This window comes from Colias croceus, chromosome 7, assembly GCF_905220415.1.
Source record: "Colias croceus chromosome 7, ilColCroc2.1".
Classification (NCBI taxonomy): Eukaryota; Metazoa; Arthropoda; class Insecta; order Lepidoptera; family Pieridae; genus Colias; species Colias croceus.
Window position 1 is genome coordinate 1,669,025 of NC_059543.1, and position 288,358 is coordinate 1,957,382.

A 288,358-nucleotide genomic window follows, 5' to 3' on the forward strand; every position below is an offset into this window, starting at 1 on the left:
TTTATTGGGCGCTAGACGTCTGATTTACTTTTTCTTTTTGATATGATAGCGGGAGATGTATTATTGGAGGAGTAGATAAATATCTGGTAATTTAAAAATTAAATGTAGGATTTAATGTTTCTAAATTAGTCGTTATTTCATGCGTAGAAAACAAAACCTTGTACTCAGAAGTTTTATGTTAATGGCAGAATAAATACGTTATCTACCATATGAAAACTTTTGCTGTGTTTCATAAAGTAATTATGTATAATATAGAAATAATCTTAAGATCCCCTTTTTGCATAATAATATCAAATGTGAATATGGTGTGTTTTTGTTACAGAAACTTTTTGTGACAAAAATAATATAACGGAATAGATTACGTCCCTTATTTAACGTGGCTTAGAAGATAACTGTCACGAATATTTATGGACTTAGAAGTAGCGACAGCAAAATAGTTAGGAAGTTTTATAGAGTTTTATATTAGGTAGGTTCATATGCAAATTATTATATTCAAATATTTGTAATATTTGTATGGGAAAGTTCGTTAAATATTTTATATAAATTTAATGATGCAGTCAAAAATATGGTTTCCAATTGAATGTAAAAACGACACTTGACAAAAAAATCTATATTATGCTTTCAAAACCTTCATAAAAATAAAACTTCTTAATTCTACAATCGGAAAGGATAGAAAAATATTTCTTTTAGCAAATACATTTTTTTGCTGACTGTACGTTTCGAGCCACAAAATTGTGCTTTTATCGTGCCCTATTTCACGACGAACATTCGACGCAGGGCCAGACACGGCATCAGGCTATGTATTAGGGCCTGTTGTTGGTGCCCTACGGCACCTATACTTTATAATTTTTAATCCTATACCAAGTTAAAATTATATTTTAATGCATATAAGAAGAAATAAAAAAAAAATATTGCACATATTAGATTATAAATGAGATACACCATACGGGCTTGGAGGCCCTGAAGTTTTCAGACTTCAAAAAGAAGTTTATTTTTCTTTCATTGTTAGAAAGCTACCGTAGCTAACATTATTTAAATCAAATTATTTGATAGACAATAAATCCAATATGGACATACAATTCTCTCTGTATCTCATTATTATATTATCTACTAGCTTACCGCCCGCGGCTTCGCCCGCTTTGTCTAAAACCTAATAAATTATATACTAAAACCTTCCTCTTGAATCACTCTATCTATTAAAAAAAACGCATCAATATCCGTTTCGTAGTTTTAAAGATTTAAGCATACAAAGGGACATAGGGACAGAGAAAGCGACCTTGTTTTATACTATGTAGTGATGTCTCATTATTATAATATTATCTCTGTTAGTCTCACTCTCAAACAAATACTAAACAGGAACTCTTATATTATTTGGGGCCCCATACGTCTTTATTACGTCCATGAAAAGAAAAACAGTTTAATTTTTACTCCGCTTCGTTTCCCATATCAACGGTCGGGTTCACGGCTACCGAACAATTACAGCCAATTATATTAGTGCGTTTAATTCGGTACATTTAATAATGTACATTTAGCAATACAACACAAAGCTTACTTGAAGTTTAAATGATAAAATAATAACACATTTGCACTTATTATCTGCTATGAATATATTATGAGACGAAAATATGGTTCGTAAATTATGATAGGCGAGTGGAGTAGTTAAAATTATTATTATAGTAAGACTAGCTTACCACCCGCGGCATCGCCCGCTTTATCTAAAACCTAATAAATTATATAATAATAGGTACCTTCCTCTTGAATCACTCTATCTTTGTATATAATGTATAATATAATGTGTGCGTTTATAGTGTACGTGTGTAACGTAAGAAGTGAAACTTCTTTATGATCTTAATTTTCAAAAAATAATTTACTATATGCAACTTTACAGAAATACGTCGAATCGCGCGGCTTAGGGATAAGAAAAAGATGGCGCGTAACGGAAAAATGTCACGCGTAACGAAAAAATGTTACACCAAATTTTTTTCGTTCAATCGTTTCGTTTTCGATATGGAAGCTCGTTTACCTAAATAAATGTTGAAGAAAAGTAATTGTTCACGCTATGCTTCAATTCGTTAGCGAAATTTATTTAATACACAACGATATCAAACACTTTATTTATTTATTTATTTTATTTATTTATTTATTTACTTACTTTATTATATAACTGAATAAATTAAATGGCTGAGTTTTTTGCTAACAATGTTCTTCAATACCCGGAATATTATAATCACGTTGTCAAATGCTCCTCCTATAAAGTTACGTATAATTCTTAATGGGCATAGAAAAACAATTTGTAAAATATTCCTTTATAAATCTTCATACTATACCTACAGTGAAAACAAAAAATAAGCTTTTACGCAAAATCATAAAAGACTAACCGATCCGGAAAACTCAATAAAATTTATTACAAAAGTTAAAAGTAAAAGCGAAAGAATTCGCTTCGGCGGTTCGGGGGCGTTCGCTAGGGGCGCGGGGGGAACTCACTACTATCAGTGAAGACGTGTATCTAAAGTCACTGTTACTTTTGTTAGTATAGGAAAACTGTTACTTTTCACTGTTACTATTAAGTAAGCATATCCAGATATGTTTATGGTATTTGATATTTAGTTTTAAAGCGTTCAAATGCTTTATAAATGATAAATTTATAAAGAATAGAAAAAAATCTGAGGTATTTATTTATTTATTTATTTATTTATTTATTAAGGTTTACCAGAAATTGTTACACAAATTGACAAATATACATAAAATTAAACTTAAAGCTAAGTGTACAATTTTAGATAGGTAAACACCACTTTCACGAATGAAATTTAGACATTGAAAGTTAAAACAACTTTATACAGAAAAAAAAACTACTAATACATTTAAATACAATACAAAAAAAATCTAATATGTTTTACAAAAAAAAATGTAACTTGTTTTACAAAAAAAATGTATGTATGGTAAGTATAAGTAACAATGATATTGGCTATTGTTTTCTTCATTAATGTAGACTCTATCTTTTAAGTGCTCTATTTTCCCTTGGTTTCGTTTACATCCGAGCTTTTAAGTTTAATGATTTTTTTTTATATGAATTGATTTTTTTTAATTTTTAGCACTTCGTGTAATTCCGATATATTTTTGAGTGCATGTATTCTATGTATTCTATTTTAATTAATTATTTAGCTCACAGAAAATATTTGCATTTAAACTATAGCGAGAAAAAACTTCTCCATGTAACTTGCAATATAAAAGGTCATTATTTTCACTTCGTATATCGATTTATAATAACATTTTTCAGGGACGAAACCTACTAATTTCAATCGTCCTCATAACACACTATTCCAGCATCAAAAACGACATTCAAATCTCTACTATAAACACCAGCGTCATAACAGTGATATTTCGTAGCGTTATAACAGCGCCACATCCGTTACAGTCACGGGCCGCTATATCTCACCCTCCGACCTCCGTCAGTACCGCGCCGCGCCCCGGCCGTGGCTGCCGCGATGCCGTCGAGCTGATGGCTCCGTTCGTCTGGTTGCTGGCGGCTTGCTGCCTCCGGGCCGTCGCCGCTGGCAATCCTGACGCGAAACGCCTCTACGATGACCTGCTCTCGAACTACAATAAACTGGTGCGCCCCGTCGTCAACACAACTGACGTGCTGCGGGTGTGCATCAAGCTGAAACTGAGCCAGCTTATCGATGTTGTAAGTTACGCTCATTATCACGTTAATATGTATGGCCTATATAACAAGAACGACGCTGATCTTTGAAAGCGTAAGTGCATTATGCAAATGGGAAATGCTCCATGGAAAAATCTACTTTCTTATATACGTATCTATTTTATGTAAAGATACTGATAAATAAACAAAAAGGAATCAATTTTCAAAAGCCGTGATGTAATAGATACAACGATGTCACACTCGCATTAATTCATACTGCGCTTTTGCATAATACCGTACAAGCCATTTTTCGAAGCGTTAAGGGCAGTACACACTTGTGTTTTCTGTATAGTGCGATGTAGGAAAATCTTTCATATAATATACAAGGTCTTTCTTAAAGTTATATTCATTACAGACTGTTCGTGAAGGCTGTTGTTTATTAGAGATTTCCTAGAGCATGTAAATAACAATGACATAACAAGCTTTTTGGTACATATTTTGTCATACACGATATGATAAAAATGTTATTACATTGAACACCTACTCTTAAATATAAATGTCAATACTTCTTCCAAATTCGGCCTTTTACGGTGTGCATAATTCATTTTACCCTGTTTTGTAGATCGGCAATAAATTACGAGTATCATAAAACTTCTGCCATAAAATATTAATAAAAACAAAGATATAAATATCTCTTTTTATTGGAAATTTACGAGTGAAATCCTTCTAGTATGAATTTATGACATTATAATGAACTACCGGTGTTAAAAAATGTTTTAAAATGTTATTGAACGCGTTTTTTCCGTAGGCTACATCGTACATTCCATTTTCTTAAGTACTCTCGTCTCTCTGGACGTAGGGTTGCCAAACTTTAATTTTAAAACCTATATATTTATATTTATAAATTTGTTCACTCGCAAAACATTTTGTAAAGAGGATATGTATGACGCTGTTATTTTGTTGTAATAAACTGTGTATCAAATGTCAAACAGATTAAATGATAGGCGTGATTGATGGAACATAACAAAAACACTAACTTTTACATTGTTCCACGTTGACCCGGAATTAAAAATATGCAGTCAGAAATAATGAAGCTTTCTACTGCTGCGATAATTCTGAAATTTAACGCACTTTACAGGCAAAGTAATGACGATATTTTGCTTTCTTTATAGTGTTATTTATCACATAAAGGTCTGTCGATAGAAGTGAAAACTTAAATACGATTTAGCATTATTAATTCATAACATTAGCATGCCGTTGTCGAGAACCCATGAGATGTTCCCTTATCAAAAAGGGCTCAGCGCGGAAGAAATTTAGGTTGAGAAACTAAAGAAGTTTTTACTTTTAAAAAACACACACAAACCTCCCTCAATTTTGGAACCTTAAAAATACCGCTAAATGGGGCAATCGACAGCCCTGGCCTATATGCAAACATTTCCTATATTCGGGTTCCTCGATACAAGACGCCGCGCCGTCTCCTTTCTCAATCGCTAACGAGTGGATTAGCGAACTTTTGCCGATAATGGGGACATCGCTGATTGAGTTATGTAAGTCAGTAAGTAGGACGTGTTTAATGAGATTAGTTCAATTGTTTTCCGCCATCAAAGGCGAGGCATCTGTATTGTGTGGGTGTTTGATTCTCGAAGTTTTGGCTATTTTTGGAATGGAAATTTGGTGTCTTTATTAATTTATATTACATAAGCGAAAAGTAAAGTAGATCTTTTGTTTTTCTTGTTTTATTATTTTATGGTTGGAAATCAGGCTTCTGTACTTATTTTCCTTCATAAAACAATCACCGATTCTAATGTGTAGGTACATAAATAGACCACAGAGAATATAAAAATAACTGCGTTAAAAACAACCGACTTCAAAAACGGAAAAGTAAGAAATAAAAAAGATTTGATATTATTAATTACTACATATTATTTTTATGTGCTATTTACTAAAAAGGTTTGATGTCGGTGCATGGGCTTAATACTAAGTGCTTAGTGTTTGGCACCGACTTCAAACCTATTTAATAAATAGCACATAAAAATAATATGTAGTAATTAATAATATCAAATCTTTTTTATTTCTTACTTTTCCGTTTTTGAAGTCGGTTGTTTTTAACGCAGTTATTTTTATTTAATACTTTTTAGTTTTTTTTTCAACACGAATCAAACGAGCCCAAACTCGATAAAGTTGAGTCAATATATTACTGAGTTCCTATGGCCACCTTCCGATTCCATCATCAGATCAGCTCCATGTCATGATAATGTTTCATCGCTATCCAATTTACATTCGTATACAAAATTTCAGCTCAATCGGTTACCGGGAAGTGAATCAAAGTTACATCAAAGTTAATGTAGCACATTGAAATTAAGTCATCGAGTACAGACAAAAATGCTCATAAAATAAAAACTACTAGGCCTAGCCGAATAAAATTTTTATGGGACCAATTCGACACCATCCCGCATCGAACAAAAAAAGAATCACGTAAATCGGTTCAGAAACCTCGGAGTAATCGGTGTACATACATAAAAAAAAAAAAAAAAAAAAATATACCGGCCGAATTGATAACCTCCTCCTTTTTTTTGAAGTCGGTTAATAATACTACTCAGTACCTAAATGTGTTTGTAAGTATGTACTTACTAATTGCATGATACTGTTTTTTATTGTCTTATAAACTGTTAATAGACTAATAATACTAAGATAACTGTTAAAACTGTTAATAGAACAAAGAATGTAATGAAACAACATATAAAGCAAAATACTTGTAGATTTAACACTAAACAATCGTTCGAAAACAACCCAATACTCATTCCATACTTCATCCCTTTGTAAAAATTCTGGAATACCAATTGGATGCCACCACGAGTTCATATAATAGAACCTTAACAGAACCTACAAAACTTCAAGTCGCGATAAAAGGTTTTTTTCACACTTAAAATGCCAGCGCCTCTATTATGTCTTTTTTTTTTGCTCTGCGTCTACTTTTAACGATTATTGTAGAGTTTGAAGAATTTAAATGGAAATGCTTGTAAAAATATAAGATTTTTAGTTTGTAAGGACTTTAATATACGTTATATACCTAACAGCATTTAAATCTATCGATGAAGTGTTATTCGATAGTGAGTTTTCAACTGACTTCAAAAAAAGAGAAGGTTGTCAAATCGACTGTAATTTTTGGTATTTGTTACCTCAAAACTTTCGACTTGGTGATACGATTTTGAAGTATATATATGGTATAATTTTTTCTTAAAAATAATTATTTCTATAGCATTAAATGTTTTAATAAAATTATTCCCAGTTTCCCATAGAAAGCCATCAAAATGAGGATCGTCATAAAAGCAATACCTCAGCTTCAGTTATAATGAATGTCTGAATTGAATCGGTCACAACATTAGGGATTCGGACAGCGCATTCCTTTGAATAAATTTACATACCTGAGTAAAGTGGTTTTACAATTGTATTTATATACTTGAGAATATATATTTTGTGGTATGATAATAAACAATCTTTAGTATTTCATTATAGTTTGAATAATACATAACACTTGTTATTATATTACTTTCAAGTAATAATAGTGGTTTATCTTTGATATAATATTTAATATTTATAATTTTCAAGTTTGCGTTTGAACATGCTATATCGTTTGCCGTATATTTTTGTCTTTCCATCTATTCTATAAATATAACTTAATTTAAAATGAATCGTAGTTTTTAGCTGCTCCGCGCGGTTTCACCCCCGTGGCTCCACTCCTATTGGTCGTAGCGTGATGATATATAGCCTAAAACCTTCCTCGATAAATGAGCTATCTAACACCGAAAAATTTTTCAACATACAAACTCTTCAGCTTTATAATATTAGTATAGTATAGATACGGATATTCTTCAATTTCACGAAAGAACGTGAAGTTGTGAGCCGCTAAAAAGTGGTTATTTAAACAACAGAATGTCTGAGTGGTGTCTCGATTTAGCATCGTTATATTTTACTAACTGTATAATGTAAATCTTATGTAAATCGGTGCTTAATAACTCAAACATTTAATATGTCCTACAATCAATATGTATTTGTAAATTCGTACATTTGGCCCATTTACATGAGAAACACAATGTAGAGCTCCATATTAATATATAGTAATACTATTTACTATTAATAACTAGTAAAGTGTAGTTATATACATATGTAGCGGTCATTGAACCCGTGCCCTGTATTTTCATTGCGCTAACCGGTTAATCGAAAATGTATCACAATGTATTGTGGCTCTATTTCGATGTATTTCATGTTATAAATCTCAAAATAAACTCTCTAATTTTCATGAACACGCTGTATAGTGTATACACAACCCTGTGCATTCAGAAAAACAAACACGCTGTAGTTTAAACATCTTATACTATTATTTCTATACAAAATGTTTGTGAAGTGTTTAAAAGCTTGTATTTATTGATCGTGTCTATTTGCAGCTATAGTATTATAGCTGACCCGTGCACACTTCGATGGTCAAACAATATTCTTATTTCGTATTATTTTGAATGGATTGTCTGACCATCGACCTTTATACCTATACTCGTAGAGAGACGTAGGAATGGTAAATTAATCTGGAAAACACTTCAGAAACAATTTCTGGCAATTATTTCATAATTATTTTTCACTAGCGGTCCACCCCGGCTTCGCCCGTGGTACATATTCACATTTTCTCTACATAAGAACCATCCTCGAACTTCAAGGAATATTATAAAAAAGAATTAACGAAATCGGTTAAGCCGTTCTCAAGTTATGCGCTTACCAACACATTTTGAGATTCATTTTTATATTATAGATTACGTTTATAAAAAAAAAGCAAACACCACAATTAACAAAATTTTATTCATGTATCGAATTTACGTTCAAGTGTTCTATTCTAGATGCAGGCAAATAATGAAACAGAAAATACTGCGTAGCAAACAATAATCATTATCAGCCCATGTTTGTACACTGCAGGCCTCAGTCATGGAACGCCAATCGTAGCACACAAAACATATTAAATGACTAATTTATACTTGAAAGAAAATGGCTACCAAATTATGTTTCTTTCTTAATTTACTTTAATGTTAAATAATATTTGTTCACAATGTTACAGAATTATAAACATAACAAAAAGTAATTTAATATGAGGTTTTCATTCAAAAACACATAAACGAATAGTAATGAATGTCGTCTCGAGAAACAAAAGCTTTTACTTATAAAGGCACTACACAATAGCTTACCTTAAGTTATAAAGGAGCTACACAATGGTTTTGCTTAGCTTAAAAGCGAGTGTACAGGCGCGTGCTTACTTCGCACTTAGATACTTAGTAATGCAAGTGCTAACTCGACAATGTCGTTGACCTTTGTAAAAGATTTACTTTTTACCATTTTATGAACATTGTCAATGCAGAAATTATCTTTAGGACCATAAAAATAATTAAAAAATCAATCGTTTTTATGCCTTTTTTCTTTCTCGTCAATTCAACTAAATTTTTGCTTGATTCATGTTAAATTTCACAATACGTTTTTAGTATTAGAAATCGAATGTTTTTAATAAATAACTCACGAAGATTTCCTCGTATCGTATTCCTCCAGATGCAATGCTGTTTCAACGATCCATTTTCGTTACAAACAAGCAAGCAAGTGTTCCGTTTAACCGATTTATGTAATTCCCTGCTTTAGACAGAACCTCGCACACAAGAGCATAATCAGCACAAAACATAGATAACAATACTAATTCTATTCAAAACGTTAATATACCACCAACATTTACTAATAAGTAAAATGTGTATTGTATATTTAACAAATTCATGTTTCATTGATGATGTTTCATTTTTTTATACTTCTTGAACTTCAGACAAAAAAATTAAACGAATTTAACAAACGTATCCCAAATTACTTCAATCAATACACATTAGCATTCAGCGAAAAGTCGAAATCAAGAAACCAAGCAAAAAGCTACGCGCTCGTAGCACCCAGCTACGAACCGTAGCAATCTTCGTAGACAAAAAGTTCCAAAAGTTTCCAGTGGAGAAATTTGAATGGAACATAAAGATAATGACACTGCAGCTTTCCGGGATACAGATGTATCCGGAACTGTTACGTAAATGTGTTTCCATTCCACGTTATTTACTATTATGTTCCGTATTTACTATTATGTTCTGTATTTATTATTATGTTCTACGATTCCGTGGCGCAGTTAAGGTTAATCAGGATAAGGATTGAGGTGTTGTAAATAATTGAAGACGTTAGATGTTAGAGTCATAATATGTAAATGATCCTTCCCAAAATGGTTTTAGACGCGGATTCTGATTATTGCTACAGATACTCTGAGTATGATGATATACTAGATATTGTATTTTCTATAATATAGCAAATATCACTACATAGTATAAAACAAAGTCGCTTTCTCTGTCCCTATGTCCCTTTTTAAATCTTTAAAACTACGCAACGGATTTTGATGCGGTTTTTTTTCAATAGATAGAGTGATTCAAAAGAAAGGTTTTAGTATATAATTTATTAGATTTTAGACAAAGCAGGCAAAGCCGCGGGCGGTAAGCTAGTATCGTTAATAACGAAATCATAAAAAATGTATGTTATATTTGTAATCCAACCAATTTATCTGAACCCTAAAGAAGCATCAGCAAGAATACACGGTAACGACGAAAAAAATCGTAAATTTTCGTAAGGATTTGTCCAATTAACTTCACAATAAAATGTTAAATTACAATCATTAAAACTTCCCCAAAGCAAAACCCTCACACGTATTTTATTTATAAACTCTTATTTTTGTTACCCACGCAATTATTACTCCATAATATTACGAGCCCATAAAACCCTAATAAAATACCTTCAAGAACATAAATATTTAGTTACAAGATAATTGAATAAGGACTCGATACACAAAACGGTAAATGTAAGGGAAATGTTCTGTCTGTTATTTCACGTCTTTTGGTACTTTATTATTATTTATTGATGTTATATAAAGTTTGTTCTTCGTGTATAAAGTTGAAATTTTGTTTATAGAAATATAGTAGCTATAAATATACCTATCTATATCTATACTTTTATACTAATATTATAAAGAGAAAAGGTTTGTAATTATTATGTATGAATGTATGGTTTTCACGCATAAACTACTGGACCGATTTTGATGAAATTTGGCACAGACAATCTTTAGACCCTGAGAAAGAACATAGGCTACTTTTTATTGCGAAATATGTACCACGGGCGAAGCCGGGGTGGACCGCTAGTCCTAGGTAAAGTGGTACTAAATATTAGGTAGCCTTTATGGTGAATAAAAGAATTTTGAATCAGTTTTAAATTTCTATTCCCATAATAATGTATAGGGAGAAATAACACCCTTGCTTTTTAACCGACTTCAAAAAAAAGGAGGAGGTTATCAATTCGGCCGGTATATTTTTTTTTTTTTTTTTAATCGCGTTCTAAACTATCATTACATTTCTCGAACTTGAGCCTATATTTGTCCTCTCATAGAAGTTAGAACAATGGCATGTTTCCTAATTTGATTGTTGGTAGGGAATTGCTGTATACGAGATTTTTCCTTCCTTCTCCTACTATTCTGTTTAAAATTATTTTTAGAGGGAGTTACAAAGTAGTATTATCACCTGTATAACTGTACATAGAGAACTAGCAAGTTACGTTCATAATTCTCAATTATTCCTCAATTATGAGCGCACTAAACTCAGTTAACTGGAGGACTATAAACTCGCTTGCAGTAATCGCACCTCATCTAATATTTAATGTCTTAGTTAATCTTCATATTTCATATTTAATGTCACAGTTAGTTAAATAATTAAATTGTAGTTTTAAGGAAATGAATAATTCATAACTCAAATATATTTACGACTGTTATTATTATTTTGTTTTATAACAAATTTCGTTAAAATCTAACCTATTTATGTTCTGTGTCATAAGTAAGTTACTGCAAATCTGTTAATGATTTAAAATTATTATAATATTTATATTATTTCGAGCGTTAATTTCCTGTGCTAAAATTTATGTCTATACAATTTCTGCGACGTTTTTGGTTTCAGCAAGGTTCTATATATTTTACAGTTGCAAAATTGACTTTAAACACTTGTAAGATTAAAAGCCCGCGCTTATTTAGAATTAATTAGTTTTGGTTAAAATAAATTACCATTTCCCAAGGCTGGTTAGTTTTTGCTTACAAAAAACATCAAAATATAAATATTACGAAGTCTTACAACAATTCACTTTAAATTTAATATTTGGATAAAGCTTACGGCAAGACAGCGTTGTCGGCCAGATTAACTTTATTAAAAACTTGGCGTAAGCTCATGAAATTCAATTTAAATTTGGGAGTATTTAAATTTTAATTAACTTGACTTTAATCTTGCAATAATACTCGTGCAATGACCCGACTGTGTTCGCATTTGTCTATCGAAATGAGAATTTTTTAAATAGGTTTTTAGATGGATTTTCAAAGATTATATTTTAGTGGACTTTATGAATTTATGATTATGAGATGAAAAATGGAAACCCATGTCGTGTTAGTATCGTTTATTTTGTAGTAGATACTACCCTAAACTATATCTTAGTGCGAAATCTAAACATGTTTATTTTTTTATTTAAATACAGTAACCCACTTCGATAAAGGATTTATCTTTAATTTGAAGTGCGTTAGGTACCTATATATTGAAATCTGGCTGCAATTTAAACTCTCTAGTCAAGTTTTTTCTCAATTTCAGAATCGTAACTGAACGCCATTAAAAACTAGAAAACTTTTACGTTTCACTTACAGACTAGCCTTTGAAATGGGCTTTTTTAAATAAATTGTTACGAAACTTTGGAAAACTTATTCGAAGAAACTTGATAGACGTCTGGTAAGGTAGGGGGATTTTATTGAAAGTCAGTTGGCTTTAAATAGACCCAATCGATGTTTAAACTTGCTTAAAAAGTTTTTAAATCATTTGGGTAGATACTACGGGTACGAAATAAATAAAAATATTTTAATACTGCAAAAATATCACGTGGCATTCTGGTAACAAGTTGCCTAAGGGCTAATCCAAACATCATCACATCTATCTTTATTGATTACTAGATTTCTGCCCGCGGCTTCGCCCGCGTTTGCAAAGGAAAACCCGCATAGTTCCCGTTCCCGTGGGATTTCCGGGATAAAAACTATCCTATGTGTTAATCCAAGTTACCCTCTATATGTGTGCTAAATTTCATTGTAATCGGTTCAGTAGTTTTTACGTGAAAGAGTAACAAACATCACATGGATGTATGATCCATACAAACTTTCGCATTTATAATATTAGTAGGATAGGTTAGCGTACTACCTACTATGTAGTTATATTTGTACATTCGTTACAACCATGGATTTCATATGTGAACTAAAGTAACAACAAATTACAATACGCATATTATGAAGGGAAAGATTAAAATTATAAAATTACACACAGATTATACATATCCATTCCACAATAATCCAGTTTCAGAAAAAGCTTCTTTGTAAGCGATAAGCCACCAGTAACGTTGTTACTGTGACTCAATGCAATAAAAATATCGTCGGGCTCCAATAAATTACGGTGTAATTTCTTTCTGAATAAATTTACAGTCGTTTATACCTCCCTGGCGTAGTGTGATGTTGTATGAAGTGGAAGAAATAATGGGTCGGTTTGGAATTTTTTTCCATCTCAAGAAATATTACTGTTTTTTTTTTTTAATTAGGGCCGTCTTAAGACATTTTACAGTTAGAGATCTTTTCAAACGCATTTATGAACAACGAAAGAATGCTCTACGCCCTGTTTACACTTAAATAATTTGACATAGTCGGGTTAGAATGAGCTTTCGCTCGTTTAATGTAAATGCACTGTTATAATAGGACAATTTCGAACAACTTAATTAAAAGAATTGACAAAATTAATTACAAATTATAATATAATTAATTATTCGTGTGAAATCTATAAATATTTTATGTGAGTAACGTAGTAGGTACCTTTAATAACACAATCTTGTGAAGCTAAATAATTGTATACGTGCGAATCAAGATACTTCTGTGTTGAAATTTTGTTTGTTTTGACTCCAATAAAAATTAGAATATATTGCAAATTCCATTGCTTCGTAATAAAATTTAATTATAAAATAATCAGTAATTTTAATTACAAAAAGGGTCGTCAAATGTACCTAATCGTAGATTTAATTTTACATCAAATTACTTGATTTCTATGTGCGAATATACCTTTCGATATTTTAAAACTTTTTGATGAAATAATGAAGTAGAAGTTAGTGTTAGTGTTAGTGTTGCCAAAAAATAGGTCACCCGTACGCGAGCAACATTTTAAGAGATTGCAAATAGAATACAGGGTCAAACATATTTATATAACAATTCACGATGTTATTGAAGATATACATACTTGCATATAGTTTTCACTAAAATCATTATATTAAAACATCATTTAAGTAACACAATATAAGCTTTGCTCCTATTTTCCTCCAAGATATAACTTATATAAAAATATTGTACGCATAAAGAATGTAAACACGTTAAAAAACTGTAAGAAAAGAATCTCTTATTTAGAATGACAAAGACTGTATTTTACACCACCGCATAAAATCGATTGCAATTTCCTTTCAAACGTTCGACATCGCTATTAAAAAGGTAATAATAAAAAAGAGAATTGAAACGATTTAATAAATAACTCGGTGCTAAACATTAATTTCGAGTAAACAAAAACAGGTCGTTTATTTACGAACCCCTTTACTATTCTTGACAGTTTGCGTCGGTCCTCGGTCGGCCATCTTAAATATTAAACAGGATTTGTTTTCACTATATTACCTTTAAGCTGTTTAGGTATGCGGTTGAGGTCTTAATGCAAATGAAAATAATGTTAATAACAGGTTAATAACATAACATAATGTTATTGACATAATCTTATATTACGTTCGGTTCTGACGTTTGGTGTGACAGTTTGTTTGAATCAGTTTAAATTCCATAAAAAATTGTTATAAAAATAATTAAATATTAAAATTTGTTATAAACTAAGTACCGTGTTTCTTCTACATATATAGTGTTATCCACAGTGCTTGAACAGGATTCAGTGTTAAAAAAAACGTAAAAAAAATATGTAACAGCTGAAATGTACCTTCTTAATAATATAACAATACATGTATACATGTTGTAACGTCTTATTTTAATATAATATATCCGAGGATTACTTGTTATAATAATGTTATTAGATACTTGACAATAAAAATAAAAATAAGTACTTTGAAACATAATACAATTTAAATATTGAAATGGAAATATTTTACTAAAATGCATTATTCCATGTGCCATTCGCTTCGCTCGTAGCGAGATATTTTGAGAATTCTTAATAATACAAACATTTCGCTAAATGTAAAAATGTTTTATTCAAATTTAATATAAAAATCGCTAACGATCTAGCGTAAAATAATATATTTTTGTCATCCAAATGATCGGTGAATGGAACAGTCCTGTGTACTTTTTTTAAATATGTTTTTTTGATTGTAAGAGCTTGTCGAGTTGATAAGGCTGTCTTTTTTTGTGTTACAAATCGATTGACTTTCGTAATTTATTCGACGAATTCAACTAACGCCCACGCGACTAGTCCTCCGGTACCATCGTTCTGACCATCATTTTTCTTTTTGTCATTGCGTACTAAGACTCCTGTAGAATCGCCATCCTGTTACAAATCATTTAAATCCATTGGAAACTGGTATAAAAAAATTCTTAGTGAAAAAAAGGAACGTTCAATAAACAAAAGTCGACAAAGTGCAAAGTCAGGTAAAAGGACATTTAACGTGAAGCATTGCACTCAAAGGAGTGAAATACGTCTGCTGTATATATAACCTGCGAACAAAAACTTCTTAAAAGCCTTTGTTTCCGCGATGAGAACGGCGCCTTAAAATCGAGTTTCCTTTGCGGTGAACGTAAATTGGAAATCAATGAAATCTAAAACTTTGTATTGCTGTAAACGTTTAGTGATGTTTATACGTTAGTTTTGAGTTGAGTTTGTTAATGTAGGTATTAGGTTACTAATATAGAGATAGGCAAGGAAAGGAACTCGATAATCACAATGTTGTTTTATCTTTAAATTAATTGACTGTTTAAAAATGACATATCTAATTTATATTTTTTGGTTTTTATGGCATTCAAATGCTTTATAAATGTAAATTTAGGTATAAAGAATAGAATAAATTCGATTGCTCAGGCGGGTCACGAGTGGCTGAGTTGGTTAGGCATCCGCCCCGGAATGGCGCGAAGGATGCGGGTTCGAGTCCCGCCTCGTGATCGAATTTTTTCTATTCTTTATAAATTTATATATCTAATTTATATAAACCTACCATAGTGTTACTGTCTTGTTTGGATGTGTTACTCGCTTTTTCAATAGTTCTTTCTTTATAAATCCTGCTATCCTTCTGCCGATATTAAGGTCCTAGAATGCACACGGTAAGGTTGAATGGATGGATGGTTATTTGTTGTTCTCTCTAAATAATAACAACGATTTTAATATCTGAAGATTGATAAAGATAATTAGATAATTAGGCACAATATATCTTCTTTTGTCTGGGTACTACACGTAATTAGTTACATACTAACTCTATGTAACTAATTCTAACAATAAAACATACCAAAAGTCGACATACATCAAATCCTTACTTGTCCACAGAACCTCAAGAACCAGATAATGACGACCAACCTCTGGGTGGAGCAGTCCTGGTACGACTACAAGCTTCGCTGGGAGCCCAAGGAGTATGGCGGGGTACATATGCTACATGTACCATCAGACCACATCTGGAGGCCAGACATCGTGCTGTATAACAAGTGAGATTGAAGCTTTTTGTACCTATGCTCTTTACTTTTATATGAATACAGACAATTAAATTGCTATAAACATAATGTAAATGAAAAGGAAGTTAATCTATGAATTACAAAATTTTTATTTTAATATGCGCTTAAATATAATAGCAATAATGGCGCGTAAATCAAAAAGGGCAGAATTAGTCAGCCATGAAAAAATGTAAGTAAGTAAGTTTAAATAACTGCTGTATTTTCATGTTGTTTTACAGTATTAAAATGCATGCTTTATTTAGCAGTATTAACTGTTATATCCTATACTTATTAATGTATTTAATTACCAATCGCCATAAGTTAAAAACAAGAAAATACTATCATTACTAAAAGGCCTCAATAATTGAGTCATAAAGTACACAAATTTCAAGCATAATAAGTCGCATCATTTCTATAAAACCAAAACTGGCAATAATATAAGTCGTGCTATGCGATTATGAACATAGTGCATTAGGGCATAAGTCGTAATATTGCAAAGAGCAAAAAAATGTATATGCTCTTTCACTTCATAACACAAGATCCTTGACACAGATAAACTAAAATAATGAAGGAACGGGAAATTCAAAATCCGCTCCAGTCACATATTTCATACTAGCTTTCCGCCTCACTTTCATCGCACGTTATCGCGACAGGCGTTCCCCTGGATACAAATTTTCGCCCTAAATTCGACCCTCTTCAAGATTTGTTTTTCGCGATTTTGTCTATTTCCCTTTCCAGAAGCCGATTCTATTTTTACTTTTCATAAAAAAATACGAGTAAAAATGAATTCATTCTTTATCTGTTTTGTTTATACCGTCCAAACAGCAAACAGGCTGTCATAAAATTAACAGCGTTACAGTAATATCTAATCAATTAGAGTTTCTCGTAGCACATATTGTATCTATTTTTAATTTTCGTGTCCATTTTAATAATAAATAATATACTATACCTAGGAATTAGAAATATACCAGCATTCAATGCTCATAATTTCATTTTATACCATAAAAAATAACGTTTTAATACTAAGAGCAGTTGACCAGTTTCTTTTTTACAAACATACTTCGTATTCATAAGAATTTATGCACACATTATAAACAAAGATATATTTTTCATATTATATGTACTTTATTATTTAAAATACTTTATTCTTATATTCCGTGACAATACAAAAGCAGAGATGAATCGTTCCCTTAATACCTTTAAAAATGAAACATAATTTGTGTTCCATTTAATCCCGAACTTAATCCAACGTTAATTTGATCCTTGCGCGGTAATAAATAATAATTAATACCTATTAAAACTGTTCAGGCTATTTCGCTTGTCATTTATTTTTAACGCAATTGTGGATTATCATTTAATTACATATATATGAGAAATAGAATGAACTGTACGTGTTTTAGAACCTTTGTTTTAATGTGTTTATTTATTTTTATTTTTAATCGTGTTATACATAAAAATGTGTATTGTGTTTTAGGAAATATAAACTAGGTATATATTGAGTTATTGAAGGTATGTTCACATTGTAATATGTATTTCATGTTATTTCTGTATTATGATGATCTTTCATAGTGTTTGAAATATATGTATACATACATTTTATATTTATGATACAATGTTCATGCAATATTAATGTGTGTTTACATTTTAGGTATTTATTGATATAATATATTAAAATTGATCTTAACTACATATTTTTGTTAATTCAAAATTTTACTTTCATTATTCTTGCTCATAAAAATAACACCAAACCACATAGCGGTAACATACAATCTTAAATCATGTACGAAGTCAAATTTCAACCCTGTGTTTATTTGGAAACATAAACAATGTTCTTAATTAATTTACGCGTACGGAGATGTAATTTATTTCTAAACAAACACCACAACAGCACTCGTAAATAAAATATAATGTTTTTCCTCCATACAGCTAATGGATGACATGTACAAACTATGTAATGGTCCCTCTTCACAATGTGCAGCGATGGGCCAGTAGAGGCAATCACGATAGTGTTCCTTAATGTCTATGATCGGCCGTCATTGTAGATATTTTTTCACAATCGCCGTAATGGCGCCAAACATCCACCATCATTTGTTGGGCCAACCCTGTCAGTTGTGTAGAGCGCTCATAACGCATGATATATGCTGAGAATGACAACTTTTGCTGGATGAAAGTTATCCAATTAGTTTTGCTTCCAATTCCATTTGTTTTTAATTAACACATTTTTAATTGATGCAATAGTAAATAAAGTTTGTTAGTGCAAATTGGAATATGCAATTAATTGATTTATTCTAAGATTATATTTTATTTATAGCGCAAGCTAGGATTAATAGTATATCTTTGGAACATTAGTTATGTGTCTTTAAAAGATCTGCATTGTTCTTTTAATATTATAGATTATATTATTTCGCAGGAAAAAGATATATAATAGACATAAATTTTTCAGCACTAACGGATGTATTACCAAACCATTCGTTTTTAACAATTAGTTTACAACATAATGCTTTACATATACAAGATACAATTACAATTATTTGTACACATTCCAAATCCATAAACACAACTATAATAGCCTTAATTATAAAAGGGGCACTGAAAAACAGCGCTGCCAATGTTCCTGAACGTTGCAGCATATGCTGAGCTGTCTCCTTTTTGTCAGGGTCGTATGACACACCTTAATAAACATAAGTTGTTAGTTATAAATTTATAAAGAATAGAAAAAATTCGATCACGAGGCGGGACTTGAACCCGCATCCTTCGCGCCATTCCGGGGCGGATGCCTAACCAACTCAGCCACTCGTGACCCGCCTGAGCAATCGAATTTATTCTATCCTTTCAGTTTTATGTGTCTTAAGGGACACACCGCGCGCCATCTATTGAGATGATTTAACAACCATCTCAACCAATATGAAGCACTTTTCAGTGAATACAATATTGTAACGATGGAACACGACCTTTTCTTGAATTTATATTTTTTGGTTTTTAAGGCATTCAAATGCTTTATAAATATAAATTTATAAAGAATAGAAAAAATTCGATCACGAGGCGGGACTTGAACCCGCATCCTTCGCGCCATTCCGGGGCGGATGCCTAACCAACTCAGCCACTCGTGACCCGCCTGAGCAATCGAATTTATTCTATCCTTTCAGTTTTATGTGTCTTAAGGGACACACCGCGCGCCATCTATTGAGATGATTTAACAACCATCTCAACCAATATGAAGCACTTTTCAGTGAATACAATATTGTAACGATGGAACACGACCTTTTCTTGAATTTATATTTTTTATAAATTTATATTTATAAAGCATTTGAATGCCTTAAAAACCAAAAAATATAAATTCAAGAAAAGGTCGTGTTCCATCGTTACAATATTGTATTCACTGAAAAGTGCTTCATATTGGTTGAGATGGTTGTTAAATCATCTCAATAGATGGCGCGCGGTGTGTCCCTTAAGACACATAAAACTGAAAGGATAGAATAAATTCGATTGCTCAGGCGGGTCACGAGTGGCTGAGTTGGTTAGGCATCCGCCCCGGAATGGCGCGAAGGATGCGGGTTCAAGTCCCGCCTCGTGATCGAATTTTTTCTATTCTTTATAAATTTATATTTATAAAGCATTTGAATGCCTTAAAAACCAAAAAATATAAATTCAAGAAAAGGTCGTGTTCCATCGTTACAATATTGTATTCACTGAAAAGTGCTTCATATTGGTTGAGATGGTTGTTAAATCATCTCAATAGATGGCGCGCGGTGTGTCCCTTAAGACACATAAAACTGAAAGGATAGAATAAATTCGATTGCTCAGGCGGGTCACGAGTGGCTGAGTTGGTTAGGCATCCGCCCCGGAATGGCGCGAAGGATGCGGGTTCAAGTCCCGCCTCGTGATCGAATTTTTTCTATTCTTTATAAATTTATATTTATAAAGCATTTGAATGCCTTAAAAACCAAAAAATATAAATTCAAGAAAAGGTCGTGTTCCATCGTTACAATATTGTATTCACTGAAAAGTGCTTCATATTGGTTGAGATGGTTGTTAAATCATCTCAATAGATGGCGCGCGGTGTGTCCCTTAAGACACATAAAACTGAAAGGATAGAATAAATTCGATTGCTCAGGCGGGTCACGAGTGGCTGAGTTGGTTAGGCATCCGCCCCGGAATGGCGCGAAGGATGCGGGTTCAAGTCCCGCCTCGTGATCGAATTTTTTCTATTCTTTATAAATTTATATTTATAAAGCATTTGAATGCCTTAAAAACCAAAAAATATAAATTCAAGAAAAGGTCGTGTTCCATCGTTACAATATTGTATTCACTGAAAAGTGCTTCATATTGGTTGAGATGGTTGTTAAATCATCTCAATAGATGGCGCGCGGTGTGTCCCTTAAGACACATAAAACTGAAAGGATAGAATAAATTCGATTGCTCAGGCGGGTCACGAGTGGCTGAGTTGGTTAGGCATCCGCCCCGGAATGGCGCGAAGGATGCGGGTTCAAGTCCCGCCTCGTGATCGAATTTTTTCTATTCTTTATAAATTTATATTTATAAAGCATTTGAATGCCTTAAAAACCAAAAAATATAAATTCAAGAAAAGGTCGTGTTCCATCGTTACAATATTGTATTCACTGAAAAGTGCTTCATATTGGTTGAGATGGTTGTTAAATCATCTCAATAGATGGCGCGCGGTGTGTCCCTTAAGACACATAAAACTGAAAGGATAGAATAAATTCGATTGCTCAGGCGGGTCACGAGTGGCTGAGTTGGTTAGGCATCCGCCCCGGAATGGCGCGAAGGATGCGGGTTCAAGTCCCGCCTCGTGATCGAATTTTTTCTATTCTTTATAAATTTATATTTATAAAGCATTTGAATGCCTTAAAAACCAAAAAATATAAATTCAAGAAAAGGTCGTGTTCCATCGTTACAATATTGTATTCACTGAAAAGTGCTTCATATTGGTTGAGATGGTTGTTAAATCATCTCAATAGATGGCGCGCGGTGTGTCCCTTAAGACACATAAAACTGAAAGGATAGAATAAATTCGATTGCTCAGGCGGGTCACGAGTGGCTGAGTTGGTTAGGCATCCGCCCCGGAATGGCGCGAAGGATGCGGGTTCAAGTCCCGCCTCGTGATCGAATTTTTTCTATTCTTTATAAATTTATATTTATAAAGCATTTGAATGCCTTAAAAACCAAAAAATATAAGTTGTTAGTTATCATTTTATTTTATTTTATTTGTTCGTGTTTTTATGTTATTAATTTAAGTGTTTGCCTCTTTTGTTGTTACTATTTCTTGTTGTGGTGTTTTCTTAATTAACTTTTATGTTTTTTTTTTGTTTTAATGTCGATGTACGTGTGTGTGTGTGTTGTGCTGTCCTTGATAAATAAATGTTTCTTTCTTTCTTTCTAAATTGAATCAGTTTGGGAAGGTAAACGTTCTCGATTATAGATTGGAGCGAGACGCAATTGTTCGCAAATTGTGAACAATCTTTATTAGAAGTGATATTATTTTAGGAATTTCTTCAGCACGAACTGGGTCAAGACTGAAGTTATTATGTCGTAAAAATGTCGTTATACTGAATTATACAGGGTGTAATCGTTAAGTGTGCACAAGCGATTATTCCGTAACTATTGCAGACACCAAAAAACTTTAAACTGATATCGAAAGTACTTAACCTAATGACTAAAATGGCCATAATAAATTTTTTAAAATAAAGCGAGAAATATCCAAAAATGTTACATTAAACGCTCCCATACATTTTATTTCCCATACATTTTGTATTCATAGCAGATTTTCGAAGTGATGTCCTCATTGTGCAATACAATGAGGAGCTCTATTTACAGTTTCTAAATGAACTTCCCTTCAAATTTGCGAAGTAATTAGAGCATAAAACCAAAAAAAGAAAGAAAAAGCTAAAATCTTTCATATTAAATGTACTAAGGTAAAAGCACCTAATACGGAGGTATTTCGCAACATTTGAAAGTAAGTATCAAAAATAAGCATTTCTAAGTCTTTCTAAAGGTGCCAAACCACTTTATCGTTAAAAGTGGAACTTAAATTTTGTATTGCTGTTGAGTCTATGTTTATTTTCATGATATTTCTTATTTTAAAAAAATATTTAAATAGTCATGTCGATTTTCCCTAATACGGAGGTATGATTTTGGTCAGAGCCTAATACTGCGGTAGGCGGCTCCTAATACGGAGGGTCAGATATTATATACATTGAAGTTCCGTACAAATAATATTTGTTAAATAATAGGAATGTGTTAGTAAAGTAAATTGTAAGTTTTTTATTCATTAACCATTGGTTTGATTACGTTGATTCACTTTTACTGTGTTTCATTTATGCTTTTAGTTTTATCGGAAAAAAAAACACGCATATCAAATAAGAATCCACAAAAAAAGTCACAAAACTTCTTATTTATTTACGCAACCCTAAATCTGATAATTTTAAGTTCTATGAAATAGGGCCGTAATAGGAGATCATATATAACCTAATACAGAGTTACCTGGAAATATCTACCACCGTAATAGGAAAACTACTCGTGTTTTTAATAATCCTAATTCTGACCCATCAAAAATTCGATAAACAAGAGAATGTAAATGCTTAATCAAATGCTAAAAGTTTTTTGGCTCAGATGTGTAAAACTCAAATCAACAGTTATACAAAATAAATGATTTGTGATACATTAAAATACACCTTCCTATTTTTACCCCTTCTAAGAAACAAACATTTTGTACTCAACCATTTTCATATTTAACTGGATTTCTAATTAAGAAAACATACCGCAGAATATGGTTTCTAATTTATCAGATTAATAATTATTCCAACTAATCTTGGAATTAATTCAATAAGTAAATAAAATGAAAGTTATAAACAATTAAACATGCCCAGTATTTTTCCTATTTCGGAGTTATGCCACCGTATTAGGATTAATCTATAAAATTTGTATCGTATTACGGCGGTATTTTATTTCTTATTTTTTGGGTAGAAAATGACTTACAAATATGAAACAAGCTATTTAAATAGTGAGTGTAATAGTAGGAAAATGCAATAAACAATACATATACAAACTTGAACGGTTTTTTAATACGAAAAACTTAGTTTATAAATATTAGTGTACTTACTTTTGTTGTTTCGCGTTTGTATGGAAACACCTCTCATGTCGATGCCGTTACACAGATTGATTGATCTTGTTGTGTTGTCTATGTGCTATACTTGCAAACGTTAGTTAAGTCATGGAGTAATAAATTTGGAATAAATAGCTTACGTTTTGGTGTACTTAAAATTTATAAAACAGGAATAAAACTCGAAAATAGAAATACCACCGTATTAGGAAGCGATTTTGACTACCGCCGTATTAGGAGCCTTTACCTTAGGTTGATCCCAAAGTAATGATAATTGGGTATTTCCTGTGCACATAAAAATATAAAACAAATGTTTTTTGCTTGCTCATGTATTCACTAAGTAATCACAAAAAATCATATCAACAGGCCACGTTTCCAATTATTTACATTAATTTGAATGTGAACCGTGCGTGCCAGAATGTTTCCCGACGAAAGAAGAAACAACGATTCGACATGTAGAGGATCATTTTTTGTGTTGTTGCATATCAGGATAATTTTTTGTCACGTTTTGTGATCATGGACGTTACCCGAGTTCACCATGTTTATGCTGAAACCAAAAAACAATCAATGTCCTGGATGCGAGCTTCCAAAGAGACGATGAAGAAATTCAAAGTGAAAATCAGTAGGTTAGATTAAAGCGGTAGTTTTTTGGGACGCTGAAGAAATAATTATGGTGGAATATTTTAAAAAGGTAGCCACTTTATTGGGCTCTTATTAAACAGACCAAATTAAAAGATTGCGGTAGGTTAGTAAGGAAAAGAGACATGGCAAACTGCGGACCTGAACGCTGTTTCACCAAGCAACGCACCAGATCACAAAGCGTCAGTTACGATGACTGCCATTCAAAAATCGGCATTCCAAATGCTTGAACACCTACCCTATTTTTTAGATCTAGCTCCTATTTACTTTTATCTCTTTCCTCGGCACAAGAAACAATTTCTTAGCAACAAATTATTTTAAGACAACAGCGAAGTGATGGCAGCGTGGAGGGGTTTTTGTGGATGAAGTCAAAGTTTTTTTTTTTAAGTTTAGAAAAATAAATATTGAAGTATATTTTCTAGTTAGAAGACTATCTAGAGAACTACATAATTATTTCAACTGTAATGACCTTGTTTAATATTGATAATCATTACTTTTGGATCAACCCATGTACATGGGATATTCGTATCTCATACTAAATGTATGGGAGCGTTTAATGTAACATTTTTGGATATTTCTCGTTTTATTTTTAAAAATTTATTATGGCCATTTTACTCATTAGGTTAAATACTTTCGATATCAGTTTAAAGTTTTTTGATATCTGTTATAGTTACGGAATAATCGCCTGTGCACACTTAACGATTACACCCTGTATACTACTTTTGGTCAATGAGATATTAAGTGTTTAAATAAATGTCAATTTTGTTTCTGTATGCGGTAATATTATGTGATCATCATCATCATCATCATCATCAGCCCATATTATACGTTCCCACTGCTGGGACACGGGCCTCCTATGAGGGTACAGGCCATAATCCACCACGCTGGCCAAGTGCGTGTTGGCGGATGACACGTCTTGTCGTCGAACTTTTTAATTCTTCGACATGTCGGTTTCCTCACGATGTTTTCCTTCACCGTTCGAGCAGTGGTGATGTTACAACATGCGCAGATAAATTGAAAAATCAATTTATTTCCTGCGCGCTCGCCTGGTCTCGAACCTCGGACTTATCGATTCGAAGTCCGAGGTCTCACCACTGAGCCACCACTGCTCTAAACATGTGATGTAGGTAACATTAGTAGGTATGTAAACATCTTCTAATCTTATAGTGGAATTGTATACATAACACAAAATGTTTCTTTCATAGTACGAATATGTAAATGGGTTATTTTATTGAAGTTCAGTTTCATGGGAAGTCCCTTAAACCCTATTTCTAAAGTCCCTTCCGGGAACCAAATTTTGTATATGAGTTTAATATGGTTTGAATTGTTATAGCCGACCTTTCAGATTTACTTTGGGTGACACGTGTAGAAGGAACGTAGGAAGAGTCCTTTCTAAATACTAAATTGGAAGCTTATTATTACGCTCTTTAATTTTCATATGATATTTTTATTTAATTTCAGAAAAGATAGATTTATCCATGATATGGTCAATGAAAATATTAAGCCTTTTGTATAGCACTGGGAAAATTTATTCTATAAAGCCTAACAACCTCAAAAAAAAGCATTCCGAAATGACTGTATTTAGTTATTATTATGGATTATGATCCTTTATAAATGAACTAGCTGTGTCGCGCGGTTTCACCCGCGTGGCTCCGTTCCTGTTGGTTAGCCTATAGCCTTCCTCGATAAATGGGCTATCTAACACCGAAATATTTTTTTAAATCGGACCAGTAGTTCCCGAGATTAGCGCGTTCAAACAAACAAACTCTTCAGCTTTATAATATTATTAGTATACTAGCTTCCGCCCGCGACTCCGTCCGCGCGGAAAAATTAAGATTAATTTTTTTTCTAAGTATTTTTCCGGGATAAAAAGTATCCTATTTTATGCCCAGGATAATAAGGTATAATTATACCAAGTTTCATCGAAATCTAACCGTTAGTTTTCACGTGATGCCTTCACATACAGACAGACAGACAGACAGACAGACGGACAGACAGACAGACAGACAAAAAATTTTTTAATCAAATATTTGGGTTTGGTATCGATCCAGGAACACCCCCTGCTATTTATTTTTTCAATATTTTCAATGTACAGAATTGACCCTTCTACAGATTTATTATATGTATAGATTAGTATAGATAAACGGTAACCAAGTTAAAGTCTTATAAAAATCTTCCTTACACTAGAAGTAGAAAGATCAAAAATTTAATATCAATTGAGAATCGAAGAGTGTGATATCGAATACGCAAAGATTTACGTTGAATACCGCCTGTGGGCTTTTATTGCGTTGATATAGCGTGTAGGTATCACTTCTCTCTTTAATTTATTTTCTTCTATATTTCTGGAGAACAGTATTGGTGCAGTTATTACGTCATTCTTAAACATTCGTCTGTAATAAAAAGTGGTCAAGGTGTTTTAAATTTTCTGCACATTTTGTAATTTAGGGTTATAAATGTAAGATAAACAACAGATTTGTGATAAGCATTGGGCTTACTTAGTGGTTTATACCCTATGCTGTTTATAGGAACTTTTACAAAACTAAAATAGCATGATGACATCTATTGTCTATATGGTCATCATTATCAAAAGATTTTGCGTAAAATAAAGTAACAAAATATTACTGGAATTTTAAACAGTAGGTAGTAGCTTACAGTCAATTCTCTGCTCTGTAATCGATCTCAGGCTATACTCGATCAGAATTATTATTACGAGTAAAAGATTGATTGATGATTATGATGCATCATTTACCGAAAATGTAGTGTCATAGTAAAACATATCCTATATCACGAATATTACAGTCTCATGTTCCTCTTTCTGCCTGCCCTTCGATACCTATCTATTCATACATGAGTGTACGCTAACAACAAAAGATTTCATTCAAGACTAGTGGCCATTATACTACATTTTGTATCATCCCCGGTTTTCTAAACGCTATTAATTCTGCTAAATGTGGTAATTTACTCCCTTGTTATATAGATCCATATGATTACGTGAAGGCGCTAAACAATTCTTCTTGCTCTTGTTCTATTTATGACGTCATTTGTCTTTATGGACCTGCGAAATATTGGAAACTACGGAATTTTGATCCGGTGTTGACAGGACACAGATCCAATAAATTGACGATCTAAATTCTAGAGTTTTGTGGGTGATTTTTCGTTGATATTATCATATTTGTAACTCATATATGTTTCGATTTGTGATTTTGTTTTTATGGCATTCAAATGCTTTATAATTAATGTTTGCTTAAGTAAGTTTACCTACAAGAGAAAAAAGTAAGTATTTCTCATGTAAATTATTGTATACTAGCGGTCCGCCCCGGCTCCGCCCGTGGTACATGTTTACGTTTTCTCTACATAAGATCCATCCTCGTACTTCAAGGAATATAATAAAAAAAGAATTATCGAAATCGGTTCAGCCGTTCTCGAGTTATGCGCTTACCAACACATTTTGCGATTCATTTTTATATATAAGAAGATTTATTTACCTAGTTACTTTTCCTCATTTCTCCAGAACAATATAAAAATACTTGATTAAATATTATTGTTAAGGTAAAAGCACCTAATACGGAGGTATTTCGCAACATTTGAAAGTAAGTATCAAAAATAAGCATTTGTAAGTCTTTCTAAAGGTGCCAAACCACTTTATCGTTAAAAGTGGAACTTAAATTTTGTATTGCTGTTGAGCCTATGTTTATTTTCATGATATTTCTTATTTTAAAAAATTATTTAAATAGTCATGTCGATTTTCCCTAATACGGAGGTATGATTTTGGTCAGAGCCTAATACTGCGGTAGGCGGCTCCTAATACGGAGGGTCAGATATTATATACATTGAAGTTCCGTACAAATAATATTTGTTAAATAATAGGAATGTGTTAGTAAAGTAAATTGTAAGTTTTTTATTCATTAATTTAGATTATAAAGTTTGATTACGTTGATTCACTTTTAATGTGTTTCATTTATGCTTTTAGTTTTATCGGAAAAAAAACACGCATATCAAATAAGAATCCACAAAAAAAGACACAAAACTTCTTACCTATTTATTTACGCAACCCTAAATCTGATAATTTTAAGTTCTATGAAATAGGGCCGTAATAGGAGATCATATATAACCTAATACAGAGTTACCTGGAAATATCTACCACCGTAATAGGAAAACTACTCGTGTTTTTAATAATCCTAATTCTGACCCATCAAAAATTCGATAAACAAGAGAATGTAAATGCTTAATCAAATGATAACAGTTTTTTGGCTCAGATGTGTAAAACTCAAATCAACAGTTATACAAAATAAATGATTTGTGATACATTAAAATACACCTTCCTATTTTTACCCCTTCTAAGAAACAAACATTTTGTACTCAACCATTTTCATATTTAACTGGATTTCTAATTAAGAAAACATACCGCAGAATATGGTTTCTAATTTATCAGATTAATAATTATTCCAACTAATCTTGGAATTCATTCAAAAAGTAAATGAAATGAAAGTTATAAACAATTAAACATGCCCAGTATTTTTCCTATTTCGGAGTTATGCCACCGTATTAGGATTAATCTATAAAATTTGTATCGTATTACGGCGGTATTTTATTTCTTATTTTTTGGGTAGAAAATGACTTACAAATATGAAACAAGCTATTTAAATAGTGAGTGTAATAGTAGGAAAATGCAATAAACAATACATATACAAACTTGAACGGCTTTTTAATACGAAAAACTTAGTTTATAAATATTAGTGTACTTACTTTTGTTGTTTCGCGTTTGTATGGAAACACCTCTCATGTCGATGCCGTTACACAGATTGATTGATCTTGTTGTGTTATCTATGTGCTATACTTGCAAACGTTAGTTAAGTCATGGAGTAATAAATTTGGAATAAATAGCTTACGTTTTGGTGTACTTAAAATTTATAAAACAGGAATAAAACTCGAAAATAGAAATACCACCGTATTAGGAAGCGATTTTGACTACCGCCGTATTAGGAGCCTTTACCTTAAGCGTTCTAACAATCCGTAGATAAAGCAGATTATTTCACTCCCAAATTATATTTAATTAACATTCACAATAAGATTATAATAAGTTAATATAATGCGCAAACATCGTACTCTTATGTCTAATTACGCATTAAATTGCTTATGACGACATATATCCAACCAATTACTTAAATATTTGTTTCTATAATATGAAAATTAATTTGGGAGCCATTGTTTCAGTCATAATTGGATTTCATTGAGAGTGCTCGTTATATTTACGTAGAAATGAAAGTGATATTTTGGGCTTTACTTTTAATACTTTTATTGCAAATGGTAACTGTTGTGTTTTATAGTCTTTTATATTGTGTTTTATGTTAAATCATTTAATATGTAATTGAGTTCATTTATCTTTAGTTCAGTTAATTATAAATTTAAATAAATAAAATAACTGAACTTTTTTTTATATGTTGTGTATTTCAGTTTTTTTTATATGAAAAAACATTTCTGTTTTCTGATAAGAAATCGCATTATATAAGTAGATATTTTATTGGTTTATTTGTATTCCAATGGTATTCTTATTTACAATTTTCGAGAATCAAGTCACTACTTACTTAGCTGATTTTATTTATTTGTGTTAGATAAATAAAATCAGATAAGATAACTTACAAGAAATATCACGTTCGATGTATAAGTACCTAATTATTTTTTTTAATTTTCTTTTGTTTTTTTTTTAGGTGGCAGGATTTCCCGCCATAATTGGCTTCGGCATGGTGGTCGATAGAATGAAGTCTGGCTTTCACAGACTCATTACAGATGTTAAGAATGATTTGGAAATAGTTTTTGTATCTACAATGAAAGCGGTAAATGTTCTATTGCGCGGGAGAGAAAAAAATTCTAATGTCATTGAAGGAAAGGTGTCGCAAGCGTAGGAATAATTGTCAAGAATATTACTTTTAGAGGGAGCGGGTACTTTTATAATATTTATAAGAACTTTTTTTTTTAAGAAATTGTTATTAAGTGAATAGCCGCCTTTTGTATTTTTTAAGATAATAATAAGTAGAGTTAAGATGTGTTCATTATTATATGTTGATTTTTTATTATAAATCATGATTGTCAATAGAAATAAATAGTACAAAATGTCGTTTGAGTTTAGTTTTAGTTTTATATACACAACCACTTTGATGTTAACAATTATTCAGTAATTTCATTACGTTGTCTGGAAGAGATCAACAAAAGACAGAAAGCCTCACAATGAGTAGGTAATATAATTTTTTTATGCTAAAATAATGATAAGATTTTCACTGTGTGCAATTTTATTGCTAAGTAAAATAAATACATGAATAAAATATAAATTATCTTTATGTATCGACACTTGTCAATTGAGTTGTCCTTTAAAGAAATGTTGCCATAAACCTATTTATTAATTCCGTCCCTTATGCCGCCATCCGTAAGACACCTTTGATTAATGTAGCCAAACAATCTTCGCTCATTTCCGACCCTACCTGACCCTTACCATTAATGTGCACTTTTCTATTCAATCTCCATAAAAGCCTCCTAAAGATCCCTGAAATGTATTCCCATTCCGATTTATTTTTTATTACTTAGGAGAAACTTTGGCTTCGGTCATTCGAATTCTCGGAGTGATTACGTTTGTATTAAAATTGACGGACGTTTTTGTTGATGAATGGATTCTGTTTAAATGAAAAAAAAGCTTGTTAAAACACAATTTAAGAAATATTGAATTTACTTAGAAGCGCAAGTGGACAGATAGTCTTAAAAATGCTTCAATAAAAACATTTATACAGGGTGTCCCACAATCGGTATACTAAGTTCAATGAGGTTATAGTTTTGCATAGGCTGAGTACGTAAAAAATACTCATAAAATTCCGGACGCATTTTTTTTTTCAAATAGATGAATTCTTAAAACTATTAATACACCCATAACAAGCAAAGCGCTCAACTTTGCCACCAGCACGGGAGCTATCGTTTAAGATTATATTTTCATAGACAAAATGCTCACATTAGAGAAGCGATATATGCCGGCTGCGCGAAGCTAGAGAAGAAAACATGAATTTTCAGGAAAAATTAAGCTAAACATTTTGACGTAATTTTGTTGTATAAGTATTTTTTACTTGAACAGTGTATGCAAAACTACAAATCCCTTCGCGCTTAGTATATCAATAGTGGGACACCCTGTATATGTACATATTTTTTGTAATTTGAAGAAGTAGACTGTAATCCTTGACTGTTAGTTGTTATGTAGTCAATATAAAATGGATTTACCGGATATAAAGGGATTATTGATGTATACTTTGTAGTAGCTAATAGCCAATAGCCTTGCTAATCGGTTCAGTTAAATTAATACTTTATATAAAGTATAGTGCAAATCCCTATATTAAAAATATATCCATCATTTAACTTCGTAATAAATATATTCGCCTCTCGTTACGTTATTATTAATAAAATATATATAACTGTTAAATAAATTGGTGAGCATTCTGTATTACTTCGTAAACTATGTACCTACGTAATCCTTACAACAATCTTGTATTTCTTTCATATATACCTACGCAATTAACATAACAATAAATATAAATATTGTTTAAATTACGTTATTAGTTATCGAGTAAGGTGTATAGAACCCAATCGCGATCGTCTCTGAAACAACAATCTCCACGGTAACCTGTCTGGTTAATTGTATGTATTCGATTAAATCTACACTTGTGCAAACAACGAAGCAGTCAGGCATTAATATACAAGATCAATAGACAATAACTACGGTCATGACGTCATAAACGCACAGTTCTAGAATTAAAACTACGTTCTGCCTAATCATTCTGAACCTTATTCACCGTAACCTACGATACAATTTTCGTTTCACAAAATAAAATTCGGGGCACACAAAAAAGTTACGCGCTATAAACACAAATTATTGCGCCAAAACCCAAGCGGCATATAAACTTGCCTTACCATTGCAGTGCCGACGGCAACTTCGAGGTAACGTTGGCGACGAAGGCGACCATCTACCACCAGGGGCTGGTCGAATGGAAACCCCCCGCCATTTACAAGTCCTCCTGCGAAATAGACGTCGAATATTTTCCGTTCGACGAGCAAACGTGCGTCCTAAAGTTCGGTAGCTGGACGTACGACGGATTCAAGGTAATTCACGCTCTCCACCGCTCGCCCTGACCGCTCTCTTTGTCCGCAGCGCCGACGGCAACTACGAAGTGACGCTGATGACCAAAGCCACGGTCTACTACAACGGCATGGTGGTGTGGCAGCCGCCCGCCGTGTATAAGTCCTCCTGCTCGATCGACGTCGAGTTCTTTCCTTACGACGTGCAAACCTGTGTGCTTAAGTTAGGAAGCTGGACGTATGATGGCTTCAAGGTGACGCCCCGCTGTACGCCGCTTGCCGAGCGGGCCGTAGCCCTAGGGCCCCCCGGCCGATGTCAGTAGCTTGTCGCTCGAACGTAATCGTCGTTACCTTGTCTTTGTGATATATCATCATAACAGCTTGCTTGGCGAAAAGCGTGCGCCCCACGCTCTCCGCTCTAGCCTAGCTCTATTTGCAAGTTTGTGTTTCAAATGAGTTGATTGTTAAAGTATGTGGAGTAGCGGTTGAATCTGCGCGCGAGTCCTCGAACGGTCGGCCTCGTTGGTCTACCCGATCGGCGTTCCTCGCTCGACACGGAAAGGTATAAAATTTGACGCCAGGTGATATGGGATGCAACTTCACTATTCAATCCTTTCCGACATGTCCCGCCGGAGCGAGCCGTTTCACGCGTCATAAATTGTTAATTCGACCGCGAACGTTTCATGTGACTATATTTTGGCCATTTGGCGTGGAGCGGCTTCAACCGTGACAGACCCTTTCCCGGCTGGCTCCGCCCGCGTCACACACACACACACACCGGCCACACGAATGCTTGTTGCATGCCTCACTCTACATCAGTCACTGCATGTCGGCTTCTGTCCAAACCGATTGCATTCCCGATCACAGCGGCCCCCACCTGCCGCCGATACACTACATGACACGCGAACACAGCACGTTGAACGCTGACGTCCCGGTACACACTTAACAGTCATCAAAAGCATATTTTATACCTTTCCCTTAGTTATCTTAGTAGCTGTTTGAATCGATGTCGCCCATTGCATGATATAAAAGACGAAACAATGACATCAAGACACATTTGTGTGGATAGCATAGCGGTTCCTAAAATCGATCCGATTTTACGAAACGTGCGTTGCATGCCTTACACTCATAGAGTTTGCGCCTAGTCTGAGAGAGGCGGCGATGTGAGTCGCAAAGATTAGTCGCAAAGTCGTAGTCGCGCGATGTCGCGTCCAGTCGCTGCGACTGACACTAGCGTGGCGGAGCCGGTGCTTACGACGACTTTTAAATTAAATGAAAAATATCGCCGACTCCATGATAAAGTTTATAATAATTTAGGAGTTGTATCACGTGCGTTACTTGGCATGTTGTTGTGTCATCTTTGGCGTTGTGTTCGAGATGTGTGTGTTCCTTTAAACTATAGGTACATGATACTTTGCACACTTTGTGGTAAGTAAATTAACGTGACATTTTTCCACAGTTTAATTCAATGGGTTTGTATAAGCAATGTTCTAGGTCCTACATCGTGTGTCAGGGTGCATGTATCCAATTTAAAACAACAGATAAATAAAGTGATTAAATAAATTGATAACAATTTACGTCGAAACAAAATTGCAGTTATTTTATTCCGATCGAGGTTATATTTTGTTTGGCGTAAATTCTGTAGTGTGTTTTTGCTTTTAAACAAAATTTAAACTAAAGGGTGAATAAACATTCTTCTTAAACAAAATGAATAAAAATAATTTGTGTATTTTAAGTGTGATTTATAGAATACTGTGTATCTGTGTTTGTATTTTAGGATAAGATATTTTATCTCAAGAGTTACGGACGGACAGAGGAATGAGAGATGATTAATTAATGAACGAACGAATGAATGATTGAAATGTAATTTTTCAGAGTTATCATGCTCTCTTTGAAACAATAGCAAGTTTTGTCTCTCGAGACTTTCCAATGGCTTTAAAATTCTTAATTAAAACGAATAAAGAAGAATGAGCATTTTACGTAGAATTGTTATTTTATTCAATAGCGTTAGTGTTTAAATTTAGCACAATGGGCGAATCTCAATCTGAAGAGAAATGAAAGATTTTTGGAATGTGTTAGTAATGCCGTGGGATAAACTCCATCTGTTACTTATATTATCGAAGATCATAGCTCAAATAAAAAGATAATATATTAAAGCTTTATTTTATCGTTTCATTAGCCGTTAATTTCACCGCGATTTTTATACATAGGTACCTATATTTTCCTGTTTGATTTTTTTTTGCAAAATTGTTGAAAGTCATTTAAACAGATTTTAAAAGCGATTTAATAAATATTTTTTTAACCCGACGCGGACCTTTCGAATGGTCGATTTCTTTTGTAAAGTGTTACAGCGAGTGTTACAACTTACAGTCTCCATGTGCACGCTTGATCTAAAATCTTAAAATTTCTAAATGTATATAATACTCGCGTAAAATCAAACACAAGTAATTATTAAAAACTATGAGATGAAACCTAGTTATTTCAAGGCGATAGAAATTTATGTAGCGAATGACGATCAAGCGATAACGCCAAGATTAGATTCAAAGTGCTTTTGAAAGAAGCTTTAAATGAAGAAGTTCAAATTATATTAAGTTGGGTTGAGTTTAGAGTTGAGAAAAGATAACTAGATTATTTTAGAATTAAGGCACAATTTCCTTCGAGTCGCTGAAACCAATTTGCTTTAATTAATATGTAATTTAATTATAATAATAATATAACATAAAGTAGGCAACACTGACAAAAGGGTTCACATAGATAGAACTATCTCGATTTTAGCACGGCAAAATGAAAGTATGAACGAAAGAGGGTGTGAATAGAATTAGATAGGGAGGCGAGGTAGCTAAATGGCGTAATTAAACGGCGCCGTCGAGACTTATCAAAATCGATAGATAAAATAATTTCGAAAAGAAAAGCTTCTATGGTAAAAACCATTTTAGCGGTGGGTTTGGCGTGTACGGATTTTCAAAAATGTAAAAAAAAATAGTTACTTGGGCATTCTCGAGCGCGTCAGATATTCATACTACGTATGCCCCAAGTGCCTCTGATAACAACGGTATACTAATCTGCCGGTTTGCGTGGTGGGGCTAGGCATATTAATTCGTCAAAAATTCACAAAAAAAAAAATTTACTCGAGCGCGTCAGATTTTCGGAAGGGGTGTTAAGTAGGCCCCAAGGAAGCTCCCCTTAAAAAAACTGACGATTTCGACGTGACGATAAGTTACGATGAATTTTTGAAAATGCAGAAAAAAAAAGTCCTTTTGAAATACTCGAGCGCGTCAGATTTTCATAGGGGAGGTTTATCTCGGTCTCCTGAAAGCATATTTTCTTAATCTGACAAAAATGTTGGTGGGTTCTCTTAATCTGACCGAAAAAGGTTTGAGAGTTTCTTTTTTTTAATCATCGTTATTTCATATCAATTTTTCTTAACACCCTCAGTTTTCGAGATATAGTATACTCAAAAAACCGGGAGTTTGAGTTTTTATGATGCTTCAAGTCAAAAAGTTTTAACTTTGGACAAAAATGTAAAGAGACCTTTTTTGTGTAAAATAAAATTACCTTTTTTGTTTATTCAAACTTTTTTTTTGTAAAATGTATCGTTCGCGACTTATATACTGCAAAACGTTTTTCGGAAGACGAAATGGCTCCTCCAGACTTCCGGTCACGCGGAAACCGGCAGATTTTGTATTTTTAGTAAGTTTTAGATTATATTCTTCAAAATAAAAATAAAAACAATCGCGCTCGAGAATGCCGGATTAACGTTTTTTTTTTACAAGTTCGCGACCCTATAACTTGGCGGCGTCAAGGACTTATCGTCAGATTAGTTAAATTTAGTCTTAAAACACTAAAATCAACCCCCAATATCTTAATCTGACGCGCTCGAGTATTTCAGACTATCGATTTTTTTTTTACTAATCTGATCGTCTATCCTAGGCGCGCGTCACTACTTAAAGAGCTAAATAGTTAACAAGGTTGTTCTATTAGGTCTAAGGTATCTCTCATATCTTAAACTGCCACGCTCGAGTATTGCAGAAAATTCCCCTCTTCGCCTCCCTATCTAAATACATAGATGCAACACCGTCGAAACAACAAGACAATATCGCACTCAAATCATATCACAGTCGTGTACAGAAAATGGAATCATAATCACTTCAAATAGAGGTTCATTTTCGACAGTATCTTTTAAATATTCTAGAAATTTTAATTTGAAATCCTTCTAGAACACTGCGCGATGTTGCATGTGTGTGTGCGATTGAGACAATGATATTATGTATAATAAAAAAAGTGTAGATAGGTTAGGACACAACATTCGATTTTCAAAAACGGCACATTAACGCACACATGATTAGACGTTAAAGCAAGATGGCACGATTCAACTATCGTGAGTGCAAAAGAGACATATTAATAGAGCTCTAATATCCTATCTACACCTTTTTTGCTAATAATATCATCGGATTGAGTTCGCCCAATGCTCATTCTTCTTCGTGTGTGTGTTAATGAGATGATACGATGAGTTGGTACACAGGTGGACTTGCGACACATGGATGAACAAGCGGGCAGTAATATTGTGTCCGTGGGCGTGGACCTGTCCGAGTTCTATATGTCCGTCGAGTGGGACATACTTGAAGTGCCTGCAGTTCGGTGAGTGTCAATTTATTCTTACCTACTTATGTTATAAATGTTGGTATCTTTGTCCTTCTGTAATTTCCAAAAAATCGATTTTTATGAAATAAGTTTTGAGTCTGGAGTAAGCCGCGTCCTGTAGGCCAGTTAGTAGCACAACTAATTGGACCCCTATAATATGTAAATCTAATTATTTATAATTTGATGTTATTCATAAATGGTCCTTGATAATTATAAATCATTGTTTCACTAGACAAACTATTACCGCAGGGTTAAGATTTTTGCAATATTTTTTCCTCGTCACGAACCGTTGTTCGTCATTTCGTTGATGAAAAAGAAAAAGCTACATGAAAAAAAAAACAAAACAACGCTTCCACTTATGTTAATTCATATTTATTATTTGTGTCCAAAAACCGCAATTTCCTTCACTCAGCGGACTCATCATAAATTGATTACAGGGAACATTCCGCGTCTAGTTTCACTCAAGGCTCTTAGCGACGATGCTCGTGGCTTTAGTTATTAGCGCTTGCAAGTTGTGTTTTATATTTGTTTTAATTATTTATCATTTTTAAAAAAGCCTAATCTAGTAATATTATTAAAAAAATACTTGTAATTTTTTAACACTAAAACTACTGCGCTGATTTAAAAAATTCTTTCATTAGCAGAAAGCTTCATTTTTCATGAGTCACATTATACATATATACATATTTATATACATATTTTATTAGGTGATATCCCGGTTCGGTCGGAGCCAGGATGAGAGATTAGTATTGAATAGCAACATAAATTAAGAAATAGTTTGGAAAATCCAAAAGTGCACGCCTCATAATCTCATCCTTTACAATAAAATTGATTATTTATAAAGAGTACGTCACTATAAATATAAAAAAGAAATAAAATAAAACATTTGGAAAAGTAAAGAAAGCGGTACCATAATAATTGAGCTATTTTTCTTGTGGCCCCACCTAGATGTGAAACTGCGCAGGTTTAAGGGACTGACTACCAACTTATTTTTTTAAACCTTGGCTTATAGTATAAAGAATCGAGTTTATAATGGTGAATTTTGAGTACACTATAAAAAAAAATAGTCGATATTTTTTTTGTTTAATTAATAACAATTAAACCACATCGAATCAGACCCCGAAAAATGAAAGGGTTCTATTCCTGAGCATACTCAAGCGTAAGAGAAAAAAAAAAGACTCGATTAGTAAAGTATTTCGGTCGCTATCGTGTTAACAAGAAAATCCTCCGCACATACAGACACACGGACGTCCAACACAGAACTTTTTTAAACTGTTTTTTAACTAGTTTAAATAACAAAAATGACATCAAAAATATCATGAATGTTAAAAATAGTGTTTTTTCTTAATATGTGTGTATGTATTATCTTACAAGTGCAATGTATGATACATAAAGACATTTTAAGTTTGAAAAATCAGATGTTTTGCGCGAAGTGACAGTAGTACCCACCTCAACGCTTCGCTTATGAGGCGTGCAATTAACATTATATTAGTAGCTTTATCAAAAAGCAGGACTTTTTGATAAAGCTGTTTGTGTACGTCCTACTTGATACATTGACTATTTATTTTATCGTTTTAACTGGCGTATAAGTTAAGCAGAACATATCCAGAACTTTTAAACTATCTTTAAAACTTCCTAACTGACTTTCGTAGATGGCTTTCTAGTTCGTTGTTAAATTTATACAGTTATTTTTGTATAGTTTATAACAACTATCCAACTCAATCTTAAACTCAAAATAAGACCAGAAAATTCGATAGTTATCTGTTCTAAAAGGCAACAATATCTGGTACAACTTGAATATTTGTAAATTATGTAATAATAATGAGCTTTTGAAACTTTGGATGGATGTTCGTTATTCAATCACGCCAAAACTTCGAAACGGAATTTGATATAATTTAGCAGAGATGTAGATTAATCTGCAAAGCACAAATAGTAATTCCTTACTGAAGAAACTTCCTCTGTCTCTTTTTGTTTGTTTAAGTCTATCTGTGTTTATGTATCTTATCTCTCTTTTTCAATAATATGTCAATTGTCAATATTACTGTGTTAAACTTAACACAACTGTTAAAATTTAATGAATCAGAGAAATTAATGTTTTCAGTTCAAAGATTTCATGTTGTATGATGTTCAAAGGTTTGCAGCTTCAATGAATGTCTCCCTATTTACGTGTACGTGCAAAAATGTACTGAACCTTCATTACTTTGTCACTCCGAGTGGAAATAGCGCATGGAATTATACTTACAAACGACAAAGCATTCCTAAAATATCCTTGTTAAATGCGTCTCGTACAGAAGTGATTTAAATGAGATTTCGCTGCAAATGAAGAAGTTTTGCGAATGTCTCGAAGTTGTATCAAGTGAGAGCTTTCACAAAAATCTTGTTAAGCAAGTTCGCTTTAGGTATCTCAGATTAACAGGAAGATATTTTTTGCCTTCAAATTCAAATCATTTATTGTATACCAATACATTTTTACATGCACAATATTAGCAACCACATTTTGCAATAATAAGATTAAAAAATAACAATAACGTCTTTACCTTTTAGGTACTTTTTATTTGTGATGGTGGTGATGTTCAGAAATAGGTTAGACGTTAAGTTATAATATATTTTTTTTTGAGAAATTCTTTGATATGCAAATTTCATACATGAATTAAGCCTTTCTTTGTTGAGAACGAATTAATAGTTTTTTTTCGTTTTACTGCTTTGTAGAGATCTCATGATATGACAAATAAAAAAAAGCCGTGGGGGTGTAAATTAATTTTGACCTTCATATATCATTTTAACCTTTATATAAAAGAGTCCTTCATAAAGTTTTTAACTGTAAAAGTTTTAAGTAAAGTTTATGTTACGTATTACGAACTGCTAAATTTATATACCACTAAATTACCTTCGACCACATTCCACAAGCCGTTAAAGGAAAAATTAATTTTATCATCGTAAAGCCAACGATTCTGTCTAGATAAAATCTAGATTCCAGCGGTTTAAGACTGATAAATCGACCTAGATGGGAAACCGGCTTGAACGTTCCAAACTCTAGTCATTTTGAGAATTACATTGAGCAGCGACGAATTTCAACATCTAACTTTAGCAAAATAGCGAATGTATTTGTGAAGGAAAATTAATGCGGAATGTAAATTAATGAGGGATTAGAAAAGCATTTCGCGTTTGAATATTTGAGTTCTGTTTTATCTTTTTCTGTCGAAATATTTGGTTTCTTAATGCCTTTTTTCACATAATGCAAATTTTGTAATTTGCCAATACGGATGAATAAACGTTGCTTATACTTTTATATTAGATTTCCGCCCGCGGCTTCGCCCGCGTTTGCAAAGGAAAACCCGCATAGTTCCCGTTCCCGTGGGATTTCCGGGATAAAAACTATCCTATGTGTTAATCCAAGTTACCCTCTAAATGTGTGCTAAATTTTATTGTAATCGGTTCAGTAGTTTTTACGTGAAAGAGTAACAAACATCCATACATCCATACAAACTTTCGCCTTTATAATATACAGGGTTATTTGTAAAACACCGGCAACCTCGCAGGACAAGATAGCTAAAATCATAAGTAACAACATTTGATCTACGACTTTTGGCATAACGCAATAAATTATTTTTAAATGATTTTTTAAGATTTTATTGTACTCTCCTAACATTTGTAAGTCTATGTTCTATTCAATATCGAAAGGACGACGCGACGCCCCCTTTCCCCTCCCGTTCGCTTCTTGTTTACGTAATTTTTGGAATTCGCGTAGAGTTTATAATATTCAAACGGAAAATTAAATGAATATTTATTTTTGTATGAAAATAAAATCTAACAAATTATCAAAAGTCGTAGAACAAATGTTGTTACTTATGATGTTAGCTATCTTGTCCTGCGAGGTTGCTGGTGTTTTACAAGTAACCCTGTATATTAGATATATTAGATTAGATTTTGTACCTACTTTATGTACACATAATTTTATAGTAAGTAAATGTTTGGCAACCATATAACGTCTATACTTTGGAACGTGTGTGTAATACAAGTTGTATGAATATTTTCCTTTCATTCATTTCGTGGTCATACTGGCCATACAGTCTTGAGATATAGAATTTTTGAGCATCCTTAAAAGGCTATATGTCTCGTTGTAACGAACAAAGGAGTCCATTAAGCTGTTTTGTATCGGAAGCCACAGTCCGACCGCACGTTAAGGTTTCAACACAAATTGAATAGGGTGTACACATCTTACGTGTTTATCGGGAATAGGGTGGCAATTCAACATGTTTTTATTTATGGTCAACAACAAATTATTATAATGAAATATAAAAAGTATTTTAATAAAGTAGTTACTTATGTTAAGGTATCATTAAATTTTAAAATAAGACGTCATTCGAGATTTAGTTTGTAAAATTACTGAAAACTAAAAAATTAAATGTGAAACTAAGTTTGCACATTTCATTTACAATGATTCAGTGTTTTAGGCTAAACCTCAAAGCGTAAAAATGAAACAGATAGACCGATAGAGTTATTTTCGCATTTATAAGATTTACTGAATCTCTCAGTAGAGTCAAGTTCTATCATTACGTAAAAATCTTCTGAAGCCTCATAAACCTGCAATTTTATATATTACATACAGAACTCTCATTGCAAAAATTTTCAACCAACAATGCATACAGCCTGCAACCTAAAAATTCCAAACAAAATTAATATGCAACATTGTACACCCCTCCACAGTCGCTTTATAAATTGAAACATGATATAGCTCTTACAACTGAAAAGCAAGTCACCATTGAGTCAGCAGATTCAATATTTCCCGATGAAATACGAATTTGTACATGTTTTCCTTCTATTAATGTTACGTATCTAAGAACTGTTTATATACCGAGATGTTGGAGTACAATTCGTTAATGGTAAAAAAGCAAGCCGAAAAATTATAGTATTTGTTTTATATTAGGAAAAGTCGTTGGGTTTTATTGATTTGATTTTTGTAGATTTTTTTCTTGGAAGGTCTTTTGAGGTTTCACTTGAATGAAACAAATATTTATTAATATCACTTTTACAATTATTATAATGCGTAAAGCATTATAAAAAACCTCAGAAACGCCTCATATTAATACTCAATATTTAGAGATTTCATTAATTATACCAGACTAAATAATCAAACTAAATAATCAATAAAAAAATACAGATCTTGTTTATTTCTTGCTATTTAGATTTACATGTATAAATTACGAAACACACATATTTCGGGTCATCAACATACTTAAAATACGTAAGCTAAAATACAAAACAGAAATACCAACCATCTGGCAGCCCTACATTAGCCCACTTATGAGGTCGATACAAGCCTCTCTGCTCACATCCGCTCAGCTAAGCCTGCCCTTACACTTATCTCGATACACAAGACGCAACTTAACACACATAATAATTTACATACACGTATAATCTTTATAGGGCTGTCGACGGTCACAAAAAGCTTAAATGACCTTAAAGGATCTCATAGCAATGCTTTGGTGTGAATGTTTTACATATGAAACGTTTCGACGTTTATGGAATACACGATTAACAACTGAATGTATTCTAGCAACTTTTGTCTCCGCAGCTAGTAAGAAAGTGCGCGCACGTAGCGATGCAACTCACCATAGAGTTGATGGGAGAGACAAAATAGTTGATGAGACAAAAGTTACTCTTGCGCGCTAGCTCTAATTTGACTAAACTGACACATCATATAAAGCATTGTATTGCGCTAGCAACTGCTGATATTTTATAAATAGAAAGGTATATTCACAAATCAAACTCAAACTCACACATTTATTTATTCGATGAGACTTCGTATAAAAGCACTTTTTAATCGTCATAAAATTTTTAACACTTACCACCGTTTTGGAAATTAGTACCTATCTATGGAGAAGAACCGGCAAGAAACTCCATCACTCTGTAGTTTAATCACACTCTGTAGTTTATAATAGATATTTTATGTGCAAGACGAAAATGCAAAAACAAAACGTGTGTCTAAATATCATTACAAATACGTTGAATGATCTCTAATAACAGTTACAATTCTATTTCACAAGCTCACTTAAACTCAAAAAGCACGATTCTAGAGACCTCTAGGTTACGATAAAAATAAATTGGGGATAACACAATAACAGAAGGTCGTGTGAAAAGGCTAATCGTTTGAGATAAAGTGAAGATTCCTATCACGGATCGGTCTTGGCCGTAAATGTTGTTAAGACAAGACGGTCGAAGCCTAAGAGATATCTTTTTGACAAAATGGCGACAAACTTAGTGAAAATAGAATTCTTTAAGTATTTTAATAAGACGTCTATGGGAGACATGCATAGAGTTTATATATATCATATTGTGTACAGGCCGGCGCATTCTTTTTCATAATCAGAGCGCATTCTAAATTTCAATTTCAACATTAGAATTCTGATTGGTTTTGTTTTTGGTCGATTTTTGTATAAATACGCATATTGTGTGCAAAATAAAATCATTACGATCAGTATCGTCTTTGAGTTCACAACCCCTCTACAGTTGGTGACCTCCGACGGAGCAAAAAGAAAACATGGAAGAAAAAGACTAACTACATCATGAAGAAAAGCACTGCGAGCTGGCCCCCGTCTCCATCCAGTCCAGGCTGCTACTATCTTTTACAGAGACTGCCTACCGAACCAAGCACATCTACAAAATGAATTAAACAAGTATCTACATAATAAAAAGAAGTACGACAAAACGCCTATCGAATGGACTACTGCAGCAATTGAAGCTTTTGAGAAATGCCGACAAAGCATCACAGAAGCGACAACATTATGTTTTCCCATTCCTGGCTGCTCCCTTGCCATCATGACTGACGCCTCGGATCATAGTCTCGGCGCTGTACTTCAACAAAGATTGAGAACCGATGGAAACCGCTAGCCTTTTTCTCTAAAGCAATGAGTGCTACGCAATGTCGCTACAGCGTGTATTTTCGCGAATTATTAGCAATATACGCGGCTGTATTACACAAGTCAATTCTGTTCGAGTATCAAGTGCATCAAAGGAGAAGAGAACACAGTCGCCGACGCGTTGTCACGCATCGAAGAAATCCAATGCCCTAATGTAATCGACTACAAGCAGTTAGCCATCGACCAAAGTAACGACGAAGAGCTCAGAAAGTTAAAAACTCAAACAAATTTAACATTCGGTGAAGTCATGCTACCCGGACTCGATCGACCAATCACGTGTGAGCTATCAAGCGCATCGTCCCGTCCTTTTCTACCGAAGGCATACCGTTTTATGGCATTTAACGCTCAACACGGACTATGCCACCCTGGTATTAGAGCTACTCGGAAGTTAATAACATCGAAGTTTTTCTGGCCAGCAATGAATAAAGACGCTACGTTATGGGCCAAGTCTTGTATCAGCTGTCAACGAGGTAAAGTTCACCGGCACGTGAAGTAATCTAAGTTCCCTTATGAAGTACTGAAGCGCTACGACAAGTACTACCAAATACAGTTACCACTTCGGACTACAGTAGTATCAATTGACAGACTCAAGCCTGCATACATATTAAACGAAGAGGTTGAAGGTATGGCAAGCACAGCAGTAGCATCTACACCTACACCTACGAGTGCTACGTCGTCAGTTCCTGCTACAGACTACAACACGGACAAGGCACGTCCCTACACTACAAGAAGTGGACGCGTCGTCAAGAAAAATGTTCGCTTCGCTTGAGGGGGGACACTATGGGAGACATGCATAGAGTTTATATATATCATATTGTGTACAGGCCGGCGCATTCTTTTTCATAATCAGAGCGCATTCTAAATTTCAATTTCAACATTAGAATTCTGATTGGTTTTGTTTTTGGTCGATTTTTGTATAAATACGCATATTGTGTGCAAAATAAAATCATTACGATCAGTATCGTCTTTGAGTTCACAACCCCTCTACACGTCTAAAAGTATATTTATGAAGAATGAATGGAAGCGTCTGTTTTATACTGACAAAACTTTTTATTAAGTAGATGTATGTGAAAGTTGATATTAAGTGTACGGTGTTTTAACTTTTAATGCCTATGACCTTCTCTATGTAAAGCTATGTCTACGTATGTCTCTATAATTAATTAATTCTACAGAAATTTTGATCAGTAGATAGATTAAGCCATAAGAAAAAAGGTCCATATATGTATACCTATGTCCTGACGGTGGTGGTTGACGAGTGAGCGTAGCCCCGAGGGGTCCTGGGTTTGATTCCCGGTGGAGACGAAGAAAAAAAATTATCTCGAACTGGTAGGACACAGTTGATTACCTACAGATCCCTAAAGAAAATCGATCATTGAAACAGATGTATCTGCCCCTTACCCCACTAGGGGACACGGACTTCACATACCTATGTACATCGATACAAGAATAACTAGATGATGATTATATAGGGAGTATTTTCAGCTACATTTATTTTGGAAACCAAGACATGAAATAGTGGAACAATCTTCATATTTCCGTCCAACCTTGTCCCAATAAATTGCTAGACCTATTTACATCACTTCAAGTGCCACCACTTAGACGAAACGAAAGTGTTATTTTTATTTCTACTCGATTCTTTTCTTGATGCCTACGGTCATCGTTACTCGAGCGTGAATGGGAGCTTTATATTGGTTCATCTATTAGCTGTTGATATTAGTAAAGGATACATGAAGTGTCTTGTGGGTGAATGGGAGCTTTATATTAGATTAAAAAATTATTATACACTTTAAAATGTTTAATTTATATGAAACTAGCTTTCCACCCGCAGCTTCGCCCGCGCAGTCAAAGAAAAACCCGCATAGTTCCCCGCGTTCCCGTGGGATTGCGGGGATAAAACCTATCCTATTTCCCGGGATAAAAAGTAGCCTATGTCCTTTCTCGGGTATCAAAATATCTCTATACCAAATTTCATCCAAATTGGTTCAGTAACTGAGGCGTGATTGAGTAACAGACAGACAGACAGAGTTACTTTCGTATTTATAATATTAGTATGGATACTTAAGTATAATTATTATTCATATAACATGTGAAACATTCTGTATAAACACGCTTTTTATAGAAAACCGAACTAAAAAATAGAAAATTTTATCAAATTAGTGTATTGTCATCGGTCTTCAATAAATCTACAAAGTTTGAACGAAATCTGGTCGTTTAAAGTGGGTCAAAATCGCGCCCAAAGAAGTCGGTTACAAACATACAGGTGAAGCTAATATAAAGCGTGTAAAATAAGGCACACATCTTGCATATAATAAAGCTCTGCACTGAAACACAGACAGTACATTTATTTTCTCTGCACAGTTGCTTTTATATAGTGAAACTATAAACTGTGAAATATTTTATAAACTTAGCCATTGTCATATGAACTCGAGGGTAGCGGAATAAATGCCATACATTTCTCATACGCACTCCTCAATCCTCATATTGCGGTTTCGTCGTTTATTTTATTTTTTCATTCAGTCTTGGGTGCCAGGTTTTATAAAGTTTGATATCGGTGAATAAAGGTTATATAATTTTTTAAAAGGCAGGTTACACAATTTCTATAGAGATACCTTATTTAACAAAACATTACGTTAGTTTATAGCAGTTAAGTCGGTTTGCGGACCTACATGTAATTTTAATTATGAAATTTTTAATTGTGACATTTACACACTTGTTGATTGAAATTTCTGGAGTAAAAATCTTTTAATTTCTTTATCGTGAAAAACCAACTAAATATGTCAAAATATTTTGTTTAAAAAACGGGATGAATCGATTTATATCTTGCATTCTTAATATATTATTAGAAATCTATGTACCTAATAATATTCAACATTTAGCGTCATCAATCACCTCCCACAATATCTTTCCCATACGTCGATAAATCTATCACGTCTAATACATACAAAATTCACAGGAACGAGAAGTTCTACACGTGCTGCGACGAGCCCTACCTAGATATAACGTTCAACATCACCATGAGGCGGAAGACCCTCTTCTACACGGTGAACATCATCATACCCTGCATGGGAATCTCGTTCCTGACCGTCCTTACCTTCTACTTGCCTTCAGATAGCGGGGAGAAGGTATGTTCTTTTTTTTAGAATGTGACAGATTGTTTTTTTTTTTCATGATAAGGAATTTATAGCAACATAACAAGCTGTCAACTTTCTTAGGCAAAGGATTTAGATATACAGCCCAGTTTATTAAAATTATTCAGTGTTTCAGAAAAATGAAAATTAAAAATACAACCTAAAAATTGGTGTATAGTTATTTATACTAGACAAAAAAAATAGAGGAAAAGAATCGTAAAATGAAATGTTCGCCAACAATCCCGTACTAAACTATTAATGTATTCTCCCAATGATTGAAGGGTCTTCAGAGAATTACGGCGTCGTTTGACTTCGCCAGTAATGACATCGATAAGTGAAAAAATTGCTCCAATTTATCTCCAGCTTTATTCTTTGAATCCATGATTCAAGGTAGTTTTTAAAATATTCTTTATGATAGAATTATATTTTTTTCAACCACAACATTTTACTAAAAAAAGAAAACAAAAAAAAAGGTTTGCAGTTTCGCGCGCTTTTTATAGAATGCTACATTTTACATCTGTGTGTTTTTCGTTTGGCGTTCGCAATTCAAATTCTATTGCACAACTCCATTCTGTGTACAAACGTTCCAAAAAGAGCATTGAATTGTAACTATTTACTGAAAGCTGTTAACTATTGTATTTCGTTTTTGTGTAAAAGTGAGTAACGGTATTTTGTGTGTTTCTTAATTTTAATATTGTTTTGTGTTACGGAAGGAGGATGTTCAAGATAATTAATTGATTTTCGTGCATTCATTATTTTAATACATAGTATTTAACATAATATAAGATGCTTTTATGTCAATATTTTTTTTCTTTTTAAATGATTCTAATTAGGTACATACTCAGTGAATTTTACACTATATTGGCGTCCTAATATAATTTAAATACTTTAAAGATTTCCATAAACATATCATAACAATTAACAATCACATTTTTAGAGAAAACGAAATGTTAATTTACCTTACATTTACAGGTGACATTATCAATATCGATACTAATTAGCCTCCACGTGTTCTTCCTCCTGGTGGTGGAGATTATACCACCCACGTCCTTGGTGGTACCACTGCTGGGGAAATATCTCATTTTCGCCATGATTCTAGTATCTATAAGGTAAGTTTATAAGTTTTATGAAAATAAATGATACATGGTTATCACGTATACTCGTGTATAAATTTCTCGTGACATAATTTTACCGAAACGGCTGGACTGATAGTCGTGAAATTTTGCCTATTGGTCAAAAATAGATTAGAATATTTATAACCAACCTCTATTTTCATACCCCCTAAGTGATAAGAGACAAGAGGGCTGCATTTTTATATCGTGATCCCGAAATTCACTATTTTGAGGTGTGAAATCGATACTTTTCATAATAAACTGCTTTTCTTTTTCAACGAAAATGCGAAAACGAAAGCTAGCTAAGCTTTAGCTTGATTGAACAGTTTTGGATATAGGGCAAAACTTTAAATGTTGTCATAAAAAGTAATTATTCTATTATTAGATATTTAAAAAAATATTAATATTGTTTGAAAGACAATCTTGGCGGCAACTAGTTTAAAAATAAATCATGATAGCTTCTTAGGGTCCTAAAGTATCAGAGAAAGCTTTGACACTTTGTTACCTAAATCCTTTGAAAGCTGTGATTTCTCTTCAGGGAACACGTGTAGAGCTTTTCAACTCTTAGAAAAGGTTTAAAAGTATATTTTTCTGGTTTCCTCCAATTACAATTGGAATCAAATTGTAATAAATTAAAGTTATCTATAATATAATAGGTCTTTTCCATTAATATTATTTTATTTGAAAATCATAATTGATTAGTTTGTACCTTTGCTTGATATATACATAATTACTTTAATAGGTATATAGGTAATATTGAATTTACAAAGAATAAAAATATTTCTCAACCTACTTCATGAAAGGAGGTTCTCTCTCATCTTAGTTCTCTCATCAATAAATTAACATCCGAAATCCGTCCCTTTCTAACAAAATATTACAAGACCACACTCGCTGTAGGTAAAGGGTGCGAAATGTCAGGTTAATAATATAATGAATACTTAATTCTTTAAGTTCTCAATGTATAATACTCGCGTAAAATCAAACACAAGTAAATACTAAAATAATTGAAAATAATAAATTTACAATATCATTCATCAAAATACCATTAACAAATAGATATTTAAATAATTAATCTCAACCAAACCGTTAACTGCAAACGTAAGTTTCAGTGTTTAATCCCGGGTCACGATAACATTCCACAATTTACATATAAATTAAAATCCACTTCCAAAACAAGATATTTGATTGCGTAACTTTGAACAAAGGAAGGGATAAAGCGTTTATGCCAAAAATGAGGGTACATTCCTGTGGAAACATTTTGATTCGGGTTTATTATACAGTGTGGTTTAATGAAGGTAAAAATAATATTGTCATCAGTATTTAAAGTTTAAAATTTGGCAAATAACTATAAAATATAGTAGGGTAGAGTTCAAAAAAGTTTTCATCATCATCATCATAATAGACCATTTAAAAATTTTGTTCTGTAAAGTTTGACTTTAAATTATGTTTTTATGTTATGTTAAGCCAAAATAAATAACAATATTTTAAACCAAATAACATCGTTATATACCACATTAACAGTAAAGACACATTTGCACCTAACTAAATATGTAAATAATTGTATTATTTACTTCCTGGAATAAACAGAACAAGAAGGCATTATACAAGTCATTGTTTACACCATTAATATTTATTTTTCTTGACCCCTTTTTTGTGTTTTCTCCAACATAGCAAAAAAAAATAGCCAAATTGATCTAAATTTATAAATCGATGAATGTTGAGTCGATGATGAATGATCGAGCGTTTCTAAAGTTTCGTTGCAACTTTGACGTTTCATTTTTATTTATATATAGATAACGTTTACTACAAAAATTGTTCATTCATTCATTCACAAAACACTTTATAAACCAGGTTATAAACTTACTTGAAAATTACAATTTTACGCGTTTCATTTCACGTCTGACCTGACCTGACCGTTGCCTGCGGCGCCATTCGATAAACCAAAGTAAAAAGAAAAAAACACCTACAAAATGAAAATCCTTTTACTGAAGGGTGAGTGTTGCAGCGAGAAATGCAACGATTTTTCGTATGAATCGGTGTATTTAAACAACACCAATTTACTTCTTAATTTGTCCGCTTTCTTATTACAACGCAACGGTTGGTAGTGAGTTTTAAAAGAATTGGAAACCTCATGAAGACAAATAAAGAGCCTGACAGTAGACACAAGGTTGATTTAGCTTGAATCTCAATTAAAAGAAAAAAAGAAGAATAAAAAATACATAAACACACACACATTCTCATTCGTGTAATACAAATTAATTGAACAGTGAAGTTTTGTGATACACGAGTAGGTACATAAATAAACTTACGTACATAGTACTTAATTTAATATAGCCTAACTTAGGGCAAACAATTTTTTCCCTGATCTTTGCTTTTGTCGGAGAAATACAAACTAACAGTATCTCCACATTAAATACAAATATACTACCTTAACACTAAAATATAGCATTTACAATTACAATTTGGGAGCAAAACAAAAGGTAAACTACGAACAGAGGCATACAATAAAAACGTTAAAGTTTACGTACCAGCCGAGGGTCCTCCTGGCACTCGAGTCACAACGCTGTTAGTTGACAGCTCCTTATTCGACTTGTATTTTCGTCCCTTTCACACTGCCTTACTTTTGTATCCTACGGCATTGTAGGGTTGAAAATCATTTCATGTTTCATGGTTTTATGAAGGTTTTGAAGTGTTGTTTACAAGTTTCAGAACGATTCATAATGAGAAACTAAATAAACAGAATATACCTATTAAATTTTCAGACTTGATATCTCATAATAATACTATGTACATATAATAATGTCAGTACGCTTTAACAACAGCGGATGATGAGTAAAATACCAACAAATAACTGCATAGTGGTAGGTATGCGTAGAAATGCTAGAAAGTATAATAATGGAGACAGTAGTAACGTAAAATTTTATACATTGCTATGTTATGAGAACAACAGCTTTTGTATCGCTACGTGGTGTTAAAATATGCTATTTTATATTTTTTTATTATGAAAATTACAATATTATAATATTACCTAACAAAAATCCTAACATAAAAGTTTCTCTTACACAATATTAGCTTAATTAGCAACTTATATTATCGCAGGCTAACACAATTTACCGCTTCGCATAAAAAGTAATAGCGGCCCAAAGATTGCAACCACCCCGCTGATTAACTACATATATCTTGATTAGCTAAGACGCGCATGCGGACTCCATCCCGAAGTTATTCAATATTCTTCGAGATTTCGGTTAGGAATCCAATTGTCAAGGCCCTTTCTCCATAATGTGTGTAGGGAACATCTTTTATTTCTATTGTGGGTCGAATGTTTTGATAGTACCTTTCCTACCAGTTTAGATTTCAAGATATCGTTTAAATGCAAGAAGATATTGTACTATATGCATAGAAATGCATACAATTCATTACTGTTATGCAATCTAAAAATATCACAGCTGAAGCTATACACAAAATCATCCTCAGCCGATCGGTACTACAGCGCACAGGTCTATGTTTTACACAGGCCCATGGGGATACAAAGCATAATCCATCATGCTGGCTAATTGCGGGGTGGCAGATTTCCCATGTAGTCGAACTTTTTGATTCAAGGATATGAGGTTTCTTAACGATATTATCTTTCACCAAAGCACTCTATACAAACTATAATAATGTACTAGCTGACCCAGTAAAAGTTGTTTTTCCAAGATTCCCTTATGACTGTGGGGTACCTATTAATATTAGTTGTCCTATACCTCCAAAGATTTTTATTTATTTGTGTTCAAAAAAGGGAAACAGACAAGTCACCTGGTGTTGTGATCAACGTCGCCACTTGTACCCACAATACCAGGGGTATGGCGAGTGTTTTGCGAGTTTAAAAACACTGATGATGATGACACAATAATTTTATTAAATTCATTAACTAGGATAATTTAATCTCCATTTATTGCAGTATATGCGTGACGGTGGTGGTACTGAATGTACACTTCAGGTCGCCACAAACCCACCGCATGGCGCCCTGGGTGAAGCGAGTGTTCATACACATTCTACCAAGACTGCTGTTCATGAAACGACCGCAGTATAAATTTGATACTACGAGGTATGTGATTTTGTTTTTTACGTCTTTGCCCTTTTTACTGCTTGATACAAAATAAGTCACCATCATGTTGCTAACATCTTTTTTTTATCTAGTAATGATTATTGAGTAAAAGTGGTTTTGAAGTGAAACTTCTTTAGGCGCGTTGAGAGTAACATTTCAAGATCATTATAAGACAACAGCTAAGCAGTCTTTTTCTATTGTGCATCAAAATATTCAAGGCTTAGCTAGCAAATTATTAGAAATAGAATTATTTTTAAATCATAATAGAATTAAAATATTTTGTGTAACAGAACATTGGCTTAAACAATGTCAGTTGTTAATAAATATTGATAATTATAAATTAAAAAGTATATACTTTAGGACAAACGCTATTCATGGAGGTTCTCTTATTTTTGTACACAATAGTTTAAAATGCAAGGAACGAACTGACATTGTTAGCCTTTCTGTAGAACGCACCATTGAACTATCCTGTGTTGAACTTGAGCGTTACATTATTGTTTGCGTTTATAGGCCTCCTTCCAGTGACTATAATATGTTTGAGACAGTCATGGAAGAAATATTAAAGCGTTTGAGCAGAAGTGAAAAGAAGGTTATAGTATGTGGAGACTTTAATATTGATTTACTTTCACACACACAAATGGCAACACGAATAGTTAATTTATTTCAATCATTTAATTTACATAAACTTTTTGATGAACCCACACGAATTACACCAAGTTCTGCAACTTGTATTGATAATGTTTACTGTGATTGTAACTTTTTAGAAAAAAATATTCTCAATACACTGACTTCGGATCACTGTGGCCAGAAAGTAGTTTTTGAATGGGATTGCATACCTACATTTAAAAGAATTAATGTTAGGCCTATAACTAAAAAAGGCATTCATAAATTTAGAGATAATATTAATAATAAATTGCCTGGCCTGAATGATCAATCCTTTCATACTAATCCTTGTGAAATGTTTACAAATCTTTTTAATTTAATTCATAATGAGTTTGAAAAAATCTTTAAAGTTAAATCTTTAAGTATTACCAAGGATTTACCATTTAGCCAATGGGCAACACCTAGTATACACAGATGCAGGAACGTTTTATATGAGTTATATGGCATGAAGCAATATAACAAAGACTTGGCATTTCTTAGTTATGTTAGAAATTATTCAAAAACTTTTAAAAAAGTTTGTTTCACTGCCAAGTGCTTGTATGTCAGAGATAAAATACGCAACTCTGATAACAAAGTTAAAACGGTTTGGGCAATTATTAATGGTGAAATGGGCAAAAGCCAATCAAATAGTACCATAAAACTAGTTAATGCTGGTAGGGTCATTGACAAAAGTGCTGATGTTGCGCTTGCTTTTGAAGATTTTTTTAGTAGTGTCCCTGCTAGTATTACCGAAAAATTAAATTCGTCATCAGCGCTTGCGGAGTCCTACTTGAGGGACCATGTTGCTGAGTGTAATTTATTATTTGAATTGCGACATGTGACTGCAGAGGAAATTGTTAAAACTTTTAAAACATTAAACTTAAAAAAAACATGTGATCTCTGGGGAATGTCTGTAAATCTAGTAAATAATATTATAGAAAACATTGCCAACCACTTAGCGTTTATATTTAATCAATGTTGTGACTGTGGTATATTCCCTGATTTATTAAAGTTAAGTAAAGTTATTCCTTTATTTAAAAGTGGTGACCAAGAAGACTGTAATAACTATAGGCCAATTTCCATTTTACCAACTTTGAGCAAAGTCTTCGAGAAATTAATTTTAAACCAATTATGTAGTCATTTTGTATCAAATGGTTTACTGCACGCCAAACAGTTTGGTTTCACAAAGGGGCGCTCTACCACTGATGCTGGAATAGCTCTTTTGTCACATATATATAAAGCATGGGAAAATTCAAAGAATGCTTTGGGGATATTCTGCGACCTTTCTAAGGCTTTTGACTGTGTAGAACATACCACTCTATTACGGAAACTAAATTTTTATGGTATTAAAGGTTTATCTCAGGACCTCATAGCTTCATATCTTCAGAACAGGGTACAAACCGTTGTTGTTAATGGAGTGAAATCTCGCGGTGCGCCGATTAACATAGGTGTTCCGCAGGGATCTATCTTAGGACCGTTTTTGTTCTTAGTATATATTAATGACCTACCTTATTATTTGCAGGATATGTGTGAAATAGTACTGTTTGCAGATGATACCTCATTAATATTTAATGTGGATAGACATGACACAAATGTTGACGAAGTAAACTCTGCTCTTTTACGCATATCCAAATGGTTCACTGCTAATAATTTATTATTAAATGCAAAAAAAACAAATTGTGTTGAATTTATCCTTCCAAATGTAAAAAAGGTGAAAAGGAATATTATTTTAAACGGGGAGGTATTATACCCTGTGGATTCTACTGTTTTTCTTGGTTTGACACTAGATGAAAAGCTACAATGGGGGGCCCATGTTGCCACCACCGCTGCTAAGCTTAGTTCAGCTGCATATGCAGTTCGAAGAATAAGGCATCTCACCGATGAAGACACGGCTAGATTGGTTTATTTTAGCTTCTTTCATAGCATTATGTCCTATGGAATTCTGCTATGGGGCAGGGCTGCAGATATAGAAACTATATTTATATTACAGAAAAGAGCCATACGCTCTATATATAATTTACGTGCTAGGGACTCACTAAGAGATCTCTTTAAGAATACTGGTATCCTCACAGTACCATCACAGTATATATTTAATAATATTTTATATGTACACAAAAACGCAGACTTACACACAAGAGTAGGAGATAGACACCGTTATGGCACAAGGAACCGAAATAAAATTGAAATGCCATTTTACCGGTTAGCTAAAGTTAAAAATTCATTTATGGGCCAAGGTATACTTTTTTACAACAGAATTCCTCATAGTATTAAAGAGTTTAGTAGTGCTAAATTTAAAAATTATGTAAAAAACGTATTAGTTCAGAGAGCCTATTACAGCATTAAGGAATATATGGAAGATAAAAACCCATGGAGGGTTGTCGCGTAAAAACCACAGGACAGTTCTTTGGCATATTATGATATATACGTACAGTTACTTACATATTTTGTAAAATTAAATTGTAATACTGAAATGATTTAAAAGAGCAACTATGGAGTTTCTTGCCGATTCTTCTCCATAGATACTGCTTTCCGAATCGGTGGTAAATGTTAAAAATATGTATTGACGTTTCAAAAGTGCTTCTCGAAGAAGTCTAATTGAATAAATAAATGTTTGAGTTTGAGTTTGAGTTTGATCGCGCCAGGCAATGCCGTCACGTCATGAAGTAAGACAACGATTTTGGTATCTTTGAATCTTGCCAAAGAAGTTTCAGTTCTGACACGTGTGCTCGGCACCCCGCTCTTTTTTTTTTTGTTAAAGAGGATCGTTTTAAATTTTCTATCATTAATTAATATTTGAAAATCATTACGCTGTTAAATAGGCATGTCATCATTTTGTAATAATTGTAAAATTAATAAATTAAGGCAGTCACAAATATCATATTTACTAATATTGCTTAAAAGACACTATTAAAATTTTATAAAGGTATTGCAGTGAAATATTACTACGGGCAATTAAATTTCTATCAAAAATCGATCAGTGGAACTGGCAATCCCATTAGAGTCGCGAGACATCATTCATATGCATTTCAATATTTGAATGCCATTGCTGAAACACATATTATAATTATTGTATAATATGACTGTATCGAACGGTGAAGGAAAACATCGTGAGGAAACCGACATGTCGAAGAATTAAAAAGTTCGACGACATGTGTCATCCGCCAACCCGCACTTGGCCAGCGTGGTGGATTATGGCCTGTACCCTCATAGGAGGCCCGTGTCCCAGCAGTGGGAACGTATATGGGCTGATGATGATGATAATATGACTACTTAATTATCAAAGTTTAATCGGAACAGTATTTCCTTCAGAGATAATTAAGTATGTTTTGTTGAATTCATTGCTATCGTGATAGATAGAAAGAAATATTATGCGATTTTACATATTGATAGTAATCAACAAAACATGCCTAGGTTTGATTCATGCTTATGCCTATAATAACGATGTAAAAAAAAATATTTAACTCCAAAAAAAAAATTGTCGCGATCAATTCAATTTAATGTATTTTCGCTGTAAATGTTTCTAGTATTAAAAACTATCTCAAATTAGATGTTCATGCAGAATTAAAAGCTTTTCTGCATAGATTTTAGACATTCATAGACTTTACCACAATTTTAAAATAAAGGTACCTATGTATAAGTATTACAAATATGTATAGATCGTTTCAGGAATATTTAGGAACGGTCACAATAGCCTACTTGTTAATTAAGTTTGGCTAACGAGTGTAAATTAATTATAACTTTCATAATCACCTTCTTTAAGTACTCATGACAAATAAATATTTGCCCACTTTTGAAATTTTACTGTAAAAATAATGGCAATTAGGTTAAATAAGAATTGGTAAAAATTTGCTTAAGAATATTTACGTTATTAAATTATCTGTGATTACGGTATAGACTATAGACTAAAGGATGTTATATCTACGAGTAACAGATCGCTTCGGTATGACCTCTATAAACGACGATTATAAAAAACGTGGATGAAGTTAACGTTAATCCGTAGCAAGATAAAAATATTAATTTATGGAACTATAATCTGAAGTAAGATTATCATATTTTCTGGTACTAAAACTAACATGGTCTATGAATAAACCTAATGGAAAATCTCTACACTCAATCTAATTTTATATTTGACTAGCTGCTCCGCGCGGTTTCACCCCCGTGGCTCCACCCCTGTTGGTCGTAGCGTGATGATATATGCCTTCCTTCCTTCCTCAATAAATGGGCTATCTAACACCGAAAGAATTTTTCAAATTGAACCAGTAGTTCTCGAGATTAGCGCGTTCAAACAAACAAACAAACTCTTCAGCTTTATAATATTAGTATTTATAGATTTAACATTTTAATAAATTTATGGATATACATAGATATTTAATATTACCTTTATTTTCTGATAAATACATATTGATTACATTAGAACACTCAGAAAGTGTAACGTCCATCAGGAAATATTTTCCCCATCATAATCACACTGTTCACACATAACCCTTCGCACAATATTAAGGGTTATTCACTCGACCGAGGATATTCTATGTCGAATAGGCTTTAATTGCCCTATGTATGTACGATATTATTGCCTGCAACACAATATAATAAAAGGAAAAAGATTCGATCACAAGGCGGGGATTCGAACCCACGTATCAATTTTTTTTCTGTTATTTTGTAATTTCTAATTTAGAGACATTTGAATGCTGTAAAATTAAATATTACCTTCATATTTTTCAAGTAACATTATCTACCTACATATTTTTGAATCAGGGTCAATCTATACTAATATTAAAAAGCTGAAGAGTTTGTTTGTTGTTTTGTTTGAAATAATCTCAGACTCTATAGGTCTGATTTGAAAAATTCTTTCGGTGTTAGATAGCCCACTGCCCCACTCATCGAGGAAGGCTATAGGCTATATAATAATATCATCAGAGATCTAAGACCAACAGGAGTGAAGCCACGCGGGTGAAACCACGGAGCTATTATATTTTTAGTTTTATATGTATGCTAGGTTTTTAATAATATAGAATTTAATAATACCTTCAAAAGAATGATAGATTACCAAGCTAAACTTTTCTAAGAGTATAATATCAACACTTGCGTGGGTGTGACATTTGCTTCGAACCAAGCATTACTCCCACGTAAAAACCTATTAAAAAGAAATGTCTAGAATCTAGAATATCGGAAAGCGTTTAAATCTATTGATGCTATGTTATAAAATAATGTGAGTTTAATGAAGTCTCTTATAAGTCTGTAAATCATGCTATCATTTATCGATTATACTAATAGATATACTTTTTCATTACTAATTTTAACGACCTGCTGATAAAATCACTGATAGTCTATTAAGCATATTCGACATATTTTCACACATTGTTACTCATTTTATCAAACAGATAAGCTAAACCGGAACATTAAGACGTTTTCTCGGTAACATGAATAACGTATCCTGAAACCAAAGCACTGAATGAGTGTATCATAAAATTATACTTAAATGCTACATAATTCCACGAATTACGGTTTTTGCTTACGCTACAAGTTGAAGAATTCCCAGTAATATATTAACATTCCCCTCTGGCGTGTTAATCACGTTAGCTGCGAGATATACAGCTTTTAACAAATTCAATTTTCTTCCCGACGTCGGCTTTAGAAATTTTATCCATTTATGAAACGGGATGTTTTAAATTTTTATTGAAGAGAGAATATCTGATATTTGAATCTATTGAATCGGCTTTCTATTCTAATTAACTGGTTGCTTAATTACGCGTAAATTAAGTCGATTTAGCATCTAAATGTTTTACATCAGTCTCTGTTATAGTCATTTCTTTGGTCACTAATAAAGCCTAGAAGTAGGTATGTTTCAAAACCAATGTTTTCTCATTTTTATGCTTCTTAATATAACAATGATATTCATTCATGTATTTTGGATATTATAAATATTATTTTCACGTATAGTCACATTCCTGTTTTGTGTAAACCTTGTAGTAAACACGATTCAGTTTGTTAATCATAAATGTACCAAATAATCATATTTACAACATGAATATAGTTTGCTACCAGATGGAACTGTAGATAAATGTCAAACTTCACTTGGCTGACGTTAATGAGACCGCACATTTGCCTCCAGTCGGTTTCAGGAATCAAATAATCTATATTCCCCGCTTGCCACTGAAGGATTCTGATTCATTTTACTTGATTATACTCAATAGAGCGTATTCATGAAATTTGGCTTTTCAAATATTTTCTAATAAAGCTGACGTCCGCGTTTTGATGGAACCCTCTTTAATTCTTTTTCCGCAATAAGTTCCAAAGATGGTCCAACATTTTAGTCCCTATAACATTTTAGTTCAATTGTATAGATATATCAACGTAAATATTTAACGTGCCACACGGTTTCCTTTCTTTATTTTCATAAAATTAAATCTTAAATCTATAGTAGTTGTAAGATTTCATTATAAGCATAGGCTAATAGTCTAGCCTGGCTAATCGGCAGAATTAATTTACCAGTAAGTCACAGAATGTTTTTAAAAAACCTAATAACTGAACACAAAACAAAACACATAAATCAAAACCTCAGCATACTTGCTTATCATACAATAAAGGGTAAATAAACAGTGTCAACAACAGTTCAATTAAGCGGTCAAAGCCTCACAAGCCTTTCCTAATTGCTTCACCACTTCTGTAATTAGAGATCCTGCCTACATGCCGATACGGTCGAAGTGAATTATTAAATCTATACTAATATTATAAAGCTGAAGAGTTTGTTTGTTTGAACGCGCTAATCTCGGAAACTACTGGTCCGATTTAAAAAATTCTGTCAGTGTTCGATAGCCCATTTATCGAGGAAGGCTTTAGGCCATATATCATCACGCTAAGTCCAACAGGAGCGGAGCAATGCGGGTGAAACCGCGGAGAACAGCTAGTCTGTACTAATATTATAAAGTTGAAAAGTTTGTTTGTTTGTTTGAACGCGCTAATCTCGGGAACTACTGGTCAGATTTGAAAAATTCTTTCGGCGTTAGATAGCCCATTTATCGAGGAAGGCTATAGGCTATATATCATCTCGCTAAGACCAACAGGAGCGGAGCAGTTCGGGTGAAACCGCGGAGCACAGCTAGTTTAATATGTTTGTACACACGTACCGTAATTATTCGTTACAGAACGTGAGGTTTGGTGTTCTGTGGGTATTTCTGTATTTTGTTTGTTGTTGGTTTGTTATTTCGTATGAGGGAAGTTTATAAGAGGGTAGGCGTTAAAGTGGAATCTCTCGAATAACATACATTAATTTTATCTCTTAAATATATATTCGCTTCCGTTTATAACAATTTCCCTGAGAAAAAGCTTTACTTTTTGTAATTTTCTTGACATTACTTACAAAACCCTAAATCAATACACGTACTGTTACCTAAATTAAGCAAGTATTTGAACATGTGCAATCAATTTTCCCACTACACATATAAAACCTAATTAATCAGATCACATCGACAAGGGGCGGTAATGGATGGCCCTCTCCCTTACAAATTATAGACTGTGTTCTATCTTAGTTTTGCCAACTACAACTTTATCTTAAAGATGTTTTCTTTTTGTTTTACTACAAAACATACTTATACTAATATACTAATATATAAAGCTGAAGAGTTTGTTTGAACGCTTTAATTTCAGGATCCACTGGTCCGATTTGAATAATTACTTCGATGTTCTAACAGCCCATAGGTAGCCCATTTATCGAGAATGGCTATGATAGGCTATATTCTCACGCTAAGACCAACAGAAGCGGAGCAATGCGGGTAAATCCAGTTGTATATTTACTCGTTCCTGAATACACTACAGATTGAAGATAAAATAATCAGTTAAGTTTCACGATTATCTATATTTACATAATCCAATTCCATTTGAAAACGCGATGATCGGAGGCCATTATTCAAGTAGTTACGCCGTGCTTGCGGTTTCGATGCTCTGATGCTTATCTAAATAGCTCTCAGAGTGCCCAGATCGGGGATAGATTATTGCTAACCGCAATTAATATACCATTTACCTGCACTAGTTTGGTTTGATTGAATAACGAACTGACACTGCGTGGTTAATTAAAAGTGTATGGGGGAATGGTTAACTGGATTTTACATTATAAAATTATTTTACTATTATATTATAAAATTCCCACTCACTTCTCTTTTTTAATTTTTCCCACCAATTTTTTACATTTAATTATTTTTTCATTACGGCAGATTATTAAGAACTTGAGTACAGTTAAGTCAGGTCGTCGTTATCGTCAATCATATTTACTATCTTACTAGGCATTTGATAATACCACCCGGCAACCAATGCATGACAGAATTACCGACAAACAATTAATGTATTTTCTAATTAAACAAGGCAGTATTTGCATCAGCTCTATCTTGTCTTTATAAAATATAATTAAGTGTCGCTGTCAATTTAGTTAACGGACGTTTTGGGGGAGATAAATGGATGTAGATAAGTGCCATCTCGGTTCGTTCCTTCTCACTGATTAGGCTTGTCACCAGGCCCGGTGGCCAATGCTGTTGACGAATATATTTTGCATTTGTTGTTGTTTATAGTACTAACAAATACCACGCAATAACATTTTATACAGAAGCAAGGATTCTCACTCCCTGCATGTTTGGATGACCTGAAATCAAATCAAGCGCGTTGTATTGGTTTTTGTGCAAGCGTTTGTAAATTTATTTATTAAATTGCAATATTTAAAAGCTGATCGTATGGAAACTTGTGTCGCATTGTCGCGTAGCACTTCTACGAATTAAGCTCTACGCGGGCTCTACGTCAAAGCTCTTGGCCTCCGACACGAGTTTGCTATTATTTGCTATCTAAAATTATACCACAAGCACACTTTATGCTCCACTCTAGTGTGATAACATTGGGTCTTAGTGATATATAGCTGAAGGCTCGGGGCATATATGATATAGGACATAACTCTGACCTTTCTCGCTGCAATCGTGTCCAAATCCCTAATCTCTTAAGATGTGTATTTATGTTGGAGCTTATAGCATTAGGAGAACGTCTTAAATATTAATATGTTTAATAGTATAGGCATATCCCCAATTTTGTGATGCTAATCATAAATTAGAACATAATAATGTTTTGTTCAGGCTAAGGCACTCGCCACTTATAATTCTATTCTGCAGTGTGCCTTCAACAAATCTGAACTTCGTAAAATCGATAAATGATGCGGGAATAAATTCCCGCAAAGGGGAATACCTCTTTATCGTATAAAACGATTCATTTTAAATAGTTAGCAGTTGGTACGATGTTAAAACCTGTTTTGTTGTTAGGTACTATATTTATCTTACTTTTATAATGAAATTTAAATTATTATATTTTAAAGACAAGATTTATGAACTTATGAGTTATGCTTAGCTTCAGAATAAAGGTAAAGAAAAATCAATGTTCTCGTTTTTGTTTGTTAAACATCGAATATTTTTATTTCATCAAATTTTATATATTTTTCCCACTCCTAATTATCTCAAATTGAGTTATCCCACCTAAGCACGCAGCCTTATCACAAGTGCTCTTACTGTATCAAGTGCTGTGAAAAATATACCTCCTTTGGATATCATCGTAATAAGTCTTGCGTAAATAAGGATACCTCGATCCATAATGTATTATATTTGTGACTTGAGCCTTATAAGTTATATACTATTTCAAGAATATATTATCTTCTGAGAGATATAGGAAATGTTATGATGTTTTATTATATATAAAATTAATTACAATCTACAACCATAATGTACTTACCTACGTATAGTGTATTAGTTGCTTTTTATCTTATTCCATAACGTAATAGTGCAACGAACGTGCACTATTATTACGTTATGTATGTGTAAGTTTATGCATGATTTGTTATAAGATATTCTGTGGTATTATTATTATTTGTGACGCGTTAATCGTTAAATAACAGATTAGGTTAGGCTGCGTTTTCACCAGAGATGCGCGATTATTCCTTGTTGTGCTATAAAAAAATATAGTGGTTTCCACCAAAGCAGTTCCATGAAAATGTGTAGTGTAAAAATGCGTTGGGAAGCTGTGTAATGTGTCAACGTACGGTTTAGTGCTATTAGTACGTAGATACGCAACCTCGCACATCTCTAGTGCAAAATCAGCTTTAGTGGCATGTTTTATTTACGAAATATGCTAAAGCCGGCTACTCAGGTACGGTCTACCTTACGCAGTATTACCCACCTTCCGCAGTACTTCTAAAATATTGGGATTGCACCTTAATTGGTTCCTTAATTGTCATGTGTGTAAGCAAGCAGGGCCAACTTAGAGAACAGCTGAAATTGTTCTAACCGTCGTGCAACCGAGATTGTTCCAATATTTCCCCTGCGGCAAGTACGTGAGTAGCTGGCTTTATCTGTCATCATCTGTCTATCATACTTTCTTAGGGCGGCGGTACACGGACCGCTTCAAGCAGTTGAGACCGACCGCTTGAAGCCGCGACCGCGCGGTGAACTATAGGCATTCATTCACCGCCGTACACGTGACGGCTCGAGCCGTCGCGACCGCTTCAAGCCGTCAACTGCATGACGAAATTCCACCGTGCCGTTGACGGCTCGTGAGGGGTCGTGAGGCATACACTGACTGCTCGAGCCGTTGACTGCGCTATAGCCGTCGACGGCTCGCTCTTCCCCTGAAAATCAATGACTTGACTAGTCAAAAAAATCAACCGCTCGAGCGGTTGGTAGCGACGGCTCGAGCGGTCAACAACCGACGGCTCGAGCAGTTGACGCCGACCGTTAACGGCTGAGCGACGTACACGGACAGCCGTTGACTGCTCGAGCTGTCGCTACAAATCGCGCAGTTGACGGCTTGAAGCGGTCAGGGGCCTTAGCCAAACGGCAAAACGCCAAGGAATAGAATACGCTATCGATAGAAATTGACATAAGCGTATGATGTTTTGCATAAGGATTCGGTCACCCTACCAACGACAACGACGACCACGAACAAAATTTTCATCCAGTCGCAATTAAATAAAATAGTGCAAAACACAATTAAAAATGAAATTTAAGAATTTCCTGTCGTATTGGTGTTTGGAAAAAAAAATTTTGAGATCAATGGATAAACAAACAGGTTTTTCATAGAAACGGTGGCTCCTAGAAAAAAATGTATTTAACCTTTTTTATAGATAATTAGATTATATACAATTTTGGTTCAGGTGATTGTATGATAATCTTACCGTCTCGGCGAAAATCGCAAAAAACCCTATTTCTTTTTATTAATTTACCTCGAATTTTTTTATTCCTGAGTACCAGAATGACGGGAGATTTTAATATTGATTTTGAACAAATTTCGGCAAGATTGGAACTTCGGTCGTGGTCGTCTGCGTCGTTGGTAGTGTGATCGAACCATTACCAAAATGTCATGAGCTTATGTCAATAATTAGCGTTAGCAGTTTCTATTCCATGGCGTTACGTACGTTTGTCTAAGGCCCCAGGACGGCTCGAGCAGTCCGTGTACGGCCGTGAATGAATGTCTACAGTTCACGGTCGTGGCGTCAAGCCGTCGGTCTCAACTGCTTGAAGCGGTCCGTATATGGCCGCTCTACACATACTACTACACTACACAGATCGCGTTTCACAACATGCGGGGTAGTGGTCCGGTGCGGGGGCACAGCCCGCCCGCTGTACCCGTACCGGCTGGCAGCGGCGGACGACGACTGCAGCGCGCCGGGCGCGTGGCCGCCGCCCGCCACGCCTCTGCGCCCGCTCACACGCACGCCCAGCAAGGAGGACCTCACGCACACCACCTATGTGCACTCGGGGTAAGATTTAGTAGATAAAATGATCATTATGCACGTCTAAATTGACGTTATGTTTTATAGAAATTGCTATTTTTATCTTTACTTTTTAAGGTAAATATAGTCGTTCGTAGGGTAAATATATCTAAAGCTGTATAAATTGATAAACTATAAATATACTCGCTTTTAGCAGAATAAACATTACGAAACTAGAGTTATGTAATGTGAAATAAACTTCATGAAACTTGTAACTCTGTACTTGTAAAACTAATCTTATTAAAAATTAAAAGTTCGTATCTAATGTTATAGTTGTATACGTAGTATATTATTATTAGTCTGTGGTTATAGCCTATAAGGTTTCTAGGATCTAAAAAAGTGTGTCATAGTTTTACAGACAATTCTACCGATTTTCAGGCAATTTTCATATACTTGAATTTCCAAAGTAAAACATTTTACAGTATATCTCGTTTGTTTTATTACTTTTTAAGTTTCAGCAAAATAATTCATAACATTCATAAATTTCAATATAAAAATGAAATACCTACTACACCCCGTTACCTTCTATGTTCAAGCCATATATTTTGAAGTTTGTCGTGTCATGTATGAACTTTATGACCTGGCGTAGAGTGCTCTTGTTTATCATAATATCGTGCTCTAACTTACTTGTCTTGCACAATAAACTCTGGAATATACATGTTTTTATTTTAAGCAAGTTCTTTTTGTATAGATAGAATCAATCATATGATAATTTATATTTAATGCCGGCAATATTTGACTCTAGAAATGTGTGAAAATTTCACTTAGAAGAAAACTATAGTAGTGTACTTCTTGTACAAATGTACATAAAAATGATAGAACCAGAAGTTTATGATAATTAATTTTAAATGAACTCCTAGTAAATAAATAATAAAAATAATAAATAGTAATAATATTGTAGCATGTGAAATACCTATATAGTTATAAACATTACTAGTCAGAGAATTTGAACTACTTACTGCTAAAGTTCTTATTTCGCATTATTAGAGCAAATGTTGCCACTTTACTTGTTACCCGTCAAAGTATTTCCAATTGTCTATGAATTACTACAAATACTAGTCCGACGCCGATCGTGTCAAATGGGTCTTCAATTAAAGTCGCTTGGAACGGCTTGTCACATGAATTGGACATGCGACGGACGTTGAATTATGTATTGACTCACAATTGCAATTCTTTAAGAACTTTCTTGGAATATTGGCTTTCTTAATTTGTTGTGGCCTTCGGCTTATTTGTTTTTTAAATTGATTTTTTTTGTATAAATTTAATAATCATTTATCTCTACAAAGCGAACTCTCAATATATTAGTTACTATTTAATAACTACTCCATATCAACTACTAAATAAATACACATTTCAAAGATCATTAACATATTTATTTCTTAAACACTTCACTATATAATAACATTATTACAACAGCATAAGCGACAGCAACCGTTTCGGCGGTAGCTGCGTAGTGCACGGGTCCACTGAGGGCGGAGCCCTAGGGCCGCAGATCGCCTCGCCGGACGATGAGGCGCTCAGCCCTGTGCCTGATCCACCTGGGTTCAGTCATTCTGCTTGTCCTCCAGAAGTACATAAGACGTGCTTCTGTGTGCGGTTTATAGCGGACCATACCAGGATGCTAGAGGATTCTACTAAGGTGCGCCTTGTGGGGGAGTAGAAATAGGTTTTTGATAAATCTTTGAAATTAACGAATGTGTCTATAATGTATTCCTATGTTTTACGTTCAGTTTTTTGGGATATACTTGTCAAAATATACTTTAATATTATTTTCACACCAAGGTTATTTATTATTATCTACCTCCATACTTTAATTACAATCCAAAAATACTATCTCATTCCCACCCACCCATTCAAACTAAATGTCAAAAACTAATTCTAATATTATATTCCCTGCACAGGTAAAAGAAGACTGGAAGTACGTAGCCATGGTGCTAGACCGTCTATTCCTATGGATATTCACACTAGCAGTACTAGTTGGTACGGCTGGTATAATTTTACAAGCGCCAACTCTATACGATGACCGCGTGCCCATAGACAAACACTTCAACCAGATCGCCACATCCACGCTTGTGAGATGCCCACCGCCGAATTAGTCATGACCATAGACAACCGGCTATAGACTATAGACCAGGAACTATAGACAATGGAATATAGACGACAGACCAGAGACGATTGGAGAGATGGAGAAGGATTTACGTAATATTGCGTCATGAGTGTTCCATATTCAATAAAAATAATATCACCAATAACAGAAGAATTTTGAATGTTAAACCTTCGTATGTAATAAAATCTGATAACAAGATAATATTTTCCAATTTATGTGTCTGTTTCTTTCTAATCGAAACTTTGAATGCAGAACATTGATCAACATACTAGTATAATTTGCATGATAATATGATGAAGTACAGACTATAGGTAGTATTTTTGTCCATCAACGAATAATAAATTTAAAAATATTGTTTTATTAATTAAAATTAATTTTTAGCACTAAAAAAATATTACAATTTTTATTTCTTAACACTAGCTGATATTTTTTTAATCTGTGTAACTATTTCATATAAAAAGTTATGGCCATGTATAAAAAAAAAAAAAACAAGAGACCACATTTGAAAAAAGAAAAAAAGTAATTTTCGTCATTAGCGCGCGCCCGTCCCTTCACAACGTGTTCTATTCCACGACATTCTCGAACCTTCTAGAATAATCTTATTGTCTATTCTGCACTTGGCTAGATGGTAGTTGATAGGTTTTACTGTATAAAATAAATTTTCTAAATAAAATGAATCTGTTGGTTTATTTACTCGAGACTAGTTTATTTATAAGACCGTTTGTGGGCTGGACTTTTAAACATTAGATATCTGAGTAGAAGGTTCTGGTAAACGTTACAATTTTTTATTTGAAAAGTCATTTCGTATCTGTTTTACTCATTTAAAAATAACTTAGTTTTAGGGTTTAGTTTATTTAAGTTTTCATCACTATTACTTTCTAAACAAAATGTCTCTAAACTAAGATTAAACTTATGTAACAAAAATCGAGTAATCTTCGTTATTTAATAAACTTACTATAATTAATACTAGTCTTTTCTATCTTTCTAACAATATAGACAACTTATTGAAGTATACAATATAGTAGTAGTTCAGGATACATCGCCCATTTTTGCAAGTGACTACTATCAAGCTGATTTTCCGTTTGTAGCTTTATTTTGATGAGACACCGAATAATTTCGTGTACGAAACTCTCGATTGTGGTAGCTAACAGAGATAACAAGGATAAAATTTTTTGATTTGATGGTTCTCAAATATTTATTACGCAATTTGTAGGACAATATGTCTGTTGAATTATATAAACATTAACTAAGTGAAAACAAAAAAATCAGCTTGTTAGTAATCATTTATGATGACCTCGTTATCGATACACTTTGGAAAGGGGGACTCTTTGAACAAACCATAGATTTTGTAGGACAAATATTTTTTCGAATAATTTAGGTAAGTAATTATCTTGAGATTGAACAAAAAAAAAATTCAGTTAGTAATAAATATTTGAGAACCATCAAATCAAAAATTTTTATCCTTGTTATCTCTGTTAGCTACCACAATCGAGACTTTCGTACACGAAATTATTGGGCGTCTCATCAAAATAAAGCTACAAACGGAAAATTAGCTTGATAGTAGTCACTTGCAAAAATGGGCGATGTATCCTGAACTATAGTAATTCTTCGTAATCCTAAACTAATTAGCTATAACTATTTCTATTACAAATTTCAATTAGTAGATCTCTTCTATCTATAAATCTGTCGCAGAATAGAACATGTGATTCGATTTTATTATGAAATAAGAGTAACTCCATTATTGTCCCCTTTCTATAATATACAAGGAAAAGCTTACGGATAGTTATTTTGTTTTTGGCGACAAATATCAAAATACAACAATCAGTAAGTAAAACTTTTACACTATAGAAATGGGGCGAAGCGACCATTAAGATCAAAAGATCTTGAAAATGAATAATGCTTATGATTATAAGTACAATATACATAAGTGATGATTGCTCAATTTTGAACATCGAGTCTAGTTAATATCCACTAGGCTCATGTTATTGTTGTAACAGAATCGATTTTGTTATTATAAAACGCTTATGAATTTTGAAAATGTCTTCGCTGTAATGTTTCTGAAAGTCGTTATGTAATTGGTAAATTTAGAAAATAAATATTGAAATTTGAATATTCGTCTCTCAAAGTAGAAGTAAAGAAAAAATAAAACATTAAAAAATCTAAAGATATTTTATTTGTTGCCATATCGGACTGATTTAAGTGCCAAAAATAGGGAAGACATTTTCAAGATTTTTTTGTAAATAATTTGTATAAAATATACAATTATTTAAGTTAAATAAAACGCGAATTAAATATCTGAATAAATATAACATGTACAAAATATTAAACCGAACGAATAACAACGCATACTAAACGCTTTTTGTGTTTGAATGTGTATAATTTTAAAATGCACGCGTAGTGTATAATTAGATATAGAATTATTATACATAGTTAGGTAATTATATTGGTGCATAGCTTAGAGTCCGATAGGTGCTTGAATATTAATGAAAGAATATTATATACATGCAAAATTTGAATCGTAAAAATTAAATGTTATTCACCCATCCATGTAAAAAATTATCTGCATATGTTTGAAAAATTGCAATACATTATACAATACTTAGAAGAAAATTAATCAAATTAATATGAAATTATTAGTTAAGTGTATCAATTGTAATTTATACAGTTCTTGATGTTTTGTGAAAATGTTACCATGAATTATTATTGTGTTGTTGTAAGGCTGGGATCTGTCATTATTATACAAGCAACAAAGGAAGGGATATTGTATTCAGAAGCACGTTGGACTGCCGACAGTAGAATAGTAGCTCAATTGTAGACAATTTGTAATGTACCCGATTTATATTGTTAATAAAACCGTTATAACATAGATTTGTGGCTCTTTTATTTATTATTCCCGCTGAAACACCTATTGTTCATAAAATTATGTTTTTATCTATCATATTTCCATAACTAGTCCTAGTATCAAACTATAGTAGTTATTGCATAGAATAAATACAATAATTTTGCTATCTAATGAGTGTGAGTGTGAATCGCATGAGTGTGACATTGTCATGGGAAGATCGAATATAGTGTGTGCGCTTATTTTTCTAAAACACGCGAGCGAAGCCGCGGGCTGAAAGCTAGTAATATTATATACAATAAATACTCCAAGCATTAAAAACATATACTATAATCTTTGGTTTTATTGTTTATACACGTGTAGGTAATAATAATTATTGTGCAACAACTTCAAAAATTGAATATTTTGGGGTTCATATCAAATATATCGGATGTTCCGTGAGATTCCTTGAAAAATGTATCCATCAATTGTTCGTTTCGTTGACTGTCTCTTATTATACTCATTGCTTGATCTATAGTCTGTTTGTGGCTTTCTTTACCGCTGGTTCCTGGATCAAAAAATGGTGAAAATTTATCGAAATTATCGTTATCACTAAAAAGTGCTCCCGATGCTATCTGTTTCGGTTTAGTATCTTCGTAACTTTTGTCTCGAATATTCCTTGCTACGTCTCTAAAATTAGTAGGGAAATCATTGAACGCAGTTTGCTGGTCTCTTATAGCCTCAAATTGTTCTTTAGCTTCATTATATGTGTCGTGTGTCTCATTTTCTGTATTCTTTTCGTTATTTTCTTCGTGTTTTTCATGGTCAAGGACTGTTTGTATTGGTATTTCAATATTAGGTTCAGGATTTTTACTTTCCGTCTCTCTTTTTGTCCACAAGGACGGTTCCAAATTATTCAATTCAGCGTTAACATTTTTCGAAATGCTGTTCAATTCTTGCCGCAATATGTTGCTCACTTTGGTCAACTGCGCAGTTTCATCCTTTAAGACTTTCGATATGCTATCCATTTTCCGTTGACTCACTTGATTGTCTAGAACGTGTGACAATGTTTTATTTACTCTGTCTATTGACGAATGTAGTAGATTTGGTGCTTCTCCGAATGTTTGTTCCTCGAGTGCATCTCTTGTTCTCAGGAAATTTTCTAAGGGGTCATCGTCTCTCGTTTCTATAGGGGGCAGAGGCCCGTCTCGACACCGATGGCCGTACACGGACTTGGTTTTTATCAAGCCATTGAGCGTAAGCACATGTTCTACGGCGGATATAGTACAATGTACTGTGTCTGTGACGTCGTACACTACGTCACTGAGTAACTTTCCGAAGCCGTGTTGGACGGAACTCATCGCGCCTTGGAGCTCGTCGTAGAATGAACATGATACCTGAAACTTTTCGTAAAGACCGATTAGGGTTAGCTCTTAAAATATATTGTAAAGCAATTTTAACTTCTGGAAAATCTTATGTACATAAGTATCATTCTTGATAAAAGTTATAGAAATTCTGGTTCCCTTACGTTAACTACTGACTGTGGAGTATAGTCATTAGTCATAGTATATTGATTATTTAGATAAATGATCAAACCAATAATTTCTAAAGGGAATCGAACCCAGTTTTTTAAGTTAACTCTTATTTACCTTTACTTAGCGGTTGTATGACAAGAAATTTAATATAGAGCAGATATTAAAAATTAAATTTACGATAGTTAATGATTAATAATCGAATTAATTATTAAATAACACTCACCGGCACAACAGTGAAAAAAACCACGAAACAAATAACTTTCATGTTGAAATATATATTTTTAATTACGTACTCTATCTTTGGCAACTAAATATGAATTAAACAGTAATTATTCCATGAAATTACAATACTACATCAGAGCACACGCGTTACGGGCCACCTGTGCAAACATTACTACGCCACTCAAAACTAAGTAAATTAAACGCTAAAATTCATGTGTAAATAAAATAAAACCACTTTGTAATAGCAAAATTCATTTATTCAAACCCAATATCGTATCACAAATATTAAACTATTCTAAAACATGAAAATATAAACATTTGTTGTAATCACGTTAGACTCTTTACGGTAAATACACTTAGTCTAAAAATAATCCGAAATTGCGACAATATATTTATATAGCGTAAAGAATATTACACGTTTTAAACCTTACATTTTGTACCTTATTGCAATTTAAATAAGAGCGCAATTTGTAGCCGCTTTAAAAATCCAATCTATTATTTTGAAACATACATCTTTTTAAAATCAATACCTAACTATAAGTTAAACACTTTTTTTACAAATACCAGTACAGTTTATAAAATTTGTTATCTTTTAAACGATTTTTGGAACATTTGAATTTTAAAAGCGGCCAATTCAGGCTTAATTTGATCTAACTTTCATAAGAAAAAGCATAGCAAGATATAACATACAATTGATTCTATTTATGAAGATTTGATTTTAATCGAAGGGCAACTTTTACACTGACAAATCATTATGGAATAAATTTTTGTCACAAAGAAAGTTTCCACTTTAGTTTTTGTTAGTAACAATTTGACTCTTTAGCTAGTGCAAACGCAGCTTTACATTTCAAGGAGTATGCAAAAGTTTATTAATTTCATTTTGAATTGACGCAAACGAACATTCACTCATTTCTTATCATTTTCAAATACAAACTTAGTAATTTAAAGTATTGACCTAGAATTTTAAACATTTGTATAATTATTGTCCAATCATGATCCGTGAAGTTCTAATAATATCAAAATATATTGCAATACAATTTTTTGTACACAAATAAGGTAGGTGTACCTACTGTTTTAGTTCACATTTTTTATTAAAATTTTGTCTTAAATTTTCATTAGGCTTTTGTTTAATATTAAAAAGTTACTTCTACCTTCTACCGAATATTCTGAGCAGTTAGTAACATTATAGATCAAATCGTGTTTAGCTGCAAATTCTTATTACACATAAATACAATAAAGTAAATAAAATATAAAAAATTCATCTTTTCAAATTATATATTTTAACTTTACAAGAACGAATAAAATATAAGTATTGTATACATTTAAAATATACGAAAATAACACACGAAGTAAGGTGACATTTATTTCCGCTTACTCAGCTGCAGCTTCCAGAAAATTCCATAAAATTTGGCACTGTTTGAGCATCGTATATTTTCGATTACAACCTTATTATTCATTTTTAACTGAGTTTATTTCAAATCTACATACGGCTTAATATATACGCTCGTTTTCAAATATAAAAAAATCGAAAGCAAGTGTAACTATAGATATAAAATTATTTATAATAAACTATTTACAAATTTTATATAATTTTCATAGTAATAAATCTAAAACTCGTCACTAAAAGCGTGTTTGACTTTAAAACATAAATTACAAAATATATTTTTCACATTAAAGGCAACATAGCTAAAAATATAACTGTGTTACCACAAAATACTTTAGACAGGGTTTAACTTTAAGCGCGGGTTCTCTTTAATCTGGTTTTATCGTATTTCACATAGACAACTATTAAAGTGACAGATCCCTGGTTTAAAGTTTGACTGTGTCTAAATTGTTTTGTGGTAAGACCATAAAAATTTTAGTGGAATGTAACAAGTGCAATCCACGTCTTAAATGTTATGTATAATAATATTTTAATAATGATTTAAATAATGAAGTTTCAAGAGTATAAAAAAGAATACATTTAACGAATAATATTAAAATTATTGCATGATATGAAAATATACCATTTATAATGTACTAACAATATCACGCTTTTTTATTTTAAAAACATTTCAATGAAAATCAAAAAGTAGGACCTCTTTTGAAAACATAAGTTATTAGCAGCAACAAATACAAAATTCATAATTCAATAATTTTATGATTTACTTCATTAATAAAAATAAATAAGTTATTACATAAAATACACTACGAAATCATTTCAAAAATTATCCAAATCATATATCATTCGAGGCGTAATTTTTTCCTCCACTTAATTATGTATTGCTTAAAGTTTAAATTTTAAGAACCTACGAATAATACTTCGATAAAATTTATATTAGATATATCTATATTTCATTATAATATACATATTATATGATACACAATGATATGTTGAACTTATAATAAAATATTTAAAATTGAAAATTAATAGATTTAATAAGTGTATAATACAGTAATATAATATGGAGGTGTTATTGCTACCGTAGGTTGGGATTTAGCGATACACATACATGTCAAATAATTATTTATATAAATTTGCGAAAATAAATTTTCTATATATGCAATATGAAATTACAAAATTTTCATATAGTGGTTAATAGTAGGAGCTAGGTTGTGACGTTATATTTATGCATTAAAACGAGAAAAAGAAAGACAGAAAAACATAATATAGACTTAAAATGTGAGTACTGAGTAGGAAATGAATTTTAGAAAATTAGTAGAATATACTGCAAATAAAAAAAATATATTATTTATTTGGCTGATCACATCTCAGAAACTACTGGTCCGAATTGAAAAAACATTTTTATAATTGTTTATGTACGCTACGGCCTACGACCAAAAGGAGGATCATCAATACATTTTTTTGAGGAAAAACACTATTCATTTTGGGAGCAGATGGAGTTAGAAAAGTAGTAATAAATGAATTATGAAATATAAATAAAAATTATTTGGCACGTCGCCATCGCCAAATACACATTATCCTTAATAATAATTGAGAGATCTTAAATTATTTAAAACCTACATGAACACGAAGTCTACATGACAAAACTTTTATCAAAATATCGATGATGTTAAAATTTTCATAAAATAAACTCTTTACTCCGATTAGGCACTACTCTAAATAATATGATACTTTTAGGGCCGATTTTTCAATCCATGGTTAAAACTTATCCACTCAATAAAGTATTACACGATAATATTAAAATGTCACCCGTAAACTGTCAAAGACGGGCAAAGAATACATTTTTTAAATGGTAGTTTAATACGTTATTCGACGAATAAGTATTAACCAAGGATTGAAAATCAGCCCTTAATAATATTATTTTGATATTTTGAGTTCATATTCAGGTAATCTTTTAGGTGTAAGGTTCTGCTGTATCTTTAATGATAATGTTGAAACTTGAATATATTAAAGGCCTTTGAAAACTATGACCATAGTTTCAGTTTGATTGTATTCCGTTGTTAGAAAAGGACAGAACTATAATGTTTTCATCCCTATCCCTCTTTACTATTTTATGTTTTTTTTTCTATAGACTATGGGTGTTATTTTTTCATAGTACTAAAATCTTACTTAATAAACATTGAATTGTAATACCTAGCTTTTATCGCCCTTTATTTTTTAAATTAATACATACGTTTTTTTAGTGAATATCATCACTGTACCTCGTGTGTTCATAAGTTTTGAGACGAACTTTGTAGTTCAAAAATAAGATAAAATATCACTGGCTGATATTTATTTCTTTTTCCAATTTTGAATTTGGAATGTTTACTTTTAATTCCTTTGATTTTCAAATTTATATCTTTCCATTTTCTCGAGATGGAGGGAACTAAAGAATTACGTGCGACCGTGATTTCGCTGTTTAAGGCGGGGAAAAAACCGACGGAGATTTTCCGTGAGGTGAAAATTTTTGGTGTGAGCCGTAACTTCGTGTATTACACTATCAAACGATACAGGGAGACTAATTCTTTGCAAGATCGCCAAAGAAGTGGCCGGCCACGCTCTGTGAGGACGCCTGCGAATATCAAAATCATCAGAGAGCGACTTCGCCGAAATCCATGTCGCACTCAGAAAAAACTCGCACTGCAGACTGATATTTCGCGCGTATCAATCAACAGAATACTGAAATATGATCTTAAGGTAAAGGCGTACAGCCGTAGGAAAATTCACTTTTTAAACGATCGCCTTCGTAAATTGCGACGCGAACGTTGTCCAATACTGCTTAGGAGACACGATGCGAGGAAGATACTCTTTACTGATGAGAAAATCTTTACTGTCGAAGAAAAGTTCAACCGACAAAACAATAAAGTGTATGCCAAAAGTAGCATGGACGTCCCACCTTCAGCACGGAATGTCTTGCGTACTGATCATCCGGCTAGTGTGATGGTATGGTGGGGAGTTTCGTATGAAGGTCACTCCGCAGCATTTCTGCCAACAAGGTGTCAAGGTGAAAGCCAAGAATTATCAAAGTGATATTTTAGAGCCTGTTGTGAAACCCCTGTCTTATACTTTATTTCACAACAAGGATGGGGTTTTCCAGCAAGACTCAGCGCCATCTCATAAGGCGAAAACCACCCAAGCTTGGTTGAAGGAGAATGTGCCGGCCTTCATTGCGGCTAACGAATGGCCCTCCTCCAGCCCCGACCTCAACCCGCTGGATTATTCTTTATGGACTGATTTAGAGCTCAGGACCTGCCGAAAGTCCCACCGAAACTTGGAGTCACTGAAGCGAACTCTTATCCGAGAAGCAAAGCGAATTCCATTGGAAAAGATTCGTGCCGCTATAGATGACTGGCCAAATCGTCTGAGGGCCTGTATAAAAAATAAGGGTGGACATTTTGAGTAATAATGAAAGTTTATTGTTTGTTATTACTCACTTAATATGTTGTATAAATTTTAGAATTTTAGGTTAAATATTACAAAAGATATGCAACTTTTATTTCGTCTCAAAACTTATGAACACACGAGGTATATTCGCTTTTCGATGAGTTTAAATTTACACTAAATATTATTTTGTAAAATATGACTTTTTGTCATTATACTGTTACACAGTGATGATATCCATCATCGTACATTTTCTACCACCAGACCTTTTATTATCATTTCCCTTTTCGATGAGTTACCATACGCTACATAATTTTCATAACCTATCCAAGAATTTCATCATACAATATTTTTCATCACCACTGTATACTTATACACTTTAAATTTCACTTTTGCTTTTACTTATACACTTTTCATGAGTTTACTATACGCTACACAATTTTCATCACCTAGCTAGTGGTATCATCATCATCACCACTACACTCTCTCTGCGGCGGTACCGGTACATCATCTCGCGGTATGGGAGTTATGTGCACCTTGGGCAGCGGCGGTATGGGCGGGGACTGTATGGTGGATGTGCTTGGTGTGTCTGTATGTGTGGATGTATGTATGTTGTGTATGGATGGGAGCGTGTCGTTCATTCGCTGGTAGTGCGCCTTCCACGTGTTCGCTGGCGGTGTGTAGTTTAAGTGGTCGTACTCCATTTCTGTAATTATGAATAATAATATTATCTTAAGTGGAGTAAAAAGAGAAAACAGAATATTTTTTTATTCATAAAGAAAATAAAAACAGATGTCTGATCGAAAATTACGTGTTTCCAAAGATCTAGACAAGAAAAAGCAGTTAATTTGTATTTTTGCTTCTTATAAAGAAAGTATACATGGAAATGAATTAATGAAGTGATTTATATTTCGGTGAAAATTTTGTGTTATGAAGAATTTAAAGTACAAAACAATTATTTGAGCTGAATGCTTTATATTTTAATTTTTTTTTTACAACTGTATATTATCAGATTCTATAGATTATAATAATGATTATCTACACTAATATTATAAAGAGGAAAACTTTGTATGTTTGTTTGTTTGATTGTAATGAATAGGCTCATAAAATACTGGACCGATTTTGATGAAATTTGGCACAGACAATCTTTAGACTCTGAGAAAGAACATAGGCTACTTTTTATTGCGAAATATGTACCACGGGCGAAGCCGGGGCGAACCGCTAGTATAGTAAATAGCCAAAAATCAAACACAGGAAATTTTTATTGTGTCAATACTTGATTTTTTTATAGAAAAATAGAAGAATCTATTATAATTGGATACAAAATACATACCATATCCTTCCTTATGTTTAATTTCGTCGTAAACATGGTCCAACTTGTTGTCGTCATCGATGCAATGGTACAAATTGGGGTTTGTCGCGTCTGCGTCTTTGTTCTTGAGACACATCGGGTCGTAGGCTGGAATAAGAAATTTATACTAATATTATAAAGCTAAAGAGTTAGTTTGTTTGAACGCGCTAATCTCAGGAACTACTTGTCCGATTTGAAAAATTCTTTCGGTGTTCGATAGCCCATTCATCTAGGAAGGCATTATCACGCTAAGACCAGCAGGAGCGGAGCAATGCGGGCGAAACCGCGGAGCGCAGCTAGTACTGGTTATACTTACATCCGTTAGAGCTTGTAGCTGTCATCCGTAACTTTTCCATAGCTGTATTCGACAATTTGGGCGTGGCCAAGTTATTTATAATCTGTGGCGCGTTATTTAGTAACGTTGTGGAGTCGTCACTTCGGTTCGAGCTCTGGAACGAATACACTGGGTTGTCGAAGTGTTGCTGGTCTGGAACAGAAATCCATACTAATATTATAAATGCGAAAGTAACTCTGTCTGTCTGTCTGTTACTCAATAACGGCTAAACTACTGAACCAATTTGACAATTGACGCCACGTTGACAATTAACTCGTATTTGACAATTTTACTATGACTCTTACCAAAGAAGTTTCACTTCTGACCCTCTTTCTTGTATATTATCCTATCTCTTACCAGGTTGTGCAGCCGGGTCTGCGGAATAGTGAACATGTGCTATCTCTCTCTTGAGCAAGCGCACACGTTTGCGGTAGTGCAGTAGTACCAACGCGGCGACGCATGCGCATGCTGCCGATACCACCACCATGGCTGCTATGGCTCCCCGGTTCGTGCCTTCTGCGGGTAGATAGAGATATATTAAAAAATGTTGTGTGGTTTTATGAAACCACGGTTAAAGTGAAACTTTTTTTCACACTATAGACATTTAACTAAAAATTATCGTATTTGTACGATAATTATCGTACGGTACCGATACCGGTACGCGACATGCGCTACACAGATCAAAAAGTTTGAGACGATGTAATAAAAGTTTCACTTTAAAAACTATTAACACATAGAGCGGCTGTACACGGACTGCTTCAAGCAGTTGAGACCGACTGCTTGGAGCCGCGACAAGACATATTGTGTTGTGTTTCACATAATTATAATTTGAATAAAACTTTAATAGCTGTTTTTGAGTACATTACCGTGGATAGGGCAAACAAACTCCTTTTAAAAATTATACGGATTTTGTTTCATAAAATTATGACAGTAGTAACTGTGCTCCAGCATGAAAACAGGTACGTGCACACATAAACGTATGAATGTGTTTGTGTTGGCTTGCGTTCACATTTACGTATGCATTGTGTATACGCACACGTGTAAAGCTGGGTATCGACTTCGCGCTCCGAGAGATCGAACATTGGCGCGCGCTCCAGCCGCGTGAAATGGATACCAGTTTGGATCGCGCGCCAAGGTGTTCGTTGGAGCGGTCGAACGCGGGGCGGTCCGTTCCGTCAGGTGTCGGTTTTTTGTCTATTTGAGTGCGTACATACACGAATTTGAGTATGTTTAAGTATATGTTTACGTGTACGTATACAAGTTTGCATGAATCTACAAGCACGTTGAACACATGTATGTGAGAGAATTATAACATAGTAGTTGTTATGTGGCTATACCTTCCTATTATAATGTACTCTATGGCGTACAACATAGTGTTGATATTCAATTGATATGAAATGCATGGGGTATCGGGCCATGCTATGGTTTATATTCCTTGAGTCAGTAGTTCGATGATATAGTCTCGGTACTACCATCGACCGCGCAAGGTGTGCGCACTGAGTCATTATTTAATATTATTTCACATATCTACCTAACTATAATTAATTATGGAGAGTTATTTAAATTCTCCGACATGTAGATTTGTTTACACGTGCAGTATGTGTGTTTGTGTGTGTGTTTTTTTTATTATAGATGGAAAAAATACCGTTGAGTACGGCGGGCGGGTCACGAGTGGCTGAGTTGGTGAGGCATCCGCCCCGGAATGGCGCGAAAGGATGCGGGTTCAAGTCCCGCCTCGTGATCGAATTTTTTCTATTCTTTATAAATTTATACCGTTGAGTATCTCAGGTTTAGATCTGTGACCTGGTATATCTGCATCTGCTCTTTGCTTCGTAGGTATTTTAATACCTCTGTTGCGAAGTTGGTTGTTGCTTCCCATGTTATCTTAGATGAGAGCATCGCTGCTACTAGCGTTTCAGGACGAACGTCTGCTCCAATGATGTTTTTCCAGTTCTGCCGAGCTTCCTGGTGTGTGTGTGTGTGTGTGTGTGTGTGTGTGTGTGTGTGTGTAGACGTTTTCTTGTATACAGGTCTGCGCACACACACACCGGGTGCACGTGCAGTGTGTGTGTGCGCACATACACACCGGGTGCACGTGCAGTGTGTGTGCGCACACACACACCGGGTGCACGTGCAGTGTGTGTGCGCACATACCGGTGTGCGCGACGGTGATGGCGTCGCTGGCGTGCAGCTGGCAGGCGTCGCCGATGTAGCCGCGCGCGCACACGCAGCCGCGCACCGGGTCGCACGTCCAGTGCCCGCTGCTCGAGCAGTTGCACGCCTCCATGCAGTGGTCGCCGAAGTAGCCCTCGGGGCAGACTGCACACGCACATACAACACGCGTAAATATACAAAAAATCATATTCAAAAAAATTTTTCTTTCAAAAAAAAAAAATTGAAACAACTTAGATTTAAAGTTGTGCTTTTAAAGATTTTAGACACAATTTTTTACACTTTAACATATTCATAATACCTACAACCATTTTACACACGTATTTTATCGATTAAATTACAAATTCTCACTCACACTGCATACAATAAATGCCACTGAATATAACCAACTAACTAAATAAATGATTTGATAAAAAATGATTTGAACTTATCCTTAAAAAACCTAAAGTGTACTTACACTGCGTACAATAAGTGCCGGTGAACCCCGGCGGGCACCGGCAGTACCCGTCGTTGGGGCGGCACGCAGCCCCCCTCGCGCAGCGGCACGGCTGCGAGCAGCCCGCGCCCCACTGCCCCGCGCCGCACGCCGCCGCGCAGCGCGGGCCCTGCCAGCCCGGCAGGCATTGGCACTCGCCTGGGGATAACAGAAAATACAATTTAAAATTGCACGACTCATAATGCTCATTTAATTATGAAATATAAAATATATATATATATATACTAGTGGTCCGCCCCGGCTTCGCCCGTGGTACCTACATGTTTACGTTTTTTTTTCATAAAAACTATCCTATCTCTCAAGTTGGATCGAACTGCACATGGTGTGCGAATTTTATTATAATCGGTTAAGTGGTTTAGGAGTCCATTGAAGACAAACATTGTGACACGAGATTTATATATATTAGATATATAGATATACAGTCTTGTAGTTTTCGTTTTTTATTAATTGCAATTAAACGACACTGAATTAATTAATCATTCGCATTCAGTGACCTACAATCGTCGATTAGAATATTTAAAAAAAAAATTTAACTCAAATGATGGATTTTTTTCACAAGTTATAGTGTTTTCAGGTTTCACACATGACGGACAGGAAAATTTTTTGAACTATTTCGGTGTTTTTTTCCAATTCTATTGAAGTAAATCAATTTTTAAAAAGTATAGGATTAATCTCCATTAAATTATCTCGACAATAGTATGCAAAATATCTTGATTCCGTGAACTAACAAGGCTATAATAATAAGAATAGCTGCAAAAATGAAGCGAAAAAAATTTTTCGATCGTAAAGCACTCTCCGATGCTTCGCATCGTCGTGCAAAAGGTAAAAAATAATTAAATAATAATTTTAAAAAATGCACTGGTTTCAAAACATGTTGAAAGCGCGCTTTCATACGATAAACACTTTATGTGCGTGTAAACAATTTATCGAATTATCACGCTCTTTTAAAAGTGTACAATGTTTTGTTTTGTAATATCTGTCAGTTGAAATGAAAAATTAAACTAAATGTCGGTCTGTCAAGTCGGCCATCAAAAGCACTAAAAACAAGTGGTGAAAGTGGTCTTTATTGGATTAAGAAAAATGTAGAGAAGATTCTTATTGATTCCAATTTGGTAAGTAACGTTTACGCGATTATAGGGCGTAATCTCTGGATTGACTGAAGTGATTTAAAAAAACATTTTTTTTAAACAAAATCTACGTTATCTGTGATTGTCAATAGCTAAATATTTTTTTCGAGAAAAAAGAAGCAAACTAAAAAATGCGTGTACATTATTTTGCCCATCACGGGATAGCAGCTGCTTATGATATGTATATAGTACACGTACCGGTGACGTGGTGACAATCGGCGCCATTACGGCAGTCGCAGCGCCCCCCGCAGTCGGGCCCGAACGTGCCGAGCGGGCACGGGTACTCGCATCCCACGCCCGTGTACCCGCTGGGGCACACGGACTTGCCCGTTACGGGGTCGCACGTTGTGTTGCCTGTGAAAATTAAAAAAAAAATATTACCACACACATTTTGTACTAGACAAACGAGACCACAACAACCAGGCATACAAAATTTCATTTTCATCTTCATCATCATCATCTTCATTTTCATTTCACAGAAAATCAGCTATCTATATTTTCGATTTGAAAATTCTCTTTAAAACTCTTCAGCTTTATAATATTAGTATAGATAACTCACCATTAAGTTGCGTGGGACACTCCTGCGCACACCCCACCCCGTACCACCCGGGTGGGCAGGGCTCATCACAAGCATCCCCCCTCCAACCGGCTGCGCACACGCATTTCCCACTAGAAGCCTCGCAGGACGAGTTGTTTGCGCACACGCATGACGAGCCGCAGCCCTCGCCGTATAGACCAGGAGGGCATTGGGTCTCGCAGCGCACACCTGTACATACAGATATCGTATTATAATATGTGTTTGCGAAATATTTATTTGTTTAACTGAGCCAGAAAACGAAAAGTATATGATAAAAAAGAGTGTGTGTACTTATGTACACGCGTTAGAAGTTATACTTCTTTGACGTATGGAAAAAAATACTAGAATATACAACTTGAACATAGTTATCAAAATTTCATACCACCTAGAACCAATGATATTATATATAGAAACAAGAGGTAGATACGTTACCAACGCACCAAAACGTAAACCGTGAATTGGTCCTAATTGGGACCAGTGGAATCAGTCAGATTGTGACTTGTGACAGCGAACGTACATGCTGATATAAACGTTAAAATTATCAATAATGCCTTCTTGTGTGTTCAGAAAGTGCACAAATTACGATAGTAAAATAAAGAAAGATAGAGGAATATCATATCACAGGTAAATGTATTAAAATATTATAATTTTAGAGCAAAAATAACAATTTGCAATTATTAATGAATGACACTTGCTTGACACTTGTATTGAAATAATGAAAGGGATAAAACATTACTTCAATCACTAGTGTGACAAAGCTAGCGCACACTGTGTTCAAAGATTATCATGTAGATACGATTATTGAAAATAGAATGGCTATTTTATTAATTTCGATTTGGGTAAATACTTGATTATTTTTATATTTAAATCCACACAGTGCATGTAATTAACAAATATATCTATTTATTATATATACAATGAAATCGTGATGGCAAAAATGTTTGTTTGCAAAAATGATGTTGAATATACGTATTATACATTAAAGAAAAGATTATCGCTACTGACGAAAATGCTATTTGCTTTTCTGTAAATAGCTATTGAACATACATTTTATTTGTGTTTTAGATAAAAAAGGCTTATACTTCACCCTTTCTTTTATTTCATTTAGGCACCACTATTATTATATCCTACAAGTTGGAGTGATGACCTTGTACGGGTTCCGGGAACTGCCTTGAAACGAATAGCGTAAGATCGGTCCGTATGGAGTTCTATAAGGAGGACTATGCTCAGTAGTGGGTGTTTATCGGGTGTAATGATGATGACCGAAAACGAACACCACAGCTAGTAATAAATGCTTAATACAGTTATATCTCAAAAAAAGTTTTTTTCATTTTAATACAACTTCATAATAATAATTAAATAGTAAATGAAATTGTCACATTTGTTTACGTGTGCAGGAAACGTAACATCTATAACATTGAACCTTCTGTGTCGTTAGTCTATGCCAATTGCCATGGCAACTATTTGTTTATTTATATTTAATTGGTGAATTCTTGTGACTTTTGCTTACACCTGCGCGGAAGTGACAAACTATCTTTGTCTTTTTTGTTTATATCATTTTATTAGAGCCATCTCTCTTATACAGTCTGTCAATGTAATAAATTAAGTAAAATGAAACTTGTATTTGTGTGTGCCTGACACTGCATAGGAAGCATTTTTTTGGATATCTTGTGAGTATATAACGTATCTATACATAAAATATCATTGCCTAGAACTAACTTCATGCTGTTAAATTTAGGTGTGAATTTTTACGGTGCGTAAAATTCATTCTCATCATTTCGCGCCAAAATAAGTATAACTTCAAAAATTAATGTGTCCATTGTAGGTATTACATTTATTTTACATGCAATTACCTAAAATATTAAAAGGATCTTTTGTATAGTGCCACTCATCATTAATGGTACGCAAATATAAAATTAAGAATGGAAATAAATGAAAAGCTAACTTTTATTGTGCTGATAATGAAATGATTAAACTGATGATGAAATCAGTAATTTATCAATTACGAGCTTTCCGCCCGCGGCTTCGCCCGCTTTATCTAAAACCTAATAAGTTATATACTAAAACCTTCCCCTTGAATCACTCTATCTATTAAAAAAAACCGCATTAAAATCCGTTGCGTAGTTTTGAAGATTTAAGCATACAAAGGGACATAGGGACAGAGAAAGCGACTTTGTTTTATACTACGTAGTGATTTAATAAACATGATACATACCCATTCTTATCTTCCTAGCTAGACCTGAGTTAAGAATGAAATGTATTGAATGATATGTCACATATAATTATGTTCTAGCTTTGTAACTACCGAAAATATGAATTTCGATTGATTGGAACGTTGAAATGTGTGGTGAAGACGATGATAATGGTGAAGATGTTGGTGATAATTATTATGATGAGGGTAGAGAATATGATAATGAGTATGGCAGTGAAAATTTATATAATGTCATCAGATGTGTGTTATGCTTATGTATATAAGTGGTGTCGATGATGATAATAATAACAGATAAGGTGACGATCATCATAATGGTGGTGTCACACTCACTCCGCCAGCTGTGACACAGGTGTGTGTGATGATGACTATGATATTAGTGGTAACATTGCAGATAACAATTATGACGACGAACATAAAGGTAGTGTTACACTCACCTCGCCCGCTGGTGTTGCAGATGTGTGTGATGATATTAGTCACCACTAACATCGTCGTAAGATAGACAACTTACATTATCTCCAACATAACGATGTTGTAGATAACAATAATTATGCTGCTAAACTTAAAGCCGGTGCCCCACTCACCCCGCCAGCTTGTGTCGTAGATGTGTATTACGATGATGTTGTAGATAACAATTATGACGTAGATCATAAAGCCGGTGGCACACTCACCCCGTCAGCTTGTGCCGTAGATGTGTATCACGATGATGAGGATGTTGGAGATAATATTTACATTTAGCCATAAAGCCGGTGTCACACTCACACCGCCAGCTGGTGTTGAAGATGTGGATCACGATGATGAGGATGTTGGAGATAATATTTACATTTAGACATAAAGCCGGTGTCACACTCACCCCGCCAGCTGGTGTTGAAGATGTGGATCACGATGATGAGGATGTTGGAGATAATATTTACATTTAGACATAAAGCCGGTGTCACACTCACACCGCCAGCTGGTGTTGAAGATGTGGATCACGATGATGAGGATGTTGGAGATAATATTTAAATTTAGACATAAAGCCGGTGCTACACTCACCCCGCCAGCTTGTGTCGTAGATGTGTATCACGATGATGATGATGTTGGAGATAATAATTATGACGATGACATTGATCATAAAGCTGGTGTAATACACTCACCTCGCCCGCTGGTGTCACAGATGTGTGTGATGATGACGATGATATTAGTGGTTATGTTATAGATAACAATTATGACGATGAACATAAAGCCGGTGTAACACACTCACCTTACCAGCTTGTGTCGTAGATGTGTATCACGATGGTGTTGGACATAATAATGATGCTGCTAAACATAAAGCCGGTGCTACACTCACCCCGCCAGCTGGTGTCGCACAAGCAGCGGCCGGTGACGTGGTGGCAGCCGAGCGCACGTACGGAACACGAGCACGCGAGCGAGCAGTTCGCGCCGTACGTGCCGGCCGGGCAGCGGGATGCACAGCGCGGGCCCGTGTAGCCCGGCCCGCACACACACTCGCCTGGGGATGTCATGTTAATTAACACTTTATTGGGGAATGCACACACGCACTCGCCTATCGGGAGGGGATTATATGATTTTATTTAAAACTGGTTGTACATGATCGCTCACACACTCGCCTACTGGGAAAGAATAATATGATATTATTAAATATGTTGTTTATGCACACGCACTCGAATGGCGTGTGCAAATGAACTTTTATTTAAAACTTTGTCGCGCGAACGCACATGCACTCACGTAGCGAGTGGTACAGGTGACACACAGATTTTTTAATACATTTATAATTTTTTTACACTTTATACACAATACAAGATATTATAAAGAAAAAAAAACAATATGATGGCAGTTTCTTTTTTGTACAGTACTTAAAAAAATAACTTACCGTTAACAGGATTACATGGTGCATCATTTTCACAGTCGCAAGGTTGCCGACATCCCAGTCCGTACGTCTTCCCATCGCAAGGACGATCACATTTCAATCCGTCATAACTATTGAAACAAATTAAAATAGCGTCACTTATTAAATTATTATTTCCTTCGATATTCGAAATTCAATCTTTATAGAAATAAATGTGCATCTACGCGTAACACACACGGTAGAAAATCGCTGTAAAACGTCCTGATGGCACCAACGCATACCAAACTACGGTAGCACATCGCGGTAGCATCTACGCATAGCACCTACACATAACACGTACGCGTAGCAAACCGCGGTATCACCTATGCGTAGCACACTGCGGCAAAACCAACACCTACACATACCGCCTACACGTAGCACTCCTGTGTAGCACACACCGTCCGTAGCACGTGCGCGTAGCACACTCACCCGGGCGGACACCTGCACTCGCCGGTCTCGTGCGAGCACGTGGCGTTGTTGCGGCAGTCGCATGCGTCCGCGCAGTTGTCGCCGTACAGCGGCTGCGGGCACGCCTCCGCGCAGTGCACGCCGCGGTAGCCCGGCGCGCACAGACATGAACCTATACGAATAATTATATTTTATTTTTTTCCAAAAAAAAAATAGAGAAAAAAACTACGTCTTTCGTGGCATTTGACTGTATATAATATTTATACTCAACTTATTAGCTTTGTCGGAATATAATCACGGGTAAACACTCTCATCGTCTGTTTAAATACCTTAAGAGACTTTTTAAGTAGCTTTTTTTCCTGTATTCAACACAAGTATCTATATGAACACCAACAACAGCTGCATCTGTGGTAATAGCTCACTAAGCACTCTGTACACAAAAAAAACGCGTATGCAGAGCACACGTGTCAGAAGTGAAACTTCTTTGGCAAGATTCAAAGATACCAAAATCATCGCTTTTCTATAGAAATCGTATATACTGTCACGTCATATATGACGTGACAGTATAGTCACGGCTAGACCTTGACTTCTCAATGTAAGTTTCACTAGCAATAACAGAGTATTTCACAATGTAGTCGTTTCATTGGCCTGATACTTCATCATAGTAAAAACAACCGACTTCAAACTTGCACTTGCAACATTAACATATACAGACAAAAATGCTCATAAAACAAAAACTACTGCGCCTATCCGAATAAAATTTTTATGGGACCAATTCGACACTATCCCGCATCGAACAAAAAAATAATCACGTAAATCGTTTCAGAAACATCGGAGTAATCGGTGTACATACATAAAAAAACATACCGACCGAATTGATAAACACGTCCTTTTTTTGAAGTCGGTTAAAAACGTCAATCTCACCGTTAACGGGCGAGCAGTGCGCGCTGTTCTCGCAGCGGCACACGCCGCGGCAGCCCTTGCCGTACGTGAGCAGCGGGCACTGGCGGTCGCACGCCTCGCCCGCCCACCCCGCCGCGCACACGCACGCGCCCGTCCACGGGTCGCATCTGTCGAGTGAGCGAGTGAGTGAGTGAGTGAATTAATGATTGAGTTAGTTAATGAATTAAGTGGCTAGACAGAAGGCTTTGCTAGTGTCGCTTTGAGCCATTTTATTAGTACACACGAGTTAAGAACATAATTGAAGATGAACGAAAGAACAAACAAATAAAACGTTGAATATACAGGGTTAGTTTTCAATGACCGGCCAAATTTTCAGAAATGGTTCAGAATCGATAACATTTTCGATGTAATGAAAAAAAAACTTTTTTTTAAATTAGATTTCATTCCTGTCCGCCACTAAAAAGCGAACGTGTGGACATTACAAAAGCACAATTCAGTTCAACAACCAAGATAGGTAGAAGTTAGCACACACATAAATTAGGCGATGCGCGCACGCACACAAGTGCATTGATTATCGTGTGTTTACGATTTAGGAAATTTTTAAGACATTTTCAAATGAATGCTATTTTTTTTATTCGACAATAATATTTCAAATGTACCTTTGGTTTAATATCTAGATATTAATTTTAAATTTTGGCTGGTCATTGAAAACTAACCCTGTATTATTAATTATATACGAGTGTACATTCATTGTCAATAATTAATAAATAAGCGATTGAATTAGTACATATGTATACATGAAGCAAGCAAATGGATTGGTAACCTAATGAACGAATGAATTAACAAAACACAGCTCCCGTCGTAAGCTGGCTACAGTCACGCTCATTATCGCACCGTGGACTCTGCCTACCTGGGACGGCACGCGCACGCACCATTACGTAACAAGTGATTGTGTGTAGATAGTCAATGAGTTGATAAATGACTGAGTGAATGAAAGAACAACTAACCGAACGAATGATATACTCACAACTCCGTAGTATGCGGGTTACAATCGCACTCTTTATCACACCATGGCCCCCACAGCCCATCAGGACAAGCACGCAGCTCACAAGTGGGCCCCGCCCAGCCGGGCCGGCACGCGCAGGCGCCATTACGTAACAAGTGATTGTGTGTAGAGTTGATGAATGAGTGAATGGATGAATGAACGATTCTACAAAACACTCACAACTCCGTAGTATGCGGGTTACAATCGCACTCCTTGTCACACCTTGGCCCCCACAGCCCGTCGGGACAGGCGCGCCGCTCGCACGTGGGCCCCGCCCAGCCGGGCCGGCACGCGCAGGCGCCATTACGTAACAAGTGATTGTGTGTAGAGTTGATGAATGAGTGAATGGATGAGTGTATGAATGATTGAACGACTAAACGAACGATATACTCACAACTCCGTAGTATGCGGGTTACAATCGCACTCCTTGTCACACCGTGGCCCCCACAGCCCATCAGGACAAGCCCGCCGCTCGCACGTGGGCCCCGCCCAGCCGGGCCGGCACGCGCAGGCGCCGTCGCGCGGCTCGCACGCACCGCCGTGCTGGCACGTGCACTTGCCCGCGCAGTCCGGGCCATAGGTACCGGGCGGGCAGATGTCTAGGCACTGGGGGTGAAATAAGGTTAATAAATAAATAAATAAACATTTCAATACAATTTTCACACACGGCACGATTTGATCCCATAGCTTTCGCTTGTGTTATGTAAAACCAGATGGCTGATAAACATACGTATATATAATTTTTTTTAATAAATACTTGTATAAATAATTAACGCCCAGACAGAGCAAACATCTATGTTTGCCCAAATATTTGCCCCGGGTGGGAATCGAACCCACGACCTCTGGCTTGGAAGGCAGGGCTACTACTGACCAAGCCAACCGGTCAGTCAGTAATGTATGCGTAATATGTATATTATGTAGTATGTAGATAATAATAAAAAGCCGCTTATGCCGGCTTTGTCCGGTATAACACAAAGTAAACATAAGCTTATCGATAAAATGTAAAGAAATAAATAAAGATTATTTTACGCAGTAAAAATATAGTTTGCTATCTGCTAATGGTAAAAAGGATTTTCAATTGAGTAAAATCACAGAGAATCAAAAAAAATAATTATTCTAAAATATCATATTAACTTTGTAATACGATTCAAAAGCAATTCTAAAAGAAGTCTTCTTCTTGAACAATATGAGGGTCTTCAAGTGTAGAGTGAACGGGTACCTTCTAGGGAAGCGTATACTTTCTTAGACCACATCTCAGCTTAACATCAGGCGAATTTGTGATTCTCAATTAAAAACTATGTAGCACATAAACATTTTTTAATGTTTTTAATTTTTTAATATAATATGGTATGTGGTATTTTATAATATGGTATGTGGTACATATAACATGTATCACTAACACTATCTCCTAGCTATAATAATAAAATCTATTTCAATACCTTATCCCCAGTAAAGCCCGCTTCACACTGACAGTGTCCCGTCACGTGGTGGCAGCTCGCACCGTTCGCGCACTCGCAGGTACGTGCACAGTTTTGTCCCCAGACACCGGACGGACAACTGAAAAGTAAAGAATGTAATTCTTTAGTTTTTTATTGAACCTATGAAATTCTAATAAAAGGTACACATTGTGCGGGCACAATAGGTTGTATTCATAACTCATATACACGTTTAAGTGTATTTGTATTCGACGTGTTATTGAAACGAATTATTACAATACATGTCACGCGAATTTATACCTAAATATTTGTGCCATTTGCATTTATCAATTTGAGGGAAAAACTACACGAATGTAATTCAAATAAGCGATTTTCAAAGTGAGTTTTTCACATTAAAAAGAGTGACCTTATAATCTCCGTGTGCTTGAAAAATAACGTGATAATAATTTGCGTGTTTTCGATAAACAGGATGAACAAAATTTACACCTCTGAAAAATAATTGGGTGACCATAATTTACGTATTTTCGAAAAATATAAAATATTATCTTTTCTACACTCACGTGTTAGCACACACTTCGCCAGTCCAACCGGGTGTACATTCACACTCGCCCGTAACAAAGTTACACACTCCGTTGTTTTGGCATTTACACCTTTCGGGACAGGGCTGATCTTTTGGACATTGCTCGTCGCATCTGAAATTGTATTGGAATAAACATATTATTTATTTATAAATTAAGGTACCTAAAATAATCGCGAATGACAATAGCTCTTTATAAGAAAATTATAAAAACTGCATACAAACAAAATTTATAAATTCTAAATTAATGTTGATGTAAAAAAAATCAATTAAAAAAACGCTTTAGAAGTCTATTGTTACTTAAATTTTTAATTTTTGTCAATTTGAGTGTTCTATAAACAAGCAGATACACAAACAGAAGCAACACAAGATTTTAATTAAGTTTGATAGAGACAAAGATTTTTGATTTCAAGTCTATTTAACAAAAATATTTAACTTAAATCGTAGTCAATACTCACAACGCGCCCGTGAACCCCGGCTGACAGTCACACCGTCCGCTCGCCGCGTCACACGTCCCGTTCACACACTGACACTGTTGCCGGCACGCGTCCCCAAACGTCCCCTTTTCACACGGCCGCTCACACGCGTCCCCCCTCCAACCGGCTGCGCACGCACATTCACCGGTCAGCGGCTCGCAAGTACCCCCGTTCATACAGCGGCATTCGTTGTGACAGTTCCTGCCCCATTTGCCCGCGGGACACGCTGCAACGACCAAGGAAATATCTTAACCATTTCATCAAGGACACTTTTACGATTGGTCAGTAAACAAATGATAGTCAAGCGTGCTCGTCCCAGCCGTGTTCATGCACGGTGACCATTCTCGTAGCGTGCTACGGTACACGCACTTGCCGGTGACCAATAACGTAGCGTGCTACGGTACACGCACTTGCCGGTGACCAATCTCGTAGCGTGCTACGGTACACGCACTTGCCGGTGACCAACCTCGTAGCGTGCTACGGTACACGCACTTGCCGGTGACCAATCTCGTAGCGTGCTACGGTTCACGTACTTGCCGGTGACCAACCTCGTAGCGTGCTACGGTACACGCACTTGCCGGTGACCAATCTCGTAGCGTGCTACGGTACACGCACTTGCCGGTGACCAACCTCGTAGCGTGCTACGGTACACGCACTTGCCGGTGACCAATCTCGTAGCGTGCTACGGTTCACGTACTTGCCGGTGACCAACCTCGTAGCGTGCTACGGTTCACGTACTTGCCGGTGACCAACCTCGTAGCGTGCTACGGTACACGCACTTGCCGGTGACCAATCTCGTAGCGTGCTACGGTACATGCACTTGCCGGTGACCAATCTCGTAGCGTGCTACGGTACATGCACTTGCCGGTGACCAATCTCGTAGCGTGCTACGGTACATGCACTTGCCGGTGACCAATCTCGTAGCGTGCTACGGTACATGCACTTGCCGGTGACCAACCTCGTAGCGTCTCGTTGTCGACCTTATAATATTATAAACCCTACTTTTTCCGTAAATCATTTTTTTCTAATAAGTATAGAAATAGAACTGTGATAAATATAAATTATTATCAATTCTATGCAAAATCACATCTGAATAAAGCATGAGCTGTCCTTTATTATGTCTATTGTTAACCCATTAACGGTCAAAGTGTAAAACGGTCAGTAATTAAAAGATTCCAAATGCAGACTACAATAGAATTTCAATCGCACTGTTTGAAATAAAACTTATTATAACTTATTATTTAATAAATACATGACATTCATAAATAATATTATATTACGAATGAACTTAGCTAGGCGTATTCATGATAAAAAGTTGCAGAGTTGATAATGCATGTAGAAATATTCTAGCCTGATGAGTGTCAACATTTTTTACCGTCGTGAATACGAGGTTAAAAGTGTAATTGGCACACTGCCCTACGCACGCATACGCATCACGAAATATACGCATTCACGCGCTACGCAGTCAATGCGTATGCGTATTCGAACTTGCTTGTTCCATCCGTTCTTGTTTCTTGTTCATGCAGATGATGCCTGGTAGAGATCGCTACCTAGCGATAAGGCCGCCCTTTGCTGTTTCTGTAGTCTTGTCTTTGTTATATGTGTTTATGTATTTTTTTAATGCAATAAAGTATAATAAATAAAAAAATAAAAATGATAATTGCAAACGCATCTGCGCGTTTCGCTGCGTGGTGCGTGACAGTATGCTAGGCCTTAAGGTAAGAGCAGCAAAACAGTAGTACCTAATAAAAGAGTTGTATCAAAGTAGTAGAAAAATAAGTAACTTACAGATATCACACGCGGGTCCCCCGTACCCGTGCTCGCACGCGCACGTGTCCGGCGCGACGCACTTGCCGCGCACGCACGGCTCCGTGCACACCGGCACGCACTGCTCCCCGCGCGCGTCCGGCGCGTAGCCCTGTTGTTATATGATAATGGTAAATATACACAGGCAAAATAAACAAGCGATTATAGTATAGATTGCGACGTTTGTGAGAATTGCATACCAAGCAATCGTTCACGCAGTTACGCAGTTAATCGAATTTGTATAAAATTACATAAAAAAAATTGATGATCAACGTAGAATGATGATAGTCTTGATAAGCACATTCTATACGGGATCATACTTACAAGAGCCCAGGTAACGGTGACTTTAACTTTAATTAAACAGGTGATACTAATAAAGGAAGCCATTATGGCCATAAAACCATTCTGCGATACAAAACTACGCTATCCTGTCCATAGGTATTAAGTACCACGTACCTTACAACACTCCTCCACCGGCCGCTGCTTCACCAGGGTCTGTGTCTTGTACACTTGCCGGAATTTGACTTTGTACTTGCTGCATCGAGGTGGTACACTGAGACACCACGCGTACTCCTTCACTTGGTACGGCTGCTGTTCTGATACTCGGATCGTTGTTGTGTATCTGAAATGTATGTTGATATAATAAATTAATTAATATTTTTAACAAAAAAACAAAACTTTACATTAGGTACTGAAATTTAAATGGGACGAAAAAAATTATCTTCAAAATTGGTTCACCCATTTGAAAGTTCTGAGGTAACAAACCCAAAAAAAAATCTATGGAATTCAGAAGAATTGAAAAAATGTATACATGCAACTTGTCATTTTCTAGTGAGTTTCATCGTAGTATTATTATTTTTTTCGTTTCAAAAATTATCAACCCTGATCTAAACTTTCCAGGGGTCAAAGTGTTCGAAGATAAAAATATGTATTTTTCCCTATATCACATTAATCAAATGAAATCGAATTGAGCAATCTGATTACAGGAAGTCGATGTGTCCTTTTACTACATTTGGTCATCGTATTTATTTACCAGTTGTGCCCCGCGGTTTTACCCGCGTTGCTGCGTGATGATATTATACCTCTATAGCCTATAATAGCCTTCCTCGATAATGCTATCTAACACCAAAAGAAATTTTCAAATCGGACCAGTAGTTCCTGAGATTAGCGCGTTCAAACAAACAAGCAAACCAACTCTTCCAGCTTTATTCTAGTATAAATTTACTAGCTTCATATAAGTGATACCCAGTGACGGATTAACCCTTAATCAAATTAAGCAATTGCTTAGGGCATCACGTCTGAGGGGGCACCAGAAGAAGCACAAAAAAAAATCCGTCCTTAGGGCATCACGTCTCACTCTCACGTCACCAAAAACCACACCACAAAAAGTTTCTAGGACTAATTTGAAAATTCGCGCGTTTTAAGTTGACATAGAGTCCGACCTAGAGTCATTACCCCACTCCCGCTTGCCCACTCGCTGCCCGCTAGTGCATTCGACAATTCGAATGCCCCGGAATTGCGATCAGCCAATCACAAACCACTCCTTCCCCGCGGGCCCCAAGCCTGGCGCCTCCGCAAATCAAATGTTTTGTTTTTTGAGTAATTGTGAAACGATTCAAAAAGTTATAAAAGTTGTTAAAAAAACATCGTTAAAATAACGCGCTAAGTACACTACCTCATAGGTGGCGTGGAAACGTGTGCATATTATGACGATAACAACTTTTATAACTTTTTGAATCGTTATATCTCAGAAACGGTGGCTCGTAAGAAAAAAAGTATTGATACATTTTTTATAGATAATTTTGTGATCTACAATTTAAAACTTACCGTTTTGCTGAAAATAGCGAAAAACTCATTTTTTTGACCTTTGACCTTGAATAATTTTTTTTCCTTACAGGGGAATGATGGGGAACTTTTAGACATTGTTTATAATTATGTTTTGAACAACTTCACAGAAATTCAGCTTGTTGGGACTTTATGTAACTTCACCCTCATTTTTTGGTTTAAATTGACCGGGCTATGCGTATATTTTTTATCGCTTATGATTACAAATTGCTCAGCGGAACGTTCTTTTTCAAAATTAAAAATATTAAAAAATGAAAAAAGGACAAAGATGATACAAGAAAGGCTCGATAATTATTTATCGATATTTTACATAGAGTCCGATATGTTAAAAACATTAGACGTTAATACTATCTTGCGTGAATTCAATGCTCGGAAAAGCCGCAAGGCGCATTTTAATAAATAAATCAATTATGCTTTGGTTTTTATTATTGTCGCACCTACTCCACTTCTAAAGTACGTTACATCTCATCATCTTATTTTACAAAAAACTAATGTTTTTAGGCGGTAAAGGTTTAAAGACCGATTCTAGTTGACATACGGATAGGGGGGCCCACAGGCATGGATTGCTTAGGGCACCTAGTAGTCTTAATCCGTCACTGGTGATACCACAGATTATTATAGTACAGTTACTACGGTGATACTTAGTTATACTATAGCTTCTGACCACAGCATCACTCGCGTGGTAGACGGGCAAAAATAACATGTCAAAGAATAACAGGCGTAATACGTGAGAAACGCGAATGTAAAACATTCGTGATTGTAATTTATAAGAGTAATATAATAATAATAGGAAATCCATTTTATAGTGCTGACAATAATTACTCAACGTTCAACTACTTAGTAATCATTTGTCAGGCAGAGTAAAAAACGCGTGATTCATCCTATTATTTCTTAACAATAAGATAAGACAAAGCACTTGTCTCTCATATAAACTGCTATTTAAGTTTACAGAAGCTGTAACAGGAACTTAGTGATAACAACATTATAATATTCTAAGAATTCGTCGCGTGAAACATACTTTATATGCTAACTTACTATCTATACATATAATAAATCTGTAGAAGGGTCAATTCTGTACATTGAAAATATTGAAAAAATAAATACCAGGGGGTGTTACTGGATCGATACCAAACCCAAATATGTGATTAAAAAAATTTTTGTCTGTCTGTCTGTCTGTCTGTCTGTCTGTATGTGAAGGCATCACGTGAAAACTAGCGGTTCGATTTCGATGAAACTTGGTATAATTATACCTTATTATCCTGGGCGTAAAATAGGATACTTTTTATCCTGGAAAAATAAGTAGAAAAAAATTAATCTTAATTTTTCAGTTTTATCCATAGACGTTGTTCCGTAGAACCGCGAACATACGTTGCGTACCTATTATTATAGGCGTAGCCGTATTTTGGAATTGGGTCCAATAGATATTTATAAGATGTTATTGACAGAGGTACTCAAAATGGAGAAATAACCATCTACGCGAAGACCGACATCCGCGCGGACGGAGTCGCGGGCGGAAGCTAGTGTATACTAATCCTTAACGAGGACATATAAACATGTACTGACATCGTTGTTAATATATAACAAGTAGTATAATAGCTTTAACTCATATGGCACGCATGGATTATCTACAGAGCATCCAGACTATAATGTATTTAATTGTAGTTTATGTATAAAATAGCTAAACTATTTTTAACCGACTTCAAAAAAAGGTTCTCAATTCGGCAGGTTCATCTTTTTTTAGAATTCACTTCGATCGACAAATACATAGAAAACTTTAACTTGTCTGTAGCGAATGAGTAGGATATTATAGGAAATGGGAAGTAGGATATAATTTATATCAAGGAGTTGGGGGGCATTGGTGGATGTCGGAACTCGGAATAATTGCAAACAAGGCTTGTAAATACAGTCTCCTTGTATTGTAAAAGTCTGATTAAAATATATAATATAACAAATTTTCTGAAAATCATAATGCGAAGACTTCTATGTTCCTAATTTCCTTTATGTAACTACTATTTATATAATTAATGATTATCATTTATCACTATCGGATTTACAACAACATATATTCACCCAAGTGTTACTAATATTGACAAAAACTTATCGAAAGGGATAAAACCGAAAAAAAAATAGTAAAAAGAGATTTATTACTAAGCGCCATATGTGACAATAATTGACATACGTCCCACAAACATAGCTTTCTATGCAAATACAGAAAGACACACACCGCTTATCGTTATTCACAGAAATTGTTACCAGTACGATAAATAACTGTACATGGAATTATATACTGTAACCTTATAAAGCGTGTGTTTTATTACAATGTCATGTCCAACTATACGAAATAATTCATCGAAAACAATTTTACTGTGTCGATGTGAAAACGGGGTATACCTACGTTAACACTTTATGAGGTATACGTAATGGCCAATGGGCAATCTTCACGACAGTGTAGAGCCAAATGTTTATGGTCGGCCGTCATTGTCTAATTGCCATAATGGTGGCAAACATCGACGATCATTTGTTGGGCCAAAGCTGCCCATTGTGACGAGGGCCCATAAGGTCATCGCCAATAAATAACTTTATAACGTCCCACATGACATCAATAATAAAATTTTAAATTTAGAACACAATATACAGATACATACAGTAAGGAAACTTCATACAAAATGTTCGAAATGGCTCCCCCCCCCATAAAGCGTGTTTTCGAGGGTATTGAGGGGGATCGATAGTAGCGGGTGACACATCCACAGATTTTGAATATAGTATGGAAAAAAGTTTAAAGTGATGTCATTTCACATTAAATAAATATCGATTGTTTCAGTTTGTAGCCCTTTCAATAAATATATATCTGTATCGTATCTGACTACAAGTTAAAAAGAGACTATTTTTTAATTTCTATAGATATGGCAGTATGAGTTTTAAATTATGTTGACATATTTTCTACCAAAATGATAGCTACAAATAGTACCTATTAGGAGTCCAGTCTGTTTAAAGACCGCATCTATTTTTACGCAATCTAGAAGAGCACGAAAATCTAAAAAATGGAAGCCTTAAAAAAATCTTGTTTAGATTTATGTGCATAATTACGTAAATATTAGGGAAGAAAAAGATAGATATTATAATAATTATTGTATTTTTATCGATACGTGACTTTACCACTTTGTCAAGCACTAAGCCTGTCAAACTATTTTCTTTTTCATCCTAAAACAAAAAGGTTATATAAAAGGAGGTTCTATGTTCGTATAATAATAATTTTAATTTATTTTTGCATATTTTGTGTTTTTTAATTTAATTTAATTTATCGTTTTAAAAATAATTTAGTAGGTATACCTACATACAAGTATTGTTAATTCTGGTTTAAAATAATTATTGAATACTTATATGTATCATACAAATATCAAGCATTATAAATAATTTAGGTAGGTACCTACATTAAAATAGCCTTCGGCGTCCAAAAAAGACAAGATTTCGAAATATAGCACTGAATAAAACGTACCTATTTACTTTTACAAGGTATATATTTTATTGAGATTGTTTCTTCTTGTAAATTCATATTTAGGCTACACCATTTTTTAATTTTAACGGGTTTTAATCTCAAAATTACCACAAAGTCAACTGTAAAAAAAGCAAACAGAAATATACAGGCCGAATTGATAACCTCCTCCATTTTTGAAGTCGGTTAAATATCAAAAAGGTAACAGCCCTATAGCTATACGTCATAATTTCATCGCAGGGGCTTAGTTTCCTAACTGTATGTACGTAGTACATATCTGTCAACTGTGTTTAGAACGTCAATTATTAAAAGCAAAACACAATGACAAATGCATTTTTCGCGCTTCGCAAGGGACCCGCATGCCCTTTATCTCACGTCGTGAGGCGCAAATATGATGAGATAATAACGCTCAAACAGGGACCAATCGGGTATCCCCCATCAATAATAACCTCTGAATAAATACGAACAAAGACATTATCTTTTATACAGTTTGAACCAGTGTATCTTAGCTTATTGCAGAGCCTGGCATATACAGGATGGAAATTTTTTATCTTACATCCCAGGACAGAGGTGCAAGTACGATGAGATAATAACGCTCAAACAAGGACCAATCGGCGCTCTCCCTTCAATATAATAATCTCTGAATAAATGCGAACAAAGACTATTTATCTTATACAGTTTAAGGTTTACAAGGTTAAGTATCTTTAGTTATTGCCGAGCCTGGCATATACAGGATGGATTTTTCCTCAGTCCTAGGATACTTATATTCGCAGGCATGATGAAATAACAACTCTCAAACAAGGCACAATCGGGTCTTACCCCATCAATATAATAATCTCTGAATAAATGCGAACAAAGACAAATTCTCAACAGGGTAAAGCAATACAGAGACAGAGAGCATGAGATAGATACCTATGTAAGTTTAACAGATTTTAGTAGATTCCATTCCGGATGTTCCAAGCAAATTTTAAGAAATCTTTAAGTAAAGTCTTGGGTAAAATTTTCTATCTACAATATTAAGAGCACTATCCTTCCAAGTGGCATTACAAATTTTCCACCCTGTAGCTGCATAAACCCTATATATATTCTGTATAAACCCTACTAGCTTTCCGCCCGCGGCTTCGCACGCTTTCTCTACAAGTTCTACAACCTAATAAATTATAATGTACATACTAAACCCTTCCTCTTAAATCGCTCTATCTATTAAAAAAACGCATCAAAATCCGTTTTGTAGTTTTAAAGATTTAAGAATACATAGGGACATAGGGACAGACTTTGTTTTCTACTATGTACTATGTAGTGATATTGGCGAGTGTCCAGGATCGGAACTTATAGCCCATGTGAGCATTTAAATATGTAGTAAGATTTTATTTGACCGAGTAGATTTCATTAGTATGGCTTTTGTGTTTCCTTTATGTATTGTGATGTTGGAATATACACGTACGAATATTGATAAAGATACGAATGAATCGAATTTATTTTTATGAAGGTATTTTTTATCATCGTAAGCTCCGAGTTCCGACTTATATAAAAATATTTTCTTCAGTTTGGGTAGTAACGAAAGCTTGCATTTTTTTAAGGTTCCAGTATCCTCTTATAACCAAATATGTAAATGTTTATTCTGTACCACACCCACACATATATCATTCAAAACACAGTTGAATAAATAATCAATAATATCATCACTACCACACAGCACACTACTATATACAACGACTTATCCTTTTGACTATTAAGTGGTGACGGTCATCACTCCTCATCCCACATACAAATTTCAAATAAATAACCTATCTATCTTCAGACAATCAAGATATTCCTTCTCAATTCTGTATATGTTTAAGTATATATTTCAGCAGCCTCACGCCACAGAAAACTTAATAGTAGCCGCTAGTCACGCACCATAAACAACCCTCAATGGATTTAAGTAGAGATTGATAGTAGTAGAGACTATAATAATTCAAGATTTTTTTTTTAATTTATTTGACAGCATTGAGAAGTTCTAGTAATACATATAGCAGGCTAATTACATGCTGGGGTCGCGGAAGAATTCGACACAATACCCGCGGACCCATCATTAACGCGGCTCGACGGAACACAGAGGGGTTTTAGTCGACAAGAATCCGACATAACCCACGGCTCCTTCCCCGGAGGCCGTGGGCATCTATGCAAGATTTCCCCACTTTAAGAAAAGGCTAATAACATGCTCGTAAAAATACACCAAATAAACAATCCTTTGCTAGACGTTTAAAAAGCTACAATATGAAGTTATATAACATGCAAGTATTTACCACAAACGACTGCACATTAACGATGCACATTAATTATTATTGACTCATATTTATACTGAAACAAGGCAAAAAGCAATGCCATTGTTCAGGAGATAGTGATTCACTTGCGTCATATTATGTATAGGTACCTATGTGTGTCACTGAACCGATAATTACAGTGTATAGGTCAATATAAATCGTAATATATCTGTATGAGTTGACGTATGTGGTAGTTATTTCATTCATGATAAACGCATCCTTAGCGGAAAATTATTGGAGCGTAAGAATAATACCAACTAATGCTGTGCCTGCTTGTTATTAAATATTATATGAAACAGGGCAAGAATTACTTTAAGTGTGAATTATAAGGAAATTAGATTAAACTATTGTTACTAAAGAAAATTTAATATCCAATCAGAAAATGCTAAATAGATACATTACCTATGTACTAATTATATGAAGAAATAAAGATTGTAGACGTATTCATATCATGCCTTGCAGTAATTTACAACAATGTAATTTTATTAGCCTGAAGTGAAATGAAAAGGCACACATAAGCGTAATATGTACAGACAAACAATACAAAAGTATGTATTTTGGCCTAGATCTTATGTATCCGCAGTCTACCGTTAAATATAGGACATTATTCTAAAAACAAGTACTAACGTCAACTTAATTTCTCAGTCATATAATATTATACGAGTCACTGAGATAAACTTTTCTGTTTGGTTCACTTTGTTTGTGTAGTTTTATCTTTTATAAGTATCATCTTCTAATCTTTCAATCTCCAAATCTTTTAATGCATATAATATAAATATAATAAAAAGTATTAAAAAATTATATTCTCTCAAACTATTGTATCGTAGTTGAAATTTTCAGTATTTAATACTCAAAACTGTTTCTTGACAAATTATAAAGAAATCTTTTGAAATTTGCTGTTCTATCGTCATATCATCTATAGGTATTATAAAGCAGAAGAGTTTGTTTGTTTGAACGCGCCAATCTCAGGAACTACTGGTCCGATTTGAAAAAATCTTTCGGTTTAAGATAGCCCATTTATCGAGGAAGGCTATTATAGATTATATATCATTACGCTAAGACCAACAGGAGCGGAGCCTCACGGATGAAACCGCGAAACACAGCTAGTGTGATAATATGACGTACAGGATAGTCTATACCAAGGTCTATACTCTATATGATATAACTGTGACTATATATTATGTGTCTATACAAACAAAAGTCAACAAAAATAAAACATCTTCAAAATACGGTACCATCATCAGTCGAGAATCGAGATCTTATTACAAAAACATAATAGTTATATGAGTACTTATTACATTACTATAAATTTTGTTTACATAATCAAAATCTAAGGGATTTGAAACATCGTTAATTTGTTATTTACCTACCGTGTTACCGGTCACGTATTTATAAAAAGAAAACGATGCAAAAATAATTACGCTTTGCTTTGGCCTTGCACTATGTACATTATGCAAAGAAAATAATTCTAGAAAAATGTAGGAAATTCTTTTCTTCATTTAGATTAAATTCTTGGCGCATTCAGTGTGATTTATTTAAGGTTTTTTCCAATTTTATTAATAATTTACATACTAATGTGTTTACTTAATAAAAATAAGTGCAAACATAGGTATACGAGTTACTAACTTACATGCATGCTGTTGAAAATGACGGCTAAACATGCTGTAATAATGTATCTTAACACCTATGTATAATTGTATACCATGTTTACTTGAAAATAAACGATTTATTTATTTATTTACTATCGGAAAGTTACTCTCTCTGTAATTGCATACCTTAAAACAGTTATTACCGTAAAATTGACGTACGTTATTTCTATTGTATAATGAATCGCTGTAAAACAATGTTGAGCAATAATAAAATGCGATAAAAATAACAAACACAATGTTGAGTAAACTGCGACACTTGAGTTGGATACTGATTCGTAGAGAATTTATCATTATTTGTATTCAACTGTTTATAGGAACCACGAGGAACCACATTATAATGACAATCCTAATTTTAGAAATATTATAGGTAAACCAGAATCTGATGGCAATTAGGGAAATCAAAATTTTGAGTGTGCAACCCTAGGGAAAATGGACTGAACGATCTTGATACTACTTATTTTTTATTTTGTCCTCAATATCATTAGTCACATCACATAATTGGACAATACTGTACTTAATGATGAGATATCCACTTAATATTATGTAGGTACATACTTACATGTATAATATACATATTACTTTTATATTGGTAATACTTAGTATTACTTACACATACCTATATTTGTATATTCATTATCATTATGCCATGTGAAAAACTGGATGTAATGATAATGCAGATCAAAACTAGATTGCTTATAATTTTTTTTAAATAAAATAAAAATAAAATAAAGCTATGTTTATTTTCGTAAGTATTAACAGATACACACATTATAAAATTGACTTGGACAGCTTGGACTTGACAAATAGTCGTATTGGAAACTCCTGTAATAAGTTTTTATAAAATTATATTATAAACAACAAACAATATTATAGTTACTTACTTATATTTATCAAAACGGGTAAGTCCAATTTACCAATAAAATCTTCAAAACTGATAATTGTGACGTGTTTGACCCTTCTTCATCGAATATTTTTCTATAAACATTATAAACAACACCTCTTGCTTGTGATCGCAGCGGCTTTTTCTACATTTTTGAAGATTTTTTAGACAAAATCCTAAAAATTATTCATCAAATGAAAGAAGACAAATAATTTGACAACCAATTTGATAGTTGTCAAATAAAGTTGCCATATGAAAATCTTTTATTTCTTTAATATAAATATGCCATCAGATTCTGGTAGACCTATAGCAAGAATAATCGAGATTGTGAAATCTGAAATGCTGACTTTCGTGACACTCTAGCATTTATCGAACAGCCCCGTTTCTACGTCGTGGTTATGGCAATTGCCATCACATTATACGATTCCATTTATCTTCACACCGATGGTGTGGTCAAAGGGTTATGCCATTACCCGCTAGCCACATACACCTTCCATCTAAAATATGATACAATACATCATACATAGTAAAAAGAGTGAAGTAGGCCAACTCCCGGTGTCGCCAATGTCGACCACAATGCACATGACGCTCATGGTGTTACGTTGCTTACAACCACAGCTATGTGTTCTGTTTACCTATAGCACTACAACAGATACTCACGCCTCCTGCCTCGTGCACACGTTAGGTACCTACTTCGAGCAGCCGGCAGCGCGCCGCACGCCGCCACCAGGGCGACCAGGGTCCAGGACCAACTTCCACATGTCGCTCATGTCATGTGTTGCTAACAACCACAGCTATGTGTTCTGTTTACCTATAGCACTACAACAGATACTCACGCCTCCTGCCTCGTGCACACGTTCGGTCCTTCCAGAAGCGCGTCGCACGCCACGACCAGCGCAAGTAGGACCAACTTCCTCATGGCACTCATGGTGTCACGCGTTGCTAACCGCCATTGCTATTGTTTGATGTTTACGTTTCACCGTTGTAGCGTTTCGATATCCTTCTGAAACAATATTTGATACGTTACATGGGAAAGTCAACAATCGAGAAATGTAATGAGAATTTTAAAAGATGCTATCAAATTGAAGCGTTTGATTGGCTTCGTTAGTCTCAAGGCGAGGAAACTAGAAAAGTGCGATACTCTAATTAATACACTCTAATTACCTAGACAAATATATATAAGACTAGGTTTCCGCCCGCGGCTTCACCCGCGCAGTCAAAGAAAAACCCGCATAGTTCCCGTTCCCGCGGGATGTCCGGGATTGCGTCATTTCCCGGGATAAAATGTCCTTTCTCGGGTATCAAAATATCTCCATACCTACCAAATTTAATTAAAATTTATTCAGTAATTTAGGCGTGATTGAGTCACAGACAGACAGACAGAGTTACTTTCGCATTAATTATAATATTAGTATGGATTTTGCAATATTTTTTATGAACTCATATATATATCTTATCTTAATATATATAAATCTCGTGTCACAATGTTTGTCCTCAATGGACTCCTAAACCACTTAACCGATTATAATAAAATTCACACACCATGTGCAGTTTGATCCAACTTGAGAGATAGGATAGGTTTTATCCCGGAAATCCCACGGGAAAGGGAACTATGCGGGGTTTTCTATGAAAACGCGGGCGAAGCCGCGGGCGGAAAGCTAGTATATATATATAAAACTTAGTTAAAAACAAGTTAAAAATTGTTTAAATTCCTGACCTTCAAACAACATTATTAACATAATATTATTTTATTTGCCATTAGTATAATTATTCGTGTTTTTTGCATTCAATTCATAAGAGAAATATATTTTTTATACATCTAGTTTCTATTATCCAAATCCATTCCCATTTATATTTACTCCAACCCCATATTCGCTAGTCGCTACTATGAACTCCACACAAAATAATGCTGTTAATTTAATTAGCACGCCAATCAAAACCAATCGAACCACGTCTCACAAATTGGCTAGAAAGCTAGCAAGTACTGAATACAAATGAATACACAATGCGCACATAACCAGTACTAGACAGTAATCCGAACCTTTCATGCACTTAATTGGCCAAAACATTTACAGGTCAGTGAATCGATTGCACTGACCTACGTTTGATCAAAACAATACACGTATACCTACACACGTTTTAAAGAAGTCAATCTATAGGTACTCAATATTAGTGCTGATTTACACAGGGTCAGTAGACGACTGACTTTAACTGTTTACATAGACTTCAAGCCTCTGTACTGACTTCAAATCTGTTTACACAGGGTTTTTTTTCGGGTCAGCACTGATTTGCCTCGAATTTGTAGTTAGTTACTGACCCTGTGTAAATCAGCACTTATATAGCTTTAAATATCTATAGTTAGTCTATACTATCTAGGGTCATTGCGCCTGTTCGCGTCCACCTGCCTATTCGCGTCCATTTTGCGGACATCTTTTAGAAAATTCACGAAAATAAGTATACTTTAAGTAAAATTGTAATAAGAAAAATTTCAGATAATACCTCAATGTATAAGAGACATGCACACATATTCAAAATATGCCTGCGGACCGCATATCCTATTAAAAAAAAATATTTAATTTTGGCTATTAAATGAGAGAGCTAAAACGCGCGGGATTTTGAAAAAAAAATAGTGCGCAGCGTCGCATTTGACGGTAAGTATCTTATTGTTAAATGTGAATTTTTGAATATGTGACTGTTTCTTTACTTTGCTAACAAAACATGGAATAGTATGGATTATAAATCAGCTTATTTCTTTTACAATTAATAGCTAAAATAAGGTGGACGCGAATTACTACACCGAATTTGTACAACTTCCATTTTGCGTCCACGGTGGGCGCAAACTATACCTATAGTGCATAACAATAGAACATATTGCGTCCACATTGTTTTTCATTACGTAGCAATGAATTGTTTGTTAAAATATGTAATTTAAAATAGATTGTAAATTTTTGACTAAGACCACAAGTTGATAATTTAAATTTTCATTCAAATTAGCAAATTTTGATGCTATTTTTTCATTTTATAAGGGGTATTCTGTGAATGAGACTTGATCATCAATTCGATATCCGTCCGTCTGTATGTCCGTCTGCCGGTCTTTCTTTCTGTCAAGTCCCTTTTTCTCAGTAACGCGTGGAGGTATAAAGCTGAATACTCAAATCTACGGTCCCTTGAAGCAGTGAAAAAATCAAACTTATAAGCAAAAGATACAGCCGTTTATGCTGCAAATTTTCGCTGAATTGCAACTGAAATCAGCAGATTGAATTGATGCTGAAAATTGGTACGAAGCAACGTCTTATAGCACAAATAAGGGAAACATTGAAAAAAATAATCATTTACAGTTAAAACATACGAAAAAAACAGGTTAATACGGAAGCCTCGATGTGCAAGTCCCACTCGCATTTGGCCGGTTTTTATTATATAGCTATATTCGTAAATAAATAATTCATTAAAATCTAATTATTATTTGCATTTATCTGATAAAATATTACCCAATACATTCTTAATTCCTTTTCTAAGCTGGTGGACGCGAACTGGTCCACAGGTGGACGCAAACTGGAATTTTTGGACGCGAACTGGGTAAAACGCCTAATTCTGCTATTTGTCTAGATAAATAAAAACCACATGATATTTCCAACACAATCGAAAGTAAATCTTAAAATAGACTATGTAATGAACACGTCACATAAATTTTGCGTTGAAATTTGTTCTGGAACATTTTTATTTTCTCCTTCAAACTTTCCAACTGCACTAAGTGGACGCGAACTGGCGCAATTACCCTATATTATCTATACTAATATTATAAAGCTGAGTTTGTTTGTTTGAACGCGCTAATCTCAGGAACTACTGCAATGCGGGTGAAACCGCGGGGCACAGCTAGTATAGAGTAAAATGGCACAATAATTGTATTAGTCGATAGACGATAGGGCTCGCAAGCGGGATGCGAGAGATTCCTGAAACGCATGTCACATAGCAGAGTCAGAATTTCTATTCAAACAAGCACTCCGAATATAAATAGAATAATGAAAAAGTACTTTACTCTCGACGCGAAAGCTGTCTGCTGTATAACGACGGATTTATTCCATTGGTCGATATCACAATCTATTCAAAGCAAGCGGTGAATCCCCGCAGACCGTGTATCGAACACAAGTATCGGCTTTCATTGGTTGCTATCTTGCCAACAGGGATTCCCCGCATGCTGTATGGCGAACGACCAATGACATTGCGCCATTTAAATTACATAGAGTTAAAAGCTTTTCTTGAAAGAATAACAAACATACATGATACATCTATCCTCACAAACTTTCGCATTTATAATTGCATTAAAAGAATATAAAAGCATTATGCATTAATAGTCCTTTAGTTATAGTATATAGCACATAATATAGGTAGGTAGGTAGTAGGTACTTTCTATCTCTCGATTGAGAATTGATTGACATTAATTTATTCCACTATCACTTCTTTGAAGCTACGTGGATTGGTTCAAACTTCAAACCATCAAAACAACAACATCACAATAATGCTAATTAAAGTGAAGTCCCGTGTCACCATTGGAGCAGATGCATTGTGCATCTGTTTCACTCGTCGATTTTCAGACAAGCACAGCGAAATTTATTGTTTTTCTATTGCAATACCTCTTAGCTCTACACATAATACATAAAATCACCAAAATAATGGCAACCGTTTTGGCGTCAAACCGGTAGTTACATAGTACATACATAGTTAACCCATTTTGCAACACCTATTCGTAGATTTGTCGGTGATCACTCTAACATCATAATAAACATTTATTCAAAAGCAATGAAAAACCATACTGATAAAGCGGTTGCACTATTATCAAACTAAATAGTCAAACAATTAGAGATACAATATAGAGGCCACCGACTGATGTTTTCCCACTATCAATGTCAATGTTAATAATAATTATCTTAGTTTTGTAACTATAGAATTCATATTGTGTGCACCAGTTACGATGGATGTGTTGTATGAACGAGGAAAACATTGTTTGTTTGTAATGAATAGGCTCAAAAACTACTGGACCGATTTTAAAAATTCTTTCACCATTATATTAGAATTTAGAATCCTATATTATCCCTGATGAACATAGGTCACCTAAATTTTATGGTGTTTTCACCCCGGGTCAACCAGGGCGGAGCCGGGACGAGCAACTAGTAAAATATAAAAATTTGGGTACACCGTCATTGACTTTCACATAATAGACCGTTTCTACCAGTCATTAACCGCCATCATCTACATACCTAGTTCTAGTACAAAACCAATACAGACATCCTTACACTGTGAATCTTAAACGAAATTTGTGTTTATATTTTTCAATTAAATTAAAAAAGAACATACTTTTTTAATATTAGTAGGCTTCTTTATCTTATTAATTTCCGATAAAAATCATTTAAAACGATGACAACATGCCCACTGACCGACTAACATAAATTTGCCGTTACGAACGGTAAATCGACACACTAACGCCTTTAGTACACCGACGCGTTCGCGTGCGGCAGCGAATCTCTGCGAAACTACAGCGTAGCGAAATATCAGCGAAACGTTAGTACACAGCAATGTTTCGCAACTTTTTCGCATTGATATGCCATTGTCATTTTTGACGACTGCAGGTGCAGACGTAATTTCAGAATGTCATCTCAGTCAATGTCATTTTTAGCAACTGGTGACACATATACAACAATATATTTTTCTTATCGTTTGGGTGAATGCACCGTTTCAAAGATAGTAACTCAAGTATGCGAACAAATTTGGAAAATACTACAGCCAGAGTACATCCCGGTTCCTTCTACTTAAACATGATTGGAAATAATAATGGGGTTTTCCTAATTGCCTCGGGAGTATTGACGGCAAGCTGTTATTAAATTTCCACCTAACAGCGGCTCACTGTTCTATTGCTATAAAAAACGATTTTCTACTGTGTTATTGGCAATAGTTGATCCACATTACAAATTTACTTACATAGATGTAGGATCATAATTATGGTAAAGATTCCGATACTACAATATTTGAGAACTCATCATTTTATCAGCTTTTAAAAAGTGGACGGTATCTGAATTTGCCAGCTCCAAAACCTTTGCCAGGTTTCAAACAGACTACACCACATGTATTCATTGAAGATTTAAATTAGAAACCTTTTTAATGAGACAAGAGACGCAGCAATGAATGACAATGATAAAAAAAGATTTAATAAATCATTAAGTAGGGCACGAGTAGTAGTAAAATGTGCGTTTGGCATTTTAGCACAAAAATTTAGAATATTCTTGAGGCCCTTTGAAACAGATTTGAATAATACTATTAAAATTGTTAAAGCTGCAGTATACACATACGAAAATAAACAATTTTCGGACACTTTAGGAGCATTCGTACCAATTATTTCAAAGAAAATTAAAAACATAAAATGTATGAAATATAAACAATAAATTTTTTACCATCTATCAGAGTCTTTTCTTGAAGTTTTCTCCATGCTACCTCTTTTTTGTACGTATTTTTATAATCTGCGTGTCCAATTGCGTATAATACGGGATAATCTCGAATAGAATGCAAAAATAATTCAGTATTTTCGGCATCCATGGCCAATGATATTTTATGTATAGATACGTTATTATAATACTCACAAATCACAATATAGTATATAAATAAACAAATAGTTGCCATGGCAATTGGCATTTTGGCACGTTGGTGGCGTATCTAGGTACCTCTTGTCTATATCTATACATATAATAAATCTGTAGAAGGGTCAATTCTGTACATTGAAAATATTGAAAAAATAAATAGCAGGGGGTGTTACTGGATCGATACCAAACCCAAATATGTGATTAAAAAAATTTTTGTCTGTCTGTCTGTCTGTCTGTCTGTATGTGAAGGCATCACGTGAAAACTAGCGGTTCGATTTCGATGAAACTTGGTATAATTATACCTTATTATCCTGGGCGTAAAATAGGATACTTTTTATCCTGGAAAAATACGTAGAAAAAAATAATCTTCATTTTTCAGTTTTATCCATAGACGTTGTTCCGTAGAACCGCGAACACACGTTGCGTATTATTATAGGCCTAGCCGTATTTGGGAATTGGGTCCAATAGATATTTATAAGATGTTATTGTCAGAGGTATTCAAAATCGATAAATAAACCATCCACGCGAAGACCGACATCCGCGCGGACGGAGTCGCGGGCGGAAGCTAGTATATATTATTTCTATATCACTTCTATATATATTATCTATATATATATTTGGACAATGAATGAAATATCATTGTCCATGGACGCGAAAATCTGTCCTCACCGACAGAATGCGAGCGGACGCTATGCGATGCGAAACTCACGCGAAACTTCACTAGCGAAACTTATGCGTCTGTGTAATGGCCATTTCGCAGTTCCTTGCGAAACAATACTGACAAGGACGCAACTATTTCATCTATCTATGTGCTAGAGTGAGACATATCATATGCGAAAACCTTCCATACTACTGACAGATTTTTCGTTTTTTCGCTTCCGCTCGCGAATGCGTCGGTGTACCAAAAAGGCGTAGTACACAGCAATGTTTTCGCAACTTTTTCGCAATGCGTCTGTGTAATGGCCATTTCGCAGTTCCTTGCGAAACTATACTGACAAGGACGCAACTATTTCATCTATCTATGTGCTAGAGTGAGACATATCATATGCGAAATCCTGCCATAGTACTGACAGATTTTTCGATGTTTCGCTGCCGCACGCGAACGCGTCGGTGTACTAAAGGCGTAACTACCTAATTCCAACGAATTAATGAGAGAGAAATCAAATTTACCAAAACATCTCTTTAGTTTAAAAAAAATGTTTATTTAATATAGCTATAATTACTATTTACCCGTATAGTGAAAAACAACATAACACAAACCAAGAGCAAAGTCCATCGACAACTATTTTCATATCTTGCAATAACTGTTCTCACTTACCTACATCTTTCCAAAGCAAAATTAGGTAAACAATAATAATACTGTTTATAGTTTGTAGTACATATTATAATACAAAATACAAATGAAAATAACTTTTTAACTCAATACGGATTTATGAAGATCATGAGTGATTGTGATTTACCTAATATGCCTTTTAAATAAATAATAGTTAATAGTTTAAAAAAACTAAAAAACACGCTTTTTGCAAATTGAAAAATGGAATAATTTTATCAAATTAGTGTATTGTCATCGGTCTTCAATAAATCTACAAAGTTTGAACTGGGTCAAAATCACGCCCAAAGAAGTCGGTTACAAACAAACATGTTTGTGAAGCTAATAAAAAGCGTGTAAAATCGCGAAAGTTTAGAAGTATGGTTGTATGTTTGTCACTCACGCGAAAACCATTTATAAAGGATTTTGATGGTACTTGGCAGTGATGTAGTTTATGTATTTATTTTTATTTATTTATTCATTACTCTTTAATAAAACTATACATATACTATACATGTATATGAATAAGACATAAGCTATAGAAATACTTTCTAGCTTTTGCCCGCGGGTTCGTCCGCGAATGAAATCGAAGGGCAAAGAAAAGCAAAGGCAAAGCTAGTATAATAGTATAATATTAAAAATCTATTTAAAATTCGTACCTATAGGGGAAAGTGAGTGACATAATAAAATTGCGAAGAGGTCGTGCTTCTGCATCAATGCATTAATATTATTAAGGTATGTTTACGATTAACAATTGAATTCATATCAAGGAATTTGCACCGTATGCATGTACATAAATAATAATATTTGTTTTGATTCATTTCAAGCCGTTTATGTTTTGCCTATTTGTCATATTAGTTTACTAGCTGTGCCCCGCGGTTTTACCCGCTTTGCTTCGCTCCTATAAATAATATGTTTTTATTAAAACGATTATATTCGTCCATGTTAAAACTTAAAAGTTAAAAGCTGTTATTAGGCTGAAGGCTCTAATTATACGGCTATAAAATGTTGCATACTCAAGAGATATTCAACCGTATAATCTTAGATAATACTGTTTATTTAGCTTTGACTTCTTATTAAAATTAATCGATATAATTAATTAGTACAGAGCAAATATTGATAATTATTATTAAGTCCGTTCATTGACACCAATAACATGATAAGTTCAAGAAATAAGACACCTTTATTTACTTACGCAGATAAAAATCATCGATTTCAATTTTTCTATCTATCTACCTATGCAAATATTTAAAAATACTTATTGGTAGTTACATAACGAAGTCTCTGTATGAGATTTATTTATGCAAAAAACTTTTTTTATGTATAGACATGCATACGAATTACGATACGTGAAAATATTTAAATAATAATGATATCAGATATGTATTATAAATTCTTCAGAATTACGAACGTGACAACCAGCAGCCTCAAGTATTAGTTAGTATAAGATGAATATAAAACTACTTTACCGAACTAGTTAGAGCCACAGAACTTCTCGATATAGTTCTGTGGTTAGAGCTAGCGCGCAAGAGCAACTTTTGTCTCCGCAACTATTTTGTCTCTCCCATCAACTCTATGGGGAGTTGCGTCGCTACTCGCTACGTGCGCGCACTTTCCTAGGCTCCCTGCCCATGGAGTTGATGGGAGAGACAAAATAGTTGCGGAGACAAAAGTTGCTCTTGCGCGCTAGCTCTTAATGAATGAAGAGTTTTATAGCATACCCAGGTTTGATAATAAAAAAAAGTCAACTCAAATTCTAGAAACTTACCTACAAACCCTTACTTCACACAAATAATTTACTTACAACTGAATCAAATTAGAAGAAGGGTATGTTTTTTTTTTCCTTTAAAGATTATAATTTACAATATATACCTACGTGATAATACGTGAAGTAATACATAAACAGAACGAGGACATGTCAGTCGTACAAATTCTTAGAAGAGCCTTTAAAGACTTATTAGTAATCTCTTAAAATATGTTTTTAAGATATTACTAATAACATACACATTATACTGCATATTATATGTGCATAATATAATGTACCCATGAACATAATAATATATTCCACTAGGAGCGAGTTACGTTCGCTTATTAAAGTAATTGTAACAATTGCTAATCGTCAAACCTAAATGTCTCTATTACTTTTGCAAATACCACATATGCGACGAATTGAAACAAAAAACTTTTTAAAGATGATTAATAATTGTTAAGTATTGATGAGAACTTTATTTACAAGTAGTAACTATTTAAACTTTTCTAAAATATAATGGGAGTAGTACTTGCACAGTAATAAAACGAAATTATAGTAAATCGGATTGTTTTAATTTATTTTTAAACTCTCAGGAGCAACAGCCCTGATGCAGTCCATAAAAATACCATACGGAAGTTTAGCACAAAAGCGAACCAGTTTCTTAAGATAAAACAACCTAATAACAGATTGCATTTTACGCCACAGGATAATAGTACTATTAATAACCAACCAGCTGGCAATTAAATCTCAATTCAATATGTTTGAAAGGACTTCAGCTCTTATTACTTTAGCACTAAAGACTATATTGCATTCTATTGATTACTCACTTGAAAACTGCCGAGTGGGTTGTACTAAAAATATGTTTCTATTTGCAAGATGTGCATTGATTGCTGGATTGTGATTCGCATTCCTTGCCATTTATTTGTGGTTTTATGTGATCGTCAGCTTTTATTACAATTACCTATAAGTAGTACCTATATAACAATCTTTGTAAAGAAATATACCTAAAAAGTAGAAGTACTATATTATATTACATGAAGAAATAATAAAAATTTAGAAAGCCACTCATCCATAAAAGGCTTCAATCAATCCTGCGCACACGCATTTAAAAGTGGTTGCTATACTCTAGACTCTAGAGATCAAGTCATGTCATCGAACTCTATGTACGTCAGTTGCTTCTGAGTATTTATTGATTATATTAGTGGCAAATACGAGCAAAAGAAATTTCATGACAAATTTTTAGCAAGCTTTTTTGCTTTTATATTGAAATCAAAAGCTGAAACTAAAATTTTTGCATAACGACTAAACCCTAGGCAATATAATATTATACAACTATTTTTAGATCTCAACGCAAATATAGCGAGTCTATTACAGTACGAATATATGTATTACTAAACAAGATTCAAGCCCACTTAGGTTTAATAGGCAAGTGTGACGGTAGCGCTCTGTGAATTAGTACTTCGGCTATAGTTGCCAAAACATGCAATTACAATTAATCTTTTCTGGGTTAAGTAATTCAAACAAGCGCCTAATGCATTGAATAATATTTTGTAATCATTACTATTCCAGTACAAAACAATCCTATTTCTAAGGATGAAACGTATTTTTGTATGTATGTCACAATTATGTTTTAATATTTTTTTTGTTTTTGTGTTACTAACTAATTCTGCATAATAGATAATTATATATATGTACAGTAACAAAAAATAAAAAATGAAAACATAAAAGAAACATTCTCGATATTTTGTACAAAAAAAGTGGTGACAATACGCATCCTTCATTTGCGAGTCAAGTGGGGGGCTTAACACCGGTCAAGTGCGATTTTTACACATGACCGGCTTATGTTCTGACTGTGTTGTATTTACTAACTGTTCGTCAGTTTGTTACAGTCAAATAAAATTGGATTATTTTTTACAGTTAAATATTGGAGGTTTCCATCCTATACTATAGGTAAACCAGAATCTGATGGCAATTGGGGAAATCAAAATTTTGAGTGTGCAACCCTAGGGAAAATGGACTGACCGATCTTGATACTGCTTATTTTTTATTTTGTCCTCAACATCATTAGTCACATTACATAAGTGAACAATACTGTATCAAATAATGAGATATCCACTTAATATTTTGTAGGTACTACTTACATGTATAATATATACATATTACTTTTATCTATGTAATACATATTATTATTTACACATACCTATATTTGTATATTCATTATCATTAAGCCATGTAAATGGATGTAATGATAATGCATATCAAAACTAGATAATGCTAATATTTTTTTTATAAAATAAAATAACAATAATATAAAATAAAACTATGTTTATTTTCGTAAGTATTAACAGATACACAAATAATTATAAAATTGACTTGGACAGCTTGGACTTGACGCATAGCCGTATTGGAAACTCCTGTAATAAGTTTTCATAAAATTATATTGTAATCAAATAACAATATTATAGTTAGTTACCTACTTATAATATTTTTAATTTTAAGTATCAAAACGGGTAAGTCCAATTTACCAATAAAATATTCAAAATTGAAAATTGTGATGTGCTTGACCCTTCTTCATCGAATGTTTTTCTATACACATTATAAACAACACCTCTTGCTTGTGATCGCAGCGGCTTTTTCGACATCTTCGAAGATTTTTTAGACAAAATCCTAAAAATTATTCAAGAATTGCAAAGAAGACAAATAATTTGACAACCATTTTGATAGTTGTCAAATAAAATTGCCATATGAAAATCTTTTATTTCTTAAATATAAATATGCCATCAGATTCTGGTAGACCTAACTATATCATCATTTTCGGACTTCACTTTATTTATGTTAGTTACCTAGGTACTTACTGCAGATGTTATTATAAATTAATTAATGGTTCTTTTTACATGGGTTCTACGGAATTTAGATATTCCACGACTTGAAATTTGAAAGCATACCTTGGGTTTACAAGTGGACCAGTCAGTTCTATAAATTAATTTCAAAAAACTCTTAAAAACATTCAAATGGCCCTAACAAACAGGTACCTATTCATAAACCTCAACAAACGCACTACCGTGAAATCACAATGCAAATATTATCAAAACACCGACCGTAGCGCGGCAATGAAACAATTGAACCGGGGTTCAGTTAAACCGCTAAAACGGGTCACCGCGCGGATATGTCGACGAACAAACATTTATGATACGTTCATAAAAAGACAAACATTCAACGCTTACTCCGTTCCTTGTTTTATAAACCGATCGATACCTTGCGACGATGAGTAGTTTACAACTGACTTCCAAAATGGAATTCTTTAAAGCAATTTCCAATGTCTTATTACTGCTGTAGTTACGGTGTACCGCGCGGTTTTCAGAGCTTATAAATTGTGTGTTATCCTGGTACATAAAGCTACAACACTGCCGAGTATCAATCACTTTAGTGGGTTTCACGGGAGAGAGTAACAAACTTCAATGTTCAGATATTTAAATACCGTCCGATACAAGTTTGCGATCGAGTATATAGTTTACTAATATATACCTACTCTAAGTTTGCGATTAAAACAGTGTCTAGTTTCAGTAACTATAAGTTTCGTTAACGTGATGATCGCATAACAATTACTATCCTCTGTTATCAATTTCATTGCTACTCGGCTTGTTGGAAGTAACATTGTTGTTGAACCAAACAATATTATACAGGGGGGAAGGTTAAGATGGGGCATGAAGGGCAGGTACCTTAACCGTTGTAGCTACATGAAAACGTTCTTAGGAGATTATCCTTAAATTATTGAGAAATTTTAATCTGCATTCACAGATTTTTGAAAAAATGTACGATCAGCAAGGAAATCGGCAGTTTTCAAAAAAAAAACATTTTGATGCCAATCGATCAACTGGATCGGATCCAGTTGATCGATTGGCATCAAAATTTTTTTTTGATGATTTCTGACTTTTCTAGTACTCATACCTCAGTTGGTCTTTTAGAGTGTTTTGATCCCCATGAGAAACTGGATCGATTGGCATCAAAAAATTTTTTTTTGAAAACTGCCGATTTCCTTGCTGACCGTACATTTTTTCAAAAATCTGTGAATGCAGATTAAAATTTCTCAATAATTTAAGGATAGTCTCCTAAGAACGTTTTCATGTAGCTACAACGGTTAAGGTACCTGCCCTTCATGCCCCATCTTAACCTTCCCCCCTGTATAATATTGTTTGGTTCAACAACAATGTTACTTCCAACAAGCCGAGTAGCAATGAAATTGATAACAGAGGATAGTAATTGTTATGCGATCATCACGTTAACGAAACTTATAGTTACTGAAACTAGACACTGTTTTAATCGCAAACTTAGAGTAGGTATATATTAGTAAACTATATACTCGATCGCAAACTTGTATCGGACGGTATTTAAATATCTGAACATTGAAGATTTAAATAGTCATTGTCGAAACCTGTATTAGTAGAGCCATATAAAGAATGACGTTCATTACTTAAATAACCATAAATAAAATTTCGCATCTTCACTTCAATTGACACTAAAAAAGAAATCCTCTGCTCTGGACTTAATCTCAATACTTTCTCACATCAATGTGAACAGCTCGATCAGTAAATTGGTGAAATAAAAATGGCGCAGACAATGCGCGTGAAACCGACGGGCGGCCATCCCGGATGTTATGACGATAAACGTTCAATTACCGGGAAAAAAAGAAATTTACATTGACCACATTGTTGATATCAACGAGATGATTTTATGCAGAATTTTATATATGAAATTTGATACACAAATGATAATAAGCTTGGAAATTCAATATTCCCGTATCTCATTAATTAGGCATACAGTACAATGTAGATACCTACATAGCCACTTATTTTTTTGACAAATATCATCATTCTAAGCTAGTTAGTAGGATCGGAAGCTAAGATTGTAGTAATTATCCATACTGCTACTGTCCAAATGCAACCCATTTTTTATACTTTAAAAGAATTCTAGAAAACAAGCAAACTCAGGAAAATAACATAGCTTCTGCAAGCTCGTAAAGCAACACTCGCACTTTTCCTCCAGGCTCCAACCAACAAACAAAAAATCTACAAATTCCATCCAACCATTGGGGTCTTCTCAAAAGATACAAGTTACGTTTTCACAAAGCTTACATTATTATCTTCCATAGTATTTAGCTCATTCAAACACGTCATGAGCCTGTGGACGTGTAGGGGACGTGGGCGTAACAACGGCAGTATATCATATTATGGAATTTGCACTTGAAATGAAGATTAAATTGAATGCCCAAGCAATGTTCAAATGGAAAGCCCAACTCATGTTGTTAGATTTAATATTTGAAGTAAGAATTGGAAGTAGGTAATAAGCACTCTAACGAATTAGTTAAATTTTACATGAATATTTGATGGGCACAAGAAAAAGTTGAAAATTATTTAAACTAGCAGACTTTGTTCCATCCTATTGCCCTTTTCTCATATTTCCTCACTATTGTGCAATGGGAAAATACAAATAATCAGCATAAGATCAAGCATGAGGCTTGATCTTATGTCACTCTATAATCTATAGATCATGTTTTCAACAGATTCATACAAAATATTTACAAACATTACGTCATTATCAGCAAACAATAGAAAATAACTTTTAAACAAGCTCATTTTTAGGTTTCACTGGTACTTACTTAATATGAAAGATTTTTGTTTATTTTTACTTGTTATCTTATCTTGAATTAATATAGTTAAAAAAAGAGTGCAGTGTGCCGTGTAGTGAAACTTTTTTGGCAAGATTCAAAGATACCAAAATCCTGACCTTAATCCATGACATAACGGTATTGCCCTAACGTGATCTTGAAATTTTACTCTCAACATGCCTAAAGAAGTTTCACTTGCTGAACAATAACATGCTGTATAAACTGATGACATTATTGTATTGTCATCAATACCTGACAAGTTACTACTTACTACGTATACAAAGTTTAAATTAAGTCAATCTATTTAAAGTGGATCAAAGCAAATTAATTATATTAAAGATAAGATATTCAATAGATAGTTAAGTATGTACACATAAAAACAAAAAACTTATGTATGAGTTAATTGTTTTCATTCAAATTTAAAAACTTGCAAACAATTGGAAACATAAAAGTTTCACATAATGATTAAAAGAATTGAAAAAAAACTAACACATTGCTACTATATATATACTTAAATATGTCTTAGTGGGGGACAGGCCTCATTTCTAGCAAAATTTAAATCCACCTTAAACACCATAAGGAAATAATTCTGGCAACCACATGTGGTCATATATTACTCATATTCCATAGAAGTGTTTCAAATTAGAAATACAATAACACATGTTCTAGTGATTTTAGCAACTTATGTCTTCGTATGACTCATTTGCAGTGACCTATTAATCTGTACTTTATGATAACTAATTGTTTTTACATATTTTCAGTACGATAATGAAGATTCAAGCAGCTATAATTTACTGTCATTTTATTTTAATTTTTTTTTCGGTATATAAATTATCAAAATATGTTTATTTTTTTTTGCCATTTATGTTGTAGTTATGACTCATTTACAATGGACTATAATCTGTACTGTAAGTGTGTATGATATAATTGGTTCTTTTTTCATATTATAAGATAATAAATGATGATGAGAGAAGTAGCTTTTATTCACCCTCTATAATTTTAATGTTTTTATTCAAGTAATGTTATTTAGATTTTGTATTGGTTGTCATATTTTAATGTAAACTTATAACACATGACATGCCGGCGTTAGGGAGGGGCTGGAGGGGGCAATGGCCCAGGGCGACAAATTCTGGGGGGCGCCAAGATCTGAAGTTGGTTAACCTAACACTTGATATTGCTTCCCTCAAGTGGGCGCCACAATATTTTCGCCCGAGGTGTCAGTGGCCCTTACGCCAGCACTGATCACATGCAAAACAAACTCAGTTCCCCTTTGTAATATTATATAATTGTTAAGAATATGATTATCTTGTTAAAAAATGCATTGTGCAATATATTAACTAATTATGTAAATAAACAATTTTTACATATCATCCAGAAGATAACCATGCCCAAACAACATCTATATTTGTTTCACTAAATATTATAAACAATAGTTAACTTCTATCTTCATATTATAGGTAATCTGTGTTTTTGTGTTTGATTTTATTACATACTAGCGGTCCGCCCCGGCTTCGACCGTGGTACATATTTTGCAATAAAAAGTAGCCTATGTTCTTTCTCAGGGTCTAAAGATTGTCTGTGCCAAATTTCATCAAAATCGGTCCAGTAGTTTATGCGTGAAAACCATACATACATACATACAAAACCTTTCCTCTTTATAATATTAGTAAAGATGACTTAGGAAAAAATTGTGTTTTCCATGCATGTTTTAACAGATTTGAAATGTTTAAAAACTCTAAAAACAATGTGGACACGAATAAGTAACGGATAACTAGTATTTATATTTGCTTACATTGATTAGCCTTACTCAGAATATGTATATTAGCCTAGATACATACTTATTTACATAGTTAATTATATTTTGCTCTATTAATTAATGTTTAAAGGACTTTTTGCCTCGTTTAAACGAGAACATTTGAAAATTAGAAGTAAACAGGTAATATTATGAGCTAAAAGCAGAACTAACAACAAATAACAAAGAATGCAATCACTCAAACATTTGTAATGATTAATCTTTTAGATTTTTACTTTGCCATGACTGTGACAACTATTATTTTTATGTTAAAATAATGACTTACCCGGAAATAATCAATCAGTTGTATGTTTTTAAGATCCACAGTGATTCACTAGTCGCATAGGAATCCAACAGAACTTGTAGGTCAACAAATAACATTCACAAAAAGTAGCACACTTCTTTTACAGACACAACATACAAATTACACCGCACTCATGTATATAAAATCGGAACACAGTTTTTTTATTACCAATTTAGTAAATTTATTAATTCACAATGACCGAAATTAATAATTAATTTACACAGATAGTAACGCTACTCGCGACTTGACGCTAGCTACAAAACAAACTTCACAGTTCAGTGTTCACCAACTTCACCACATTCAACATCAACATGCCGAATTCCGTCATCCGTCATTTGACATTTCTATCCGTCATTAATTATTGGCTTCGCAAACAAAGATAATGAAACTTTACACAAATGAGTATTTATGTATATTTCTTGTTATCATTTCGAAGGCATTTTAGTAATTAGCAATTACTATAGTGAATTGGGATTTTGAGAATGTTTAATCTTGGCATGTTAAAAAAATGAATCTTGATGATGATCTTGGAATTTTTTACAATTTGCAACACAATGTCAAAGCCTGTCAAAATCGGTTTTGAAAATATTACAGTCAAGTGTAGGTAATAATTTTATATTTTTTTATTCATGTACGTATTATAATTAGAAGATACTATAAGCGTATAATAAAATTCAACTATGTTTTAAGATAATTGTTATTATTACCGTTTTACATGATGGACAACTTGAGGAGAGCTGTATGTATATAATTGTAAAGCTGCCAAAAATGGTTAAGATTTCCTATTATATACCTAGTAACAAAATTTATTTTATTTTAAGGTGTTGCAAAACTTTAAAAAGCTGCATCGCACACGTTTGAAGGTGTTTGAGGGAGATAATCGTGCTCTTAATGCCGCAAGACTTAAAATAAATGAAGAGTACAAAAAGAATAAGGCTGTGCAGGATAGTGATGCTATACAAGCGGTAAGATTAATGTTGTAATTTTCTAGCGTCCACAAAAATTCTAGAAATTAAAGAATTTTAACTAATTTTAAACGCGATTTATTCATTATATATTTTTCCCGAAGTTTCAAACACTTTACAGCGAGCATGGTCACGGGCAGAGTCTATCTGTTTGTGTATAATGAATAAATCGCGTTAAAATCCGTTAAAAATCTTTTATTTATTGAAGATTCTATTGAAGTACTCCTGAAATTTGATATTAGTCATCGAAGTGGACATTGACTTATTTTAATTTTAACACTTGATTTTTTACTTTTTGCTTGTATAAAGTTATTTTACAGTTATTTTTTAGTAAGATTACATAAAGTTATATTGTAGATTCACCCAATGATCACCTTTGCAGAATATACAGGCAAATCTTGCTTGCTTGCAAATCTTGGAAAATAGGCCACTCAACTAGAGTAAAATTGCAGTTGTTACTCTGTTGTGTATGTCCACTGCAATTTCACTATAGTTAACAATTTATTTTATTACGATGCATTTATTTCATATTTAATGAATAAACAGATTAGGTCCTGATTAGAAACATTATTGAAGAGTACAAGTCAAGTCAAGTTCATTAGGTTTAAGGTTTTCTAAAACACCTGTCATTACATAGTTTATTTCTCTCTTACATAATATATTTGATACAGATGATTAAATACGGAGAAGATGTAGAAAGAGAGCTCAGAACACAAGTGATACAAGCTCGAGAAGTAAAACCAGGAGTTTTTGGTGAGACTTTTGTTATTTTGTATTTCCTATTTACTTAAGATATGTGAAATAAACTTATAAATCATTAGTTACATAATATATTCCTTTAGAAATCTTTCTATAAGTACTCTAAAATGGCAAGCTAGTTAAGCTGAACTACATAATATTTTATTCAATATAAAATCTTAATATATATAAATCTCGTGTCACAATGTTTGTCCTCAATGGACTCCTAAACCACTTAACCGATTATAATAAAATTCGCACACCATATGCAGTTCGATCCAACTTGAGAGATAGGATAGTTTTTATGAAAAAAAAAACGAAAACATGTAGGTACCACGGGCGAAGCTGGGGTGAACCGCTAGTATGTACTATATAATCATTGAAATAAATATTACTTCATTGAGTGAATGAATGAATGAAATTCCTTTATTGCTATAGAAATATAAACATGAAAAAGTATACATTTAAAATAAGCAAAGGCAAAAGCGGGGCCGCTACCAGGCAACCTTTACAGTTTGAAAAGGTTCATTATTTATTAGTTTCTTGATATTTCATTGTATGTAACACTTTAATAATAATGTGTTTCAATTGAAATATGTGGAGGAGAACTAATGTTAAAGGTGACCTACTGTAGATTAATACTAATATAACTTTAATTTTTACAGAGGCAAGAATCACTGAAGAAACGGTCAAGTTAGACAATGTTCCTTTTGATGAAAATGCAGATATACCAAAGAGACCTAGAAGAAATCAACCTTGTTGTCAAGATCAAGCTTCCAAAAAGCAATGAGTTTTATTTTAAATGTAGATTAGGATTATTTATGAATTAAAAATAAATGATAATGATAATACTAGATTAGGATTGCAATTTGGGCAGTTTTATTTTCCGATTAATTCAATGGCATAGTTCAAGTGAACCTGTAATGGTAATTAGCATGTGATTTATTTGAATTTCTTTATTGCCAATGTTACAGGTTACATTTTTACTTAAACTAAAATTAAATTTGATGCATGGGCATGTGATAACTATGAATAAACTAGCGGTCCGCCCGGCTTCGCCCGTGGTACATATTAACGTTTTCTCTACATAAGAACCATCCTCGTACTTCAAGGAATATAATAAAAAAAGAATTATCGAAATCGGTTCAGCCGTTCTCGAGTTATGGAATTACAACGAAAAGTGGCATTGATTTTTATATATTAGAAATAACAAAACCTGAGTTTCATTTATATACGTAGTATATTATTATAAGTGTGTGGTTTTATCAAAGAAAGTCAGTAGGTATTTAAAAAACGAAATGTACAGTGAGACGTGGACAGACATACACTAGAATTCATTATATATGTACCCACTGGTACCCACTAAGAAATATAAAAAATGAAACATAAAATATTTATTTTGAAATGTAGTCAAACGACGACGATATCTATACATATAATAAATTAATCTGTAGAAGGGTCAATTCTGTACATTGAAAATATTGAAAAAAATAAATAGCAGGGGGTGTTACTGGATCGATACCAAGCCCAAATATGTGATTAAAAATTTTTTGTCTGTATGTTCAGGCATCACGTGAAAACTAACGGTTCGATTTCGATGAAACTTGGTATAATTATACCTTATTATTCTGGGCATAAAATAGGATACTTTTTATCCCGGAAAAATAAGTAGAAAAAATCTTAATTTTTCCGCGCGGACGGAGTCGCGGGCGGAAGCTAGTTAATACATATTTCTATATTGTTGACCACTTGTTGGCGCTAAACTTTTAAAGCGTACTTTTCTCTGCAAAAATTGAGCAATTTATCACGAGCCGAGCTATTTTAATCTCCCTACATAAAAATGAATTCCTGTTTCCCTGTCACGGCTTGGTCACGGCATCACGTGTGAACGGCCGGACCGATTTTGATATTATTCGATTTTTTATAATATTCCGTGAAGTAGGTACGAGGATGGTTCTTATGGAGAGAAAACGTAAACATATAAAGCGGACGAAGACGAGGCAGACTACTAGTTTTAATGGATTTTTGGGCCTGCGAAACTTCGATATGGACCATAAAATATTATATCCTGACCCTTTGCTGGCTTTGCAATAAAAAAAAAAGTATATCTATGGTAGCTGTCATCACTGACGTCAAAATGTGACGTTTTCATTTTTCAAATAAAAATTGTCAAAACTCAAAAATACTATTTTTTCAATTTGTCATTTTCATCATTCTTCATTGGGATTTGGGTTTAACGTAATAAAGTTAAATCTAAATAGCCTCACCACAAAAATGTTGAGCCGACCTCTATTAAAACGAGCTCTATTATTGCGCACTTTAAAAAATGCTGCTGAGAAAGCTCAGCAAGTAAGGAACGGACATGGAGGGTATGTACGGGTGTTATGTCACTGGTTTAATCTATTGGAATGCATTTAAACTGGGAATGATGATATATTTCGAAGAATGTCTTAAACCAGCCATGCACAATCTAATATTACTTTGATATAGCTTTTTTGGCAGCCTGACTATTTTTTAAGATAATAATCACATTTATTTAGAACATGGGCGTACCGAGTTCCCCCGCCAATGCCATCCAAAAGGGAAGTAATGCTCGCTCAAGGCCTGGGAGGACTCTGTTGGTACTGGATCTTGTATCACATTGCAACCGAGCCTGAACACATCTACGTATGTATATTGCCTAGCATAATTTCCATTTCGAGCTAAACTAGTAACGAAATAAATAATAAATTCTATTTAAAGTGAAAATTTACTGAAATTTATATACATTTCTTGCTTGAGAACAATTCAAACATCACAAATTCAGTATAAGTAACTTAATATATGAGATGATTATCAGAGCAAAAAGCAAGATTAGCGCGTTCAAACAAACAAACTCTTCAGCTTTATAATGTTGGTATAGATTTTTTGATATTCAGGAGGTATAAGTAAGAGATAAACTTAAAATGCCTTATATATTTTTAAATATTAGCTCTTATCTTCACATTGCAGGGTGAATGGCCGTATGTAGACCCAAGCACATGGACCAATGAGGAATTGGGTATTCCTGATGACTCTGCCGGACCTCTGAAGAAATAAATTTAGAACAATTAATAATGTAAATGTATATTTAATAAAATTTGTTAGTTGAAATGTTGGTTTTTGTTACTATCCTGTCATTTTTAAAGTATACCAAGCGATTATTACTGAACCTGTTTTGTACCCTTAGAACTAAACCAATTTATTTCTACTTTAATAATAACCAGTAATAGTGTTCTGTGATAATAACTAATTTCCTAAGCAAAAAAAGCAATAGAACGATAATGTATATTATGGGTGATTGGGTGGTGGTTATCGTATCGCGAATTAAAATTCGAAGAACTGGTTAAATTTAAAGGATGTAGAAGTTTTTCTTCCATTCCTGAAATTTACAAAAGGCATATTTTGCTCATGATGATGAAATGATTGCAGATTGCTCAAACACAGGTAGATCAAACTATTTAAATTTAAATAATGTAATATTTTGCCTTGCCGCGAGCATAGCTGTGTGCAGTGTGACGACCACAGAGGCGACCCTCGTGTTTATCGAACCTTCCGTGTTCTACATGTGCCTTGGTTTTAAGAATTGTATTAATTTTAATTTGATTAAATATTTTTAATGTGTCCTTTTTCCAAATGAGAATAATTTTTTTTTTTATCCTTGGTCCTTCTTGTTGTGCAGTCAATATTTATTAATCTGTGCTTCTGCCTTATCTGTGTTGCAACTTGCAAGTTGCAACACTGATATTAATTTTCAAACTCTGTCTGTTGAATTTCTGTAAAATAGCAACACTATTTCCCCATTTTCAACTTCAAGTTCATTCTGACGTGAATCGTGATAGAGATTTTTTTCGTACGACACAGTATTATGAATTGTTGTTTTATTCTCAAATTGTACATAAACGTCGTGTAAGTGAAAATGTTGTGATAATGTGAGGTTGTACCTGTTAAATAAGTGAAATGGAGACGAATGCAAATCAAAAAGGTTAGTTCACAATGGACCTACTAAGCCTATGTTGTTTGTGTATGAATAACTGTACCTTATGACATTATTTAGGCCGACGTAGGACACCTGTAAAATATACTAAGACCTACAATTCCTTACATGGTTTAACGTATGTTTTTCTGAAATAAATTTTACTCGCATATTAGGAATTCTGTAAGAATATAGAGTTGTCATATTGTAAAATACTTTTATGGCGATGGTATTTCGTTTAAAGTAAACATGTTATAATATTTGCCTTGAATATTGCCAAGTGTATGAGTCACTTTCTGGGATTGTGATGTCATGTGCATGTTAATAAACAAAACACATGAGTTTGTGGTACTTACATCACATATTCAATGAATTAGCTTCATTGCTTTTATTCTTCCTTACAGTCAATGTAATTCACACTAATTCATAATGAATTTGTTGTTTTGATTGTAAATTATATTGTGAATTATTCAATCAATAAAGAAAAGATAAAGTTTAATTGTAAAAATGTAATGTAAGTAAATAATTATTGGTGTAAATGAGATAAAAAATATCCATAAATGTAAATTGATATTTGCAAGAATGTAGATAAAAACATCTTATCTATATCTTATAACATTTTTAAAAGTCAAGATTATTGAATGCATACAATATATTTAATAATAGTTATAAGTACATAGCATGTTTAAAGGCAAACAGCTTATGTTAGTTGTATAAAATAGATTTTTACTATTTCCTATTAATCAGAAAAGAACTAAATAGAGTTTATAAATAATAAGCAATGTGAATTTGCATTGAAATTCATAAGCTTTTATTTTAAAATATAATGTGAAAGTAATTTGATTAAAAATGCTTATCTGTATGTATGTTTTTTATTTATCTATTCCTTGTTAGGTGGCCTATGGGTAAAAGCCTCCTCCATCTTGTACCAAAGATCTCTATCTTGGGCCATACGCATCCAGTTTTTGCCTGCTATGTTCTCTATGTCGTCCACCCACCTCTTCTTCTGCCTTACCACTTTCCTTTTGCCGATTGGGCCCTGCCATTTAGTGGTATGGTATGTCCACCTGCCATCTTTATATCTAGAGAGGTGTCCTGCCCATTTCCACTTTTGTTTTAAACTAAAATTAAGTGCATCTGTTAGTTTAGTTTTCTTGCGAATGTCCACGTTCCTTTGTTTTTCTATTCTTCTTAGTTTCAGTATACTTCGTTATGTATGTATGTATATGTATAGATATTTTAATTTCTTACATATACCAACATACACATACTTGACTAATTTTTGAATCATTAGCTATTATTCTCTATTGAACATTAATTATTGTTAAAAGATTAGATGAGCAAAACATTACAATTTTAAAACAAATCTATTTCCACCACAGTGTCCTGTGTGGTGAACTATGCCTACGATGCATCAGAGCCCGACGAGCTGACGATCAGACCTGGTGACACGTTGAAGGATATCGAGCGCCTGCCGGGAGGCTGGTGGCGAGGCGAGCTCAGGGGACGCAGGGGCATGTTTCCGGATAACTTTGTTACAGTGTTGCAAGACAGCACTAATACAAGGTGTGTATTAAAACTATTATTATAGAGGAAAGACTGGATTTTTTGTTTCTTTATTTAGTCTTAGGTACTTAAAAATTACTTGAGTCATTTAAAAGTATTTTAGTATACAGTTATTAACACTATGTCATTTTAGTACTAAATCTATACCAAAGTTTAATTCAACAATTCTACACAAAATAAATATGAAAATAAGGCCCGATTTTTCAATCTTTGGTTAAAACTTACCTGTCCAATAAAGTATTATACGATAATATTAAAATGTCACCTGTAAACTGTCAAATACAGGCAAGAAGAATATGTTTTTGAAATGGTAGTTTAATATGTAATTCAACAAATAAGTTTTAATGATTGAAATATCAGCCCTAAGTTATCAAAAAATATTAGGTATCTTAAAATCATCTGTATAAAAGTTTTATTCACTTTATACTTTGAAATTAATGTTTTATGTGTCACAACTAAATCTAAAGAATGATTACATTAAATTATTTTATAATCTAACTTCCAATTTAATAATAAAATTTGAATCATATACTTACTCTTGATTAATTAATTATCAATATTTAGCAATAGTAGATATCTCATTATCTAGGCTCAAAGCAGATATTAATTTCATAGTTTTATACTCCTTATAATTTTCTTATAATTAACACAATTTTATAATAACAATCCAAAATAAATGATGAGATATTACTTCATTTTTTTTATTAATAGCTTATCTGCAGCAACTGTTTATTTTTTTTGTTTATTTTATTAATAATTTCCATGTTGTAATTAGAATAAAGAAGTAAAGTATCAATCAATTGAACATTCCTTCCTCTATACATTATAAGGGCACTTCTAATTTTTATCCAATGCTAGCTAGCTGTGCCGCGCGGTTTCACCCGCGTGGCTCCGCTCCTGTTGGTCTTAGCGTGATAATATATAGCCTATATTACTCGTGGATAATGTAGCTTTCGAATGGTGAAAGAATTTTTAAAATCGGTCCAGTAGTTTATGAGCCTATTCATTACAATCAAACGAACAAAGTTTTCCTCTTTATAAAATTATTGTAGATGTAGATTGAGTAAATAAATTCTTAATTATTATTAGCATACTGTTTATAACTCATACAATCAAATGCAGTTTCTCTATTACCATTTGAAAATTAGGAAATCAACCTGACAATAGATATTGTTCTTTCAACATGAACCCAGTGCAGTCAGTCTCGACTTTTTTCATATAAAATACGACATAATAGCCATTGTTAATGACTTAACAGATATGATAGTACGAGATCCGGCTGCAGGATTAGTGCGTTCATCGGTTTTTTGCTGAAAACCGAATTTTTATGTATATTTATAATTAGGAGAATATATATCGACTAGGTTGCCAGTCAAAATTTGGCCGCAAGCATGTTTAATTAAAATTTTTCTAATCGATTTTTGGGAAAAAAATTCGTTCACTTGTTTTTTGAATAAAATGTAGTCTACATCACGGCAAATGATATAAAGATTCAAAAAAATCACGGTTGCCGCTTTTCACCTGGCCGCAACATCTTGGCAGCCTGGTGCAAACAGGTATGATTTCGATTCATTTTTACGTTCATAACGTACATTTATGAATCATATATCAAATTAAAGCTATTTTTTTTCTATTTATTATCATATATGGTTGCCTAATTAAATCCAGCCGCAAATAAGGGTTGCCGGCTGTTAAAAATTATAAATATTTACGCCTATTAGTACACCGACGCATTCGCGTGCGGCAGCGAAACAACTAGAAAAAGAGAGGATCGGCTGTTAATTATGTTAAATCAATATTACTTTTTAAATTTGTCATTTTGAAAAGGACGACATATTTTCTTTCACTCAACCTTAAATATTCAACATCTTTAACAGCCGGCAACCCTTATTTGCGGCCGGATTTAATTAGGCAACCATATATGATAATAAATAGAAAAAAATAAGCTTTAATTTGATATATGATTCATAAATGTACGTTATGAACGTAAAAATGAATCGAAATCATACCTGTTTGCACCAGGCTGCCAAGATGTTGCGGCCAGGTGAAAAGCGGCAACCGTGATTTTTTTGAATCTTTATATCATTTGCCGTGATGTAGACTACATTTTATTCAAAAAAAAATGTGAACGAATTTTTTTCCCAAAAATCAATTAGAAAAATTTTAATTAAACATGCTTGCGGCCAAATTTTGACTGGCAACCTAATCGATATATATTCTCCTAATTATAAATATACATAAAAAGAATGCGTCGGTGTACTAATAGGCGTAAATATTTATAATTTTTAACAGCCGGCAACCCTTATTTGCGGCCGGATTTAATTAGGCAACCATATATGATAATAAATAGAAAAAAATTAGCTTTAATTTGATATATGATTCATAAATGTACGTTATGAACGTAAAAATGAATCGAAATCATACCTGCTTGCACCAGGCTGCCAAGATGTTGCGGCCAGGTGAAAAGCGGCAACCGTGATTTTTTTGAATCTTTATATCATTTGCCGTGATGTAGACTACATTTTATTCAAAAAAAAATGTGAACGAATTTTTTTCCCAAAAATCGATTAGAAAAATTTTAATTAAACATGCTTGCGGCCAAATTTTGACTGGCAACCTAGTCGATATATATTCTCCTAATTATAAATATACATAAAAATTCGGTTTTCAGCAAAAAACCGATGAACGCACTAATCCTGCAGCCGGATCTTAGACTATGACGAATAATTTCTTGATTAATAGATATTAATCATTACACAGTTTATCTAATCAGGGCAGACAAGATAAGACACCTATGTGTCGACGTTTTTATATTGTACTCGGTTGTGGTTAATTTTTAACAAGCTGATAGATTTAAACAAAATTGGTAATACAATTAACAGAAATTGGTAAGCTATATGAATAGTTTGTGATACCTAGTGACTTATTTTGTTGGGCAATCTAGTTGTGTTTTCAGTGGAGTGTTTTGATTTGTTTATTTTGAGATATTTATTGTTTGAAAGAGTTGTGAATTGTGATCATGTGTTTTTAAAACAGTTTTAATATAAATTGTTGTCGGTCATTAGTGAGTAATTTTGTTTTTATTAAATTAATTTATCATAGAAAAGTGGAACTTATTATACCTACTTAGTTTCAACATGTTCAAATTTTTTAATTCATAATATATTGAGATGCATATTGGACATCAATAAACTAATTCAAAAATCGGCATTGTATATAAAAAAAGTATTTAAGTTTTACAAAAATATTAAATATCCCTTTTAAAATCCAGATAATAAAAAGTCCACTTAAATTTTTCGAGTAAACAAACCTTGAACCTTTTCAATAAAATTTTCGTCATAATTTCAATTGAATTCATTTATTTCGTAAATAGAGAACAGAGTTATTGAAGCTTATGTTTCTTATTTTACTTTGTGAAAGAGTTAAGATTGAATAATTATTCCGAGGTAATTTTAAGTAGTTATTAGTTATTTGTTTCATGTGATATTGTATGAAAAGTTCTTGTATAACTTTATACTCTGCACTAAAAAGTTGACTCCTAGGTACAGTCATTTTTGCGTTTCCGTTTTACAATCGAATTTAATGAGAAAATGACGTAAAGATAATGTCAGAACACGTGTAAACAAACACTATACTCCACTAGGGAATACATTAATTATATTTAACTACTCATTTCGTGTACTGAAGGTATCAACACCCATGTTTAAGCCAAGCCTTGCTTTTTTGGTATGTCTATAAATTCGATCGTGCCTACTGCCTCGACACGTATTAAGGTACGTGTGAATTATCCTAAAGCATGAACTATCGCGAAAGAGTATGGGGCATTCAAAACACTCTTTCAAACTTACAGGCCGTTTATGTACTAAATAAGTACGAGGTAGTCAAAACCGTCTTTTCAGTACGTAAAGAAAGTCTAGTCTCATGGGACAGCATGTCCATGTTCCAGTTTCAGGTTTACGCATATACTGCTAGGCACGAATGAAAATTTAAAGGCAATTTAAATTTTAACTCCTTAATCTAATCCGGTTAAAAAGTTATGGATCTGTGTTATCTAATAATTGAAATGTTAAAGTTAAAATCGCTACCCTTTAATTTAAAGCTTCAGTTCCAGAATAAACGGTCCATTAAATATAGGTTATATATTATGTTGTTCAGGTCGGGCGGCGTGCAGGGCAGGTGCCGCGCGGTGTTCAGCTACCAGCCGGCTAACCCGGACGAGCTGCCGCTGTGCGTCGGCGACGTGCTGGAAGTGCTTGGCGAGGTATGTTTAGTGCTTAGCGAATATGAGCTTTGACACATGGGGATAAGGTTGATAATGAAATGTCAGATTCACATTTGGCGACGTTGCCAAACCGCCAAGTTTGCAATACAGTTCAAAATGTCCAGCTTATACAGGTAAATAGTAGTATGAGATTTGTAAAAGTTCAAGTTCGAAATATTTTTAACATTCAAGTTTTGTTTGAGATGTACACAGAGTTTGTAGACTAATAATTTCCAGGATTAACTGTGTGAAAAAATATGTTACAACTAGCTTCCGCCCACGACTTTGTACGTGCATCCCCGTTTTTCCCCGTCCCCGCAAGAATTTCGGGAAATCCTTTCTTAGGGGACGCCTACGTTATGAAATCTACCTGCATGCCAAATTTCAACCCGATACGTTCAGTGGTTTGGGCTGTGCGTTGATAGATCACTATATCAGTCACCTTTGAGTTTTATATATATAGATTATTCGAATGACAAATTTTACCAATATATCACATATTTTTGTATCATTTATGGCTTCAGCTTTAATTTATTTATATATACTTTTTATTTCATTTTTAAAACTGTGGACATAAATATAAAGTCCAAATAATAAGTTTGAAATAACTTCTTGTTCAAACTATTTCATTACAACGTTTGCACGCTATTGAATTAACATTTTCCTTACCAGGTGGAAGAGGGCTGGTGGCAGGGCCGTCGGTTCGGGCGCGTGGGGGTGTTCCCCTCCAACTTCGTGGTGATGCTGGAGCCCGCGCCCCCCTCACACCCCACGCCTCCTACACACCCCGCTCCCCCCTCACACCCGGCTCCCCCCTCACACCCTGCTCCCCCCGCACACCCCGCCCCCCCCGTGGAACCCGCGCCCGCGCTGCCGCCTAAACCTGGTAAGTAATAATATACTCTATTGCAAGGGAATAGTGTTCATTTTGCATTGACAAATTTTCTCGTTTCGTTTTAGTATAAGGAACTTTATTGTAAGGTGATAGAGCTGTTTTTTGGAGTAATGGTTGATTCTGTGGTTCTGTTTGTCACTTAGTAATGGATCTGGTGGTAAAGGCACCATGATCGAATATCAGCAATAATAGAAAATGAATAAATAAAAACCATCCATATTATATATATTATACAGCCATCCACCCGTATTTTGAACTGCCCATCTGTTTTTGTAGTTAGCAAAAAATACGACTAACTAGTGTAAGGTACTACTCATTCCATTCAATTAGAATAAATGTGATTTAGATGCCATAAAACATCTCAGAATGGCCATTAATAAAAATAACGATTAATACAATAATATGTCTTCATTTATCGCTCCTATCAACGTTCTCATTTGCTCCTGACCTTATAAACTGGAATAATTAATTATTTGCTGATAAGGAAATAGACCGCAAAATACATGGTAAAGATTAGGACGTTGTATCCAGTCGCCGTAGTTATATGTTTAAAAGTTGAAGGGTTATCGGTACTGAGTAACCTAATTTAGTTAACGTTAAATAAAAGTCTTTGTACTGCGATTTTTTCATTTGTTGATAAAAAATGAATATGGGATTTTAATCTCACATTTTATGTAAACTAGCATGTTGTGACATTTGATTAAATTGCTCTTTTAATGTATTCCATAATAAAAAAAATTCCCTTACAACCAATGGTATTATAAGTTGAAAGGTAGATAGATAGGCAAAAGCTCATTCGTTTGGGAGCGGCACGTAGTTGACATGTGGCCGAGATGCGATAATTTTCCAAAATAAGCATCACAGGACAATTCTCTGGCATGATAATTATTAAAAAAATTGTAAAATGTTTCATTGTTATGATTTTAAACGTCCAACTACGGTGTTTCTTGTCGGATCGATTCTAAAGCGCTTCTAAACGAAGTCTAGGTACTTGAATGAATAAATATTTGATGGTTTTAGGTTATGTTAACTATATGTACTTATTCAAAATTATATAATCTAATTTTGTATATCTATTTAATGTATGTGCTATTGGAAATATAGTCAGTATTTACTATTTACTCTAAGCTCTCATTCCTCTCATCGCCTTACAAGCTAATAATATATGTATTTTACATATAATATCCTCTCACAACAGTGAAGGAACAGTGCCGCGTGCTATTCCCGTACACGGCGGTGAATGAGGACGAACTCACACTTGCCGAAGGGGACATAGTGACGCTCGTGTCAAAGGACGCGCCAGATCGCGGCTGGTGGCGCGGGGAACTGAATGGACGTGTTGGACTGTTCCCGGATAACTTCGTGCAGCTGCTGCCGGCTGGTGAGTGACACACATAATACTCAATAACACAAGGCACTCAATTACACTCGGTACTTAATAACACATGCCACTCAATTACACTTGGACTGAAAACACATGCCACTCAATTACACTTGGCACTTAATAACACATGCCACTCAATTACACTTAGCACTTAATAACACATGCCACTCAATTACACTTGGACTGAAAACACATGCCACTCAATTACACTTGGCACTTAATAACACATGCCAATCAATTACACTTAGCACTTAATTACACATGCCACTCAATTACACTTGGCACTTAATAACACATGCCACTCAATTACACTTGGCACTTAATAACACATGCCACTCAATTACACTTGGACTGAAAACACATGCCACTCAATTACACTTGGCACTATAACCACGCGAAATGCAACACTCGATACGTGAAACATGACACAATACATGGTTTTATACATATAGTGATAAAATTTTAACTTTGTTTTAAGCGCGTTTCGTAGGCGCTTTCGAATAGTAAGTCAGTAAAAATTATAATTTAATTTGCAAATTTTGGTCACCACCACCGTTGTGTTGCCATTGCTTTTATTTTATTTCGATTATCATCAATTTTTACTTTGTTAAAATTAAATTATCCATTAAATCTGAGTAGAAATTGTAACTATATAATAGTGAAAATATTTTATTTCACACGAATGAACTTCCAGACGCAAAGATATAAAAAGAAAATCATCACACAATATTTTCCGACAGAGGAATCGATCAGAGCTTTAAAGGTCTAGGTTATTTAATGAACGCATCACGAAGTTGTTTTTTAAAAACATTTAATACTTACCACATTTTTGTCAGTATTCCACATTTATAATCTCGATAAAAACAGACCATTTTTTTATTATCCTGTCTCGGAAAAAGGACTAAAGGACGAATATTACTACAATAGCTATGAATACGTCTGTGTTTTTGTTTATTTTAATAGTACAATGTACGATATAAAGGACTCCCTTGTGCGCGAGGACTCGGATTTCGTTGTTGATATTGTAGGAAATATAACTGGACATTGTTTTATTTTTTTAAATACGGTCAAAAAGCTTTCAAGTTTATTTATATCTATACTAATATTATAAAGAGGAAAGGTTTGTATGTATGTATGGTTTTCACGCATAAACTACTGGACCGATTTTGATGAAATTTGGCACAGACAATCTTTAGACCCTGAGAAAGAACATAGGCGTTTATTGCGAAATATGTACCACGGGCGAGGCCGGGGCTGACCGCTAGAAGAAGAAATATTTCAAAATCGAACGTTTAGGTACTATGAAAAACATCGTTAAATTTTATTATTTTGGTTATAAGCAGAAGTCATTTTCCAAAGTCGTTGACCGGCGCGGCGCCAGTTTTTTGTTATTTAATAGTTTATACATATTGTACCTTCATAATATGTATTCACATATTTTAATGTAACGGAAAATTTTCGGTTCGGCGCCGTTAAGTGAACAAATTCGTATTCGAATAATTTAATTCTATTCTTTCGTCTAGGTAAAGTAGTTTCTAAATAAACTTGTTTAGTCTACTACTTCGATCATAAATTAAAACTATTATTGGTAGATATCTTTATTATAAAGAAAACTAGCTTACCGCCCGCGGCTTCGCCCGCTTTGTCTCAAACCTAATAAATTATACACTAAAACCCACCTGTTAAATCATTCTAAAAAAAACCGCATCAAATCTGTTCCGTAGTTTTAAAGATTAAGCATACAAAGGGACATAGGGACAGAAAAAGCGACTTTGTTTTATACTATGTAGTGATTATTATTGTAGGTACAGTGTACAGATAGAGTCGCGAATAGTCAAACTTTCCTCGCAAGGTCACGTAGTAAGCTGGAACCGTAGATGGCCAAATTTCTTTGTTCCTTTCTTCTTTGTTCCCATTCATATCTCTTAATGCACATTGTGTATTCTTGCTTGAATAAAAATTATTTTGCTTTTTAAAGTAAGAATTTTTTAACATGCTGAATCTCACTGTCGCAATTTTATTATATTATTTGCGGAATTAACAAAAGTATAGATATACTCCTTATAATCCCTCAGCTAACCAAAAAACACAGAATATAATAGGTATAGATTTGGTTGCATTTTTTTCAATTTACATTCAAATTCAAATATTTTATTACGTTGTTTTTACTTTCGTTAAGGAAAAACTGTACTGAAAATCAATTTCGATTACAACGGTAATATGTACAATGCAGTTTCGGATGCAAAATTCGCAACACTATCGATTTCCAAACGAACAAAAAACTGTCAGTTTTACTTTGCCTCTAATTACGTCATTTGAACGCACGACTGGTGTTCGGAGTGATGAAATTGCTCAGACATTCACGGATATTACTGTTATAACGGTTTGATAATTTAATATAGCAGATTGTTTTAGCAGAGTTAGGTCAGTTTCACGGTTGAATTCATCATCATCATCAGCCCATTTACGTTCCTACTGCTGGGACACTGCCACCTATGAGGGTACAGGCCATAATCCACCACGATGGCCAAGTGCGGGTTGGCGGATGACACGCTGAACCCGGGACTTATAGATTCAAAGTTCGAGGTCTCACCACTGAGCCACCACTGCTCTAGAATTCACTGATAGTTTGATCACAATAAGTAACAGATAAGCTGTCTATAACATATCCAGGGGTGGCTCTGGGTATCCCAATAGTGTGAAGGCATAACTGTCTCGACACTTGCTTTCTGCCCGAGTCGTCTTTAGAGATTCCTGTACAGTTTTTAGGGTTCCGTACCTCAAAAGGAAAAAACGGAACCCTTATAGGATCACTTTGTTGTCCGTCCGTCCGTCCGTCTGTCAAGACCCTTTTTCTCAGGAACGCGTGGAGGTATGAAGCTGAAATTTATATCAATTACTCAGGTCTACTGTCCCTTGAAGCTGTGAAAAAATCAAACTTCTAAGCCAACGCAATCAAAAGATACAGCCGGTTATGCCGCAAATTTTCGACACTTGCAAGGGAATCAAAACCTACAGAGTGCTTCCCGTGAACTCAGAATCTTGAAATTTGGTACGAAGCAACGTCTTATAGCATAGATAAAGGAAAATTTACGAAAACCATAAATTTTTAGTTACATCACATAATATATATTTTTTTAATAATTTTAAACTTACTACCCACTTCCTCATAAACGCGTAGAGGTATTTGATTGAAATTCATACCAAATTATGGTATTAAATACGTAAGTAGTAAATAGGTATTAAATACGTAACCCTCGGTGCGCGAGTTCGACTCGCACTTGGCCGGTTTTTTTTTAAACAGTATAAAGTAGCCTTCGTCTTTTTACGTGATACGTGCAAAATCATGAAAAAAAAAACAATTCTACGTTACTATAGTCCAGTAATTTTGGGCCAAATTAGGTGCTCCGTTAAAATTACACTCTGTAGATGTAGGGATTTTCTCTCATTTGAAATATCAAGTTTGTAAGAGCGATCAAGATCGATGCAATAAAAGTACACAGTGATATTGCGAGTTTCGTTTTCGTTTACGATTTCCAGAAGGGAAGTTTATAGGTTATGAAATTCGTATCATTCATCAGCTGATAATGGCCGTTCCCTTCGTAAATTATTATGTGTTATCATATCTCGAGATAGATCTTAATGTAAATATTATTGAATTTATCACATTTATATAGCGAGCACGTAAACGTTGACGCTTTATTACAAAACATTGGTTACCTGATGTGTCTATTTTTATAATAGCTAAACGCCTGCGGTTTTCTCTCGTATTTTATCGTGACGGTTCCTCCTTACATCGTAAAAAAACACAGTAAAATTCTAATGATATTATAAGTAAAAAGGTGTAGATAGGTTGTCAACACAACGTTCGATCCTCAAAAACGGCGCTCTAACGCGAACGCACACACGATTAGACGTCAAAGTATAACATGATTCAATAATTTTCAGCATTTAAATATTAGTTAAATCCTGAAGAGTTTTTTAAAAATTGTTATGTTATATAGTGTTAAATATTAGAAAAATAAAATACTATGAAATGCGATGCTTAGAATAAATTTTAGTGTAAATGTATGGTGCTTAATTTTGCGTAATAAACTTGTAATTATTAATTCATGAAATGATAAGATGATTATGACCAAAGTTACCCTATATTAAATTTTAAATTTCACAATTTTCACAAGGGTAAGCACCCACAAAATTCCCCACTCATTATTCTATTGTTTCTGATTGATTTTGATTGACTCACTGTATCCTGTATCATGTATATTCAGGCAATTTCAAAGACAATTGCCTTGTCTTTCAGAGACGAGAAAATATACTTTCAGTTTTCTTTATAATTTGCATTTATTACCAGTCTCATAAATCATCTGCGTAATGCCATGTTACTTCTTCTTTATGTGTGCTCCGCGGTTTTACCCGTATTGCTCCGTTCCTATAGGTCTTAGCGTGATTATATCATAGCTTTCTTCGATAAATGAGCTATCTGAAAGAATTTTCCAAATCGCCTACGTAGTTCCTGGGATAAGCGCGTTTAACCAATCGAACTAACAAACTCGTTATATTATAATATTTAATATGTATGTTATTCTTGTCTTTCATTCTATTCCCACATGCCTGTTGTTTACTTCATTCAAGAACACAGTCTTAAGGCTTATTTTCAGCGACCTTCGACTGTTACTTAATGCATTACTATGCATTCATAATTATCTCTCCTCCAGCTAATGTAGCGAAACGAGCCCACACTATTTATATTTGTATATCGCCCACACAGCGTTGATATTCGTTGCTATTGACATTAAAGCGAAGGTTACGAGCGTCGTGATTGCATTACCTCATCGTGGGTTTAGTGGCTTAGTGGCCAGTCGGTGCGTTCCACCACATTATGTTAGTTGTGGATATAGCGTACTTACAGTATGGGCATACAACGTAAGTTTTTGTTGGACGCGATTTTTTTAACGTGCTTTTGTTTTTGGTGATTTTTGGTTTGACGTGAGATTTTGTGAACGTGCATGATAGTGTTCGGTGATTAGATGTTCTTGTGAATTAATAATGTGTGGTCTGGAAAGGTGATTTAGATTAGCTGGTTGGTTTAATTTTATCGTGTTTTCATGGTAGTGATAATGTGACTTTATGGATTACGTTGTTGAGTATACTTTTATCGTTCACGTTGGATTTGTTTTTTACTGTTCACTAATAGAATAGATCGATTAAGCTGTGCATATTCTTAAAATGATTTTTGTGGATGTTTGTTAAATATTCGGTAAGGGTTCGAAATACATATTTTTAATTAGGTGGTAACTGAATGACGACCTTTTATATTTTTAATAAATTATTATTCAGTTTTGATGCAATATATTGTTTCGATAATGTGTGCGAAAGAGACGGAAGATTGTTGACCAACAATATAGCTGTCTCGCTCCGCGATCACGACTAAATGTGAATGGTACCTATGTTTACGATATTAATATTTATGTGAGTTGGACATTTCCTAATATGGTTATAATTATTATATAAATTATTCATAGTCCAGTTATCACGCTTTTTGATGAAATAGTTATTTACGAAATTGTCGGTTTAGTTTAGTTAAGGTTACATATTATATTTTTTTTGTAACTGGTTTTTAAGTTGTTTTACACATTATTATTTATTTATTTAACACTTTATTGTACAAGAAACAAAATATACGTAAAGGTTACAATATTACATTAAATAAAGCACAAAGGGCGGCTTTATCACTATGTGATCTCCGCCAGGCGACTTATTTTGTTATCGATTGATAATTATGTTAAAATCAATATTTATGTTGATATCGTGTTTTGGTTTCCTGTAGTGGTCAGTGGCCTTGAATTAAAATGAAATTAAACATGTAAATGTAATCTGTTAATTCTCGCTTTTGTCTGTTATAATAAACTCGGACGTGAGATATTCGTTCATCTTTTTTATAGGTATATGACGTAATTTATGTAATACAAATTAAGTATTTGCAATGCGGTTACTCAGATTATAATCTGAGTAATTACGAAATGCAAACGAGAGATAATAATAGTTTTAAAACAAAATATTTGTAGGTAATACTGTTATCTACACTAATAGGTATTATAAAGAGGAAAACTTTGTTTGTTTGTTTGTAATGAATAGGCTCATAAACTACTGGACCGATTTTAAAAATTCTTTCACCATTCGAAAGCTACATTATCCACGAGTAACATAGGCTAGGTTTTATCTAGAAAGCTAGTAGTCAATATAAGTGGTATACAATTTAAAAGATGTTACATACCTATTTATTTGAGATAATGTTTTTTAAATAATGAATAAGGTTATCTTGAATATAGAAATTAATAGGTCCGGATAAACTTTTTATCAACCAACCATATAGGTTAATTCAAAAAACTTTACAAAAAAAGAAGTACCTACACAAAGTAAAGACTTACCGGATAATGAACGCGATTTAATACTCGCGTAAAATCAAACACAAGAATGTGCTAAATGTAAGTATTTCTTTCAAGAACAAATGTATCACTTCGCAAGTGATTTACCTAGATTCCTTCGTCAAAGACGTGACTTTACCATTGTTTACTTTCTATACAGCTTATCAATCACGCTCATTGATTGAAGTACATATTTCTATAGCTTATATGTTATTCTGATATAATTTATTTATTTATTTATTTATTTAATTTAGACATACCAACAGAGTACACATGAAAATTATCACAATTAAAACTAAACAACTATCGAATATTAATATTATGTATACACCAATTACAAGAAAACTTATAATATAATTACGTTACTGTTGTTTTATGTGCTTAAATAAATTTAATTACAAGAATAGAAAAAATAAATCGTTCAGCATAATTTCTTCTAATAATCTATGTTATGTAAAGTTTTCTCCAAACAAACAAACTCTTCAGCTTTATAATAATAATAGAATAGTCTAGCTGTGCTCCGCGGTTTCACCCGCATTGCTCTGCTCTTGTTGGTCTCAGCGAGATGATATATAGCCTACTAGTGGTCCGCCCCGGCTTCGCCCGTGGTACATATTTTGCAATAAAAGGTAGCCTGTCCTTTCTCGGGTATCAAAATATCTCCATATCAAATTTCATGCAATTTGGTTCAGTAGTTTAGGCGTGATTGAGTAACAGACAGACAGACAGAGTTACTTTCGCATTTATAATATTCAACATAAACGTACGAACGTCAACATAAAGAACGATACCTACTAATTTTAACACTATTAAAACTAATAAATTGTTCAAAATGAGACCTATACCGTGAAGTGCTTACCTAATATCAAGAGACATAACCTGTGGAATAGTTTTTGCCGTTAATTGAATTAGATTTTAATGAAATAATGGTATTCAACAGTGGCACAAGACCTGGAGGAGAAGAAACCGGACCGGCCGCCGGCGAAAACGACGAAATGTATCTATCCCGTATTAAATAAGTACACGGAGAAAACTGCTGCGGTCACGGAACTCACAACTACTAAATTAAGGTATGATGTATTGATTAGTTATTTAATTTGTGGAATTATTTACAAAAAAATATTTGTAAATGTGTATAGCATAACCTCTAAACACTATCATCAAGATCAGTAACGTTAGTTCATTAAGTACATAATATAGGTCCATTAATTAGTTTAAACTGTCACAATTTTAAGAATGTTGATCAAAATTCCAATATTATTGCAACACATTTAATAATAAAATTATGTATTGGGTACTTTTCTCTAATCATCCCGCAACAAATACCACTAATAACACCTTCATCTTAACAAGAAAATCTCTCAAACATATTACAGACATAACAATTATAATATATTTTTTCCATACTGATACCAATTTCCAATAAAACACACACACCCAAGAACCTCGTACCTGATGTCAAATGTCAAAAAAATAAAAGAGTGTGTGTACTTATGTACACGCGTTAGAAGTTATACTTCTTTGGCGTATGGAAAAAAAAACTAGAATATACAACTTGAACAAAGTTATCAACTTCATGCTGTTAAATTTAGGTGTCGGTGTGCGCGCGCATCGTAAAAATTCACTCTCATCATTTTTCTCCATCGCGCCAAAAGAGGTATAACTTCAAAAACAAGTCCCACCAAAAAGTTTGAATACATTTCCAGTGTTCCAACTAAATGGGAGCGTATAGAACTACCTCCAGATGCAAGAGAATTGATAAGTAACAAAAATTGCGCAGCTCGTGCGTATGATAAAGCGCCAACTGAGAGCAATCGTAGGATATTACGGTATTGTCAGAGAGCACTTAGGAGCAGATTACAAGAACTACGCGCAGGGTAATCGATCCAATGGTGTTATAAGTTAAAAGAGTAGATGGGTTAACAACATTCGATCTTCAAAAATGGCATACTAAAAATTAGATAAAGTATGATGGCATGATTTCAACTATTAAGGTGCTTTCCACCAGAGATGTGCGAGAATGCGTAGCGAGGTAAATGTTTGTAAAGAACCAAACTCGCTTCAAACGATAAATGAAGCGATATGATTGGTTCTGTCTTATGAGAAAAAGAGGCCAATGTTAGCCACATTTCGAGCGCTAATAACCTATCTACACCTTTTTTCTTATAATATTATTGTCGGCATGATGTTTGTCTGCATGAAGGGACTGGAGATGGACATTTTGAAGCTTTGTTATATTCAGATAGTGTAAAAGAATTTTTGCTAAAGCGCTGTTAACATATTGACTTTGTGATATGTTATGAAAAAAGAAATAGGGATTTTTATAGTAGCATTTACTAGGTAGATTCTCATAGTGTTTTAAATTTTTTTATGAAAAATGAGTCGTGTAACAATATTTAATTTTTGGGAACGGGGAATGGTTTGCATGAGATTTATATTTGAAGTTGGTAAAATGGATGAATAAGGAGAAGGAAACTTTCAATTATAATATCATTAGATATTAAAACCGTTATGTCGTTTATATTGTCTGTTAATCTAATCCCACGTTACTATTTATTTTAGTAATTTGTTAATGATTATTATTTTTAACTTTATTACTCGTATTAATGTGTTGGGGATAATCCCCTTTTATAACGATGGCATATTACTTATTTCTGTTCTCGGTTGAGGTTGATATTTTTGAGTGTGTCGCGTATAATTTTTTCGTTTTTCTATATTAAATATTACCAAACACCGATAACCGTTAAACGTTAGATAAGGTTTGTAGATTACTCGGACGTAATAAAGTACTCATTTATTGACTTATTTATGTAATTAAATAAACTACAGTATCATTTTTACTCAGCTGGGATGAAAACATGATCTATTCATAACTTATTCTCCTTTCTATACAATGCTTCAACCGGGTGTCCCTCAGGGTTCTACACTTGATCCGCTATTTTGTATTCATTAGTATTAAAATACGTACGTGCAAGTATGATATTTCTAACAGCAGCTTGAATTAAAATCATAAGAAATATAGCATACTAGCTTTCCAACCGCGGTTTCGTCCTCGTATCCAAAAAAACGCATAGTTCCTGTTCTCGTGTGATTTTCGAGATAAAACCTATCTTACGTCCTTTCACAGGCCTCAGGCCTGTACCAAATTTCATCCAAATCGGTTCTTTGGTTAAGGCGTAAAGAAGAGACAGACAGACAGAGGTACTTTCGCATTTATAATATTAGGATGAATCAATCATTTCTATTTATATAACTGCTTAAAAAATTCCTTTATTTTGATTATTAGAACTAACTGTTAACGACACAGCTTAATATTTATGATCATCATTCAACTACCTGTCGATTTATTAACGACTTAATGATCGCTTAAAAAAGCTACTCACAACTCATTAGAAAACGCTCGCTTTTAACTTATGACTTATGCGATTTAAATGATTATTATATATTACTTTGTGCGTAAATGTCGTGGAGGAAATATATCTATTAGTGTTATAGGTTCTATTATTTCTAGAAGTAATACGCAATAATCTTGTATAATAATATAGAAGGGACACTATTTGCCCCAGTTGGCAAAATTCAAGTAAGTGATCAGCCTCTTGTGTCTTTTTTTTTAGTGGGGAAACCTTTTGTGTCCTGCCAGACCGAGATATACCTAGGTTTTTCTTCGTCTCTACCGGGAATCGAACCCAGGACCCTCGTTTCTACGGTCACGTGTTAACCACTGCACCAAGGCGGTCACATGTGTGTCTGTAAATCACGAATTTTAATGTGCGGATTTTTAAAGGGTGTTGATGATTAAGAGCAATTTTGTAAGACCAATTGTTAATATTTTATCGTATTATTTTTAGTATGCACAAAGAAAACGCAGTTAACAAGGAGAGCAGCGCGCAGAGTACGGTCACGCACACGAGTAAAAGTGAAGCCGAGAAGATTGTACACAACGAGACAGTCGTAGACGGTGTTGATGGACAGGTAAATATTTATATATATTTATTTATTTAAATAAAAAAAATACTACAACAACTGCAACTTTAAATTTAGTGTTAATAATAAAGATGCCCAATCCGATAGTGGTTTCTATATACCATCTAGTTCAGGATACATCGCCCATTTTTGCAAGTGACACTATCAAGCTGATTTTCCGTTTGTAGCTTTATTTTGATGAGACACCGAATAATTTCGTGTACGAATCTCTCGATTGTGGTAGCTAACAGAGATAACAAGGATAAAATTTTTTGATTTGATGGTTCTCAAATATTTATTACGCAATTTGTAGGACAATATGTCTGTTGAATTATATAAACGTTAACTAAGTGAAAACAAAAAAATCAGCTTGTTAGTAATCATTTATGATGACCTCGTTATCGATACACTTTGGAAAGGGGGACTCTTTGAACCAACTATAGATTTTGTAGGACAAATATTTTTTCGAATAATTTAGGTAATTATCTTGAGATTGAACAAAAAAAAAAAATCAGTTAGTAATAAATATTTGAGAACCATCAAATCAAAAATTTTTATCCTTGTTATCTCTGTTAGCTACCACAATCGAGACTTTCGTACACGAAATTATTGGGCGTCTTATAAAAAAAAAGCTACAAACGGAAAATTAGCTTGATAGTAGTCACTTGCAAAAATGGGCGATGTATCCTGAACTAATCATAATATTGCATATTATATTGGATACATAAGATAACATACAATTTAAAATATTACTTTTCACAGTATATATTAATATATTTCTATAGCTCATGTGATAACCTATATTACTGCAAAGTTTCCGCCAGTAGTTTTTTCGTGAAAGAGTTTTTTTGCTAAAATAAAAAGGAAGTTAAATGCAATGACGTTTCAACCGACTTCAAAAAGGAGGAGGTACTCGACTTTTTTTTTGTTACCACAGAACTTGCGACTGAGATAACCGCTTGTGATGATTCCATTCTTTATTTGAAAGCTAGTGTCACCTGTGTTGTCCTATTCAAATGTTGTCTAGTTCTGAATAATAATTATTGGTAACTAGCGTTCCGCCCGCGGCTTCGCCCGCGTTGTCAGAGAAAAACCCGCATAGTTCCCGTTCCCGTGGGATTTCCGGGATTGCGTCATTTTCCCGGGATAAAAAGTAGCCTATGTCCTTTCTCGGGTATCAAAATATCTCCATACCAAATTTCATGTAAATTGATTCAGTATTTTAGGCGTGATTGAGTAACAGACAGACAGACAGACAGAGTTACTTTCGCATTTATAATATTAGTATGGATTACAGATCAAAAAGCCTCCCGTTCCTCTAAAAAAGAGTCCGACCCCGACGTCGACGGTCAGCGGAATGTTCAGCGGGCTCAAGAGTAAGATGCTATGGTCGTCCGATAAGACGTGAGTCACATAATATAATATTTCACATAAACGGCCTAAGTAAGATTTTAGAAAAAAAAAAATTGTTTTCAAGATTTGGTCTAGGTAAAAAATTGCATGTGCCTAGTCGACCATGCAAAGCAACAAAGCAATTTTAGGCCATTTTAGTCAACACAGATTTTTGATGCCGATTGGCCTACTGACTACATACAAAATGTCCCATAGGCTTCTCGCAGCCAAACTTAATTTTATTATTTTCTTAATTTTTATTCTTAATTTAACAATATTTATAGATTAATGATACTTGCTCTTATTAATTTCACCTGGTTGTCTGTAACCTGCTCCTTTTTTTTGATTTTTAAACTTTTTTAAACACACAAATTATTTATAATTTTGTATACTTATCAAGTATCAATAGTAATTACTAATTTCATAAATTTATCTTATCATTGTGAATCATGCCACAGCATAAAAAAACGCCGTGTGTCACTCGGGGACTGGGGCGGTTGCGCTATTGCATGCTATGCCTTCAAGCCACACCTCCGCCCGTCCCCGTGGGGAGCGTGAGGTTTTTTCGTTACGGAATTTCACGATTCGGTCCCCGCGCTCAAGGCGATAGAAGCTATGCAATAGCTTAAAAGTTCATGTTTTTGCTCAAAGAAAGGATGTTTCTGAATTGATACAACGAATCTTGACAACACAGCCCTTTACTAATATAAATCGATATTTCGAAAAACAGTTTATAACTATATGTATTAGGAGCCTGGGTCATTTATGTAGAAAATTATTGTGGAAAATAAACGATTTATTGATTTATTTCCAGCGAGAAAACATCGATATCGATATCGAGTGGCAGCAACAGTAGCGTGGAAGGTGATAAAACTGACGGTATCACAAGTAGCAAGGTCGCCAACACAAATACCTTCGATCATATCGAGAGGAACTCCATATTGAACGACCCCAGGGCTGGCAGGTGGGTTTATAAATTAAAGTTATTTTATATATTAAACTAGCTTTCCGCCCGCGGCTTCGCCCGCGCAGTCAAAGAAAAACCCGCATAGTTCCCGTTCCCGTGGAATTTCCGGGATAAAACCTATCCTATGTCCCGGGGTAAAAAGTAGCCTATGTCCTTTCTCGGGTATCAAAATATCTCTACACCAATTGGTTCAGTAGTTAGGCGTGATTGAGTGACAGACAGACAGACAGAGTTACTTTCGCATATAAATGCGAATATTATAAAATATGGATTATATTGAATCTACAGTCCTTTAAAGCTATGCAAAAAATCAAGTATTAACGCAAACAAAGATTTTATGCTACAAATTTTTCGACATTCGCAAGGGAATCAAAACCTTACAGGGTTCCGTGTACACAGAATCTTAAAATTTGTAAAAAGCAACATTTCTTGAAATTTGTAAAAAGCAACTTTTAAAGCAAAACAAAAACATATTAAAAAATATGTTCGGTTTTTTATTTTTATTTTTTCGAAAGTATATTGCTTCTGCCTTAATATAATATGAATTATATTAAATATTTCAGGGTAAAAGCACCTCGCCGTCGACCGCCGAGTCAAATAATAAGGGACGATTCGCCCGTCGCCATTGGACTTAGTAATGGACATGAGGGTAATTATTTTCTTTTATTAAATAATAAATAAATAAATAAAGTTAAGAATATAAGCGAATACAGAGATCTGTAGAAACTGTTTTCTGGGAACTGGTGGTAAATGTTAACTATGTTATGACGATTAAAAATGTGTAGAAGAAGTCCAATTGTATAAATACATGTTTGAGTTACCTGTTTTATTTTTGATAAAAATAAAATAATTAAGCAATTATAAGTGTAGTGTTTATCTGTAGTAAAAATCGCTGTTTAAATAATATGTACTGACAAAAACTTATTAATCTCTAAAACTATCCTTCCAGTGCCACTAGAGAAATCGGACAAACCGGCGGACAAATCGAGCGACAAATCGACGGATAAATCCTTAGACAGATCGGCGGATAAATCACACGACCGATCTTCGGATCGATCGCTAGATAGATCGGCGGATAAATCGCTAGACAGATCGTCGGATAAATCGTTGGATAAATCGGAGATCAAGCCACGTGCGCGCGAGTGGGAGAAACATAAAGCGCCGTGGATGGAGGAGCTTAAACTTAACCAAGCTAAAAAGGGCGGATTGGAAAGGCATCGACACACAAGTACAGATAGGTATGTTAAATTTATCTAAGTTGAAGAAAAAGTATAATTTAATACTGAAAAAAGAGCGTGTGTGCCGAGTACACGTGTCGGAAGTGAAACTTTTTTGGTAAGATTCAAAGATGCCAAATTCGTCGCCTTACGTAACGGTATTGCCATGAAGCCACGCCTGCAGAAGTTTCACTTCAAAAAACTTAAATTTCGCACTATCAAAACAATTTTTTTCTCTTTTTTTCTACCTATAAGAATCATGAATGAATGTAAATTATATTATCTAGAATACTGTAATTATATTAATGACTGATTATACAAGTCAATTGCAAACATATCTTCTTCTTCTATACAATATTAAGTGTATAATATTTAATGCAGTATTATCAATAAAATAAATATTAAAAAAAAGACGGGTTGCACTCCGGGAGTGCCGGCAGAAGTGCATGTTTGATATTTTGGAATGGTATCCGTCTTACGCGTGGAATATAAGGGCTAAAAAAAAAAATCCGTCTTACGCTTTTTCGCTCAGGCCACGTGTCCGCGAGCTTAAGATTTTATACCCAACGCCGCTAAAGAAGTTTTCACTTCAAAAATATTTTCTTTTCTAGGATCGTGGATTGCGGCGTAGAAGAGAAACGTTCGACGCACTCAATGGAAATGTCCAAAAGCACATCGTCAATTAGCAGCAGGATATCGGTCTTGGAGAGCCTGGAAACTAGCTTAGATGTGAGATATTTATTTGATTTATATAATTTTTAAGCTATTGCATAGCTTCTAACGCGGGCCTTGAGCGCGGGGACCGAATCGAGAAATTCCGTAACGAAAAAACCTCACGCTCCCCACTCCGACGGGCGGAGGTGTGGCTTGAAGGCAGCATGCAATAGCTTTACCGCGGCAGTCCCCGAGTGACACACGTCGTTTTTTTATGATACTCATCATAAGCCCACCGGTGGTAAATGTTTAAATATGTTATGACGATTCGAAAGTCAAAATGAATAAATCATCGTTTCACGTTCCCACTGCTGGGACACGGGTCTATTATCAGGGTACAGGCCGTAATCCACCTCCCTGGCCAAGTGGGGGTTGGCGAATGTCGAATTTTTGATTATTCGAAAATCGAGGTTAAGCAATGGTTGATGCGGTCATAAATTGGATGGGTCACCATTTTTTTACAGTTGTTGTTATGTACTGCAACAGTACGGAAATACGTACATATATAAACTATATGTACGGATATTTACCAACCGACTTCAAAAAAATTAGGACGTTCTCAACCCGATCCATTTTTTGTGTTAAAAAACATAATTATTTTGACTGTATTTTTGTTTCCAGAAGTCCCGAAACTCACTAGAGAAGAAGGATAGTCCACCGCCGGAGCTCCCCACGAGCAAACCACCACCACTCAATTCACCCACCGCAGCTGGTAACTATTTGTTATATTTATTTATTAATATTTAGGGAGAAAACTTACATATAAACTATTATTTTAAAAGTTTTTACCCGACTGCCAAAGAAGGAGGGTAATGTTTTTCGAGTGTATGTAAGTATGTATGTATGTCTTTTCCTTTGTGACCACCTGTAGCCTAAACGGCTTGATGGATTTTGATGTATGAGGTATCGTTAGATTTGTCTTGATTACGGGAGTGTCATAGGATACATTTTATCCTAAAAGTCCCACGGGATAAAGACATAATAATATTTTTTCTAAATTTCCCTTTAAAAAAATATGTATGCGGTATCATTAGATTCATTTCAATCACGGGAGTAATTAATATAGGATACGTTTTTTCTCAAAATTCCCACGGGAACATGTTAATTCTGCGTCAACGCAAAGCAACTCATGCGTTAGCAAGCAAAAAGATAGGGCGTGGCCTGGCATGCGGCGCGCGGCGCGGTGCGGTTATGTTGCGGAGTAACATCACTCGTAATCTAAAGCCAAATGTCGTCGAAATAATTTAAAATGGTACTGACATATACATAGTCTTCTACATCTACAACATTTTCGTTAAATAAAAACAGCTAAAAAGTTATAAATAAAAAAATTATTATTAAAAAAACAAAATACCCGACTGCACACTAAAAAAAGAGTAAAACAAGCCCCACAATAATATTGATCAATCAAATGCTAAAAACTAATTATGTAATACCGTTTAAACAATACCTATATTAAAATACACTACAATATGTGTTCGTAATCGATAGTTAAATAAACAGAAACTTATTTTGAATACAAATTTACTGAATATAATTATTTATAAATGTTGATGGAAAGCATCGCAGGCGGGGACCACCTTGACCGCCACCAACGAAAATTCTGCTAAATGGTGCACAACCGAAATGACTATAAATAAGCCTCTGTTGGTCCCCGCCTGCGATGCTTTCCATCAACATTTATAAATTATATTCAGTAAATTTGTATTCAAAATAAGTTTCTGTTTATTTAACTATCGATTACGAACACATATTGTAGTGTATTTTAATATAGGTATTGTTTAAACGGTATTACACTTAGATTACAAAATAAAAGACAGATGGAGCGTTGCCGAACTAAACCGAATAATTTATCGTCATTTTCAATAAAGCTATGTGTGCTGTCATTTCGCCGCTGCACTGTACGTACACGGTGCTTCTGTGTGCGTGTAATGTTGCCAGATATTGAAAATTTCCCAAATTTTTCCCCGACTACGGAAAAAAGAGGGTTATGTTTTTCGAGTTCATGGATGTATGTATAATATTTCTTTGACACGCCCTGCAGTATAAACCGTTGGACCGATTTTGAGTTGTGAGGTTTCATTGCAATGATCTGAATTATTATGTTAGTGGCGGTAGTGACGTAGGCTATATACATAAATGAGAAGTCAAGTTTTAATTTTTATTTAAATTCTTTTATTACATAAAGTACCTGCCTACTAAAGTTATATATGGACAAAATAATTGTATTCAATTTTTTATTAAATAAATTACATAAAAAAGTTTCAATATTAACTATAATAATTATATTATTTTTTATTTTTCATAATATATGAATACGAATAGCGGTAGTTTTTAGTCGAGAATACGGGACATTTTATTTTCATCATATCCATCATGGAGTTCACATAAATTAAATCGCTAGCGAAAACGACTATGACGTTTTTAAGCTTTATAAAAGTAACAAAATAATATATTATGCTTATTAAAATAATCTAATAATTATCATGAACCTTTAGTGCACTGTACAAATAATCACATCACGATCGAAAAATCCAACAGCATTACCCTGAAGATCTTTTAACCATTTTACCGTTTTACCAATAAAAATGGCAAATTCATTTTCAAAATACTGGCAACATACGTTGAAGTTTTGTTTTCCTTCATATCTGTAAAATTATTATTCGTATTAAAGAAATAAATCAGCCAAATAATCTACAGAAAACCTGTGAAACGATGTTTTATCTTTTTTTTTGTTTTCGGGAACAAATTTTACAGCGTTTTATTATCACAAGACGGCATTTTTTTACTAAAATTGCAAACCCTTTTTGACGTATTGCATGACACTATATGCGCTATAGCACTGGTGCAGCGACGTATTTGTTTTTGATTTCGTATTTTCTTTGACAAGGGCGACGGGCGGTTGTCATGCTCCATCTGTACTTTATTTTGTAATCTAAGGTATTACATAATTAGTTTTTAGCATTTGATTGATCAATATTATTGTGGGGCTTGTTTTACTCTTTTTTTAGTGTGCAGTCGGGTATTTTGTTTTTTTAATAATAATTTTTTTATTCAATAAAGATTTTTTCTATTTTCTATTTATAGTTAGTACATTGATATTTAGACAGACGATACGACGGCCAGTTATAAGATATTTGTAACTGAACTCTGAAGTACTAACCAACTAGTACAAATTTTTTTTGAGAATGTGATTAAAAATATTAGTTTGTTTATGTAAGTTTTTTTTTTTATAAAAAGAAAAAAAAATAATAACACATTCTAAATGAGTTGTAAAAAAATTATATTGCTATTCGCTTTTTAGAATTACAATATATATACATAATATCCTTGATACCAACATATTTTTATTCCATTTACATCAATAATCTAAAGAAACATTATTTATAAGCGTAATTAATTTCAGGCCGAACATTAACAACAATGCTCGATGACATAAAGAAGATAGCGCCCCTTGCGCCTGCGAGATTAGACCTCGAGAAATCACCGGAAAAACTCGAAAGAACGGAGAAACTCGATAGAACGGAGAAACTAGAGAGAGTAGAGAAACTAGAGAGAGTAGAGAAGTCGGAGAGAGTGGAGAAACAAGAGCGAGAGAGAACGGAGAAGATAGAGTCGATAAGTGCGTTCTCGTGTGAGGAGATTAGTGACAGTTCGCTGGACAGGAGTAGAGAGGCGCTGATTGCGCAGCTTAATAATAGAGTGAGTTTTATCCTTTTTAATATGTATTAATTTAATATTGCATGGAAATAAACATCATCATCCTAATTATTATAAACTAGCTTCCGCCCGCGACTCCGTCCGCGCGGAAAAATTAAGAAAAATTACGATTTATTTTTTTTCTACGTATTTTTCCGGGATAAAAAGTATCCTATTTTATGCCCAGGATAATAAGGTATAATTATACCAAGTTTCATCGAAATCGAACCGTTAGTTTTCAAGTGATGCCTGAACATACAGACAGACAGACAGACAGACAGACAAAAATTTTTTTAATCACATATTTGGGCTTGGTATCGATCCAGTAACACCCCCTGCTATTTATTTTTTCAATATTTTCAATGTACAGAATTGACCCTTCTACAGATTTATTATATGTATAGAATAGACTAGCGGTCCGCCCCGGCTTCGCCCGTGGTACATATATCGCAATAAAAAGTAGCCTATGTCCTTTCTCGGGTATCAAAATATCTCCATACCAAATTTCATGCAAATTGGTTCAGTAGTTTAGGCGTGATTGAGTAACAGACAGACAGACAGACAGAGTTACTTTCGCATTTATAATATTAGTATGGATTACACAAAGGTAAAAAAAAAATGCTTACATCTAAACTTCAAACTAATCTATGTACATATTATAATAAATCTGTAGAAGGGTCAATTCTGTACATTGAAAATATTGAAAAAATAAATAGCACCCCTGCCCTTTTTTTGTAGGTAATTACTTAGGTATTTTTTTCAATACTGACCTTATATTTTATGATATTATCAATTCACAATAAACCACCTATGTAATAGCAGTGTAGGTATTTTTTTGGTTACCTAATCGTGTTGAAAATGTTAGATGATTTATGAATTTATTACTGACTAGCGGTCCGCTCCGGCTTCGCCCGTGGTACATATTTCGCAATAAAAAGTAGCCTATGTTCTTTCTCAGGGTCTAAACTCTAAATAATTGTCTGTGCCAAATTTCATCAAAATCGGTCCAGTAGTTTATGAGCCTATTCATTACAATCAATCAAACAAACAAACAAACAAAGTTTTCCTCTTTATAATATTACCTAGTGTAGATATGTATATAACATCCAAAAACTTTAAGTATCATCCAGCCTAAGCAGTAAGCATCCAGCATTATAATATTCACTAGCTGGTGCGTTGTGCGCGGGCTGCAAGCAGCCCGCGAGCCCCTTTTGCCCCTGGGTTGAAGCAATAGGGCAGTCATTAGAAAATGTGTTAGAATTCCCAGTCCATTTGTAATTTTCTGCTAACAGCGATTCCACAGTCAATCGGAAGTGCTTATAAATTCCCAATTCAAATATTTTCTATTCTGGAATGCTGTCGACCTTCGAAGGTGCGTTGTCCCCTTTTGCCCCTGGGTTGAAGCAATAGGGCAGTCATTAGAAAATGTGTTAGAATTCCCAGTCCATTTGTAATTTTCTGCTAACAGCGATTCCACAGTCAATCGGAAGTGCTTATAAATTCCCAATTCAAATATTTTCTATTCTGGAATGCTGTCGACCTTCGAAGGTGCGTTGTGCGCGGGCTGCAAGCAGCCCGCGAGCCCCTTTTGCCCCTGGGTTGAAGCAATAGGGCAGTCATTTGAAAATAAATTCGAATTTTCTGTCCATTTGTTACATCTGCTAACAGCGATTCTACAGTCAGTCGGAAGTGCTTATAAATTCCCAATTCAAATATTTTCTATTCTGGAATGCTGTCGACCTTCGAAGGTGCGTTGTGCGCGGGCTGCAAGCAGCCCGCGAGCCCCTTTTGCCCCTGGGTTGAAGCAATAGGGCAGTCATTTGAAAATAAATTCGAATTTTCTGTCCATTTGTTACATCTGCTAACAGCGATTCTACAGTCAGTCGGTAATGCTTATAAATTCCCCATTCAAGTATTTTCCACTCCGGGAGGCTGTCCACCTTCGAGGGAGCGTAGTGCGCGGGCTGCAAGCAGCCCGCGAAGCATCCCAGGGCAGAAATCTTCAGTCATTTGAAAATGCATTAAAATTCCCCGTCAATTTGCTATTATCTGCAAACAGCGATTCCACAGTCAATCGGAAGTGCTTATAAATTTCAAATTCAAATATTTTCTATTCCGGGGGTCGGTTCACCTTCGAGGGTGCGTGGTGCGCGAGCTGCAAGCAGCTCGCGGCTCATCCCAGGGCAGAAATCTTCAGTCATTTGAAAATGCATTCGAATTTCCTTTCCATTTGTAACATCTGCTAACAGCGATTCTACAGTCAGTCGAAACTGCTTATAAATTACTTATATTCAAATATTGTTAAATTTTTTAAACGTCTTATCGATAGCGGGCAGTGACTTTTCATAATAAACTCAAGAGTTAACCTAACACGCTACCTATTTGAATATTTAGGCCGGCCGCTGCCGCGACTCGCTCGCTTCGCTCGCTTGGCTCGTGCGATAGGTAGTTCAATAGTTAACCTAACATGCTCGTCGCTTCGCTCCTCGCTACCTATTTGAATATTTAGGCCGGCCGCTGTCGTGACTCGCTCGCTTCGCTCGCATGGCTCGTGTGGTAGTTCAAAAGTTAACCTTACACGCTCGTCGCTTCGCTCCTCGCTACCTAAACTGCTTATAAATTACTTATTCAAATATTGGTAAAATTTTTGAAACGTCTTATCGATAGCGGGCAGTGACTTTTCATAATAAACTGTTCAAGAGTTAACCTAACACGCTCGTCGCTTCGCTCCTCGCTACCTATTTGAATATTTAGGCCGGCCGTTGACGCGACTCGCTCGCTTCGCTCGCTTGGCTCGTGCGGTAAGTAGTTCAAAAGTTAACCTAACACGCTCGTCGCTTCGCTCCTCGCTACCTATTTGAATATTTATGCCGGCCGCTGCCGTGACTCGCTCGCTTCGCTCGCTTGGCTCGTGCGGTAGGTAGTTCAAAAGTTAATAAATATTTTCTACTCCGAGAGGCTGTCAATCCTCGAAGTTGCGCGGTGCGCTGGCAGCAAGCAGCCCGCGGTGCCGTCTTTTGCCGATGCTATTCAATTACCCTTCCTACTATGGAAATTTCCATACAAAATTTTCGAAAAAAAAAATTTCGCTTTTTAGCAAAAATTTTTATGTGCCTGGAAGCGGACCAAGTTTTTGAACATTTTTTACTTCGGCAACCCCGACCTAAGTGCCACCAGTTCAGAGAGCCGTTGAATTTCGTGATGTATGGAAAATGGAAACCGGGGGTCGGAGAGATATTCTGAGTAAGCAGTTTTGTAAATCTGGCTGATTAGAGCACAGAAGTCAATTTTCAGACTTATCGTGAAGTAACCGGCGCCACCATCTTGCTTTGAAAAATTGGCCATTTTTGAAAAAAAAATGGCGTCCAATTTGAAATTTCTCGATTGCCCTGGGAGCGCCCCATCTTCCTGATCAATTTTTAGTTCTACACCCCCCGGCTATCTAGTGCCGTTTCGGAGAGCCGTCGAATTTTGCGTTGTATGAAACTCGGAAACCAGCGGTGGAAACTCGATTATGAGTATGCCAACTTAATGTGCGGCTCGATTAAAGCCCCTGTGCCAAGTTTCAGCGCGATCGGACCAGCGATGGCCGTTTTAGAATTTGTATGGCGGCGGCCATTTTTTCCGCCATTTTGAATTTTTTTCACTATCTGTGGTAATTGCTCGAGGTCTACTACAAGTTTAGTTTGAGCACCCCAGATGCAGCTGCTACCGTTTGCGCGGGCCGTTGACCGTCTTCGCGAGATGTGGGAAAGTTTAAGATTTCGGATTTTTCTGGATATCCTGGGAGCTGGGCGAGTACGAATGCGTCATTGGTGTATTTCTCCATTGCACCACCTCGGCTAAATTTACGTTTTTATGTTTGCGCCAAAAATGGAAAAATTCCAAAATCGAGCGTCCCACTATGGCTCCCTGGTAGCGTCCCAGGGTGGTGATCATTTTTAGTTCCGACACCCCCCACCCAACTCGCACCGTTTCCGCGGGCCGTTGGATTTTCCAATGTATGAAAGTCGAAAACGGGGGCCCGGAGCCACTCGAACGGGGCACCGATCGATTCGCCGGCTCGAATAGAGCACGTGTGCCAAATTTGAGACGTAAGGATTCATAAACGGCGATTTTGGCAAAGTACGGCGGCCATCTTGTTTTCGCGAAAATCCCCATTTTTTCACCACCCCTGGTAATCGCCACCAGTTCCGAGCATTTTTTGTTCAGACACCCCCCCTCCAGGTGGCACCGTTTTTGCGCACCTCCAGGGGTCCACTTGGTATTCGAAGATGATCAAGATCGCTATATTTTTCCTCTGGTCGATCGGAGCACCTCTACACGATCACGTCGAAATCCCCCCAACTTTCCACGTAGTTTCCGAGAAAACCGATGTCAGTCAGTGAGTCAGTGAGTGGTAGTGTAGCTTTATATATATATGATACATTTTCAATATTTTGTGTGAAAAATTACTTCATAATTATTTATTTTATCAAAATAATTATGAAGTAATTTTTAATATTAAGTCAACTGAAGCTAAACTTTACGGTTAACTTTTTTTTTTCATGAATAACATAGACGAGGTTATCTACATAAAATGTTAGAGATTTAAGTTTCATTTCCAAATTCAAACATTTTCATTTTTCATCAGACAGGACATTTCATAATATTATGTTGTTAAACAACTTCCAAACTTTGCCAATAGATGTCGCTACAGTGGATTTATACAATTCAGACTCGTGCTATCGTTATTTTTTCCCAATACCATATAATATTTCGCTAACCTAGCTGCCATTGACAAACAGACAGATTAATAATACTAGCTTCGCCCGCGGCTTCATTTTGCGTATTTTTGAAGCCTAATACCCCGGGTCATCCGGGTAAGTTAGGCATAATAATAAATTACTAAACTAGGAAAAAGACGTGTGTTACTCGGGGTCCGGGGACTGCCGCGGTAAAGCTATTGCATGCTATGCCTTCAAGCCACACCTCCGCCCGTCGGAGTGGGGAGCGTGAGGTTTTTCGTTATGGAATTTCTGGATTCGCTCCCCGCGCTCAAGGCCCGCGTTAGAAGCTATGTAATATCTTAAAAAAAGAGTGAGTGTGCAGAGCCACACGTGTCAGAAGTGAAACTTCTTTGGCAAGGTACAAACATCGCCGCCTTATTCCATGACCTTACGGTATTGCCTTGACGCGACCTTAAATTTTACATTCAACTCGCCTTAAGAAGTTTCACTTCAAAACAAACTAAAAAATACAAAGATATAATAAAAATATCCACATTGTTACAGATAACAAACCTAGAGAAGCTATTGGAAGTACAAAACGCAAAGTTCACGGCGGCCATCGAAGATTTGAACGTTAGATTAAAAGCCGAAGAGGGAAAGAGACAAACGCTGCAGAGCGAGATGGAGAAACTGGCGCATTGCGTCACACAAGTATAGATTTTTTTATTTAAATATATTAATTTTAATATAAACGGGTTTGGGTACTTTTGTATGGGCTAGGGACGTCGGGCTTTCGCGGCCAGCGATGAAACTTGGATATTTTAAAAGAGCAATATATAAGCGTTCATATAGAATTTTGATTAGAATTCTCAAATAAATAAAGGAGAAACCTAAAAAATCATAAAAATCGTATAATAAATCATCTAGATTCTATGTAAATGGATACAAAACTAAATATCTCTGTTCCTAAGACGTTTCGAGATTTATGTCGATAATAACTTTAGCTCACAATAAATTGTTCTTTTAAAATATCCAAGTTTCATCGACTGGCCGCGAATGTTCATCACGACGCCAACTTTACCCAAATCCCTTTCATGTATAAAGATATAGGGCGTATTATGCCGAAGTTCACAATTATTGTCATGTATACATTCCATTTTGTTTTATTGTAAATGAAAATCGCATTTTATGTTTGTACCGCTATGTGCATTTCTCGGTTATGTCTAGTCTGTTTTAGAAACGAAATTTTTCATGTATGGTTGATATTTTTGGTGTAGAAAATGGATTGAGTATATGTGTTGATGAAATATTTTTGAACAAAGAAAGGTTGTTATTTAAGGCTGGTTGCAGAGCTTGACCGACCGTCAGTGCGTACGTCAGTCGCGCTTGTCATATGTATGGAAATTCATAAAACCATCATAGCTAGACCGACTATACGCACGCGTATTGTCATGCGCATTAGTGTCATATTAATACACATTGTTGATGCGTATCGTCAGGACCGACGGTACGCACTGACGGTCGGTCAAGCTCTGCAACCAGCCTAAAAGTTTTATTTTAAGTTGATCATTACTTAACTTATACATTTTTCTTGCATCTGCTCCATTAGGGGACATACAGCAAAAGATTTGGTCCTTCGAAAAAGTACATAACAACTTTATTATATATTAATTAATTCTGTATATTTAATCTCGATATTTTTAGTACATATTTAACTATGCTTATATTTTTATTACAATAAGCATTTATTGAATTTTGCAAATACGCAATCCATTTTCTATGACCCGTAATTATAAATTTACTAAACGCGTATCGTTTCAGCAACAATACAAATTGAAAGCATAATATTATAACTATCTCTTTCTTTCTCAAAGAAACTACATTGGTTAGAGCGAGAAGGGTGTTTGTCTATCTTATTTAAAATACGATTTTTTGGGAAAGAATGGGTAAGTTATTGAAAATTCACCCTTATGTTCTTGTTTAAAAGGATATAATTTGCTTGTTGCATTTCGTATACGCATTTCAATACTATTTTGAGAATAAATATGAATTTAAATCTTCTTGATCGTCAATATATTTGAGACACCAGCAATTATTTATTTAGCGAAGGAAAATTATGAATGAATGTAAATTCTAAATAACTATAATATTAATTGAAAAACTATAAAAAGTCAATTAGTATTACGTTTTTTTTTTCTACAATATTCGCATTTATTTTCATAGATAGTACAAAATATTAAGAGCTAGCGCAAAATTGCAACTTTTGTCTCCGCAACTATTTTGTCTCTCCCATCAACACTATGGGCTTGTAATATGAAAGTTTCCATAGAGTTGATGGGAGAGACAAAATAGTTGCGGAGATAAAAGTTGCTCTTGCGCGCTAGCTCGAAAGGTGTCTCAGTTTTTGATAACATTTTTTAGTTACGATAGTTTTCAAATTACAGTACTGAAACATTATGTAATATAAAAAGTACAGTAACAGTGCCATTGGTGACTTCGAAAAGAGATAAAAAACATTCTACAATATTTATTAAGTTTTTTATAAGTCGAACGGCTTTTAAGTTATTTTTTTGACGCTTTTTTTTATTTAACTGGGCGCTAATGTAATGTACTTAATGCTAATATAATATGTGTATATAAAATATGTCTTTTTAAAAAGATATACTGTGCTCTATATTTCTTTTGATGGAGTTGCAACAATTTTTTTTTGATAGTTGACGGTCTCTGAGAAATTTTATTCTGGTTGTGTATGAACTGCTTTATTGATGGGGTTATTAAAAAAAAAAAACAACTATACAGGGTTACTTTTAAAACACCAGCAACCTCGCAGGACGAGATAGCTAATATCATAAGTAACAACATTTGTTCTACGACTTTTGGCATAACGCAATAAATATTTTTAAATGATTTTTTAAGCTTTTATTGTACTCTCGTAACATTTGTAAGTCTATGTTCTATTCATTATCGGATGGACGACGCGACTCCCCCTTCCCCCTCTCGTTCGCTTCTTGTTTACGTAATTTATGTGATGCGCGTAGAGTTTATAATATTCAGATAGAAAATGAAATGAATATTTATTTTTGTATGAAAATAAAATCTAACAAATTATCAAAAGTCGTAGAACAAATGTGAACTTATGATGTTAGCTATCTTGTCCTGCGAGGTTGCTGGTGTTTTACAAGTAACCCTGTATATTTTATATATACGTCCTATAGTATAATATATCCTATAGTACGTCAATAGACGACTGTCAATTCTTGGTAGATATTGGCCTATAACAACCCATTTTAATATAAAATTATATGAAATAATAGTTTTTTTGGCCTAATTCGTGTAATAGTTTGAAATTTTTTAGATCGAATAAAGAGTAATGTTAGTGGAGCTGAAAGTAGCTGGTTTGTGCTCGAAATAATATAATATGAGTGAAAAATTAGAATTAACATGATAAGAAATAGTTTTAGTTTTCTTAATTCAGTAGATTTTTTTAATGTATTAAAGTGATGTGTATATTTGAATTTATTTCTATAAATTATATTTATATCAGTACTAGCTGTTCCGGCAAACGTTGTTCTGCCACTCTTATCATTTAGCGTTATGAAAAATAGATGTAAGCCGATTCTCAGACCTACCCGATATGCACACAAAATTTCATGAGAATCGGTCCAGCCGTTTTGGAGGAGTATGGTAACTAACATTGTGACATTTGTGATATTGTGTTATATATATTCGATGAGAATTCGTAATTATCTTGCAAGTGTAATCGTAATATTTTAACAATTAGATATTTTATTTCCCCATAATACTATAAACATGTATTATTGTGTTCATTCGGGATTCCATATTAGACAAAAGAAGAAAAATAATATCCTAAGTATTGAAAAAGTACCTTTTTAAAATGCATTAAGTAATGAATTAGTTTTTCTAATAATATTTCTTTCTTTTTTTTCTCATATTGATGTTAAAATGAAAATTTTTTCCTTATTTCTTAATTGATGTCAAAATGATTGTACTTATCCTACTCATATTATACTATTTTGAGCACGGTAAATGTAACGATGGCTTCTAGCGGTTAAACATAATTGTTGTAATAGATTCGATTGTAAAGTTAGTTAAATATATTCTATTATATACGCTATAACACATTTATATAATATTTTAATAATCTTCACGGTTTTTTTTATTAAGTAAAATGTAATTTTGTGATAATACGCTGTATGTAAGCCTTACATTTTGTACATAGTTCGATTGATATTTAAAATATGTGCCATTCCAATGGAGAAACGGCTTGAACCTACGTTTTAGGCTAACACTGGCTTTTTCTAACTTCTAGGTTTAGAGTTAGATAAATTATTATTATAGCCTTAGTACATTGGAGGTTGGATCTAGCTTTCCTATAAAAAGTACTAGGTTTATATATTGTGATCATCATTTATAATTTTTTATGATATCATTAAAAGTTCAAAAGAAAAAATTAAATGTATCGTATTTGGCAAATTTATTTTACACTAGTTGCATTGTTTATGAGCATGCATCTTTAAAACTTTAGTTGGTGTTAAAACTTTTCTCGTAACCCTTTTATATTACGCAAGGGAATTTCTGAACTCTTTTACTAGAGGTCTTTGTTAAAACTATATCATTTGATAAAAATGAAAGAAAGAAAACACATTTCTTTTTCTATAGACAGACGAACACAAAAAAAACCACAGAAGAAGAAAGAAAAATAATTAATCAATGTAATATTGTGTCCCACAGTACCGCAGAAAAGGTACTATGTATTTAGATTTTCATTATTTCTTTTCTCACGTCATATTTTTACAGCAAAGTTAGATCCAATCTCCGCAAACACTGGAGCCTATCTAGCTTTAACCGGTTATTACCAGTACGTGTGACGTCACGTGCTGGGCGTATGAATTTGTGATGATTTCCTTTTGTGATTCGCACATTCCGTGTTATACAAAATGTTTGTACAAATAATATATTTATTGGTACATGACCAAAGCTGTATTTGAATTTTACGCCATATTAAATTCATAGTTGAATTGTGTATGCGTTGAACGGTGTACCTTCGTACTACATATCCATAATAATTGTTTTATATTTAAATTTATTTACCCATTTCTATTATGTCGTACCGATATCCTGTTGGGCGTGACGGACAACGCTTTTGCGTGTTTTTACTAATAAAATATTCCTAGATTAACTAGACACGATAAATATGTCGTTACGATATAGTAGAAACAATCTTATGTGGTTGTAAGTTATGAGAAATAAAAATATATTGATTGTATCGTCTAATATGTTCAATAGTTATTTATATTTCTAACTATATCGCTCAAATCGTTTTGTGAAATTATTCATTTGATACGTATAGAAACTATGTTTATTTTTTATGTAACAAGAATTAATATTGTTAATTTAGTGGTAATGAGAAATATTGTGAAGGCATGTGAATTAATTTGAATGTAACACTATTTCAGTTGTTATCGATTATTGTAAGTATGAAATAAATAAATTTTTAATGAAAGCACTGAAAATGTATTTTATTTGGTACCTCCCAATGACAAATACTAGTAGACGCGGCATACGCCAACATCATTGCACTAAAAAACAGCGTAATTAATACATACCTACTTACTAACGCATTATCACCAATACAGTTGTTCTCTCTTTCACTCTCACGCACGAGACATAATACATGTCTCACTCATGTACTTCGTAATAACAACTGCCGATTAAAATACAAAAAGAACGTCCAGCCACGACGCTGAATGGTGCGTGACTAAGTGAAACTCGGGCACTTAGCTGAGTTTTTTCTTGCCAAAATAGAGAGCGGGTAACGTATCTAGCTCTTTTATATATCATAGGTACCTCCCTGATTAATTTTTTGCGAATACATGCAAAGTATAATAAAGTCTAATTCGGCTGCAAAACACATTTTCTCTCGCACATATACGCTGCCTAAGTACGCTGCCTTTCTAAAAATGACTTTAGATAACTCAAATCGTTTTATTGCAAAATCTTGCTAACTAGTTATCCTGCCAAATATAAGGAAATGAGCGGTTTAAATTCGGAACACTAAGAATTTCCTTCGACCATGGCGGCGAAAAGCTAGTATGTATATGTTTTAAAAAAGAACCGCCAAATGCAAATTTTAACTAATTATGGACAAACAACTGCAGCAGACTAGGCAGTTCAGATGTTACAGAAATTTCCCTATATTTTTTTTTTCTAGCTGTATTCCGCAGTTTTACCCGCAGTGCTCCACTCCTGTCCTGTTGGTCTTAGCGAAATGATATAATATAGCCTTCCTCGATAAATGGGCTATCTAACACCGAAAGATTTTTTAAATCGGACCAGTTGTTCCCGAGATTAGCGTGTTCAAACAAACAAACTCTTCAGCTTTATAATATGAAGTATCAATAAAATTATTCCTTCAATTATTACACTGTTTTATTTGTACTACGGCATTAACTAGTTGAAGAAACCTATCAAGTTCTTTGACTATGAAACTAATTGCTTCATGAACTTCGTTATTCGTAACTTCGTTATTCCTACCTATGTAGTGTTAATTATTATTATTATTATCAAAGCTAGTATGTATGCATTCATTGTTTCTCTAGTACTATGTGTAATTTTTTTTCACACCAATAGCAATTCAGGGTTCCATACCCAAAGCACAGAACCTTTCCCAAAGAGTAAAACGGTTCCTTATTACAGACTAGAGATGTTTTAATAAACCGAAACAGATCTTAGGCTTGGTTGCACCATGTTTTAGTTATAGTTACGTTAAAGGTCAAATTTCACAATAACAGACGGTGCCTGCGAAATCATTTCATCATTTTTAGCATTGTCGTTATCAAAATCTCAAGTCAAATTACTTACATCTCATTTTGTATTTGACGCCTCTGACAGTTGTTTAACAATAGCTTTAACCGGTGAAACACGTGGTTAGAGAGTGTTAAAAATAAGACGTCTTTTATAAAATTGTCAAATGGTTCAAATCATATTTCCCTAACCGTTAGTTTAACATGTTTGATATTGCTTTTTTTAATGCTAAAATAACATGGTGCAACCCAGCCTCAGTGTATAAAGTTGTCAACAGTGTATATTAGGAATTAGGAAGGTCAATAGTGTATATGGAAGTGGAATGACATCAGAAAAAAAAAACAAGATTTATCAGAAATATTTTTAATTGAGCAAACAATATGTTTGTGACTATTTAATTCAGTTTTTTAATTATAAAAATAATGTTGAACAAAAACAATCTGAAATGCTTTGACAGTAACAAATTTATTTTATTATTTTGTATTAACAAAATAAGGTTACAGTCTATTCTTTAACAAATATAAGAATTAGGTCTATCAGAATCTGATGGCATATTTATATTAAAAAAAAATTTTCGCGTGGCAACTTTATTTGACAACTATCAAATTGGTTGTCAAATTATTCGTCTTCTTCGCAGTTGATGAATAATTTTTAGATTTTGCCTAAAAAATCTTCAAAAATGTCGAAAAAGCCGCTGCGATCACTTATCACAAGAGGTGTTGTTTACAATGTGTTTATAATAAGCAGTATCAAGATCGTTCAGTCCATTTTACTAAGGGTTGCACACTCAAAATTTCCCTAATTTTCCCTAATTGCCATCAGATTCTGGTTTACCTATAATAGAAAATTCGATTGTTATATATTATTATTAATTAATGAACAAAATGCCTTTTTATTTAGAAATTAAATAAAAAGGTACAACACAAGGTATGTAACAAGCGGGTAGTTGTGAACGGAGTGTTATAAATTTTAATATTAAAAGTTAAATTAAAGAGGGTAAATTTATTTACAGGTCGGATTTTATTTTAAGTTCTTTTCTCTATTCAAAACTCACCCAATGCTATACTTACATACATAGAATGTTACAATTTTACACTATTAACAGATTTATGAACCACTTGCTCAGAAAATTAAAAAAAAAAAATAGTAGTAGACTGAATTTTGAACTACTTACTTTTGAATTCAACTACCCTCATTTTCAATACAAAAATAGTGATCTATACAAAATATTTAATAGTTAAAGCTATATGACGACTCGTGTCAATAAAGGCTGAAGCAATGCTAAATTTTTACATTTGAAAATAATATTTAAATATACTATAAAATATAAATATATACAGTATTTTAATAATATAACGCCATGAACTATGTATAAATATTTCGATTTATTCTCCATGATATTACACAAATTATATATTCATACAAACATAGACAACAAAGAAAAGAAAAGAAAAGACATATTTTTATTTCATATGTAAACGTAATCTCTATCTTCTTTACATACACAAATCAAATATATTTCGGCCATTTCTCTTATTACTTTATATTACAATAAAATAAAAAGCTACCGAATTTCCTACATACATTTTATAACATGCTAGCCATCTCTTTCTTACACACAAGAACAGATATAAAATAGAACGAGACGGCACGCTTCAGCCATCATCTCTGACACACACATGGCACAGAACACACACTTTTGTCACAAGTCACTGTTGAGAATGAACCTGTTACCCTCTGAGTGCTTGCCCGTGTATTTATACAGACATTTGCCGTATGCACCTGGAAATAAATAAAATATATTTAGAGTAAAAAAAATATGTACTTATAGAAATTACACGGGTCGCTGGGTTCAATATTGTTTGAATGTAATAAGAATGTACTGCGATTCTACACAACTGCCTGTACTACAATAATTGATGTCAGTTGATAACAAATCACAGCAAGTCAATGACTATTAACAAAGTGCGGGTAGTTGGGTCAAACGTCGTATAAACAACGTCTGAGCCCACGATTCGTACGAATGCGCCACGATTCAAATGAAAGCGGCATTTTATAGAATTCGACAGCTAAGCATGTCCTGACAGGAAATAGTGACAACTATATTGAAACTATTCATGAACAAAAATATTTTATCAAAAGTTACGTTTAACAATACATTACATGTATAATGATAATATACGTAATTCATAATATAAATGTGAAACTGTGTCACGCTTTCATGGATAACACGATGAACTTAAGTTACATGCAATTATTTAAACAAAATATTTATTTAAATAGTTTTGTAATTCTAAATGAAAATTTCATTCCATTTCATATCAATTAAGGGGTAGCAGTTTTTATTTTATTAGCAGTAAGTAAGCGCTTAAGTAGTCAGTGTAAAGAAACACTAGCAACACTGGTGGAGTATTTGTCGAGCGATGACGTCACCGGGCGTGTACGCGTGACGTCATTGAGCTTTACAACTACCCTCAAACTTATTAAAAGCTTTTGTTGTTACATTTACTACTCGATACCTTTGTTTCCCGAGCGACGCTAGATCAAGCGGTAAGGGCCGCACGGTGACGTCAGCGGGCGTGTTCTTGGTGCTGGCACAATGCTTTACTTTAAGAAGTATGAGGGTAGTAACCCTCATACTTCTTAAAAGCTTTTTGAAGTGAAATTGAGGGTAAAATTTCAAGTTCATGGCAATACCAGCACGTCATGGGGTATGTTGACGATTATGAATTATGATAATTTTGAATCTTGCCACAGAAGTTTCACTTCTGACACAAGTGCCCGGCACGCACGTCTTTTTTATTACGTATTCCTCACCTTTATGTTTCCCAAGCGACGCTAGATCGAGCGGTAAGGGCCGTACGATGACGTCACTGGGCGTGTACTTGGTGACGTCACAGGTCGGGCGCCGCACACGCATGAACTCGCCGCGTGCGAGCGCCTCGCCGCGCTCGTACTCGGACACGCGCCGCGAGTCGAGGAAACGCAGGTGTTTTAGCTTGTATATTACGAAGTATCTGTGGATATTGTTATCTATTACTCAAACTCAAACTCAAACATTTCTTTATTCAATTAGACTTCTTCGAGAAGCACTTTTGAAACGTCAATACATATTTTTAACATTTACCACCGATTCGGAAAGCAGTATCGATGGAGAAGAATCGGCAAGAAACTCCATAGTTGCTCTTTTAAATCATTTCAGTATTACAATTTAATTTTACAAAATATGTAAGTAACTGTACGTATATAATATATTATCATAATATGCCAAAGAACTGTCCTGTGGTTTTTACGCGACAACCCTCCATGGGTTTTTATCCTTCATATATTCCTTAATGCTGTAATAGGCTCTCTGAACTAATAAGGTTTTTACATAATTACTAGTTGCTCATTAGTATTCTATACTAATATTATAAAGCTGAAGAGTTTATTTGTTTGAACGCACTAATCTGAGGAACTGCTGGTCCGATTTAAAAAATTCTTTCGGTGTTAGATAGCCCATTTATCGAGGAAGGCTAATCATTACGCTTAGTCCAACAGGAGCGGAGCCACGTGGGTGAAACCGCGAAGCGCAGCTAGTCGTTTGTAAACTTTTAGAATTTCTTAATTTTTCTCCTAATTGATTTTGTTTATTACTAGCTACTCGCCCTAGTAGATAGAGGAAACCGCGAAGCGCAGCTAGTCGTTTGTAAACTTTTAGAATTTCTTAATTTTTCTCCTAATTGATTTTGTTTATTACTAGCTACTCGCCCTAGTAATAGGTTTCTAATTTACATCTGCAAATGGAGACAAATCCAGAAAACTGCAAGCCAATAAAATCCAGTCAGCCGTTTTCAGTTCTATAAAGTACTATAATATAAACTATAAAAAGATAATTTTTGTACAGTAAAATAGATAGGTATGATTTTTTTTTGTGTTTGAGGCCCGTGGAAGTACTTGTTGTATTTTCTGCATTGAAAGCATTTAAATGTACTGTATCGGCTGCTGAGTTGTTATGATATGATATCCCATACACTCCTTTATTTGATAAGTTGATAGATTGATAGTTTGATAGGATAGGATAAAACCAGTTATAGCTTTTGATCACTACTTTATTGTTGATTGATACTTTAAACTAATGATGATATAAATGATTAACGATATTTGATAGTTGATGATATTAATTGATAGTTGATATAGCGCATACACCCCGAGCGCTTTACACGAGCCGCGAGCGCAGACTAAGTACTAACTGGGTGAAGATGTTATTGTCACCATAATGAAATAGGATCGTGTAAAGCGCTGAGTCAGAATGTACGGCTAGCCCGTACATGTACAATTCAGAGAAGTTGCTAGAATCAGTATTGTAGTGTTCTTTTCCAAATACACTTTTAAAGGCAAGAGATTAGATCATATTTTTTAGTAATAATCTCATTTATTTAATGGATACGATATAAGTTCCGGTTCATAAACACAGCCACGGGCTAAAACACCTTAATACCTAATAGCTAGATAATTAAAACAGCGGGTTGGCAACATTATGCGCAGCTTATAAATATTCATATAACTTAGCGAATTGTTTTAGACTCGCAAAAAATATAATGAACTAGTTCTTCATCTTGACACGCAACAAGGAAGTCGGCTGTGTTATTAAGTTTTTATTATAATGGATATAAAAATAGAGTCGGCTTTATACTTTAAGTTTTATTTATAACCTAGCTTACCGCCCGCGGCTTCGTCGGCTTTGAATTAAATAAATTATATACTAAAACCTTCCTCTTGAATCACTCTATCTATTAAAAAAACCGCATCAAAATCCGTTGCGTAGTTGGAAAGATTTAAGCATACGAAGGGACATAGGGACAGAGAAAGTGACTTTGTTTTATACTATGTACTTAGTGATAAACAATATTTATGTAATGTTACCTGTTAATGTCTATAATAAAGTTTTATCTTATGTGAGTCTTAGAAGTAACTACAATGAAATTTAGAGGGTATATGTATAGAGGGTAACTTGGATTAATTAACAGATAGGGTAGGTTTTATCCCGGAATTCTCACGGGAACGGGAACTGTACGGTTTTTCTATGAAAACGCGGGCGAAGCCGCGGGCGGAAAGCTAGTAATACATAAACTGAGGTATAAGTCAGTTTATATAATATGTATTCTAAGGTGTGAGTATATCACTTCGGGTTCTTTTAGAGCATAAAGCGTTGGACGGATTTAGCGTCGTATGAAAAATTCGGCATAATGAAGACTGCATTTCATTAATTTTTACGATTTCATTTCATTAAGTTTTACGATACCTTTTGCAAGAAATATAAATTGACACTTAAACAATAAAAATGTAAAAATGAATCTAATATCTAATCTAATATCCTACTAATATTATAAATGCGAAAGTTTGTATGGATGTATGGATGTTTGTTACTCTTTCACGTAAAAACTACTGAACCGATTACAATGAAATTTAGCACACATGTAACTTGAACACATAGGATAGTTTTTATCCCGGAAATCCCACGGGAACGGGATCTATGCGGGTTTTCCTTTGCAAACGCGGGCGAAGCCGCGGGCGGAAATCTAGTACATAATATTTTATTGAATTCAAATTATGACTCGTGGGAATTTTTATTTATTATTTCCTCTTACAATATACTACCTATATAATTATTAAATAATATATGCATGTTATTAAATAATATTAATTTTAGTCTGACTACAACTTGTTACACAACTATTGATTGCTTAAATAATATCTAAATGCTGAATGTATGATAATTTCATTCTAAAGTCGACGATGCAATTTGCGTGTAAATTGTTTTAATTTCCGGTAGGTATAACTTAGGTATAGGCTGGTTGCAGAGCTTGACCGACCATCAGTGCGTACGTCAGTCGCGCTTGTCATATGTATGGAAATTCATAAAACCGTTCATAGCTAGACCGACCATACGCACGCGTATTGTCATGCGTATTATGTCAAATTCATAAAACCGTTCATAGCTAGACCGACCATACGCACGCGTATTGTCATGCGTATTATGTCAAATTCATAAAACCGTTCATAGCTAGACCGACCATACGCACGCGTATTGTCATGCGTATTATGTCAAATTCATAAAACCGTTCATAGCTAGACCGACCATACGCACGCGTATTGTCATGCGTATTATGTCAAATTCATAAAACCGTTCATAGCTAGACCGACCATACGCACGCGTATTGTCATGCGCATTAGTGTCATATTCATACACATTGTTGATGCGTATCGTCAGGACCGACGGTACGCACTGATGGTCGGTCAAGCTCTGCAACCAGCCATAAGGTGGTATAAGTTCATTGACATTCAATACTTTTTGATTTTATTTGCATACCAACCACTTCATTAAAAGTTTATTTTAATTTTAATAATTTTATTTGCAACAAATCCTTTGCAGTCTTTTAGCTTTTGAAAATAAAACGTAGGTACTTATTTTACAAGTTCCACTTACTTTTAGTGATTTTTATTTTCATAATATTGAAGTCAAAAAACACGTATCGAATAAAAGTACAGTCTAGAGGTAGGCGGTAGTAGGCGTTGCTCCGGTATGGCAAAAAGGCGCGAGTTCGAATCCCACCACAATGGTAATAAAAGTAAGTTTTTATAAGTAAGTAAAATTTCAATGTCATGGCAATACTGTCACGTCATGGAGTAAGGCGACGATTTTGGTATCTTTGAATCTTGCCAAAGAAGTTTCACTTCTGACACGCGTGCTTGGCACACACGGTCTTTTTTGTTTGTACTACAAAACAAAATATAGTTTATAGTTTTAGTTAACCCATTGAGCCCCAAGCGGCCCGATCGGTCCCAGACACAAGATTTTCTATTGTGTCTGTGGTTCCGGGGCCTGAGTTATTAATATAAATTTATAGTTTACTACATAACTATAGATAGTATTTAATATATATTATATATAAAAAAATATATTCATTTTATAGTTTATAGTTTCTAAAAGCTTAATTACCTGTATCTCTGATAATCCGTCTCATCCTTATCGAGATCGGAGAGCTGGTTGGGGCACGCCTTGTTGCTCAGCAGACTGAGGTACGACAGCGACGGATACGCCTCGCTCAGCTTGCCCACTAGGCTTTCTAGATTTTCTATCTACAAGTAAAGAATTAGATTTTATTCTTCATTTTCTATCTAGAAGTAAAGATATCCATTCTTCTTTATTGTCTTTATATAAAGTATGTGCAAATAGCCTTAAAAATGACTGTGAAATTACGGTTTACAAAAAAATACATGCATAAGTAGTAATATTCTAATTTGCGGGTATGTTTTGGAACTCTTTGCATGTAATTGCATAAATTATCAAATTCTGTTGCTTTAGAAAACTACAAAATAATTTTAAAATAAATACTAAACATAAAACTGCTCACAAAAAGCACACTCTTTGTAACACCAAAATGAAACTTCAATAAATACCGAATAGGCGAGTAATGCTTAAAAGTTGCCATACCCTCCACACATGACATCTACCCTATAAACCCGTATTTTGTCAACCTTTCATTAATAGAAAACTTCGTCAACTCCAAACTTTTAAATTTATATAAAATCACCTGATTATTATTTAAGGAGAGCGTCTGCAAATACGGCAGGTAGGGGAAGCTGACGTTGTCGCCAAGTTTGTTGTTGTCGAGAATCAGCTCCTCGAGACGCGTGAAGTTGTCCAGACCTTTTAACGTTTCAATACTGTTGTAACTGGAATATAAAATGAAAGGTCTTTTTCATTTAATACTTATACTACTTTTACAATAATAGTTTTGTAGGAAATTAATGTCGTCAGAATATGGAGTTTAACATTTTATGGTTGAATTGTCCATACTGAAACAATCTGGAAAATACTTGGTTTCAAACTAGATTTACTACGCGGTTTTACCCAAGGAGGAATCCTCTTATATCTAACCTATATTATTGTAAAGTTTCACTCAAATCCGTTCAATAGTTTTTTTCGTGAAAGAGACTCTGTTTATCACTACATAGTATAAAACAAAGCCGCTTTCTCTGTCCCTATGTATGCTTAAATCTTTAAAACTACGCATCGGATTTTGATGCGGTTTTTTTAAATTGAAGCATTGTTAACATTTTGCTCAAATTGGTACAACAAAGTGGAAGTAAGGTCAATATCCAAACCCAGTAAAGGTTTCATTTCATTGCACTACTAGTTAACTTTTACGTGAAACAAATGGGTACTAGACAGCTTCTCAGTAGAGGGGTAAATATGTTATTTAGGTCATCATTCGTGTCATTAGAACTACCGAGATATTGTGAAAATATGTCAGTACATATCTATTCTTAGAATATATCGGATAATTATTATCGATAAGTACGGTACAGAGGGACAATTATCTATAAGTTTACAAAGCAGATTAATCGATAAAATATGTGAGATGCAAAAGAGAATGCAGTTAGTTGGAAATTTCAGATTCTATATAGTCGCTACTGATTAATTTAAAGATTAGTGGTATTACCACAAAACAATTAAAACACAGTCTAACTTTAAACTAGGGATCTGTCACTTTAATAGTTGTCCATATGAAATATGATAAAACCAGATTAAAGAGAACTCGCGCCTAAAGTTAAAGTTTTGTGTGGTAAAAACAAATCAAATCATCTCAATAGATGGCGCACGGTGTGACACATAAAACTGAAAGAATAGATTAAATTCGATTGCTCAGGCGGGTCACGAGTGGCTGAGTTGGTTAGGCATCCGCCCCGGAATGGCGCGAAGGATGCGGGTTCGAGTCCCGCCTCGTGATCGAATTTTTTCTATTCTTTATAAATTTATAACAAATCAAAATCTAAATTTTATCTTATAGACTAAAATAGTCTCACAGTCAAAGCCTAGGAGCCTATAAGCCAAATAGCATTTAATGATAATATCTATATATATTTATAAAATAATGATACATAAAACAACTGTCTGATTAAGTGGAAACTTAAGTTGAACTGATAATAATTATGCTAATACTCTTTTTATATACAAATTAGAATCAAATTACGATAAAACGACACTAAAATTGTAACACGTTTTATGCATATCAAAGGAGAGCAAATAAGGTGGAATAAATAACCTACGTCCATAAAGATAGCCTATGTCACTCCTGAATTTGTTTTCTGTAAGTTAAAGAATTTCAGGATAGGAGATATCTTATAGAATCTAATAGATCTAATAGATATATATAAAATCAGTAATATATTATGTAAAGTCCTATAGAATCTAATAGATCTAATAGATATATATAGAATAATCTAATAGATATATTAGAAACATTAACTACTTCTTTATTATTTTACGTGGGAATCAATTCTTTCGCATACTGGGCGAACGTGGACGACCGTGGGCTTAAGTTGCACGATACGTAAGGATACTGTTCTTGATTTGATAAGAACCAGTTATTATTGCACTGCCCATTTATGTATTTATTCCTATATTGTACCAAAGGTTGTCTGGAAGAAATCGCTCTAAGCGATAAGCTCGCCAATTGTACTTAGTGTAAGTTATATTTAAGAGTTTATATTTCTTGTTTTGTTATATTTAAGTGCAATAAAGTATTTATAAATAAATATAAATAAATAAACCAGATAAGCTATTATTTCAATACTAGATTTCCGCCCGCGGTTTCGCCCGCGTTTGCAAAGGAAAACCCGCATAGTTCCCGTTCCCATGGGATTTCCGGGATAAAAACTATCCTATGTGTTAATCCAAGTTACCCTCTAATGTGTGCTAAATTTCATTGTAATCGGTTCAGTAGTTTTTACGTGAAAGAGTAACAAACATCCATACATCCATACAAACTTTCGCATTTATAATATTAGTAGGATGCATATTTAAAATTAAAATGTATCTATTCAAGAAACTATTATGCAATAAGAAAACAATTCAGAGCAATTAAAGCACTTAATAAACCGAAAGTTTAAAACAGATCACACTTTGTTAACTTTTACCACGTAATTTCTTCGCTATTAAAAGTTTATGAATAGATTTAGTGTTTATTCTGATATGCGAGTGTTTTTAAATTTTAACGTAAATTTAAATGAATTTAACAGATTAAATAATTAGGATACTATTTTAGGTCAGTCGTTTGCAAAATAGAGGTTATCAGTAAATATTTATGTCACGACCGTTGTATTTCTTCATGCAAATAGCCATTTTATGGAGACTTACATTATTTTCTAGTGTTTGATTTTACGCGAGTCTTAGAAATTAAGGATTTTAACGGATTTTAAACGCGATTAATTCATTATATTATTTTCCCGTTTCGCACACTTTTGAACTATAAAAGACATACATTAGTTGGATTAAGTAACTAATGTTGAGCTATTGCATAGCTTCTATCGCGGGCTTAGATCATTACTTAATGATCTAAGATCGCGGGCCTTGAGCGCGGGGACCGAATCGTGAAATTCCGTAACGAAAAAACCTCACGATCCCCACTCCGACGGGCGGAGGTGTGGCTTGAAGGCATAGCATGCAATAATAGCTTTACCGCGGCGCGGCAGTCCCCGAGTGCCACACGTTGTTTTTATTTATCAAGAGACATTAAACGCCCACAATTTAGGAAGGCTTATAGTCTACAGAACAGTACAAACAGATGAGGAACATTAATGGAAATGAAGAGAATCTTATCGACTCCTACGCTATGTTGTCACAGTGAATGCGGGCTTAGGTAATTTTATCTACGTAATATGTATAAATATGTAAGCGGATTAATTTATAAATTTACTTGCATACATAGGCAGTAAAATTAGATGTCGCGATCAATAAAGAAGTTATTAAACACTAGCTATCCACCCGCGGCATCGCCCGCGCAGTCAAAGAAAAACCCGCATAGTTCCCGTTCGCGTTGGATTTCCTGGATAAAACTTATCCTATGTCCGTTCTCGGGTATCAAAATATCTCTATACAAAATTTCATGCAAATTGGTTCAGTTAGTTTTTAGGGCGTGATTGAGTAACAGACAGACAGACAGTTACTTTCGCATTTATAATATTAGTATATGGATTAGATAAACCTACACGTAGATAAAGTTAAGCTTACAAAACTATAAAAGGCTTTGATATAATATTTATTTAAAAAGCATTGAGATCCCGCCTCACGTCTGTTTTTATTGTTACCTTAAAAACTCGAGAACTGGCAGACGAGGATTATAACAATAAAGCCTTATTGTCTGGGTGTTGGGACATTGAACCTAAACACGTTTTTAAGTCAACATTGTATGTAGTTAGGCGGGTCTTCACAGAGCGAGCAGCCTGACGAAGTGTGGACTTGGCTCGGCCGAGGAAACTAAGACATTGGGACCTTCAATATAAGAGCCTGATTACAGTCCTTTAAAGGTTTGTAACACTACCAGTACTTATAATAAAAAGTGTTTATGGGCGGTGGTGTCCACTTAACATCAGGTGGCTACCCACAGACATACATCTATTACCCCTTTGCTTGACTTTGGAAAAAAAAAGCGTGTGCCGAGCATAGGTGCGAGAAGTGAAACTTCTTTGTATTGCCATGACACCACCTTACAATTTTACTCTCAACGCCCCTAAAGAAGTTTCACTTCAAAATCCAGACGTGTGCTGTCATTTTCCTTGCTCGAGCCACGTCCACACAGAGTGAACTGTTGCGCGCCGCGTCTGCTCGCTCTGTGGAGACTTGCCTATTTGCGCGGAATTATATTAACCAGAGTAATAAGATTAATAAGCTCATATGTGTGTAAGTATAATTACTCTTATTGTCTCCGATTGTTTTACAGGGAACGCTAATTGTAATGTTATTAGACTTGGACTAAACTTGTTTATTTAAGAAAGCCTTTGGGTGTTATTTGGTCGGTGTTTTTTTGTTGAAGATGGCACGGTACATTCGCGTACGTGAAATGATTTTTCTATAGCCAAAAAAAAATTAAATAATGTTTTTAAACGTATCTATAGGTACTTACAGAAATAATCATAAATACGTATATTAGATAGAATTATAATACTAACATAGTTTTTAAGGCCATTTTACTAACATGGATATTAAATTTATCTGAAATAAATGAAATAAATAAAAAAAAAAAAAAAAAAAAAATAGTTAAATGAGTCAAATCGATTCCAAAGGAGTCGGTTACAAACAAACATACGCTAATATAAACATGTTAAAAATAAAAAGGAATGTGTGTGTAAATAATGCTCTCTTTAATTAACTTTAAAGTACCTAGTACCTACGGAAGAATTTGTTCAGGCAATTAATTACCTGCGACGAATTCTATTGAATTTGAAGAACAAAGTATGTAAACCTTTAACTTTATTTTCCCTTTTAATTTGTTTATACGTGACCCTTTCTATGATCGAACAAAATTGTATATTGATTTTAATTAATTACGTAGAGAAATTTAGAATATTTGGGTCTGCCATAACAGTCCTTTTATTACAGGAATTACATAATTAAAATTTGTTCATGAAGCCTTGCTTATAATATTAAATTAGCATTTTAATATTAAATTAATATTACAAGAATTAGTACCCAAAACATTTCCAAGTAACAGAAATCATCGTATTATTTTTATTTATTTAACAATCTGTGTTACAATTATGATGATGATAATATGTTTGTTGTTAAGAGAATTAATTACAATTCCTCGTACAATATAAAATATTTTACCATTACAAAGCTACAATATTTTTTACTAAACTACGCTCAATCATAAGAAAGGGCAATGAAAATGATGAATCTAAATATATAAAACTCAAAGGTGACTGACATAGATGATCTATAAACGCTCACGCTCACGGCGCTGTGGCATGCAGGTTAGGTTAGGACGTAGGCATCTGCTAAGAAAGGACTTTGATAAATTCTACCCCCAAGGGGATAAAATAGGGGATGAAAGTTTGTACCATGAAAATTTATCGTTTCTACGCAGGCAAATCTGCGGGCAACAGCTAGTGAATTATAAACAGAAATGTGTCTCTGTGTAAATACGTAAAATGTTACGTTAATATGTAATGTTAACGTTGATGGAAAAACTAGACTAATTAAGACTACAAGACTTAAGTGAAACTAAGCTTGGGACACATCACACATGATTCAACTACCTTACATGATATAAATAAAAAAATAGTACCTATGATTAATAATTTACCTTAAATCTAGATAATTAACTTTAGCACCATACATATTCCATAGTGCCGGTGGTATTCTTTGGCAGTCCTGACCGCAGTAACTCAGCTGAAACAAAACAATGTATTTTAATTATTATCTCCTAGTACTCGTTATAAATTTTATTTATTAAGTATTTAAATAGAGAAAAATGCAACTTATAGATTACTTGTACGGCGTATGCAAGTTTTAAATTTATAGACTGACTGAATTTAGGAGAAAACCTGCACCCAAATAAACTACTGAGAAACACCTTACATAGTTATTATGAAAAACCAATATATGGATTTAAAATTCTTATTCTTTTCTTTCATGACTTTTGGGCTTTGGCCGAAACTAGTTTTGCTTCTAACTTTATGATTTTACATCTATTTGCAACCATTTTTGTATAGCATTCGTAATTGTCGGTCAAATAAAATGTCAGCGAGTTTTTACTATAATAATTTCAAATTCCTTTTGGCTATCATGATACCCACAATTATCATAAGCTTTGTCTACAGATACTAATATTATAAAGAGGAAAGGTTTGTAATTATGTATGTATGGTTTTCACGCATAAACGACTGGACCGATTTCAAAAATTCTTTCACCACTAGAAAGCTGCATCTTCACTGAGCAACATAGGCTAGGCTTTTATCCCAGAAACCCCACGGGAACTATGCGAGTTTTTCTTTGAAAACGCGGGCGAGGCCGCAGGTGGACAGCTAGTATTGTATATTTTGAAATATTTATTCCTTAGATGTTTGAGCACACATCATACTTTAACATTAGATTTGAGGAACTATTTAAAGATCTGTTAGTAGGTAGGTAGTTAGTTCTTTTCTGATTACTTATTTCAGGAAAGAAGCAATGAAATCCGGCCAATAACAAAAGTAGTATAAATTCCAATTTTAGCTAGACCGAGTAAAATCTGAATGAATTACAGTTAAATTATTATCAAACTAGCTTACCGCCCGCGGCTTCACCCGCTTTGTCTAAAACGTAATAAATTATATACTAAAACCTTCCTCTTGAATCACTCTATCTATTAACCCATTGAGCCCCGAGCGGCCCGATCGGACAACGACATAATAGATTTTCTATTGTGTCTGTGATTCCGGGGGCTGAGTTATAAAAAAAACCGCATCAAAATCCGTTGTGTAGTTTTAATTTTAAAGATTTAACCGTACAAAGGAACATAGGGAATAGGGACCGAGAAAGCGACTTTGTTTTATACTGTGTAGTGATGACTTAAAATTAAGGCCAGGGATATCTTAACTAATAACGCAAATCATAATCAAATTTCTAGAACTATTGAGTTGATTTTTGCCAATTTTTCTTAGCAGAAAGGGCATTCTGAATTAAATTTAACGTAAATAAATGAGTATCATAAACAATAATTGTAAAACACACCAACAAAAAAATTAGGATTGAGTATCTGCAACAAATGCTTGTCTCAGTTTGAAATCATTGAATCAGTCATTTGATCAAATGCCTACATTGGGACCTTGGGTTGTTTAATCCGGGGTCACCTTTCAGGTATTTTTATTAAGACATTGTTGTTTTGCTATCACAATTTCGAGTTACACCATTCTTTTTTTTTTAAACTCGTTTAGACCTATAATCATTTTGGTTGCTAGTCTTACCGGCTTCGCCCAGGTAGACTTTTTTGCACCGTTTTCAAAATTTCAAGAGATTTACCTCATCCAGACGGATACAAATAAAACGATCGAAAAATCTTGGAAATTCTCAGTGTTTAAGTTACAAGTAGTACAAGTAACACGATTTTCAATCGGTGGTCTTCCCCTTTTAAGTTGTTGAGAGAATTTTAATTGGTCAGAGAAAAAAAAAGAAAATCTACTTAAATGGAATATAGAATCTCAGTTTTTATAATATACGTATAATGTCGTTTATATACGAATATTTTAATTTTACAAGTAGAATTGGTTATCTATACTAATATTATAAAGCTGAAGAGTTTGTTTGTTTGTATGTTTGTTTGTTTGAACGCGCTAATCTCGGGAACTACTGGTCCGATTTGAAAAATTATTTCGCTGTTGTATAGCCCATTTATCGAGGAAGGTTATAGGCTATGTGTCATCACGCTACGACCAACAGGGGTGGAGCCACGGGGGTGAAACCGCGTGGAGCAGCTAGTCATTAATATAGGTACCTATAGAATAAAAATCCATTATTTGAGTCATGCTAAAAGCGTGTAAATTGAATGAATGTGGGCGAATTTAAATATCCCATTAATAAATGTCGATGAGACATGATTACACAGATATAATAAATAAATAAAATTTTACTGATATTTAAACTTGTTTTAAATGTCACAAGCACGTGGCAAAGCGTAATTAAAGTAAATTATAGACTTAATATTATCAATGACTGGCGGTGTTTTTCTTTTTTCTTGACATTTTAATATTTATTGTATTTTTATGAAATGGGTAACATTAATTGCCTAGTAAAGAAGATAAAGCACTTACATTTACGAGAGTGAATCGATTAAAAAATATACTTAATAACAATTTCCAATATATAGAGGAGATTATAGACGTTTCACACGCGGCTTCGTTTATCGTATCGTATTTGTCCAAAAGAATTAGGAATGGCAATATACCTTTTGACATAGATGTAAATATATAAACACAGTAGTTTCTAATAATAATTCGTATTTCCCCTGATCCCTGATGCCTGATGCCTAGTTATAACTTGAAAATATCAAATATTTTAAAGAAAATCCTCCATTAGAAGCCTACCTTCCTACCTCCTCTGCGGCAGGTATGTAAGTAGCCGGCTTTAAGAAATTGATTTTAACCGATTTGTATTTTGTAACGAATGATTAAAAAGTTTTTTTTATAAAGTCACGCAGATTATTATTTGCTTTAATAAAATCGATGTAAAGCCTCCTACTCATGAGCAACAGTTGCATTTGTTGAGCAACAGTTGATCAACAATGTTGCTTAAAACTTTATTTAAAAATGTTGCCGCTTCTCGAGCGAGCACTTCGATGATTAAAATGCGTTTACATCTTGCTGCTATACAAAATATGTTTACCATGAGTACGGATTATATTTTGTTAAAACATCATAGTAGTTATGCAGCCAATGTATTTAAAAGGTAAACAATTGTATTGCATCAACAATATTTCTTTTATTCATGTTATAATCAATCGGCTTTGTCTATTCGTCTGTCGGGTTATAGGGATAATCCGAATCGGAGCTGGTTTTCAAAAATTATAAAAGTTTTGGATTGTCTGTCTGTGACTCAGACTAGCAGACTGGACATTTAATATTGGGGCTAACATTATAAATGCGAAAGTAACTCTGTCTGTCTGTCTGTCTGTTACTCAATCACGCCTAAACTATTGAACCAATTTGCATGAAATTTGGTATGGAGATATTTTGATACCCGAGAAAGGACATAGGCTACCTTTTATTGCGAAATATGTACCACGGGCGAAGCCGGGGCGGACCACTAGTATTTAATATAATTTAATATTAGCTGTGCCCCGCGGTTTTACCCGTAGTGTTCCGCTCCTGTTGGTCTTAGCGTGATGATATAGCTATATAGATGATATACCTATATAGCCTGCCTTCCTCGATAAATAGGCTATCTAACACCGAAATAATTTTTCAAATCAGACCCTTATATTCTGAAATAAGCGCGTTCAAACAAACTCTTCAGCTTTATAATATTATAGTATAGATATATACATAGTACCTATAGATATAGTATTTAATATGAAATCATAGGTTCATGATTTCATGAATAAGCTTAACCGTAAGCACTGAAACGTTTAATTTCACATTACCCAGCAAATATACGGAAGTGGGTCGATATGAGATCCAAAACCAGTTCTACAAACAGGTTACGCGCGTGCTCAGACTTTTTCATGTGGGTGTACCTTTATAAAGATAAAAAGTATGCTATACGTACAGACTGGATTTGTAAACATCCTTTCGTAACGGACTTAAATTTTTACTGTCTTACCACGAAAATCTCTAGACAGGGTTTAACTTTAAGCGCGGGTTCTCTTTAATCTGGTTTTGTCGTATTTCACTCAGACAACTATTAAAGTGACAGATCCCCGGTTTAAAGTTGACTGTGTTTAAATTGATTTGTGGTAAGACCATTAAATTTTATGCAATGGTACCGAAAGATGGTAAATTCAATTGGAAGACTTAACTTTTGGTACGAATTGCTCAACTATACCGAAAGCGCATACGATCCGAACCACAATATTTTACTAGTATAAATCGAATTGAATATCAAATGGAATCTAGACTTCGCATTTCCATATTTCTCTTCACGGTTTACATTTTCAATGCATTTTAAGAACTAGATACGTTCCTAGTATATCTATCTTATTATAGATGCTGCATACCATTTTATTTCATGCTTCTCTTATGCTTCTATACAAATATTTGCGGCACATATTTTCTACGATATTGAAGATAGTCAATTTGCTGTTTGCACTGCACACAGATGCAATATTTTATATACTTCACACCTCTTCATATACTTATAATATGATTATATCTGGCTTTGTCTGTCACAGGGGGATACGTATCTTACAAATCAAATTATAGTTCGATTCAAACGAGCGGTTCTGATGTTAGCTGCGAGTGCAGTCAAGTTGACAATCCCGATACCCAAAATTGCGTGTTCCGCATCGGAACGTACGGTGTTCCGAGCCGCCATTAAGTTTGCATCGTACTGCACAAAAGGTTTATATGAAAGAGCAGACAGTGAAAGATAATATACTTTAAAACTGTCACGATCTTTTCATTTATAATTAAGTACTGGCAAAGAGGCTTTTTGTGAATTTATTTTAGAGGCAAGCTGTTTCTCCTAAACACAGGTTGCCCAGTAACCTAGCTAGGGAAACATTGGCTTATACAGGGTTATTTGTAAAACACCGGCAACCTCGCAGGACAAGAAAGCTAACATCATAAGTAACAACATTTGATCTACGACTTTTGGCATAACGCAATAAATTATTTAAAAAAGATTTTTTAAGCTTTTATTGTACTCTCCTAACATTTGTAAGTCTATGTTCTATTCATTATCGAAAGGACGACGCATCGCCCCCTTTCCCCTCCCGTTCACTTCTTGTTTACATAATTTTTGGAATGCGCGTAGAGTTTATAATATTCAAACGGAAAATTAAATGAATATTTATTTTTGTATGAAAATAAAATCTAATAAATTATCAAAAGTCGTAGAACAAATGTTGTTACTTATGATGTTAGCTATGTTATCCTGCGAGGTTGCTGGTGTTTTACAAGTAACCCTGTATAAATTGTTTTAGTAGCCTATTTATTTATATACTTTCACATGAATATTAATTGTATATTGTAATAAATTGTAATTGTAATCTTCCACAAATAACACAATCCCTTTACAACATGGTGACGATAAAAAATACAATATCCCTACATTTGATCGTAACCACAATCGTAACTGGCGTCCGGTGATACGTCATAAGTTCGCCACATAAAGTTTAAGGGCCTTGTCTCCAGTTGTAATATCATGTTTTATAACGGTTATCTTTACTGTGGGTCACTTTATCTTTATGCTTGCATTTATTTTCCGTGCGAAGTTCATTATGTGGGGAAGTGTTCTCAAGCCAATAAGAAGACGTATCGTCAATACATCACGTATCATTATTAGTTCAAGGTGGCGATCTGTCTACTGTACTAACGGTTACTGCAGGGATTTTGTTTATTATAGGGATTTCTAGTAAGGGGAATACAATTTATAAGTAACAGTAGGTAATTATTAAGAAGTAGGTTGGAAGAACAATAATCTTTATTCTTGACAATCAATATTGGCACTATTTAAAACTTGAATAAAAAAAGATGATTTTCGCTCGCTAAAAAGCTCTTTACAAAGCTCTTTTCTGTTTATAAATTCATAGTTTGGTTTTCAAATTATTAAAATTTCATCGCATCTGCACAGTCGTAGTTTTGGGATAAAATTGATCAGTTTTTATGTTCTATAGGCAAAAAAGCTAAACGATGTTTCAATAATAATAATTACTTGACGCCTCTCAAGTCTTTATAGTGTAGGATTTCTACGATGTCTAGTTACGATTTCTTTCGTATATGCTCTATTTCGTATTCTTTAGAGATAGAGCAATTTGAAACGATCCTTTTCAGTCATTGAAATATCTGTTTGAACTGAGACGGGATTACATTTCGAAGTGAATACGAGTGAATAAACTTTGCTGAATCCACTAGAGGTTCTACATAAAACACCATAACCTTACATACATACATAAAACGTGAATAAATTGATTCGAAGTGGAATGATAAAGCTGGCAACAGAAAAAGCGTTAGTCACGTTTTGCAATTTTTGGTATTTGTGAAACCAGGAAAAGAAATTTGTAGCATTCATTAGAAAATATTTTAGGTGCACACTTCACTAACACCGAACACGGTAACACCCATCCTAGGCTTATCAATTCAACTAATTGTGTTATCACAAGAAGTTTAAATCCTGATCAAACAGATATTTACGATTGCAGCATACTTGTTGACTTGTTGTATATCTTTTGTGAGTTATTATCGCATCGTATTCAATTTTATCAACACTATGCAATAACAACATATATTTATGAGCTAAAAATCAATCAGTTTATTTATATCTTCTGTTTGGTTTATTTATAAATGCTGTATTGCGACTAAATTTAATTCAATATTGATAGCGTAATCAGGACTTCGATCCCCAATTAGTGCTAGCTGATAGCAGAGGCGGCTCGCCCTAAGGAGCGCTGGTGCAGTGAACTCCCATAAATAATTATAATAAAATCATACTCCTTAATTTCTTTATTAATATTAATGATTACTATTTAAAATCAATCGTAATCGTAAAAAACTATTGGCAATACCAATGAATATATCCATCATTCCATCATCCCATACACGTACACCTGTAGGTATAATACTGTATTATAAAACGCGCGTAGCAGAGCGCTCACGATTGCGCTCCAATGAAAGAATATTTAGTACATTTTCTGATACGAAATCCAATAGGAGTGAAAGAGATAGTTTTGTCAGAGTCCTGCGTGTGAAACAGAAGATTTTCTATGAAAAAATAGCAAAATTCGGAGCGCCGCTCCCGCAAACGTTGCCGGTTCGTTTTTACCGCGCGCCCTAGCGCCCGTACACAAGACAGCGATTGCGCGCGACGATGCCTATATATAAACAAACACTCTAGTCAACTTGACTGCACGCGCGCGAATGTATATTCGGGAATTTTCTAATTAAAATCATAAGATATGTGTTGACTGTTGAAATAGCCTGTAGTTATCAGTATTACTTGTGAGTGTTAAAATGGACAATTATAATGTGGCGTTCATTAAAAAGTGTGTTAAAACGTTACAAATTCGGCTTGAATTGAAAGCTTAGGGACCGCCACGGCCTGAACTTGACCCTACGCAAAAATGTACGACAAAAACGAAAACATATACGCGTGTGTTTAAATCCGAACAATATGTGAAAACACCGTGGTTGTGTGGTTGTGATGAACATGAAAGCAACAAACTATTTTGTTTTCCGTGTCTTTTATTTGAAGCGGGCGCGGCCGGCGGAGGTGAGAGTGCTTGGACTGAAACGGGCGTTGACGACTTAGCTCATCTTTCAATCAAGATGAAAAACATTCACAATCTTGGTAGGTACCTACCATTTGTCGAATGAACTGCAATTGGCGTCTATCGAACGACAAGACATTCGTAAAGCACTAGATTCCGCGTACCGAAAGTCAATACGCGAGTTCAATGACCGTGTCGATGAAAACACACATATTTTACGAAGGTTAATAGATTGTGTCAAGTTATAGATATTTTTGCACACCAAAAAGAAAGACGTATGCATTTCCTTTATAAGTATTTTTTTAATTAAATTGTACTGCTTTACACCATGTATTTTCAGTGTTTTATTTCAAGTGAACACCCATAAAATTTTGTCACGAGCCGCCTCTGGCTGATAGAACAAGTTATTTACTGGCATTTGAAAGTCTGTTAGTGGTATACTATATAATTTTACTACTTGCGATATTTTCCACCATGGTGAGATAGAAATTCAACGGGTTTAACATGATATTCAATTTTCTTCCTCCCCGGTTGCAGAAACGTATAAATTCTTTTAAGATTTTTCGTATTATTTAAAGTCAGAAATAAGCTCACCTGGTTCTTTTCCAAAAATGCAATATTTTCCCAAATTCCGTTCGTCTCCATCACATGTAACTAATAGGCACTTGAACAAAATCTTCCAATTGGAAAATTCTTATTCTACGTCTGATGAATCGACAATTATTTATAATTAAAATTTAATTTCAACGAATAATAACGTGCAGATCAGAACAAACGGTGAACATGAACTGACATAATGTACTTAAACTCAATTAAGCTCATTAGAATTTTCTGTAAGAAGAAAGGAGTAAACTATTCAATATAATCTTATTACAATAATAGAAATATTCCTCGGTAATCCCATTATAACAATACATAACGGCTGAAACCATTTGCATTCTATGTATTAAAATTGTTTCAATATGTTCTTGTACAAATGTACAGTATTGTCATTAATATGTGTTATAGTTCCTACACAAGTACAAAGGAATGAGAAAGTGTGGCAGCGTATTCAACAATAAGACTCCTAGCAGTTCCATCGTGTCAGGTACGTATTGCGTGTTGGTTGTGCGTGATATTACCTGACATGTGTTAACACTACCGTGCCCCTCCAGCACAACAGTCACAAAGGAAACTCGACGCGTGTCATCATGCGTCGTTAGTTTCAAGTTATACACATATCTATACTTTAAATACCGCGGTCCAGCGATACACTTGAGACTATTGACGATCCCGCCGTTCCTCGTGACTATCAACATCAATTTCACGATCGCCAACGGGCACACGGAAGTCTCCAGAAGGGTGACAGCTATAGCACTAACGTTGAAAAGCGCGTACTGGTTCTCAAACAATATTCTCGTCAAATTGGAGAACAGAAGAGAAATCGCGACGATCATATTCAAACAGTTACTTAACGCTCGAACGACATGCGACGCGAGGAAAGTAACTGCTGCATTTATGAGTGACATGCTGGGATGGGCGCGTAATTGAATAAGGGTGACATTGAAAAAATGCCTCTATGGAAAAGTTGTTTCGAGCTATTTTAGATGGTTACTATAATTATTATAATTAATATGTGGCCTTGTATACGCTGCATCGCAAGTAGGCTAGGTCACGATCCCGGTAATATGAGAATATCTTGGTTTGAACAAGTTGGTTACCTATATTTGAAATGTCCTAGTTATTATTTGGATTTAGCTGACCCATAAAACTGTGGTCGGATCTCAAAAGGAATATTTTTATAACTTTTTTTATTGCTTCTGCTAGGCGTAGCGTGATGTTAACCTATATAGAGAGCAGAACAGGTACCTTCTAGGGAAGCGCGTACCGTCTTAGACCAAATCTCAACTTAACATCAGGCAAGATTTTGGTCAAGCGCTTCCCTATCGACATTATAAAAAACAAATATCTAGCCAAAGCCTTCCTCGATTAATGAACACAACATTTTTCAATTCAAACCTATTGGTTTGAATTGAAAAATGTTACTTCCTGAGATTAGCGCGTTCAAACAAAAAAACAAACTTCAGATTTATTATATTAGTATAGTTGGATAGGAATATGGGATCAACTGGGATCAACACTTTTGACATCAATAAGCTTATCTCAAGGCCAAGTTGGTACTAGAATAAATATGGTTAAATGTCAAATTAATATCTAGATCTAAACTAGAAAACAAGAATTTTCCATCACATTTAGAAGTAAAACATGTATCTTAATTATCCTTTGATTCATTTATTTACATATATTTATTCCTGCTTAGGATTTGGTCAATAGTTATGGAATGTAAACAATTCAATTTGTTAATGGACATTATTATCTATACTAATATTATAAAGCTGAAGAGTTTGTTTGAACATGCTAATCTCAGGAACTACTGGTCCGATTTGAAAAATTATTTCGGAGTTAGATAGCCCATTTATCGATATGCTATAGGCTATATAGCATTACGCTAAGACCAACAGGAGCGGAGCACTGCAGGTAAAACCGCGGAGCACAGCTAGTATGTAAATAAAAGGAACAGTCCTTTGTAAATGATATAGTACAAACAATATGCATAATGTACATGAGTAAATTATAAAACAATAAACAAGATTAAATGATAGGTATATAATATAGGTATATGGGAGTCATTATAATAAATAATAATATACATGAGAACAATGATAAATATAAAATTATTGATGCAATGATAAGTGCATACCTACACACTGCTTACATTCTGGTGTGTGGATTCAAGAATATATATTATTTGTATGCCTTTACATGTTAAAACAAACAACCAATATATAATTATCTATATGTATACATATATAAATAAATATAATATGTAGGTATGTTTAAATGATCTGGGCCGTATTATTACCTCTTATTTCCAGCTACGGAAATGTTGAATGGTCTTTTTAAAATCTTAAGTAAATTACACGTAAAAAGCTTTTTTATGCATTTACTTACGTATTGTGAGCTTGACCAAAATAGTAATAATAGTTTAAGAAACCTTGAAATACAAACTGTGGTAGCAGAGTTAATATTATAGTTAACCACAATTACAACTTTACAATGTCATGATCACAGCCATTAACAAGTAGATTTTGTTACCAACCCACAATTACAATGGGGTCAAAGTTACAAACAACTTACCATTTACCAAAGAGATTTATTTAAGAAGATGCTTGATCTGGAAGAAGGTATAAGACTAGCCATTAAGGGCAACTTAAACTTATAAATAAAATTGATAAAGAAGGGACACATACTAAATCATCTTTCTTAAAATTACTTTTTCAGACATTTTTAACCGGCTTCATTTTCAATATAGAGGCTTGTGCAAGATGGTAAATTTTTGGTTACCAATTTTAAATTGAACACTGAATCCAAAGCACCTTATTTAAAATTACAAAAACCCAGAGAGTGTTAGAAATTCTCCAAACTCAATACTGACTGATTCTCATGATATTTTGTGTGTTTATTGGGAAGATATAGAAACAGACAACATCTATCGCTACCAGGGTGAAACTTCAGTTCACCCACGCGTCCACGTTTAAATGTAGTAGCCCTTCTGGCTAACATTGAGAGACGACACACAAAAAAAAATAAAATAAAAAGACAACATCTATTTTTCATTTCCCTCAGTGACAAGAGTACTTAAGAGGCCTACACCACCGAAACTAGCGCCACCGAACATTTTATTTTTTTACTCCTTAACCAGATCAAATTTAAAAAATCTAGCTCGGTACTTTGCTAGTATATTACTTGTAGTATTTTTGGTATTACTTTTCACTATTCTAACTGTTCATTATTCTAGAGAACTTTTGATTACCGCCAAAAGTGGCCACTTTTGGCGGTAATCAAAAGTTCTCCTAATTTACCGAATGCAAAATAATGAAAAGTAATACCAAAAATACTACAAGTAATATACTAGCAAAGTACCGAGCTAGATTTTTTAAATTTCATCTGGTTTAGGAGTAAAAAAATAAAATGTTGGGGGGGCGCTAGTTTCGGTGGTGTAGTCGCCTTAAGGCAGGACAACATTTACTAGGACAGCTAGTTATATTATATTACTAGACTTCCGCCCGCAGTTTGCAAAGGAAAACCCGCATAGTTCCCGTTCCCGTGGGATTTTCGGGATAAAAACTATCCTATGTGTTAATCCAAGTTACCCTCTATATGTGTGCTAAATTTCATTGTAATCGGTTCAGTAGTTTTTACGTGAAAGAGTAACAAATATCCATACATCCATACTTACAAACTTTCGCCTTTATAATATATATTAGATTACACTAAATTCGCCCAGGTATCACATTTCATAACAAAATAACTCTTGTCTTTGTATTCTAGTAAACTTCTTCATTAGTTTAGAAGTTTGTTTAGCACAAACATAAATTTTTATCTGTTATTCTTTAATATTGTTTCAGCTCTTTATAATGATAACTTTTCTTTTTAGTCCCTACAATACTGATATAGTTTGCTTAATGTTATTAGGTATTTAATAATAAATTGATTTTGTATTATATTATATACATAGTTAATTTTATATCAATATTTTATTTTAAATATGTGTGGGTAGAGATTCAATAAGAAATCAGCATTAAGCATCAATTTTAATAAGAAACATTGTTAATTGACACAAGTATGTAGAATTTCTTCATTAGATAATTATTAGTAATTAAGTAATTATAAATAAAAAGTATGATAATACTCTAAACAAATAATATTGTAATACTATTCAAATTCAAATAAGAATAAAAAATACAGGTTTCTTTTTCTATGTTAGTTATAGTTATTAATTGAGGATTACCATGCCATACCATATTAATATATATTTCAATTTATTCTAGTGCAATTACAATTTACAAGAAAGTTTAAAATATATTTTTTTCACACACATAATCGTAATAGGTAGGTAAGGAAGTATATAATATCATATAATGGCTATTAATATAAAATAATTCTATAAATATTTATATGGCATGAGATCATATTTTTGCATTAACAGTATAATTATTGTTATCATAAAATACTTTAAATAATATGTACTTACTCGATTATTTTTAAATGCTAAGGCGAAGTTATTAATGTGATTCCCTTCCATGCTCACAACTTTTTAACTCAAAGTTTAAAACAACACCTCTCCACTATATTATTATAGTAATATTTCGATAGAAATAATAAATTATTAACCAAATACACTTCATATTCCTATAAAATCAAACCAAGTACAAGTACAACTTGAAGTTTAAAGTGTTCCTGTCAAATTTCGTAAATTAAAAACTTTTAACTGTCAAATTGTATGTCAAGTGTCAACATCAAAGTCACTATGAACTGTGCTATGAACGATTCTGTTCCGCTAGGCGCACACAAACACATAGATACGTTGAAAAAGTTTGTATATTAATATTTTATGAATATAACACCACACCACACAACAGTAATTGCTTGTAAGCAATAAGGCCGCCTATTGTACACTTTCCAAGTGTATGTGTTAATTTCTTTTCAATTCCTGATGTATTTTATGAATATAACACCACACCACACAACAGTAATTGCTTGTAAGCAATAAGGCCGCCTATTGTACACTTTCCAAGTATATGTGTTAATTTCTTTTAAATTCCTGATGTACAATGAATAAAAAAACGACATGTGGTACTCGGGGACTGCCACGGTAAAGGTCAAGCCACACCTCCGCCCGTTGGAGTGGGGAGCGTGAGGTTTTTTCGTTTCGTTTCGTTATGGAATTTCTCGATTCGATCCCGCGCTCAAGGCCCGCAATAGAAGCTATGCAATAGTCATATGGATTTTTATTGCTGAGAATTATTGTTTAACTCAATCTTTACATAAAAACTAAAAAAAACCCGGACCAAATAAAGTAAAATAAAAAATTAAACGCTAAATGCGAAGATAAAGTGGCATTTAAAAAAAAAAATTAAAATTGCAATAACTCTTCAACGGCTAGCTTTTGGATATGGTACTTATTATAAGATCAAATCAGTTTGTTTTGACCCCTACTACACGCTCTCAGGAATAGGTCGACTTAACCTGTAACCCTGTTTATATCACTGTCGCCAAACCCATATAGGCATTAGGCACAGCATATAGGTAAACAGTACACTAATTAATATCAAGAATAAGTTTGCATAAAATAAAATATATTGATTTGTTTTAGAATAAAATAATTGACACGGATTTTGAGTTCGCGATCTAGTTGTTGCTACTATACAAGTATGCAATGCAGTTTTGCAATTAATATTATAATATCTCAACTCTTTGATTTATTTTAAGCTTAGATTTTAAGATGAAAAATTTCCTGAGTAAATGGTCACCCTCCAGTCAATTTTTTAACGTACTTCCGGTATCGATTGCGTGATCTATCTTAGTTAGCTAGTGGTTAGGGAGCCAGGTGCAAATTTGGTTAATTATTTCCTCTCAAGAGATAATTCGTCAGACGCATCAGAGTATAGTATTATAAAGCCTCGTGAACGTCAGCTGGCGCTCGGTTGGGGGGGTGAGCGGTTGTAGCCTCCCACGCACGTACGAAAAAAAAATACATTCATTCATTTCCTCTCAGCTAAAAATTTGTCAAATTGTAGCTAACCCAATATCTCAATGAAAAAAAATAATCAGCTGGTTAAAACATGGTGTATTATACGTCAGCTGGTCTCTCGAACATGAAAAAAATAAAATTATTTTCCGTGATTTCCTCTCAAACAAAAATTTACCTGATGATAGCTTATATGTAACTGTGGATATATATATAGGTCAGCTGGCTGTATCTTGGTGGAAAAACCGTCAGCTGATACTTTGAAAGTTATTACATGATGAGGAGTTAGACTGAAGCATCTATTGCCAATTTATATGCATCAACTGACTAGGTTTTCCTCGAATTATTGCTAGCTGATTTTTTTTATTTATCGCATCAGTATATTAGCAATCAGCTCACAAATTTTCATCTGAGATGAAATTACGTATCTTTAATTATTATCGTTATTTTTAAAAATCCAAGCAACACATGCTAGCATAATATAGACAGTATTATGGTACTTGGAGGTGGTTAGTTGTGCGCATGATCGGGGTACTACGTACATTCAGCCACATCGGTAAACATGTTTTTACAAATATTATAAACTGAATTTAAAAATAACTATCATATCATCAAATTCACATAACTACCTAAAAGTGTAACAAATATGAAATAACCCACTAAAAACATTAGTTAACTATAATTATTAAAAAAATAATAGTATAATATATAATTAATTATTACTTATCTTTTACGGGGACTTATTTTGATGGAATTCCACGTATCTCGATGATTTTGTTAATATCTTATTATATTCGAGACACCAGCTGACGTATAATACACCATGCTGTAACCAGCTGATTATTATTTTTCGTTGAGATATTGGGTTAGCTACAATTTGACAAATTTTTAGCTGAGAGGAAATGAATGAATATACTTTTTTTTCTTACGTGCGTGGGAGGCTACAACCGCTCACCCCCCCAACCGAGCTCCAGCTGACGTTCACGAGGCTTCATAATACTATACTTTGATGCATTTTACTAATTACCGCTTGAGAGGAACTTGGTCATAAGATCTGCTTCTGGCTCCCGGACCATAGCCTATTTAAAAATAATATGGAATAAGAACTATAGTCCTGTGTCTTTCCATTTATGCGATAAAAATATGCCAAGTTCGTTAAAATTTTATTCATTTTTATAAAGGAATGAAAAGAAAAATATATTGCAAGAATAACATTTTATTTAATCCTAATAATCCTAATCATCCTCAGATCCTAGTTACTGATTTTCTTTGGTACAGCCATTGTCACTGTTTTCACTTCAAGGTATTCGTCAACGCAGCGTTGACCTCTGTAACAAAAAAAAAATTAGATTGTTTTTAAATATTTTTATCTGTACATTGAAAATTAAGATCAAAGCGGTTAAACATTTTTAGTAAAAATAATATTATATTGAATTTGAATTATGTTTAATCTATACATATAATAAATCTGTAGAAGGGTCAATTCTGTACATTGAAAATATTGAAAAAATAAATAGCAGGGGGTGTTACTGGATCGATACCAAACCCAAATATGTGATTAAAAAAATTTTTGTCTGTCTGTCTGTCTGTCTGTCTGTCTGTCTGTCTGTATGTGAAGGCATCACGTGAAAACTAGCGGTTCGATTTCGATGAAACTTGGTATAATTATACCTTATTATCCTGGGCGTAAAATAGGATACTTTTTATCCTGGAAAAATACGTAGAAAAAAATTAATCTTAATTTTTCAGTTTTATCCATAGACGTTGTTCCGTAGAACCGCGAACACACGTTGCGTATAGGCCTAGCCGTATTTGGGATTTGGGTCCAATAGATATTTATAAGATGTTATTGACAGAGGTACTCAAAATGGAGAAATAACCATCCACGCGAAGACCGACATCCGCGCGGACGGAGTCGCGGGCGGAAGCTAGTAATAAATAAAATCGAGGATGTGATTTCCTGTGTTGGTGAATAAAATCTTAATAAATAAAATTAATATTTAATACTATCAAACTCACCCTTCACGTCCGATTCCAGACTCCTTGAAACCACCGAAAGGTGCTTGGGTGCACATCTTCATGTAAGTATTAACCCTGAAAGATAATTTGTATTTAAAAAAGATACAAAACATCAATTTTTCGAGTGATATTGGGGCAAAGGGCCTATGTTCGAAATTCAAATCCAGGAATCCAGATCCATATTCTATCTCCATACTTTCTCCTTAACAAACATACAGTTGGTACTTAGATATCAATATTTTCCTTAGATATCAATATTTTCATGAAAGTTTCATCATTAAACTATTTTTAAATTCATGTTTTTATGTTTAAATAATTGTAGGTATAGTACTATTAGCAGTCGATTCAGTTTTTTTTATTATGAAGAAATTATATGTGCAATAATGTGTAAATAATACAAGAAGACAGTTTGGTCCGTGGTGTCCGGGGTCGTCCTGCTGTGGTGTAATCGAAACGGTTTTAAAGAATGTTGGTAAGTTGTATTTATATGTATAATATTATCTATAGCGAAAACATTTCGCTTGCGCGATTCAGACCTAGATGTTGATGCAAACTTACCAAACTATACCAGCTTCAACATTCTTAGAGAACTGAATAGCTGCAGTGTTCACGTTGGTGGTGAAGATACCAGCGGCTAGGCCGTAGTTGGTCGCGTTCGCGCGGTCAATGACCTCTTCCAATGTCTCGAACTTCAGGATGCTTTGCACTGGGCCGAAGATCTGCGGGAGATTTGAAAGTAAATTATAACATTTTTTCAACCATATTTCCAAACAATTCAAATAAGAAATCTTGGTCGATTAATGTAGTTACGATTTCTCGTGTAGGTATTTTAATTTCACTTTGTAAAATTATGAATTTTTACTAGTGATTTAGAAAAAATCTTGAGAGGTGTTAAGGGACACCCCGATGGAACGAAGTTCTATAAGAGAGAGAGAAATAGATAGACAAAGAGAGAAACACGCGTATGCCGCACGGCTTACAATTTAGCAAAAAGTAACTTTTGGCCTTCTTTCGCAACGCGTGAAAAGGAACTTCAAAACTTAAACTCAAACTCAAACATTTATTAATTATTCAATTAGACTTCTTTTAGAAGCACTTTTGAAGCGTCATTCCATATTTTAACATTTACCACAAATTCGAAAAGCAGTATCTACGGAGAAGAACCGGCAAGAAACTCCATAGTTGCTCTTTTTAATCATGTCAGTTTTACAATTTAATTTTACAAAATACATATTAAGTACATTATTATCATAATATGCCAAAGAATTACTGTCCTGTGGATTTTACGCGACAACCCTCCATGGGTTTTTATCGTCCATAATATATTCCTTATAATACTGTAATATGCTCTCTGAATTAGTACATTTTTAATATAAGTTTTAAATTTAGAACTACTAAACTCTTTAATATTATGAGGAATTCTGTTGTAAAAGCGTATACCTTGACCCATAAACATCCCATAAATGAATTTTTAACTTTAGCTAGCCGGAAAAATGGAATTTCAATTTTATTTCTGTTTCTTGTGTCATAACATTGTCTATCTCCTACTTTTGTGTGTAAGTAAGCGTTATTGTGTACATATAAAATATTATTAAATATATACTGCGACGATACAATAAGGATACCAGTATTCATAAAGAGATCTCTTAGTGAGTCTCGAGCACGTAAATTATATATAGAGCGTATGGATCTTTTCTGTAATATAAATATATCCTTCGTGCCAATATCTATTACTTATGTTATATAAGTTAACCTAATCATCTTCACCATATAATTAATATCTTTACTCACTTCCTCCTTAGCAATGGTCATGTCATCTTGAACATCAGCAAAGACAGTAGGTTCAATATAGTAGCCCTTGCTGCCAGACTGTTTACCACCGACCAGGAGCTTGGCACCCTCCTGTTTGCCTTTTTCAATGTAGCCTAGTACTTTCTTCATCATTCCTTCGTCGATCTGTTATATTGTGTAATGTTTCATACATATTATATAGAGAGGAAATAAGGTAGTATCTATAGGTATTGCTACACTTTTTGCCTTGTTTATGATTAACTGAACTTTGTATGAACAAATTTAACAGTATTAACTTATTAATCGCTACTTAGTACCAAACAGTCCATTCCCGGTGTATGCTTAGATCTTTATAACTACGCAACTAATACTAACAGTAGAGTTTTTTTTATAGATATCATGGGTGAAGCCTGGGGTATCCAATAAATAAAGGAGGTACCTGAGGTCCATGCTGCGTATCAGCATCGAAGGGGTTTCCAATTTTATAGTTCTTAGCCATTTCCACGGCGCCCTTCACAAACTGGTCGTAAATACCAGACTGCACGTACAGACGGGATGCTGCGATACAGATCTGACCCTGGTGTGTGAACACTCCGAAGGCAGCATAGGGGATGGCAGCCGCCACTGTAAGTATTGTTAATTCGATTGGTATTGGACTAATTGATAAGCTCAGATATTACAAGACTTATTGGACAATTTTGTTTCATCTAAATGATATGTATAAACACGTTTATGCAACAAACTTTCATTAGGTTCCGATCTATATATTTTATATATCTCTCTTTAGGGATAATATCTATTTAAATGTATAAGTTTTAAAATGCTGAAGAGTGGATGTTTTTCTTAGTTTAAGTCTGAGATGTCTTATAGTTCGTCATTTAACTATAAAAATTATAGCAGAGATCAGATTGAATAAAGCAAGAATTGACTTAATTAATTAAAATTATATAATTCAGGGAAATCTGGGGTAATATTAAAAACTCACAGTCAGCGTCATTCATGATAACAAGCGGGCTCTTTCCTCCCAACTCCAAGGTGATACGTTTCAAATTATTGGCACCAGCGGCTTGTTGGATCAACTTGCCAACCTATAACGATAACGATTAATGAATAGAGCGGAAAATTGATGCTTAACTTGCCTTTACGCTCAGGTTTCGCTGACGATCTTTTTCCTAAAAAACCGAGAGTGGGTCCAAAAAAACTTCCCTGTGGAACACCGAATCCTATTTTTAGTTCAGAGCTAAGATTACTGGAAATTTTTTTATGCATTGTCTACTGTCCGTTCAGTAGCTCTTAAATAAATTAAACGAGGTGTCTCTAACTCTTATTAAGTAGTTCCAGTTTCTTTGCGAGTAGGTAGTCGAAGTGATACTGTGTCGAATGCTTTAGCCAGATCTAAAAATGATAACTGTATTAAAGATATTAAAGACAAAAGCTGAATAAATATGATAATGTTCACAATTATTGTGCTAAACGTGAAAGTTTTTTTCTAAGAATTTAAAACACAATTTAAAGTGTTATTCCCTAACAATACAATTCACAGTAAAATCGGTCGATTTTCGAAGTGATTTTTATAAATGCTATTATTATGTAGGTATTTTTCAGTTCTTGGAATGAAAATCTGCTAAGTTGATTTATTAGTTTATTTTCAGCTTAGCCAACATTAAAATGATTATACATAATATATAAAATAGATATAAATATAATAAAGTAGCATAAATACTTTTATATTTATATTGAACATCTTGAATTTTTCATTTTTCTTTTATTTAACTTTGCGATATATTTTTATACCAAAAATAGAAATAAAAATAACGTGTTTTGTAACAATAAATTTGATATTGGACACGATTCTGCAAATTAACGTTAAAACGGACTAATTGCCTCGTAAATAGAAAACTGTCTTCCCATTTATATTCCTTACATGTGTGTTTATTAAAGCGAAATAGCGATGACGCTTTTCCAAATTTACCTACATTTCTTTAATATACTTTCTTTCACAGGTAAATTGAGCATTAAAATTCATGGAGCGATTTTCAGACATGAATTAATAGAGGCTTTTATTCCGATGAAGAAGCAATGTTATTCATTTTAAAGGAAAAAATATAAGAAGTGTAAACGTGAGGTGGATTCGTGGCGTGTCTTTCGCTCTACCGTAGTTATGAAATAGCTTTTTATTAATTAATGGACTGTAAAACTTTCGTTACTTTATCTTAATACGAAAATGAGTAATCAAAATGTTTTTTTTTCGGTAGGGGTTTAAACCTAATCGAGTCACATCAAAATGAAGCTTTTTAAAATGTTCTTCTAATAGCAAATTTTGTACGCAGCCGATTTATTTTTCATAACGGTAAAACGCTTTTGAATCACCGTAAGACGTGTCCGAAACACCGAATCACCGTATTACGATGACTCAAAAGCGTTCTTAAACATGTCGAGTGAATAAAATATGTTAGCATATTATCTGTGATTTCTGTAAATAACATGCTAAATAGTAAATAGTAACAAGCAATTCTTACTTCAAGCGAACCGGTGAAGGAAATCTTAGCGACATCAGGGTGGTGTGTGAGAGCTACTCCAGCGGTTTCTCCGTAGCCATTGACAACGTTCACCACACCAGGGGGTACTCCGGCCTTTTGGAGGAGCGAAGCAAGATACAGGGCGGTGAGGGGCGTCTGTTCAGCTGGCTTGACGACGGTTGTACAACCTGGTAAAAGTGATAGTGTAAGTACTTATGAGTCACGCAGTGTATGGCAGTCATGCTGGTAGGGTAAGTAACATCATGATATTATATGTTTTTGCTAAAATTATAACTGAGGGCTGATCTGTTGCTTTTATTATCTCTGTCGTGTCTCTGTCTGTCTCTTCTGTTAATTTTAATTGGATCACTTTTATTAGAAACTGTTTACAGACATTTATTTATATAGAACACAAGTGGAGTTTATAACTGCGTTAAAAACAACCGACTTCAAACTTGCACGTTTGCAACATTTACAAATACAGACAAAAATGCTCATAAAATAAAAACTACTGGGCCTTTCCGAATAAAATATTTATGGGACCAATTCGACACCATCCTGCATCGAACAAAAAAAGAATCACGTAAATCGGTTAAGAAACCTCGGAGTAATAGGTGTACATACAAAAAAAAACATACCGGCCGAATTGATAACCTCCTCCTTTTTTTTGAAGTCGGTTAAAAATAATATAAAAAAGACGTGTGGCACTCGAGGACTGCCGCGGTAAAGCATGCATAGCATGCCTTCAAGCCACACCTCCGAGCCCGTTGGATTGGGGAGCGTGAGGTTCTTTCGTTACGGAATTTCTCAATTCGGTCCCCGCGCTCAAGGCCCGCGATAGAAGCTATGCAATAGCTTAAAAACAACTACAGCTGATGGTTTATGTTTTAATTAACTTCTGATATGCTCACATATCGTAATATGTGGCGTTACTGTAGAAAATAATATTTTTGTGTAACTATTTTTATATTTAAATTGAATACCTGCAGCCAAAGCAGTTGTGACCTTCTTGAGGAACATGAGGATGGGCACATTCCAGGGTAATATAAGACCACATACACCCACTGGCTGCTTTAGAGTGTAGCAGAAAGTATCTCCATCTATAACAGTATTAAATAATTAATGAATACTCTTAAAGTATCGTATTTTTGATCAAAAATTGTTGAACAACAATTGATCAAAAACATTAATAGAAACTTAGTTTAAATGTTAACGTCCCTTGTTACATGCGCTACCAATTTTTCAACACGCAGTGTTAAAATGTTCAAATACTTAGCATTATTACACATATCTCTTATTAAATTATCATATTCGAAAGCCAGGAGGAATCTTACTAAACGATCATAGGAGAAATATCTTACCAGATGGGATAGTATTTCCTTCGATTTTGTCCGCTAAACTGGCAGTGTATCTGATTTCATCAGGCGCTCCAGTCATAAGCATAGTGTTCATATGTAATACCATGCCATTGTTGTAGCTTTCCAACTGTGCAAGATAATTGGCCTCCTTTTCTACTAAATCAGCGAATCTGTAAAGGATCTTGCCACGCTCACTTGGATCCATGAGACGCCATTCTGAATTTCTGGCAAAGGCTTTCTTTGCAGCGGCAACCGCTAGGTCAATGTCCTCCTACGTGATAAGATATAATTGGTTGTTAAAAATTTACGAGGGACAATAGAAGCTAATATAATATGAGATCTCGGTTGTTCGATTTATAATTCAAAAAGATTATACTTGTTCGATTTATAATTCATAATTTAAAAAGGAAAACTGTTTCAACGGAAGTATTCAGACGCTAAAAATGTTAAAAAAATATTAGATCTTGATCGTGTTTACTAGATTTCTTATAATAATTTAGAAAGAAAATAGTTTAATAATCGCCGTTTATAATATGTAATGTGATAGTTAAAATGTAAAAGACTTTAAAGTCTGATTGGGAAAACAATAATAAATAAGGAAACATTTTCTACAATTTAATTGAATTTATAAATATATATTGCTGTAATTTAAATTCTCAGTCAAAATGTAAATCTCCGTGATTAATTATTATCAATCCAAAATTAATATTTTCCTCAAATTGGCCGCAAGAACAATTTTACAATCAAGATAGGCCATTGCCTATTTCGAGTCAATTTTGTGCGTCAGAGGACTGAATTTTGAACCATATCACAACGGAATAGGGGTTACAATATAATCGATATCTAATCAAGTATTGGTAAATATACTTGCCTTATCGCCTTCAGATACTTTAGCTATAACGGAGCCATCATGGGGGTTATACGTGTCGAAAGTTTTGCCACTTTTCGAGTCAACCCACTCGTTGTTGATGAAAAGCTGAAATTGTTGAGAATATAATATGAGATTTTTATAAGGTTACGTTTTCGACCGCCTCCTCGGTACAGTGGTTGACGCGTGAGCGTAGAACTGAGGGGTCCTGGGTTCGATTCCCGGTGGAGACGAAGAAAAAAAATGTCTCGGTCTGGTAGGACACAGAAGGCTGATCACCTACTTGTCCCTAAAGAAAAGTCGATCAGTGAAACAGATGTGTTCATAATGCATCTGCCCCTTACCCCACTACGGGAACATGGGACTTCACTTCACTAAGGTTACGTTTGGTATAAGTATGGGGCTAATCTAACGTCTCTCGAGCTTTATATGCCCAATATAATGGGTCAAGAGGTAGATGTATCTCTTATTTATTTATTTCATTTATGCTTAATTGCTCTGAACAATGACAAATTGAAGCTAAATCTAGTTTTGGGCAGTCTTTATAGCGATTTCTGCTAGTTACATTTTTTCTTCAAAAGTGTAGAGGGTCTATAAAGTGAAGTTAATGACTGAGAAAATTTAGTTATATTCTTCAAAGTAAAATACAAAATAATGCAATTATCTTGATTTTCAAATGACACTTAATATTCTAAATTTTATTTTATTTTAATTGAAGTAGGTATTCATTGGTACCATAGGCTGCTGTTTTTATGAAAATTAAGAATTTATTATTTAAGTGGTAAATTTTATGATTTATCCAATCATAGTAATAACAATAAAAATATGTATATTGTATGTTGTCCGTGGTCACAGCATAGTTAGATAGAATCCCGCGTAGAAGGAAACCCCGAATCCCGTAACCGGTTCCCGTGGGATTGTCGGGATAAAAACTATACTACCCTCTAAGTATGTGCAAAATTTCATGACAATCGGTTCAGTAGTCTTTGCGTGATGGAGTAACAAACAAATAAACTTTCGCATGTTTATTATTCAACAGTATGATGAATTACTAACCTTAGTATAATGGATATGAGGTGCCATGTTAACTTGCACTGCACTTGATAAAATTAATCAAATAAATTCGGCCGTATCGCGATATATATGCTTATATACAGTTTTGGTTTTGATTACACTATCTTAGATTAGTTACGCATGTTAACATGTTTTGCAGTTTTTATACTTATGATGACATGCCTGTTTATTGATTGTTATCACTACATAGTATAAAACAAAGTCGCTTTCTCTGTTCTAATGTCCCTTTGTATGCTTAAATCTTTAAAACTACGCAACGGATTTTGATGTGGTTTTTTTTTATAGATAGAGTGATTCAAGAGGAAGGTTTTAGTATATAATTTATTAGGTTTTAGACAAAGCGGGCGAAGCCGCGGGCGGTAAGCTAGTAAGAAATAAGAAAGAAAGAAACATTTATTTCCAGAAAAAAAGTACACACTACACACACAAGAAGAAGTACAATACATAAAATGGACACCATGTTTGCCGAGAATTTCGTAATGTGTGCACACACTGTATTTCCAGAAAAGGGTCTTGACTCAGCTTTCTGCCATACTAATAGTAGTTGTCATACTGTTACGCTTTCAGGTAGCGACTATGGCATAAATAGTAGTTTAGTTATATGTTTAAATAATTATTTAAAACTAGAGACAATTTGAATTTGAATTTGAGGTCCGCCCCGGCTTCGCCCGTGGTACATATTTCGCAATAAAAGGTAGCCTATGTCCTTTCTCGGGTATCACAATATCTCCATACAAAATTTCATGCAAATTGGTTCAGTAGTTTAAGCGTGATTGAGTAACAGATAGACAGACAGAATTACTTTCGCATTTATAATATTAATTAGTATGGATTTAAAACGTAGAAGGCAAGTTACTTCTGTGGTAGAATAACTATTTTAATGATGCTATCACTCTCTTTAGACAATTGATTACCTATACACGAGAAACTATTTGTTATGTGTGTGTTTTTAACCGACTTCAAAAAAAAGGAGGAGGTTATCAATTCGGCCGGTATATATTTTTTTTTATGTATGTACACCGATTACTCCGAGGTTTCTGAACCGATTTACGTGATTCTTTTTTTGTTCGATGCGGGATGGTGTCGAATTGGTCCCATAAAAATTTTAGTCGGGTAGGCCCAGTAGTTTTTATTTTATGAGCATTTTTGTCTGTAGGTATTTGTAAATTTTGCAAGTGCAAGTTTGAAGTCGGTTGTTTTTAACGCAGTTATCACTTGTTATTTATTTATAATATGGACCGTTATCTACGAACTAGCTTACCACCTGCGGCTTTTCTCGCGTTTCAAAGAAAACCCCGCATAGTTCCCGTTCCCGTGAGATTTACGGGATAAAACCTACCCTATGTGTTAATCCAAGTTACCCTCTATATGTGTGCTAAATTTAATTGTACCTAATCGGTTCAATAGTATTTGCATGAAAGAGTAACAAACATACATACACATACATCCATCCTCACTTTAATTGCATTTATTATATTAGTAGGATATAGGATTAGTCAATATTTCCCTATTGTTACTTAGCATAACATAGCTTTAATGTTTTCCTAATAAAAATATTGTTTGATAGAATGTATAATTATATAACATAGACATAATAAAATAGCATTTGAAGAACTTTATAGGATAATGATGACTATAGATAAAAATCTCGCTTTGTAAGATACTTGAAATTTTAGAGTTTAATAAAATAATATTACGACTTATTGGAAACAAAACAATAAAAATACTTTGTGCATTTAGAATTGGCTTTGCTAGTTTACCGATAAAGTTATACATTTAAGGAATGAATAATCGTAAATTACACACACACATTACACATACACATTATCGTTCACAAAATATCAAGAGAGAAAAATATAAAACTTCATAGCAGATAATAGTCCCTAAATATATCGTATTTATATTTTATTATTGGAGACGACGAAATTGCTCTAATAATAAAATTCACAATAATTGGACTCAGCGATATGGCTACAGATTTGTGATAAGAAAATAAATCTCAACTCAATTTATTTTATCGATATAATGTACATAATTATATAACTATCATTGGAACCTGTTTTATATTTTCTTCATTACGAATCATTCTTTGAAGTGAAAAAGGGCATTGAAACTTTCTGGCATATCAACCCGGCCGCCATTTTGATTTTTTTTCAAAATCGCGGCGCACGATTAAAGTTGTATGCATGGATAGAGGATACATAGACAAACAAAAAATGTCTAATAACATAGTACCCTAAAGCGTCACATTACCGAGGTATTTGGAGGTAAATATTCACTTATGAGTACAACGACAAACACTAAAAATTGACTTATTACGTGTCTATATGCATAATATTATCTCCAAATAATCACTCCCAGGTAGATTATTATTAATTAACCGTTTATTGGAAGAAAGTAGGTACATTCATTACATAAAAACATACATACATAAAAATGTAAGTAATGTAATGAATACCTAATTTCTTCCTGTTTTAATAATAATCTACCTTTTTTTACACCGATTTTACACCGATTTTTTAGTTAAATCACATGACACTCCTCAATAGTGCTTTTTGAAAGTATTACGGATGTACTCCCCAAGATTACCTACAAACACACAAAGGTAGAGCAAGTCTCTTTATAATATTAGTAAAGAAAAGACAGTATTAAATACATATTATTATGTTATTCTGAAAAATCTCTATTCGTGTATCAATTTTATACATCCATCCGTATTCAGAGACGTGCGTGTTTCTAAAATAGAAAAAGCTACTAACTAAAAAAGAAAAGCCGATCATAAAAAATTAAAAAAATTATCTAGACGCTCTGATTAATTCAGATAATGAGATTTGGGATCGCGAGGAAATTAAAACATCCCGGTCAATTGGTATTAAATAACAATACGCCTACAGCGAATATTGATACGAAATGATTATCTAATAAACCATCATCTTTGGAAACCTGGATAAGAGCAGGCTGTATATTTCTACGGATCTTATTGAACTTTTTGTTTAGGCGGGTCCACACAGAGCGCGAACCTGGAACGCGGAACGTGGTTCGGCCGAGGAAAATGCGTCATTTGGCTGCTTTCCACCAATTATTTGAAAAACTTTATGTACACGTGCATGTATGCGACACGTGTATAAAATCACTCGCGTTTTCATATAAATTGTAAATTCACAGAAATCCAAACGTCCTTAAACTTATTGATACGAGATGTTTCTTTTCGCGATTTCAAAAGAAAGTATCTAAATGTGAATTCCTCGTTTTATATTTCTTTGAGAAAATATGTGGTATCGCCCTCAAGTTGGGATATTTGACTATATTCTGATTTATTTTAATACGATGTTTATGAAAATTTACTTTAACTACTAGGTATAAAGAATAAAGATTCCGTCATATCCAAAAAGCTCACATGATTTTTAATTATAAATAAGTTTCTTTTAAGGTTGTGAATATAAAATTGATCTAATCTATTGATGATGATAATATCTAATCTATGTATTATAAAAATTGTTTATACGACGTTTGACCCAAATACCCTCACTTTGCTAATAGTCGTTGACTTGCTGCGATTTGTTATCAACTGCTATGCGTACATCAATTATTGTGTAGAATCACAGTACAGTCTTATTACATTCAAACTAATATTTAACCTAGCTTCGGATGTAATTTCTTATAATATTATCTTACAAGAGATTCTATGAAAGTTACAAACATTTTTTCTCATTTAAAGATTAACGTAGGTATTACACAAAATTATTTAATCAGTAACATTGTATTTGTGATGTACTTTCTTATGATTTTAGAAGTCTCTCTGTTATTGAGTAAACGTATTCATGATTAGCGAATCATGAAAACCCGTCATTTCTAACTCTGACTTTACAGCGGTAAAGTCAAAGTTAGAAATGACAGGTTTAATAATACAATGAGTGTTTCATAGGCTCAGATCTCGAGGGAGGATTATAATTTATAATGAACGAGACGCATTTATTATCAATTGTGTAAATCAAAATCTAGACACGCGGCAGCGTGTCAAGCCGAGTTCAAGCGAAGAGAACTGGCGAGCAGCAGCCGTGTGTATATTTACACGAACCATTTCGAGCCACTTTTCACCCCCTTATAACTCGAAAACTATTTAAGTTATATAAACCAAATTTGGTACATATCAAGAGGACCTCAAGATAAACAAGAACCTTAAATTTCATAAATACAGATTAAACAGTTGCGTAGATATTAATATCCAAAAATCGCAATTTTTAAGACTGACTGACTTATAGACATATACAAAACCTAACCCACTTCCAGATGACCTAGAAAGTTCAAATTTTGTAATCAACTAGGTAATAGTGAGTATACAAAGGAAAAAATCAGAAAATACTGAATTTATCTGTATTTAATTTTTTTTTCAATGACATTAATTTTGTTTGTATGGAAAAATGGAAAAGTTTATAAAAATAGAAAATATTATATTCACCTTACTAGTCTTAAAAAATAGATCAAAACTAGTCAGTGGCCGAAAAAAATTTTGAAATCCATCAATAAATGACTGAGATATAGATTATTGAAGTTTACATATTTTAGCGCGAAACATCTGTAGATTCGATGCGCCTCTGACATCACACTCACTCACGCTAGTATCGCTAGGGCGGATTACTTCGATAGCATGATTTCTTTATTCAAAACTGTTAATAAACGTAAAATAAAAGAAAATTGTAATAAAAATATTGCTCATACAGGTAACAATAATATATAATTTTACATATTCACATTTATTTATTCTTCATTTATGAGTGTTTAGTTTAGTTTTAATTTCAGTGTAATGGAAGAAGGCTTCGTCGAAGGTCGGAATGATTTTATTTGCGTAATATTAATATAAGTGAAACATCTTTAGGCGCGTTTAGAGTAAAATTTCAAAATCGCGTCATGGCAATACCGTAACGTCATGGAGTAAGGCGACGATTCTTCTAAAACGATCTTTGCATCTTTGTAATAGTGTGTGTACAAATTCACGCTGGATGTTTAGAAAATCATGTAATCTTTTAAACAGAAAAAGAGTTTAAAAAATTGCAGATAATACAAGAAAATATAGAAAATAATACAAAGAAACCGCAAGAAAAAATATATAAAAAAAAATCGTGTATAAAAAGTATTATATTCATAAAGTAAATCAAATTTGCAGAGTAATTTTCTGTACAAAAAGTAATGATATCCCACCAAAAACATAAATGTAAAAATTGGAGCCGAGTTCAATCGTTGACTTAATTTGCCAAAAAAAGAAATGAGATCTAAATGTGTGCCAAGTTCTGCAGACAGTCCAGAAATTTATTTACAAAGATGTATTAAGTTCTTAGGTTGACTCAAAACTCAATTGTTTTATTTTCCCTTAGAGAACAATGTTTATTCCAAAATATACCTTTTTTAATTTGAATAATATAATTATTTTCACAAAGCAAACAACTAATGACCTATTGAACCCCATAATTTGATGAGGCTAGTTTTACATACCTACTGTTTATATTTTGTGAGGTTCTAAAAACTAGCCTCATCAAATTATGGGGTTCAATAGGTCATTAGTTGTTTGCTTTGTGAAAATAATTATATTATTCAAATTAAAAAAGGTATATTTTGGAATAAACATTGTTCTCTAAGGGAAAATAAAACAATTGAGTTTTCAGTCAACCTAAGAACTTAATACATCTTTGTAAATAAATTTCTGGACTGTCTGCAGAACTTGGCACACATTTAGATCTCATTTCTTTTTTTGGCAAATTAAGTCAACGATTGAACTCGGCTCCAATTTTTACATTTATGTTTTTGGTGGGATATGTTGTTTACTATATTTTGATCGTGTCTAAGGAACTTTGTCTGCTTGACAAAATTAATAATAATGTCTGGGTGGTGTCGTACTGATTTCTATATAGACGTATGTAATATACTTATACATACACACACATATACTACACAAAGTTTATATGCAACTAGATTTCCGCCCGCGGCTTCGCCCGCGTTTGCAAAGGAAAACCCGCATAGTTCCCGTTCCCGTGGGATTTCCGGGATAAAAACTATCCTATGTGTTAATCCAAGTTACCCTCTATATGTGTGCTAAATTTCATTGTAATCGGTTCAGTAGTTTTTACGTGAAAGAGTAACAAACATCCATACATCCATACAAACTTTCGCATTTATAATATTAGTAGGATATACCTACACACACCCCAAAAGGCATCCACGTATGCATACAAGTGCAATTAAAAAATTATGTTTGTAATGTATAAGTAATTAGTGTTTATGAAATCTCCGTAAGAATTAAAAAATCTCATTTTCGAGATTGATAATAATAGAGAATTATCATAATATGTACAGCCTTGCGTGTAGATTCATTAGCCGTCTAATTGTTAAATAATGTTTAAAATTGATACAGTTGTTTATGAGACGAATTGTAAAGAAACCGTAACATTTTTTATAACATCATTGTATAAATAACTGCACACTTTCAATATTATTTATGTGTACATTCTAACCCAATTTACACTTATCTGTGACGGGTCGACAAATTCGTCCATTTACGCTATATCGAATATAATTCGTGAGGACCATCCATTTATCTAGATTTACTTAACCTTCATGGCATCTTTGCAGAGGCGTTAGACAATAGCCCTATTTAAGGCCTAGTATAGCTAGTGTTATTTGTAGGTATATTTTATTTTCACAAATGCACATAAATATCTTATCGAAATTTTAAACTATGTGTAAGTATATATTTTTTATACATTTGTTAATATTGAGAAATTGAGAACAGAGAGTTTGTATTAAATAAACTCCGAAACACTTTTTAGTGACACTGATTGTTATAATAATAATTACGGATGAAAAAAATCAATTCATGTTACATAAATAAGACAGTTCTTATTATTTACTAGCCAATAGGGGCTTCGATTTGTAATATATAAAATAAAATCTCAGCGTATATTTTTAAAATCTTCGCACGCAGACAAGAAAATTTTATTTACTTCATAGTTCATACTGTTGATGTTGAAGTAGTTTTGAATGTACGTGATGTTGAGTTCCTTTCTTCAATAAATAATTATATTAAGTATCCTTTACATGTACAGGTCCTTTAAAAGGTCACAAATCAATATAAAAATGAATCGCAAAATGTGTTGGTAAGCGCATAACTCGAGAACAACTGAACGGATTTCGTTAATTCTTTTTTTATTTCATTTCTTGAAGTACGAGGATGGTTCTTATGGAGAGAAAACGTAAAAATGTACCACGGGCGAAGCGGGGGCGGACCGCTAGTAGTGTATAAAAATGTTTACTTGCGTACTAAATTAGCTGACTCTGATAAGAGTTTCAGATAAAATACAAAATAATACATTTCTTGCAAAACTCTATCACTAGATAGATATCTAGTATAAAACAAAGTCGCTTTCTCTGTCCCTTTGTATCCTTAAATCTTTAAAACTACGCAACGGATTTTGATGCGGTGTTCTTTATTTGATAGAGTGATTCTATCAAATAAAGAACAAAATAACTAGGTATATAACAATATACAACTAAAATAACTATATTACAAGTTGCAACATGCATTGTAAGAAATTTTAATTATTTATTGTTAAGTAATTAATATGCACACGTATTTAATTTTATTAAAGAAAAAATGTCGAGAGCTAAAAGTATATTTTATAACTTTGTTAGTACTTTTTAACTATTAACTTTGATCGCTCTGGGTTAGACAGAAATAATTATCCTTCGTTAAACATTTATTTACTTGTATTTTCACTATAATTAGCACTACCCGCCTTTCCTTGACGGGCAAAATATGGCCATTATACTTGGTAAAGAGCTAATTTTCTAGGGGGAGAATAATTACTGAAAACGGTTTAGAAGTTTTTCAGTTAATTTGCAATATGCCAATATATAAACAAAAAAAAAACGACGTGCGGCACTCGAGGACTGCCGCGGTAAAGTGCATGCTATGCCTTTAAGCCACACCTCCGCCCGTCGGAGTGGGGAGCGTGAGGTTTTTTCGTTACGGAATTTCTCGATTCAGTCTCCAAAGAAAGCTAGAAGAAAAGAAGCTATGCAATAGCTTAAAAACAGTATCTTTATCATTTTGGTTCACCTGATTTGTTGTTATGCACATATTAAATTATTTTATGAATATTAAATCCGTCCATTATGAAATTTCTAACCAATTTAGCTAATTAACAGCCTTCCATTCTCATACAAGGAAAGCCTTTGAGCTTCCAAGAGATAAGCTTTTCCGTCAACTTTTAGGCATTAAGCTTCCCTTAAGCTTCAGCACTAGAATGTTCTAAACATACATTTAGAAAGAACGGAAGAAAAACATGTAATCACACACATCAAATGGCAAACATCTCTAAAATTCATGTGTCTTTGAGTGGGCTTAAGTAAATGTCACTCAGAAAGCTATCTTTAGTTTGGAAGTGAATTTATTATGTAAACAATAAACATGTGGGCGTAAAGTTTTCTCTTACTTTAAAAATCAGAGGTTTACTGCCTTAATACTTCAAAATAACACAACAAAAATTGTCTACAGTCAATATGGTAAGTATGTTTCCTTTAAAATGGTAAATGTAATAAAAATAACTGCGTTAAAAACAACCGACTTCAACATTTTAATAAATAGCACACTCGGAGTAATCGGTACATACATAAAAAATATACCGGCCGAATTGATAACCTCCTCCTTTTTTTTTTGAAGTCGGTTAACAAGAAGCTTTATCTTTACCTTTGCAGGACTTAAAGTGCTGAAACTTTTAGAAATTTTCCTCATGCCAGCGTTATACGTTTCATTTTAAACTTTAAGAAGGTAAGCTTCACTTTAAGCTTATTAGGTGTAATGTCCTTAGAATTGCGGGGAGATGCTTCCCCTTAATGTCGATGTTGTTTTTCCCTTAAAGTAGCAGGAAACTTTTCCATATGGGCTTTTCGTCTGATTATAGCGTGGGGCATTTCAAATACTCTATTTGGGATTTGAAAGTGGCGTATACCTTTTGTTTCATTCATACATTCCTCTCGTAATAATTGAAATACCTATTACGTTTTGACATGATATATTAATTCCTGACAATTTTGGTCTGCGTGCTGTGCGAGAATTTTTTCAAATCGTCATAGAGATTTAACAAAATTGGTTTATCATTCCAAACTACTTGTTTATTTATTATTATGTAGGCGTACCTTTTCTGTACATATGTATTTCTTACTGAGTTTTTTGGTTTATATTTTTACCGAATATTTTATGTAGTAGATATTATATTATGTTGATGTCTGATGATAGGGACTAGGGACTGAATTAGGGTAAAACAATATTTACCACTAAGGCCAGAAATAACATAGAATATTATTACTCCACACATAAACACAGTAAACAAGCAAAGCAGATCTGGGAATGAACGCCTACATATAACCTTTACTAATAATATTATAAAGCAGAATGTATGTTTGAACGAGCTAATATTAGGAGCTACTGGTAAAGCTATTGCATAGCATGCCTTCCAGCCACACCTCCGTGCCTGTCGGAGTGGGGAGCGTGAGGTTTTTCGTTACGCAATTTCTGGATTCGGTCCCCGCGCTCAAGGCCCGCGACAGAAGCTATGCAATAGCTAAAAATATTATTTTTGAAAGCAGATGAAGTCGCGTGAATCAGCTAGTTCGTTTATTTATTTAGCTGTATATTTAAAAAATGTTTATAAGTGTACATTTGCACATATATGCATTAAAATATCGTAGCATTTTATTGCATACATTGCGCGCGAGCCTTCGTTTGTATGCAGTCCATGTTATGAAGAATTTCTCAAGGAGATATCTCATATCAGCATAACATATTTAACATCAGTATCCTATGAAAATAAACTGAATTTGTATATTACTAGTTGTGCTAGCAAAGTTTCTGAAAGTCACTTATCGTTTTGGGATATAAACTATTAGTATACCTACTTAGTTTGAAAAAACTTTGAAATCTGCACATTTTGAATACAATGAATAGTTCAATACTAATATTTTTTATTTAATTTACAGGTGGAAAAGAACTAAGAAATGATACGATGGCGACCAAAAAAACAAATCCATACTAATATTATAATTGCGAAAGGAACTCTGTCTGTCTGTCCGTTACTCAATCACGCCTTAACTACTGAACCAATTTGCATGAAATTCGGTATAGAGATATTTTGATACCCGAGAAAGGACATAGGCTACTTTTTACCCCGGGACATAGCATAGGTTTTATTCCGGAAATCCCACGGGAACGGGAACTATGCGGGTTTTTCTTTGACTGCGCGGGCGAAGCCGCGGGTGGAAAGCTAGTATTAAATAAATGATGATAGGCAATATACGTGACGTGTCCCCACCGATCAATACAAAGAAACCTGTGGAAAGGAAATTGGAAAGCTCTTTTTGTGCGCCTTTATATAAGTTTAATGTATAACTTTCAGGATTTCTTTCGGTTTAAATTTTTTATACAATTTAACATTCTACATTAACAATAGATAGATAGATCAATCAAAATTATACCAATAATAATAACATACAATATAAATTATACCAATTTATATTGTATATTATTATATGTCTATAGTTGTGGGACATAGGACCTCTTCATCAAATTATACCGATTTAAGTGGTGGTTTTTGTATTTTTATATCTGTTCTCCTATCGATAAATAAAAAAATAGAAACTTTAGAATAGATAATATGTCTGCAAACTAAGTATTAAAAGACTCGCAAAGTTCTACACATCTATAAATGTGTGTCAAGGACGAAACCCGATAAGTAAGTTAAGTATGATGGTTTCTCAGTAAAGTGAAAGACATGATTTAGCATATGCATACATAGAATTTGTGAATATATAGGATAAGGTCGGAAAAAGAGAAAATAAAACAACATACTATTGGGTAATTCTGTCGTTTTCAGAAAAGTTTAAAAGCCTGCCTAAAAGCTTATCTAAGTTTTTTTAAAAAAGTAATAATCCAATAAAAATAAAATGCAATATTGCATTTAAAAACTCCAAATTTATGTAATAATTATTAATAACTAGCGGTCCGCCCCGGCTTCACCCGTGGTACATATTCACGTTTTCTCTACATAAGAACCATCCTCGTACTTCAAGGAATATAATAAAAAATGAATTAAAGAAATCGGTTCAGTTGTTCTAAAGTTATGCGCTTACCAACACATTTTGGGATTCATTTTTATATTATAGATGCTTAATTTTTTAAACTACTCATATTAATTTATATTTAAACTTTGTAATTTTTAATTTAGTATTTCTTCGTAATTATTTGATGATAATATATGACATTTTTTGCGCAACTTCAATGTTGTATATGACGTTGTATACAGTAGAGACACGGAAACATTTTTTAATATTATGTATTCCATTGTCAGGTAGCTCATACCTCATAATTCAAAGGAAATTTTAACCAAGCAAATTTTTTCGACCTCTTCTGTAAGTAACATTATATTAATTAAATAAACATTTATTAATTAAACATTATAAATTCCTAAATAATTATACAACTTTTCGAAAATTACCCAGTTCTTGAATCGACAAAATATGAGAAGTAAAGCTGTTGTGCCCTGGGGTTTTACCTACATTGCTCCTTTCCTGTTTGCCTTAGCATAATAATATATAGCCTTATATTCCTTGATAAATAGGCTATCTAACAGTGAAAGAAACTTTCAAATCGAACGCGTAGTTCCTGTGGTTGGCGCGTTCAAACAAACTCTTCAGCTTTATAAAATCAATCATAGATCTCTCATTTACATACGTGATTTGTTAATATGGATGGATAAGATGGATGGTTACAATATCCCGGATTGGGATGTGATTGATCGCAACGATGCTTCGGAAATATTGTACGGAACCTAAAAACCTTTACGGAATGCTATTTTTGGAGACGTAAAGCAGGAAATGCTGTGACCCATACATTTTCATTTATTCTTTTTGAATTGACATAATAAGGGTATGAAATGGAAACAAATAATTGATTGATTTGTTTTATTAGAGGTTATGAATTAAATATCGTTTAATATTGCTTATTTAATTTGAACTTTTATGCAATGAAAACATTTTCTTTTACCAAACTGCTCATAGGTATACCTATATTGACAACTAGCTGTGCCGCGCGGTTTCACCCGCGTCGCTCGGCTCCTGTTGGTCTTAGCGTGATGATATAGCCTATAGCCTTCCTCGATAAATGGGCTATCTAACACCAAACTAATTTTTCAAATAGGACCAGTATTTTCCGAGATTAGCGTGTTCAAACAAACAAACTCTTCAGCTTTATATTAGTATAGATAACACCCATAAAACCATAAGTATTCTGTAACATGTATTTACAAACATATTGTTTAAACTTAAAGTAATCGTTACCGAAGAAATATACGTTAACTTACGAGTTACGACAAATTACATTGATTATTTCTTCAGATCTGACTAGTCATGCTCAAGCAATTACTAGGCGAAACGATATTTGGGAGCTACTATAGTAAGAATGGTTATAAAATGTTCATGTTCACAAATTAACGAATACAGATCTTCTTAATTAAATTCCGTACACAGAAATAGAGGAGAGGAAAAGAAAATTACCAAAGGCCTGCGCACCCTCCAGATTGAAAACTGGCAAGAGATGGCGCAGGATAGAGTCAAATGGAGGCTCTTATTGTCGGAGGCCAAGACTCACTTTGGGTACCTGCGCCACTACGAAACGAACGAACGTTTAATTTGTTTGAAAGCTCATTCATGTTATTTCCATTTTTAATCACTACGCTTTCAATAATTATTCAAATAGGTGATTAAGAAGTGTTTTAATCAAACGAAACGGTAAAATACTTTTAGGGAATTGCTATTTTAATTATTCTGTTGGAAGAATAGATTTGTTTGCGAAAAAGAAAAATAAAGCTCATATTCAAAACGTCACTTTAAAATACGGGGCATAATCAGTCTTCGTACGAAAAATTAAACCTTTGTTCATTCTCGGAGTTTAATTAAAACAAAAAATATTCACAAAAAGGGTGGTATTTATGAGAAATTTTGCATCTGTCCATTTTGCAAGCTGTAGTTTATCGTAATACTAAATTTTATTAAAATTGTTTCAGTAATAATGGCACATATAAAAAAATGTACGCTCTTATAAATAATAATGTAAAACATTAGCAGGGATATTATTTTACCGGTTAAGGACTAAAATATCCCAATGTTTTAAAAGAAATATCGCCGCAGGAGAGCTTTTTATATATTAACACATATATTTATATTTCAGTACTCAGTTCGTCTATTTAGTAGTTATAGAAAATAGCCAATAGCCCAAAAGTAGAACACGATTATTGCATGTAGTAAAACTGAAAAGAAAACAAAATTTTGACGAAGTCACTTTATACAAACTGCACTTTCATAAAGTTCTTGTTTGTAGTAAAGAGTGAAAATTTGAGACCACGAACGAAATACTAAGCATTATAATAATAAGCAATATTTTTAAACTGCAGTTATAAATATTATTGTTTTATAGGTAATATGAAAAGTTTATGAACTCGGGCATGCGCTCTAAGTCCAATACAACCGCTGGTGGTTATTTGACGTTGTATGTAACCTTGTATACGCGGGAACGCGCGCCCTATCCTAGATTTTATTACTTACGAAACTTTAGAAAGAGTTAGAATTGAAAAATAAACAATTTCTAGTTTATCTGTGACAAGGAAATGAAAAAAAAAATTTTAATGTGATGTCATGGACAAAAATGTGAGAATATGAGGAATTAGAAACGATTGACTTTTGTGTGCGATGTGATTGGATTTAAAATTAAATAGTAAGTGCTTTTTAAAATAAATTTACTTATTATCTAGAATTACTTAAATATGTCCTAAGTATTTGTTACCAATTAACAGTATTTATTTTAGTAAGCATTTAATTCCTAAACGTAAGATGCGTCATTATTTATATTTTTTTTATTCAAGTCAAATATTACTTTTTCAAGTTTTTGCAAAGAGCGAAGTTATGCTTTTGTTATTTATATGCACAATATTTTATATAAACAAAATAACTACAGATAAAGACGGAAAATTATTATAATAAATCTAAATGCCTTTTTAAAACATCAGCTTTTTTAAAATTAAATGTTTAAAATTTAAATTTATGAACCAAACAAATACTTATCTATTGCACATTCTTTGATATTTTTCATTCATGTTTTAAGATTTCTCATACATTATTTAAATTTTATGTTCTTTATAAAAAAGCGTTTTTTATATTAAAAAAATTGGTTGTCTGTAAAGTCGGTTTACTGACGATAGTTGAACGTGACAACGTCCGATTGTGCTTCTTTGTCGCTCGTTCCGCGCTCTCGCTTGCACTTCAAGCCTTACACGGAACGCCTCAGAGCGAGGTAACGCCGCATGAGTCATGTTTTTTCGTGCGTGCAGGCGGCTCTATCGAATTATAAGACGTTGTCACGTCAAAAAGTGTTCTATGTAGTTGAAGGGAGGATAAGTAAAACCGACCCTGCTTAGCTCAGCTGCTTACTTTAAAAACAGGTGCGTGGTGAGGAATATGTAAATTTTAGCCTACCTGAAACATATTTCGTATGCATTGGCAGTCCGTTCATGAATATACTTATTCAAATAAATCTTTTGCATTTTAATGAATTATAGCTAATTATTGAAAACATTTTTTTTGGATTAGCCTATTGGTAAATTAGGTATTAGGTGAAATTATGTTTTATTTGATAACTAATGGCTTCGTCCGATAATTAAACGAGAGAAAAAACATCCACATGTCATAATGCATACTAATACTATAAAAGCGAAGCACAGCACCGATTAAATTAAATCTATACTAATATTATAAAGCTGAAGAGTTCGTTTGTTTGAACGCGCTAATCTTAAGAACTAATGGTCCGATTTGAAAAATTCTTTCGGTGTTGGATAGCCCAGTTATCGAGGAAGGCTATTATCATTATTAATCACGCTAAGACCAATAGAAGCGGAGCTAAGATAGAGATAAGATTATACGATCTTTAGGGATAGCAATCTAGGAACTTCAATCTAATACCCATTCTCGAAGAAACCTTATGGCAAATTTCTATTAAGCTATTGCATAGCTTCTATCGCGGGCCTTGAGCGCGGGGACCGAATCGAGAAATTCCGTAACGTAAAAACCTCACGCTCCCCACTCCGACGGGCACGGAGGTGTGGCTTGAAGGCATGCAATGCTTTACCGCGGCAGTCCCCGAGTGCCACACGTCTTTTATTTTTTCAGGACCGTCTTTTAATCTTTTTCTATTTGGGAGTTCAGGGACAACGTGTAAACAAGAAGAGTAATTGCATTAAAACATCTTACATAAGTAATAATTAAAAAATAAACATTTAATTACCCCGTATAAAATTGTAGCATATTTATTAATTAAATAGTTTCCTTTATTGTTTTGTATTGCAGTAAAAGTACTTCTATGAATTCTCGTATTAAAATGCTTCAACAACAACTTAAATCCTTTCTGTAAATAAAACAAAGGTGTTTAATATTAAAAGTGCACCGTTACTAGCATATAATTTACCACCTCTAGAATTTCTAAGAAACATCTTCATCAGTCTCTTAAAGGTATTTAGTATTATTAAAAATTTCCCATAAAGGTTTCTTTAGTATATAGTTATGCTGACCTAATTTTAACAGGGACTAATCTCAACAGACTGGTCAACGGATATTTAGAACGAAGTCTATTAATATATGTAGTAGCTGGAACCTAGCGCTACTCGCTGGGTAGCCTATGTGCTAATCCTTTAATCTATCTCTGTACCAAATTTCGTACAGATCCGATCGCTTTTTTGTGTGAAGTAACCCTATTCCATCTCTCATAGTCTGATGAGATGGAAGACCGACACGACTGGACAGACATCAAAAGCACGAGCACAAAAAATCGTCACAGTCTTTGAGAGTATGCGAATTTGAATATCACTGAAAAAAAATAATTGCTGTTCGTTTGTGTCGCTAAAATTCGAGAGCAACTTTGCCGATTTAACTTATATTGGTTTTGAAATGTTTATGGTAGTCCAGGGAAGGTTTAGACTGTGAAAAACCTAAAAAAGGAAAGGGTGATTCGAAGTTCACCGGGATCTCTAGTCTCTTCTTAAAAGGGCTTAAACCCAAAGAAGATTTACGCCAATTCTGACTTGGTACTTTGTCCTCTCGATTTGTAGATGATAGAATTAAATCACATAGGGTTAAGAAACTAGTAAGTTCAATATCCTCGTCTATTTGAACCAACGTGTTCGGTGCAATGACCACCGAACACCCTAGTCAGCAATACTAGGTATCGCGGGCGGCGTTTAACATAAATTTAAGTCAGTCCACAATCAACAATCCACAAAATAACATATTACCGTCGCGACGCGTAACATTAACATTAAACATATAACATAATTATAACATTTATTTAACATAATAATTAACATATAATATAATAATTAACAATAACAGTAACAATTAAGTAACAAGTAAAAGTGTAATAGCAGTGATTTTAGCAATAAATTAATTAGTGCATTTTTAGTTTGATTTTATAACAAATCCCTCCAATACTAGCCACGCAGCCCACCACTGGGTCTATCGCCCTACATTTTGGTCCTTCGAGCTACCGTAGCGGGATCACGGGATTCGGGAATTTACGCCTCTCGTATCTCGTTGAGAGTCAGCGCCGCCGGGCTGACGCGCTAGTGTTGTGAGTAACAGTGAGTGACAATTAAGTGGGTGTAAGTGTAAAGCTCAACAGTTCCAGAACAAGTAAGATCGTTTCATTATTTTTTAATTAACAACATCATGGAGGACATTTACGAAGCACAATCGGAGCTTTTCTCGTTTCTAGAAAAGCTCTATACTAATTTAAAAAAGGATGGGGAAGAAAGAAAGATGTCTTCAGGGTATATTAAAAAGAAGTTGGACATTTTGGAATCATATTGGTCTGAGTATCAGGCCAATCATGAAAAATTATTGCCCTACGAAGACAGGGAGCGCCCTTACTTCGCCCGAAGGGAATACGACCGCTGTAAGACACTATACCTGGAAATTAAAAATTATATCGGTAGGGTATCGAAGGAATTAGCCACAAAATTTCCAACAACATTTACAAGCACATATAATCAAGGGGAAGGGCCAAGTAAGCAACTAACAGAATCAAATAAACAGGCTGAACAAGGTGCAATTTCTCCCGCACCCGTTTCAAAGTCAAGTAAATTGCAAGAGATGTTGCATAAGCAAGCGGTTAATTTTAAAGCTTTAATGAGAACAGTGAACAACATTGATTTAGAAAAAATAACAACTAAATGGAAATATGAGGATGTACTACAGCAATTGAACTCGCGATGGGGCGTAATAGACACACTACACTGGGAGATTGATAGTATTTTGGATGGGCAAGACCATGAGTATGAAAATGCCTTCACTCATCACGAAGGTATTTTTGACCGCCTCAAAGAAGCAATCAACACCAAGCTGTGGTCTGTATCCCACAGAGAACATATTACACCTCAAGTTGACATACCAATATTCACAGGCAACTATCAGCAATGGGTTTCCTTTAAAAATTTATTTGTGAAATAGTACACGTTAACCCCACCTTATCTAATGCACAGAAAATGCAATATTTAAAGAGCAAAATCAAGGGCGATGCTGAACGCCTGATTCAGCACCTACAAATAAGTTCGGAGAATTATATAACCTGTTGGGACATTTTGAATCATAGATATGAAAACAAAAAACTAATATTTGCATCACATATGAATATGATTTTAGGCCTGCCAAACATGCAAATTCAATCGCTAGTACAACTTAAGAAAATGTATGATGCTACAAAGGAGAGCTTAAATGCAATTAAAAACCTAGATGTCGACATAAGCTCTTGGGACCCCATTATAGTACATATTTTAGCGCTCAAATTAGACAACCAATCTCATGCCGATTATGTGGAATCATTAAAACAACCGAGAGAGCTACCGGTCCTGCAAGATTTTTTGGATTATTTAGAGAGTAAATTTACCATGTTAGAACAATCTAGAAGAAAACAAGAACCTGTCATTCAAAAACCTTCGTATATAAAGCCCAATTTCTATCCAACATATTCTCAGGAAGTTAATCGTCTGCCAAATTATGTGAGAAATAACAATTATCAAGTCAACCAGCACAACTACTCTGGAAATCGCCACTCTCCAAAACCCATTATGAAAACATATCACTTATCATCTAAGATTAACATAACTTGCCCTCTCTGTAATTTAGAACATGGATTATACAAATGCAAGACATTTTTAGATCAACCGAATGAAATTAAATTTAAAACATTGAATAGATTCAACATTTGTATAAATTGTCTATTTTCTCATAATGGAAAGCCTTGCTCATCATTTCATCGGTGTCGGATATGCAACCGAGCGCATAATACGATTTTGCATGATGCAATAAGTCAGCGATCGTCGACCTCAGAACGGCCGGCTATGTACAAAACACTAAACAATAATTCTTCGAATAAAAACGGGGCCGGCATGTCACACGTGTCGCAAAATGATGTGTCAGAAATTTTACTTTCAACAGCAATGTTAAGAGTACGGAGCAGCAATGGTACATATATAACTATGCGAGCACTCATAGATCAGGGGTCACAAATATCACTAATAACAGAAAACGGTGCACAACAATTGGGGTTGAAACGGGAAGCATGTCATGGGGTTATATTCGGGGTTGGACAAAACAAAAACAATTGCAAGGGAAAAATTAACATTAAATGCGCGTCGATATACAACAATTTTGAATTCAACACAGAAGCATATATAATGAACAATTTAATCAAAAATTTACCCAGTTTAACATTTGAAAAACCAGCATGGAACTACATAAAGAAAATAAACTTAGCAGATCCGGACTTTAATATAAGCAGACCAGTGGACTTATTGCTTGGAGCAGATATTTACTCAACAATCGTTTTAGAAGGGATCATCAGAGGTGACTGCACAACACAACCACTCGCTCAACAAACACATTTAGGGTGGATTTTATGTGGTAATGTGCATACTTTTCAATGCAACATTGTGTTAACAAACATGGATAACATTAAACAATTTTGGGAAATTGAGGAAATCACGGAAACAGAAGAATTATCAACAGAAGATCAGAAATGCATAGATTTTTACAACAAAACAACGAGAAGATTAGCTGACGGAAGATATGAAGTAAGAATTCCATTTATTGAACAGTATGAACAAGAATTGGGGTCAACAAAGGAATTAGCAGTAGCACAATTAAAAAATTTAGAGAAGAAGTTCAACAAACAACCGGAGCTAGCACAACAATACAGAGATTTTATTCATGAATATCAACAATTAAATCATATGCATCGATCAAAAAGTAATTTACCAAGTGAAATATTTTTACCACATCACTCAGTTTTACGACAAGAATCCACCACAACAAAACTTCGGGTGGTATTCAACGCTTCAGCGAAAACAACAACAGGGAAAAGCTTAAATGATATTATGTGTAAGGGGCCAAATTTACAACAAGATTTACAAAAACTAATATTAAAATGGCGTCAATTTCGATACGCATATACTGCTGACATCGAAAAAATGTACCGGCAAATCAAAATTCACGAAGAAGATCAACGGTTTCAAAAAATTATATGGAGAGATTCATCGGAGCAAAGTTTACAAGAACATCAACTAACAACAGTCACATATGGCACAAAATCAGCACCTTTCTTGGCTATGATGACGTTAAGGAGGTTAGCAACGGATGAAAAGTTATCATTTCCAGAAGTAACAGATATAGTTATGGAGTCCTTTTACATGGATGACCTGCTCCATGGGTCACACACTATTGAAGAGGGTCAAAAACAAATTTACCAATTAAATCAATTGTTGAAATCAGGGGGATTTACGTTAAGGAAATGGTCATCGAATGAATCTCAATTATTAAGTAGCCTGAATAACGAACAAAATGCTGACACAAACATTTTTAGTTTTAAAGCTGAAGGGATCACTAAAACGTTAGGATTACAATGGGACTCGTCAGAAGACATGTTTACATTCAATTGCAACATTAAATTCAATAACACAAATAAAATCACGAAGAGAATACTCCTGGCTGAAATTTCAAAAATTTTTGACCCATTAGGCTGGTTAGCTCCAGTAGTCACGAAATTAAAATTATTATTTCAATCTGTATGGCAAGAAAAGCTCAATTGGGATGACGTCATACCAACTTATATACAACGTGAATGGTTTAAGTTAAAAGCAGATATCGAAAACATCAACAATATTAAAATACCACGTTGGATAGGCTGTTCGAAGGGTGGTCTCATCGAATTGCATGGTTTCTGTGACGCATCAATAAAGGCTTACGCAGCAACAATTTATGGAAGGATTCAAAAGGGAACAAATAATTATTCAACTGTTTTAATCGCTTCGAAAACAAAACTTGTACCACACAACAAGTCCGTATCACTACCGCGACTCGAATTATGCGGAGCTCAGCTACTTTCAAAGCTAATGTTAAAAGTTATTTCATGTTATAATGAAAATAATATTAAGATGTATGGATGGTGTGATTCTATGGTTGTTTTAGGATGGATATATGGGGATGAAGCTCGTTGGAATACGTTTGTATCGAATCGTGTAAAGAAAATTAAAGAAGTAATGTTGCCTGAGTGCTGGCGTTATGTGAAAAGCGCAGAGAACCCAGCTGATGCGGCGAGTAGAGGCCTAACAGTTGCACAATTAAAGGATAAATCTCTATGGTGGAAGGGTCCATCGTGGCTATCGCAACATAATTATCTGGAAAATATAGTTAGTAAAAACAATTACGAAACCAACCATGAAACAAAAACATACGTATCGGCACCTATAACAACAATTCAAGAAAGCTTAATTGACAAGTTATTAGAAAAACATAATTCAATTAATAAAATAACAAGAATTTTAGCATGGATACAGAGAGCATTGACACCGAAAAGCAAACATCGACCTACGTGTAAACATATTACATTGCAAGAATGCAAGGCAGCAAAATTACGAATAATACGTCACGTACAACAAACTGAATTCTACAACGACCTACATAATTTACAGATAAATAATCGTTTAAGTTCAACTAGCAAATTATTAAGTTTTAATCCATTTTTAGATAAGGACAATATTTTACGTGTCGGGGGAAGGTTAAGGAATAGCATCATACCTTACGACACAAAACATCCGATAATCATCCCGCATAATCATAGATTAACATATTTATTAATTGATCAAGCTCATCGTCTTACATTCCATGGAGGCGCTAAGTTAACATTATATACGTTAAGAAGAAAATATTGGATTTTGGGTGGATACAAAACAACGAAGAAACAAATAAGAAGCTGTGTAACGTGTCGTAAACAGAATCCGGAGTTAAAAAACCAACTTATGGGAGATCTACCAGATTCACGCTGTAACCCCGCCCCTCCATTCTACCATACAGGGGTGGATTATACAGGATTTGTGGACGTGAAGGCCAGCCAAGGGAGATCTGTACGAACAACAAAGGGCTATATAGTAGTATTTGTATGCATGGTAACAAAGGCCATACATTTAGAAATCGTGTCGGAGCTCACTAGCTCAGCATTTTTATCAGCCCTACGCCGAATGGCTGCTAGAAGAGGAACACCTAAACATATTTACAGCGACAACGGTAGAAATTTCGTAAAAGCTAACCGCATCATGTCAGAGGAATACGAACAGCTTCAATCTATATTCAACAACAATTTTTACAGAGAGATAACCGATATGAAAATTGAGTGGCATTTTAACGCACCAGCCTGGCCTACAGCTGGAGGTTTGTGGGAAAGAGCAGTACGTAGTGTCAAGTATCATTTGAAGAGAGTTATCGGTGATCAAAAATTAACATTTGAGGAGTACAGCACGCTTTTAGCTCGTATAGAATCGTGTTTAAATTCTCGTCCGCTTTGCGCGCTAACTGAGAGTGTGGAAGACATAGATTGCCTTACACCAGCACACTTTCTTCACGGGCGAGCTGGTACTACGGTCATTGAAACAGCAGAAGACGCTAGAACGAGATGGCAACTGGTAACAAAACTTTCTAATGATATCTGGAAAAGATGGAAGTCAGAATACCTCATTCAATTATCGGCAAGAGCAAAGTGGCAAAAACAACAAAATAACATACAAATTGATGATATTGTGATAATTCATGACGATAATTTACCAGCAGGAAAATGGGCTATGGGAAGAGTGGTCGAGTTACATCCAGGTGGCGATGGGTTAGTTAGAGTAGTAACGCTAAAAACAAAAAATGGGTTAATAAAAAGACCCTGCAATAAAATATCACTTTTACCGGTAAGCTCGGAAAAACAAATAACAGAAGACAAAGATCAACATCAACAAATTTAAAAAAGCTCACGAAAAGGTTCACAAAGTTTCTTATCCCTAACAATTTCATTTTTATTATTATAACTACCGCAAGTGCAAATTATACAACATCAGCATTTAAAAATAATAATCAGTCACTATATTTCGATTATGTGGCTGATACGCAAATAATTCAAGATGAGTGGACCATGGTAGCGTATTACAACAGGTCACCCTACTGGGAAGGTGTAGAAGCATCCGAAAGGTTTACAAAATATTTGCAAAAATCATGTGATAGTGTGGACAATAATGCACGATGTCATATGATTCTAACACAATTACATCATGAACAGGTGGAGTTATTATATTACAACGACGTCTTGCTGAATCAGGCACGTGAGCCAGGCACACGCGACAGGCACGCGAGACAGCGGCGCGGCCTTATCAATGGGGTGGGTTATGTTGCAAACACTCTGTTCGGCGTATTGGACGAGCGATTCGCGGAACAATATAGAATGGACATAGAATAAATACACGCAAACAATAGACATGTACATGAATTATTAAAAAATCAGACATCTTTAATTGAAGCACAATATAACCTTTTGCAACGGACCGAAGACCTTATAGCCAAGCAACATAAAACAATAAACAGACGATGAGACTATTTTGTGAAGAAAGTGTTAGTGATAGTGTTAGTGTGTGCTTAGGGACTCTAAGAATTTAAAATTGCACTTTTAGATTTAATTAACATGCATTTAGGATTTTTAAGTCTTTATATTTGACTCAAAGAATTTAACATTCCACTTTTAGATTTAATTAACATGCATTTAGGATTTTAAGTCTTTATATTTGACTCTAAGAATTTAACATTCCATTTTTAGATCTAACTTATATACATTTAGGATTTTAAGATTTCATATTTTACACTTTACTTTAGATTAAGCAAACATGAATAATTAGTAACATATTTAATATCTCTTATCATTGAATCATTTAAATCTTTGTATCATTTTTAACATTTTCATCTCACACTCATCTTTGTCGCCCGGGAGCATGTTCGGTGCAATGACCACCGAACACCCTAGTCAGCAATACTAGGTATCGCGGGCGGCGTTTAACATAAATTTAAGTCAGTCCACAATCAACAATCCACAAAATAACATATTACCGTCGCGACGCGTAACATTAACATTAAACATATAACATAATTATAACATTTATTTAACATAATAATTAACATATAATATAATAATTAACAATAACAGTAACAATTAAGTAACAAGTAAAAGTGTAATAGCAGTGATTTTAGCAATAAATTAATTAGTGCATTTTTAGTTTGATTTTATAACAAATCCCTCCAATACTAGCCACGCAGCCCACCACTGGGTCTATCGCCCTACACAACGAGTCATAGCTTTTAGCGTTTGAAATAGCCACTTCACAAGCTTATTGTGTTCCGTAAAATTAATTGCTATAATTTAATAGTCATACAATCTGTATTCATCAACTAAATAATATTTGGAGCGGATACCGCAAAAGTGTCGTATTTTAAACAATACTAGTTTTACGCCCACGGATCGCGTAAATGCCATGCAAATATTTATTCCCTATTGTACTATCAGGAAATCTAATAAGTCTGCTTTTGATATTGACTATCTTCGTGCCTATTTTTATACACATTAATTAATAGAATTAAGAATAGACGAGACATACACATGTATATTCATAACTTATTTTTGGAACGTAGTATTAGAACGAAGTTCCTTATCGCGCGTTGCGAAAGCGGGCAAACATTTGTCCTCAATGGACTCCTAAACCACTTAACCGATTATAATGAAATTCGCACACCATCTGCTGTTCGATCCAACTTGAGAGATAGGATAGTTTAAATCTAAAATCGTTTTAGATAAAGCGGGCGAAGCCGCGGGCGGTAAACTAGTATAATATATAAATCTCGTGTCACAATGTTTGTCCTCAATGGACTCCTAAACCACTCAACCGATTATAATAAAATTCGCACACCATGTGCAGTTCGATCCAACTTGAGACATAGGATAGTTTAAATCTCAAATCGTTTTAGAGAAAGCGGGCGAAGCCGCGGGCGGTAAGCTAGTTTAGTATAGATTTTCATCGTTTTGCCATACAAATACGTATCACACATGAAAACGTGATAATAATGAAAACGTAATACATATTCTGATATTACTCGCTTCAAATATAGCTTCGTAATTTAAATTGCTCTAGTTATTTATAATATTGTTTGCAAATATGTAATTATGTTACTTTTTATATATTTTAAGTATGTTTTTATAATAAACTATATTTCCTCCCGCGGCTTCGCTCGCGTTTTCAAAGGAAAACCCGCATAGTTCCCGTTCCCGTGGGATTTCCGGGATAAACCTTAGCCTATGTGCTAATCCAAGTTACCCTCTATATGTGTGCTAAATTTCATAGATCAGTTCAGTAGAATTTGCGTGAAAGAGTAACAAACACACACACACACACACAACTTTCGTATCTTCTATTAGAATATGTTTTCTTTCGTATTTTATTTTGGCAGCACAAAAAAGTGCTTAAATGGATAATAGAATAAATATAACGTAGTACCTATAAAATTAAGGTTGAATACTATTGCAGTAATAACCGTACCCGGCTAATTACTGCCTTTGTACCAGCATTTATATAATAATTACCTAAAGCTACATTTGAAGTAGCAATTATGACGGGACAAAAGGTCAACGCTCTATAAAATATAATTCAACTCAAATACATATTAATGTCTCTTATGTATATGTTTTTTTTTTATATTTGACATATTGTTTATTATTGCTTCTCTGTATAATCTGTAACTGATTAAAAAGTGAATCTTAGTACAATAAGCTTTACTCTAATCCAAACATTTATTATTCAATTAGACTTCTTCTAGAAGCACTTTTGTCATTACATATTTTTAACATTTACCACCGATTCGAAAGAACCAAAAATTTCATAAAATAAAATAAAATATTAATTACAACATAAATTACATACCTTTCTGTTAAATTATTTCTGCAAAATATTACATGATGAGAATTTATTCACAACAGAAATATCTAGTTCAAAGATAAATTGGAAAACTGGTTAAAAGTTTAAAACAAATTAAAAACATACATCGTATATCTATACATACTGCACAAATCGTTGGGTAAATATATTTATATAAACTGATAAAAAAAGAAATAATGACAGAACGCTTCGTTTTTGCCGCCAAAATCATCCCAATTTTTTGTTACTTCCAACAAATTCATAATAAATGTTTGAGCATGAAATTGAAATAACATTTCCAGTGCCAAGAATTTATCCTACTAATATTATAAATGCGAAAGTTTGTATGGATGTATGGATGTATGGATGTATGGATGTTTGTTACTCTTTCACGTAAAAACTACTGAACCGATTACAATGAAATTTAGCACACATATAGAGGGTAACTTGGATTAACACATAGGGGGGACGGGAACGACGGGAACCGCGAAGCCGCGGATGGAAAGCCTTCTTTTAATTTGAGTGATCGAGAAAAACAACAAAATTATAATAATTTTCACAGGTATGCTGTATTGTGGTAAGTTTTACCACAGTTTTACGTTTAACACAACTCTAATGAAATAGCTGTTTCCCTCAAAACTAAACTGATGTTATATCTATCTGGATAGTTATATGAGTGTTGATAGTTGATAAAACTCATTATACAGGGTGTAATCGTTAAGTGTGCACAGGCGATTATTCCGTAACTATTACAGATATCAAAAAACTTTAAACTGATATCGAAAGTATTTAACCTAATGAGTAAAATGGCCATAATAAATTTTTAAAAATAAAACAATAAATATCTAAAAAATTAACTTGAAACCCTCCCATACATTTAGTATGAGATACGAATATCCCATGTACATGGGTTGATCCAAAAGTAATGATAATCAATATTAAACAAGGTCATTACAGTTATAATAATTATGTAGTTCTCTAGATAGTCTTCTAACTAGAAAATATACTTCAATATTTTTTTTCCTAAACTTAAAAAAAAAAACTTTGACTTCATCCACAAAAACCCCTCCACACGGCCATCACTTCGCTGTCGTCTTAAAATAATTTATTGCTAAGAAAGTGTTTCTTGTGCCGAGGAAAGAGATAAAAGTAAATAGGAGCTAGATCTAAAAATAGGGTAGGTGTTCAAGCATTTGGAATGCCGATTTTTGAGTGGCAGCCATCGCAACTGACGCTTTGTGATCTGGTGCGTTGCTTGATGAAACAGCGTTCAGGTCCGCAGTTTGCCATGTCTCTCTTCCTTACTAACCTACCGCAATCTTTTAATTTGGTCTGTTTAGTAAGAGCCCAATAAAGTGGCTACCTTTTTAAAATATTCCACCATAATTATTCCTTCAGCGTCCCAAAAAACTACCGCTTTAATCTAACCTACTGACTTTCACTTTGAATTTCTTCATCGTCACTTTGGAAGCTCGCATCCAGGACATTGATTGTTTTTTGGTTTCAGCATAAACATGGTGAACTCGGGTAACGTCCATGATCACAAAACGTGACAAAAAATTATCCTGATATCATTAAAAATTTAGAAATTTACCCTCTACATGTCGAATCGTTGTTTCTTCTTTTCGTCGGGAAACATTCTGGCACGCACCGTTCACATTCAAATTAATGTAAATAATTGGAAACGTGGCCTGTTGATATGATTTTTTTGTGATTACTTAGTGAATACATGAGCAAGCAAAAAACATTTATTTTATATTTTTATGTGCACAGGAAATATCCAATTATCATTACTTTTGGATCAACCTAGTACATTTAATATGAAAGATTTTAGCTTTTTCTTTCTTTTTTTGGTTTTCTGCTTTAATTACTTCGCAAATTTGAAGGGAAGTTCATTTAGAAACTGTAAATAGAGCTCCTTATTGTATTTCACAATGAGGACATTACTTCGAAAATCTGCTATGAATACAAAATGTAGGGGAAATAAAATGTATGGGAGCGTTTAATGTAACATTTTTGGATATTTCACGTTTTATTTTTAAAAATTTATTATGGCCATTTTACTCATTAGATTAAGTACTTTCGATATCAGTTTAAATTTTTTTGGTATCTGCAATAGTTACGGAATAATCGCTTGTGCACACTTAACGATTACACCCTGTATCTAAGCCTGTATAATACTAGCTGCTCCAAGCGGTTTCACCCCCGTGGCTCCGCTCCTGTTGGTCGTATCGTGATGATATATCCCTTCCTCGGTAAATGAGTTATCTAACACCGAAAGAATTTTTCAAATCGGACCACTACTTCCCGAGATTAGCGCGTTCAAACAAACAAACTCTTCAGCTTTATAATATTAGTATAGATTATATGAATAATAAATAAATAAATAAATAAATAAATGAAGGTCAGATCATCATCATTTATAAATGAACTAGATTTCCGCCCGCGGCTTCGCCCGCGTTTTTACAGAATTATTCGTGAAACACATAGTCCCCTCTCTTCCTCGCTAACTGGCTCAAAAATCTGGATTATCTCCAAACTGAAAAGCTCTTCACTTTTATAATATAGATGTCAAAACCTAAAACATAATAACACAATATACAGTATATACGTAGTATATAACTGTGATACAATAATAATTATTAATAACTAGTGGTCCGACCCGGCTTCGCCCGTGGTACATATTTCGCAATGAAAGATAGCCTATGTCCTTTCTCGGGTATCAAAATATCTCCATACCAAATTTCATGCAAATTGGATCAGTAGTTTAGGCGTGATTGAGTAACAGACAGACAGATAGAGTTACTTTCGCATTTATATTAGTACTAGCTTTCCACCCGCGGCATCGCCCGCGCAGTCAAAGAAAAACCCGCATAGTTCCCGTTCCCGTGGGATTTCCGGGATAAAACCTATCCTATGTCCTTTCTCGGGTATCAAAATATCTCTATACCAAATTTCATGCAAATTGGTTCAGTAGTTAAGGCGTGATTGAGTAACAGACAGACAGACAGACAGAGTTACTTTCGCATTTATAATATTAGTATGGATGGATATCAATATTCCACTCACTGACACACACGCACACACATCACATCCATCCTTCCATCCATTAGTCGAATTGCTAAGTTTCAAAACTTCCAGGATCAAATTAAGTTAAAACGAAACTTAACTACTATTAAGTATTCTGTGCCGAAACTAAAATAAAATCCATTTATTTACTGAAAAAATGGGGAGGTCTTAGTAGAGAGTGTTATTTATATAAAATCCTAATAAAATTGGACTAAATTTGTAAGTCTATTTAGTATTAACTCTAATAAAAACTTGAACATACTTATTACTTAGCCTGTTTCAGAATATCTCGTTAAAACAAGTATATAATATTAATAGCTACGCCGTAGTCCGCGTAGCATTCTCGTAGACACTCAGCTTTCGTAGCGAATAGCTATCGCAAAATATTATAATACATTATTATAATAATAATTATAGTATGAACTTTAATTTAATATGTTTTGTCAATACATTTTATAAATACATTTTTTTTTCTATTTTGTACAGTTTGTTAAAAATTGTATTGTACCTTACATAAACATGTTTTTAGCAACATAATAAAATCTGGATACTTTTGGATGGGATTAAAAATAAATATAGGATTTGTTAACTACTAATAGGTATCGCTAAAAACAGTATTGAAAGCGTACAAAGTATTCCCGGATTCCGCGGTGATTCCCGGATTATCTTTTGTCCTGTACATTGAAATGCTTTTACAGTGTTTTTAATCTATACATATAATAAATCTGTAGAAGGGTCAATTCTGTACATTGAAAATATTGAAAAAATAACTAGCAGGGGGTGTTACTGGATCGATACCAAACCCAAATATGTGATTAAAAAAATTTTTGTCTGTCTGTCTGTCTGTCTGTCTGTCTGTATGTGAAGACATCACGTGAAAACTACCGGTTCGATTTCGATGAAACTTGGTATAATTATACCTTATTATCCTGGGCGTAAAAATAGGATACTTTTTATCCTGGAAAATACGTAGAAAAAAAAATAATCTCAATTTTTCAGTTATCCATAGACGTTGTTCTGTAGTAGGTACCGCGAACACACGTTGCGTATTATTATAGACCTAGCCGTATTTGGGTCCAATAGATATTTATAAGATGTCATTGTCCGAGGTACTCAAAATGGATAAACAAACCATCCACGCAAAGACCGACATCCGCGCGGACGGAGTCGCGGGCGGAAGCTAGTTCTAAATAATGTGCTTATGGGCCCTTAGTAGGTGAACACGGCAGAATGGACTGTTTTCTGTGAGCTATAATTGAAAATATTGAAGGTTTTTCGCACTGGAATTTCTAATATGTATTACAGAACGTATGTGTGATGGGATGACTGTTTCCAAAACACGATTGGAAAAATTTTGCTCGATAAAAAAATCCTGAAGTTACCTCTAAAATATCATAAAAATGCTCATTACAACCGTTTTTTACGATAATAATTCGTATAAAATCACAAATACATAGGTATTTACCTTGTCGATTTCGTGACTGTTTTAGATTTAGAAAATACTAAATATTTTCATTCACTTTTTGATAAAAATGTGAATGGCGTTTATGATTTTTAGTTTCGAGCACGTTGATTCCATACTAAACGCGGACCCCCTCACCGCTTACCTCAGGCCCGAATATCTGAATTTTCGCTGACCGCCTAACCCCCCTTAACGAAACATATAGTGTATCGGAAAGGATTATAAAGCGTGAGAGAATTAACTGATAAAATTAAAATCGGTAACATAAGGGGTGTAAATACACATAAAATTATAATACTTACGATTGATTTTTCTTAAACAAATATTTTTACAAGTGTTTTGGGTATTAGAATTGAAATCAAGTAAATGCGAAAGAAGCATCATTTGGATTGATGTGTGTTATTCTTACACACAAAACGGTTGATTGGATTTGGATGTTTAGTTTAAAGTTTGTGGTCACGTTATGAATTTGTTATGAATATGTTTCATTTGTAATTTTGTTAATATTCAAATACTAAACAAATCATTTGTTTATTTTTATCATAAAAACTAACCACGTCTTGAAACATATTACCAACTTATAATGCTTGATGCCCAACGTTTGCATATCATGCAACATGACGTCATAGAAAAACAAATAGTCTTATGTCTGTCCAATAAAAAATAAGTAAAAAGAAATAGTTGAAACGCCCCGTATACAAATGACAAATGGAAAAACCTATGTTCATTTCAATGAATAAAGAAACAGACAAAATGGAATTTGTAGGTACAGAATGACATCATTTTGATTCCAGAAAGAGATTACCTACGAATCATGCGAATAAATGTTAAAGGTGATTTATAAACAAAATAGGAATATTAACAGTTGGATATTTTGTTATTTTTTTTATACACCTAAATGTAAGTATTTGAGGGTATTTTTTTTCGAAATATCAATGGTAGAGCCATAGAGCCCCAGAAAAGATAACATTATAGACTGACATTTCAATAATTTTATTGCAAAATTGTACGACATTTAGATTATATTGGATTCAGCACTTGAAGTGGCAAAAAAATGAAAATATGAAGTATATTTTGGACCGAGAACTTAGATAAACTTTATGCTTTTACATTGTCATATTATTTTTATCGTACAATTGTGTTCCTATTGTTGTACTATATTGTCTACTACTAATACAATTTATAAGAAACTAGCTTTCCGCCCGCCGCTTCGCCCGCGTTTTCAAAGAAAAACCCGTTCCCGTAAGATTTCCGGGATAAAACCTATCCTATGTCCTTTCTCGGGTATCAAAATATCTCTATACCAAATTTCATGCAAATTGGTTCAGTAGTTAAGGCGTGATTGAGTAACAGACAGACAGACAGAGTTACTTTCGCATTTATAATATTAGTATGGATACATTGTATTATAAGATTTCAATCAAAGAGTCAGGTTATAACTTTATACTAGAATAATTTAGTTTATTTAATTTTCTGTAAATAATTATGACCGAGATGTCCCGTTTTTCATTTATACATGTAAATCATAGAAATCCTACACGCGGTATTTTTAATTTTATTTTATAGAGGAGCTATGGCACCAGCATTGTTAGCATATGTTTGTTTTTTTTATTTATGACGTCAGATTTTCTAGGAATTATTGGTGATTCGGAACATTTTGGGATTTTTTAGAACGAAACGTCTTTTTCGCTTAAAATGATGGTGATTTTTTCGATGTGCGTTTATACACATATTATTAACGTAATATAATAGTTTACATAGACTTAATATTTATGTTATTTGATACTTATTAGAATTGTGTGAATTTTTTATAGAAATTACTTTAACTTAAACAAATTACATTTAATCAATTCAGTATTTTTAATTAAACTTACTCTGTATGTCGCAGGCAAATTGCATAATTTCATCGTTTACAAACACACATTTTGTGATATGCTGCGAATTTTTAATTTTGCCTTTGTTCTCTTTATAATTTAACGTTGTTTTTTCTCTTCTCGCTGTAGAGTATACAATTAAAATTGTCAGATTGTGTAATTTATATTTTCATGTTGTGAATACCTATATTGTTTTTTAACCGACTTCAAAAAAAGGAGGAGGTTATCAATTCGGCCGGTATGTTTTTTTATGTATGTACACCGATTACTCCGAGGTTTCTAAACCGATTTACGTGATTCTTTTTTTGTTCGATGCGGGATGATGTCGAATTGGTCCCATAAAAATTTTATTTGGCCAAGTAGTTTTTATTTTATGAGCATTTTTGTCTGTAGGTACCTATTGTAAATTTTGCAAGTGCAAGTTTGAAGTCGGTTGTTTTTAACGCAGTTATCAATTGTTACATTTAGAAGAATATGTAATATAGTCTGTAATTAATAATTAATGAAACAATGTAATTAAACGTTGGTATTTCTAATAAATAAATAAATAAATTTAATTTATAACAAACTGTGCCGGCTACAATCCTATAGACTATAGAGCCTCGTCCTTTTTCTTTATAGTTAAAATTGTTTGTAATATTTATAAATATAATATTTTTAGGCTTATTTCTATGCATCATAATATTACATTACACGTGAAGTAATTGTATACAAACTTAAATACTGAAATCGGATAGTACTTCACTAACTTTTAAAAACTCAAAAGTATCAGAATGCACATCATTGAGGATGTCGTGAACACAAAGAAATTTGTAAACAATGGACGGACGGACTGTCTGTTTTAACGATGAGTTGATGAGCTTACTCCAGTTTAATATCAAATATCGTAAAGGAACAAGCATGTACGGAAATATCAACTGACCTGGTAAATTAATAAGAATATAAACACATAATTTTAATAATAACATCGTTTTAAGGTAACAAGATACTAATAATAATTATATGGATATTGCAATTATCTATACTAATATTATAAAGCTGAAGAGTTTGTATGTTTGTTTGTTTGAACGCACTAATCTCGGGAACTACTGGTCCGATTTGAAAAATTCTTTCGGTGTTAGATAGCCCATTTATCGAGGAAGGTTATAGGTTATATTGCATCACGCTACGGGTAACAGGAGTGGAGCTACGGGAGTGAAACCGCGCGGAGCAGCTAGTCTGAAATAATAAGGAAAATAGCCAACTGCGCTAAAAATTATGCTTATCTATATCTATAGGTACTAATATTATAAAGCTGTAGAGTTTGTTTGTTTGTTTGAACGCGCTAATCTCAGGAACTACTGGTCCAATTAGAAAAAATCTTTCGGTATTAGATAGCCCATTTATAGAGCCAGAGGGAGGCTATAATAGGCTATACAGGGTGTCCCACTATCGGTATACTAAGACGTAAAAAATACTTAAACAACTAAATTACGTCAAAATTTTTTTGCCAAATTTTTCCTTAACCCATTGAGCCCCAAGCTGCCCAAGCGGCCCGATCGGTCCACGACACAATAGGCTATCAAATTTCTAAATTCGTCAGAAATCCCTGACATTCCACGAGCTACAAATTACACAGAGTACTTTGTACTTAAACTTCATAGTCAATTAAGGTGAATAGATTAACTAACTCCATATACATGGTTTACACGTGTTTTAGTACCGGTGTTTCTTGTAAATTGTACCTTAGGCTGCGTTTCCACCAGAGATGTTGGAGGATGCGTTGTGAAAAATGTACAGAATTAAAGTAAAATGTAAAGGCTGTGTTTATAAAGAACCGCTTCATTTACCACGCCTCGCTCAGCACAGCTCGTGGAATCCGTTCAGCGGTGATAGGTTTTTGCGCATACAATACAAGCGAGAGATAAGTGCGATGTGTCCATTTTCACAGCACAGCTAGACATCCTCGCTCGACATAATATTTTATATTTCCCTCGCACACCTCTGGTGGAAAGCACCCTAAAGTAGTGGCGCTGCAGGTAAAGGAATTTCTCTAAAGGAATCTTATTAAAGCGAGTTCTGCTGTAAAGATGATAGACTACAGAGGAAAACATTTTTAATTATGTTAATGTTTTTGGTATTTTATAAAGCAGCTTACTGCTAGGTAATAAATAAGAGTTAAATGTTGGTGTTATGTAGCTGTAGTTCTAATATTTGCATCGATATAGGTACAAGAAACTTCACTATTTAAAAACATAATAATAACTCCATTGGTAGGTATCTCACACGCAAAAATGACATACACAGTTGTCTCTTACCTTGACATGATTTATAGCCTGCTTGCTGTTAATAAAAACATTCTTGTAGACATAGTGTTATCTTGATCCCTAGGGAATACGGCACTTTTATCCCTACTTATCTATACATATAATAAATCTGTAGAAGGGTCAATTCTGTACATTGAAAATATTGAAAAAATAAATAGCAGGGGGTGTTACTGGATCGATACCAAACCCAAATATGTGATTAAAAAAATTTTTGTCTGTCTGTCTGTCTGTATGTGAAGACTTCACGTGAAAACTATCGGTTCGATTTCGATGAAACTTGGTATAATTATACTTTATTATCCTGGGCGTAAAATAGGATACTTTTTATCCTGGAAAAATACGTAGAAAAAAAATTAATCTTAATTTTTCAGTTTTATCCATAGACTTTGTTCTGTAGAACCGCGAACACACGTTGCGTATTATTAAAGGCCTAGCCGTATTTGGGTCCAATCAAGGGTCCAATTTATAAGATGTCATTGTCAGAGTACCTCAAAATGGAGAAATAAACGCGCAGACCGACATCCGCGCGGACGGAGTCGGGGGCGGAAGCGAGTAAACCATAAATATATATGTACATATATATGTTAACGGAAATCTTTATAATCCGTAAAACGTATGAAATATTATTAATTTTGCACTTTGCCTAGGTATTCTATACAATACCGAATATGCAACCGTTTATTTATGTAAAGAAGTGAGGGCCGGCCGTTTCCAATCTATGGGGCATCTAGTATACAATATGTTTTCTGCTTATTTTCATAGACTAGTAGGCTATTAATTTTCTGTAATAATGTCTGTAATTGAAATAGATACTTACTTATTATATAAATAAACTAGCGGTCCGCCCCGGCTTCGCCCGTGGTACATATTAACGTTTTCTCTACATAAGAACCATCCTCGTACTTCAAGGAATATAATAAAAAAAGAATTATCGAAATCGGTTCAGCCGTTCTCGAGTTATGGAATTACAACGAAAAGTGGCATTGATTTTTATATATTAGATAAGTAAATAAATTATCTAAACTTATTATATCCCCATACGTCAACAACATACTTATGTTAAGACCTTTTGTAGAGCAAAAATACCTACAGACCGCATTATTCGAAACTATAATAAATAGAAATAAGCTCCTCCAATTGCATTAATATTATGGAATCGTAATATTAAATGTACAATTGATATTAAGCAGCTTTCGATCTTCCAAAAATAGTTGAATAATATACTTGAAACAATTAATTTAATATTATAATTTCTATCAAAATATCAAAGGTAATTTAGTTATACAGGGTTACTTGTAAAACACCGGCAACCTCGCAGGACAAGATAGCTAACATCATAAGCAACAACATTTGTTCTACGACTTTTGATAATTTGTTAGATTTTATTTTCATACAAAAATAAAATATATTCATTTAATTTTCCGTTTGAATATTATAAACTCTACGCCTCCCAAAAATTACGTAAACACGAAGCGAACGAGAGGGGGAAGAGGGTGTCGCGTCGTCCATCCGATAATGAATAGAACATAGACTTACAAATGCTAGGAGAGTACAATAAAAGTTTCAAAAATCATTTAAAAATAATTTATTGCGTTATGCCAAAAGTCGTAGAACAAATGTTGTTAGTTATGATGTTAGCTATCTTGTCCTGCGAGGTTGCTGGTGTTTTACAAGTAACCCTGTATAATAAACCTAAGTATAAACCTCAAGGCAGGACACAACAGTTTCTACATGTTTGTGTTAAATCCAGAGGAATAAGTTTTTTCGGTCCTATAGGTATTGAAATTTAGGATTTTTTACTTTTATATTAAATCTTTCATATATAAAAATATAATGTTTATAGCCTCGATTTCAATTACTAATAAAATATATTGTGATTAAAATTATACAGCTATATTAAATGTATGAATGTAATGAATGTTTGTGACTCTTCCACGTGAAAACCACTTAACGTATTTTGATGACACTTTGTAGTGATGTAGCTTATGTACCAGGATAGCATAGATATAGAAATATGGTTTTGCTCATGGTGTGATCTACATAGGTAGTATAATTTTACTTACTTATTACTTACTAGCTTTCCGCCCGCGGCTTCGCCCGCGCAGATATAGAAAAACCCGCATAGTTCCCGTTCCCGTGGGAAAACCTATCCTATGTCCCGGGGTAAAAAGTAGCCTATGTCCTTTCTCGGGTATCAAAATATCTCTATACCAAATTTCATGCAAATTTGCATTGCATTGGTTCAGTAGTTATGGCATGATTGAGTAACAGACAGACAAAGTTACTTTCGCATTTATAATATTATATAGTATGGATTTTATCCATGAAAAATGTAATTATGAAATACCCTGTTACGTGGTTAATGAATTTAAATTATCTGCACAAGTCAGATGACTGAAATTGGAGATGTTTGGAAAGGAGAAAATTAGGAACATTTAGCAGGGGGACAAGTTTCGCCAATTAACCTTTGGAATGTTCTCGAATTTCGTTTTAGCAATGAAAGATATATAATTAAAAGCATATATAGGTATAGGCAACAACATACTATATAGTATGTTGTTGCCACGGCTGTCGTTTTTCTGCCGTATTGCCGCTTTTGGTGTTTTCTCCCCATAACAACCTTCCTTGTGCCTTTACAAAAATGTAAAAAAAAAAACTATTTGTCAAAACAGTCGAGCTCTTCTCGAGTTGTACGCTTAAAACACATTTGTCGATTCATTTTTATTACATAGAATAGCTATAATTTTTACAAAAATTCCCAAATAAGCCAATTTAACTTTGAAAGTTGAATATTGGTATATTTAATTAGATGTACCTACATTATTGATTACTAGATTTCCGCCCGCGGCTTCGCCCGCGTTTGCAAAGGAAAACCCGCATAGTTCCCGTTCCCGTGGGATTTCCGGGATAAAAACTATCCTATGTGTCAATCCAAGTTACCCTCTATATGTGTGCTAAATTTCATTGTAATCGGTTCAGTAGTTTTTACGTGAAAGAGTAACAAACATCCATACATCCATACATCCATACTTACAAACTTTCGCCTTTATAATATATATTAGATATTAGATAATATCAGGAGGATTGACATAGTAGCGGATGATATATCGCTGGTTATAACTGTAAATTTATGACCCCTTAAATTTAAATCTATATTTAAACCATACATTGAATATCCAAGATAAAAGCATATTCCCATAAAATTTTATTCTTCACGAGGTATTTGCTTAAAATATCTTCAAAAACACACCACGTAGAATCAAGTGCGTTATCGCAGTTTACGACATACATAAAAAACGTCTAAGCATCCATTCACGTATGGTTAATACGTTAAAATACATCCAAATCTTGTATCGTGTTTTATGGTGGAACCTGAATAAAATCGTGTTTCGTGAAATATGATAGAGATTTTACATACATATTCTTATAATAATATCACGTCTGAAACGTGATATATTATTAGTCAAATAGTTTATAATGCGTGAATAGGCATATTCTTATTTTTTTAAGCTATCGCATAGCTTCTATCGCGGACCTTGAGCGGGGGGACCGAATCCAGAAATTCCGTAACGAAAAACCTCACGCTCCCCACTCCGACGGGCTCGGAGGTGTGGCTTGAAGGCATGCTATGCAATCGCTTTACCGCGGCAATCCCCGAGTGCCACACGTCTTTTTTTTTAATTTATTAAATACTAGCTTACCGCCCGCGGCTTCGCTCGCTTGGTCTAAAACCTAATAAGTTATATACTAAAACCTTCCTCTTAAATCACTCTATCTATTAAAAAAAAAACAGCATCAAAATCCGTTGCGTAGTTTTAAAGATTTAAGCATACAAAGGGACATAGGGACAGAGTAAGCGACTTTGTTTTATACTATGTAGTGATATACTTTTTCTAGAAGCACTTTTGAATCGTCACTACATATTTTTAACATTTACCACCGATTCGGAAAGCAGTATCTATGGAGAAGAACCGGTAAGAAACTCCATAGTTGCTCTTTTAAAATTATATCAATATACAATTTAATTTTATAATAATTGTATAATAAATCATAATATTCCAAAGAACTGTCCTGTAGCTCTTACGCGACAACCCTGCCTGGATTTTCATCTATATACATTACAATATAATATATAATAAATCTGTAGAAGGGTCAATTCTGTACATTGAAAATATTGAAAATATAAATAGCAGGGTGTGTTACTGGATCGATACTAAACCCAAATATGTGATTAAAAAAATTTTTGTCTGTCTGTCTGTCTGTCTGTATGTTCAGGCATCACGTGAAAACTAACGGTTCGATTTCGATGAAATTTGGTATAATTATACTTTATTATCATGGGCATAAAATAGGATACTTTTTATCCCGAAAAAATACGAAGAAAAAAATAAATCTTAATTTTTCCGCGCGGACGGAGTCGCGGGCGGAAGCTAGTCTTCCATATAATTCAAAACACATACATAAAAATACGTATTCAGAATAGGTATGGTATATTCGATTTTTTCTGTGTGTATTTGGTATATTTACTATGTGACACATTAAATAATTATATGTATATGTGAATATTAGATACCTACTTCCTTGAATTTTGCTTCTTGTGCCATCCATCCTCGATTAAAATGTGGCCATTTGAAATCACATTTATATGTATGTATGTACATTTATAAGCACACACAAATAAGTCCTAATAACTTTGTGGGAAATCGTTTTAAAATATCTTTTGTTTATTAATTGAAATCTCTTCTAACGATACATAATCTATACTATAATCTATACTATAATATTATAAAGCTGAAGAGTTTGTTTGTTTGTTTGTTTGTTTGTATGTTTGTTTGTTTGTTTGAACGCGCTAATCTCGGGAACTACTGGTCCGATTTGAAAAATTCTTGCGCTGTTATATAGCCCATTTATCGAGGAAGGTTATAGGCTATGTGTCATCACGCTACGACCAACAGGGGTGGAGCCACGGGGGTAAAACCGCGCGGAGCAGCTATAGTGATTAATAAGTCGAGTTTTATCGATTAGAGTCTTTAAATGAGATAAAAACAAATATAATATCGTTATTTATTATTATTATTACTTAAGGGCAAGCTCCCTAAAATTTTATGTGAATTTGCATCAATATTCTGAAACAGTCACACATACAATCAAAATGGAAATTTAGTATATGATTTATTGGGTCTTTTTCTTTCGATGTACAAGACAGAAACATGATTGTAACATTTTTGCTCGATTCATTTTTTATTCAAAAATGATGCCTTTTTTAAGGATTATTACATTTTTTTAAAAATTTACTTGGACTTTATGTCTAAAATAAATGTTAACAATAAGAAAATAGAGTTTACTATTGACTATCAAGATATTTTTTTTCTAGATCAATTATTACTTTAGTTATAAACGAAATAAGAATTGAGACTTACTTTTCGAGCTCGAACGTGATCAAAGAGCGCACGCGATATTCAACTTTATTACGGCTGTATTAGCGTCTAGTACCGTAACCGGTCTCTCAGTGCCAGAAATGAGAAAGGGAGCCTCCTCTTAACTATATTTAGCTTATATTAATACTTACTTATATATATTTAGCTTAAGCTTCTTATGCCATGATCTAAGAGAATATTCCGATTTATGATATTTTAAAAGTTGTTTTCATAATAGTGAGTATTGGAAACAATACTTTGCTGTTATGTTCGGGACAATCGAAATGAGATTTACATATTTAACGATCATATCAATTTGATTAAGTTTATTAAAGTCAATTACGTTGTTATTGTTAATAAGCGTTATATTATTTAATTATCGTATACATTTTAATGTATACAATATTAATAAGTATCTAATAATTTATTAATACACATAATTATGTATCTATTTACGCGTTTCAGGTTGTAAAAAGTCTATAACAATGTGTATAACAATTCTTGCTCTGATTTAGTAGATTTGCGTGAAAGTAAATCAATTTTTAATTTATGTTTTTACTTTGAAAAAGTATAAAGAGATACGTTGAATGAAAAACATACAAAAAAAAAAATCGAGAATGGATCTTCTTCAAGGAATGATACCACGTGATGCTTGGTTTATTGAAGCGCAAAATTCAAGTGAGCTTAATTAAAAAAAAAATCAATAAAAACAAGAAATAAATTATATTATAATTTAAAATGCCGAAATTTTATTATGCCGACGCGTTGTAATCTTCAAACACGGTTTTCTAAGATAATGAATTCAATTTAGAACAATCGAGAACATCGCTCATAGTCCGTATCAAATATCGCTATTGATGACGAAGCTTCAATTTTATAACGTGTAATGTCCCTCCCTATAACTAGCATTTATTATTTTTCTTAAGGCTAGATCTAACGATAAAACTTTTTATTTGATTATAAGCACAGATAATATATAAGTATACTTGTATTGGTTTAAAATTGTAGAGTAAGTTTTATTTATTTAGTGTATTTAATGCATAAATATACATATTAAATTAAATTATGGGACAAAATATCGAGATAAAAGCTAAGGAATAACGTAATTTTCTGCTAGTGAAAGTAATTTTGAAATAATACAGTAAAAGTTCATTGCTACAAACACTTTAAAATACTTCTTTATATTGTTACTAGTATAAAAAAATATTTCTATCCTTTATAGCGCTCTCATCTTTTTAAAGAAGATTCCCGGAATATAAGTGATCGTTCAATTCCCGGAGGGGATTAATAAAAATTCTCCGCGTATAGATTGATGATAAAAGAAAAACCAATCAGTGGAAATTGTATGAAATATTTAAGTTTATTTTTTATATAGGTACAATTATGGATCACTATTTCCAGGGACTAGGAGTTTTGAATTTGAGTTTCAGTTGTGTTTGTTCATTTTTCTCGTCAGGAAAAGGATTTGAAAGAAAACCTTAAGAAATTTGGGAAAAATATGCAAGAATTTAAAAACTTGACATGTAGGTATTTAAGCTCCGTGTGTATAAGTTTATTTATTAACTCCTATATGAAATTTAAATTATGATTAATATAACAGAACGTAGTTAGTCTTTAAAAACCATAATTTTATTGATTTTCTGTGTGGACGAGCCCTAACGTTGTACTTTATATGACCGTCATAAAATTACCTTCGAGTCATTTGCCCTATCTAATGGGAATTTTTCGTACTGTTAGGCCGTTTGGTAGATAAATAATAATATCTTTATTACGACCTTCTGTGTGACGCAGTTATGTTTTTGTAGTTTTCTTAAACGATAGAACAATGGACGTAAAAATAGTTGTTTGTCATTACATGAGTGTTATTATTATTATCTACAAACTGGCGCTCCGCCCTATAAATTGGGATTAATCTTATGTACAATGTTAAATAAAATGTTGTGTGGTTTTATGAAACCATGGTAAAAGTGAAGCTTTTTTCACACTATAGAGATTTAACTAAAAATTATCGTATTTGTACGATAATTATCGTACGTATCAAATATCACGCGACATGCGCTACACATACCAAAAAGTTTGAGACGATGTAATAAAAGTTTCACTTTAAAAAATAATCGACATTCGATTTTAACAGATAATAATTATTATGTACAATATTGTGAACTTAACTTACCTAGAATTCACAAGCTTCTGAGAGTTACAAGCTCACATTCAAATACCAACAAAATCGCTTAATAAAATGGCACATAGTTGACTTAAGACAAAGTTTTAATAAAATACATATCGTTCAACATAAATCGATCACTATTCGATAAATAACTAAGCAATTGTGGTCGATAATTTGTTTTCAAGTTCAGACGATCCGAAGCTTGGAATTTAATTTAGCCAAACCGCTTTGCTATTTTTAACCGACTTCAAAAAAAGGAGGAGGTTCTCAATTCGACGGTATTTTTTTTTTTTGTATATTTGTTACACGATTACTCCGGCAATTATAAACCGATTTGAATAATTCTTTTTTTATTTGGTAGGTCATACGTCAGAGGTGGTCCCATTGTCACCAGGTCAGGATCTGATGATGGGATCCTGGGGAAATCGAGGGAAACCCTCAAATTTTGTAGGCATATACACTGTTTATCAGAAATTATCTTAATCTATGCAGATTTTTGCATCTAATGGTCACCATCTGATGTTGCTGAGCTGATGATGAAGCTGATGATGATACGCTTGGGACACGAAATAAGTCTGTCTAAAGGCCTATTCAGATTAATAAAGTCATATAATTATACACTAACGCCGCGCGTCCGCGCGGATGTCGGTCTTCGCGTGGATGGTTTATTTCTCCATTTTGAGTAACTCTGACAATGACATCTTATAAATATCTATTGGACCCAAATACGGCTAGGCCCTAAGGCTAGGCCTATAATAATACGCAACGTGTGTTCGCGGTTCTACAGAACAACGTCTATGGATAAAACTGAAAAATTAAGATTAATTTTTTTCTGCGTATTTTTCCAGGATAAAAAGTATCCTATTTTACGCCCAGGATAATAAGGTATAATTATACCAAGTTTCATCGAAATCAAACCGTTAGTTTTCACGTGATGCCTGAACATACATACAGACAGACAGACAGACAAAAATTTTTTTAATTACATATTTGGGTTTGGTATCGATCCAGTAACACCCCCTGCTATTTATTTTTTCAATATTTTCAATGTACAGAATTGACCCTTCTACAGATTTATTATATGTATAGAAAACCAGTACAGTGGTAAGAGAAACCGTGGCAGACCGGCAGAGAAAGAGACGAAATTCTTAAACTAACTGGAGAAAACTGGATGAAAAAAGTAAATGACAGACTAGAATGGAGAAAACAGGAGGAGGCCTTTACTCTTAAGAGGTCCTTAATAATTAGATAAGCAATTCAACAAAATTAAACTATGTATTAACTGTTAAGGAAATAAAAGGCTTTTTTATTTTTTAATTTAATTTTATTTTATTTATTATACAAAACCATCGCGATACGTATGTTTGTAAGTAAACAAAACCCACATTAATATACAGATTATGTTTGTCGATATATTCCTAAAGATATTTATAGTCATAAACGCTTATTCAGATTAGAGCGGTATCCACTACCGCCGTGTCCGAGTATACAGATAGGTATACTCAGATAGGTACGCGATTAGAGTCTCTATCCTATACTAAGTAAGCAATATAATCGCGTGCCATCGGGATACCATGCTACCGCTCGCTACCCACGGCGCGCGGCGGTAGACGATACCGCTCTAATCTGAATAGGCCTTTATGACTATAAAACATATTTAGGAATATTTCGACAAACATAAGCTGTGTATTAATGTGGGTTTTGTTTACAAACAAACAAATGTAATGGTTTTGTATATGAATTGTGTGATGTAAAATGTAAGCTTATAGACATCTACCGAATTCTCATTCACAACGGACTTGAAATAGACTGGCTTTTATGAACAACGAATATTCGCCAAAAGGTGTGTACTATGAAGACTAACGATCCACTATGATTCTCAGTCATAGTGCAACGCAAATAGAATATTAATGAAACAATAGATTTAAGGCACTGGATGAACCTGGTTTTGCTTTGTTAATTTGAAAGATTACTACTGTACAATAGACTTATTAAGGTATGTCTGTCACTACCTAACCTTGTGTTTGAACTTGTCCTTGGATTTTCCAACTTTTTGGCATAAGTAATAAACTTTACATAAGTAATAATTCTGGTAATTTTTCTTGTTTACTAAACTTGTCAGTGATTTATTAATTTCATGTGGTGAGTTCATTCGAGTCACAGTTCGTTGCCAAAATTCATCGCATTGGTTTTTCAATTTCGGCACTAAACTGGAACATACGTACAAAAAGTTAAAAATAAAAGTTCAAGCCTATTTTTTACGTAAGTATATATTTAGAAATGTCAGACTATTTTAGGACGGAAATTAAAGAAAACTTTATGCAAGTCAATTGGACGTTTTTCCATTACCCGGCCCGGCTCCGGCACGGCAACGGCATGGTCGGGGACCGGTACCGGCACCGGTACTTCGTTTTTCGATTGCGCCGGTGTCGATGCCGGTTTACGCCCGGTGAGCGGTACAGTACTGATATGACAATTCATATAAATATGCAATACATATGCAATTTTGCCGGGCCGGCACAAGTGGGAAGCTTGCTACCCCGGCGACGGCGACGGTGCCGGCAGGACTCAATGCCGTGCCGGCGCCGGCGCCGGTAAGTGAAAAAGCGAGTCATAGGGCGTTTTTCCATTACCCGGCCCCGCTCCGGCACGGCAACGACATTGTCGGGGACCGGTACCGGCACCGGGACTTCGTTTTTCCATTGCGCCGGTGTCGATGCCGGTTTACGCCCGGTGAGTAATGAAAAGTTAAAAAGGACCCCAGAAAATTCTTCAACTATTTTCGCATGACCGAAGAAACATTTAACTATTTGTTGGAGAAAAGCGAACAAAAAACCAAATACGAGTCCCTCCGCTCCGCGCCCTCCTACCCGCCCCGCGCAGTTACACACTCACACGGCTACAATTCATATAAATATGCAATACATATGCAATTTTGCCGGGCCGGCACAAGTGGGAAGCTTGCTACCCCGGACTCAATGCCGTGCCGGCGCCGGCGCCGGTAAGTGAAAAAGCGAGCCATACATTTTCATACATTTTTGCTTCCCCGGCAACGGCACGGCACCGGCGCCGGTGCCGTGCCGTTGCCGGGGCCGGGTAATGGAAAAACGCCCATACATTTTCATACATTTTTGCTTCCCCGGCAACGGCACGGCACCGGCGCCGGGCCGGGTAATGGAAAAACGCCCAATTGGCTTTACAGTTTATATATTTATTACATTTACTGGAATTTACAGTTTATACATTTATTTATGTTTCTTAATTGCATTGTAAATCATAAACTCGGATATGTTTATTTTATGAACAGTTGTGTAAAGTGTATGTTAATTACAATACTAATTTTCGTTATTTATTCCCTTCGTCACATTTAAGGTTTTCCTGTTCTTACATTCTTTCTTCAATCGTATTCAATACTCTATTATTATGATTAAAAAAACCTCATGCTCATTTTCATCTTTCTTTAATAAAGATAAACATTTAATAGTTATTCCAAGTCTTTTAAGAAACCACTAGAATAAAACGTGGCTTCGTAACATTTTAACGTAAGGAATAGATATAAAAAATGGTTTTGTAGTTAAAGACAGGCGATCTATCTTCATCTAGACATATTGTCAGCTAAATCTTTGTTACAGACATTAATCAAATTCACTCAGATCAACGACTCAGACACTCATATTGTTCATATTCGTACACTAGCTATGCCGCGCGGTTTTACTCGTGGGCAAATCAAGTATTTCTACAGCTCATGTGTTATTCTGGTGTAACTATAATACTATAATACTGTAGAGTTTCATTAAAATCTATCCAACACGTTTTGAAGCAATTCGTTACTACGTACTTAGGTAGGTACTTATATACAAATTTTCCTCTTTATAATATTAGTGTAGATGTATACCTAATTATCTTTATTAAGTCTAACTTGATGTTCTTATCAAGAAATGATTGGTTCATTCCAAATACTATTGAATAGAAGATTGTTTTTTATTCCTTGGGTTAACGATTTAAGGCTGAATTTAAATGTGACTTCGGTTTACGATTTGAATAAACCCTTCGAACAGTTATGGGCTGTTTACTTTCAGTTAATTGGGTATATTAGAAAGCTATCGCACGTTTAATTAATTTAGGAGAATTTGTGTATACTTAAATTATCAATTAAGAATTACTGCGCTTGTGAACAGATGTTACTAATAGTTCATAATATAGTTTCAGGCTGAAGCTTTAGATTTAATGAATTAAGTTTAAGAGCATTGTCGTCATAATCTGTCGCTATATGCAAATATCTTCTTTGTAATAAATGTTCTGTATGTCCTTTACAGGTACATAAATGGGACGCAAATGAAAACGCTGTAATCAAGAGTGATGTTCTATTCAACTGAATTCGTCGACGAGAACAAAACGCAAGATTACTCAGAGCTCTGCAACGCAGTGGTTTGCGCGCAAAATGGCAATTTCACTTGGAACGACACCTATGGCAATTTCACAAGACTCCTCCCATACTCCTGCAAGACAAGCAAATCTGAAGTATTCTTTACGTCATTCGCATTCCACTTTTGCGTGTATTTCATGTATAGTGTGATATTCGTGATCGCTCTCTTCGGGAATGGGCTGGTGTGTTTCGTTGTCCGGACATCGCCGCGAATGAAAACTGTGACGAACTTCTTTATCGCGAATTTGGCCATTGGCGACATAATGATGACTATATTCTGTGTTCCTTTTTCCTTTGTGTCTATGCTAGTGTTACGATATTGGCCGTTTGGGGCTGTTATGTGTAAGATAGTGAACTTTTCTCAAGCGGTGTCTGTGTTAGTTAGTGCGTATACTTTGTTGGCTATATCTGTGGATAGGTATATAGTGATAATGCAGCCGTTGAAGCCTCGTTTGGGGAAGGCGGCGGCGAAGTTGGTGATTTTGGGTGTGTGGTGTGGGGCCATGGCAACAGCTGCACCAATACTAGTGGTATCGAGGTTGCAGAGACCGTCAATTTGGCATGAGGTTTGTGAACTGTGAGTATTTGAGAATACACCTCTACATGTAAATGACCCTGAGAAATTAAACCGTTAGAATTTTTACCAAGAAACTGGGTTTCAGTGCTTTAATCAATATTAAACAACTGATATTATATTACATATTAGCTTTCCGCCCGCGTTTTCAAAGAAAAACCCGTTCCCGTAGGATTTCCGGGATAAAACCTATCCTATGTCCTTTCTCGGGTATCAAAATATTTCTATACCAAATTTCATGCAAATTGGTTCAGTAGTTAAGGCGTGATTGAGTAACAGACAGACAGACAGACAGAGTTACTTTCGCATTTATAATATTAGTATGGATTATGTATTAATAAACAATGTTTTGATAGATATTATATTATTAAAGAGATAATTAACTTTTCATTGTTATTGCGAATTATTTAAAAGTAATATCACTTTATAAGTATATTAGATTTCCGCCCGCGGCTTCGCCCGCGTTTGCAAAGGAAAACCAGCATAGTTCCCGTTCCCGTGGGATTTCCGGGATAAAAACTATCCTATGTATTAATCCAAGTTACCCTCTATATGTGTACTAAATTTCATTGTAATCGGTTCAGTAGTTTTTACGTGAAAGAGTAACAAACATCCATACATCCATACATACAAACTTTCGCCTTTATAATATAAAAAATATTAGATTAGATTATTTTATTAAAATCGTATTGAAACATTAACAATTATCCTCTTTAACTTTTAATCTTGTATTTATAAAATTAATCACCAGAATTTAACGAAATTTATTATAACACTTTATTCTTGTAAACTTATAGATAAATTTACCTTGGAGATTTTCTGGGAAAAGGTTAATTTTAAATTTCGAATATAAATTACGATATGAAATATGATACACAATACACAATATTCAGAATGGCATTTTACACTGAAGCTTCTGTTTCTGAGTTTAATGATTTTATCGAACATAACTAAAATATTATCTATCAACAAAAGCTCATACATAAAGTATTGGAGTATTTTTCGTTTGCAATTTAAAGTATCCTTCAGTGTTTCTACTTGTAAATTACATTATTCTTCTTTATAATTTTAAGACCTTTAATCATTTCTGTTTATACCAGATATTGTACTGTTCTCATGCAGTTGTTATATTTATGTAATTTATCGTGAATCCCAGTCATTTCTGGAAATTCTGGAGACCTAGATCTTCTTCAGACTACAGACTGACAGACATAATTACTATTAATTGTTATATTATGTACATTTCAATAAGTGGCTAACATCTATCCTTACAATATACAATAAACAAATTGCTATTGTCCAAATTTAATGCAATAATACATACCATTTTTTCAAGGTCGTAAAAGCTCTTTGCTATCCAAAATAAATGCTACATCCCTACACCCTTTTCCAGAGACGTCTGCACGGAAATATGGACGACGCCCAAACAAAGTGAACAATATACCTGTGCACTATTGACCCTACAGTTTGCGTTACCACTCGCTGCCCTGATATGTACATATGCAAGGATTGCTTATGTCGTCTGGGGCGTCAGACCACCGGGGGAGGCGGAGATGAACAGAGACTCGAGGATGCAGAATTCGAAGAGAAAGGTAAGATGTGTTAATATGAAATACCTTTTGGTGTTAGGTGTGCATACATACCAGGGTTGCCTTTATGGTCTGTAACTCAGACCGTCTGGAGAGATGAAGATTCACAGGGACTCGAGGATGCAGCAATCTAAGAGGAAGGCAAGCTATTTGAGTATAAGTCTTGTGACGATTTTCTACGTGTTGGTGCAATTAGCTTAGATGGTTTGGACATGATTTGAACACTATAACTGCTCAAGTATTGAAAAAAAAATGTTAAGACTAATAATTATTGTGTAATGTGTAATATTACCAAACTTTTAAACACCGCACATATTCTGTTGTTGACACCGCACATATTCTGTTGTTCAGTTGGATGCAAAACAATTAATATATTCCATCAGCTAATTTCAAAATTAATTAACAAATTTCACAATATTGAAATATATTTCCAATTATTTGAGTTTAAAACCCGTATTTACCTCCAAATTGTTGACAAATTGAAGTGAACAAAACCATTTTATTTCATCTATAAGTCTGATTTAAATTAATATTTGTCAGGGTTTCTCAAAGTCAATGATATTTACATAATTTCTTATTGCCCGGGGTTAACGTGTTGTCAAAAAGAAGGTGAATTTAATCTACTTATTTTATAAAATACTAGCCGCTTGCCCCGGTTGTTCTCCGGTTGTTTTAGGATATCATCGTCTTAAGTATTTATGTAGTAAGGAAGTTATAAAAGTCTATTTACTTGTTCAATTTGTGACCAAATGTTTAAGTGTGAAATATACGGAAATATTTCATAGCGCAGTGAAAATATTGGATCATCATCTTGTTTACCTCAAAGATATTTGCACGCAATAGCGTGGATGATAGATCGGTCTACATGCTCGAACCGTCAACTGAAATGTCATGAAAATACAATATATTTGCGTAACAAAAAGGTATGAAGAATGTACAAACATGTATTTTCATATGTATAAAAATCTTACGTACAAACTTGTCTCTGTTTGTCTTTCTATCTGTGTTTTATGTTAAGCTTGTGTGTTCAGTAAATAATTATCTATCTATGTATACAAGTGATAACTGCGTTAAAAACAACCGACTTCAAACTTGCACTTGCAAAATTTACAAATACCTACAGACAAAAATGCTCATAAAATAAAAACTACTGGGCCTATCCAAATAAAATTTTTATGGGACCAATTCGACACCATCCCGCATCGAACAAAAAAAGAATCACGTAAATCGGTTCAGAAACCTCGGAGTAATCGGTGTACATACATAAAAAAAAAAAAAAAATATACCGGCCGAATTGATAACCTCCTCCTTTTTTTTGAAGTCGGTTAAAAATGAAATAAAGACAGCTGATAATATGATTAATACAGAAGGTATAATCATTATTTATTTATTTATTAAAAAGGTTCATCACCAGTTGTTACATATATGTATCATTCACGTAAAACAGTAACAATAGGATTTACACGTTATTATGCACAACTAGGTATTACAGATGAACACTACATTCACAGAAATTAATAATAAATTAGGCGATATCTATAATGCAATTAAACAAAAAAGAAATGAGTGTGTGCTCTTATCATTAAAGAGATCTTATTAACTACAACAGGCAATATTACAAAAGTTATTACATTAAATATTTCATCTATATTTAACAGACATAAAGACAATTATATGTGAGTTTGAAAAATAATTATTGAGCGATTGCTACCACGCAACTTTCGTATTACATTTCAGAAGCATACACATGCTTGTATTGTACAATATTACAAAATATATAGAACATAGGTACACACCTGCTCCTACCCCATGCTCTATATATTTTGTAATATTCGATAGTTTGACTAGATGAGCGTAGAAAAATTAAACTGAATTTTCAATTTATCTATACATTGTTTTCGTAATAACTTCATCTCACTTCAATACAATATTTAAAATGAAACGTTAGCGTTTTGAAAGCCTTTGATTACAGTTCAGTAAATTCAAAAAAATATGAGTGAACAGATCTACATTGTAATAATAAATCTAAAGTTGAAATTATTCTAGGCGCTAACGAAATAAAGTTGATTCTTGTATTACCTAGCTGTCCCGCAACTACACTTAAATTTATTTTTAAAATCAGCCAAGATTCAAGAAGTTATTGAGTTCGATCGTATCAAACAAACAACCAAACCTTTTTTTCTTATAAATAAAAAGATACTTATCTAAAATGTTTTGTTGGCAGATGATCAAGATGATGGTTACCGTTGTAACCGTGTTCACAATTTGCTGGCTGCCTCTCAACGTCTTTTTGGTGAGTTACACTTGGTTACATGGAGGGTATCAAATTATCAATAGCAGAGTATATTGACAAATATCATTTGTATATTATACTAGCTGCGCTCTGCGATTTCACCCGCAGTAATCAGCTCCTGTTGGTCTTAGCGTGATGATATATAGCCTTCCTCGATAAATGGGCTATCTAACACCGAAAGAATTTTTCAAATCGGACAAGTAGTTCCCGAGATTAGCGCGTTCAAACAAACAAACAAACTCTTCAGCTTTATAATATTGAGTATAGATTAAAGCCAACGTAACGTAATATTATAGATTCTCTTCAATATAAGAGCACAATTCTCGAAGTTTGAGAGCTTACAATGAGATATTTACGGTATACAATACACATATTGTTTTACCGCGATCCTCATGGAAACCTCATCAAATTGGAAACTTAATTGTTATTAGAAAATTATCGGATTGACATAAATGAGATGGGGATGATCATCATTCTATCGTATTAGATAGAACTTATTTCGTATCTTATTACATAGTATAACGTAGAAACATATCCATACTAATATTATAAATGTGAAAGTAACTCTGTCTGTCTGTCTGTTACTCAATCACGCCTAAACTACTGAACCAATTTGCATGAAATTTGGTATGGAGATATTTTTATACCCGAAAAAGGACATTGGCGAAATATGTACCACGGGCAAAGCCAGGGCGGACCGCTAGTGATTAGATAAGTTCATACAATATACTACGAATCCTGCTAGTTTCCTGCAGCTGCATGTCATTTAAATCCAGTTAGCATTACTCCATAACTAGTTTTCCACCCGCAGCTTCGCCCGCGCAGTCAAAGAAAAACCCGCATAGTTCTCGTTCCCGTGGGATTTCAGTGATAAAACCTATCTTATTTCCCGGGGTAAAAAGTAGCCTATGTCCTTTCTCGGATATCAAAATATCTCTATACAAAATTTCATGCAAATTGGTTCAGACAGAGTTACTTTCGCATTTATAATATTAGTATGGATCGTGCAAAATCACCCAATGAAACTTTTTATTTACTACGAAATTATTATATCTTGGTAGGTATTACTACTGAGTGCATAAAATATTATTTTATTTTACTAATCATGAATTTACTTTATTCACGTAACTACCTATCAGTAGAAAATTGTGGAAGCTTACGAAGTTTTATATTTTATCTCTTGTCATCGTATTTAATACCTCGCCTACCCGCCCATTTCCGAAAGTAATATTTCTTAGAAATTATCGAAAAACCCGACAAATGACAGGTTTTTATAATATAATGATACGGTCGTAGTAGAGAATAATTCATAGACTCTCCTTATTCCTTCAATATATTTTTTGTTGCAGCGCGCATAATAATATAAATTATAAGTATATATAGGGAATAGTAATCAACCAAACCTGATCGCAAGTTAGAATTAAAGAAACATGTTTCCCAAAACAACAAGAAATTACGTACGAACGTACGAATATAAAGACGATAATCAAAGGTGTATTAAGCAAGTATACATTAGGATATATCAAAATCATACAGACTTTTAATACTAAATAAAATGGTCTTTAGATGCTGTGGAGTGCCCATGAAAACGACGAAGAGTGGACTGCCTGGCCAGGGATGCCGTACGTGTGGTTCGCGAGCCACTGGCTGGCGATGTCGCACTGCTGCTACAATCCTATCATCTACTGCTACATGAACTCGCGCTACCGAAGGGGCTTCCAGCAGGTAACATTCCTGCTATACTGTACGTGTGGTTCGCGAGCCACTGGCTGGCGATGTCGCACTGCTGTTACAATCCCATCATCTACTGCTACATGAACTCGCGCTACCGAAGGGGCTTCCAGCAGGTAACATTCCTGCTATACTGTACGTGTGGTTCGCGAGCCACTGGCTGGCGATGTCGCACTGCTGCTACAATCCTATCATCTACTGCTACATGAACTCGCGCTACCGAAGGGGCTTCCAGCAGGTAACATTCCTGCTATACTGTACGTGTGGTTCGCGAGCCACTGGCTGGCGATGTCGCACTGCTGCTACAATCCTATCATCTACTGCTACATGAACTCGCGCTACCGAAGGGGCTTTCAGCAGGTAACATTCCTGCTATACTGTACGTGTGGTTCGCGAGCCACTGGCTGGCGATGTCGCACTGCTGCTACAATCCTATCATCTACTGCTACATGAACTCGTGCTACCGAAGGGGCTTCCAGCAGGTAACATTCCTGCTAAGCTCAAAATTGAAGAACTACATTTAGTAGGTTTTGCTTAATATAATATTGTGTGATTGCTACAACCCCATCGTCAATATAAACTCGTAAGCTGGTAATACTCAAATCCGTGACGCTGTCTTTAAGTGGCCAGTCTCGTTCACTATTATGTATTTCGGTAATAATTTCATCAGTAGATTCTGCAAACTGAGAAGGAAGATTTACTTTTATGAGAATTTTAGACAGGCACTATCCATCTTCTTCTAAATAAAGATTTTAAGTTTTTAAGAAGTAATCTCTGAAGGTACGGTAAAATAGTTATAACAAAAACAAAAAACTTCTTAGTCACGTGAGCAATATTTATGATTATTATATTTTATCAGATTTCAACATTGGGCTTATAGTCTAGTGACTAGTAACTAGTTTAATTGTATTACAAACTAGCGGTCCGCCACGGCTTCTCCCATGGTACATGTTTACATTTTCTCTCCATAAGAAACAACCTCGTACTTCAAGGAATATTATAAAAAAAAGAATTAACGAAATCGGTTTAGCCATTGATAAATGCAGATACGCACCTACAGTTTAAATTTAAACAGCCCACATGTTCTTAGTAAGGTTTAGGTGTGCTCGTGTAACATTTAATCTAATCACTTAAGTATACAAATTGAATTTGTCAAAGGCAACATTAGTTCCATTATATAATCTTGCTCTTAATGTTGTTAATCAGACTTACTCAAACTTTTGAGTATAGTAAAACTTCTTTCAAAAGCGCTTTAGCATTTGCAATTAGATTTAACGATTCGATTAATTATTATTTATGTATAATTTGTTATAATTTACATATTGTTAGTATTTGTTGTTATATCAGCAACAGAAACACACCAATTGTGAAAATTTCAGCTTTCTAGCTATAGCGGTTTAGGAGATACCTGCCTGGAGACAGACAGACACTGTTTTATTTTTATGTAAATATTATGTGAACTTATATTATACTAGCTTTCCACTCGCGGCATCGCCCGCACAGTCAAAGAAAAACCCGCATAATTCCCGTTCCCGTGGGATTTCCGGGATAAAACCTATCCTATGTCCTTTCTCGGGTATCAAAATATCTCTATACCAAATTTCATGCAAATTGGTTCAGTTATAGATAAGGCTTGATTGAGTAACAGACAAACAGACAGAGTTACTTTCGCATTTATAATATTAGTATGGATTATGTGTATATGGGACAAATTCATCAAATAGGTAGTAATCCAAAAATAATCTTTGTTTAATTCGGAAATGCTATTATTTAATATTTCCGCTATAAATATAATTTTATATTTCTATGGAAATAATGAATTAGTCATGTCATTTCAAGCAGATTAAATTACATAGGGGTGATGATAATTTTATATTTCCTACTTTTGCAAGTCACTTTATTTGACAAGCTGAAGGTATAATTATGTTTTCGGTGTAGAGGTTATTATTTCAAATATAGTTAAAAAAAGGAAAGGTGCCAGGTTCGAATCCGGTCAACATGTTTCTAAATACTTTATATATTTAATTTCATCGATTGATTTTATATCGATTCTGTCCGCATGAAGAATTTTTTTTTGTTAAGCTATTGCATAGCTTCTACCGCGGGCCTTGAGCGCGGGGACTGAATCGAGAAATTCCGTAACGATAAAACCTCACGCTCCCCACTCCGACGGGCGGAGGTGTGGCTTGAAGGCATAGCATGCAATATCTTTACCGCGGCAGTCCCCGAGTGACACACGGCGTTTTTTTAGTTTAAAAGTTAGTATACCTACGTACAAAGCAAAGTAGCAAAGTCTATGAAGTCTGGCCAATTCGTTTCCAACGTACAACGGGATTAAAAAAACGTCTGTTTGTATTGAGTTTTAAAAATAGAAGGTTTATTGATATTGAAGACTGATATTGAATCAAAAATCCATACTAATATTATAAATGCGAAAGTAACTCTGTCTGTCTGTCTGTTACTCAATCACGCCTAAACTACTCAACCAATTTGCATGAAATTTGGTGTGGAGATATTTTGATACCCGAGAAAGGACATAAGTTACTTTTTAATGCGAAATATGTACCACGGCGAAGCCGGGGCGGACCGCTAGTAGTCTATAACTTAATAATGGAATTATTTTATAAATATTTATAATAAACTAGCGGTCCGCCCCTGCTTCGCCCGTGGTACATATTCACGTTTTCTCTACATAAGAACCATCCTCGTACTTCAAGGAATATAATAAAAAAAGAATTAAAGAAATCGGTTCAGCTGTTCTAAAGTTATGCGCTTACCAACACATTTTGGGATTCATTTTTATATTATAGATATTAGGTATGTTGCAATAATCATAATTAATCGTTCATGATATATCAGTAAAAATCAAACCGTTATTCCACTTATTAAAAAATTAAAATATAATTAGATTTGCTCCTTCCCTATCTTCTTTTAAAAACCAAGTTCGTAACCATTATCTCTCAGCTGCCTTTAATTCGGATTAGTATATATTTATGTAGTACTAGTGGTCCGCCCCGGCTTCGCCCGTGATACATATTTCGCAATAAAAGGTAGCCTATGTCCTTTCTCGGGTATCAAAATATCTCTATACCAAATTTCATGCAAATTGGTTCAGTAGTTAAGGCGTGATTGAGTAACAGACAGACAGAGTTACTTTCGCATTTATAATATAAGTATGGATAAGTATATTTATATATATTTTTTAAGTTATATAGTTACTACTATTTAGTATGTATTTGTATGTATATATAATTATGTATGTGTCTTTAGTTGTATCAATATGATTCGTTTATTATAATGTAGTATGTTGTGTGTATCTTGTATATATGCATTTTATTGTATTATATAATTACTTCTACTTAATCTAATAATTATTTTTTCTTCTGTTTCTCAATTTATTATCTCGCTTCTTTGCCTTCTCCCCGTGGATGCCTGGCAGAAATCACTGCATAGTGATAAGGCCGCCCTTTGTGCTTTTGTTTATTGTAACTTGTTATTTTATGTACCTGGTTTATTGCACAATAAAGTGTTAAATAAATAAATATATTAAAAACAGAGATTAATCCGTCCATTTGATTCCAATAAATCCTTTTGTTAAATTCCATTTCAATTGACAAACAAGCCTCTATTGGCAATGAATAACTCCTATTATACTATTTGAACTTCGTTATAAATATTTCAAACAATTTCAAGCACGTGTTTATGAATAACTATTGGAAAATATATAACGCTATTTATTACCCTTCAAAGAATTCTATAGAAGTTGGATAGTTACCTAATTATAAATCAATCTACGTATATATCCATACTAATATTATAAATAGATCAGTGTTATTTGCATGTCGTCGTTTAGATTGCACATTAGTTGCACTTGCACATGAAAAAGGGATATACAGGATGTATTTTTTTTTTATTGTTTGATAGGAAAGCGCTTGACCACTATCTCGCCTGATGGAAAGCTGAGATGTGCACCACACCACACAAGTACTGACTGTTCACGGTGGATTCGCCTTCTACTTGAACAGATTCAAGCTGAAGGAGGATCCGTCGTGTCTATGTCAGCCTGGAGTTGAGGAGACGGTTCCTCACCTGTTACTCGAGTGCCCAATTTTTGCAAGCAATAGATATGCTGTTGAGCAAAAATTGGGAATGGCGATGACGGGTGAGAATCTACCTTCCGCCCTGGGGGATAAGTGTAGGGATGCGTTCCTACAATATTGTAGACATATTGTAGTCGTAGTCAACAAAAGAAATAGTGTGTGATATTAGTTTTAGCTCTTTTACTGTGATATAGGATTAAGTTGAGTGTTTTGTGCCGTCTTTTATTGAATTGTTTATAATAATTTTGATTTAAATTTTATAGTATTTTTAAGCAATTATTTAGTCATTTTATTGTAATTTATACCAGTATTTTTTTATTTTATTTTGTATTTTACCAGTAAGTATTTTATATTGTATTTTAAAATTATTTGTGCAAAAAAAAATAAAAATAAAAGCAAAAAATGTCTCTGGACTATAATCCAGAGGTGGCGCGAACACCCTGTGATGACGGGTGCCATTAAAAAAAAAAAAAAAAAAAAAACTACTTGGCTACTTGGGCTTTTGATTCGATGTATGAACCAAAATTAAGAGTAGGCGTTAAGGTGATACCAAGAAGCTCGAGGTGGTCAGTTATCGGCACAGATACACCTTGGAAAGACGGAGTCAGGTTGAAAGGACTTCGTTTAGCGGAAAATAGACACGCATGTAATGGTAAAGTATGCACGGCGATTATTCCGTAACTATTGCAGGTATCAAAAAACTTTATACTGATATTGAAAGCCCTTTACCTAATGAGTAAGATGACTATAGTAACTTTTAAAAAATAAAACGAGAAATATGCAAAAACGTTACATCTAGGTACACTAATATTATAAAGAGGAAAACTTTGTTTGTTTGTTTGTTTGTTTGATTGTAATGAATAGGCTCATAAACTACTGGGCCGATTTTAAAAATTCTTTCACCATTCGAAAGCTACATTATCCACGAGTAACATAGGCTAGGTTTTATCCCGGAAATCCCACGGGAGCGGGAACTATGCGGGTTTTTCTTTGAAAACGCGGGCGAAGCCGCAGGTGGAAAGATAGTTAACTATATACACACTTAACGATTTCTTGGTGAATTAAAGTCATAGATTTAAAAATCATTGCTTTAATAAAGCACGATAGAAGGTTAATGAATGACTGAATTTAAATTAAAGTTAAAGCACAGGTTAAAGTGACTGTGTATTTGACATTTTATTAACTTGTGTAAGTGACAACCAATATCTTATATTGGGAGAAATTTCTAGAAAATGTTGGTATGCTTTTTGAACTGTGTTGAACCGTGTTGAACCTTTAATATTGATTTAAAATGACAAATCAACCATGCGAGTGCATTTTATTTACTATACAGGGTTACTTGTAAAACACCAGCAACCTCGCAGGACAAGATACAGATAGCTAACATCTTATGTAACAACGTTTGTTCTACGACTTTTGGCATAACGCAATAAATTATTTTTAAATGATTTTTTAAGCTTTTATTGTACTCTCCTAACATTTATAAGTCTATGTTCTAATCATTATCAAAAGGACTACGCGACGCCCCCTTCCCCCTCTCGTTCGCTTGTCGTTTGCGTAATTTTTGGGATAAGCGTAGAGTTCATAATATTCAAACGGAAAATTAAATGAATATTTATTTTTGTATGAAAATAAAATCTAACAAATTATCAAAAGTCGTAGAACAAATGTTGTTAGGTACTTATGATGTTAGCTATCTTGTCCTGCGAGGTTGCTGGTGTTTTACAAGTAACCCTGTATATACAAGAAATAATACGAGAAAAAAAGTTGAAGCTTTTTTCGTCAATAATAATAATCAACCAATCCAACTTTTGATGTGAAACTTCTTAGGCTGGTTGTAGTCTGTAGATGGTAGAGCTTGACCGACCATCAGTGCGTACGTCAGTCGCGCTTGTCATATTATGTATAGAAATTCAAAAACCGTTCATATTGTCATGCGCATCAGTGTCATAGTCATACAATAATTATTGTTGATGCGTATCGTCAGGACCGACGGTACGCACTGACGGTCGGTCAAGCTTTCTTGACAGTAAAATTTCGAGGTCGCCTCATGGCATTACCGTCACGACAGTAAGGCGACGATTTTTGGTCTTTGCTAAATATTACATTTATAGGTACTAAATTTAGCTCTACCTAATAGCCAATTTATGTTTTTACGTAGAAAATTCCATCATCCAATTATTACGTAATTTAGCTTATTAATTATTTTATGTTTATTCCCTTGCGTAATATAAATGATATTGGCAACCCATTTCTGCAATTGACAGTCTATTGGCAATACGGTGATGCCTACTTGCATAATATTATTCAGAGCTATGATTGGAATTCCATATATTTTTGCAAAGAAATATATGGAATGGATATTTTAAACTACTCTCTATATATATGCTACAGTCAAAACCCTGAACCAGTCAATATCCTTATTGACGGTTATTAAGGTTATTGACTAAGGGCGTCGGTTAATATCCTTATAAACTGGTTTTATCTGCTAAAATCAGTTAATAAGGATATTGCCCGGCACCCTTAGTCAATATCCTTATTAACTGATTTAAAGAGCAGACATTCAGTCAATATAGGATGGAATCGATTTTAACACTTAAATATTTCTGTAATGGGCAAAGAAAACAATAGCGAGTTTTACTTGCCCATTACACAAAGATCTAAGTGTCAAATTCGACCCAGTAGGTTAGGTTAGGTTTGAACTGCGACCCTCACGCACGAGCCGAGCGAGTGCGAGCGAGCGAGTGCGACTCGCTATTGTTTTACTTGCCCATTACAGAAAGATTTAAGTGTTAAAATCTATTCCATCCTATATTGACTGAATGTCTGCTCTTTAAATCAGTTAATAAGGATATTGACTAAGGGTGCCGGTCAATATCCTTATTAACAGATTTTAGCAGATAAAACCAGTCAATAAGGATATTAACTGACGCCCTTGGTCAATAACCTTAATAACCGGTCAATAAGGATATTGACTGGTTCAGGGTTTTGACTGTAACATATACAGGGAATTTTTTATTAGTTCAGACTATACCTGTGTATTTTTGTTGGCTGAGGCATCGTAGCATGTAACTATTTTTTATCATAAAAATGTATATTTATATTTATATTATCTTTCTGTATATTATGCTTAGATCATTAAATATTTGAAAAAAAAGTGGGATAGTAACTTATAACAACTATAAAAAAGGCTGAAGGAATTACAATGCTTTATCGAACTTGTCTCTATCTCCGCTGAGATCAAACTCAAACATTTATATAATTAGACTTCTTCTAGAAGCACTTTTGGATCAGGATGAAAACTTACAAAAATGTCTACGCGGGCGAAGTCAGGGCGATCAGTCAAAAATAGAATGAAAATATTAAAGAGTTCCCTCTAAATACTTATTTGGAGCACAAATTTTGGTCGACTAACAAAAATAAAAAAATAAAATTTCGCTAAAATTCCAAATAACATTTAGAAACTTTCCAAGTTCCCTACGTTTTCACGAGCATGTATTTTGATTTGTAAATTGTCATTGTAATTGCTATGAAAACGTTACAAACGTTAACTTCTTACCTACTTAATAAATTTATTCGATTCGAATTCAAGAAATGAATGAAATGAATGAGATTGATAATTATATCAACTGCTTAAATATATTCTGCTTATATCTGCTTACGAAAGTTTGTATAAAAATCTATACATATAATAAATCTGTAGAAGGGTCAATTCTGTACATTGAAAATATTGAAAAAATAAATAGCAGGGGGTGTTACTGGATCGATACCAAACCCAAATATGTGATTAAAAAAATTTTTGTCTGTCTGTCTGTCTGTCTGTCTGTCTGTCTGTCTGTCTGTATGTGAAGACATCACGTGAAAACTAACGGTTCGATTTCGATGAAACTTGGTATAATTATACCTTATTATCCTGGGCGTAAAATAGGATACTTTTTATCCTGGAAAAATACGTAGAAAAAAAAATAAACTAAAATTTTCAGTTTTATCCATAGACGTTGTTCTATACCGCAGTGGATTCAGCGCCGTAACATGTAGCTCCGAAAGTCGGATTTGGCTTGAACCGTTTGCGTCACACGAGAGCCGCACGATGCCACGCCTGCCACGACTCCTATATAAGGACTGCGATCCGCGCCGCGCGACGACCCGTCCGATTAGGGCCCTTCTGGCCTCCTCCACTCAAGCGACAGTCCAAGCCGAGGTTCGAGATCCCCGTCAAGGGGGGACGCCCTTGCGCATGTCGCTACCAGGGTGAACCTTCAGTTCACCCCCGCGTCCGCGTTAAAATGTAGAAGCCCTTCTGGCTAACATTGAGAGACACCACACAAAAAAAAAAAAAAAGCCGCGCGACGCATAAAATTTATGAATTTTGATGCGAGCGGACGTGTCCAGTGTGGCGAGCGGTCGTTCTTATTGGAATAAAATATATTGTATGCATAATAATAATAATTAACATATTAATATTGTTTTCACCGTAAATTGGTTTATTCATTAAACTCATAATTCTCTCTGTCATCTCATTTCATTGTATTTGTAACTATACATATTATTACCTATAATAAATCTGTAGAAGGGTCAATTCTGTACATTGAAAATAAGTTGAAAATATTGAAAAAATAAATACCAGGGGGTGTTACTGGATCGATACCAAACCCAAATATGTGTTTAAAAAATTTTTTGTCTGTCTGTCTGTCTGTCTGCATCACGTGAAAACTAACGGTTCGATTTCGATGAAACTTGGTATAATTATACCTTATTATCCTATCTTTTCAGTTTTATCCATAGACGTTGTTCTGTAGAACCGCGAACACACGTTGCGTATTATTATAGGCCTAGCCGTATTTGGGTCCAATATATTTTTATAAGATATCATTGTCAGAGTTACTCAAAATGAAGAAATAATCCATCCACGCGAAGACCGACATCCGCGCGGACGGAGTCGCGGGCGGAAGCTAGTAATAAAATAAATAAAAATATCTTTATTTCACAACCTCAATTACAAAATATACAAAAACGATGGTCCCGTACTAGACTATAGTCTGTATTACGGGTACCGATGACCTTCCAATGTTAGAGTTGAGAAATATATTGACATAATTTAAACAGAGAATAAAGTAAAAAAATGAAAACAATATATATATGTAGTATATTTGTTTGTTTACTCCTTTACGCAAACGCTTTACTAAACTGCAGAATCGATTTTCATGAAATTTGCCACACACATAGAGGGTAACTTGGACTAACACATAGGATAGGTTCGAAAATTTTTGAACCTATCCTATGATATAGAATTATGCGTGATTTTCTTTGACTACGCGGGCGAAAAGCTAGTCTATGTATGCTTAAAATGTTGTCTTTGCTTGTAATTAATTATTATGTCAATGCCAATGAATCCCGCCTCGTGATCGAATTTATTCTATTCTTTATAAATTTATATGTCAATGCCAGTCATAGGGAGGGACCAAGGAGGGACTATGTAATTATCAAATTATATATTCGAAGTGAAAGAAGCTCTGATATTATGTGAATAAAACATAACATAGTATTAGGAATCACTATTTTATTTGAGCATATTAGAATAATGTTCTAATAAATGATGGTTTACTTTGTATTAAGATAATAATTTAAACGATAGGTGTTTCCACTTTAGGACATAAACTTGAATGTAGGAAAGCGGAACAATTTGTGGCGACAAACTTATTGTGTTCTCACAAGGGAATGGATATGTTTAGTAACAAGTTTAGATCTGTTTAATAACTAGTCTAGTTTATGTATTCTATATTAATGTAGGTAGTTGATATAAATACAAGAAATTCTTGTCTTATACAATAAAATGTTAACTGGTTAAATCAAACGTTTTATTCATAGCCTAGTCTCTTTATTAAACAACGCCGTTTGATAAGAAGACATGGTATTATGTATTTTATGTATACCTAAAGAATTATGTCTTTAAAGATACATAAAAGTGAAGTCCCGTGTCCCCTAGTGGGATAAGGGGCAGATGCATTATACATCTGTTTCACTGATCGATTTTCTTAGGGACAAGTAGGTGATCAGCTTTCTGTGTCCTGCCAGACCGAGAAATTTTTTTTTCTCCGTCTCCACCGGGAATCAAACCCACTGTACCAAGGAGGCAGTCAAGATACATGGACTGCATAAAAAATAGAAAAACTATTGTTACGAAATAGAATCTCCTGTGTTGTGGCAAAGCTCCTAATGTATATAACTTCCTGTGTGAAATTTCCGGCTCTTCAGATAATAGTACTGGATTTATTGACTTTCATACCTTGTTAATAAACACCGCTACCAATTGTGATTATAATAATTTATTTTGCGCTATCCCACGACCTTCATACATTTCCTTTCCTACCAGATTGCCTGGTAGAGATTGCTGTTAAGCTATAAGGCCGCCTTTGGTACAAATGATACGTTTTTGTGATATTGTTCTTTTTTTCTGCTTTGTCCATTCATGTTTGTACAATTAAGGGCTGATTTTTCAATCCTTGGTTTAAACTAATTCATCGAATAACGTATTAAACTACCATTGCAAAAATGTATTGTAATTGTCTGTATTTGACAGTTTACAGGTGACATTTTAATATGTTCGTGTTTTTATGATAATATGTGTGTCTTTATTGGACGGATAAATTTTAACCAAGGATTGAAAAATCAGCTCTTAGTATAATACATAAATAAATAAATAATAAACAGATAATTTATAATTAAAATATGGAAAATGTCTATTTAAGGTGCTTTTACAAACATCATGGGGTAAAATTTGTACAAATGTTTGCAATGTTTTTCTTTTCAGCTAGGTCATTAAATCCACTACAATCAAGGAACTTTTCCTTGTTTTTTCTCTGGTAAATACTGATAATGAACTACTTACTCGTAAGCTATTTTTTAAGGTGCTAGGTCCATGTATCTTGACCGCCTCCTTGGTACAGTGGGTTCGATTCCCGGTGGAGAAAAAAAAATTTTTTGGTCTGGCAGGACACAGAAACTGATCACAAGTATGTCCCTAAAGAAAATCGATCAGTGACACAGATGTATAATGCATCTGCCCCTTATCCCACAAGGGGAAACGGGACTTCACTTTAATGTAGGTATCTTTAAAGACATATTTCTTTAGGTATAAGTGAGGTTAACATAAATTTATTAAGTAAAATTTAGACGTAAAAAAATGCATTTTATCCATTTTCCTCATCCTTTTTGTATGTCAATGTTAAAACACAGAGACGCCACTGGGATCAATTAAAAAATGTTTTTCCTCAATTCTCTTAAAATATACCTATATGTGTATTTATGCAGCATAGGATTAAAATGAAATATCATAACAATGAGAATATAATAGATAAGAATCGAGTAATAAATAGCGGTATTTTTCATACTCCGCTCGCCCGAGTACGGTCCAAAGAACTGGAGAATCTAGGAACTTTATAGTTTAAAATGATTTATTTCGCTCTATGTATCTTATCTTTCATAAATCTTACTATGATGAATGTCTCTATTTATTCCTGAATTTATAAAATGTACTATTTGATTATTTAATATAAATACAATGAATGAATTAAGAAAATAGGAAACTTAATTATTATAAACTAGCTGCGCTCCGCGGTTTCACCCGCGTGGTTCCGCTCCTGTTGATCTTAGCGTAATGATATTATATAGCCTATAGCCATCCTCGATGAATGGCCTATCTAACACCGAAAGAATTTTTCAAATCGGACCAGTATTTCCTGAGATTAGCGCGTTCAAACAAACAAACAAACTCTTCAACTTTATAATATTAGTATAGATTAAAATATACGTATGACTCAGTCCTTAAACTATTTATAGAAACTAAATAATATTTATGTTTATTTAAATACTTGACGTTTGATTGACCACAAAGCTGGTTTTCTTCAAGACAACACGAGTTACTTAACTTTAGCTGAAAGCACCTCGGTGCCAGATTAGAAGTTTCCCAAAATGCGATTATTGAGAAACTTTTTGATTACAAGCCAGATGTTCGAGAAAGTGTTTTATTTAAGCTTGTTTTTATGGGGCTTTCAAGTTCATTTTAACATGGGATGGGCATAAATGAAGTTTATGAGGTTTTATTTTCAGCTAGTGAAGTTGTGTTCAAGATGACATAGTCAAATAAGATATTAAATTGGTTTGGCACGGACTCTAAATCTAGTAAAAAGCACATCTTAATAACAGGTAGTAATTAATTATTACCAAATTTATTATTATGGTTACAGTGTTGTAATTGTGTTGAAGATTTCGGAGAGTGTAACAGCTAATGGTCAGTTTTTCCTTTATATTATGTTGTGTAGAGCCACAAGGCATTAGGCAAGTCTCAACGCGACTAGTACATTCTAACCTTAGTACCTACTGCTCGTTATTTCCAGCACTAAATAAGTATTTAATAACATCACAAGCGTTTCGCTCGCTTTGTCTAAAACTCGATTATGATTCCTCTTGAATAAATCCGTCTGTTAAAAAGAACATATTAAGAAGTTTGTATAATAATATACATATTATTTTATCTGTGTACATAATTTCTTCACCCCACAACTTCCTCCGAGTATTAGCAAAATATTTAAAAATGTCTATACCGAACTATTATCCAAAATTCGACCACAAGTGATAACTGCGTTAAAAACAACCGACTTCAAACATGCACTTGCAAAAATGCCCATAAAATAAAAACTACTGGGCCTATCCGAATAAAATTTTTATGGGACCAATTCGACACCATCCCGCATCGAACAAAAAAAGAATCACGTAAATCGGTTCAGAAACCTCGGAGTAATCGGTGTACATACATAAAAAAAAACATACCGGCTGAATTGATAATCTCCTCCTTTTTTTGAAGTCGGTTCAAAAACTAAAACTAGAATCCAAATGCATTAAATCGATGCAGTAGTTTTTGTTTTACGTGTGCTTTTATGGCTTGCTAGACTGACAATAAAATTTTATTTCAAATTGTTAGTACCCTTTCCTAAATTACAAGTTTTATGGAAAGTAGGTAATTATTGTAGTTAGTGTAAAAGATTCCCAGAAAGATATTTTTTAACATTCACAAGCTGAAATATTAAATTAATTTATTTTTTTGCGAAGTTTTCCAACAATATTTCTTTCGTTTAAGAGGATAGCTAAATCCTCGAACACAATAGAATTTGGTAAAATTAGGCATCATTTGTAATTAATTTTTGGTTTAGAAATAATGAAGGTGATAGATGCCTTACTTATAATATATCTTGAGTGTGTATGTGTGGTTGTGTGTGTGTGTGATTAATTGCTGTTAGTGCGTTTTTTATTAAATAAATAGACGATTTCTTTAGTCTCTATTTTTTGCACATTAAACGCAATATCTTTAATACATAATTAAATACAAATAACAAGCTCACAATAAGAAATCATACCGCCTCGTGTATTTTCTCGTTAATGTTTTATTTACTTATTCTTATAATGTAATAGTTTTTGCGCCAACTGGAGCGGAAAATCAACAAGTGAAAGAAAGTAAAAATATTTTATTATGTTAATTATTTTAAGTAACTCGCGCAATATAAATTTATAAAGAATAGAATAAATTCGATCACGAGGCGGGACTCGAACCCGCATCCTTTCGCGCCATTCCGGGGCGGATGCTTGACCAATTCAGCCACTCGTGACCCGCCAGAGCAATCGAATTCATTCTATTCTTTCAGTTTTATGTGTCTAAGGGACACACCGCTTGAGCATCCGCCCCGGAATGGCGCGAAAGGATGCGGGTTCGAGTCCCGCCTCGTGATCGAATTTTTTATATTCTTTATAAATTTATATTTATAAAGCATTTGAATGCCATAAAACCAAAAAATATCAATTTCAACTCGCGGAATGTTGTCTTTGATTTATATTCAAAATGTTTATTTTTAAATCACACATATTTACAACTAGCTAACTAGTTTCACCCGCGTGGCTCCACTCCTGTTAGTCTTAGCGTGATGTTATATAGCCTATATTATTATAGCCTTTCTCGATAAATATAAAAGAGCAACTATGGAGTTTCTTGCCGATTCTTCTCCATAGATACTGCTTTCCGAATCGGTGGTAAATGTTAAAAATATGTATTGACGTTTCAAAAGTGCTTCTCGAAGAAGTCTAATTGAATAAATAAATGTTTGAGTTTGAAATAAATGTTTGAGTTTGAGTTTGAAATGAGCTATCTAAGACCGAAATAATTTTTTTTATCTGACTAGTAGTTCCTGAGATTAGCACGTTCAAATAAACAAATAAACTCTTTAACTTTATAATATTAGTACCTATAGATTGTAACTATAATCACATCACTAATAAAAGCATGACAAATTATAATTAAATTTATATTATAGGTAATTTATAATGGCGTCTTAGAAACGAGTAATCCTTTGCTTACGCATGAAATGTAATAATTATAATATTGTAATTTATAATCTACTAGCTTAACGCCCGCGGCTTCGCCCGCTTTCTCTAAAACGATTTGAAATTTAAACTATCCTATCTCTCAAGTTGGATTGAACTGCACATGGTGTGCGAATTTTATTATAATCGGTTAAGTGGTTTAGGAGTCCATTGAGGACAAACATTGTGACACGAGATTTATATTATATATTAAGATTATATTATAATCTCTTATCAAGGATTATCCGTTACATTATTAACAAACAAGATTAACCTATGTATAAATATGTCTCGATATAGTGACAAAATTGGACTTGTACTTATACGTCTTAAGAACACAGAATATATGAAAGTTTTAAAGAAAAATTGAATTGCGAAGCGGGGCGAATTATTATATTCTATAAAAAATTCTATTTATCTAGCATTTGAATGCTAATATTAAACTATTTTAATATTTTAAAATGTTGTTATTTATATTTTTGTTCTGAACCGATGGAATTTTTAATGAATTATTTTGTTTAAAAGCTCATTCACCGAGAAAACGTTTTTGTACTACGTTAATATTTAAATAATAAATAAAATAAATAAATAAATATTTCGGGACAATTTTCACACACGGCACGATCTGATCCCATACTATTAAGCTTTCGCTTGTGTTATGGAAACCAGATGGCTTCCATAACACAAGCGAATATACATATATAATTTTAAATAAATACTTATATAGATCATTAATACCCAGACACAGAGCAAACATCTATGTTCATCACACAAATACAGCCCCGGGTGGGGATCGAACCCACGACCTCTGGCTTGGAAGGTAGGGCCACTACCAAGTTACCAACCAAGCCAACCGGCCAGATAAGTTAAAGTTTCTCTTATGCCTAAATAAGAGATAAAAAAACAGTAGAGTTCATTTTGCATTATAACACCAATGTTTAATAAAATTCCAAACCACATGACATTTGATATAAAAAAAAATTAAAAAAGATTTTCCTAATTTTATTTAATCTGTAATAATGGTATAATCTGTGGCAGGCGCTCGAGCGGGTGATTTGCTTAAATAAGAAGCCTGCCAGCTGCTCACATCATCGATCGAGTATATGCGAAGGAGTGCCTATGTCGGGTGAGCTTTTTTTTATTACATTCTAAATCATAAAACCTAAAAGAATAAAACCTATCCTATGTGTTAATCCAAGTAACCCTCTATATGTGTGCTTAATTTCATTATAATCGGTTCAGTAGTATTTGCGTGAAAGAGTTTCGCATTTATAATATTAGTAGGATAGGATAGGATGGAGGATAGGAAGGAGGAGGATAGAAATTGGAAGTATTTCTTGCAGTAAATCATAGAAATACAGGTATTTATTATTTCTCAAACTAGGTCAGCTCGGCCTTCCAACTTGCTACGTTTTGTAAAAGTTTTTCCAGTAAGTTACCCATTGTAAAATAAATGTATTGTTTATAAATGTTATTTACACGGACTATTTTATCAATTTTAATTTTTATGGTAATTATGATTATGCGATACATACTAAACTTATAATCTATGGTAATAAAAAATATTAAAATATTATAGGTACCTAACCTATTTAATTATTTACCAATTTAATATATGGATGGAACATTATTATAAGCTATACCATGTTACAATACTTTACAGTACTCCAAAATTAATAATGCGCATGCAAATCTTCGCTAATAATTGTCGTATTTCCAAAATGTATTTCATTTGACTAAACAAATTTTACTAAATTATGCATGAAGAAAATGCATTTAAACACTCTATATACATATCGTCTTCGGACGCTCCGGGAATATGACAGTTACCGAACTGTGACGAAGAATTCTATGTGCACTAACACTTTTGGAGTACTGTACTGTGTACAATGTACATGAATGTTGTTGTTATTAACCTGCTGTGTCCCAATGGTGGGCAAAGGCCTCCCCAAGGCTCATTGAATGAACTGTTTATAATTCATTTTCATATTGTTATGAAATTAAGAAAATCATACAATGGGTACATACAATAATATTGATAATTATTTGTATCTTCAAATGTGAATAGTAACCTAATAAGTATTTGAAGCATGTAAGCACGCAAAAATCATACCATTTATTCGGCCGTTTTTGAGTTATTTGTATATAAAGAACAAACTAAAAAAATTGACGTTTTCTTATATAAATAGATAGGTATAAAGATTATCTTTATGTATTCGGTTTTATATAGAGCTAATCTATTTAACATCAATCAGTGGTTTCTGAATCGTCTCATACGGGCTCCTTGTTCTATCTTAGGAAGCTATCGATTGACGGAATTTTGTATTAAATCCAGTTTCTGGAAATACAATCAATTTCAATTAATAGTTCCATGAAATGAGATGGATAAAGGTTTTGTGTTCATTTTGTTTTTATTTGCAAGTTGATTGTTTAAGTGTGTACCTATGTATAAAAAACAGATGATAATAAAAATTAAAATAGATAATAAAAACACACAACAATAAAATACGCTTACATTTATGAAATTATTGCATTGTCTCCCATCCTTAATAGGTGTACAAAGTTCGAATAAAATCTGTCTGTTTAAAGTGGGTCAAAATCGAGTCTGAAGGAGTTGGTAACTTACAAACATATAGGTGAAGCTAATAAAATGAAAAATGAATGAATAAAAAATGAATAAATGAATGAATACTGTGTACTTAAATTTACTACGACGAATACTTACGACTACGACTACGACGAATACTTACGACTTACGAATACGACGAATGAAATTCAAATTTGAAAGCAATACGACAAATGAATTATCGTAAATATTAAATGTATTGTGACGATTCGAAAGCTCTTCTAAAAGAAGTCTACTTGAATAATAGTTCTAAGATAAATACGTGGAAACTCATACTTTTGAGGTCATTGCTACTTGTTGCATTGTTCTACTTTTTTCTTTTTCCTTCTATCATCATCATCATCATCATCATCAGCCCATATACGTTCCCACTGCTGGGACACGGGCCTCCTATGAGGGTACAGGCCATAATCCACCACGCTGGCCAAGTGCGGGTTGGCGGATGACACATGTCGTCGAACTTTTTTTTTTTTTTTTTAATTCTTCGACATGTCGGTTTCCTCACGATGTTTTCCTTCACCGTTCGAGCAGTGGTGATGTTACAACATGCGCAGATAAATTGAAAAATCAATTTATTTCCTGCGCGCTCGCCTGGTCTCGAACCACGGACTTATCGATTCGAAGTCCGAGGTCTCACCACTGAGCCACCACTGCTCAAACACACTGTTCCTTCTATCAGAGAACGGTTATTGCCATCATTATATTTTACGAATTAATAATAATAACAATAGCTTATAATATGAGCTTTTAAATAGCAATACGGAAATTGAAAATTCAGATTAAAAACTAAAATTGAGAGCAAATATTGAATTATGTATTTTGACGATTCAAAAGCGCTCAAAGTACCTAAAGTATATTTTTAAAACTTTGATTCTATAATACATAATTTTTATAACACGTGTATAAATAAATTTAAAAATTACACATAGGTATAGAATAATTCAAAGATCAAGGATTACAAAACAAGTTTGTTACCAAAGTCCTTCATTGTTCCAAAATTTATTACCTTAAACTAAGAACACATTTAGTTTGGTTAAACACTGCCTAATTTCAGGTAGAAAATTTTCAAGAATTTCAACAAAACAAATAAATTTCATTACTTTTGCTTAACCGGCCAATCTGAATATTACTTCTCTATAGTCGTAATTTACCAAGTTACAATGCAGTTAAGGAAAAATATTAAAATTACATAATTTGTAGGTACCTTATTTCACTGTTACAAAGTTTACGTGACATATTAATACGATAATATTAATATGTCACGTAAACTGTAAAATACGGGCAATTAGAATACGTATTTAAAATGGTAGTTTTATAAATAAAATAAATAAAAAAAATCTATTGCACACACAAAACAAAACAAAATCAAACAAAAATAATACACAAACAATGAAGCGGTACAAATTTATACATTATTCGACGAATAAGTTTTAACCAAGGATTGAAAAATCAGCCCTAAAAATAAATTTATTAGAATAACGCGCCGAATTCAAATTCAATTTGATACGCTTTCATCATTGTTCAAGCAAAAGTATAACAAAATATTGAAACTGGATAAAAAATGTATTTTTATCCAGTTTCAATTAAATTTGTATTGCATTTAATTGCTTTGAGTAATACAAAAGGATTCCCTATAAAAGGTTATTACGACTGGCGTTGTAGTTATGTAAAACTTTGTGTTCCTTTGCAACACTGTTAAATCGTTTGCAGTCTTACCCTCTGCATGAAATATTAAAATTTAATCATGCAAAGTTTTTTATTAGCGTTCCTTTGATGTTTTATAGTTAATTTTACTTTTAATCTCGAGAGTCAAGCTTTTAAAATGTAATTTATAAAACTCTAGAACAGGTGAATCATCTTTTATATCTTTGTAATGGAGCGGTTGGTAAATAGTCATGGAATCTATGTATGCAGAGAAGAACAAAATAATATTTTGATAGTCTTTATCACACCGGGTAACTATTTTTTTAAACTTGCCTCTAATAGAAAATTCGTAACTGAAAACTGTGTATAGAAAGGACAACTTTATTTATTTATTTATTCATCAATTACCTTTACAGCATTAACCTAATGCGGTACTGACTAAACTATATCATCTATTACCTAATTATAGAATAAAATTGAGATTTGTGATATTTAATACAATGTTTAGGAATAGAAATGAAGCATTCGTAACATTGATTCTCATATTCAATTATTATTTGCATTTATTAGTTTTAGTGCCCTTACGCACTAGCGGTTAACCGCCGGGGCGGCTAACCGCGCGGTTAGCCGCTTTCCCATTAATATGCAACCGCTTTATGATTAGTGCGTACAATCATAAGCGGTTGCATATTAAAATGGGAAAGCGGCTAACCCCGCGGTTAGCCGCCCCCGCGGTTAACCGCTAGTGCGTAAGGGCACTAAAGGTACAAAATATTAGTTTACTAATAATTATTGCAAATTGAACTAAGCCCCTCCGGGAACGGTCCTGAAACATTCGCATTTCGCCCCTATAAAAAGTCAGCATAAAAACTGTTGATATTTCAATCTCTGAAGAGAATCCCCTATAATATTATGATTGTCGACTCAACTTTTAAATGACTTCAGCATGAAGCCTGAATGAAAACTTCCGTAGTTTTTTCCTCTTAAATTCATGTTTGGACTCCATACAAATGCAGTTTTAAATAATAAAGAATAGTTTTAAACATTTTTTTATTAGAAAAGTCAATATTATAAATTACCTAGTTAGTTATAAAATATCAATAATACTTTCTACTAATATATTAAATACGAAAGTTTGTTAGGATGGTTGTAGGTATGTGTAGGTATGTATGTATGTTTATTAGATACTCTTTTACGCAAATACTGATGAACCGATTAAAATGAAATTTAGCACACATGTAGAGAGTTACTTGGATTAACACATGGGATACGTTTTATCTCTTAAACCCCACGGGAACGGGAACTATGCGGGATTTTCTTTTAAAACGCGGGTGAAGCCGCGGCCCGAAAACTAGTATAATCTAAACGTCGATCTTATAAAGATTTTATGAGATCATCAAGAATCAAGAGGCTGGTTAATTATGCCTTAATAATATTGATAGATTACATGTAGCTTCTTCTTTAGGCGCGTAGAGTTAAATTTAAAGACCGAGTCATGCCTATACCGTTAAATCGTGGAGTAAGGCAGCAAAGAAGTTTCACTTTTGACACGTGTGCTCGGCACACACGCTCTTTTTTATTTGTCTAAGGCCCGATTTTTCAATGCTTGGATAAAACTTATCCGTCCGATAAAGTATTACACGATAATATTAATATGTTACGTAAACTGTCAAATACGGGCAATTGAATACGTTTTTAAAATGGTAGTTATAAAACTACCTATAAAATATGTATAAACATTATTCGACGAATAAGTTTTAACCAAGGATTGAAAAATCAGCCCTAAAAATAAATTTATAAGAATAACGCGCTGAATTCAAATTCAATTTGATACGCTTTCATGATTGTTCAAGCAAAAGTATAACAATAATATATTTTTTATCCAGTTTCAATTAAATTTGTATTGCATTTAATTGCTTTGAGTAAAATAAATCCAGTTGTTAAATAACACTCACATTTTCGCAAAAGAGAATTATTTTCATGTAGCTATTTTCTGTTGTTGTTATTATTTTACATAATAAAACTTATAACTACATAATGAACATTTCACGTACTGTTATCACCAATGAGAAGAATTCATTCCAATTCCACTTTGAATGTGTTATGATTATTTATTTATGATACCTATAACTTTATAACATAAATATAATTTAATTTAGGGATGTAACGATACATGATTTTGCCGATACGATACCGATACCGATATTTGTAGTAATGTATCGGCGATACCGATATCGATGGCTTGGTAGAAAAATAAATAGTGAATTATTCATAAAAAGTTACCAACATTTAACAGAGACTCAACTGGTAATCATATTCTTTTAAATAAAAATGCCAAATCAAAAAACAACAAAACCATTTATTTTAGTATTATTATTTTACAAAGTCAGTTAAACTTTAAGTAATACACATAGATACAATCAGTACGGTCTAATAAAAGTTTACTATTGGTAGAGTTTTTTCAGAAAACAAAGTGCGCACGCGCGGGCGGCCTCCCGCATCGTTCATTGGGCGCGGTTTTTTGAATTGTTTGATATCGGTATCGGTTGTTTTATTATCGGCGATACTGATATATCGGCCTGCTGATTATATCGGCTGATACTTCGGTATCGGTATCGATATCGTTACATCCCTAATTTAATTATAATAAAAACAAATGACGTTATTTTTTGTCAAAGGAAAGAGCATGACCACAATCCCGCCTGTTGTTAAGCTAAGACGTGGTCTAAGATCCTATAGCTGTATAGCGATTTCTTTCAGACAACGAGACGTTGATTACTATCTAACAATTTATTTTGTCCACAGAACTGGGTCCAAATGGGACTCTGGCAAGGCGACCTACATGCAACTGTCGAATCAAGAATGGCGAGGGCAGTGGCAAGTGCTCAACTACCTCTATAAAGCAAATAAACATGCTACACCCGAATAGCATCAACAAGAATACGAATAGACGCTCCCCGTCTGTACGTTCCAGACTTTACTAAACCTTCGAGGAGGAACTAAACTTTTTCTCTTATTTTTATCGTGATCAGCATAAGTATATTGCTCGCGCAAGCACACAGGCTGCCTATGCGGGTTTAGGCGTAAAACCACGCTGAAGTGCATGTCTTCGGACATGCCGGTTTTCTTAAACGGTTGCAGTTGTGGTGATTCATATTATAAAAAACGACGTGTGGCACTCGGGGACTGCCGCGGTAAAGCTATTGCATGCTATGCATTCAAGCCACACCTCCGCCCGTCGGAGTGGGGAGCGTGAGGTTTTTTCGTTACGGAATTTCTCGATTCGGTCCCCGCGCTCAAGGCCCGCGATAGAAGCTATGCAATAGCTTAACAAGGCCTAAAAAAAGGCCTTCACCACTGAGTCACCACCGGTGAAAAAAGTGGTTTATCAAGTTTCCATGAAAATGAAAATTCGATCTATATTGTGCCTGGTTCTATATTGGCATATTAAACGGAAGCATTGTTTGAATGATGATGTGGTAAAATGGTGGTTTTAGAAGAAATAAATAATATGTGTGATAAAATGAAACATTAGTGTACTGTGTGTGTTTTTTGTACAGGAAGGTTAGGAGAGGTGACTTTAATACTTTTGGTAATTTTATTTTATTTATTTATTTTATTTTATTAATATATAATTTGGTAATTTTCTCGGTATAAGAAATGTATAATATAGGTAATATAAGCGTATTAGAAAACAAATAAGGCAGCTGATTTTATCTACTACCTAGATGTTTTAGTCAAGAAAGTATTGTTACACTGAATTTCCTAGCGTTACGAATTGTTGGTCTAATTGATTTTTCATACTGACATTGTATCCCAATATATCGTCATATCGCCATAATATCGACATGGAAGTTATTATTACGTAGAAGAAGACTGCAAGCATGCATGCATATATGTGGGCATCTTAGTTCAGGATACATCGCCCATTTTTGCAAGTGACTACTATCAAGCTAATTTTCCGTTTGTAGCTTTATTTTGATGAGACGCCCAATAATTTCGTGTACGAAAGTCTCGATTGTGGTAGCTAACAGAGATAACAAGGATAAAAATTTTTGATTTGATGGTTCTCAAATATTTATTACTAACTGAATTTTTTTTTGTTCAATCTCAAGATAATTACCTAAATTATTCGAAAAAATATTTGTCCTACAAAATCTATGGTTGGTTCAAAGAGCCCCCCTTTCCAAAGTGTATCGATAACGAGTTCATCATAAATGATTACTAACAAGCTGATTTTTTTGTTTTCACTTAAGTAGTTAATGTTTATATAATTCAACAGACATATTGTCCTACAAATTGCGTAATAAATATTTTAGAACCATCAAATCAAAAAATTTTAACCTTGTTATCTCTGTTAGCTACCACAATCGAGAGTTTCGTACACGAAATTATTCGGTGTCTCATCAAAATAAAGCTACAAACGGAAAATCAGCTTGATAGTAGTCACTTGCAAAAATGGGCGATGTAACCTGAACTATCTCGTTCACCGAAAATCTTATCACAAAGATTACAATTTTGCATTATTTAGATAATTGCACATCTAAATAATATCCAATCATCAAGTAATTTGAAGGTACTCAGTCCTTCAAACGACCGCGACGTACAGGGTTGTTTGCTTCGTTAAAAAACGTATTTACATTGCTGTTAATTCCCGGTTGTTTGCACCATTAAAATTGTCGTAACTTTGCCTTTTAGGAGTAACTTTTGAAACAATTATTTTGTATACATATTTGTAGGTATGTATAATTATTTTGTAGCCCTGGAAGAGTTCACTCTTAAGTGATAAGCCGCCTTCTGTGCTATTTTTCTTTTACAATAAGTTTTGTTTGTATTTTTGGCAGCACAATAAAGAGTTTAAATAAATAAATATGGAGATATGAAATGCGTGCATATTTGTGTTTTATTCTTTATTGCATTTATGAATTGTGTTTGTTATTTGGAAATTTATGCGTGCGTTGTCAAGGTATTTGAAGACAAAAACGTTAAACGGCACCAGCAGTTTCATTTAATATCATTATTAGATAACATTAAATGCTCTCGTTTTACATGATATTGAAAACAATAAAAGACTGTTTCTCAACTCAGGTTTGAACCGCTGATAAGCATATTTAACACTTTTTACTTATATTCGTACATTTTTTGTCATTTTAACTGAGATAAAAGTTAAAAAGTATTCACCCAGAATTTATGAAACTAAATATTATAATCTCAAATCAACATAATATTCAATATTCATAATATCATAAAAGTTGTAATTTTTTTATCTTTCAATTAAAATCTTTTGCAATTTACTATGTCAACTTTGATGCGAATTAATGGGAAAAGTTCTAAAAACTAAAGTGAAACTTAATTATGGAGAAGCCGATAAAATAAATCGATAAAATAAAACTGTTTCAAGTTTTATTTTATCGAGGCTTTGATCTAGATATATTTTATTAATACAAAATTTTAATTCTATAATTTTAATATTATATGGGCTACATTTCTATGGATTTGAAACTAACCAAAATGTTGAATTCATAGACTAGCCCTTCGTTTAATTTAATCTTTTTATATTAAGCTACACAAGTACACACTATATGCATTAAATTTATAATCATTCGACTCTTCTTTCATCTTAGTACTAAATAAATTACCCGTAAAATGAATCGAGTTAGTATGAAAAGCCAAATTTCAAGGTATTAAATGTCGAGTCAGGATAATTGGTACGCTTGCCTCATTAGATTTAATTCGATTTGAATATAATTGCTGCTTTCTTATTTATTATTATTTTCTGATTCAAGTCTTATAATTGCATTTTACTCAAAATCTTCGATAGAATAGGGGTCGATGAAATAATATGAAAGAGAAGGTCATTCTTGTTGTTTTTTTTTTTCTTTAGACCATAGTAGTAAATTAAATAACTTCGTTGATAAGTTTAGGTATGAAATTACTATCACCCATAAAAGCTGGTCCGTTTTGCTCAGTCGTATCTTTAGTAATTGAAAAAGCGATAAATCTTAATATATATAAATCTCGTGTCACAATGTTTGTCCTCAATGGACTCCTAAACCATTTAACCGATTATAATAAAATTCGCACACCATGTGCAGTTCGATTCAACTTGAGAGATAGGATAGTTTAAATCTCAAATCGTCTTAGAGATTTAAACAACTTCAAGAGAAAGCGGGCGAAGCCGCGGGCGGTAAGCTAGTATATTATAATATTCAACCCATCGTGTTAAATCGTAATAGTCAAAAATGATAGTAATTTTTTACCTCACCTAAACACCTCTTGATAATCATTTACCATCGCTTGAAATATTTTCTGTTTCGAATAAAACATGAACAATGTCGACCGTAAAAATCATGCAAGTATTTAATAGTTTACCTAGGTAATATATGTATACCAAAGAGTTATTAAGTAATTTAGGGCTGATTTTTCAATCCTTGGTTAAAACTTGTTCATCGAATAACGTATTAAACTACCATTTCAAAAATGTATTCTAATTGTCAGTTTACAGGTGACATTTTAAAATGTTCGTGTAATACTTTATTGGACGGATAAATTTTAACCAAGGATTGAAAAATCGGCCCGGCAATTAGCTTAATTTATCTCATCATAAGAAAAAAATAAAAATACGTGTGGCACTCGGGGACTGCCGCGGTAAAGCTATTGCATAGGCCATAGCATGCCTTCAAGCCACACCTCCGTGCCTGTCGGAGTGGGGAGCGTGAGGTTTTTCGTTACGCAATTTCTGGATTCAGTCCCCGCGCTCAAGGCCCTCGATAGAAGCTATGCAATAGCTTAAAAATTAACTTATAAAAAGCAAATTTGAAAAGTATAATTCTATTTTGTAATTTAAATAAAAACGACGTCTGGGGGGACGGCCGCGGTAAAGCTATTGCATGCTATGCCTTCAAGCCACACCTCCGCCCGTCGGAGTGGGGGGAGCGTGAGGTTTTTTCGTTACGGAATTTCACGATTCGGTCCCCGCGCTCAAGGCCCGCGATAGAAGCTACAATAGCTTAAAATGTATGTGATATTAGACTTATTTATTATTCGTTGATTCGTTAAGCTACTTATTAAGGCTTATGAAAAGATTAAAGTCCTAAAATGAAGCAAAATTTATATATAATATGTAGAAGACTGTTTAAGTAATGTAAATTTCTCGTTCATTTATTTGGAAATTCGAAAACTTTATAAGCTATTTAGGGCCGATTTTTCAATGCCCAGATAAACAGCTAGATAGACTTTATTCTTCAGTTAACAAAATATTCAATTCTTCAATAGACGAATAGGACTTATCTATCGAATAACTACGTTATTTGAGGAATAAATCTATCTGCTGCTCCAACGGCCAGATAGCGTGCTATTCGACGATTAGACGTTTGAGTTGACAACTGACGCGTCAAATTTGGGATATTTTCGTATGTAATAACATAGAGCGTAGAATTTTTACAATAAAGCCTCTTTCTATAAAATAATTATCAATTAAAATCATATTGAAATTGATGTTTTAGATAGTACCTACTGATGATCATGCCATTGAAAATTTGCCGGACGCTGCCTTTATGTCGTTTCCATCGTAAAATATATAAATTTTAACACAAATTTAATCAAAACTCTTTACTCGAATCAAAACAATAATCAACAATCATAGAACACAAGATAAACTTAAAATGCACTCCTGACGTGAGTCATAATGACGGTTGTTGACATATTGCAAGTTGACTCTATCCCGCTCTAACCTGACTAATTTAATATGTTTGTTTCGCCACTCCAAGAGCAGAGCTGCCAATATGGAAATATTTGGTCAGATAGTTATTCATCAAATAAATCACGATTGAAAAATAGGCGAGCCGCTATGAGTTAGGTAAGCAATTGAATAAATCTATTCGAGGGGTAGTTATTAGACTGTTTATCTGGACATTGAAAAATCGGCCCTAATACAGATAATAACTTTATTTCGCAAAGATAAAATAGTGCTCAATTTTAGTATTTGCTTCATCGTTTTATAAGCGCTAATTTTCATTGTATTTATTATATAAATGCGAAGATATTATGTAAGTAAGATGTGAAGAGAATAATTGTATTGTTATTGAACATTGGTTAATACTTGAAATATTGCACATGTATCTTTTAATTATTTTTAAAGAGATAAAGATATTTATTATGTAAGTATATTGATTGTTTTTGAAAAATTGGAGTGGTACACATACCTATTTACTACCTATTTAAAATAATTTAATTTAATTTTAAATTAACGGACACTATGAACTAGTATAAGACTCTGAACATGATTTTACTGTTTCTACAAATTGTAAATATGTTTTGCTAATATCTTGTGAACGCTGTTTTTCTTGTAAATATATTTATTTATTAAACACTGTTTGAATACTAACTACTAGCTGTGCCCGCGACTTCGTCCGCGTGGAAAAGCGACTGCCTAGTAGTTACTACTTTACATACAATTATTTAGTAAACACGTACTACCATAAACAATTCATAGAATTGTTAATAGAATTTATTACTAATCTAAGCTAAAAAACTTACGTACTTTCCGGAAATCCGGGGCATTTTCCGGGGATATCCGTGAAATGCCTGTAAAATATCTGGAAAATACCCCGGAAAATGTGTGAAAATGTCCGGGAAATACCCGGAAAATATCCGGAAAATGCGTGAAAATGTTAGGGAAAAGCGTGGAAAATGCCTGAAAAATCTCCGGAAAATGCCAGGGAAATGTCTGGAAAATATCCGGGAAAAGCGTGGAAAATGCCTGGAAAATCCCCGGAAAATGCCTGAGAGATGCCCATTAAATGCCCGGAAAATATTCAAAAAATGCGGGAAAATGTCCGGAAAAGGCGTGGAAAATGCCTGGAAAATTCCCGGAAAATGTCATGAAAATGTCTGGAAAATGCCTGGAAAATCCCCGGAAAATGCGCGAAAATGTCCGTAAAAAGCGTGGAAATGCTTGGAAAATCTCCGGAAAATGCCTGGAAAATGCCTGGAAAATATCTAGAAAATATCCGGAAAATGCGTGAAAATGTCCGGAAAAAGCGTGGAAAATGCCTGGAAATCCCCGGGAAAATGTCAGGGAATGTCCGGAAAATGCTTGGGAAATGCCTGGAAAATGCCTGGGAAATATCTGGAAAATATCCGGAAAAAGCGTGGAAAATGCCTGGAAAATCCCCGGAAATTTCCTGGGAATTACTCAGAAAATTCCCGGAAAATATCTGGAAAACGCGTGAAAATGTCCGTAAAAGCGTGGAAAATGCCTGGATAATCTCCGGAAAATGTCAGGGAAATGTCAGGAAAATGCCTGGGAAATGCCTGGAAAATATCTGGAAAATATCCGGAAAATGCGTGAAAATGTCCGGAAAAAGCGTGGAAAATGCCACTTCAAATTTGCGAAGTAATTAAAGCAGACAACCAAAAAAAGAAAAAGAAAGCTAAAATCTTTCATATTAATTAATGATATTCATATTTCATATTATGTACTTAATGTATGGGAGGGTTTAAAGATATTTTTTTTGATGTTTCTCGATTTATTTAAAAAAAAATGATTACGGCCATTATTAGGTTAAGTACTTTCGATATCAGTTTAAAGTTTTTTGTTATCTGTAATACTTACAAAAAAAAAATCGCCTGTGCATACTGTCCCCCGAAAGCACATTGGTTACGAACCGATACTCAACTTAAACCAAATAGCGTTAAAGAGGGTTAAACAGGTTAAATATCTCGGACACTGTGTTTCGGAGGACTTGAATGATCAAGTAGACATTGAGCGTGAAAGGAGATCCCTGGCGGCTAAATGCAATATGCTGGCCCGCAGGTTCGCCCGATGTAGCAAAGAGGCAAAAATAACTTTATTCAAAGCCTATTGCCAAAACTTCTACACGGGAAACCTGTGGTTCAAGTACTCCAAAAAGAGTATGAATGCATTACGGGTGCAATATAATAATGGGTTTAGGATGCTGATGGGCTTGCCGAGGCATTGTTCAGCGTCTGAAATGTTTGCGCAGGCTCATACAAATGATTTTCATGCCATTTTGCGAAAAAAGACAGCTTCATTACTCCAGCGGTTACGTGCAAGTCCCAACGGAATCCTAAACACATTATCACAAAAAGTAGACTCACCAATACTAGAACATTTTATTAATGTATTGGTGAGACGTGAAGTTTTTTAAATTGTATACCTAATAACTATTTGTATTTTTAAATTAATTATTTTGTGCGTAAGTACTCTAATTTTAATTTTTGTTTAATTTTTCTGTGACTTTATGTATGCTACGTTGATTATTTGTGACATGTCAATTTTATAATTTGTATTTTTAGATAATTTATTGCGTATTTTAATTTTAATTGTTATTTCTATTTAATTTTGGGTCTTTGTTACTCTGAAATAAAGAATTTATTATTATTATTATTTATACTGAACGATTACACCTTGTACATGAATGCCTTAGCAAATGTTCGCCGTGATTATTTAAATGATCATAATTTTTTTTATTAATGAACCAATTGACATGAATTAAACACTAAATGACAAAAAAAATTAACTACAGTTTTGGGTTCGGGATCAATTCAATAATTAGTAATTACACCTGCTAATATTTTTTTTACATATTTTCATTGTAAAATCGTAACATAATTTCCTTTATGTATTGTTCTATTAACACATAGATAATATCTTCCCAAGGTACTAAATTTTAATAAAAAAGTTGTTTTTGTTATTTATATCTAAAAAAGAGTATTTATATTAGACAGAAATAAACATAAAATTTTTATAAGTTTTATGGAAGCTGAATGTAATGCAAATGGGCAAATATAAAAGTAAAATTAGGTATTTAAAATAAATAAATGTGACAACTACCAATTACAGAAAAACTTCTTTTTCGGTTGAAAATTGCTGGATCATGAGTATAATTCTTTATCTCTTACCTTGGGCAGTCTGGAAGAGATCGCTAGTAAGCGATAAGACCGCCTTATGTACATACCGTGTTAATCCATTTGGTATGATTGTAAATATTTTACTTGGTGTGGTACGTATATTACCACACCAATAATTGATAAATAATATGTACTCTGATCCCAGTACGATCTGTACCGCGATAGCCATAACGATAATAAAATAATCAGATGACAGTAAAGCACGATTAAAAATCATACTTGTACAGCTGTAGTTGTGAACGTGCAATATTTACGTTTCAAAATAACATTTTTTTTGGTACTAAAACGTAGGTAGATTCTCACGCACGCACGCTGATACGTGGTTGGCTGCCTCTTTTCTCATTCCCGAAAAATATCCTCTAAAATTACCCAAGATTCTTCCAATGATTGTACCATACGTTGGAAATTAACTTTAGTCAACAATTGACCACGCGCCAGGATACTTATTTCTACTACATCCTCATGCAAATCGTTAATTTTTATGAACATTTAATCTGTAAATAAAAAAAATGAAAAGATTACTTTACCTAATTTTATTAAAAAGCTACTAACAAATAAAATTCTATCAAGAACTAAAGTGACCTTCTTTGGGCGTTTAATATAGTCTTGTAAAAGTTATACATAAAAATAAAATTTCATCATTTTCTTATTTTGTCGTAACTTCAATTCTAATAAAAAACATGAGTCTAACTATATAATTAATTAATAAAGAATAAATATAAAAGCTACAACTTACCTTTTGTGGGAACGCAAGAAGGATTTTTTAAAATGTCACAATTAACTGTTAATAGTGTCTTGTTTGACATCAAATAATGAACATCTACCCTCACTTGTAAAATTTTATTTAGTATATTCACATAAAATATAAGCACCTGAAGTGGACTCTGGGAAGACATGGGTTAAAAAGTTAAATAAATAAGTACAATTAAAAACCCCACCAACATCATATTATTTAATTTTTAATTATAAATTTGCAAGAAGCGTTAAACATGTAAATTGATTTGATTTTAATGAAGTCTCATAGATGGCGCTGTTTCAAATTTGTCTTTATACTACTAAGATTCATTAAACTGTTTCTCTGCCAAAATTACGTAAATGACGTATTTTTTATAGTGTAAAGCTAGATAATAGCGTGGCTTACCCAAAAACAACATTTAAACATGAGTCTTTAGATTGTACGCTGTGTAATACACGGAATACGTTAGAAAAATAAAGGTTCACAGCTCCTCCCCCGGAGGTGATAGCATGATAATGTGTATATAAAAGCCTCACCCGACCTGTTAGTAATATTCATGCAAAATTTGAAGTCAATCTATGCGGTACTTTTCGAGATTAGCTCGGACAAATATACAGACAAACAGACAAACAGACAAACCGACAAACAGACAAACAGACAAAAATTCTAAAAACTATGTTTTTGGCTTCTATATCGATTATAGATCATGGATTATGTATTCTTTTAAAAAAATATTCAATGTACAGTTTTGACTTTCCTACGATTTTATTATATGTATAGATGTATTAAATCTTGATGTCATAACCTTTGTAAGAAAATAAAGATGAAAATAAATGCTTTTGTTTTTCTTATCCCCTTCCTAAATCCCTAGATTATCGCAAAAGCAGCTCTGTCTGTCTATCCATTCTTCATCATTAAACTAATGGACCGATTTGGATGGAATTTGATACAAACATAGTTTTTTTATTTTTTTGCACCATTACCTGATGGTAAGTAGTGATGCAGTCTATGAAAGGGCATGCCTGCCTAGATAGAGCCTATTCACTCTTGCCTTGAATATGTTTTGGTTGTATTTATCTGGGAAGACGGAAGCGGGTAGGTCGTTCCAATCCCTTGCAGTTAAGTTGATGAACGATTTCTGATAATGTTTTGTGCGCATAAATGGTAAGTCAACTACGAAGGGATGGAAGCCAGCGGCACGTCTAGATGTTCGATGGTGAATAGTTTGAGTCATGAGGGCGTGATGGCTTTCCTTTTGAAGTACTTGGGAAAAGCCGCGTGCGGAAAGCTAGTATGCTATAGTATATTTAAATCCTTTATAATATAGGTACCGATATATTCAACAAATTCCTCTGCTGCGTTTCTGTCTTTACTCTTTACGATAAACTCAAGAACTACCTACTTTACAGATTATCATTCTGTTTTCACCACTGGGTAAGATTTAGATAAACCAGTCGATAATATAATAAACATAAATATAAATATAGCTATACTTATAGTAGAGCCATTTTAATAGGCAACATTTGACAGTTCAACAAAATTCAACAACGTAACCTAGTAACGACGACATAGGATAACATGATATTTCGTTTTGTTAGAACTGCACATTTGCTTAACTTTTTTCAATTACGATTACATATTTATAATAATAATGACCGATACAAGTTATTTTCAGATTTCATTTTACTGATAAACCATCCTAAACATAATAAACAATTTCTGAATTGAAGAACTGACGTCGCTACAATTTTGTGTCAATAAAACTTTTTTCTTTTTAAATACTAGAGACGTTACTCTAAAAATCGAAATCTGACATGTAGAATCGAATGCATTGATTACTTGTGAACAAAAATCATCATAAATTAATAAATTCGATTGACAAATGTTTCAAATCCGTATCGATTAATACACTTTAATCGATGTTTTTAAGCAGATTACCTCTCTTCGAAGATAAAATTGATAGACGTCAAATGTTGCCTATTAAATTGGCTCGACTATAGTATAGTTTGCAAAAGTTAGGTTGACCTAAAATGGTATAAAAATAGAGATGAAAAAACTATCATATTAACATAGTTCGTAATTTCCAGATAGGAAAAGGAAATTAGATTTAAAAAATATGAATAAACATAAATAATATTATTTATCTATAACGAGAATATAAACCATTATAATATTATGTTTTACTGCGACTGACCGGTTGGCTTGGTGGGTAGTGGCCCTGCCTTCCAAGTCAGAGGTCGTGGGTTCGATTCCCACCCGGGGCAAATATTTGTGTGATGAACATAGATGTTTGCTCTGTGTCTGGGTGTTAATTATTTATATAAGTATTTATTTAAAATTATATATATGTATGTTTATCAGCCATAACACAAGCGAAAGCTTAGTATGGAATCAGATCGTGCCGTGTGTGAAAATTGTCCGGGAATATTTATTATTTAGGTCTTGTTTCATAAAAGTTTATTAACTACATTACATAATAATAATAATACCTAGAGACGTCAAAGAGAATTTTCATTTTGATATAACGACAAATCAAAAGTTCTTGAATAGGAGTTAAACTTTACAATTAAACTTCATTTTAAAGTTGTAAGCTCTTTATTCGCTAAACTACCAATTTATAACTCATTATCTTAAATAATGTCTATCTTGCGCTTGAAGACTAATTTTATTAATTATTAAAATAAAGCGGAGAGAGAATTCAGCGAAGCCTGAAAATAAACGTTCTTAGTCAACTTCAGGGGAAAATTTAATGTGTAATTGAAAAGTAAAAAAAAAAACTGTAATCGTTCCCATCTGCGATATCGATAATATTTTTATCGATATCGCAGATGGGAACCTTTTCAATAATTGCATTGTTAAATGTAAACAAGAATATACATGAAGGTAACTAAAATGTTTTAGAAATGACCCCACAACGTTTAAATAGGTTAGTAGGATAGGATAATGCTTACTACCTTAGATTACAAAATAAAGTACAGATGGAGCATGACAACCGCCCGTCGCCCTTGTCAAAGAAAATACGAAATCAAAAACAAATACGTCGCTGCACCAGTGCTATAGCGCATATAGTGTCATGCAATACCTTAGATTACAAAATAAAAGACAGATGGAGCGTTGCCGAACTAAACCGAATGATTTATCGTCATTTTCAATAAAGCTATGTGTGCTGTCATTTCGCCGCTGCACTGTACGTACACGGTGCTTCTGTGTGCGTGTAATGTTACCGGATATTGAAAAATTTCCCAAATTTTTCCCCGACTACGGAAAAAAGAGGGTTATGTTTTTCGAGTTTATGTATGTATGTATGATATTTCTTTGACACGCACTGCAGTATAAACCGTTGGACCGATTTTGAGATGTGAGGTTTCATTGCAATCATCTGAATTATTATGTTAGTGGCGATATTGACGTAGGCTATACACATAAATTAGCAGTCAAGTTTTAATTTTTATTTTAATATAATTTCGGGTTTATGATATTTTTTTTATAATATTGTAAAAATTCTTTTATTATATAAAGTACCTGCCTACTAAAGTTATATTATATGGACAAAATAATTATATTCAATTTTTAATTAAATAAATCACATAAAAAAAAGTTTCAATATTAACTATAATAATTAAATTATTTTTTTATTTTTCAAATATATGAATGCGAATAGCGGTAGTTTTTAGTCGACAATACGGGACATTTTATTTTCATCATGGAGTTCACATAAATTAAATCGCTAGCGAAAACGACTATGACGTTTTTAAGCTTTATAAAAGTAACAAAATAATGTATTTTGCTTATTAAAATAATCTAATAATGATCATGAAACTTTAGTGCACTATACAAATAATCACATTCACGATCGAAAAATCCAACAGCACCCTGAAGATCTTTTAACCATTTTACCGTTTTACCAATAAAAATGGCAAATTCATTTTCAAAATACTGGCAACATACGTTGAAGTTTTGTATTCCTTCATATCTGTAAAATTATTTTTCGTTTATAGAAATAAATCAGCCAAATAATCTACAGAAAACGTGTGAAACGATGTTTCATCTTTTTTTTGTTTTCGGGAACAAATTGTACAGCGTTTTATTATCACAAGACAGCATTTTTTTACTAAAATTGCAAACCCTTTTTGACGTATTTCATGACACTATATGCGCTATAGCACTGGTGCAGCGACGTATTTGTTTTTGATTTCGTATTTTCTTTGACAAGGGCGACGGGCGGTTGTCATGCTCCATCTGTACTTTATTTTGTAATCTAAGTGCAATACGTCAAAAAGGGTTTGCAATTTTAGTAAAAAAATGCCGTCTTGTGATAATAAAACGCTGTAAAATTTGTTCCCGAAACAAAAAAAAAGATAAAACATCGTTTC

At 33.8% G+C, this 288,358-nt stretch overlaps 7 protein-coding genes and 1 pseudogene across 10 annotated transcripts; 5 read left to right on the plus strand and 3 right to left on the minus strand.

The window, feature by feature from the left end:
• Positions 1-3,472: 3,472 nt before the first annotated feature.
• On the plus strand, positions 3,473-67,184 carry LOC123693049 (acetylcholine receptor subunit alpha-like). Of its 2 annotated transcripts, none has more exons than XM_045637957.1 (10): positions 3,473-3,685; positions 16,309-16,463; positions 32,181-32,361; positions 36,860-36,975; positions 46,852-47,020; positions 47,999-48,135; positions 52,079-52,225; positions 64,452-64,646; positions 66,075-66,297; positions 66,560-67,184. In XM_045637957.1, the coding sequence occupies exons 1-10, from the start codon at positions 3,500-3,502 to the stop codon at positions 66,752-66,754; spliced, it is 1,704 nt and encodes a 567-aa protein (XP_045493913.1). In that variant the 5' UTR covers positions 3,473-3,499; the 3' UTR covers positions 66,755-67,184. The 2 variants fall into 2 exon arrangements, with proteins under 2 accessions (XP_045493913.1, XP_045493914.1); XM_045637958.1 differs by lacking the exon at positions 32,181-32,361 and adding an exon at positions 32,411-32,591.
• Positions 67,185-76,549: 9,365 nt separating this feature from the next.
• On the minus strand, positions 76,550-120,865 carry LOC123693295 (protein draper). Its single transcript, XM_045638314.1, has 20 exons — positions 120,554-120,865; positions 103,959-104,125; positions 93,406-93,571; positions 92,932-93,061; positions 91,126-91,369; positions 90,651-90,782; positions 90,094-90,211; positions 89,049-89,260; positions 87,631-87,776; positions 86,728-86,878; positions 86,284-86,390; positions 85,741-85,902; positions 82,184-82,390; positions 81,823-81,978; positions 80,459-80,635; positions 79,984-80,148; positions 78,187-78,345; positions 77,812-77,982; positions 77,478-77,603; positions 76,550-76,850 (listed from the first exon to the last, which is right to left on the minus strand). Exons 2-20 carry the CDS (start codon positions 104,048-104,050, stop codon positions 76,594-76,596), a joined length of 3,078 nt encoding a protein of 1,025 aa, XP_045494270.1. The 5' UTR covers positions 104,051-104,125; positions 120,554-120,865; the 3' UTR covers positions 76,550-76,593.
• Positions 120,866-121,157: 292 nt separating this feature from the next.
• LOC123693293 (complex III assembly factor LYRM7) lies at positions 121,158-123,142 on the plus strand. Its single transcript, XM_045638312.1, has 4 exons — positions 121,158-121,310; positions 121,393-121,536; positions 122,208-122,289; positions 122,940-123,142. Exons 1-4 carry the CDS (start codon positions 121,287-121,289, stop codon positions 123,062-123,064), a joined length of 375 nt encoding a protein of 124 aa, XP_045494268.1. The 5' UTR covers positions 121,158-121,286; the 3' UTR covers positions 123,065-123,142.
• A 1,272-nt stretch (positions 123,143-124,414) lies between these two features.
• Positions 124,415-125,406, plus strand: LOC123693294 (NADH dehydrogenase [ubiquinone] 1 beta subcomplex subunit 2, mitochondrial-like). Its single transcript, XM_045638313.1, has 3 exons — positions 124,415-124,643; positions 124,815-124,941; positions 125,266-125,406. Exons 1-3 carry the CDS (start codon positions 124,549-124,551, stop codon positions 125,350-125,352), a joined length of 309 nt encoding a protein of 102 aa, XP_045494269.1. The 5' UTR covers positions 124,415-124,548; the 3' UTR covers positions 125,353-125,406.
• A 687-nt stretch (positions 125,407-126,093) lies between these two features.
• On the plus strand, positions 126,094-158,862 carry LOC123693291 (CD2-associated protein-like). Its single transcript, XM_045638307.1, has 15 exons — positions 126,094-126,277; positions 127,651-127,834; positions 131,990-132,095; positions 132,768-132,981; positions 134,189-134,371; positions 141,743-141,872; positions 144,651-144,774; positions 146,063-146,169; positions 146,972-147,121; positions 147,688-147,773; positions 148,074-148,362; positions 148,953-149,070; positions 149,677-149,767; positions 152,462-152,757; positions 158,028-158,862. Exons 1-15 carry the CDS (start codon positions 126,253-126,255, stop codon positions 158,178-158,180), a joined length of 2,256 nt encoding a protein of 751 aa, XP_045494263.1. The 5' UTR covers positions 126,094-126,252; the 3' UTR covers positions 158,181-158,862.
• Positions 158,863-165,739: 6,877 nt separating this feature from the next.
• On the minus strand, positions 165,740-190,285 carry LOC123693292 (leucine-rich melanocyte differentiation-associated protein-like). 3 transcript variants are annotated; one of them, XM_045638309.1, is made up of 6 exons: positions 190,092-190,285; positions 177,422-177,507; positions 171,866-172,007; positions 171,271-171,410; positions 167,106-167,305; positions 165,740-166,070 (listed from the first exon to the last, which is right to left on the minus strand). In XM_045638309.1, the coding sequence occupies exons 1-6, from the start codon at positions 190,140-190,142 to the stop codon at positions 165,991-165,993; spliced, it is 699 nt and encodes a 232-aa protein (XP_045494265.1). In that variant the 5' UTR covers positions 190,143-190,285; the 3' UTR covers positions 165,740-165,990. The 3 variants fall into 3 exon arrangements, with proteins under 3 accessions (XP_045494265.1, XP_045494264.1, XP_045494266.1); XM_045638308.1 differs by lacking the exon at positions 190,092-190,285 and adding an exon at positions 186,139-186,501; XM_045638310.1 differs by lacking the exon at positions 190,092-190,285 and adding an exon at positions 185,612-185,752.
• A 2,501-nt stretch (positions 190,286-192,786) lies between these two features.
• On the minus strand, positions 192,787-201,226 carry LOC123693192 (aldehyde dehydrogenase 1A1-like). Its single transcript, XM_045638193.1, has 11 exons — positions 201,200-201,226; positions 200,147-200,251; positions 199,279-199,546; positions 198,901-199,017; positions 197,918-198,105; positions 196,384-196,486; positions 195,838-196,022; positions 195,399-195,563; positions 194,166-194,326; positions 193,608-193,682; positions 192,787-192,916 (listed from the first exon to the last, which is right to left on the minus strand). Exons 1-11 carry the CDS (start codon positions 201,224-201,226, stop codon positions 192,841-192,843), a joined length of 1,470 nt encoding a protein of 489 aa, XP_045494149.1. The 3' UTR covers positions 192,787-192,840.
• A 46,015-nt stretch (positions 201,227-247,241) lies between these two features.
• On the plus strand, positions 247,242-275,341 carry LOC123693193 (annotated as a pseudogene).
• Positions 275,342-288,358: the final 13,017 nt, after the last annotated feature.

What these genes read in the sequence shown, in the direction of transcription:
- LOC123693049 (XM_045637957.1), top strand. Translation starts at nt 3,500, where the DNA reads ATGGCTCCGTTCGTCTGGTTGCTGGCGGCTTGCTGCCTCCGGGCCGTC. An exon ending in TGAGCCAGCTTATCGATGTT is followed by an intron (nt 3,686 to 16,308) that starts GTAAGTTACGCT and finishes ACTTGTCCACAG; the next exon opens with AACCTCAAGAACCAGATAAT. An exon ending in ATGATTCTAGTATCTATAAG is followed by an intron (nt 48,136 to 52,078) that starts GTAAGTTTATAA and finishes CATTTATTGCAG; the next exon opens with TATATGCGTGACGGTGGTGG.
- LOC123693295 (XM_045638314.1), bottom strand. Translation starts at nt 104,050, where the DNA reads ATGAGTGCCATGAGGAAGTTGGTCCTACTTGCGCTGGTCGTGGCGTGC. An exon ending in GTGTGCACGAGGCAGGAGGC is followed by an intron (nt 93,572 to 103,958) that starts GTGAGTATCTGT and finishes CATACATTTCAG; the next exon opens with ATACACAACAACGATCCGAG. An exon ending in GGGACCCGCGTGTGATATCT is followed by an intron (nt 91,370 to 92,931) that starts GTAAGTTACTTA and finishes TGGTCGTTGCAG; the next exon opens with CGTGTCCCGCGGGCAAATGG.
- LOC123693293 (XM_045638312.1), top strand. Translation starts at nt 121,287, where the DNA reads ATGATGGACAACTTGAGGAGAGCT. An exon ending in ATAGTGATGCTATACAAGCG is followed by an intron (nt 121,537 to 122,207) that starts GTAAGATTAATG and finishes TATTTGATACAG; the next exon opens with ATGATTAAATACGGAGAAGA. An exon ending in AGTAAAACCAGGAGTTTTTG is followed by an intron (nt 122,290 to 122,939) that starts GTGAGACTTTTG and finishes TAATTTTTACAG; the next exon opens with AGGCAAGAATCACTGAAGAA.
- LOC123693294 (XM_045638313.1), top strand. Translation starts at nt 124,549, where the DNA reads ATGTTGAGCCGACCTCTATTAAAACGAGCTCTATTATTGCGCACTTTA. An exon ending in GTAAGGAACGGACATGGAGG is followed by an intron (nt 124,644 to 124,814) that starts GTATGTACGGGT and finishes ACATTTATTTAG; the next exon opens with AACATGGGCGTACCGAGTTC. An exon ending in CCGAGCCTGAACACATCTAC is followed by an intron (nt 124,942 to 125,265) that starts GTATGTATATTG and finishes TTCACATTGCAG; the next exon opens with GGTGAATGGCCGTATGTAGA.
- LOC123693291 (XM_045638307.1), top strand. Translation starts at nt 126,253, where the DNA reads ATGGAGACGAATGCAAATCAAAAAG. An exon ending in CGCGCTGCCGCCTAAACCTG is followed by an intron (nt 132,982 to 134,188) that starts GTAAGTAATAAT and finishes CTCTCACAACAG; the next exon opens with TGAAGGAACAGTGCCGCGTG. An exon ending in CAATTCACCCACCGCAGCTG is followed by an intron (nt 149,768 to 152,461) that starts GTAACTATTTGT and finishes AATTAATTTCAG; the next exon opens with GCCGAACATTAACAACAATG.
- LOC123693292 (XM_045638308.1), bottom strand. Translation starts at nt 186,453, where the DNA reads ATGATCGTCGCGATTTCTCTTCTGTTCTCCAATTTGACGAGAATATTG. An exon ending in GTTAATTATCTAGATTTAAG is followed by an intron (nt 172,008 to 177,421) that starts GTAAATTATTAA and finishes TTTATATTCCAG; the next exon opens with TTACAACAGTATTGAAACGT. An exon ending in TCTCCTTAAATAATAATCAG is followed by an intron (nt 171,411 to 171,865) that starts GTGATTTTATAT and finishes CTTTACTTGTAG; the next exon opens with ATAGAAAATCTAGAAAGCCT.
- LOC123693192 (XM_045638193.1), bottom strand. Translation starts at nt 201,226, where the DNA reads ATGGCACCTCATATCCATTATACTAAG. An exon ending in AAGTATCTGAAGGCGATAAG is followed by an intron (nt 199,547 to 200,146) that starts GCAAGTATATTT and finishes CTTATCACGTAG; the next exon opens with GAGGACATTGACCTAGCGGT. An exon ending in TCTGGAATCGGACGTGAAGG is followed by an intron (nt 192,917 to 193,607) that starts GTGAGTTTGATA and finishes TTTTTGTTACAG; the next exon opens with AGGTCAACGCTGCGTTGACG.